Source organism: Anomaloglossus baeobatrachus, chromosome 4 (genome assembly GCF_048569485.1).
Source record: "Anomaloglossus baeobatrachus isolate aAnoBae1 chromosome 4, aAnoBae1.hap1, whole genome shotgun sequence".
NCBI classification, from domain to species: domain Eukaryota; kingdom Metazoa; phylum Chordata; class Amphibia; order Anura; family Aromobatidae; genus Anomaloglossus; species Anomaloglossus baeobatrachus.
Genome location: NC_134356.1, coordinates 271,448,827 through 271,737,184, shown reverse-complemented (window position 1 = coordinate 271,737,184; position 288,358 = coordinate 271,448,827). Strand labels below are relative to the sequence as shown.

The 288,358-nt window shown below is 45.9% G+C and overlaps 1 protein-coding gene across 2 annotated transcripts; it reads right to left on the bottom strand.

Moving 5' to 3' along the window:
- Positions 1 to 119,755: 119,755 nt before the first annotated feature.
- MDM1 (Mdm1 nuclear protein) lies at positions 119,756 to 275,081 on the bottom strand. 2 transcript variants are annotated; one of them, XM_075344829.1, is made up of 15 exons: positions 274,975 to 275,081; positions 272,147 to 272,243; positions 269,083 to 269,477; positions 261,406 to 261,540; positions 255,461 to 255,640; positions 223,981 to 224,120; positions 209,821 to 209,920; positions 201,790 to 201,828; positions 200,484 to 200,659; positions 192,945 to 193,223; positions 183,175 to 183,320; positions 170,435 to 170,565; positions 159,105 to 159,342; positions 143,795 to 143,854; positions 119,756 to 122,900 (listed from the first exon to the last, which is right to left on the bottom strand). In XM_075344829.1, the coding sequence occupies exons 1-15, from the start codon at positions 274,990 to 274,992 to the stop codon at positions 122,791 to 122,793; spliced, it is 2,244 nt and encodes a 747-aa protein (XP_075200944.1). In that variant the 5' UTR covers positions 274,993 to 275,081; the 3' UTR covers positions 119,756 to 122,790. The 2 variants fall into 2 exon arrangements, with proteins under 2 accessions (XP_075200944.1, XP_075200945.1); XM_075344830.1 differs by lacking the exon at positions 201,790 to 201,828.
- Positions 275,082 to 288,358: the final 13,277 nt, after the last annotated feature.

Below are 288,358 nucleotides of genomic sequence, written 5' to 3'. Positions count from 1 at the left end.
TTTAATCCGCTATCTGTCAGATAATTCTCTCCTTGACCCTCTACAATCCGGTTTCCGCTCCTTACATTCTACTGAAACTGCTCTTACTAAAGTCTCTAATGAGTTACTAACAGCTAAATCTAATGGTCACTACTCCCTGCTGATCCTCCTGGATCTCTCTGCTGCATTCGATACTGTGGATCACCAGCTCCTACTCACTATGCTCCGCTCTATCGGGCTCAAGGACACCATTCTTTCCTGGTTCTCCTCTTACCTCTCTGACCGCTCATTCACTGTATCCTTTGCCGGCTCCTCTTCTTCTCCTTTTCCCCTTACGGTCGGGGTTCCTCAGGGTTCAGTCCTAGGACCCCTCCTGTTCTCTCTATACACAGCCCCTATTGGACAAACAATCAGCAGATTTGGTTTCCAGTACCCTCTCTATGCTGATGACACCCAACTGTACACATCTTCTCCTGACATCACCCCTGCACTATTACAAAATACTACCGATTGTCTGTTCGCTGTCTCCAACATCATGTCCTCCCTCTATCTAAAACTGAACCAGTCAAAAACTGAACTTCTCCTGTTTCCTCCCTCTCCTAACCTTCCGAAGCCCAATATTACCATTTCTGTGTGTGGCTCTACCATTACGCCTCAGCAGCACGCCCGCTGTCATGGGGTTATATTTGACTCCGATCTTTCCTTCACTCCCCACATTCATTCACTTTCTCGTTCTTGTCACTTCCACCTCAAAAACATCTCAAGAATTCGACCTTTTCTTACCGTTGACTCTGCAAAAACTCTTACTGTCGCTCTCATTCATTCTCGCCTGGATTATTGTGACTTTTTACTAATTGGTCTCTCTGTTACTAAACTCTCCCCTCTCCAATTCATTCTGAATTCCGCAGCCAGGATCATTTTCCTCTGCAACTGCTTCACTGATGCCTCTGCTCTTTGCCAGTCATTGTACTGGTTGCCTATCCGTTACAGAATCCAATATAAACTTATTAATCTCACTTACAAAGCTCTCCACAGTTGTGCACCACCCTACATCTCCTCCCTCATCTCTGTCTATCACCCCACCCATGCCCTCCGCTCTGCTAATGACTTAAGACTGACATCCTCAACAATTCGAACCTCCCACTCCCGTCTTCAAGATTTCTCACGAGCTGCGCCTATGCTCTGGAACACACTACCAAGAGAAATCCGATTAATTCCCAACATCCACACCATTAAGCGGGCCCTAAAAATGCATTTCTTTAGATTAGCCTATCACCTCACTGCCCTGATCTAATCTAGTCCCTTTCTGCCCTTCAAAAAATTTCCTTCCAGTTCTCGTCCCCTGTACCTATATAAATTCTCACCGACGGGTTCATGCAGCTGCTTTTGAATACCCTATTAAATCGATGGCTGGACCATATATGACAAGCTTTTCTTCCCCCCATTCACCTTTTGTGTCTCCCCTATTTCCCCATAGACTGTAAGCTTACGAGCAGGGCCCTCACTCCTCCTGGTATCTTAATTTTGTTATTTTGTATTGTCTCATATTGTCTGTACATGTCCCCTCTTAATTGTAAAGCTCTGCGGAATATGTTGGCGCTATAGAAATAAAACTTATTGTTATAGTTCATAATGTGGCACCCCAGGGTTCAGTTGCCACAAATATACCTGTACCTGGGGCAGGGAAGGATCTCCACATCAGGTAATCCCACAAACAACAGTTCTACTCCAAGCTTGGAGGGGGAGCTCTACAAGCCGAGTTCAGATGAAGTCCCCTTTAAATCCAGATTCGGAGGCGGAGTCAGACAGACAGTTGACGGTTAGAGTTGAGCTCATGCAAGGAGAGGGAAGACATCAAAATGGAAAGGGCTGTGCTTAGCCCGCACGAGCAGCTGTGTGACAGACTGAGGGATCCAGAAGTGAGGCAAAAGAGGAGTGACCGGGGAGGTGGAACCAGATCGGTTGATCTCCGAGGAACAGCGCTGATTACCGGACACCAGCGTCCGAGATTGTGAGGGATCTAATCTGCCGAGCAATAAAGACCAGAGGCCAGGGAGACTCCAGATCTCCTTGCTGCAGCAGCACCTGAAGGCAAAGCCGCTACACAGAGCTTAGGGACCGCAGTGAGTACAGCAGTGCCCCTTAGAGAAGCTCCCGCCGCCTGCCATACAGGTGAAGAGAGTGAGAGAGGGACAAGGTATAGCTACAGGCAGCCTAGTGCCAAGGAGAGACACAGCGCAGCAGGGAGGCCTCACAACTAACCTGGCATAGAGATCCTGAACTGTTCCCAGATTACCCAAAAACTGTCACATCAGAAACTGAACCCCTTTTTAATAACACCTGCAAGTAAAACCTGGTCAGAGTTAATGAAATGGTGTGACATACTTTATTTCTTTCATCTGAAGAGCCATAGGCCGCTGCACTAAAGTGACAGTGGAAAAAGCTGTGAAGAAAAACTGCCATATTTGTGCAAGACTACAAAAACTGCCCTGGGGATCCCGCTTCACCTACGGGAAGCATAAACAACTGGCTGCCTAACCATCACCCCAGAGGTCTGACCTGCAGCCCCAGTATCCATACTGGAACCGTAGGTGGCGTCACGAAATATTTTTATGATACCGTGATATATTTTTGTCATACCGATGTGAGTCTCACAGGAGTCATACGCAATTGGAATAATACGCTCAGTGTCAGCCTGTTTGTCGCTCTGTAGAAACACTTGTCTGTACAGAGTGATGAAGCAAAGCTGACATTGCTCTCTCTGCTTCTCGCTCTATATAGACACTTGTCTGTACAGATTGATGAAGCAGGGCTGACATTGCTCTCCCTGTGGACTATGCCGGACTAAGGATTTTTTTTATAATAAAGATGGAGTCTTTAAATGTTTTTTTTTGTTTTCTGATAATGTGTCTCTATGTGTTTCTATGTGTTGTGTTGTTTTTTTTACTGTTTACTAGAAATTCATGGTGGCCATGTCTAGTTTGGCATGACACCATGAATTTCGGGCTTAGTACCAGCTGAGAATATAAAGCTCTTATTAGACCCTTTATTACCCAGCTTGCCACCGCCATCAGGGCCGCTGGATGAGCTGGGTAAAGCACCTGGAAATGGCGCTAAGAAACAATGCACCATTTCCAGGGGTGGCTGCGGGCTGCGGCTTTTAACATGGGGGATTCAGAACGCTTGATCCTTACCATGCCGAGAATCCCAGCCCCCAGCTGCCTGGTTTTACCTGACTGGCAATCAAAATACAGCAGGAGCCCACACATTTTGTTTTTTTAATTATTTTTTTAAAAAATTAAAAAAATATTAATGGGCTTCCCTGTATTTTGATTGCCATCCAAGGTAAAGCCAGGCAAATGGGGGTGGCAGCCCCTAGACGTTTGCTTTATCTGCTCTGAAAATCAAAAAATACTGTGTAGCGCTACGTCATTTTTTTTAATTATTTATTTTTACACTACTATATGTGTGAGGGACCCAACAGCCAATCACCGACGCTGTCATGCAGAATCGACGTCTGTGATTGGCTGTTGGAGTAATCTGGAATCTGCCCATACAATCTAGATGCTAGAATATATGGGCTGGTTTCAGGTTACTCCAGCATCCAATCACAGACGCCCACTCTGTGACAGCGTCTGTGATTGTCTCTTATTTTACCAGTAAAATAAAACAACACAGAAAAAAATATATTTTATTAGAAATAAAACAGAAGACATATTTAGGACTCCATCTTTATTACACAAAAAACAACCCTCCAACGTAGTCCAAAGGCGGTCAAGCATCTTCAGCTCTGCTGCATCTTGCGAGGAGACGAACACAGGTCTGCTCCCACAGACTCAGCTGTTTCGCGAAAAAGACACCTTATTCATGGATAAGGTATCTTTTCGCCGAAACACGTAGGATTATCCTCCCCTGTCTGTATCATGGTGGTTTAAATCTGGCTCCATACTTGTTTTTAATGACTCTTCAATAAAGACTTTTTTTAATGTACCCATCTGTACCTTCCGTGGATGCTGGAGACTTTCCTCTTTTTCTTCTCCACATAGTATGATTCCCCCGAAGCCCAGGTATAATATCTGCCACAGCCCCTCTCGTGATGTCCTCCAGAGCCCCTTTTGTGGCTCATTCAGTGGCAAAAAAAATATAAGAAAAATAATATTAAAAAAAACGTATACTCACCTAATCTAGGCTCCCCGTCAAGCACAGGTCTCTTCTACTATTTGGTACAGCAGTGGGCACTGAGTGGCAAGATATATTGAGGTCATTGTGCCGCCGACATCCACTGCATATACAGTCTCCAACAGAAGGCAGGCCGGAAGTGGTCTGTGTTCTGATGGAGTTTTCAGCAGAGCAGGGAGCTGATTATAGATCTTCTCTCTGTGCTATGCTCACATCAATTGTATTTATCAATTATATGTGGGAATGGAGCTACAGCTGGGGCATAAGCCGTGAACAGTGTAAGTTACTCACTGACTCTGCTCATCAGTTTGCTTGTGCCCTGGACCTCAGTTTGGTGAATGCCTGCAGTTTAAGAAAAAGGACAGCTATGTCAGGATATTTTTTTTCATAGTGTGGACCTCTCAGTGAGGCAATAGGTAGTGTCAGGAGTTATCAAAACCTAACCCAAAATTAGCCCAGTATTTCTCTTATAAAAGAGTACCAAAAGTCCCAGGGAAAAATAGGACTAGTGCTGTCACAATATTGCAAGCAATATTGTCAAGCAGAAATAGAGAAGACACAAGTCAGTAACAGCAAAACTGACGAAGACTGAGAATCTTTAAACAAGCTTGTTGCTGGTCAAGCAATTATTTGGACTGACTTGTAGTGTGAAGAAGTGAGCCAGGATCAGCAGTCAAGTAGGTTATTTAATGTGGTAAGTGTGCACTGTTGTAGTGATGGATGTTTATCTTGCTCTTTGCTATAACTGTATTTTAAGCTCTTCTTATAAATAGACATGAGCGAACCTGCAGATGTTCAGGTCCGGTGGGTCTGGACAGACTTGAAAAAAAGTCCAGTTCATGACTGGACTTGAACCCGAACATGTGGTCGGACGTCGAACCCTATATAAGTCTTATGCACACCCAAACATGTACTGTAAAAAATGATGTATGGGGTGAGCATTATACTTGTCGAGCCTCCCCGTGGCAGTTACACTACTTCTGGGTCCGCTCATCAGTCCAGTCCAGCAAACACTGACGAGGAGACCAAGCTGGAGGCAGTGAAGTCCCTCAGTTCACCGAAGTTGATACCTCTGATGACCTGAAGCCCTCTAGCTTAAAGTGCGGGTCGTGCCTCGCACCCCGCCAGTCCTTTAACAATGACAGTGCCAGCAAGGGGTTGGGGACTGCGGGGCAGCCCTGCACTCCCTTCCCCTAGCTAGCACTGTCACTGTTAAAGTGTGGGGTCGTGCTCCGCAACCAGTCAACCCTTTAACACTGACAGTGCCGGCCAGGGGGGAGAGAGTGCTATACTGCCCCGCACTCCCCTCCCCCTGCCAGCTCTTTAATAGTCACAGTTTCGGCCTGGTGTTAAGGAGTGCAGGAAGCCTCCCCCCGGCACTGTCATTTTTAAACTGAGGGACCATTCCCCACACCCTTTTAACACTGACAGTGCCGGCCGGGGGTCAGGGAGTGTGGGGCATTCCCGCACCCCCTCCCATGGCCAGCACTGTTATTGTTAAATTGCGGGGCCATGTCTCACACTTTCTCCCCCTGCCTGGCACTGTCACTGTTAAAGTGCAGCGCCATACCCCGCACCCTAACAGCCCTTTAACACTGACATACCAGGCCCCAACTGTCAGCTTTATCTTGGCTGGGTATGAAAATGAGGGGGACCGCACATTGTTTTTTAAAATTATTTATTTATTTAATTTTATATAAAAAAAAATCCACATGCGGTTCCTCTTATTTTGATATTCAGCCAAGATAAGCCCACGGCTGGGAGTGCCAGCCTGTATCCATGGCTTTATCTGTGCTGGTATTGGTATACAGGGGGACCCAATGCCATGTTTTTTATTAATGTATTTATTTATTTTAAACTGCAGTATAAGGCCACAAAACAGCACCTGTGATTGCAACCAATCCCATACGCAGTTAGATAGGGTAAGGGCATGGTCTACCGGCAGCCAATTAGAGCAGCCAGTGGTCAGGGAAAGCAGTGCATATGTATGAGCACTGATGAGTGGACCCAGATGTAGCATTTCTGCCACAGGGAGGTTTGGTGAGTAAATTGCTTCTGTTTTAACCCTTTTGGGGTTTTTTGTTTATTATCCAGGCGGCCAAACCCGAATTGTTACACAGACTTCCCAGAGAAGTTTGTGTCCGAGTCGGGGACCCGAAAAATGCTGTTCGATATGGACACCGAACTTTACAGTTCCGGTTCGCTCATCACTAGTTTTAAAAAGTTATGACTTATGATTCATATTTGATTCTTGTGAGTCATTAGTAATAGGTGTCCTTGTAACAGGTGAATTTATTAAAATTTCTGAATCATCTTCAAAGTAATGTATAAGTAAGATTGACTGCAATAATCTTAGTGAAGATGGCTGATGCCACAGACATGCAAAGTGCACATTGACATAATCAGATATTGCATTTTCTGCCGTGTGCTCTATATAAAAACAATGACAAAACCATTTTTCAATCAAGCATAAATATTTATTATTAATAAAAATACAATACAGTAATAAATAAATGTTTGTTCTTATTAGAGAGTAAAAAAATAAATAACTATAATACTGATAGTCAATAAAATATATTAATAAATATGATATTTGACTGGAATTTCACAGTGTTGAGACATTCTAAATTGAAAATGTAAATAACTTAGGCATCAAATTTAAATTTACAGTAACTGAAAATTCATAAAAAGATTTATACATTAAATTCTCTTCATATGAGACATTACGCATTATGTTTTATACACATACATTCATTATAAAGTGTCTATTGTTTAAGACAGTTAAAACAATAATAACCTGCACATTATTTGGTATTTTGTTGTGTGAATATGCATATTTGTAATGTCTTATTTTCTGTGGAGTTATATAAAATTTACAATATTCTCAAATGATAAATATTAAATATATTAAATTAAAATGACAAAATAAGGTGTATTCCTATCTCAATAAATAAATGGTAAATGTATGAAATATGCTATTTTTATTATAAGTGGTGGTCTGACCTTTGGGACCCCCAACAATTCCGAGAATATATGGACTACAGCATTGAAAAGATGTGGCCCTTTTCCAATCTTTTCCAGCACATTGGCTCCGCAATGTACAAGAACTACATTAAAGCTCAGTAAATGATAAAAAGGAAATACATGTGACTGCACTGTTATAATCTAATCTTCATGCAAACGTTCGTAGAAAATATTTTATGGAGAATCATATATGCCATTTACTTGGGTTTCATTTTTTGTCTTAAGTTTTTAGATGGCAGATTACAGTTTTTAAAATTACTGTATATTTTTAAAATCTTAATATTATTTATAACGGAGAGTTTTGAGCCAAATACAAAACTGAACGCAAAAGAAAGGAGACATATATGTGTTTCCTAAAGGCAATTTTACTAACAGATGATGAGACTTAGGTTTGATTTTTTTTTTCTCTGTTACTTAAAAAATATGAAATAGCAAAATAAGAGGCTAAAACATAATCTTTACTTAAAAAGTTATTAAAAAACCTATAATAATAGGTATGTAACAACTATTCTTATCTATTCTGATAAGTTGCTCATTTCTATTATCCCTTGGCTGTTATCTACGTTACTTAAAAAATGCAGCATCTTCTAGGTATAGTTTTTTGAGCGGTTTCTACATAGGCTAAAAAAACATCACCAAAATGTCAGTAAAAGCAAAGTTAATACATGACATCTTTGACGTGTTTAAAGACAAAAAAATAAAAGTAAGTGAGAAGGAGACCGTATAATTTTGCTTCTGTTTGTATTTTCTGGTAGCTTTGAAAAAGTCAAAAAACGCATCCAAAACAGAGGGAGTGGGACAAGCCTTAAGTGGGTATAAATAGAATCTCATGGATTCCGAATATTTTAAAATCTCTTTGAAAATATAATTTGAAAATATTAATACTAGGTTTAAACCAATTCTAATTAGCACAGATATCTGAGGAGTTAGGTTTCTGACTGTCTTCAAAATCTATTTGGGTCTAAGCTTTTGAAATATCTATTACTTGCACATATTACTTCTTTTCCCCATATAAATACATTTTCACTTAAAGGTTTCAAGTATAAATAGTCAAGTTTTCAATAAAAAATTACAATCATTTCATTTCAATAAGTTATAGATAATATAATCAAGTTACATTATCTTCAAATATATCATTGAGCATGGAGATAACTTGCCCTTTAGGGTTTCAATGCCCATTTTTCTTTACTGATGAATGTATTGATCCACAAAAGAAGATTGCTGATTTCACTGATGGCTTTATGTAATTTTTCCTTCAAGGTAATCTATAAAAATAAAATGTTGTATATATAATTCATATTGGATACCACACTTATAACAGCATAGAAAGTGACCAGCATAATGTCCATGTTATTCCTGCGTAGACTAAAGGCCCCGTCACACACACAGATAAATCTTTAGCAGATCTGTGGTTGCAGTGAAATCCTGGACATATTGTTCCATTTGTACACAGCCACAAACCTGGCACTGATTGTCCACAATTTCACTTCAACCACAGATCTACCACAGATCTGCCACAGATTTATCTCTGTGTGTGACAGGGCCTTAATTCTACATTCTTACAAGAAGGGCCTTTATATGCACTTTGGAAATCATTTGTATATGATATTTATAGAAGAATTCATTCTATAAAAAATATAGATGTCATTATTGCACTCAATGATTTTACAAACATTTATTAGTTATTAGTTACCTTGTTAACCTTATTTCTCAGCTTCTTAATTTCTTCAGATAATGTATTTAATTCGCATTCATGGCTCCGCTGTTAGAAATGAAAATAATTGGTGTAAATAAAGATAATATCATTTTTATTGTTTTTTAATTTTCGAGGAAACTGACATGCAAATATTTTTAAATGTCTCTCATTCATCTAATATATTTGGTTTAAACAATATATTAGCCACAGTAAAATCTAAAACTCCCATTAGATTACATGTAGCCCTGACAAAACAATAACAGTTATCAAAGTATTCCTAATGATTGGCATAGTTATTTATTTACATATATAGTTTTTTTTGCAGTCACTTATTGGCATACATTAAGTCAAAGTACCTTGAATTTCTCCTTCTGTGTATATTTTTAATGCACTCAATACTTAAACTGTGTCTACACTTTACCAGGATTATCTAAATCTTGTTGCAGCTGAAACATGTAGTCTCATAGTCTTTCTATTGAGCCCATTCACTGTTCTGTGTGCATAGGCTGAGCATTGCTGCCTCCTATGCAAAGCACTTCTGAACGTATATTGACCAAATGGTGGGGTTTTTGGACCCAACCTGTTCCCACCCTTCTCATATAGAAAAGCTTTATAAGTAGAGATGGGCGAATAGTGAAAGATTCAGATTTTGCTTACCGAATAACTAGTGCTATTCCAGTATTCATCATGAATAACAATCCTAATGCAAGTCAATGAGACACCCAAGCATTTTTCTTGAAGATTTCCCAGAAATACTCTGGTTCCCCATTGACTTGCATTAGGTTTGTTATTAGTGACGAATACTGGAATAGTATTCAGTATGCGGTACAAATAACCCAAACCAAAAATTTCACTATTTGCCCATCACTATTTATAAATTGTAGGTAAAAATAAATATTTTTTTATACTATTTGCAGTGGCACGAGTAAGCTAGGTAATTTCAATACACTGTATTCTCTCTTGAGTGTTTTTTCCCTAACTACATCACTAATTTTGTTGCATAGATTCTGAGAGCTACATGTCAAACATGCCCTTTTGTCTTTATTCATCTGAAAGATGCCAACAGATTTTACTTTTGGCATATTTATGCCAGCAATACATGAGTATAAATTTTTTTTTTACTGTATCGGATAGCATAGTAGCCCACCATATTTTATGTTCTAATGTCTAATAAAATGTATACTGTGTGGTGCAATATTTTTTAACATAGGAGTCTAAGGGTGACATAACTGTCTCCAACAGAGCCTCCCATGATTGGAGCCTCCCATCATCGGAGCCTCCCATCATCAGAACCTTCCATCATCGGGACCTTCCATCATCGGAGCCTTCCTTCTGAGTGTTACATTTATAAATCCTTCCCATAGAAATGTCCATTAAAAGGCCTTAATTAGTTTGTACACTGCATGTGTACTATCACAACGCATATCCAGAAGTGTAATATAATTAATATATATAAAATATTATTGTATCAAAGAAATTCGGCAGGGGAGTACGTGATAATAAGTGCTTTAATTTAACACCGTGTGTAAATAATTGGTGACGTTTCAGTCAAAGATAAGACCTTCATCAGAATCACACTACAAGAATACAAAAAAGAAAAATATGTATGTATAATATATAAACATGTGAAAATATATATTCACAAATAATAACATCCGAACGGAATGGTGTACATCATCCATCAATATGAACAGAATATAGGACAGAGCAACATATCTAGTGATTATAGCAGATGTATATAGAGGCACATACTAATAGTCAGGGACAATAATAAACAGGTAACACATCTTAGACGTAAGATGTTACTAAAGAAGGAATGGAACAAATGTATCAGAGGAAGCGGCCCCCTGCAGCAGTGGAGACATACAGTGGACTTCAGGCACGTCCCAAGCCACATGTTTATATATTATACGTACATATTTTTCTTTTTTTGTATTATTGTAGTTTGATTCTGATGAAGGTCTAATCTTTGACTGAAGTGTCACCAATTATTTACACACTGTGTTGAATTAAAGCTCTTATTATCATGTACTCTCCTCTCTGAATGCCGGATTTCTTTGATACTGTATTAAGGGATTGGACGCTATCCAGGCACCTCTACCCGTAGAGTGCCGTATCGTCCACTCTTCATTATAAAATAATATTATTATGCCTAGACTTATTAACCATGAAAATACAAATAGTACAAATTCATTCTAAGAGATCACGTTTAAATAAAAAAAAAAAATAGAAAACAATATCTTGTGCTAAATATCGTATTGCAATATGTCAGTGGGATCTATGATGATCCGTGGTGATTAGTCTGAATCTGGGCAATACTGGGCTAGGCTCTGTTTAGAATGAAAGCTATCACTATATTTTGAACAAATTCTTATGTTAAAGAAAACTATTGTATGTCTGTCCTAGGACAGTATTTTAAGATGAAAAGTGATTATTGAAAATAAGGTCATGGCTTTCATTTATAATTAATACTTATTGATAAATATAGTAAAGCTTTATAACATGAGACCTAATATTTAGTCATAAAAAAGCATTAAAAAAGAAAAACTGATCTGGAAATCCTGCTTTGATCACTCTGTAAGGACTTTACACCAAGTGAAAGTGACACAGTAAAGTGTTAAAACACATTAGATTGTTATAGGAAACCTGCTAAAATCTCTGCTTTCACTCTTGAGAGTAGATTTTACTCACACAGAAATTGAGCTTATCTTCAATTATCAAAAAGGCTTCCCGAATGCCAGATTTCTGTGCTTCAGGACGGATGATGTCTTCAGACAGCACTTCAGCATAAAATGACAGCACTTTGTGCCTTGTACTGCAGTTCGCCTGGAAGACAATAACAGCAACATATAAATTACTGTACTGTAAATCTAATATTGCATGTGATGTATTTACCACATACTTGCTACCAAATACTTACCAAAAACTCCTTTTTCAGTTCATTAGTCAACAGCTTCATGTTGGTTATGTCATCCTGGTAAAACAGAAAACAAAGGTAGGTAACGGATTTGACATTTGTGAGAGAAGAACTTATACATCTACAGCCCTCCTAGAAACTTTCTGTATGAGTTTACTGTGTATTTACTTACCGGAAAAAGTTTTTTGAACTCCGTTGTCTTATTAAGCAAAATTAAATTTTGTATAAATATTTGTTCAGTAGAACAATTTCTATTCATTACAGCTCTGCTGTCACATGTAAGAATCAGTAGGCTCATCAGGCAAAGCGCTTGTTTGAAAATGCAACTGATGTTCATCTTGATAGATTTTCCTTGACTCTTTAACCTAACGTAACTTCTTGCTTCAAAGTGTTGAGATGAGAGAGTGTCTTGAAAAGTCCTTTCATAAGTAGGGTCAAGTGTGTTGTCCTTTTTTATATACCTTCCAATAGTTCTCACCAAAATTCCCCCGTCATCATTTGTGACGTTTTGTAAAAGACCTATACAGCTTTACTGGCAGAAAATAGGTACACTTCTAAGAACTATTACCTTACTTACCACAGCAAATGTTTCGTATGTGGCTACTAGACAACTACGAGACTTTGCTTGTGGCTTTGGTTCAATAAAGTGGTCAGGAAAACCCTCAAGAAGTTTTGAAGTTTTTTTCCTTAAAATGTATAATGAATAATTTTTTTGCTTGCATTAAATTATCATACATGCATAGTATCGAAGATGAAAGCAGAATACGAACTTTGAAGTGGTACTAGACAATATTGGATACATTATTTGCAGTAATCTCTGTATGCTGCATCCCCATGGTTTGGCCTACTATGTAACCACATGAGGCTCGCGGATGTCTGTTAGCTGTACATTAGCACCAGGTCTAGCAAACAGCTATGAAGAGCAGTTTTCCAGATGGTGACGTTTGTGAGTAACCCTGCATAGAACAGCAGATCTGGATGTATGTATACTATAGCCTGGCCTTGGTATAAGATGATGCTGCTAGTCAGAGAAGGTACTTGAAGCTGGATGCGATAGTGTGGTGGGAGTGCTTGTTGCAAGATTACCAACAGTAGGTTAGGTGGGAACCAGTAGATCTAGGAATACTGCCTTTGCGTGATTTCTATGAGAAGCTATGGCTGTTATTATACTGGCAATGAGGGCTCTGGGTGTCACTAGTGGAGAAGAAGGAGAGCATGTTCTAGAAATCACTACTTAGGAGTATGGAAATAGAAGCGGCTCACAATCCTCTATGAGAGCTGAATGTTGCTCTCAGGTTTAGTGATGGGCGATCCCAAACTGTAAAGATCGGGGTTCGTACCGATCACATAGTGATCGTGTACATGATCTAGATCATAAGCTTTCCTGGGAAGCTCATGTTACAGATTAGATCCAGAGGCTGTAAAAAAAAGCACATTATTAAAAAACATTATGATCATACTTACCAGTCCCGCAACGCGTCCTGCAGACTCTGTCTGCCGGCGCTTCTGCTTCCACGTCCGATCATTACTGTGCCCTCAGGTAAGCACCACTGCTTAAAGGACCTTCCATGATGTCACAGCCATGTTACCAGTCTGGTGTGAATGTTGTACAATCATAGGCTTACAGATTGGTCCCATGATTATGACATTATCAAAGGTCCTGCTAGCTAAACTTTGATTATGACTGTGCGAGTGTCGCATCACATCATGGCACACAGTGTCTAGTTTTACCTTACTGGAGATCAAAATACGGTGGGAGCCCATGCATTTTTTTTTAAATTATTTTTTAAAATAATTAAAAAAAAACAAAACTTAATGGCTTCCCTGTATTTTGATTGCCAGCCAAGGTAAAGCTAGGCAGATGGGGATGGCAGCCCGTAGCTGTCTGCTTTATCTGTGCTGAAAACGAAAAATACTGCGGAGCACTGTCATTTTTTTTAACAAAAGGAACGGTGAAGGGATCAGGAAACAGCCAGACCAAGCTGCAGGCACTCACTGAACATAAAGAAAAGAATAGATCCAGCATCCAAGTTCCAATTGAATTAAAAGGTTTTTCTTTAAAAAAGGTTCTTCCATAATAGTAAAATCCAATTTACATAGCAGGGTAGAAAAAAATTGAACGCGTTTCGAAGTGACAAATCCTTACTCTGAACCCCACAAATCTCTTTTAAAGAGATTTTATGGACTCTGTACAGGAAAATCCAAAAGATAAGCCAAAGGATTGATTATTGCAGAGATTTTGAATGGAGCAATGAAACGAGGTCCCAGCTTCGGGGACGGCACCTTCAGTTTGATATTCTTTGTTGATAACCACACTCAATCACTGACACACAGGTCCAGACTAGGCACACGTCCACTGTCAGCCACATGTTTATATCTAGAGACCATGCTATGCAACTGCTGCTGAACCTTAGACCAAGTAGACAATAATGTTGACCCTGCTTGATCCTCCTCTGGGACCCCGGAAGAGTTACTATTATATAAAGTAAAAAACTGGGGGTGCTGCACATACACACATAAAATGACAAAACCCCAGCGGATTCTGCCAGTGGGAGGAACGCCGACCACTCCTCTTGGTTACCAGATAAAAAACAGTTTTTGGTTCATACGCTCCATCTGACCACTTGACTGTGGAAGGAAAGCCGATGAGTGCAGCAATTTGATCCCTAACTGGGAACAAAATGCCTTCCAGAAGTTTGCAATGAACTGAGTACCCCCATCAGATACAATGTCAGACTGGACACCATGGAGTCTGACAATCTCGCAAATGAAAACTTGAGCTAAAGTCTTGGCATAAAGTAGAGACGGTAAAGCAACAAAGTAAGTCAACCACCACAAAGATAACCGTGTTACCAGCAGAGGAGGGTAGATCTGTAGTAAAGTCCATGAATATGTCCGTCCAGGGCTTGCTAGGTGAAACAAGAGGTAGCAAACACCCCGACGTATTAGAGTGCAATAGTTTGGATCGTGCACAGATGGTACATGCAGACACGTAGGAGGCCACATCCTTAAGGATCTTGGGCCACCAAAACTGGTGCAATTGGAGGTCCAATGTACTATTCACCCCAGGGTGACCAGAAAGGACTCTGCAGCGTCAAGGCCTGTGACAGGATCCATAGGGAAAAAAAGGTGGGCCAATGATAATGTCATGGGTTATCACGGGGTATGTTATGACGGGACAGGTGACCCTAGGCTGGCCCTCAGACTAGAGCCCCTGTGCTGTCCCTTATCTCGGAGGTAGGTTTGATTGTAACCAGGTCCAAGCCCCAATGGGACCCTAACTCCTGTCTGAGCCCTGATCTATCTTCCCCTCTCGCACACTCTTGGGGTGGGCCGGAAAACACAAAGACAAAAGACCACAAAATTACACTGACAAGGGAGAACAGAAACTTGCATACACAGCACTCAAAATACAAAAGAGAGACTATATGTGTACAGATAAATAAAGAATTAAGCCCTTAGTGACAAAGCCAAATTTTTCAAATTTGACATGTGTCACTTTATGTGGCAATAACTCTGCAATGCTTCAACATATCCCAGTGATTTTGAGACTGTTTTTCGGGACATAAATTTACCATTATGATATAATATATTAAGTCCATATGTCTTGCATTTATTTTTAAAAATATCAGAAATTTTACAAAAACTTCTAAAAATTTGTAATTTTCAAACTTTGAATGATTATGTCTTTATTCCAAATAGTCATAACTCTCAAAATAGTTAAAACATAACATTTACCTCATGTCTGCTTTATATCAGCACCATCTTTAAAATGTTCTGATGTGTGAAATTGTAGCTTTAGTTTTTCATTTTTTGCAAGGAAATTTAGAAAACTTATTTTTTAGGGACCAAGAAAGGTTTGAAGTGACTTTGGGGAACCTATATTTTGGAAACTCCCAAAAGTGATACCATTTTACAAATAGCACCCCTCCACATATTCAAATTTGCTGTCAAGTAGTTTAATAACACTTCAGCTGCTTTTCAGGCACTAATGCAAAGTGGCATGACCGGAAAGAAAAATGTTATATTTACCACCTAAATGTTGCTAACTTCTGAACAGACCACTATAGCTGGCAGGCTCTAAGGCCATTATTTTGGCCTGAATTGCCATGGCAACCATGAGGACCACCCAATTATGATCTCAGGGTGCCAATAGGGTTAAATACGGAGGCCCCATACTCTATTGACCATCTAGATTCCATAATCACTATTGGCAGCAGAATCTTAAAGCTTAAACAGCCATGAGTGGCACCAACACTGATCGTGACTGATGCAGCTACGGTATGTCAGTTATAGTGTGCAGCTGACAACTGTTGTATCTTCACCCCACAAGGGATACTACTCACTTGTATTTCAGGTCAGTTTTAAGTCGTATTGGTGGTCACAAAGGGGTTTGATGGATAAAATTTAACTACAACAGATCATTCTGACTGATAGCAGACCATCAGAATCTGAACTGAAATTGGCTGCTTGGTCGGCAGCACAACAACATAGCTTTGATTGCATAAAAGATCTTTATTTCACAAATAGTGATGAGTGAGCACTACCATGCTTGGGTGCTTGTTACTCATAACGAACAGTTGGATACTTGGATTGGTGCGACTTGAGTACCCGAATAAAATGGAATCAATGGGTAGCTCGAAAATAGATAAATAAATATTTACTGTAAAAATGCTCGAGTTCCCCAATAAATTCCATTATAGGCAGGTACTTGAGTGATGCCCTTCCAAGCATCCAACTGCTCCTTACATGTACCAAGCAACCATAGATGGTAGCACTCACTCATCACTATTCACAAACAGTCTTTCTTTGAAAAATATTCTTAGAAATCGCTTACTTGATGTATATAATTGTATAATTGAACATGAATGGCTATTTTGAGTAACTGTAACAACTAATTTCAAACAAATGTGGCATAATGATTATTCACAAGACAATTGTTTCTTCAGTGGTTGTTCAGCCATCAACCTTCTTGTATTAACCCCTTAAGGACCAAGCCACTTTGGACGTTAATGAGTCTCATTTTTCAAATCTGACCAGTGTAACTTTATACGGCAATAACTCTGGAACGCTTCAACATATCCCAGTGATTCTGAGAGCGTTTTCTCATGACATGTTGTACTTCATGTTAGCGGTAAATTTAGGACAATATTATTTGCGTTTATTTATGGAAAGATCAAAACTTTAGCAAAAAAAAAAAAAATTCACAATTTTTAAATTTTGAATTTTATACCCTTATACCAGATTATTATACAACACAAACTAGTCAATAAATAACATTTCTCACATATCTACTTAACATCAGCACCATTTTTGAAGCATAATCTTTTCATTAGGAAGTTAGAAGGGTTCCAAGATTATCCACAGTGTCTAATTTTTCCAACAAAATTTGCAAAACCATTTTTTAGGGACCACATCACATTTAAAGTGAATTTAAGAGGCCTAAGTGAAAGAAAGTATCCAAAATTGACACCATTCAAGAAACTGCACCCTTAAAATTGCTCAAAACCGCATCCAAGAAGATTATTAACCCTTTAGGTACATTACAGGAATTAAAGCAATGTACAAGGAAAAAATGAAAAGTTTACTTTTTTCCACAAAAATGCTACTTTAGCCCCAAATTTTTAGTTTTCACAATGGCAAGGGCCATTTCACACATCCGGCATTCCGCCGGGTTGCCGAATCCGACACACTCCAGTACAGTGCAATACAGTACAATGGCATCTCGGCCACGATGCCATTGTACAGTATTACACTGTACTGGAGTGGGCCGGATCCGGCAAAATACCGAATGTGTGAAACGGCCCTAACGGGAGAAAATGCACCATAAAATTTGTTGTGCAATTATCCTGAGTACTCCAATACCCCATATGTGGAGGAAAACTACTGTTTTAGCACCCTGCAGTGATCCAAAGGGAAGGAGCATCACTTGACTTATGATACACAAAATTGTCTGGAATCGATAATGTATGCCATGTCATGTTTGCAGAGCCTCTGATACCCGATAGTAGAAACCCCCCACAATTGACCCAATTTTGGAAACTAGAACCCTCAAGGAATTTATATAGATCTGTGTTGAGCACTTTGAACCCCCAGGTGCTTCACAGAATTTTATAACGGTGAGCCAAGAAAATGAAAAATCATATTTTTCCACTAAAATGTTCTTTTAGCCCAAATTTTGCATTTTTACAAAGGTAACAGAAAAAAATGGACCACAAATTTGGTTGTGCAATTTCTCATGAGTTCACTAATACCCCATATGTGGTTGGAAACTTCTTTTCAGACATAGTGCAAAACTCAGAAGGAAGGAGCGCCATTTGGCTAGAATGGTTTGCGAGTGCCTTGCTACATTGGCAGAGCCTCTGTGGTATCAAAACAGGAGAATACCCCCATGCGTGACCCTATTTTAAAAAGTACATCTCTTAATGAAATCATCCAGAGGTGCAGTGACCATATTGACAGTAGATATGTTTCACGATTGGGCGGCGAAGAAAAAATAATTACATTTTCACCACTAAAATGTTATTTTAGCCAAAAGTTTTACATTTTCAGAAGGGTAAAAATTACTGCATAAATGTTACACAACTTTTCGAGAACGTGACAATAATCCATATGTGACTGCACAGTACCATTTGTCCACACGGAAAGACTCAGGAGGTAAGGAGCGCTATTTGACTTTTGGAGCACAGTTTCCTAGAATAGTGTCAGACTCCATAGGCAGGGTCCGTAAGTGCCAGAAGAGTCTAAACCTGCGTCAAGTGACTACAATTTGGAAATTTCACCCCTCTGGTATATCATATACAGTATGAGAGTAGTGATGATTTGACTCAATGGGTGTTTTCCAGAAATTGAAATCTGCTATTGTAGGGCCTGTAAATTGTAGTGGCCATACCTTGTGCCTAGCTCATACTTGTGGAGACACACACTCTTGTAAATTTTGCATGCGTGCTCACTACAACAATGCCAGACAATGGAATGCTGTGGTTTAGACACATTGTGGGGCTCAGAAGGGAGGGGGGGGCATTTGGATTTGGGAGCGCAGTTATCACTGGATTTCTTTTGGGGTGTTGCCATAGCAGTTTTTCAAAGTCTTGTGCTACCAGTAATGTGGAAGCCCCTTATATTTCTGTTAACAAATGATGGACCTGAGTGGGGACTTGTTTTTTGTAGGTTGAGTTGAAGCTTTTATCTGTAGAATTTGAGGATACAGAATATTTTGGATCAGTTCACATTTATCCTGTACTCTATGCTGAGCACGTACTTGGTTTCCATCTAAAACTACAAAATACATGATTCGAGTGAAATCACTCAGAGATCCATTCAGTAATGAGGCAGCAGAGATACTCTAAACTGTGTGTGGCTTCTGTTCGGCAGTGTGTGGCTTTTAAGATGTGCACAAAAGAGGTGTTCAACATTACTGTTACGCACGCCCATAAAGATGGACACAGCCATATCATAGGCCAGAGAGAGTCCAAAGTGTTCCCATCTGCTTCATTATAGGGAATCTTCTGCCTGGAGTTCTATCTAAACTGTGTAATTCAAGGATTTACATGGACACACCAATATAACGCTGGTTTCACATTATCGGTATTCTGCCGCACTGCCGGATCAGGCACAAGTGCAGTACAGTTCAATATAGTTCACAGGCATCGGGCAAGCTCCAGTCACATGCTGTCACATGCTCCAGTCACATGACCGCATGTGACCGGAGCTTGCCAGTGAATTGTATTGAACTGTACTGCACTTATGCCGCATCCGGCAGTGCGGCAGAATACCGCTAATGTGAAACCAGCGTAAAAGCTCAGCAAAGAGCACAGGCTAAATGTAACCCAAGCCTTACTTTGGGAGGCAGAATAAATATTTATTTGTTACGCCATTCACCATGCAGTATAAGTGATTAGATGGCTTTATTCTTCGAGTCGGTGGGATTACAGCATTATCAGATTTATAACTTTTTATGTTTGGCTACCATCACATAATAAAAATTGCTTTTTTTTTTAAAAAAAAAAAAAGGTTTTTGCATCACCTTATTTGAGAGCTTTAACATTTCTTTATATCTGCAGACAGAGCAATGTGAGGGCCATTTTGGGGAATCAAGTTGACGTTCTGGTACCATTTTTGGGCACATAATATTTTTTATTCTGATTTTTAGGACGCAGAATGAACTAAAACCAGCAATTTAAAAATATTTTTTGGGTGTTATCTTTATACTTTTCACCCTGTGGTAAAAGTGAAACGACATCTTTATTTTTTGGGTCAGTACAATTTAAAGGAGTTATCCGACATACACTCCAAAAAAAATTGTAAGCTAATCTGTGCTGTATTGTCATATAAATCACCCCTACATTGTTATTTTTAGTTTTCTAACTTTTGTTCCTCTTGAATTCACCCTTTATTCTCTGCAGCTCTCTGTTTACATTCAACTCCAACAAACATGACAATATCCTGTATTCTTGGTTGCCAAACCTCAGTCAGAGCTGGCACCACCCAGCCTCAGTGTCCAGCCCCACCCCCTGCCCGGCCTCAGTGTCCAGAAATGCCCCCTGCCCTCCCTCTGCACATTCAATGGCTGTCAGTATTCTGCCCAGCACCTGACCTCTCAGCAGCATGTGACAGAGCAGAGATCCAGCTTCTCTCATCTGTGACACAGCAATCACCTCACATCCCATCCACAATGGTAACAGAAAGAGTTGTTACATGTTCCTCACCCCTTATAGATAAATGAATACTGTGTAAGGCCCCTTTCACACGTCAGTGATTCTGGTACGTTTGTGTTTTTTTTTTTTTTAAACGTACCAGAATCACTGACATACGCAGACCCATTATAATGAATGGGTCTGCTCACACGTCAGTGATTTTTCACTGCACGTGCGTGATTGCCGCATGGAGACATGTCCATTTTTTTCTGGCATCACTGATGTTCCACGGACCACGCAGTGGTGTGGTCCGTGAAACACGTGCCAGAAAAAAAATGTGCTTTTAAAATAAAAAACATTTTAACTCACCCGGCGTCCAGCAATGTCCTCTGCAGTCTGTTCTCCCTGCTGCTTCTGAGCCGGCTCATTATTGTCGCGCATATTCATGATGCGCGACACAGCCGACCCGGAAGCAGCTACTGTGTGGCATCCGTTCCATTCTGTATATGGTCCGTGTGTCATCTGCGTACCTTCCTATTTTTTTCATACTGCAAAAAAACGGAAGCAGCTAGATAGATAGAGGGATAGATAGATACAGATAGCTAGAGGGATAAATAGAGGGATGGATGAATGAATCAAGGGATAGATAGAGGGATAGATAATAGATGAGAAAGACCAATATAATGTCCTACCCCCCCGCATAGTCTAAGCTGGCACCCTTTAGTGCCTTTCATGTGGCACTAAAGGGTGCTTAGCCTTGTATTTAGCCAATAAATAAATAAATAATTAAAAAAAAAAAGACGTGAGGTCCCCCCTAACTTTTGTAGCCAGCTAGGGTAAAGCAGACGGCTGCAGCCTGCAGACCACAGCTGGCAGCTTCACCTTGGCTGGTAATCCAAAACAGAGGGCACCCCACGCTATTTAAAATTAAATAATTTAAAACAAAAAACGTGGGGTCCCCCCCAAATTGCATCACCAGCCAAGGTAAAGCGGACAGCTGTGGTCTGGTATTCTCAGACTAGGGAGGTCCACTGTTATTGGACACTCCCCAGCCTAAAAATAGCAGGCTACAGCTGCCCCAGAAGTTGCGCATCCATTAGATGCGCCAATCCTGGTGCTTCGCCCCAGCTCATCCCGTGCCCAGGTGCATTGGCAAACGGGGTAATATATGGGGTTGATGCCAGATGTGTAATGTCATCTGGCATCAAGCCCTGGGGTTGGTGAGGTCAGGCGTCTATCAGATACCCGACATCACCAACCCAGTCAGTAAGAAATAAAAAATAGACAACAAAAAAAGTTTTATTTGAAAAAACACTCCCCACATTCCCTCTTTCAACAATTTATTGACAAGAACAATCAAATCCGGGTCCGGCGTAATCCAATAAGGGGGTCGCACGGCGATCCATACCATAGTCAATGAGACTCCCAGTCAATGAAGAACAAAATGTTCCCCATTGGCTGGGAGAGCCATGCAGTGACCTGAGCTAACATCAATAGGTCAGCCCAGGTCACTGCAGGGGATGCCGAGCGCTGCCATCAGGAGGTTAGATGAGATCATTACCTGCAGTAACAATCTCCTGCTCTCCTGACGTCAGCGCTGTCACTGACTTCTATGCCCGCCGCGTTCTACGCAGTATCGCGAGAGCCCGTGACGTCACTGCTAGTGACAGTCTCGGGCCGCCCGCGAGACGGGCAGAGAAGGCAGTGACCGCGGTGACGTCAGGAGGCAGGAGATCGTCACAGCAGGTAATTATCTCATCTAATCTAACCTGCAGCTACATGTGCAGAGAGCAGGGAGCCGCGCACACTGAGTGCTGGCTCCCTGCTCTCCTAGCTACAGTACACATCGGGTTAATTAACCCGATGTGTACTGCAGCTACATGTCACAGTGCAGAGAGCAGGGAGCTGCGCACACTGCTTAGTGCTGGCTCCCTGCTCTCCTAGCTACAGTACACATCGGGTTAATTAACCCGATGTGTACTGCAGCTACATGTCACAGTGCAGAGAGCAGGGAGCTGCGCACACTGCTTAGTGCTGGCTCCTTGCTCTCCTAGCTACAGTACACATCGGGTTAATTACACGATGTGTACTGCAGCTACATGTGCTGACAGCAGGAGCCGGCACTGGCAGCGTGAGAGTGGCGGAGGCTGGTAACGAAGGTAAATATCGGGTAACCACCTTGGTTACCCGATGGGTGGTTACCCGATGTTTACCTTGGTTACAGCTTACCGCAGCTGCCGGCTCCTGCTCCCTTCTCACTTCATTTCGTCGCTCTCTCGCTGTCACACACAGTGATCTGTGCGTCACAGCGGGAGAGCGACGACCAAAAAATGAAGCTGGACATTCAGCAACGAGCGGCGACCTCACAGCAGGGGCCAGCTCATTGCTGGATGTCACACACAGCGACAGCGACGGGACGTCGCTGCAACGTCACAGAAAATGGTGACGTAGCAGCGACGTCGCTGTCGCTGTGTGTGATACCACCTTTAGCAGTCAGTGTCCCGCTCCCTGCCAGCCCCGCGGCGTGAGAAGTGCGGGCATCCGCGGGGCTGGCGCGGGACACAGACTGATGCACATACACAGATGACCCATGATGACACAGACAGCGCGGACGGGGGGGGGAAGGGCGGGGGAACAGTTCCCAGGGCGTCAGGCAGTAAACATGATAAAGCGCTGGGGACACAGCACTGACAGTGTATCTGACAGCAAGTGTTCCTTGCCTTATTGAACTGGACACTGAATCGGCTGGAATTCAGGGCGCACGTAGCTGGGCACAGGAGGCGGGGGAGGGAGACTACGGAGTGTGTGGGAGGTTCTGGGCAGAGTACGGGGTGCAGGGGAATGTGTGGGAGGGGGCAGGGAACGGGGGCGGTTACTCCACGCACTGTACAGCCCAGCAGGGAGGCGACATGCTGTTCCAGATTTGCATGTCAACATGGCCCTGCCCATGTAGACATGAAATGACCGGAAGCAGCAAAATCGCGGCAGGAGCGGTCACATGACCACTCTGAGCCGGGGGAGAGGGGCTGACAGCAGGGCAGGTAAGTGGTCTCTATCTACTTACCTGCCCCAATGTACCAATAGGGTAATAATGAAAAAAAGTCAAAAGAAGCCGGATAACCCCTTTAAGCAATACCACATTTACATCATTTTTGGTTTTGCCACTTTTGCACAATGTATCACTGTATTCTGAGAGGTGTAGCTTTTTTATTTTTTCACTGATGGAGCTGTATGACAACTTGTTTTAGGCAGGACAAGATGTGATTTTCAGCTATATCATTTTTATTCATATTTGTCTTTTTTATTGTGATTTGTTACACTTTTAAACTGGGGAAAAAAGAGCTATATTCCAGGCGCTGTCACACTGAGTTTTATAGATTATGTCGTTTTGGAAGTGGCGATACCAAATATGTGTACTTTATTAGTTTACTAGCTGTACTACCCGGCTTCGCTCGGGTTAATAACTAGTGTTAACAAAATAGAATGTATTAACAAAAATGTATTCTGCACACAAAAACCACAAAACAAATAGAAAGAAATGTAATTATTAAATTGTTGCCTATATAACCAATCAGAGCTCAGATTAATTAACTGTAGCAAAATAGAAGCTAAGCTGTGATTGGTTGCTATTGGCAGCCTGATAAATCTCCAGACAACAGAAAGCCCTCCCCCCTGACAGTATATATTAGCTCACACATACACAAAATAGACAGGTCATGGGACTGACAGCTGCCGTATTTCCTATATGGTACATTTGTTGTTCTTGTAGTTTGGCTGCTTATTAATCAGATTTTTTATTTTTGAAGGATAATACCAGACTTGTGTGTGTTTTAGGGTGATTATGTGGCGAGGCTGGTGTATGTGTGAAATGTGTGCTGAGGGTGGTATATGTGTTCAAGTACGTGGTAGTGTGTGGCGCATTTTGTGTGTGTGTTCATATCCCCAAGTGTGGTGAGTATCCCATGTCGGGGCCTCACCTTAGCAACTGTACGGTATATACTCATCGCTCTCATTCTTTAAGTCCCCCTTGTTCACATCTGGCAGCTGTCAATTTGCCCCCAACACTTTTCGTTTCATTTTTTCCCCATTATGTAGATAGGGGCAAAATTGATTGGTAAATTGGAACACTCGGGGTTTAAATTTCGCCTCACAACATAGCACCTGGCGCTGCCCGGGATAGTAACTGTCTCTCTGTTTCTCTCCCATTCTCTGTCTGTCTCCCCCTCTGTATATATCTCTCTGTCTCTCTCTCTCTATCTCTTTGTCTGTCTGTCTCTTTCCCTGTCTGTCTCTGTCTCTTTCTCCGTCTGTCTCAATCTCTTTCCCTGTCTGTCTATCTATCTCTTTTCCTGTCTGTCTATCTATCTCTGTCACTTTCCCTGTCTGTCTCTTTCCCTGTCTGTCTCTTTCCCTCTCTTTCCCTGTCTGTCTCTTTCCCTCTCTTTCCCTGGCTGTCTCTTTCCCTGTCAGTCTGTTTCTTTGTCTGTGTCTGTCTCTTTGTGTCTGTCTCTTACCCTGTCTATTTCTGTTTCTTACCCTGTCTGTGTCTGCCTCTTTCCCTGTCTGTGTCTGTCTCTTTCCCTGGCTGCAGTCTGACACGCCAACATTCCATATACGCAAAAAGGAGGGGAGCCAGCACTGCTTATGAGTGGCATGCAACAATGAGAAGGTAAAAAGTGTAATATTCACAAATTCATTCCTACTGTGACAATTCAATGAGATTCAATAACATTCCATATAAGGGTGTGGCTACGCATTCTTCTGAAGTTCTGGCTGAACTGTGGCTCCCAGCTCCATTCGCTTTAATGGAGGCAGGTTTTTTGGTGAATAACTGTAAAGAGAGGGGTTAAAATTTCCCCTCAAAACATAGCCTATGACGCTCTCGGGGTCTAGAAATGTGAGTGTGCAAAATGCTCTGGCTGTAGCTGCGACGGTGCAGATGCCAATCCCGGACATACATACACACACACACACACACACACACACACACACACATTCAGCTTTATATATTAGATTTTTGTTTTTACATATACATAGTCTTATTTAGTGGTATAATACTTTTGTTCTTTATTTTGTAGGTATTTTGTTTTTTTTAATGATTTTTGCAATTTTTAGTTTTACTTTTTTTAACTTTTTTATTTAGTTTCTCTGTGGGACTTTAACTTTTATGCTTCTGATCACTGGTCTCATGTATTGCAAAACACATGCAATGCAATACTTGAGACCATTTAGATCAGTGTTCCCCAACTCTAGTCCTCAAGGTCCAGCAACAGTGCATGTTTTCAGGATTTCCTTAGCAATACACAGGTGTTGGAATTATTAATTAAATTATCACCTTTGCACAACTAAAGAAATCCTGAAACCATACACTGTGGGTTGGCCTTGAGGACTGGAGTTAGGGAACACTGATTTAGATCCCACAGGCAGAATGCCTGTTAGATCCTGCCTATAACTGGATCTAACAGTCCATTATACCTGTCACACCAGGAGATCATTGTCCTATAGGCTCCAGATGTCACAGGGGTGCTTTAGGAGGTACTGAAACAAAAACAAAAACCTCTAAAAACAATAATTACTCTTTATTTGTATGAAGCTAAAATGCCAAGCAAACATACCAGACAGACAACATGAAAAACAGTGGTGTGTATGTGTAGCACCCAGGGGGCAGGGGTTGTCAGGCACGGGGAATGTCGTACCTGAGTTACTCGTCACCGGCCCGGTGTGATGGTCTGAGATGTCACGGTGGCCTGCCAGGCTTCATGCCCCGAGGTGTACACCAATAAGGAGGGAAGAGGATAGCAGTAGTATTAGGATGAATGTCATGACGCCACCTGTGGTATGCAGCCAGTGATTAGCCGCCTTTGCTGTCCCTGTCCTCTGGAGTGGATGGTAGTAGCAGCCAGAGATGGTATCTCTCTCCACAGGTGGAGTGGGCCCCGGGGAGGATGATGAGGGGAGTAGTGATGGCCTTTAGCACCGAGGCGCTAGTAAGTGTCCGAGTCAGTTGCTGCGGTTCCAGGTGTCTTTACTCACAGTTCGTGCCGCTCACCCAGGTAGTACTGGTCACCCGCTGTGATGGGCCCCGTCGACCCCGGAGAAGTTAGAAGAAGCCACTGGTGTTTGAAAGAAGAAGAAAGTCCTTTCTGAAAGTTGCCCTTCCTGCTGGGAGGAACCTGGGATGAGCGCTCCGCTCAAAGCCGCAGGCCCTGTGAAGAGTCGTGTCCCAGAACTGGTCTCCTGAGTAGACTCACTAGTGATTGTGTGAGTTTGCTCCTATTTCTACCCCAGGTGGTTGTCCTAGTGACCGGGACAATCCCAAGCTTTGTGTTGGCCAACCCCCTGCCTACCCTAGTCCAGCTCCCCTGTGAGAAGGCTCCTGAGCTTTATGTAAGGTGTGAATGTGGAACACAGGTGATTAACCCCCTAGTTACCCAAGGCAAATACTGCACCTAAAATAAGGTGCAATAGTCTGTGGTGACTGGAGCCTCAGGGGCGCCACATTCCCCCACAGCAAATGACAGGACTTCCGGGCTGCAACTAAACAGAATTAGTACACTGCAATATTTTTGTATGCAAGTAAACAAATAACATATAACATTCTTCCCTTTATGGGAGGCACTATTAGTAAACAGTTTCAAACATTTTCAACAGTTACCGGTCAGCAGTATCATTATGCAATTAATATCAACATTTGCACATGTAAAAGGGAAAAAAACAAAACAGTTACTCTTGCTTGGCTGTTGGTGGTGCCAGAGGGCTGGTTTCAACCCCCTGGCTCTGGGTACTCAATGCACACCCACAGGCAAAGTGTCCAACCTTATTGCAGCACCGGCAGAATGACTGCCCATCAGCATCATAACGATCAGGAACTTGTGGCAGCGGGGCTCTCCCGCATTGCCGCCAGGGAAGATCATTAGCACTAAAAGCCAGTTCAATGGTTACGGGTGGCTGAGTTCTCTGCCTGGATTCCACGGCTTTGGTTAAAGTAGCCATGCCTTTAATCAGTTCCAGCACGCGCAGCCGCAGTTCATCTTTGCACTTTACACCTGCAGTCTGTTCCTTAGCTCCCACTCGCACTGATATAGTTGGCTGTAATCCCGGTTGCTTTAGCACAACACTGCTACGATCTTGTTCGCGCAGTGCTCTGATGGCCCGGTCTTTGAACTCTGCGAAGCTGAGATCAGGGCTTTGCATGAATACAATGCGCATCTGGGTCCGGTGGGCATCAGACAGAAGCCCTTCAATGAATTGGTCACTCAGCAAGCGATTCACGTCTTTCACCTCCTCCGGGTCCACCTGCTGAACTGCTTTCATTGCCTCCTGAAGATATAAAGCATAGTACCGAACACTTTCTTGCACCTTTTGTTTACATCTGTAGAACCGCATTTTTATCTTAGCTGATGTACGGGTTTCAAAGGTTTCCTTGAGTTTAGCCAAAATGTCCTTTGCCACTCTTTTATCAGTCTCCGGCCAAAATTTGACTTCTCGTCGGGCTGCCCCAGTAAATTGATCGATGAGGACACTGGCTTTCTGTCCTTCCGTCAGAGGGTACACCCGGAAAAAACTGTAAAGTCTTTCCTTGAACTCAGCCAGGCTCGAGGGGTTTCCGGACCCGAGGAGGGGTCGTGCGGACACTCGAATTTAAAAGGTGGGGATATGTACAGGTTGTTTAGAAGTTTGTGACGCCACCCACGGTGTGGTAATATGGAGTACCGCCGCTGCTGTTGGGAGTGCCCGGTGGTGGTGGTATGGCAGCAAGGTGTTAAACCCCTCCGTGGGTAGGGGGTTTGCCCCGGGGCCCAGTGATGGTAATGAAGCAGGTGCCATTGGGGAGGAAAAGGGGTTTTTCTGCTTACTCAGTCCAAGAATACTGACACCGACACTTTGTAAACCAGAATTCTGAGCACCGCTGCAGCAGGGAGGGAGCACACATGGATCTGTGCCCTTTGTGTTGCTTGTTAGCCTGTGACCTTTTCTGTGGCACTTTCTTCACTATTTGGACCCTGTAGTGTGGAACTAGTCGGGTCCCGCTCACCCGTATGGCTAACAGAGTGAGCTTGCTCTCAGGGTTCACGCTTGAGATTTTCTGGACTATTATTTGGGAAAGTCCTATTCCCCTCGTTGTGCTAGTACCCCGATATTGGAGTGGGTGGAGGATGAATCTTGAAGACTTCACTCTCGTCGGGTAAATTACCAGGATGCGTGAAGCTACTTCCTGGCCTAGGGTACACGTACCCCGTCATGCCCTGGTCTTGCCTTGGTCCCTGCCCGGAGATGGCTCAAGGCCGCCGGCTGCCCTCCTCGGCAGATCCGTGCCCCTTGACACGATCCCCTGTGACCGGGTTTCCAGCTCCTACCAGGCTCAGACCAACGTCTGCCACCTAATATTCTACAGGGAGCCCTGCTCCTCACCTCCTCTCTCCTCAACTTCACCGCTCCATACTTCTGACTCTTTCCCCACCGACCCCCCAAGTGGGTGGCCCTATTCCGTTCAGGCCTCCCAATGGTGTGTCTGGTGGGTGTGGTGCAGAGTGTTCCTAGGGTTTTGACTGGCTCTGCTCTTAGCAACACCGACGACCAAGGATCAGTAACCAAGGAGGATTTGGATACTGTGCAGAAGGGCAGGTTGCACAATACCCTGTGACAACCTGATAGGCCAGGGTGACACATATGCCTCCCCGGAATACTGAGGGAGCCACGCCGCCCCTGGAAGATACGGCATGGTGAATGGTAGTACTGGAGCTGGTGCCATTGCTATGGGTTCGGCAACATGGACAGTTTGGTCTCTCTCCTCTGTGGACATGTCTGGGCCAGTCTCTAGTTTCCTGTCAACTGCTGGCAGTGGCGCTCATTTTGGTGCTATTTCTGGCCTCCACCCACGCTTTCGCGCTCTTTACAAGTACCGCCCACGACAACACGCCTCTTCTTTTTCCCACGCAAAATGACTAATGTTGACTGTCCTTTTTAAGCAAAATGTTAACAAAGTCCAGTAAGGCGCATAGTACCCAGGCTTTTGGCCTAGGCATTGTATCCTGTTCGTGACATTAAAATGTAGCACCCAGGGGGGCAGGGGTTGTCAGGCACTGGGAATTTCGTACCTGAGTTACTTATCACCGGGCCGGTGTGGTGGTCTGGGATGTCACGGTGGGCTGCCCGGCTTCGTGCCCCGAGGTGTACACCAATAAGAAGGGAAGGTGATGGTGGTAGTAGTAGGATGAATGTTGTGATGCCACCTGTGGTATGCGGCCAGGGATAAACCGCCGTTTCTGTCGCTGTCCTCCGGGGCAGATGGTAGTAGCAGCCAGAGATGGTATCACTCCCCCCAGGTGGAGCAGGCCCCGGGGAGGATGATGAGGGGAGTAGTGATGGCCTTTAGTGTCAAATCGCGGGGCGGCGGCGGCGGTAATAAGAATCCAAGTCAGTTGGTGCGGTTCCAGGTGTCTTTATTCACAGTTTGTGCCGCTCGCCCAGGTAGTACTGGTTACCCACTGTGATTGGCCCCATCGACCCCAGATAAGTTAGAAGAAGCCACTGGTGTTTGAAAGAAGAAGAAAGTCCTTTCTCAAAGTTGCCCTTCCTGCTGGGAGGAACCTGGGATGAGCGCTCCGCTCCAAGCCGCAGGCCCTGTGAAGAGAAGAAAGTAGTGGTGTCATGTCCCAGAACTGGTGTCCCGGGTAGACTCACTAGTGATTGTGTGAGTTTTCTCCTATTTCTACCCCAAGTGGAACCCACTCCCCAGGTGGTTGTCCTAGTGACCGGGACAGTCCCAAGCTTTGTGTTGGCCAACTCCCTGTCTACCCTAGTCCAGCTCCCCTGTGAGAAGGCTCCTGAGCTATATGTAAGGTGTGAATGTGGAACACCGGTGATTAATCCCCTCCTTACTTGAGGCGAATTTCGCACCTAAAATAAGGTGCCATACTCTGTGGCGACTGGAGAGTCAGGGGCACCACATATGGTCTACACCAGGGTAACTTGTGGAACATAATGCGATAGCGGTAACAGAAAGTGTAGACCCTTAATACTCAGGGCATGGATAGGCAATATAGCTCACACGTCAAGGACCTTGCCCTAGACTTATCCCCTGCCTGACAATCGAGGTATGATCACCCTAATTAGTACGGCGCCCCCGTATCTCGGTGGCTGTCCCTGTTACTCCCTATTCTGCCACTAATTCTATACCCTCCACTAAACCTCACATAGTGCAAGTACAAAGAAATTCAAGTAAACACATTCAAGGCTAAGAATAGGCAAAGGTATATCTGCCACTATTATCTGTGTATTCATGGAATACAATTTTCCACCACATAAATTGATCAGGATAACCCAATTATTAGATGGATGTGGTGGAAGAAAAGTGAGCTTAATATATGGGGACCTTTGGCTGTGGCTTAGCAATCAGCCCAGCATCCCTGAAAAAAATATTTATTCTCAAGCCAACAAAAATTACCAAAATTGGTTAATTACCCACCTAGGACCAGTTATTAAATCAGTCATTAATCACAAAGGTAGGAAATAAATGGCTCTTTTCAAGAGATACTTAGCATGCAGTTGTTAATTCCATCGGGAAATCTACCAAGCCCACAGGGTCCCCACTGTCAATATGAAAATCCCGACACATTTCCCCCTTTTCTTCAGGGTTCCTCAGGGATCAGGGGACTAAGGAAGTGCCACAAAAGGGGCCACCTGTATAAGGCCCTCTGCTAATAATCAGTACATAGCGTTCCCGGGATGTCAGTGCATATAATCCTTGTGGGGCACAAGGCAAGATACTGTCTCCCTGCTGCAGCCTTGAGGACTGGAGTTAGGCTAGTTTCACACTACGTCTTTTTAACATCCGCTGAAAACGTTTTTTTTAGCGGAAGTACGGATCCTGCTTTTACAGCAAATAACGTATGCAAACGCATATGTTATTTTGCAGGATCCTGCACTGGATGTTTAGGGAGGGGCATTGGAGTCATGTGATCGGGAGTGAGGGGAGCTAGACTGGGAGGAGGCTTCTGACAGCTGCAGACGCTGGTAACCAAGGTAAACATCGGCCTTGGATACCCGATATTTATCTTGGTTACGAGTGTCTGCAGCTGCTAGGAGCAGGGCTGCCTGCACGCGTAACCAACGTAAACATCGGGTAACTAAGATAAGTGGTTACGCGATATTTACCTTGGTTACGAGTGTCCGCAGCTCTCAGGTGGGGGAGAGGGAGGGAGGGAGGAAGGGGGAAAGACAGATAGAGAGAGGGTGAGGGAGGGAGGAGGAGAGAGAGACAGATCACGCGAGACTGGTTCTGGGCATGCTCAGTACTTTCTGGGCATGCTCAGTACAAAAGCAGGATCCTGTCTATCAGCACGCCAGCGTTCACCTGCGTTCGCGTGCGTTATAGTCAGGATCCAGCAATTTGCAGTATTTGGACGGAGCTCAAAAACGCTACAAGTAGCGTTTTTGAAACATGTTAAAAAACTGCAAGTCACTGGATCCTCACTATAACGCAGGCAAACGCAGGTGAACGGATGTTAACGCGAGTCCATTGCAAATGCATTGAAATTAAAACGCATTTGCACTGGATCCGCTTGTCCGCTAAAATAACGTTAAGGACGGATGTTAAATAAACGTAGTGTGAAACCAGCCTTAAGGAACACTGATTTAGATTCCACAGGCAGAATGCCTATGGCTGGATCTAAAGGCCCCGTCACACTAAGCAACATCGCTAGCAACATCGCTGCTAATGAACAACTTTTGTGACGTTGCTAGCGATGTTGCTGTGTGTGACATCCAGCAACAACCTGGCCCCTGCTGTGAGGTCGTTGGTTGTTGCTGAATGTCCTGGGCCATTTTTTAGTTGTTGCTGTCCCGCTGTGAAGCACAGATCGCTGTGTGTGACAGCGAGACAGCAACAACTAAATGTGCAGGCAGCAGGAGCCGGCTTCTGCGGAGGCTGGTAACCACAGTAAACATCGGGTAACCAAGAAGCCCTGTCCTTGGTTACCCGATATTTACCTTTGTTGCCAGCCTCCGCCGCTCTCACTGTCAGTGCCGGCTCCTGCTCTGTGCACATGTAGCTGCAGGACACATCGGGTTAATTAACCCGATGTGTGCTGTAGCTAAGAGAGCAGGGAGCCAGCGCTAAGCGGTGTGCGCTGCTCCCTGCTCTGTGCACATGTAGCTGCAGCACACATCGGGTAATTAACCTGATGTGTGCTGTAGCTAGGAGAGCAGGGAGCCAGCGCTAAGCATTGTGCGCTGCTCCCTGCTCTGTGCACATGTAGCTGCAGCACACATCGGGTAATTAACCCGATGTGTGCTGTAACTAGGAGAGCAGGGAGCCAGCGCTCAGTGTGCGCTGCTCCCTGCTCTCTGCACGTGTAGCTCCGTGCGCTGGTAACCAAGGTAAATATCGGGTTGGTTACCCGATATTTACCTTAGTTACCAAGCGCAGCATCTTCCACGCGGCGCTGGGGGCTGGTGAGCTCACCAGCAACTCGTGTAGCCACGCTCCAGCGATCCCTGCCAGGTCAGGTTGCTGGTGGGATCGCTGGAGCGTCGCAGTGTGACATCTCACCAGCAACCTCCTAGCAACTTACCAGCGATCCCTATCGTTGTTGGGATCGCTGGTAAGTTGCTTAGTGTGACTGGACCTTAACAGGCCATTATATCTGTCACACAGGAGGTCATTGTCCTATGAAAACCATCGGCTGCAGATGACTTTGTCACAGGGGTGCTTTAGAAGGTAACAGAGGGATCCACCTCTCACAATTTTCCAAATGCCATGATGACTATCAATCATGGTATCTGGATTGTTAGTCAGCCAAGGGCAGTGCTGTTATCACAGGAGCTCAGCTGTCAGCTAAGCTGAGCTCTGGAGGTGATCATACAGGGAAATGCTGATATTTCAGTATGTCCCACATTATCATGCTGTGATCAGTCCGTCTCACTAACTGGTAACAGAATTTAAAGAGTAGGGACCACTGAAATGGATCTGCGCATCTCTGTTCATGACAGTCAGCTGTCAGTGACTACTATTGACAGGGTGCTGTCACTGTGTTTTCACACAGTGAGAGTTTAAATTCACGATGGACGAAGCACGTCATTAAGCGAAAACTGACACTTGCTCATGACGTGCTTTGTTCATCATTTGTAGTTAAAGGGTTATCCAAATATGTCTACTACAGTCATGGCCAAAAGTTTTGAGAATGCTACAAATATTAATTTTTACAAAGTCTACTGCTTAAGTTTTTCTAATGGCAATTTGCATATACTCCAGAATGTCATAGAGTGATCAGCTTAACAGCAATTACTTTAAAAGTCAATATTGGCTAAGAAAATAAACTTTAACCCCCAAAACACATTTCAACAGCATTGCATTCCTGCCTTAAAAGGAGCAGCTTAAGCAAGCATTGTTGACCTTAGGGAGATCAACATATCCACTGCGGAGACACCATCACGTGTTTCTCAACACAGTGATTCTAGAGCATTGCCCCCTGGGAAGTATGCAAATAAGAAAGCCGCGGAGACACCATCACGTGTTTCTCAACGCTGGCAGGAAACTAGCCAGGTCTTTCACCGGGAATGAACAACCACGGGAAGGGCAGTCTCCAGTCAAGGAGACCACCTATACCAAACATGGTATCCATCCACAGACAGCCGTTTCGGGGTATTTGCCCCTCATCAGTGTGGAGTAGGAATCTGGCTAGTGGGGGCAATGCCTAGTAAAAGACTACTTAAGCAAGCATTGTTGACCTTAGGGAGATCAACATATCCACTGCGGAGACACCATCACGTGTTTCTCAACGCAGTGATTCTAGAGCATTGCCCCCTGGGAAGTATGCAAATAAGAAAGCCGCGGAGACACCATCACGTGTTTCTCAACGCTGGCAGGAAACTAGCCAGGTCTTTCACCGGGAAGGAACAACCACGGGAAGGGCAGTCTCCAGTCAAGGAGACCACCTATACCAAACATGGTATCCATCCACAGACAGCCGAAACGGCTGTCTGTGGATGGATACCATGTTTGGTATAGGTGGTCTCCTTGACTGGAGACTGCCCTTCCCGTGGTTGTTCCTTCCCGGTGAAAGACCTGGCTAGTTTCCTGCCAGCGTTGAGAAACACGTGATGGTGTCTCCGCGGCTTTCTTATTTGCATACTTCCCAGGGGGCAATGCTCTAGAATCACTGCGTTGAGAAACACGTGATGGTGTCTCCGCAGTGGATATGTTGATCTCCCTAAGGTCAACAATGCTTGCTTAAGTAGTCTTTTACTAGGCATTGCCCCCACTAGCCAGATTCCTACTCCACACTGATGAGGGGCAAATACCCCGAAACGGCTGTCTGTGGATGGATACCATGTTTGGTATAGGTGGTCTCCTTGACTGGAGACTGCCCTTCCCGTGGTTGTTCCTTCCCGGTGAAAGACCTGGCTAGTTTCCTGCCAGCGTTGAGAAACACGTGATGGTGTCTCCGCGGCTTTCTTATTTGCATACTTCCCAGGGGGCAATGCTCTAGAATCACTGCGTTGAGAAACACGTGATGGTGTCTCCGCAGTGGATATGTTGATCTCCCTAAGGTCAACAATGCTTGCTTAAGTAGTCTTTTACTAGGCATTGCCCCCACTAGCCAGATTCCTACTCCACACTGATGAGGGGCAAATACCCCGAAACGGCTGTCTGTGGATGGATACCATGTTTGGTATAGGTGGTCTCCTTGACTGGAGACTGCCCTTCCCGTGGTTGTTCCTTCCCGGTGAAAGACCTGGCTAGTTTCCTGCCAGCGTTGAGAAACACGTGATGGTGTCTCCGCGGCTTTCTTATTTGCATACTTCCCAGGGGGCAATGCTCTAGAATCACTGCGTTGAGAAACACGTGATGGTGTCTCCGCAGTGGATATGTTGATCTCCCTAAGGTCAACAATGCTTGCTTAAGTAGTCTTTTACTAGGCATTGCCCCCACTAGCCAGATTCCTACTCCACACTGATGAGGGGCAAATACCCCGAAACGGCTGTCTGTGGATGGATACCATGTTTGGTATAGGTGGTCTCCTTGACTGGAGACTGCCCTTCCCGTGGTTGTTCCTTCCCGGTGAAAGACCTGGCTAGTTTCCTGCCAGCGTTGAGAAACACGTGATGGTGTCTCCGCGGCTTTCTTATTTAAAAGGAGCAGCTAACATTGTTTTAGTGATTGTTCCATTAACACAGATGTGGGTTTTGATGAGGACAGGGCTGGCGATCAATCAGTCATGATTAAGTAAGAATCACACCACTGGACACTTTAAAAGGAGGCTGGTGCTTTGTATCATTGTTTCTCTTCAGTTAGCCATGGTTATCTCTAAAGAAACACGTGCAGCCATCATTGCTCTGCACAAAAATGGCCTAACAGGGAAGAGTATCGCAGCTACAAAGATTGCACCTCAGTCAACAATCTATCGCATCATCAAGAACTTCAAGAAGAGAGCTTCCATTGTTGCCAAAAAGGCTCCAGGGTGCCCAAGAAGGACCAGCAAACGCCAGGACCGTATCTTAAAACTGTTTCAGCTGCGGGATCGGACTACAAGCAGTGCCGAGCTAGCTCAGCAATAGCAGCAGGCTGGTGTGAGTGCTTCTGCACGCACTGTGAGGCGGAGACTCTTTGAGCAAGGCCTGGTTTCAAGGAGGGCAGCAAAGAAGCCACTTCTCTCCAGAAAAAACATCAGGGACCGACTGATTTTCTGCAAAAGGTACAGGGAGTGGACTGCTGAGGACTGGGATAAAGTCATTTTCTCAGATGAATCACCTTTTCGATTGTTTGGGACATCTGGAAAACAGCTTATTAGGAGAAGAAGAGGTGAGCGGTACCACCAGTCTTGTCTCATGCCAACTGTTAAGCATCCTGAAACGATTCCTGCGTTGGGTTGCTTCTCAGCCAAGGGAATCGGCTCACTCACAGTCTTGCCTAAAAACACAGCAATGAATAAAGAATGGTACCAGAATGTCCTCCAAGAGCAACTTCTCCCAACTGTCCAAGCGCAGTTTGTCGCCCAACAATGCCTTTTCCAGCATGATGGAGCACCTTGCCATAAAGCAAAGGTGATCACTAAATGGCTCATGGAACAAAACATAGAGATTTTGGGTCCATGGCCTGGAAACTCCCCAGATCTTAATCCCATTGAGAACTTGTGGGCAATCATCAAGAGATGGGTGGACAAACAAAAACCAACAAATTCTGGAAAAATGCAAGTATTGCTTATGCAAGAATGGACAGCTATCTGTCAGAATTTGGTCCAGAAGTTGATTGAGAGCATGCCAGGGAGAATTGCAGAGGTCCTGAAGAAGAAGGGTCAACACTGCAAATATTGACTTGCTGCATTAACTCATTCTAACTGTCAATATAACCTTTTGGTACTCATAATATGATTGCAATTATATTTCTGTATGTGATGTAAACATCAGACAAACACAATTAAAAACCAGAGGGCAACAGATCATGTGAAAAAATAATTTTGGTGTCATTCTCAAAACATTTGGCCATGACTGTAGAGTTGGGCAAATTTGTTCAAGTGGAATTAATTCTACTTAAATTTTGCAAAAATCTATATTGTCCAGACTGTAGATTTTTTGCAAATTACTCCGTGCAAATAATATTCACCTCATCCAACTTACCTCACCTGCCATTTCTGCTGCTCTCTATTTAATGGTTTATGACTTTAAGGGACAATGTTCACCTCCAATTTCTGTGTACGTGGACTAGCCCTACCCCCTGGAACTTGTGTGTGTTGGTTTAGGCAGGGCTGTGAAAATCAAAGAAAAGATAAATCCTGACAGCTGGGGGCTGGTATTCTCAAGCTGGGGAGACCCATGGTTATTAGGTCCCTCCAGCCTAAAAATAACAGCCGTGATCCAGCCAGGATCGTCGCACCATTAGATGCGGCAATCCCGAAACTTTAACTGGCTTTTCTCAATTGCCCTGGTGCGGTGGCAATCGGGGTAATAAGGGGTTGATGGCAGCCCACAGCTGCCACTAAGCGCTAGATTAGTAATGGATAGGGTCTATGAGACCCCACCACATTACTAATCTGTAATTGAAAATAAATAAACACAAACACCAAAAAAATCCTTTATTTAAAATAAAATACTAAAAAAACACCCTCTTTCCCCACTTTTTTAACCCTAGAACGCGCAACCATAGAAATCTACCATAGAAAACAAGTGACCTAGCAGGCCTGCAAGGCCCCAGGTATGTGTTCTAGGGTTAATCCCCAAAAGACCCGGGTCCAACGCAATCCACATAAGATCCCATGATGATTCCAGCTCTGCTACATATGATCTGACTGTGTGAGGCCATAGAACATGACCGCACTGTTATGATCCGGAACCATGGAAGACCACCATAAATCATTGGTAAAAGGTGACAAGAGCATTGGCAACTAATCTGGCCGCCATTCCCTTACTAACCATCAACACTAGAAGTAGCCGAGGGGTGAACTAACATCCTGTGCACCGCGAACCCAGCTGGAGAAGCTAGCTATCCTAAAGGAAGGAAAGATGAAAAACTCCCTGCCTCAGAAAATACATAAAGAATAGCAAGCCCCCCACATTCAAAGACTGCGGTGATATAGGAAAACACAATACACAGATAGATGATATGATTAGCAAAAGATGAGGCCCTACTGACTAAATAGGACAGGACAGGAAAGGAACTGATGGTGGCCAGAGAAAAATCCTGCAAAAATCCAAATACCTGATAGTACAAAAAGGCCCTCAGATCACTAGATCTGAACTCCGTCCTATACCAGGCGCTCTTGTCATACCAATGAATAGAAAGCAGGAATCATTACAAATTCAAGAAGAAACAAACACATGGACTTATAGGAGCAATGCTCCAAACATAGCTGTAGGGAGCTTTCCAGCTAAGCAACTGAGAGGGAAGATCCCTGCATGCAAATAAACTGACTACAACCACAGCAAATGACAAACTCAGATAAGAGCCAAAAGAACAAAACAACAAATAAAGAGCAAAGCACTTATCTGAGGTAGATGTGGTCTGGAGCAGGATGAAGCAGGCTGGTGAACAAGGAACAAATGACATCCGGCATAGCCTGCTATCAGATCAGGGTTTAAATAGGCAGAGAGTTAGCAATGGAAACGCCCAGTGCTCAACACACCTGGTCTCTGACCAAACCATTCCTGGCCACAAGAGGGAGCCTCACAGCAGCCAAAGCATAACTGACATTCACAACAGTACCACCCCCTTGAGGAGGGGTCACTGAACCCTCACCAATGCCACCGGGTCACTCAGGATGAGCATGATGGAAGGCGCGAACCTGTCCGCATGAATGTCAGAAGCCACAACCCAAGAGTTATCCTCCTGCCCATAACCCTTCCATTTCACAAGGTATTGAAGCTGTCGCCTACTGCGACGGGAATCCAGAATTTTTTCAACCTCATACTCCAGATCCCCTTGTACCAAAACAGGGTCAGGAGGCGCTGCTGCAGGAACTGTTTGCTCCACATGTCTCTTCAACAAGGACTTATGAAAGACATTGTGAATCTTAAATGACACAGGCAGAGTCAAACAGAAAGATGCAGGGTTGATAATCTCCGAAATCTTATAAGGTCCAATAAATCTGGGCTTAAATTTAGGAGATGGAACTCTCATAGGAATATTTTTAGAGGACAACCACACCATGTACCCCACTTCAAACCGGCAAACTTCTGGGCAGATTCTTGGGATTGAAACAATTTATCCACTACCTGCCCCCAAATCTGCTGCATTCTGTTTACCACCGAATCCACCCCTGGACAATCAGACGCCTCAAGCTGCCCCGAGAGGAACCTGGGGTGATACCCAAAATTGCAGAAAAAGGAGGACACCAATGTGGTAGAGCTAGCTCTATTGTTAAGGGCAAATTCAGCCAAAGGCAAAAACGAAACCCAGTCATCCTGATCCGCAGAAACAAAACACCGTAAATAGGTCTCCAGGGTCTGGTTAGCCCTTTCAGTCTGACCGTTGGTCTGAGGATGAAACGCCGAGGAGAAAGACAGCTGAACACCCAATTTGGAACAAAAAATCCTCCAAAATCTGGATACAAACTGCATCCCTCTGTCAGAAACAATGTTTTCAGGAATACCATGCAAACGAACAACATGTTGGAAAAACAAAGGCATCAAATCTGATGAAGACGGCAACTTAGATAGGGGAACCAAGTGGACCATCTTGGAAAATCTATCACCGATCACCCAAATCACAGTCATTTTCTGAGAGATGGAAAGATCTGAAATAAAATCCATAGAGATGTGTTACGGTTCCCGTCTGGCTATGTTATTCTCTTGGTCTCAGGTCGGTGTGGCGCTGGACACTATGTTCTGATTCCATGCTACTGAGCATGTGCGAGCGCTGGAGACTACGTCCTATCTTGGAGCCACTGCACATGTGTGGGTGACATCATCGCTGACACGTGGTCACATGTCTCTGACACCTCCTAAGCCAATTGACCGCTGGTCATGTGCTTATGACGCTTTGCTCTGTGATAGGCCAGCGTGACGTCATTGCTGACATTCTCGCAGCGCATTGGCTGGTGTCCTCCATCTTGGATGAGGCACAGAGTCTATATAAGACCCTGACGCACACGGCTCGGCGCTCAGTCCTCTTGGTTCCTGCATAGGAGTAGACTCTCTGTACATGTCCCTTGCGGCACCGATTCTATCTAGGTGAGCGTTATCGGTAGGGTAACGCTCTTGTACCTTGCAGCTTATGCTGTGGTCCGTATCCTCGCACCTTAGTGGAGCGGACATAGGCAGGTGCTTGCTGCACATGGTCTGACTGGGCCTTGTGGTTCTACTCTGAGGTGAGCGCTATCGGTAGGGTAGCGCTCCTGTACCTTTCAGCCGTACTGTTGTCCGTGTCCTCGCACCTTAGTGGAGCGGACATAGGTAGGTTAGGTGGTCGTTGCCTTCTAGGGTAACGCTCCACTACGCTGCCTCCTGCAGCAGTCCGTATCCTCGCACACTAGGGGAGCGGTCATAGGCAGGAGTTTCAAGCTAGCAGCATTGCTGCTGTCCGTATCCTTGCACCACAAGTGGAGCGGACATTTGTAGGTGCCATATTGCACACACTACACCTAGTCTCTGTGACTGTTAACTCCATCCAGACGGATGGAGGAGCTTTTAAACTAGGATCGGGGGGGAGGGAGGGTATTGGAGCAAATAAGGGGATAGATAGAGCAGATAGAGACAGGGAGACGGTAGGGGTCAATGAAGGATTAGGGGGGATGGGACATACAAGGAACGTAGGGAGGCTAGGAGTAATAAAGGTGTTAATAGGATTAAATGTCTACTGGCAAATGCAAGAAGTCTTGCAAACAAAATGAATGAATTGGAGACTCTTAAGGCTGCTTTACACGAGTCGATCCATCGTGCGATTTATTTTGCAAAGTCTTTTTTTTTTTTTTTGTTTGTATCGCTGATAGGTAGTTGTCCATGTATCACACGTTGAGTGTTGTCAAACGACAACAAAGCGCTCATCGATATATTGATTGGCCATGGCGGACGTCCAAAAGGCTTCACACATGTTTTCCTTTGGTCAATCTGTCTTTTGTATGGGCGTAATTAGGCAAACTATACACCCCTCCATGACGTTGTCTGGATTGTTGCACGCCCTGAATTATTCTGACCTGCTCAATCCAGTTCTGCTAATGTGGTTGATTGGTTACATCCCATATATATAGTTTCTCTTCTGCGTCTGTCTTTGTTGCCTCGTGTGTCCTTAGCATCATTCTTGTTTATTGTTTGTGGTCTGGTTAATGTCAATTTTGATCCAAAAAGGAAATATTGGCATATAACAACTTACCACAAAAAAGGGATAACAAGGAGTGAGGGCGGAAAATCCAGCGAACAAACAAACGTACGAAAAATTAGGAGTAATGCACTATAAAACACTGTGCATGACGCCAAGGCTGAATGTTCACACATCATGACTACAGCTCCGTATTTTATAACAGTAATAACCAATCAAAACGCATCTGCTACAACCAATCCGATTAGATTAGGCGTGATTATTTAAAACCGCAAATACGCCCTGAACGTTTAATGACGTCACAAATAACTACGAGGATGGCCGATTACACGGTGTCACACTTTGCAATGTGTCGTTCATTAAGACTAAACTTACCGATTTTATGGAATTAAACGATGAGTACACGATGGCCGAATTTCAAACGATTAAGCATCGGTTGGACTCGCAAGGAGCTGTCACATGAGGAGATGTCGTTACGAATGACGGAAGTGCGTCACAAAATCCGTGACCCCAACGATGCATCGCACAATAGATCGACTCGTGTAAAGCAGCCTTTATGTCAACCATAGATTATGATGTGGTGGGCATTACGGAAACCTGGCTGGATGAAAGCCATGACTGGGTGACAAACATACAGGGTTATAGTACATTTAGGAAGGACAGGAAAGGCCAAAAAGGTGGTGGGGTGTGTATATTTATTAAATCTAACCTAAAACCTGTGTTGTATGATGACATTGAGGGGAACAGCAACAATGTAGAGTCAGTATGGGTAAATGTACATGGGGAGGGGAATAATGGAAAAATGCTAATTGGAGTTTGCTATAAGCCTCCTAACATACCTGAACAAATAGAGGGTGAAATGCTGGAACAAATTGAAAAGGCAGCTAATAATAATAATCGGGTTCTTATTATGGGGGATTTCAACTATCCAGACATACAGTGGGACATAGAATCTTCTGGTTCTGCTAAAAGCTGTAAGTTCTTATCTACCATTCAAGACCATTTCCTCTCTCAGATGGTAGGTGAACCGACCAGGGGAGATAATTTGCTAGATCTGGTCCTGTCAAATAGACCGGATACAATTTCAGATCTACAGGTCCGGGAGCACTTGGGCACCAGCGATCATAATATGGTAAGCTTCAACATAATATTCAATAGAACATTTCAAAGGGGGAATGCTAAAACCTGGAATTTTAGGAAAGCTGATTTCAACAAATTAAGGGAAGAGCTTAAATGTGTAGATTGGGACAAAGTCATGGTAACTGGGGATACCGAACATAAATGGGGTAAGTTTAAGGATATACTACTAGAGTCCTGTAAAAAACGTATACCCTCTGGTAATAAAATGTCCAGGAATAAAAAGAAACCACTATGGATAAATAAGACTGTACAAAGTATAATAAAACAAAAACAAAGGGCATTTAAAATCTTAAAGGCTGAGAATACAGAAATAGCATTGCAGGAGTATAAAGATATCAATAGGAAATGTAAAAAAGAAATCAAACAAGCAAAATTAGCTACTGAAACAAAAATCGCCAATGACATTAAAATAAATCCCAAAATCTTTTATAAATACATTAATGCCAAAAGGAAAACAAAGGATAGTATCGGCCCCTTAAAATATAATAACAAGTTAGTTATAGAGGACAAACAAAAGACTGAGATATTAAATAGGCATTTCTCATCTGTATTCACCAAGGAACTGACTGTACCAGGGATCATTCAACAAGTGAAAAATCAAAGTCCACCACCCGATATAATTAATTTAACACAAGATGAAGTACGCCTACGTCGGAGTAAATTAAACATTGACAAATCCCCAGGGCCAGATGGCATTCATCCACGAATATTGAGGGAATTGAGCTCCGTAATCGACAGACCGCTGTATCTCATCTTTTTAGACTCACTTGTAACAGGGTTGGTGCCTCAGGATTGGAGGATTGCTGATGTGGTACCGATATTTAAGAAAGGTAAGAGGGTAGATCCAGGCAACTACCGTCCAGTAAGCCTGACATCAGTAGTATGCAAAGTTTTTAAGGGCATTTTAAGGGATGACATGCAAAAATATATTGCAGAAAATAATATGATAACTGACAAACAGCATGGATTCATGAAAGATAAGTCGTGTCTAACCAACCTGTTGGGGTTCTATGAGGGGGTAAGTTCAAACCTGGATATTGGTAATGCAGCTGATGTGATTTATTTGGACTTTGCAAAGGCATTTGATACTGTACCACATAATAGCCTTATACTAAAGCTCCAGAAGCAAGGACTAGGGGACACAATATGCAACTGGGTAAGGAATTGGCTAAAAGATAGGAAACAAAGAGTAGTCATAAATGGTACATTCTCTAAATGGGCTATAGTCAGCAGTGGGGTGCGGCAGGGATCTGTGCTTGGACCAATTCTTTTTACTCTCTTTATTAATGACCTTGTGGATGGGATTGATAGTACAGTGTCAGTCTTTGCCGATGACACCAAACAATGTAGGATATTAAAAACTGACCTGGATAGTACAATATTACAAAAAGATCTGGATAAGATGTCAGAATGGGCAGATACTTGGCAAATGAGATTTAATGTTGATAAATGTAAAGTAATGCACCTAGGACGGAGTAATCCTATAGCTGCGTATACATTAAATGGAAGTAAACTCGGGACTACAGAACAGGAGAAGGACTTGGGTATTCTCATTACAAATAAGCTGAGCAGCAGCACTCAATGTCAAGCAGCAGCTGCTAAAGCAAACAAGATTTTAGGGTGTATAAAAAGAGAGATTAGATCCCGTGATCCCAACGTATTGTTACCCCTCTATAAATCACTTGTAAGGCCACATCTGGAATACGGGATCCAGTTTTGGGCTCCACATTTTAAAAAGGACATTCAGAAGTTAGAGTCAGTTCAAAGGCGGGCAACTAGACTATTACAAGGAATGGAAGGCCTCCCATATGATGACAGGTTGAAAAAGTTAGATATGTTTAGCTTAGAAAAAAGACGTCTCAGAGGAGATCTCATTTATATGTATAAATACATGTGTGGTCAATATAAAGGACTGGCACATGACTTATTTCTTCCAAAGACAGTACTAAGGACCAGGGGGCACTCACTGCGAGTGGAAGAAAAGCGATTCCGACACCTAAATAGGAAAGGGTTCTTTACAGTTAGAGCGGTAAGACTGTGGAATACACTACCACAAGAGGTAGTAATGGCAGATACTATAACAGCTTTTAAAAAAGGGCTGGATGATTTCCTCAGTACACAAAACATTGTTGGTTATAAATGACTTAGTGACTAAATGTAGAACTGGTGGAGGAAGGTTGAACTAGATGGACCTAGGTCTTTTTTCAACCTAAGTAACTATGTAACTATGTAACTGAGACAGGTGCTTTCACGCTCACAGAGTGTGAGACTTCTTTGCACTTTTATGTTGTATTCCTCACTCTTTTGCATTTCCACTCCTATGTTATGATAATAAGGTAGTCACTGTGACTTAAACAGTATACGCCGCCATTGGCCTTGGTGACACTGTGACGCAACAGTGTCAGTACCGCTTTGGTGGTACAGGTTCCCCCTATCCTATGCCATACTCTGCAGCGAGCTCTGCATGGTGGACCCTGACTGTCGGATAGCCTTCCATTCCCTTATTATCTGACAGCCCCCGTAACATTAGGACTGAGCCAAGGGTCTGGCAGAGATGGCAGAGTATCAACAATTACATCGGTATATATAGGTTCTTAAAGCAAGGCTCAAGACTGTAGCGGATAAACCTCAAACGTTGGTGTCTCCGCCACATGACCCACGACTTGCTCTACCTAACAGATACTCTGGCGATGCCAGGTCTTGTCGTGGGTTCATAAGCCAGTGTCAGATTCACCTAGAGGTTAATTCCTCTCGCTTCTCTACGGAGAGGTCCAAAGTAGGCTTTATTATATCCCTGCTTCAGGATAAAGCCTTAGAGTGGGCTACTCCCTTATGGGAGCGCTCTGATTTGGTTACTCAGAGACATCAAGACTTCCTTGATGCTCTTAAAGCGGTGTTCATATAACAGAGAGTAATAGATTAAGGGATTCCAAGCCGCGCCAATGACGATCAAGTTAAGCCATTAGATTAATGTTCCTTTATTCCAATTACAGGTCTACGCGTTTCGGAAGGCACCCCTTCCTTCTTCAGGACCAGATAGCAAGAAAAACATCAAATCTGCTGTCCAGAAAGTCCTTACAGCACTATATACCCCACTAATGACGTCATGATCCACCCACTTTCAGAAAAAATCGGCGGGAATCAACGCATTTACAAATACAATGACGTGGCAACTTCACTAAACACAATTTCATAAATAAATCACTTAAAACCATTTCTTCCCTTCTTAGGAATAATGGAAGCCCAAATACACATAAAAAATAATAAAAACTTGTAATAATATGAAAAAAAGCAATGTGCGTGTGAAGACTCTTTTTTTATTTTTTTATATCTCTGCCATATAAATGTATGTAAAAAAACTGTATGTATAGAGTGAATATCTGTGCAATCACCCAACAAAGCCTAGAACACCACATTATTATGTGCTACCTAGGGCAGGGTTGTGAAAGTGTACTCCCTTGCTATAGTCGGAGCCACAGAGAAGCTGTTATTAGTCGTGAAGGAAAAAAATAGACTGATAAACTGTGAACATTGGTGCAAACACCAAAAGGAAGTCTAAGTGCATAGAAGTGAAAGTCTGCTAAACACCCCAAGCACAGTCTAGAACACCACATCATTATATGATACCTAGGACAAGGTTGTAGGAATGTACTCCCTGGCTACAATCAGAGCCACAGGGGAGCTGTTATAGATAGTGAAAAAAGGAATCGGCTAAACAATTATGACCAATAGTGAAACCATATACAAGAAGCCCTGGAAAGAAAAATCCAAGGAAAACATTTAGGGGGGAAAAAATACAAAAGCCCTCTTTAATGAGGACAAACCATAAGCCCGACAAAATAAAATCAAGCCAATTACACGAGAATTAAAGGACTCATCTATGAACCCTGTTGATGAAGAAACAGACTCTGAGCCTAATAGCTCGGTTTAATGCATAAGTGTCGAGACAGAAGTGCAAGAAAAATATAAGTGTGCAATTGGGTGCAAAGAAAACAGACAGGCATCTCCCTACCATGAGGGTTTAACTTAGGTCAAGAGCGTGGGAAAAAACACTACCGCGCACGCTCCAAAATTAGATATGTAGCGAGTGTAACAAGAAACAATTGAAGGGGTGAGAAAAGTTCAGAGGCGTGGGAAAAAAAACAGTGCGCATGTCCATAATCTGTGTATTATAGAAAATACATATAAAATGGTGTTATATTATATGTAGAACTTAATAATTTATATGTAAAAGTGTAGGGCATAGCATAGGGATTATCTTATAAAATTAAAATTCACATATGGATATATGAACAATTTTATACTAAAATGTGTAACAAATTGTATAAAAAATGTATAAAAAAATATATATATATAGAGGCATAAAATAGGGGTTATTTTGTTAAAATAGAAATTCGCGTATTTCAAACCTGATCAATTAATATATATAAACACATATCATAACATAGAAACTTATAAAACACCTAAAATGTAAAAAGGTCAATATAAAACAATACTGGAGGGTAATAATTAAAAACATAAAAATTATAATAATAATTAATTATCAGCCAGTTTCTCTCAATTCTTGGCATATGATTGCAACGATAAGTACACGGACCTAATAAATCCTATAGCCGTTAAAAAGGTGGATATACTATTGATGTTCTGAATACAATTAGAAAAACAAGTCTGTAACCTCATTCAGTCCCAAGGGTTTTAATGTATTTAATTTATAAATCCAATATGTCTCTTTCCTTTTTAAAGCATCCATCCGGTTATGGGCATCAGAGGGTATCTGTTCGATCGGAGTGATCCTAAGTTTGGAAACCCCTCTATGGTCTACCGTAATATGTCTAGATAGACCATGCATCATAAAACCTATTTTGATGTTATGTCTGTGCGAGTTGACCCTATTATGTAGAGCCTGAATAGTTCTCCCAATATACTGTTTTTGGCATTCGCACTCGATTAAATAGATGACATATTCGGATTGGCACGTAAGGTATGATCTGATGGGAAAAACCTCTCCCCCTGTAATGGAACTGAATTCGGTTCTTTTATGTTGTATCGACTTGCAGCATAAGCAATTTTTCGACAGACATTTAAAGGATCCCCTGGTTTTATTTACAGTACCCAAAATATTGGTCTCTCTGAGTCGGCTGGGGGCCAATTGATTTTTTAAGGTGGAAGCCCTCCGATAAGTTATACCGGGCACTTCAGGAATTACATCCTTCAGATAAGGATCCTTCAAAAGGATACCCCAGTGCTTTCTGACAATGTTTTTAATCAAAGTACTGTCATTGCTATATGTTATTAATAAATTAGACGCATATTTATATAAGTTATTATCAACCTTCTGGCCAGTAGGTTTTAATAGATCCACCTGTGCCAAATCTTTATTGATCTGATACGCTTTTTTAATTAAAGGAGGAGGATAGTCTTTTTCCAAAAACTTATCCTTCAAAACGTCAGCCTGTATTTTGAAATCGATATCCAAAGTACAATTCCTTCTAATTCTATGGAACTGGTTCCTAGGAACGTTTTGTAGCCACTTTTTGTAGTGATTACTGGAAAAATGGATGTAGCTATTGCTGTCCACTTTTTTAAAAAAGGTTTTCGTGTAAATTCCACCCTCTTTGTGTGATCGTGAGGTCTAGAAAGTCAATGCTATCTTTTTGGACCGTGGGGGAGAAGGTAAGACCCCAGGCATTATTATCCAACTGACCCAAGAATTCCTCCACATTATCCTCAGTGTTGTTCCAAATTATAAAGAGGTCGTCAATATATCTTTTATACGTGATCACATGTTTGAATAATGTCGAATTCATTATATATTTTAATTCAAACATCCCCATAAAAAGATTTGCAAACGTAGGTGTGACTTTTGAGCCCATCGCAGTCCCGCAGTGCTGATGGTACAATGTATTTTGGAATGTAAAATAGTTATTAGATAATATGAATTTCATTCCTTCCAGGATAAAATCTTTTTGTCTGTCAGGTAGCCGTTCATCCACCATTAAAAACTGTTTAAAACATTCCAAACCTAATTGATGGGAAATATTTGTGTACAGGGCAGATATATCTAGTGTCAGAAATAAATAGGTGTCCTCCCATTGTATGTTCTTGATCACATTAATAAGATCAGTGGAATCCCGGAGATGACTCTTCAAGTTAGTGACATGTATTCTCATAATAACATCTATATAAGCGGCTAGATTAGACGTCAGAGAATCGATCCCTGAAATAATGGGTCTCCCCGGCGGGTTTACCAAATTTTTATGAATCTTTGGGAGATGATAATAAAAGGCCATTTTTGGATTTTTTATACTTAAAAATTTAGTCTCCTCTTTGTTTAAAACCCCTGCTGTCGATGCCCTGTTTATAAAGGTATGGTATTCAATTACCGCTCGGTTGTAGTCAGCTATGTCCGCCACCTCATAGTGAGTAGTATTGGATAGATTCCTCATTGCTTCTTGTAGATATGCATTTTTATTTTGCAGTACAATCCCCCCGCCCTTATCTGCACTTCTAATGACTAAATTCGGGTTAATCATTGAATCAATGACTTGATCGTCATTGGCGCGGCTTGGAATCCCTTAATCTATTACTCTCTGTTATCTGCCAAAAACCGAGGGACCGCTGCTGTGACTCTGGATTATTCACATACATGCTGTTATAGGAGTTGTGACTGTCACAACCCCTATAGGTGAGTAGCATCTCCCTACTTTCCTCTCCCATTGTTATTTGGGTAAGACCCTATTGCGCTTCTTTCCTCCACAGTTTTTTATCGAAAGCGGTGTTCATAGGACCGCAGGTTACCCATGATGCGGCTTTGAGACTGCTAGAACTGTCTCAAGGTTCGTTATCTACCAGCTCTTATGCTATTGCTTTTCGTACCTTGGTAGCAGAGTAAGACTGGCCTGAGAAGGTGTTAATACCTATCTTCTGGAGAGGTCTTGCAGGCTATGTCAAAGATGCTCTTGCTATTCGGGAAGTTCCTGCTTCTCTGGAGGACTTAATTACGGTAGCAACTAGGATCGATGTACGCCATAAGGAACGTAGACTCGAGGTTACCTTGTCACGTCCCAAGCGTCGAGTTGGTTCAGATGCTGTGGTTCCTTCTCCATCTTCCTCAGTATCTGAGACATCTCCTACTCCTATGGAGTTGGGCTATACTACTTCCCGACCTCGTAAGGCGGGCTCTTCTATCTGTTACATATGTCATCAGGCTGGGCACTATGCCAACAAGTGTCCTAGCCGTCAGGGAAACTCCCAGGCCTAGTAACCATTAGAGGGGGTTACTAGAGACGTCTTCTGCACCCTCTAAGTGTAGTGTCCCAGGTCAGCTCTCATTCTCTGAGAATACATGGCCTTTTATGGCTTTTGTGGACTCTGGAGCTGACGGGACTTTTGTGTCCTCAGGATTTGTAAAGAGACACAATATTCCCTCTATCATGTTAGAGGCGCCTATTCCTGTCCGGGTTGTTAATGGGACTATGTTGTCTGACTCCATTACATTGAGGACAGTTCCCTTGCGCCTTTCCATGTCTCATGGTCACATAGAGGAGATTTCTTTCTTGTTTTGCCTGAGGGTATAGACGACGTACTTCTGGGTCTCCCATGGCTTCGGACTCATGCTCCTCTAATTGACTGGGAGTCCGACAGCATTATTAGTTGGGGTTCGAAATGTCAGTCCCGATGTCTTCCCTTACCACCTAAGGTCGTTGCGGTTGCATCAACTGATCTCTCTCCCTTACCTACACCCTATGTGGATTTCGCTGATGTGTTTTCCAAGCAGGGTGCTGAGACTCTTCCACCTCATAGGCCTTATGACTGTGCTATAGACCTCTTGCCGGGTTCTGTTCCACCAAAGGGCAGGGTCTATCCCTTGTCTATCCCAGAATCTGAGGCTATGTTGGCCTATATAAAGGATAGTCTGGAGAGGGGCTTCATCCGCAAGTCTGTCTCACCTGCAGGGGCTGGTTTTTTCTTTGTGCGGAAAAAAGAGGGTGATCTGCGTCCCTGCATAGACTACAGGGGTCTTAACGCCATTACTGTAAAGAATAGATACCCCTTGCCCCTAATTTCTGAACTGTTTGACAGACTACGGGGAGCTAAGGTATTTACGAAGTTGGATCTGCGAGGTGCTTATAACTTAGTGCGAATTCGAGAGGGTGACGAATGGAAGACCGCTTTTAACACCAGAGACGGTCACTATGAATACCTCGTCATGCCTTTTGGTCTGTGTAATGCACTCGCAGTGTTCAAGGACTTCGTAAAAGACGTGTTTAGGGATTTACTGTTATCATCCGTGGTGGTATATCTGGATGATATACTAATTTTTTCTCCCAACCTGGAGACACATCGGTTGGATGTGATCAGGGTTCTGTCACGTCTAAGGGAGCACTCCCTGTTTGCCAAGCTTGAGAAATGTATATTTGAGCAAGCCTCTCTACCCTTCTTAGGCTATATCATTTCTCATGAGAGATTGGCAATGGATCCTGCGAAGCTTTCTGCAGTTATGGAATGGGCTGAACCTCATTCCTTGAAAGCAGTACAACGTTTCCTGGGATTCATAAATTATTACCGGCAATTTATACCACACTTTTCTACCTTGGTAGCTCTGTTAGTGGCTTTGACTAAAAAGGGCGCCAATCCTAATGTCTGGTCTACTGAGACATCCTAGGCTTTCAAGGCAGTTAAGGAACACTTTTCATCTGCTCCTGTCCTCCAAAGACCTGACGAGAATAGGCCCTTTCTCATGGAGGTGGACGCATCATCTGTAGGAGCTGGAGCAGTTTTATATCAAAAGAACAGCTCAGGTAGAAAAAGACCGTGTTTTTTCTTTGCAAAGACGTTCTCTCCTCCTGAAAGGAACTACACTATTGGTGACAGGGAACTACTTGCCCTAAAATTAGCATTGGAAGAGTGGTGTCACTTACTCGAGGGAGCCAGGTAGCCCTTTCAGGTCTTTATGGACCATAGGAACCTGACGTATTTGCAAACTGCACAACGTTTGAATCCTCGGCAAGCTCGCTGGTCCTTGTTTTTCTCTCGGTTTAACTTCTCCATTAATTATCTTACCGGGAGTAAGAATAACAAGGCCGACGCACTCTCTCGCTCTATGGAATCATCTCAGGAAGAGAATGAGGACCCTCGTCTCATTCTTCCATCTAGGGTTTTTCACACACTCTCTCCTGTAACATTAGATCAAATTCCGCCTGGCAAGACTTTCGTTCCTCCTAGTCGACAGAATGACATTCTGTCATGGGCCCACACCTCTAACGTGGGTGGGCATTTTGGCATTAGAATGACCCGAGAATTACTCGAGAGGTGGTATTGGTGGCCCCAGTTGGCCAACCATGTCAAGAGATACATCCGATCGTGTTTTTCTTGTGCTCGCAACCGTCTTTTGCGGCAGAGATCTGCTGGTCTTTTACACCCATTACCCGTGCCAGATAGACCATGGGAGGTGGTAGGCATGGATTTTGTGGGTGAACTTCCCTTCTCTCAAGGGAATCGGATAGTGTGGGTAATAACGGATCATTTCTCTCGGATGGTTCATCTGGTACCCTTACCGAGAATTCCATCCTCCAGGGTATTGGCCAAATTGTTCCTCGAACATGTGTTTAGGCTGCATGGGATGCCAGACCGTATCGTCTGTCACAGAGGTCCACAATTTGCTTCCCAGTTTTGGCGAGATCTATGTGGTCTCTTACAGATAGAGTTGAACCTCTCTTCGGCCTACCATCCGGAGACCAATGGGTTGGTTGAACGAACCAACCAATCTATGATCATATACCTACAACATTTTGTCTCAGAGAATCATGACAATTGGTCTACTCTCCTACCCTGGGCAGAGTTTGCCCTTAACAATTCCGTGGCTGAAGCCACTGGGCAGACGCCTTTCATTCTCAATAATGGGCAACATCCCAGGGTGCCTGTTCCGTTTCCCGCCTCCGTACCACCGCCTCTTGTGGCGGATTGGGCAGCCAATGCCAGGGAGGTCTGGGATTGGACTCAGAGTGCGATCCAAGTAGCAAAGTATCGTATGAAGACAGTAGCCGATCGTTTTCGCCGTCCCTCTCCTGTCTTTTCCCCAGGGGATTTTGTATGGCTCTCTGCTAAAAACGTGAAACTTAGAGTGGAATCTGCCAAGTTTGCTCCTCGATTCCTGGGTCCTTATGAGGTACTTCACCAGATTAATCCTGTGGTATATCAACTGAAGGTACCTGCCCATCTTAGGATCCATGACAAATTCCACGTTTCGCTCTTGAAGCCGGCTATTCTATCCCATGCCCGTGCAGAGCCATCTCCTTCCTCCGATTCCTCTCAGTCCAGCTATGAGGTACGGGCCATCGTTGGTTCTAAGATGGTTAGTGGCCGCAGGTTCTTTTTGATCGATTGGGAGGGCTACGGTCCGGAGCATCGCTCCTGGGAGCCTGAGAAGGCTGTTAATGCTCCTGACTTAGTTGCCGATTACCTGCGCCGCCGGAGGGGGGGCCCTTGAAGGGGAGGTGCTGTTACGGTTCCCGATTCTGGGGATCTGCCTTTCTCCTTATCCTTTGCTGTGGTCTGGCTATGTTATTCTCTTGGTCCCAGGTCTGTGTGGCGCTGGAGACTATGTTCTGATTCCATGCTACTGAGCATGTGCAAGCGCTGGAGACTAAGTCCTATCTTGGAGCCACTGCACATGTGCGGGTGACATCATCGCTGACACGTGGTCACATGTCTCTGACACCTCCTAAGCCGATTGGCCGCTGGTCATGTGCTTATGACGCTTTGCTCTGTGATAGGCCAGCATGACGTCATTGCTGACATTTTCGCAGCGGATTGGCTGGTGTCCTCCATCTTGGATGAGGCACAGAGTCTATATAAGATCCTGACGCACGCAGCTCGGCGCTCAGTCCTCTTGGTTCCTGCATAGGAGTAGACGCTCTGTGTATTTCCCTTGCGGCACAGATACTATCTAGGTGAGTGTTATCGGTAGGATAACGCTCTTGTACCTTGCAGCTTATGCTGTGGTCCGTATCCTTGCACCTTAGTGGAGTGGACATAGGCAGGTGCTTGCTGCACATGGTCTGACTGGGCCTTGTGGTTCTACTCTGAGGTGAGCGCTATCGGTAGGGTAGCGCTCCTGTACCTTTCAGCCGTACTGTTGTCTGTGTCCTCGCACCTTAGTGGAGCAGACATAGGTAGGTTAAGTGGTCGTTGCCTTCTAGGGTAACGCTCCACTACGCTGCCTCCTGCAGCAGTCCGTATCCTCACACACTAGGGGAGCGGTCATAGGCAGGAGTTTCAAGTTAGCAGCATTGCTGCTGTCAGTATCCTTGCACCACAAGTGGAGCGGACATAGGTAGGTGCCATATTGCACACACTACACCTAGTCTCTGTGACTGTTAACTGAGACAGGTGCTTTCACGCTCACAGAGTGTGAGACTTCTTCGCACTTTTATGTTGTATTCCTCACTCTTTTGCATTTCCACTCCTATGTTATGCTAATAAGGTAGTCGCTGTGACTTAAACAGTATACGCCGCTATTGGCCTTGGTGACACTGTGATGCAACGGTGTCAGTACCGCTTGGTGGTACAGGTTCCCCCTATCCTCTGCCATACTCTGCAGCAGAGCTCTGCACGGTGGACCCTGACTGTCGGATAGCCTTCCATTTCCTTATTATCCGACAGCCCCCGTAACAGAGATGTGCGTCCAAGGTCTCTTAGATACCGGCAAAGGCAATAATAGCCCACTAGAACGTGAACAACAGGGCTTGGACCTAGAACAAACTCCACATGACTGCACAAAACTACGGACATCCCGGAATAGGGAAGGCCACCAAAAAGAGCGGCTCACAAGATCCAGAGTACCAAAAATGCCAGGATGACCCGCCAAAACAGAACAATGAACCTCAGAGACAACTTGGTCTCTCCATTGGTCCGGGACAGACAGTTTCCCCGCAGGACATCTCTCAGGTTTATCCCCCTGAAATTCCGCCAGTGCCAACCGCAGATCAGGCGAAATGGCTGAGAGAACTACATCATCCTTCAGGATAGTAGATGGCTCGACAACCTCCAAAGAGTGAGTACAGAAACTCCTGGATAGGGCATCGGCCTTAACATTCTTGGTGCCTGGCAAAAAAGAGACCACAAAATTAAACAGGGTAAAAAACAAAGCCCAACTGGCCTGCCGAGGATTCAACCTCTTGGCAGATTCCAGATAGGTAAGATTCTTGTGGTCCGTAAGTACCACAACCTGATGTCTAGCCGCCTCCAACCAATGTCTCCACTCTTTCAATGCCCACTTCATAGCCAATAATTCCCGGTTCCCCACATCATAATTCCGTGCAGAAGGAGCAAACTTCCGAGAGAAAAAGGCACAGGGCTTAAGTTTACCCGAAGTAGCGTCTCGTTGAGACGGAAGAGCTCTCCGATCTCTGAGGCATCGATCTCAACCTGAAATGGGCGAGACACATCAGGTTGCTGCAGGACTGGGGCAGAAGTGAATCGCCTCTTAAGCTCCTGGAAGGCCACAATCGCCTCTGGGGTCCAATGCTCAGCATCAGCTCCCTTCCTGGTCAAATCTGTCAGAGGTTTGACAATGGCAGTGAAATTGGCTATAAATTTATGGTAAAAATTAGCAATCCCCAAATACCGCTGCAGGGATTATAGACAAGTTGGTTGCACCAAGTCGTAAATAGCCTGAACCTTAACCGGGTCCATTTCAATAGCGGACGGAGACAAGATGAAGCCCAAAAAGGAAATCCTTTGCACCCCAAAGAGGCACTTTGACCCCTTAACGTACAGTGCATTATCCGTAAGTATCTGAAAAACAGCCCGTACCTGCCCAACATGAGAGTCCCAATCATCAGAAAAAATCAAGATGTCATCCAAATAGACAATCAAAAATTTACCAATAAGGTCCCGAAAAATATCATTCATGAAGGCCCTCAGATCACTAGATCTGAACTCCGTCCTATACCAGGCGCTCTTGTCATACCAATGAATAGAAAGCAGGAATCATTACAAATTCAAGAAGAAACAAACACATGGACTAATAGGAGCAATATTCCAAACATAGCTGTAGGGAGCTTCCCAACTAAGCAACTGAGAGGGAAGATCCCTGCATGCAAATAAACTGACAACAACCACAGCAAATGACAAACTCAGATAAGAGCCAAAAGAACAAAACAACAAATAAAGAATAAAGCACTTATCTGAGGTAGATGTGGTCTGGAGCAGGATAAAGCAGGCTGGTGAACAAGGAACAAATGACATCCGGCATAGCCTGCTATCAGATCAGGGTTTAAATAGGCAGAGAGTTAGCAATGAAAACACCCATTGCTCAACACACCTGGTCTCTGACCAAACCATTCCTGGCCACAAGAGGGAGCGTCACAGCAGCCAAAGCATAACTGACATTCACAACACCGCATGCTGTAACTTCAGGCAAAGAATGAGCCCCACGATCAGCGGTGACGTCACTCAGGTTAATTGTGGTCACAGCTGGAGGTTCCCACGGCCCTCCCCCTGTGACCGCAGGGCATATTAAGGCTTATTAAATTTGTGGAACATAATTTGCTGTGAATTGACTGTTCCTGTAAAATTCTTGCAATTTGGTATGTTCAAATTTCGTCAGAGCTGCTCATTTCTAATGCTTAATGGCCACCTTTAGCTTTTAACAATGGTCTTAGCTTTTTTTTTTTGTTATTTTTCAGTCTTTGTGGACATGAATAGTGATACAAACACTACACTTTTAACGCCATACTATACAAGCAAATATTTCACTGTATGTTTAGGAACATATACTGTAAATGACACACATCATTAATATTATTATAATCTTTGCATCAAAATGGTGTTGAATGATGTGACAAACCCTATAACTCTCTTCCTTCCAGATAAGCTTCTGGTTAGTTATCCATTTACAGCAACTATCATAAGTAACTCTCCATTGATGCTGTGGTATTAAACCATGAATCAAAACAAAACTCAGAAAAATTAAGTGTATTTTAAGTGGGTCAAATGGTTTTCAATAGGTAGCATTATGATTTGTTCAGTCAGATGCAATGCCATATAATGTACTTTAAATGAAAATGGAAAAAAAAAGTATTTTCCAAGTATGAGCTGTATACATACTAACAATTTAAGATTATATTTTTCATTCTTTGTATACAGTATATAGCCATATTTTCTAAATATTCATTATACAATTTCCATTTATTTATCTCAATACATGCATGAAGTCTATTGTACATAATCATAAATAAGTTTAATATACCGTATTTTCCAGCGTATAAGACGACTAGGCATATAAGACGACCCCCAACTTTTCCAGTTAAAATATAGAGTTCGGGATATACCATATATACTCGAGTATAAGCCGACCCGAGTAATGTGCCCATTGTTTAGTAATGTAATGTCACCTGCAGTAATGTCCCCGTTGTTTAGTAAAGTGTCCTCTTATGAGCCCATTGAATAGTAATGTCCCCTGCAGTAATGTACCCATCCTTTAGTAATGTCCTCCTACTGGTCCCCTTCTTGTCCCCTATTATGCCGTTTGCCGTTATTTACACAAAATCAAAAATATTCTCACCTGTCCTCTGTCGTAGGCTGCTTCTTGCAGTCTGCAGGCACATACAGTCAGGGCCAGAAATATTTGGACAGTGACACAAGTTTTGTTATTTTAGCTGTTTACAAAAACATGTTCAGAAATACAATTAGATATATAATATGGGCTGAAAGTGCACACTCCCAGCTGCAATATGAGAGTTTTCACATCCAAATCGGAGAAAGGGTTTAGGAATCACAGCTCTGTAATGCATAGCCTCCTCTTTTTCAAGGGACTAAAAGTAATTGGACAAGGGACTCTAAGGGCTGCAATTAACTCTGAAGGCATCTCCCTCGTTAACCTGTAATCAATGAAGCAGTTAAAAGGTCTGGGGTTGATTACAGGTGTGTGATTTTGCATTTGGAAGCTGTTGCTGTGACCAGACAACATGCGGTCTAAGGAACTCTCAATTGAGGTGAAGGAGAACATCCTGAGGCTGAAAAAAAAGAAACAATCCATCAGAGAGATAGCAGACATGCTTGGAGTAGCAAAATCAACAGTCGGGTACATTCTGAGAAAAAAGGAATTGACTGGTGAGCTTGGGAACTCAAAAAGGCCTGGGCGTCCACGGATGACAACAGTGGTGGATGATCGCCGCATACTTTCTTTGGTGAAGAAGAACCCGTTCACAACATCAACTGAAGTCCAAAATACTTTCAGTGAAGTAGGTGTATCTGTCTCTAAGTCAACAGTAAAGAGAAGACTCCATGAAAGTAAATACAAAGGGTTCACATCTAGATGCAAACCATTCATCAATTCCAAAAATAGACAGGCCAGAGTTAAATTTGCTGAAAAACACCTCATGAAGCCATCTCAGTTCTGGAAAAGTATTCTATGGACAGATGAGACAAAGATCAACCTGTACCAGAATGATGGGAAGAAAAAAGTTTGGAGAAGAAAGGGAACGGCACAAGATCCAAGGCACACCACATCCTCTGTAAAACATGGTGGAGGCAACGTGATGGCATGGGCATGCATGGCTTTCAATGGCACTGGGTCACTTGTGTTTATTGATGACATACCAGCAGACAAGAGTAGCCGGATGAATTCTGAAGTGTACCGGGATATACTTTCAGCCCAGATTCAGCCAAATGCCGCAAAGTTGATCGGACAGTGCTTCATAGTACAGATGGACAATGACCCCAAGCATACAGCCAAAGCTACCCAGGAGTTCATGAGTGCAAAAAAGTGGAACATTCTGCAATGGCCAAGTCAATCACCAGATCTTAACCCAATTGAGCATGCATTTCACTTGCTCAAATCCAGACTTAAGACGGAAAGACCCACAAACAAGCAAGACCTGAAGGCTGCGGCTGTAAAGGCCTGGCAAAGCATTAAGAAGGAGGAAACCCAGCGTTTGGTGATGTCCATGGGTTCCAGACTTAAGGCAGTGATTGCCTCCAAAGGATTCGCAACAAAATATTGAAAATAAAAATATTTTGTTTGGGTTTGGTTTATTTGTCCAATTACTTTTGACCTCCTAAAATGTGGAGTGTTTGTAAAGAAATGTGTACAATTCCTACAATTTCTATCAGATATTTTTGTTCAAACCTTCAAATTAAACGTTACAATCTGCACTTGAATTCTGATGTAGAGGTTTCATTTCAAATCCAATGTGGTGGCATGCAGAGGCCAACTTTCGAAAATTGTGTCAATGTCCAAATATTTCTGGACCTAACTGTAGATCCCCTCGGTGATCTTGTTCGGTGTATGGAGCCGCCACTGCAGGCTGCCGTCATGGCTTTATGGCAGTTGAATGCTTTCCGGCGCTGTAAAGCATTTAACTGCAGTAAACCGCTGACAGCAGCGGCGGTGGCCCCATGTATCGGATGCAATCATTGGGGAGTGCTTCTTGCGGACTGCAGGCACATTGACCCCTGTTATGAATGTCGTCTGTGTAGGTGGTGTTTGGAAGCTCCCTCTGGTGGCCAGGTGTGGCAGTGGAGCTGAATCTGAGCCTGTGAATCAGACAGGTGTCGGCATTAATTGGTAATTAGTGAAGTCCTATTGCACACAAGTCTGGTCTATATAGGAGAGCATTTTTTACCTTGCTGACGCCGGTTATAATTGTATATTCCTCAGTCTCTGTTCCTGGCTTAGAGTTCTGTTGTCCCTGTTTCCCTGAGCAAGACTTCTGCAGATAAGTTCTCAGCTTTTTTCCTAACTTGATTATTTGCTCTTCTGTATTTTGGTGTTCTTTTTAGTATTTTGTTCTCCCATTATTTACAGCAGTACCTGTCATAGTGGGGGTGAGGTTGTTCGATCTCCAAGGCCATTTTTTACTATCAGGAGTTTGGTATTTTTCTACAGGGATTTTGTACTGACCACAATCAGTTTCCTTTCCTTTTCTTTGTATCAAGTTAGTTGGGCCTCGCCTTTGCTAAATCTATTTTTCCTATCTGTGTATTGTGTTTTCCTCCATCATCGTAATCTTTATATGTGGGGAGCTATCTACTTCTTTGAGGACTTCTCTGAGGCAAGGTAGATGTCCTCATTTCTCTCTGTGAGACGTAGCTAGTTTCTCATGCTGGGACGAGGCATCTAGGTTTTTAGGAACACTCCACGGCTACTTTTAGTGTGGTCTGATACTTAGGGGATTGTGCCAGCCCAGGTTCCAACTACTCCTGTTTTCTTGGTGTTTTTTTCACTAATGGGAGTTTTTTCTAATCTTCCACGGTTACCAGATCATAACAGACCCCTCCATGATCGCGTCCAATACACGGGGCCATCGCCACTGCAGTCAGTGCTTTACTGCAGTTGATTGCTTTGCACCATCGCCGCTGCCGTAAAGCATTCAACTGCAGTAAAGCCATGACTGCAGACAGCAGCACCATACACCACCGTATAAGACGACCCCAGAGTTGTGAGAAGATTTTCAGGGGTTAAAAAGTCATCTTATACACCGGAAAATATGGTAGCTAAGATTTGCCATTTTGCTAGTTCATGATCGGGCCATTTTCCCTCCTTCCTGACCAGGTACAGTATGTTCCCCATGTTTTATCATATAATCGCTTTTTATGGCACTGCAATTTTTTTTCATTTCGGATATTTAAATAATCTTTGGCTCTTCTTGTTAGTGACAAACTGCACATAGTTTTATATTCCCTTATTTTTTGCTGATATTAGGGAAAAATGAAAAGAAAACGAAAAAAGGAAAAAAGGTGTGTCTATTTTTCACATTTCTTTAGTTTTATTTTTCAACCATAAAGGTCCACTAAAAAGCATTTTAAATTGCATTCACCTTTCCGAAAAAATATTTATATATATTGGACATTTTTTTTTTTGCTGGGGCAAAGCTAGAAACAGTGTTTAAACTTGCACTGTTTCACTTCTTTTTACATTTGTTAAGCTTTTTTTCCTATTTTAGTTTTCACTGGGTTTTTTTTTTCAGTGGTTGTATGCATTGTGCCCCCAAAAGATCTTAAAAGACCTTTGGGGCGGGGCCGCATTTTAGCATATCAATACATTTTTTTCTTTTTGCTAATTTCCTTTGCAACTGGGTTGGTATCATAGCCCCAGTAGCAAGGAAATATCAGCCTCCTGGCTACATAGCAGAGCTGTCTTGGTTTCCTAATACCTAGCAGTTTCCTCCCTACACCAAGTAATCACATTTTTTTTGGATCAACAGGAGGAAGCACAGTGAGTGCTTCGTAATATGAATACACAAAATCCTTGTTCTGTGTATACTGAGATGGTAAAGGTAAATATGGTATTAAAACATGCTGAAGTCTCCTTTGGGAAGTCTGGCTGTGTGTGACAATGAGCTTTCAACCCCCTACTGTGGCGCCCCTGAGGCTTCAGTCGCCACAGAGTATTGCACCTGATTTAAGGTGTAATGCTGCACCCGGATCCTGAGGAGGTCGGTACCGGTTTCACCACTTACACACTCAAATACACAGCCAGGTTGCCCTCCCCAATGAGGACTGGGCTACGGTAGGGTTGTAAGGTTGCCTTCAAACATGGGGGGCACCACCCACTAGTGACAGAAACCCAGGGAGGGGCAACCACTGAGTGGGAGTTAGGAGCCAAAACAACAGTTTAGGAGAGTTCTCCAGCAGGAGAGGAAAAGAGCAGACATGTCTCCCAGGTGCTCTGGTGTGACAGAGGAGTTCACGTGGTTGCCGAGGGGAGAGTTTCATTGCTCACTCGGAACCGGTGCCACACAGGGAGCAGGACCCTAGGGAAGATCACACTTCAAGTTGGTTTTCCAGAATCTGACGAGACAGGGAGGTTTCAAGCTTCCCATGCCGCAAAGAGCCCAAAAGCACAGTGCCAAGATAGGATCCGGGACTTTAGACTGCACCAGGCCCCAGTGTGGAACCGCAGTACCTGCTAAAAGGGACAACAGTACTACTCGAGATGAACTGGGGTCCCCAAGTAGCTTTATGCCACGGGGATCCAACACACACAGTGCTAGGAGGAAGGGAGTCACCGAGTACCTCACCGGACTGACCTCTGAAAGGATTCGGGTTCGACGGAGCCCATCACAGCAGGTGATCGGTATTACCTGGGTGAGCAGCACTAAAGACTGTGTAAACCACCTGGAACCACAGAAACTGGTTTGGACTCTTTATTATCCGCACCTTGGAGCCAAACGCCATCACTACTTCTCTCCTCATCCTCCCCGGGGCCCTCTCCACCTGTGGAGAGCGATACCATCTCTGGCTGCTACTACCATCCGCCACGGAGGACAGCGACAGCAGTGGCGGCTAAATCCCAGGCTGCATACCACAGGTGGTTTCACGACATTCATCCTACTACTACCCCCATCATCTTCCATCATTTTTGGTGTACACATCGAGGCACGAAGCCGGGCAGGCCACTGCGAAATCCCAGATTATCAGACCAGCCTGGTGACGAGTAATTCAGGTATGAGGTACTGTGTGCCTGATGACCCCTGCCCCCTGGGTGCTACACTACAGCTTCCCAAATTTTTGAAAACTGCTTAGACTGCATTTGTGACGCCCTGGCAAATCCAGGTAGTCACAGATAGGCCCCTGCACAACACCTCTTCCCCACAGGGTTCCACACAGCCGACCTGAAACCCTAGTCACCCCCCCTTAAGGAAAGATAGACACACCAGTGGGCGGGACCAGGCAGTAAGGGAACGCCCACCTAGGGGTCCAGACAGCTCGGGGCGGGTAACACAACAGGTTGAGGCAGACAGTGAAAGTCGAGAGGAGTGGAAGGCTGGAGCTAGGTGTAGCTCCAGGAAAGGTGAAGTTCAAGTTGACCGGTGCCAGGGTCAGAGTCCTGGTACCTTGGCTAGGTGGCAGATGGTGGTCTCCGTCAGCAGGCGACGGGAAGACGGCAGACGGAGATTCGAGGTGGACCGGGACAGGGTTGGAGCCCGCCTGTGCCGACAGCAAAGACCCGACCCGGAAACCGAGCACAGAGGGGGTACTCGGACCCTGAAGCCAGGACCCTGAACCAACGGCCTAGCTAATTAACAAATTGAGGGCAGTATTTTAGGTCCTGTCCCAACCAAAGTCCCGAAAGCAGACAACCACCCACAGAGAGGGATAGGGCAATTACCAGGGCTCATAGATCCCACGGGTCAGCATCAGCGGGCATGGCTCCTCAGGTACACAAAAGGCCGGGAGCGGACTCCCGCGTTTCAGACCGGGAAGTCCACATCTACAACACACTAGTGCAGAGGAACAGACGGCGACCACCAGCTCGGGTGGGGGACCAGAAGTACAACCGGCCGCGGCGGCCGGCCATCAGCACCTTAGTTTACCAAAAGACTCGTGTGATTAATTTCAGTGTGAGTAACCAAGCATTCTCCCCTTGTACGTCCAGGCGCGCCGGCCCCTGTCATTAACGTCCCCTACACAGAGACACTGGGTCCCGGGGCAACCATCCCTACCCATGGAGGGGTTAACACTCAGCTGCTATTACATCTCCGCCGGGTGTCCTACAACCGCAGCGGTGGTGCCATACTTCACCAGACACCGTGGGTGGCGTCACGAACTGAATACGGCCAAACCCGTACAAAAAACGTCCCCCTTTTATTCAGCATGTCCGCGAGACCCCTGGGTTCGGAAGATCCCTCGAGCCACATAGTGGATCCGGATCCGAGCAGCCCGGCTGCTACAGGCGTTGGGGCGGCACACCCCGAAACTTGGCGTCACAAACAGGATTGTAACCTATCCACCTACCTGGTGGAAGTGCGCCTTGATTTTTGCAGTCAGCGGTAATCCATTGGAAAATTTTCAGAAGTCGCCAGTTTGCCGCCATTTTTGGGCGTGAAAAAAACAGCCCGGTGTCTTCTCCCCCGAGAAAAGGCGCGAAGCCGAAGCCCCACCCCTGGGAACTAGGCCGGAAGGAAACAACACCCTGAGGCCAAAAGTAAAAAACTGACCAGCCACACGAGGGAGTGCTGGAGGAAAACCAAGGGGGGGGGGGGCGAAGATCTGCAGCATGTGACCCGAGCAGATAAGGATCAGAGACGCCAGGACTCTGCCACCCTTTTGTTCCTGGACACCGACGGAGGAAGATGGCTGAACAGTCCGGCAAACCCGCAGTGAGGAAGCCCGTGCCCGGAACAGCCGACTGGGTGGAAGCCCAGACAAAGCACATGTGCCGCAGAATCCAGACTCAGGCCAGTTACCTGTTAAAGCGGTGGACGGCCGAGATGGCGAAGCTGGCTGCAGCCGTCTGGGCCCGTGAAGAAGAGGGGACCTCGGAGGAGCAGGTAAGCGACCCACGCCCCTATTTCCCACAGGGACCAGCCCATCAGGCTGAGGAGCTCGGTCTGCCCCCGTCCGCCACGCTGCCTCCCTCGCTGCCTGTACCTCTAGTCGGCACCCCGCTCGATCCGCTACCACAAACAACGGCAGTGGTCCCCGTCCCATCAGCCTGTGAGGACCCACCAGCGGAGTCTATGGGCAGTGAACATGCCACCGCCCCGGCACTAGCACCAGCTCCAAGCCAGACGGAAGCCCGGAAGCGAGCAGCCCAGCTGCTACAGGCGTGGGGGCGGCACACATTGACATTTTATAACGTCAGTGCATGGATAAGCATGGACTACCTGGACTGACTTAACTTGGCTTGGAAGAATTATGTCTTTTAAAATGGTAATTCTCCCAAAAATATTATTTATTTTTAGAGCAATCTCTTTAACTATATAGTCAAAATATCTTAATGACCTCCAGAAATTCAAAACGACTTTGTTTCAAACTATAAAAAATCTAGATTAGCAAAAACTGTTTTAAGAAAACATAAGAAAAGGGGGGTTATAGTCTTCCAAACATAAGGGGCTATTACCAAACAAATCTAATAGGACAAAATCAAAATTGGGTGAATAATAATGATACTCTTGCCTGGATTGAATTAGAGACAGGGCTCAACGGTTGTTCCTCACTCCGCTCACTCTTCTCATTCTCTCCCACATTGCAAAACCCTTTTGCCCCTGCCTAAATTTCCTACTCTTTCAGTGACCATTAATGCGTGGAAAGAGTTGTCTAGACATAGACTGAAGGTATCCAAATTTGGAGAAATTAAAGACTACCCCTTAATGTTTCTGGGAGTTTTAGTGAATGCAGAGATTACATCATCCTGGGACAAGCTGGGATTGAAAAGCATTAAAGATATCAATAGTGGCAAGGATTTTATCAATTTTTTAGATATAAGAGTAGATTTGGAATCCTTGTCTCAGCTTTTAAACTGGTTCTCTCACTTAGAGGGGCTCTTAATAACTTACTCCGTAACAAGAATTCTTTGCCAGAACTTATTAGCTTCTTGTTCTGCAACTCAGCCAGTGTGACAATTTGGAAAACAAGAAATATTTATGATTATATTAACAACGACCACTATATCCTAAAAAATGGAGCCATTGGCTTTCTTACAAGCAAAATTCTTTATAGCCTCTGGTCCATGTTCTTAATGTCTGATTTAATCTTCACAATCCTTGAAAATTGAGACTTGTTGTATGCCTGGAATTTGACTTTTTTTATATTCAGCATTTTATCTTCTTTATGTATACATACTTGAATTATTATAAAAGTTCTCTTTTGTTTCTTACCCTTTCCCACTCCCCTCTTTTCCTCTCCTCCCCAATAAAGTGTTTTTCCCTTCCTTCCTCCCCACCCTTTCCCTTAGTTAAGATGGTTTACTTACATTATACGTTAATGTCTACATGTATTGCTATGTATTGAGTATCCTGTATAATGTTACAGTTTTGTTTTGCTTTGATTGTTTGTATGAAAATTCTTTAATAAAAATTATTTCAACTAAGTGTGGACTACCTGGACGTTTTTAGTCCATGGGTAGTCCAGAAGTATTTAGTATTCCTTGTTTAATATTCTTTTGCCTATGGTTACATAATATATGCTAAAAGTACTAGGGTTAGGACTACATAGAAACGTGTCACTCGCCAGCGATTCTCAAACAACTTGATGTAGCACAACTATGTTAAAATTGTGATTTTGCTATGGAAAAAAATGGCTAAATAGCAAACAAGTTGCACAAAGGTGAATGTCGAGTCAGTTGCATGCTACCAGCGACAGAAAATCCAAGACATTTAAATGTATCTGTGACTCTTTGTCACAGGAGGTTGCAGGCTGCAATGCAGCATCATAGAAAATCATTAGATATGACATTGGGACATTACAGTTTCAATGTCATGTGACAAATGTCACCATGAAGCCTTAGTCTTAAAGTGACTATTGGATAGCAATGCAACAGCCATATTTTGGTGAATAATCAATCTGCTGATGCAGCCATTCAGACTTTACTCAATTTTGGCAGTTACATTATAACTTATAATTAGTGATGAGTGAGTGTAATTGTTACTATTTGCTACTTGCACGGATAATACAGTATTCAGGTTACTCATTACATTGCGAGTTTTTGTTTTTACTTGCCTCTCAATATTTCTATGTCTTTCTCTCTGCGCTTCATACTCACTGATTACCGGTGCAGTGTGGCTTTGACACTGCTCCCGTGGACTCTCATTCTTCTTCTCTACCCGCTCATTAGGCTCATACATATTCACTGCACCTGCTCATTAGGATCATACATATTCACTGCTTCTCCCAACCACCAGTATCTGTGATTGGTTGCAGTCAGACCCACCTCTATGCTGAGTGACAGCTGTTTGACTGAAATCAATCACAGACGCGGGTGGGCAGGTCTATATCGTACAGTAAAATAATTAATTAAAAAAAAAGGCGTGTGATTCCCTTAATTTTGATACCCAGCTAAGATAAAGCCCCATAGCTGGGGGCTGGTATTCTCAGACTGGAGAGGCCTATGGTTATGAGACACCCCCCCATCATTAATGTATAAGTGAAACTAAATAAACACAAACACGCCAAAAATCCTTTATTTGGAATAAAGCTAAAAAGTGCCCTCTTTTACCACTTTATTAACTCCCAAACACCCCTGAAGGTCTGAAGTAATCCACACAAGGTCCCACAGCGATTCAGCTCTGCTATATGCCTGTCCTGTCACAGTGAGCTTCATAGAGCATGACTGCCCGCTGTGAGTGCAGACAGAGACGTGCAATCAGAATGAACTCAGGTGAATCTCTGACGTCACAGCTGTGGGCCCCGCAGTGCGGTGTGTGAATATGTATAAGCCTAATGAGCGGGTAGGGAAGAAGAATGAGAGGCCATGGGAACAGTGTGACAGCCACGCCGCGCCAGTGATCAGTGAGTATGAAGCACTTTTAGAGAGAGAGACAGAGAGAGAGAGAATAAGTGGCATAATACTGTGACATCCTTACTCCCAGAAAACATATGTGAGTCAGAAATGCATGCAGGCATATTCTCCAGGCTCTTCCCATTCAGTTTCATCACTTTCCCATCCACTTCAGCCTTTTCCTTAGGCCCCCCCAGACCTCTTTGTTGGGTCCAGCAGAAAATTACTCGCATTTCCCATTGACTTTCATTGTACTCGCTATTCGGAACGAATACACGAATATTACAAAGTACTTGTTACGAGTGTAGTAATTACGAATATTATGGTACTCGCTCATCTCTAATTGTTGAATGATATCTAGCAAATTATATTTCTATTATTCAGGCAGCATGATTTCCTGTGGACTAGCCATTGTGGCATGAAAAGTTTAAACATGGCTTTATGCTGTTTTTTTTCAGACAATGTTGTTCTTTTATCAGTTGGTCAAAACACTATTACATTTTCCCAGACTAATGATTTTTTTGAAATTGTTCTTTTTTATTAACTTTATATATGGCCATCTTTACTTAGTCCATGATTTTCATAGGAATGTACCAATACCTCACACTCACTACAGGTACTATTGCAACCCACGAATATTCTCATGCCGATTTTTATATTCTTTTTTTGCCCACTGGTGACTTTTGTTCTCTTTTCCTAAATGCTTAATAATTACATAATTAATATTATTTATGTTACATTTAATTTGTATTTTTCTTACTGAGTCATGTATTATTACTGAATCCTATATAAATAATCTGAGAATACATCATTTTACTGTCATAAACATTCTGGTTACTATACTTCAATTTGCATGTTTGATTTACAGCTCTCTGTATTCTACTTTAATGGAAAAGTCTATACTTTCCTATTTGTGACACCTAATTATTGGCATCCTTACTACTCCTGTTGTTGATGTGTATGGGTGTGCTCTATTCCTATGATACCTTTTGTTCTACATCACTTTTGCCTAGATACAGCTCTAGCACGGAGGTCTCGTATCTCCAGTTTATGTATAATAAGCATGCTTTAGCAACTATATTATTATGGCATTGCTTACTTCTTATGTTCCTACAGCTGAAGGAGTCATAAATCGACTAATATCATTAAAAATATATATACTTTATATAATATGAAAATACCTGGATAAAATACCAATCAAGGTGAAGACAACGAGCAGATAGATACATGGTAGGTATCACATAGTACAAAGGGGCATAATTAGTGCACCACTAGGATGTAACATGTGACCAGGCAGATATCAGAACACAGGAGACACAGAAATGTAGAAAAAATTCCACGAGAAACCGATAAGGTCAAAAAACAATATCAGAACATGTAATGCAAGACAAAGCCTATATATTCAAATAAGAAATAAGAATCCAGGACAACATACAAACAACATAAAGCAATGAGGAGACTGTTTACCCATTGCTCCCTTAGTAGATAACAAACACATGTGCAACCCCAGCGCGAACCGGTATATGTTTGGGAAATGGGTACCACATGTTTCTTGAAAGCTTCGGTGCCATCCTTCAACATCATTATTTGTTCAATGTTGATGGTTCAATGTTCGTTCATACACATTCCAGAGTTGAACCGGAAAGATTATATTACGTACCGGTAATGGGATTTTCCTGAGTCCACGACAGCACCCACGAGAGAGGGATCCGCCCCCTTCAGGACAGGAAACCTACAGATAAAAAGGGGCGGTCCCCCTCCCTCATCAGTTGGTTGCAGAGACCAGGAGAGGAACCGCCAAAGAATTAGTAATTAACACAGCAATCCCAGGACACCGAAGCGTGAGAAAAAACAAACAAAGAAAGGGCAGGGGTGTAAAGGGTGCTGTCGTGGACTCAGGAAAATCCCATTACCAGTACGTAATATAATCTTTTCCTTTCGTCACGACAGCACCCACGAGAGACTTAGAGAGAAGACACACTGAGGGCGGGAAAACCACGGGAAGAACCAAGCTGCCAAATGGAAGGTTAGTGGAAGAACCAAAGGCCAGCCGGCAAAGCCCGGAAAAGTGGAAGGAGAAGACCAGGTCACAGTCTCACAAAACCGTTGAGGAGACATCCGCCACAGCCACCAAGTAGGAGGCCACCTCGCAGGAGAACGATCCGTCACCGGGGAGGACAGGAGAACAGGCTGCACCACTGACGCGAGGGAAACCGAAGCCCACAGCCATCGGGGCAAAGGACGGCACGACACCAGAGGAGCACAGCCGGAACCCTGAAAGACAAAAAACAAAAGACCCATCCAGCCGCCAAGGGGCCGCCGAGCGACCCGGGGGGGGAACATCGCCCCCCCCAAGCAAGGACACGAAGGGAAGGAAGGGAGAAAGAGCACATGACAGAGAGGGGCAAGAAGGGCGCAAAGGGGAGGGCGCCCAACCCCAGATCAAGACCCCAGGGAGGAGAGCCGGTAGACGGACCGGCCGGCAGCGGCCCCCAGCCGGAATGGAGAGCATAACCCCACAGAACCCGCAAGATGGGATGTAAACAGGGCGTCCAAAAGCCCAGAAACACAGAAGCCAGAGGCACAGAAGCCGAGAGGCACAGAAGCCCAGAGGCCCAGACGGCCAGACACAAAGAGGCCCAGAGGCCCAGCTGCAGGAGACGCAGGGGCGGGGAGGCACAGAGGCCCAGAGGCACAGAGGCCAAGAGACACAGAGGCCAAGAGGCACAGAGGCCAAGAGGCACAGAGGCACAGAGGCCAAGAGGCACAGAGGGCAGAAGGCACAGAGGGCAGGAGGCCAGGAAACCCAGAGGGCAGGAGGCCAGGCAACACAAAGGGCAGGAGACCCAGAGGCCCGAGGCCAGGAGGCACATAAGCACTGGGCCCGGAGGCCCAAGGCCGGGAGGTCCAAAGGCCAGGAAGCCACAGAGGGCAAGAAGCCACAGAGGCCACAAGGGCCAGGAGGTCCAGAGACCAGGAAGGCCGGAGGCCAGGAAGTAAGGAAGCACAGAGGCCAGGAGGCCCGGAAGCACAGAGGGCAGGAAGCACAAGACCCGGAAGCCCAGAGGCCGGAGACACGAGACCAGGAGGCAACAGAGGCACGCGGCCAGGAAGCACAAGGCACAGAGGCCCGAGGCCAGGAGGCACCGAGGCAGGAGGCACCGAGGCCAGAAGGCACCAAGGCCAGGAGGGAGAGAAACCCGAGGCCAGGAGGCAAAGAGGCCCGAGGCCAGGTGGCAGAGCGGCCCGAGGCCAGGAGGCAGAGCGGCCCGAGGCCAGGAGGCACAGAGGCCCGAGGCCAGGAGGCACAGAGGCCCGAGGCCAGGAGGCACAGAGGCCCGAGGCCAGGAGGCACAGAAGCCCGAGGCCAGGAGGCACAGAAGCCCGAGGCCAGGAGGCACAGAGGCCCGAGGCCAGGAGACATAGAGGCCCAAGGCCAGGAGACATAGAGGCCCGACGCCAGAAGGCACCGAGGCCGGAGGCCAGAAGGCACAGAGGTCCAAAGCCCAGAGGCACCGAGGCCCAGAGGCCAAGAGGCACAGAGGCCCCAGGCCAGGAGACACAGAGGCCCGAGGCCAGAAGGCACAGAGGCCCGAGGCCCGGAGGCACAGAGCCCCAAAGGCCAGGAGGCACAGAGGCCCAAAGGCCAGGAGGCACAGAGGCCCAAGGCCAGGAGGCACAGAGGCCCAAGGCCAGGAGGCACAGAGGCCCCAGGCCCGGAGGGACAGATCGACAGAGGCAGGAGGCCAGGAAGCACAAGGCCAGGAATCACGAGGCCAGGAGCAAAAGGTCAAGAAGCACGAGGCCAGGAAGCACGAGGCCAGGAAGCACGAGGCCAGGAAGCACGAGGCCAAGAAGCACGAGGCCAGGAGGCACAGAGGACCGAGGCCCCAAAGCACAGAAGCCTGGAGGAACCGAGGCCAAGCGGCACAGCGGCCAAGCGGCACAGCGACCAAGCGGCACAGCGGCCAAGCGGCACAGAGGCCAACAGGCACAGAGGCCAACAGGCACAGAGGCCAACAGGCACAGCGGCAACAGGCACAGCGGCCAACAGGCACAGCGGCCAACAGGCACAGAGGCCAACCTGCACAGAGGCCCACAGGCACAGAGGCCATAGAAATCCGGAGGCCCAGAGGCCACAGAAGCCAGGAGGCCCAAAAAGCCAAGAGGCCCCGGAGGCCACAGAAGCCAAGAGGCCCCGGTCAGGCCCGGAGGGACAGACCGACAGAGGCAGGAGGCCAGGAAGCACAAGGCCAGGAATCACAAGGCCAGGAGCAAAAGGTCAAGAAGCACGAGGCCAGGAAGCACGAGGCCAGGAAGCACGAGGCCCGAAGCACGAGGCCAAGAAGCACGAGGCCAGGAGGCACAGAGGACCGAGGCCCCAAAGCACAGAAGCCCGGAGGAACCGAGGCCAAGCGGCACAGCGGCCAAGCGGCACAGAGGCCAACAGGCACAGAGGCCAACAGGCACAGAGGCCAACAGGCACAGCGGCAACAGGCACAGCGGCCAACAGGGACAGAGGCCAACAGGCACAGCGGCCAACAGGCACAGCGGCCAACAGGCACAGAGGCCAACCTGCACAGAGGCCCACAGGCACAGAGGCCACAGAAATCCGGAGGCCCAGAGGCCACAGAAGCCAGGAGGCCCAAAAAGCCAAGAGGCCCCGGAGGCCACAGAAGCCAAGAGGCCCCGGAGGCCACAGAAGCCAGGAGGCCCAGAGGGCACAGAAGCCAAGAGGCCCCGAAGCCACCGAAGTCAAGAGGCCCAGAAGCCACCGAAGCCAAGAGGCCCAGAAGCCACAGAAGCCCAGAGGCCACAGAAGCCAAGAGGCCCCGAGGCCACAGAAGCCAGGAGTCCACCGAAACCAGGGGGTCCGGAGGCCACAGAAACCAAGAGGCCCGAAGGCCACAGAAGCCAAGAGCCCGGATGTCACAGAGGCCAGGAGGCCACAGAGGCCAGGAGTCCACAGAGGCCAGGAGGACACAGAGGCCAGGAGGACACAGAGGCTCGGAGGACACGGAGGCCAGGAGGACACGGAGGCCAGGAGGACACGGAGGCCCAGAGGACACGGAGACCAGGAGGCCACAGGGGCCAGGAGTCCACAGAGGTCCAGAGGCCACAGAGGCCACAGAAGACCACAGAGGCCAGGAGGCCACAAAGGCTAGAAGCCCAAATAGGCCAGGAGGCCACAGGGGCCAGGAGGCCACAGAGGCCAGGAGGCCACAGGGGCCAGGGTCCACCGAGGCCAGGAGGCCACAGGGGCCAGGAGGCCACAGGGGCCAGGTTCCACCTAGGCCAGGAGGCCACAGGGGCCCGGAGGCCACAGGGGCCCAGGAGCTCAGAGGCAGGAGGCACAGAGGCTACCGAGCACAGACCAAGAGGGCACCCCAGCTCACACTCCAGTGCAGACACCACCAGGACGCCGGCCCAGCACAGCAGGAGGGACGCTGACGGCAGAGGGACCGACCTAGAAGGGGATTCAACCCCGGACAGAAGGGTAGGGGGAAAGGGCTGGCAGAGATCCACAGCCGAGCCCCCCCGATCCGCAGAAGCAGGAGCACAGCCGGGCCACCGACGGGGAGACGGAACGCGGACGCGGCAGGCCCAGAACACCCCTTCCCACGTGCACACGCCGTGTAGTGGTGAAGACGCAGACACGCGTCAGGGAGAGGCTCCGGCCCGACCGCCACAGACTCACCAGCACCGCAGCGTCCGGCCAGGATGGAGGGGAGCACGGGCTTCACTAGGAACCTTCCCGGCCGCTCCCCCGGAAGTGCTCCTGTATACTTCCGGGTCACTGCAGCAGGGAAGCATGCACCGATGCGGCAGGGCCCCCCCCGCCGCGCACACGTTCCGGGAGAAGCACCCCCTGCTGCAGGCGTCATATCCCTGGAGGCAAAGCCGGACCAGGAGAAAGAGGACGAGGTGCACCGGAGGACGGAGTCCACGAGGGGAGCTCCACCGACCGTGCTTCCGGATCCAGAGCTCCGCCGTTTCCTCGGAGACCGCACGGACTCAACAGGACCCAGGTACTGTAGGTTCCGATCCCAGCAGGACAGGAAACCAACTGATGAGGGAGGGGGACCGCCCCTTTTTATCTGTAGGTTTCCTGTCCTGAAGGGGGCGGATCCCTCTCTCGTGGGTGCTGTCGTGACGAAAGGAAAACAAAGGTGTTTAATGGCCTCTGCGAGTCATTCACCCGATATAGGTGTCTTCAAAGTAGTTGGCAATGGGTAATGCTTCTTGTGGAAAGTCCGGATTTTCCACCAGCTCTTCAAATGATTGCACAACATTCTGTGGTGGTAGAAATGCAAGGGCAGGTATCATGCGTATCCAGCAAGCAAACTCATGGTCGCCTTGATATTGCACCTTGAGTCCTTCATTTTGAACTTTACACCAAACTGACTGCGATAGGTGGAAGAAGCAGCCGGTGTTGTCAAGGTTGGGGAAGTTATTCTCAAATGCTTGGATTGCAGCAACTTCAAAATCTATCATCAGGTTTCGTGGCTGCAGTGCAGGCTACATGCTTTTCAGCGCTTGTAGCAACTTCTGGTAGGTTGAACGGCTCTTGTCTATCAGCAAGGCGTACACTACAGGAACAACAAGGCCGCTGTAGACTGCATGGATTGTGTAAAGTTGTTTAAACAAGGCTGGTATAGTGGAAAACATTCCGTCAGCAAACCACTCCTGGCTCTGTGCCAGCAGATGGAGGTTGTCTCTTGTTCCAAATATCAAGATACGTCCATGTTAATTTCCTGATTAAAAATAAAAGTATGAATACAGTAACTATTGAGACACAAAAAATAATGTAACTCGCAGCAGGCACCAAATTTTGGGGCAAATTCACACAAGATTTCCTAATTAGAAGAATCCATTGTCCAGATCTCACAATGAATAAAAAATGCATTTTGCTTCAGCTTTTCTGATTTCATAACAGAAACCTAAAACTGAATCAAAATCTAGTGTGAAGGGCGGTGTGTATGAGACATCGCCTGTAATTGGCCGGTGTCTCGCTCTCCCGCCATAGCTCTAACAAACACTGTCTGCTATTGGGCAGCAGGCAGTGTTGTATTGTGAGAACCTTCAAGGACATCCGTGCCACTCAGTACCATGGAGAGCAGTTTTTGCTCCATCCGTAGAAGTGAATTGATCGGCAAAAATAGTGCACAGATGTATTTTAAAAAATATGTGTGAACGGCCTAATTGTGAGGATAATGAAACTTTGTATGTGGGCTGCAGGTGTTTATGTGCCCAGTCCAGCCCTGCTGACAATTGACCGTATCACCCCCTATACGCCCCATAACTCAGTTTATGGGGTGTATAGGGGGTGATACTGCTTCGTTAATGAAATTGCTTTTATAGAATGTTAAAAGTTGCCTACCTGAGTCATGTAGAAGGAACTGCTGCTGAATGCCATTAATATTGATCTCCTGGAACTCCTGGGTGAGAACAAGCTGATCAAGGGTTTGAGGCAACCTTGGGATATTACCCAGTTGCCTTGATAATCTTATCGTTCTCTTCAGTGAGTCTTTTTTTGGGAGAAGAGCGAGAACATAACAATGAGCTCCTGAAATAACTTCTGCAAGAATCTGTTGTGGGGTCTCCTGCGTTCTCCTTGCCCTAGTGACCGCTTGATTGACAATTCGGGTTGCTTCAGGTCTTGCTGCTTGGGCTGCATGGTTGTGGGGATTGATCACTCTCACAACTTCACCAGACTTTCCGATGGTCCACACACGTCCCTTGCAAGTCAAACATTTTTCACACACCCAAATAGCATGCACGTTGTCAGACGTTTGTTTCGAAAATAGATAAATATGATTTTCACAGACCAACTTCTTCCCACGTTTGGATAAAACTGAATCCATAGTTGAATGATAAAGGTTGTGGAAGGTGCCTGCTTTTCTGTGCTGGTGTCCTAGACACTGCTATGTTCTGATGTACAGATGGAATATAAACTCATCTAAGAACTTGCAGGACACCTGACATGCTAATTGCTACAAAAGTTGCAAACAAATACAGGACAGTACTGGGTCAGGTAAAGGTAACAAAATCTTTAGATTTGAGGCCTTGTGCACACATGTCTGCAGGTACATAACAGATATGCAAAAATGTGCATGAACTTACAATATAGGGGTATGCAATACCCTTTCATTATTTTTTTTTTAACCTCATGTGTACCTATATATATGTGCAGACACACATGTGAACGAAACAAGAAAGCCTGCGGAGACACCATCACATGTTTCTCAACGCTGGCAGGAAACTAGCCAGGTCTTTCACCGGGAAGGAACATGGTATCTGTTACGGTTGCTGCGAGCACTGGAGACTAAGTCCAGATTTCTTACTACTGCACATGTGCGAGCGCTGGAGACTAAGTCCAGATTTCTTGCTACTGCACATGTGCGAGCGCTGGAGACTAAGTCCAGATTTCTTGCTACTGCACATGTGCGAGCGCTGGAGACTAAGTCCAGATTTCTTGCTACTGCACATGTGCGAGCGCCGGAGACTAAGTCCTATCTTGGAGCCATTGCACATGTGCGGGTGACATCATCGCTGACACGAGGTCACATGTCTCTGACACCTTCTATGCCGATTGGTCGCTGGTCATGTGCTTGTGATGCCTTGCTCGGTGATAGGCCAGCATGACGTCACTCCTGTCATTCTGGCAGCGGATTGGCTCTGGTGTACTCCATCTTGGATGAGGCACAGAGTCTATATAAGACCCTGACACACGCCGCATGGCGCTCAGTCCTCTTGGTTCATGCATAAGAGTAGACGCTCTGTGCGCGTTCCTCTAGGCATTCCTCTGTCTATGCTAGGTGAGCGCTACCGGCAGGGTAGCGTTCTTATACCTTACAGCTTCGGCTGCTGTCCATATCCTTACCTCTTAGGGGAGCGGACATAGGCAGGTGCCTGAGGCACATGGTCTGGCTGGGCCTTGTGGTTCGACTCGTAGGTGGACGTTGCCGCTAGGGTAACGTTCCTTATACTGCGTCTGGCAGTTGTTCGTATCCTCGCACACTAGGGGAGCGAACAGAGGTAGGAGCTTTGTGCGGCTTACGCTGCTGTTCGTCTCTCTTGCACCACTAGAAGAGCGGACCTAGGCAGGTGCCATATCTAGTGGTTCGTGTCCTCGCACACTAGTGGAGCGAACGCAGGTAGGAGCTTTGTGCGGCTTACGCTGCTGTTCGTCTCTTTTGCACCACTAGAAGAGCGGACCTAGGTAGGTGCCATTTCGCACACATTGCCTTGTCTCTGTGATTATTAACAGAGATCATTCCACACACCCTCCAAGTAAGGGAGGAATTGCTTTACTTACTTATTATATCCTTCTGTGAGTTAACAGAGGTATTGCACTCTGCCATAGTCTGCAGCAGAGTCTTTGCACGGTGGACCCTGACTGTCTGATACTCCTTTAGGTTATCAGACAGCCCCCCGTAACATTAGGACTGAGCCAAGGGTTTGGCAGTTATGGCAGAATATCAGCAGTTACACCGTTACATACAAGTACTTGAGTCACGGCTCAAGAGTATAGAGGATAAACCTCAGACCATGGTGACATCTGCACATGATCCTCGACTTGCTCTGCCAAACAGATATTCTGGCGATGCCAGATCATGTCGTGGTTTCATTAGTCAGTGTCAGATACACCTAGAGGTCAACTCTTCTCGCTTCTCTACGGAGAGGTCCAGAGTAGGCTTTATCATCTCCTTACTTCAGGACAAAGCCTTAGAATGGGCGACTCCCCTATGGGAGCGCTCTGATGTGGTTACTCTGAGACATCAAGACTTTCTTGATGCTCTTAAGGCGGTATTCATGGGTCCGCAGGTTACCCATGATGCGGCCCTGAGACTGTTAGATCTATCTCAGGGTTCGTTATCCACTAGTTCTTATGCCATTGCTTTTAGAACTCTGGTGGCAGAACTAGATTGGCCAGAGAAGGTGTTGATTCCTATCTTCTGGAGAGGGTTGGCAGGCTATGTCAAGGATGCTCTTGCTACTCATGAGGTCCCTGCTTCTCTGGAGGACTTGATCACAGTAGCAACGAGGATCGATGTACGCCATAAGGAACGTAGACTCGAGGTCTCTTCCTCACGCCCTAAGCATCGGGCTATTCCAGTTGTTGAGGGTCCACTACCATCTTCCTCAGCATCTGAAACATCTCCCACTCCTATGGAGTTAGGTCATACGTCTTCCAGACTACGCAAGTCTGGTCCTCCTATATGTTACGTATGTCGTCAGGCTGGGCACTATGCCAACAAGTGTCCTAGTCGTCAGGGAAACTCCCTGGCCTAGTAACCATTAGAGGGGGGTTACTAGAGACGTCTTCTGCACCCTCTAAGTGTTGTATCCCAGGTCAGCTCTCGTTATCTGAGAATACATGGCCTATTATGGCTTTTGTGGATTCCGGAGCTGACGGGACTTTTGTGTCCTCAGGATTTGTAAAGGGACACAATATTCCCTCTATCATGTTAGAGGCGCCTATTCCTGTCCGTGTTGTTAATGGAACTATGTTGTCTGACTCCATTACATTGAGGACAGTTCCCTTGCGCCTTTCCCTGTCTCAGGGTCACATAGAGTAGATTTCTTTTCTTGTTTTGCCTGAGGGTATAGACGACATCCTTCTGGGTCTCCCATGGCTTCGGACTCATGCTCCTCACATTGACTGGGAGTCTGACAGCATTATTAGTTGGGGTTCGAAATGTCAGTCCCGATGTCTTCCCTTACCACCTAAGGTCATTGCGGTTGCATCTACTGATCTCTCTCCCATACCTACACCCTATCTGGATTTCGCTGACGTGTTCTCCAAACAGGGTGCTGAGGTTCTTCCACCCCATAGGCCGTATGACTGTGCCATAGACCTTATCCCAGGTTCGGTTCCACCTAAAGGCAGGGTTTACCCCCTGTCGATACCTGAGTCGGAGGCCATGTCGACCTATATAAGAGAGAGTTTAGAGAAGGGGTTCATTCGTAAGTCTGTCTCTCCCGCGGGAGCTGGGTTTTTCTTTGTTCGGAAGAAAGAGGGTGATTTGCGTCCCTGCATAGATTACAGGGGTCTCAACGCAATCACAATAAAGCACAAATACCCATTACCTTTAATTTCGGAGCTCTTTGACAGATTGAGAGGAGCTCAAGTTTTTACAAAGTTGGATCTGCGGGGTGCGTATAACTTGGTACGAATTCGAAAGGGTGACGAATGGAAGACCGCTTTTAACACCCGAGACGGTGACTATGAATACCTCGTCATGCCTTTTGGGTTATGTAATGCACCCGCAGTATTTCAGGACTTCGTAAACGATGTGTTCAGGGATTTACTGTTATCCTCAGTAGTGGTGTATCTGGACGACATCCTGATTTTTTCTCCTGATCTGGAGACTCATCGTCAGGATGTCGTTCGTGTCCTTTCCCGTTTAAGGGAGCACTCATTGTTTGCTAAACTCGAGAAATGTGTATTCGAGCAGTCCTCATTGCCTTTTTTGGGTTACATTATCTCACAAGAGGGCCTGGCTATGGATCCTGCGAAGCTCTCTGCTGTCCTGCAATGGTCCAAACCTCATTCCTTGAAGGCGGTGCAACGCTTCTTAGGATTCATAAATTATTACAGGCAGTTCATACCCCATTTTTCTACTTTGGTGGCCCCTTTGGTGGCCTTGACTAAGAAAGGTGCTAATCCCAAAGCCTGGTCTACTGAGACATCTCAGGCTTTTGAAGCAGTAAAAAGACACTTTTCAACTGCTCCCGTTCTTCAAAGACCCGATGAGAGTAAGCCCTTCCTCTTAGAGGTTGATGCCTCTTCAGTGGGTGCTGGTGCGGTCTTGTATCAAAAGAACGGTGCAGGTAGAAAAAGGCCGTGTTTCTTCTTTGCGAAAACCTTTTCACCAGCAGAGAGAAACTATACCATTGGGGATAGGGAACTGCTCGCCTTGAGATTAGCCTTGGAGGAGTGGCGTCACTTGCTGGAAGGAGCGAAACATCCTTTCCAGGTCTATACAGACCATAAGAATCTGACGTACTTACAAACCGCTCAGCGTCTGAATCCTCGCCAAGCCCGCTGGTCCTTGTTTTTCTCCCGCTTTCACTTCACCATCAACTATCTGTCTGGGAGTAAGAATAACAAGGCAGACGCCCTGTCTCGCTCTATGCTTTCTACCCAGGAGGAGATTGACGAACCTCGTCTTATCCTTCCCTCCAGGGTTTTTCATACGCTCTCCCCTGTGACGTTAGACCAAATCCCACCGGGCAAGACCTTTGTTCCGCCTGATCGACAGAATGATATACTGTCATGGGCCCACACTTCAAAGGTGGGTGGGCATTTTGGTATTAGGCGGACACGAGAGTTACTGGAGAGGTGGTATTGGTGGCCACACTTAGCCAGCCACGTCAGGAGATATGTCGGTTCCTGCTACTCGTGTGCTCGCAACCGTCCATTACGGCAGAGACCGGCTGGACTCTTGCATCCTTTACCAGTGCCAGATAGACCATGGAAGGTGGTAGGCATGGACTTTGTGGGTGATCTTCCATGTTCACAGGGACATAGATTTGTGTGGGTCATTACGGACCATTTCTCCCGGATGGTTCATCTCGTACCGTTATCGAGAATCCCATCTTCCAGGGTACTAGCCAAACTATTCCTCAAGCATGTCTTTAGGCTTCACGGGATGCCAGATCGTATCATTTGTGATAGAGGCCCGCAATTTACTTCCCGTTTCTGGCGAGATCTTTGTAGCCTTCTGCAAATTGAGTTGAATCTCTCTTCGGCATACCATCCAGAGACCAATGGTTTGGTTGAGCGTACCAATCAATCTATGATTATATACCTTCGACACTTTGTTGCTGAGAACCACGATAACTGGTCCTCCCTCCTACCCTGGGCAGAATTTGCCCTTAACAATTCGCTGGCTGAGGCCACTGGGCAGACACCGTTCGTACTCAATAATGGGCAACACCCTAGGGTACCGGTACCATTTTCCGCTGCTGAACCTCCTCCTCTTGTGGCCGACTGGGCAACTAATGCCAGAGAGGTTTGGGATCAGACTCAAGAGTCGATCCAAGCAGCTAAGGACCGGTTGAAGACGGTGTCCGATCGGTTTCGTCGCCCGGCTCCTGTCTTTTCTCCAGGGGACTTTGTGTGGCTCTCTGCAAAACACGTGAGACTTAGAGTGAGCTCTGTCAAATTTGCTCCTCGCTTCCTGGGTCCTTATGAGGTTTTTTGACAGGTAAATCCTGTAGTCTACCAATTGAAGTTACCCGTCCATCTTAAGATTCATGACAAATTCCATGTCTCACTGCTAAAGCCGGCTATTTTACCTCACGCTCGTGAAGTGCACTCTCCTGCCTCTGATTCCTCTCGCTCTAGCTATGAGGTACGAGCCATAGTTGGTTCTAAGAAGGTTAGAGGGCGCAGGTTCTTCTTGATAGATTGGGAGGGTTACGGCCCGGAACATCGCTCTTGGGAGCCTGAGGAGGCTGTCCATGCTCCCGACTTAGTTGCCGATTACCTGCGTCGCCGGGAGGGGGGCCCTTGAGGGGGAGGTACTGTTACGGTTGCTGCGAGCACTGGAGACTAAGTCCAGATTTCTTACTACTGCACATGTGCGAACGCTGGAGACTAAGTCCAGATTTCTTGCTATTGCACATGTGCGAGCGCTGGAGACTAAGTCCAGATTCCTTGCTACTGCACATGTGCGAGCGCCGGAGACTAAGTCCTATCTTGGAGCCATTGCACATGTGCGGGTGACATCATCGCTGACACGAGGTCACATGTCTCTGACACCTTCTATGCCGATTGGTCGCTGGTCATGTGCTTGTGATGCCTTGCTCGGTGATAGGCCAGCATGACGCCACTCCTGTTGTTCTGGCAGCGGATTGGCTCTGGTGTCCTCCATCTTGGATGAGGCACAGAGTCTATATAAGACCCTGACACACGCCGCATGGCGCTCAGTCCTCTTGGTTCATGCATAAGAGTAGACTCTCTGTGCGCGTTCCTCTAGGCATTCCTCTGTCTATGCTAGGTGAGCGCTACCGGCAGGGTAGCGTTCTTATACCTTACAGCTTCGGCTGCTGTCCGTATCCTTACCTCTTAGGGGAGCGGACATAGGCAGGTGCCTGAGGCACATGGTCTGGCTGGGCCTTGTGGTTCGACTCGTAGGTGGACGTTGCCGCTAGGGTAACGTTCCTTATATTGCGTCTGGCAGTTGTTCGTATCCTCGCACACTAGGGGAGCGAACAGAGGTAGGAGCTTTGTGCGGCTTACGCTGCTGTTTGTCTCTTTTGCACCACTAGAAGAGCGGACCTAGGCAGGTGCCATATCTAGTGGTTCGTGTCCTCGCACACTAGTGGAGCGAACGCAGGTAGGAGCTTTGTGCGGCTTACGCTGCTGTTCGTCTCTTTTGCACCACTAGAAGAGCGGACCTAGGTAGGTGCCATTTCGCACACATTGCCTTGTCTCTGTGATTATTAACAGAGATCATTCCACACACCCTCCAAGTAAGGGAGGAATTGCTTTACTTACTTATTATATCCTTCTGTGAGTTAACAGAGGTATTGCACTCTGCCATAGTCTGCAGCAGAGTCTTTGCACGGTGGACCCTGACTGTCTGATACTCCTTTAGGTTATCAGACAGCCCCCCGTAACAGTATCCATCCACAGACAGCTGTTCTACTAGGCAATGCTCCCACTAGCCAGTTTCCTACTCCACACTGATGAGGGGCAAATACCCCGAAACAGCTGTCTGTGGATGGATACCATGTTTGGCATAGGTGGTCTCCTTGACTGGAAACTGCCCTTCCCGTGGTTGTTCCTTCCCGGTGAAAGACCTGGTTAGTTTCCTGCCAGCGTTGAGAAACATGTGATGGTGTCTCCGCAGGCTTTCTTGTTTTTAATATTTCCCAGGGGGCATTGCTCTAGAATCACTGCATTGAGAAACATGTGATGGTGTCTCCGCGGTGTTGGATGTTGATCTCCCTAAGGTCAACCATCCTTGCTTATGTAGTCTTCTACTAGTCAATGCTCCCACTAGCCAGTTTCCTACTCCACACTGATGAGGGGCAAATACCCCGAAACAGCTGTCTGTGGATGGATACCATGTTTGGCATAGGTGGTCTCCTTGACTGGAACCTGCCCTTCCCGTGGTTGTTCCTTCCCGGTGAAAGACCTGGCTAGTTTCCTGCCAGCGTTGAGAAACATGTGATGGTGTCTTCGCAGGCTTTCTTGTTTGGAATATTTCCCAGGGGGCATTGCTCTAGAATCACTGCGTTGAGAAACACGTGATGGTGTATCCGTGGTGTTGGATGTTGATCTCCCTAAGGTCAACCATCCTTCTATATACACATGTGAACGAGGCCGTGAAGTTGTTCACAATCCCACCTTCATCTACAATCATCTTCACCTACAATCTTGATAGAAGTCCTGAAGTAGCCAGGCGATGAGGAGCTGCACAGTTAAGGGCCCGTCGGGGTGAAATGTTTGGAGCAAAAGGTTTGGGGTCAAAACATCAGGAGCAAAACATCTGCGGGCAAAACATACGGGGATGAAATGTGGGAAATGGGCGGGGGGGGTGAAACGCTGGGAGCGAAACATCCGGGGGCGAAATGCTGGGGGCGAAACATCCAGGGGCGAACATTCCTGGGGGCAAAATACTGGGGGCGAATCATCCTGGGGGTGAAATGTGCGGGGGCGAAATGTGCGGGGGCGAAATGTACTTGGGGGCGAAATGCTAGGGGTGATAGACTAGGGGTGAAATGCAAAACTTCCAAATCCCATTATGGAAAGGGGTAGTGTGAAGGAATATCATCGAGAGGGACATTGTGGAGAAGGGCATTGTGTGGGAGAGAGACAATGTGTGATGGACATTATTTAGAGTGCCAGTGTGTTTGGGGTGGGGGGAGTTTTTCAGGAAGCACAGTGAGGTGCAACATGGGAGATATGCTTGTACTGTCGGGGGTCCAGATGCTGCATTTATGTACTGACAGTGGTTCTGTCGTTGCATACATGTGCTGCTGATGCTTGGTTCTGGGCTTGTACACATGTAACACAGTAATCGTATGGAAGAGTATATACCAAAACTATAACAGAATATATAATTACCCCTTACAACATCAAGATTTATTTATATTAATTTAAAATACTCCAATATTTAGTGCAAGATGTTAAGGCTACATAGCACCCTGACAGGATCAAAACATCATAGAATAAACACACAATATCTAATATGTACACCAAAGTAGGGATAGATTTGCAAGGGAATAGGGAAAAGTAAACTACTTTGCCCTAGACAAGCGGAGTTTTGTTTTGTTTTTTTAATTATTTTTAATATATTTGTTACCTTTTGTCCAGTACATTTTTTGCAGTCCCTTATGTACATTTTCTCTTTATTACATATTTTTATCAGTATGTATTTTATTAATACATTTGATTTTATATGTCTATATTTTCAATTGGTGAGAATACTGCTTATTGCAGCATTCTATACAAAATATGGTCATACTTATCAACACAGTTTGCAACCATTCACAAATAGGCTGAGCGGCACTTCCAGGTTAGGTCACGCTGGCCCTTTCAGTGGAGGAGAAGGTGGTAGGACAGTGTGGGGATGACGGTAACGGTTTTACACTGTGCATTTGCGGTGGATGCAGCACCCTATGGGAAAGGAGCCTGAAGGGTTAGTGTGTAGTCAGCACAACTCTGGGGACTTCTGCCCCATTCACAACCAGACAGATCAACAGCTGCTCAAAAGACCAACCAAGCAAATTGGAGAGTTTTATGCACAGAACAAATCATAGGTTATCGCCCAATGAGAGAAGAGATCTGTGAAGTGAATTATGCAGGTGACGGGAACTGGTACAGAGCTCAGGTGAAGGACCTTTTAGGACCAATTTTGCAAATGCTGGTGTTCCACAATGTGCTAGAGTGGACCTAAATATTAGAAGGAGGCACTGGGATACACACTGGAAGAGATGATGAGGATGGCCTCATAAAACATTGTGCTATCATTGGTAAAGAGTGGCACTCCTAGAGTGGTAGAGCCAATGCATGTGCAAGGGTGGAGAAAAAAATTAGGAGGCTCTCTGATACAAAATTGAAGACACAAGTTGGAGAGCCTCATAAAACAATGTGTTTTCATTGTTAAGGAGTGGCACTCCTAGAGTGGTAGAGCTAATGCACATCTGAGGATGAGGAGCAGAAATAAGGAGGGGATGCAGGAACTGGCATATGAAGACAGGGAAAACATGATGAAACTTGGGCCTGCTATGCTATGCGTCTGAAGCATGTTTGGTGTCCCAGGGTCCGACTCTGTCCCAGCCTCCACCAGGTTCACCCAGTATGCCACCAGGGAAATATAACAACCCTGTCCACAAGCTCTTGTTCACGTGTCTGGGGTTAAGTGGATCTTATCAGTAACTGCATTGGTCAGAGCATGCATGATGTTGTTTGACAAGTGATTGTGTAAGGAAAAGATGGCACACTGGGAGAAATAGTGGTGGCTGGAGCCCGAGTACCAAGGGAAGGCCAACACAAAGAGGTTACTGAAAGACAGTCTACACAAGCCGAAAAGCCAACATTTCAAGGGTGAGCAGTCTGGCAATGTAACTATTTTGTGTTTGGGCCTGTGAATAGATGGTTGAGTAATTCCACTTCTGTTCCAAAGTCTGGGATATGGACAAGTGAACGCTGAAATGGGAAATTAAGTGGACGTGGTTGCTGATGGTTGTTATGTACGTATATGCAACTACAGCTTCTGGGCAGGAGGCATCTGTACCATTTCCCTGGACAGCGGATTGGGAAGCATGTAGCATAACTGTAATGTTGTCTTCAGGACTTTTAGTAAAAAAATAGCCAAACTGGGGAACAGTGAACCCTTCGCCTATCATCTGGCCGTGTGGGGTTGCTTTGGAGAACAGTTGACCACTTTCTCCCTCTGGTCAACCCACTGCCTCTTCCTGCCTGTTGCAATGCTATTGATTCCTCCCTCTCTGCGCTGTTGTGCTCACCACTATGCATGCCACACTGCTAGGTTGGCTCATAGGTTTCATCATCCACCCAACTCGTCTTCCACTTCCTCAATCTGGTCTTCCTCATGAGTTGCGATCTTAAGCTGACCTGGTTGCAACTGTTTCTCATCATCATTCACCCTGAGTCAGTAATTGTTGTTCACCACTGTCGGCTTCTTCTGACCATGGCTGCTCAAATATTTGTGCATCACTGCACATGACCTCCTCATGTCCCTCTTGAAACATGTATGGTGAGAAGCCAGAAGAAGCCATAAAAGAGAAGGTAAAAAGCTACTTGGAGAGTCCAAATGTGGGTTTACTTGTATCCTAGAATTTGACATGGTGGGAGGAAAGGAAACCAGGGTGATGATTATGTGGTCCAGCCTCTTGGCTACTGAGACGACTGTGAGCAAAACAAGGAGGTGCTGGCAAACAGACTGGAAGCATTATCTGCCATCCATCCCACAACCTCCTAGCACTGTTCTGGCTTCAACAGTGGTGTACCATACCCATCTGTAAATTGGGACAGGAAGCAAGAACGAGATAAAGTTTGAGGTGTTCTCGCAAAAGCTGGCACAGTTTGCCCTGTCACATGGCCACAGTCACGGCGTGCACCACCATTAGCACCACATCCACTTCTCCGTCCCTTAAAGCATGACTTTTTAATTAGGTATGCAACTAAGCAAAAATTAATTACAGAATAGAATGTATTAGAATTATTACTTCAAGGGATTGTTTGTTTGAACTTGCAGCAGGTAATGTATCACAAGCAAACCTGCCTAAATACCAGGAAAATAGTCTCTATACCTACTCCAAAACTTTCTGTAAACTAACAAGGAAAGGTAACACAATCAACCCTGCCTAAATGCCAGTAAAACAGTCTTTATCCCTACTCCAGATCAAGTCGTGAACTAACAAGGACAGATTGCAGCAGTATAGTGAATTACCTCTTTAAAGGGCTGTTTGTAGGATTTTGTTTCTAGCAGTAGGTAATGTAACACAATCAACCCTGCCAAAATGCCAGTAAAACAGTCTGTATCCCTACTCAAAAACTTTCCATGCACTAACAAGGACAGGTAGCAGTGATATTTTGAATTACACATTTAAAAGGGCTGTTTGTAAACTTTTGTAGCAGCAGATAATGTAAAGCAATCAACCCTGCCTAAATGCCGGTAAAATAGTCTCTATCCCTACTCCAGATCTTTCCATGAACTAACAAGGATAGATAGCAGTGGTATTGTGAATTACCCCTTTAAAAGCACTGTTTGTAATATTTTGTTTGTAGTATCAAGTAATCTAAATGCTGGTAAAACATTCTCTATCCCTATTCAAGAACTTTCTCTGCACTAACAAGGACAACATAAAAACAAAAAAGTGAGCCGGAGTATGAGATGGTATACATGGAGCTTGTGAGCTCATGTTCACACTGGCCATAAGACAAAGAGAAACAAAGGGGAAAATTGTTAAAATATAACCTGCTGTAACTAAATAAAAGCATAGCGCATATAAACATAGGGTACTTAGGAAAAACTGTTTTTGATCAAAAACAGCATAAAGTCATCCCACCAACGACAAGGTGTACCCAGTTGGGACAGTACCTACACTCTCTAATATTAAAACCTTACCATGGGTCTAAAATAGGCCTCAATGTGACTAAGGGCTGAGAGTTACCGGGTCCCAACAGGACACACAGTCAGGGGATGCACAGAATGAAATGCCCAGCTCACTAAGAGGGAGGGCGGCACACCCTATTTGTACTAAATACAAAAAAACTACATAAAAAAAAAGTGAGCGGGAGTATAAGATGGTATACATGGAGCTTGTGAGACCATGTTCCCACTGGCCATAAGACAAAAAGAAACCAAGGGAAAAATTGTGAAAATATACCCTGCTGTAACTAAATAAAAGCATAGTGCATATAAACATAGGGTACTTAGTAAACACTGTTTTTGATTAAAAAAAAGCATAAAGTCATCCCACCAACGACAAGGTGTACCCAGTTGGGACAGTACCTACAATACACTCTCTAATATTGTAGATTTTTTGGTCCTGAGGAAGAGGTTTCATACCTCGAAACGCGTAGACCTATGGAATAAAAGAATTATTAGTTAATCAACAATTTTACATCTTTTCTGGCGAAGGCGCATTGTTAACCCCTTCCCCTCTCCTGCTCTGAAGACTCGTAAACGTGGGTCTGCGGTAGCCGCCATTATCTGTATGGTATCTGTGGTGATTGTTGTGACACTCACAACCACATTAGGTGAGTGTATACTATTACACATTGCCCTTTTATTTATCTGGTAAGACCCTATCAGTGATTCTGTTTTCTAGTGTTATTAAATGCTTTTTTAAAATACTCTAAAATCCTACTCCACAAACTCTCCCTGCACTATGCACAGCTAGCAGCGGTATTGTGATTTAGCCCTAAAAAGGGCTGTTTGATTAATCTTGCAGCAGGTACTAGAACGCACTAACACACTTTCCTTTCTCCAAAAGCATTTGTCCCTATGCTCTGTCCTGTTCAAGTGCGCCTAAGATGGTGTCGGCGGATCTTATATGAGTATAGACCCAAAGATGCCATGCAGATAGCCAATGCCAGTAATGCCAGTAGCATAGATGGCTACTACATTATCATGAGTGGCAAGCAATTCCAGCATGCTTAGTGGCTCCAAATCAGGCACAAAACAGGTGGGGCGAGGACTCGAAACTCGTCGAGTAACAAATATCTCAAATACCATACTATTCATGAGAGTAATGAATAGTGCAGAATATATTTGCTCAACACTAGTCACTAATCTAAAATCTCTTTATTTCAGTCTTTATGAAGTTTCAGAAATGGCAGTGAGTAAACCAAACTTTGCATTTTTTACCACACTGGTTGCAATGGGATATAGGTTGCAACCTCATATTTCTTATGTATCTAGGACACGGTAGAACAGCAACCATACTTAATTCATACAGTATGGATTGGTAAATTTATATGGGTTATTATATTTGGTTTTCTTTACGGGGGTGCCCTCCACATACCTCGTGGTTCCCACACATGATTTAGTCTCTGCTGTATTTTTTAATCTGATCTAATAATGCCAGTTTTGACACGTCTGCCAAAGTGTCTACTCACATCGCTGGATCTCTCTTTATCTTTGCTTCTAGATCTATGGCCCGGAGCTCGGCTTTTTTCTGTACTGAAGTGAGGGACGCTAATACAGGTGGTGTCAAGCTGAGCTGACAATTTGTTTGTCTCGTCTGGTAAATTTATATAGACTGCTTTATTTCATAAAACAAATTTATACCTTATATTGTAATTTTTTTAGCTTACTTTTATGCAGCAATATCAGAAGCAGCATGGTACCCGTGTTGGCTATAAAATAATAATAAAAATGAATTGAAACCTTCCTAGACTACTAGATTGCTTCATGAGGGATTGCTTAACCTTCTGTAAGATGGTGACCGGTTACATTATAAATGGGCGGTATGTACACAGAAGTGATGGACACCTGGGGGTACGTTTTGGCACATGTAGTACCACATGTTTGTTTAGTGTACTCTGGGTCAGGTTTTCAGGTAGCTAAAGAGATGGGTGGGTCTGGCTACCTACATACTTCGCCATAGATGTGTTTCACATGTGGCTAACAGGCCACATGGTTTAAAATGGTGTCAGTCTGTTTGGCACATGGACTGTGTGTAGAGGTGTTTTGATACCTCCAGGAATGAACCTCTGAAAGGAGGTTGGATATACTGACCAGGGTCAGTGTGCAGAGGTCAGAAGGCCTCCTATGAGAAGTCTTTCTGCTGGGACTTACTAGACTGTCACTGAAGTGCCATTTTTGCAAATGTGTCTGTTTTCCTGCATTTAAATGCCATTTGTTCTCTGTACCAGTGGCATGCTTTATGAAGCATGAATAAAGCAGCCTGGACGTTTTATACAAAGTGTCTCCTGTGCCTACCTCAATGCAACTGAGATGCAAGCAGAGTGAATACCCCCATCACATATGGTGCTAGATTGTGGACAGGGTTCCAGGAGGCACATCTAGTGGCTGCACAGTGTTAGTTGCAGCGGGTGGATGAAGATTCATTCCACGCTGCATGCAGCTTTTGTCTGTGGATCGGCGGGTAAATGAAGACTCCTGGAGTGATGCAGAGCTGTGGGAGTGGAGCAGCAGCGGGAGCAGCAGGCCCGGGACCGACTGATGGATCTTCTGTTGGAGGCAGCGCAGGTGGACAACATCGAGGAGCTGTGGAGCCAGCTGGTGTAGGTCGGTGAGCAGCTAAAGGGGACTGGCAGACGCAGGTCTCTGGAGAGCCAGCAATGGCAGCAGGTCCTGCAGCAGTGACAGGAGTCGCTGACAAAGGGGCTTCGTATGGCAGTAATGGACCGATCAGTACAGATATGGGGTGCTCAGAGAGATGCTGGAGCACTGAGAAACAGTGCGGACTGGTACGTGGAAATTCCCTGGGTAGTCTTGTCACCATGACCTCAATGCATTTTTCCTCCACCAACAGACTGGGGTACTCGCTAGGTACCCTCTAGACTGGGGTACCCAAAAGAGGAAAGTGGCTCCAAAAGGAGAGATGGCCCAAAATGGGGTGGAGCTTCCCAAAGGGTCAGCTGCGGTGGCACAGATGGACTATAGCCAGGGACAATGCTATTCGTGCTACACATTTCTGGTCTTCAGTATAGACCGCCCGTCTGACAAGGGGCCACATTTGTGTTCCGTGGAGGTGAATGAGGAATGCAAAACTGGACTTGTAGATTCGGGGACCTTGGTGAGGGCCACACCCAATGTTTAGTTGATTCCTGGAAGGAAGATCCGGGTCAGCTGCATCCACAGGGATGGTAAAGAGTAACCGGTGTCCAGAGTGGTAATTGAGACGGCCAGGGACATTGGAACCCATTATGTTGGTGTAGTCTCAGACTTACTGCAACCAATTGTTATTCTCCAGGACTCTGAATTTTTTTTGGGCTTGTGGGAAAAAAGGGAAGTGTCCGCTTGCTTGTGTAAGAGCCAGAACAGCACAAAGTAAGCCGCACCATAACAGGAGGCTGGAGGGGTTTCTGTTTGTATGTTGGGGTGTAAAAAGGAGGAGATGGCGCCTCCTAGAGTTGACAGTCGTAAAGTTGGGATGACTAAAGAAAATGGTGGGTGTGCCCAACTTAGTGACACAACGTTTAAAAGAATAAATGATAATATGACTGTTAATAATAAGGGAGCTCCAGAAAAGAGGGCTGAAACCTGGTTAAGTGGGGATATTTTAGTCCAGGACAACAGGAGGAATGACGATGACGCCAGTAAAGACATTGACTTTAGTAAGGTGATGAAGCGAGTACAGTGAGGTACACATGAGTAAGAAGGGTAAATCCTCTTCCCGACGCTGAAGATGTAATATGCAATGAGAGGTAGAACAAGGTATACCGTCTGAGGGTACAGAGAAGGTTGAGTTCCTTGAGGGAGGTACGTTGTCAGTATGAACCGCTAATGTAGTGTCAGACAGCAATGTCCTACAAGAGAAAGAGGAATTGGAGATGAAAATGTCACATTGTAAGGACAGAAATCAGCAGGGTAAAATCACTGAAAAGGAGCCGACCGAGAAAGTAGTGTTTGATTTCTAAACGTGTAGCTGATGGTCTGTTGGGCAATAGCCATATAGGAGATTAAATCCTGGAAAGCGCTGCAAAAGATGACATCCTAGAGAGTGGTATAAGAGAAGGAATCCCGGAGAGTGTTGGTGGAGGAAAAATGCACTCTGGTCATGGTGGCCAGACAGTTAAACCATCCAATGCTGGAGTTGTTGACATTGAAAATGGTGCCAAAGCTCTAAGAAGGACTGAGTACCACGCTAAAGGATGGGATCTCCTGGCAGAACGTGATGCTGCAGAGACACAAGAAGAAGTTGAAGGTAGTGCAGTGAAGACCAAAGAGACAGCTGATTCTGTAGAAGTGGATAAAGCCTCTGAAGAGGTGAAGTCTGGACCAGAGGTCTCATCAGGAGCTAAGAGCTTGACTGACCCGGCTGGTAAAATCAAGATGGAACACATAGAGATTGACTTGACTGAGAAAAGTAAGAAACCCGATATCAAAGGCAAAGAGAAACCCAAAGGCTCGGAGGCTGGGGCTAAACCTGAGAAGTATGTAACTCAAGAAGTGGAGCCTTTGCTCAGAAAAAAAGATGGATGCAACAGACACAAAGAACAGTCCGATGGCCTTGAAGGAAGTGAAATATGACCAATATTTAAGTGCTTGTTGGATGTACTCGACGACTTGAGAGAAGAATGTGCCAGTGAGACAGTGCAAGTTGAAGGCCATAGGAGCCTGTAAAGTGTACTTTGCCCCAGAGTCTAATCGGTTGGTGGTGTCATCTGTAAGTGAAGCCACAAAGAAGAGGGTGATTATCCTGAGTGACATGCACCTACGGTGTCTTCATAAGAAGTAGTTCATCACTGTAAAGAAGGAAGAAGCCACCAGACACTTGGAGCATATTAAGCAGCTAACCACAGCTTTTCAAGAAGTGGTGATTGTGAAGAAATGCTTAATTGGGCTTCTAATATGAGCACTGAGAAGTAACAATCAGCAAGCCAGGAAGATTGCAGGCGTTACAGCTGTTGAATTGAAAGAAGACAGTGGAACATTTTAAATTTATGGGAAGACTGCAGAAGTAGTGAAGACAGCTCGGAATTTATTTGCGTTCATGGAAGACTTCATACAGGTACCCAGAAAACTTGTCATGAAAGTTATTGGAAGAAATGGAAAAGTCAGGAGATTTGATAAAGAAGTCTGACCTGGGTGCAAAAACCCTAAAAAACTTTACTATACAGAGAGAACGGCTGCACACCAGTGACAGTGCAAAGGGAATAAATGTAAAGCAGAAACTGCTGTATGAATACTGGCATGGAAAATACAATAGCTATATGTGAGAATGAAAATATGGCAATGGAATCTTCATTACTGCCATGAGCTTAAGACTAAAGAGAAATTTAGCTATTGAATTGATCAATACTACAGAGCCCCAGCACCCAGTTCAGACTTAGAATGGTGTTCCAGACGTTATTTCTTAATTGGTTTGTAGTCTTTCGTTTGTGAACCCGACCCCACCCACACCTATCGCCAGTCCATATTATACATATATAGTCTGGGTCTCAGCTTCCCACACACGGTATGTTTTTTCACTGCAAGAGAGGACACACATTAGCTAGGGACCCGAATGTAAGAGAATACCATGACGAGGTGTTTGTTCTCTGTTGTATTGATCAATTCAATAGCTAAATTTCACTTTATTCTTAAGTTCATGGCAGTTATGCAAATTCCATTGTCATATTTTCATTCTCACATATAACTATTGTATTTTTCATGCTAGCATTCATACAGCAGTTTCTGCTTTACATTTATTCCCCTTGCACTGTCACTGGTGTGCAGCCCTTCTCTCTATATAGTTAAATCTGGAAGGACAGAGGATTGTAGAGCAACTTTGTCTTGTTGGTATGAGTTGGAGAATGCTTTCAATCCAGGACCCAGAGAAGAAGTGTGGTCCACCTGATGAAAGTGTTGTCTCAGAGGGCAGAGGAAGCAGGTCATTTAGTGAAAGGAGCCAGGGTCATAGAAGACCCATCTATACATTCGGCTATAGCACAGAATCTGCAGGGTCCAATCCCACTAAGATGAGATCTGACAGAAAAGATGGAAGGAGTGACGTGGGTACAGCCAAGGATGGTGATGGGAAAATGTGCCGATGAAGAGTTGTTTGAATACACCTGGAAAGAAGAGGCCATGGTAGATCTACAAAAAGAGAATGTGGAGGGTCTAGTTATGACAGATCTTCTGTCAGCTCAGTGCTGAGGTACCCAGACAGTAGCCTCTGTTACACACTAGGTAACTAGGTGTCAGACCAGATGGTAGTTTTGACTAAAAGAGGGTCTCCTTACCATACTAACTATTGGAGGCGGTTATGGAGAGATAGGTCTGATTGGGAGGTGGGTTGACTGGAAAGGGTCTGGTGACAGTGACAGACTCTATTACAAGGGCTGTAGCCCAAGGCAGACAGAGAAGAGACTCTAGTCTGGAGATATGTAATGGTGCCCCACGGCTTTAGGCAGAGGGGGTATATGTAAGATGATGACCAGATACATTATAAATGTGCGTTATGTACCACAGGAGTGGTGGAAACCTGGAGGTACTTTCTGATACATGTAGTACCACATGTTTGTTTAGTGTTCTCTGGGACAGGTTTTCAAGTAGCTAATGAGATGGGTGAGTCTGGCTATCTACATACCCCGCCCATGGATGTGTTTGACATGTGGCTAACAAGCCACATGGTTTAAAATTGTGTCAGTCTGTTTGGCACATGGTCTGTTTGTGGAGGTGTTTGATACCTCCAGGAATGAACCTCTGAAAGGAAGTTGGATATACTGACCCTGGTCAGTGTGCAGAAGTGAGAAGGCCTCCTATGAGAAGTCTCTTTGCTGGGACTTACTAGACTGTCACTGAAGTGCCATTTTTGGAAATGTGTCTGTTTTTCTGCATTTAAATGCCATTTGTTTTTTGTACTTGTGTCATGCTTTATGAAGCATGAATAAAGCAGCCTGGATGTTTTAAACAAAGTGTGTCCCATGCCTACCTCAATGCAATTGAAATGCAAGCAGAGTGAGTACTACAGTCACATGTGGTGCTAGATTGCGGGCAGGGTTCCAGGAGGCACATCAAGTGGCTGCACAGTGTTAGTTGCAGCAGGTGGACGAAGATTCATTCCACGCTGCATGCAGCTTTTTTCTGTGGTTCGGCGGATAAACAAAGACTTCTGGAGTGGTGCAGAGATGTGGGAGTGGAGCAGCAGCAGCAGGCCTGGGACCGACAGATGGATCTTCTGTTGGAGGCAGCGCAGGTGGACAACATCGAGGAGCTGTGGAGCCAGCTGGTGCAGGTCGGTGAGCAGCTAAAGGGGACTGGCAGGCGGAGGTCTCTGGAGAGCCAGCAAAGGCAGCAGGTGCTGCAGCAGTGACAGGAGTCACTGACAGAGAGGCTTCATATGGTTTAAAATGGTGTCAGTCTGTTTGGCACATGGTCTGTTTGTGGAGGTGTTTGATTCCTCCAGTAATGAACCTCAGAAAGTAGGTTGGATATACTGACCAGGGTCAGTGTGCAGAGGGGAGAAGGCCTCCTAGGAAAAGTCTCTATGCTGGGACTTACTGGACTATCAATGAAGTGCCTTTTTTGAGACTGTGTCTGTTTTCCTGCATTTAAATGCTGTTTGGTTTCTGTACCAGTGGCATGCTTTATGGAGTATCAATAAAGCAGCCTGGGCATTTTATATAAAGTGTCTTCTGTGCCTACCTCAATGCAACTGAGATGCAAGCAGAGTGAGTACCACCATCACACTTCTTATTCACATATTGGAATGATGCAATAAACAAGACAACTGACGTCAAATAAAAGAATCAACATGACATGGATTGACAAGCAAACAGTAGTACTAATAAATTGTATTAACAATTCATAAACATTACTTAAGTGATCAATGGACATCAATCTATGCAACACATTTATCTAGCTCTAAGATTTTGCCCTTTTGGAAAATATAAATTAAGGGTTATTCTCATCTTGCTTTTTAGGAATGCACCACTTCCCAAGCCAGCTAACCCCCTTGGTTGATAGCTTTGGCCAATGGCCCAAATTGAGTGTTCCTAAATGCTGCTATCTGTAGCACCTTCACCTTTATGGCATTGGAGGCACAGTATCACTGAATCTGGACAGGATGGGAGCTAGCTGTGGCCTCCAGTGATCCCGGCCAGCTTCAGTGTTTTATGTACAAGCTCAATAGAAAAGTGCTTGCAAGCTCTGAGCAATGTTCAGCCATCATTTCTAGACTGCATCGGTAGCTGGTACCCTTGGTAGCTGGCTATTAGTCAAGGCGTCGTTCACACGTCCTTGTTGCACATACGTTTTCCATCAGTTTTTTCGAGGATTAAAAATTTACCCATTATAATCTATGGTGCTTTAAACAGTTCTGTGTTTTTTTATGGACCATGTATCTATGCAAAACTTAGTAGTCATTAAAGGTTTTTCCAACAAACTTCATTTTAATCAATAGATCTTGGAATAATAATTTCCACAATTTGATTATTTAAAACAAATGTTCCTGCGCTGAGACAATCTTATATATGTGCCCCTGCTATGTACTGTTTTTTCTCGGAATGTCTAATCTCCCCAAAAATATTGTTTCTTTAATTGTTGAGTTACTTGAATTCACCCTTACTCATAATTTTTTAGTTTTTAAGGGTTCCTTTTACCTGCAGCTCCAGGGAACAGCAATGGGGGCATATTTTGCTCCCTCGTATGCCAACCTATTCTAGGGGCTGTGGGAGAAGGACCTCTCCCTGTCGGATCAACTGTCATCGATGGCCCGCTTCCTCTTTTGGGCTCGGTACATTGATGACATTTTCATGATCTGGCAGGGGACTGAGTCTGATTTACATGATCTTATAGGTGTTCTCAACGCTAATAATAAAAATATCCGGATTACATATTCTCATCATATGCAGTCCATCGACTTTCTGTTACCTTAGAGAAGGATTTGTCCAATATAATCTAGACTGATATCTATCGTAAAGAGACATCTAACATGTTATTGCATGCGTCCTCATCCGAAATATATGATTTGGTCTATCCCTGTGGGCAATGTTATGATCTGGTAACCGTGGAAGATTACATAAAACTCTCATTGGTGAAAAAACACCAAGAAACAGGAGTAGTTGGAACCTGGGCTGACCGCAACACCCTATCAGACCACACTAAAAGTAGCCATGGAGCGTTCCTAAAAACCTAGACGACACATCACAGCCTGAGAAACTAGCTACGCCTCACAGAATGAAATGAGGAAATCTACCTTGCCTCAGAGTAGTCCCCAAAGGAGTAGATAGCCCCCCACATATAAAGATTACCGTAATATAGGAAAACACAATACTCAGATAGGAAAAAAAGATTTAGCAAAGGTGAGGCCAAACTAACTAGATACTAAGCAAAGGAAAGGAACTGATTGTGGGCAGTACAAACTCTCTGTAGAAAAATACCAAACTCCTCATAGTAAAAATGGCCCTGGAGGTCATACGACCTCACCCTCACTATATCAGGTACTCCTGTAAATAATGGGAGAACAAAATACCAAGAAAGAACACAAAAAAACAGAAAAGCAAATAATCAAATTAGACAGGTAAAAAAAATCTCTTTTCTTGCAGGAGAGCTATCACAGGGGGAACCCCCATGCTCACAACACAAGATAAACAGAACTTCACCTGCAAGAAAACAGATACAAAGCAAAATAAGGAAAAACAACAACCTAAGGTGTACATCAGGCAGCAAAACGTAAACTGATCTGTAGAAGTCTTGCTCAGGGATACAGGGAAGGACAAAACTCCAGGCCAGGAACAGAGACAGGGGAAAATATAATTATAACCGGAGTCCGCAGGGCAAAAAAGTGCTCTCCTATATAGACCAGACTTGTCTGCAATAGGACTTCCCCAATTCCTAAGTAACGGCGACACCTCTCTGAGTCACAGGCTCAGATTCAGCTCCACTACCATTATTGGCCACCAGAGGGAGCCTCAGAACAGCACCCACACAGACGACATTCACAACAGGGCCAGTTCCTGCATCTCCGCAGGATCTGTTCCACTTGATTTTGAGACACGGGCTACTGACCTTAAACAAAGGTTTTATGCACGCGGTTACAGCAAGCGTTGTGTAAAAAAAGCATACAATAGGGCGAAACATTCTTCTCGTCATTCCTTATTGTATGCCTCTAAAGAGTCCAAGAAAAAGCAATAAGTTGTGGTTAGGTTTATCACTATCACGCACAATTTTCTTCCATGAGGTTGTGTTTGGAGAAATTCTGGTCAATTTTGCAGGCTAATCCTGTTTTGGCTAGGATTATTCCGAATAGACCCATGATCACGATCCGTAGGTCTAGAAACCTATGGGATCATTTAGTGAGCCATTATGAAGGTACAGTCCAGCCATCTCCCTTTGGCAATATGGCCCCCAGAGCAGGTTGCACTCCATGTGGATATTGTGTGGCCTGCCCAAATGTAGATCGTGCAGATTCCTTTGTTGATTCTGCAGGTATTAGAACTTTTAGAATCAAGAAATTTACTATGCGGTTTGCCCCTGCCCTAAGATTTATGTTGGGTTGACTACCAGACAGTTGAAAGTCCACATTAGAGAACATATTAATGGGATCATAGCGGCAGCTGACTGTACTAATCTTCACTTCACGTTTTAATTTTTTTTAATGTCATGTTTATCTAGGCATCATCCCCTCATCGACGTACTATTGTATCCATATTGGGCCTCTTCCTGAAATGGACTTATTTCAAGTAGCAACATTTGCACATATGCCATTACTATCAATTTTGTGTATATCCTTTTCCTTTGGATTTGTGACAAGGATCATTGAATTCATCTTCTGTGAATATTATGCATATTGACCTTTTGAAAAAATCTTTTAGCATGTACACTTTGTCTGTGGTATTTTCTCTCCTCTTGTTAATGTCATTGTTAATGTAATTGTTATTGTTAGCCAGCATATTATGTATATTTTTATATATTTATATACTTACATATTTTTACATGTTTATTTATTAATAATTTATACAGAATTTATATTTACATAATATTACTGGTGTTCTGATTATTCTGCCTGTTTATGTATATATTCCTGTTCCCCATTTTGGGAGGCAATGTTGCTACATGTACTTTTACATACAACAAGGTGTATATTATGTGAATATATTTTGCTATGGATGGCTGTAATTTATTGCCCACAATACCACATATGTCCAAGCAAGCGCTTCTCTGGTCGATGCCTCCTTTTATACCTCCCCTTCCTTCCATGACAGCGCCCACCTGACAAAGGCTCTTTAGCCAAAACGGACGTTGGGGTGGATGCAACTCCTGCTGGTATACCCAGTTGGTTTTCCATAGGTGAGCTTCCAGCATATTATGTTTCAATTTAGCAACTAATTTTAATCATTGTACTGCTTTGACATCTCTCCTTATGTGAGTGCATTGTTGGTTTGCACTTTGGGGTTTATCACATCATGTGCTTTTCAACCAAGCATTGTTGCTATTCACATATTGGGTTTACCATCTGGAATTGTGCCCCCTTCTTGTTTGTTTCTGCAACTTGCCATCACTATTCACCTGCTTAATAACGTTTACCACTTGATTAACATATAGGTGTTCAGTCACATCTTTTCTTTCTTTTTTGTTCATGTTTGTGTAGCGATTTACCTGGGTCCATCACTCTTTGCATGTCTAATGGCTATCTTATATGGTCTATAATTATTTGGATGATCACCATGCAATGGTTTTGGCTGTTGATTGTTACTGACTTTGTAATGGCCGTGTCTGACTATGTGTGAGAGTAAAAAAAACTATTGTGTGTGAGAGAAGCTTTTCTCCAGATCTCAGCTGTGTAGTTGTGATCTGGCGAAATGGAAGAGCGATCAGGCAGCTGACCGTTCTAGTCCCCTAGGGGTACTAGTAAAATAAAAAAAAGTTTTAAAAAATTTAAAAACCTAAAAGTTCAAATACTCCCCCAATCGGCCCATTGAAGGGTTAAAAAAAAATAAAAAAATATACACGTATTTGGTATTGCCACCCTCAGAAACGCCCGATCTATCAAAATATAAAATCACTTAATCTGATCGGTAAACGGCGTAGTGGCAGAAAAATTCCAAACGCCAAAATTACTTTTTTTGGTTGCCGCAAATTTTGCGCAAAATGCAATAACAGGCGATCAAAACCTAACATCTACGCGAAAATGGTACCGTTAAAAACATCACCTCGAGATGCAAAAAAAATAAGCTGCCACTGAGCCATAGATCCTGAAAAATGAGATTGGTACGGGTTTCGGAAAATGGCGCAAAAATGCACCACTTTTTTTGGACAAACTTGTGAATTTTTTTTAACCCCTTAGATAACAGTAAACCTATACATGTTTGGTGTCTACAAACTCATACTGTACAAAAATCACATCACTTCTGGCTATTAGTGATTGCACAAGTAGGTTCCAAAGCCGTAATAATAATCAGTAATGTAATCTATGTATGAATATAGAGATACATGTTAATGTACTTATATCTTGTGAATTTTTGTTCTAATTACTGGATGTACTTATGTTCTTTTGTAATGTGTATATTTTTTTCATATATTACCAGTGAATTGAAGAAGGTCAATAAATTGATCGAAACGTATTCACAACTGGATTGAAAATATAAAATAAATATTATCTGATTTTTTTTCAATTGGAGTGCCTGGCTTTACTGATTACAAACCCATACTGACCTGAGACATCACACCCACACTTCAGTTTTATCATATAGTAAACATGGTGAATAAAATATCCCAAAAACTATTTTTGCAATTTTTCCGCACTTAAAATTTTTGTGCTGTTTTCCAGTATACTACATGGCAAAACTTATGGTTTAATTTAAAAGTACAGCTCGTCTCGCAAAAAACAAGCCCTTATCTGGCAAGATTGACGGAAAAATAAGCTCTCGGAAAAAGGGGAGCAGAAGAAAAAACAAACAAAAAACCTCAAAAACTAAAAGTCTCTTTATCTGTGCTAGCATATACAGGGACAGATAGGCAGGGATTAGCAATATGCACCCAGAACTGCTAGTGATTCTGGGTGCATATTACACGTGACAGTTTCCCTTTAAGATTGTGTGTTTCAACATTGCAGCTGATATGCTCTAACATTTGTGGTTTACTGATGCTAAGCCACACTCCTCTCATTTCAGGAAATTTGCCATTGAGGTAGTGGAAATATAAATAGGGACATATCAGTACAATGCAACAATGTTCACCCCCCCTCAATTTTTGAATTGTATATTTATCCACCAAGACCCATATTGTTGATGTCAGTGTTGCCCCGAGGAAAGAACTGTTTATGGAACAGAATGCCTCATGGATACATTGACACAGTTACCAATTCTATCTACTCATGCTTATTTCTAATAACTGATAGATTTCAGCTGGTGACATGACTTCCCATGGCTTTTTGCACCTTTTTATTCATGTGTTCAATATTTTATCCCTCTGTCATTTCTCATTATTACACATCACTAAATTTATGGACCGCTCTAGTTTGATTTCTTTTCCTGTATGGATTGGATGGGTTGTTACTGACATCTTGTGAGAAATTAATCTCAATAGCACCTTTAGACTATTTCTTTACAAAATTGGTGATGTGTTCAATACTTATTTCACCCACTTTAACTGTATTTTGAATATGTTTTGGTAAACAGCTAAAATGCCAAAACCTGTGTCACCGTTCAAATATTTCTGGATCTAACTTTACATATACATTATTATTTTGGGAAAAACCCTTTAATGATCAGTTCATTGCACGACAGTTAAAGTAAAATGTTAATATTTTTAACACCATTGTTGGATAACATCTGCAAACATTAGCAAATCCTTCACCTACATCATCAGACATGTAAGAAAAGGTATATGCTCAGACATTTAATGTAATATATGACTGTGCTGAACATTGTTGGGGGAAAAAACAAACTACTAAATAGGCTCCCACTTTCTGAAAATGCTTTACTTTATAAAATGTGGCTTCCTGCTATGAGTCTTAATTTGAGTCATTTCAACTTTTGAGCATGATAGTGAAGATCAGTTGCTAACATTGAGACATCAGTCTCACACATATACCACCTGAATACTTCTTAGGCATTTTGTAACATACTATGAAAACACAAAAAGAACTTAGATGTAAGGAAATGTGGAAGAACAGAATACATGTATATAAACAAGATAAATATGCATCTGTTATAACTATGATCGCTATGACTATTGTAGAGGTGAATCTTTGTTTTCTTGCACTCGGGGTAACAATTCAGTTTAGTGCCCCTCTCCTATACACATCTAAGAGGGAATCTGTCACCAAGTTTTCCACATATGAAGTACAGTTACCACCAGTATGCCCTTATATACAGCATTCTCTAATGTAGTATAAATATCGCCAAGCTGATTTGCTTAACATTAAAAAGACCTTTTATCATACTTACCTACGGGACACTCTGGTCCGATGGGCGTCACTGGTCTTGATCTGTTTTCCTTCCTGCGTCGTGTGGATGCGCTTCCTACATTATCCACACAATCTTCCCCATCATGCTTCTGCACAGGTATACAAAACAGAGAAGCAGTGTAATGCGCACATGTGGGGAAAGGCCAACAAGTGCCCCAGCATGTTCACTACAATATTTTGCTCTGTCCTCTGTAGGGCAGAGAGAAGTGCATGTGCGCAGGAGTGCAATTGAAATACACTGTGTGGATAACGTAGGACGCTTCATCCACACAAAGCAGGGAATGAGGACGGCGATTGCAAGAAGACTACAGACTACCCGAAGAGAAGCTAGTTGGAACATGATCAGAAATATGAAAATCACATATGAGTGATATGATGTGATGACTAGAGATGAGCGGTGTTCGAATCGAACTGTTCGCCAATCTCAAGTTCGACCTGTTTTTGGGTGATGTTCGAGTCATTCGACGAGCGCGAACATTTAGTTTCAAGTTCGACAGTATAAGGTTATGTTCGATAACGGTTCGATCACCAAAAGCCTAACTGGCTTTTCACAGTAATACTGTCATTCAATGTTAATACAGTGGAACTTTGGTTAATGAGAACAATTCGTTCTGGGAGTGTGCTTGTTAACCAAGTTACTCGTTTAGCAAAGCAAGATTTCCTATAGGAAATCATTGCAATGCAAACAATTCCTTCCACAACTTGTTAAATGTCCCATCCTGGTCCCCTATTGTGCCATTCCACGTACAGTTAGGTCCAGAAATATTTGGACAGTGACACAATTTTCACGAGTTGGGCTCTGCATGCCACCACATTGGATTTGAAATGAAACCTCTACAACAGAATTCAAGTGCAGATTGTAACGTTTAATTTGAAGGTTTGAACAAAAATATCTGATAGAAATTGTAGGAATTGTACACATTTCTTTACAAACACTCCACATTTTAGGAGGTCAAAAGTAATTGGACAAATAAACCAAACCCAAACAAAATATTTTTATTTTCAATATTTTGTTGCGAATCCTTTGGAGGCAATCACTGCCTTAAGTCTGGAACCCATGGACATCACCAAACGCTGGTTTCCTCCTTCTTAATGCTTTGCCAGGCCTTTACAGCCGCAACCTTCAGGTCTTGCTTGTTTGTGGGTCTTTCCGTCTTAAGTCTGGATTTGAGCAAGTGAAATGCATGCTCAATTGGGTTAAGATCTGGTGATTGACTTGGCCATTGCAGAATGTTCCACTTTTTTGCACTCATGAACTCCTGGGTAGCTTTGGCTGTATGCTTGGGGTCATTGTCCATCTGTACTATGAAGCGCCGTCCGATCAACTTTGTGGCATTTGGCTGAATCTGGGCTGAAAGTATATCCCGGTACACTTCAGAATTCATCCGGCTACTCTTGTCTGCTGTTATGTCATCAATAAACATAAGTGACCCAGTGCCATTGAAAGCCATGCATGCCCATGCCATCACGTTGCCTCCACCATGTTTTACAGAGGATGTGGTGTGCCTTGGATCATGTGCCGTTCCCTTTCTTCTCCAAACTTTTTTCTTCCCATCATTCTGGTACAGGTTGATCTGTGTCTCATCTGTCCATAGAATACTTTTCCAGAACTGAGCTGGCTTCATGAGGTGTTTTTCAGCAAATTTAACTCTGGCCTGTCTATTTTTGGAATTGATGAATGGTTTGCATCTAGATGTGAACCCTTTGTATTTACTTTCATGGAGTCTTCTCTTTACTGTTGACTTAGAGACAGATACACCTACTTCACTGAGAGTGTTCTGGACTTCAGTTGATGTTGTGAACGGGTTCTTCTTCACAAAAGAAAGTATGCGGCGATCATCCACCACTGTTGTCATCCGTGGACGCCCAGGCCTTTTTAAGTTCCCAAGCTCACCAGTCAATTCCTTTTTTCTCAGAATGTACCCGACTGTTGATTTTGCTACTCCAAGCATGTCTGCTATCTCTCTGATGGATTTTTTCTTTTTTTTCAGCCTCAGGATGTTCTGCTTCACCTCAATTGAGAGTTCGTTAGACCGCATGTTGTCTGGTCACAGCAACAGCTTCCAAATGCAAAACCACACACCTGTAATCAACCCCAGACCTTTTAACTACTTCATTGATTACAGGTTAACGAGGGAGACGCCTTCAGAGTTAATTGCAGCCCTTAGAGTCCCTTGTCCAATTACTTTTGGTCCCTTGAAAAAGAGGAGGCTATGCATTACAGAGCTATGATTCCTAAACCCTTTCTCCGATTTGGATGTGAAAACTCTCATATTGCAGCTGGGAGTGTGCACTTTCAGCCCATATTATATATATATAATTGTATTTCTGAACATGTTTTTGTAAACAGCTAAAATAACACAACTTGTGTCACTGTCCGAATATTTCTGGCCCTGACTGTATGCACAAACACACACAAACACACACATATTTTACTCACATTACCTTCCGTTCCATCGCCGGCCTCCTGGGATTTGCAGTTTGCTGGTTCAAGATGTGTATCAGGTAACAATAGCGACCGATGCTGGAACTTCCGCTGTCAGAGCGCTGACGTCAAAGGCAGGAGCCGCTTGCCTCTGATTGGCCAGCGTTCTGCCTTTGAGAAGCATCTGACAGAGGGAGGAAGTTCCGGCATCGGTCTCTATGGTTACCCGCTACACGTAGTTAGCTGCTACAGGATGTGTATCGGGTAACCATAGCGACCGATGCCGGAACTTCCTACCTCTGTCGGATGCTTCTCAAAGGCAGCGCGCTTGCCAATCAGAGGCAAGCGGCACCTGCCTTTGACGTCAGCGCTCTGTCAGCGGAAGTTCCAGCATCGGTCGCGATGTTTACCCGATACACATCTTGTACCGGCGAACTGTAAGTCTCAGGAGGCCGGCGATGGAACAGAAGGTATGGTGAGCATAATATGTGTGTGTGCGTTCATGTTTGTGCATGTTTGTATGTGTTTGTGTTTGCCTGCCATTGTTTTAAATGGGGTTCGAAGGTGTTCGTCGAACACACCCGCCGTTCGACGAACCGAACTCGAACTGAAGACAGCAAGAATAGCTGAATCATGACAGAGTATATTATACACTGTTAGGATAGAGCAGGTTACAGTGCTTAATGTTATAATTAATCCTGTAAGATAAATACAAATGTAGTAACAATTAACTTTACTGACGACACAATACTTTATTAACATAACTAAATATCATGTTATCTGAACCAAGCACAGGAATACTTCACCACAACCACTAACAGTACATAAATACATCATAATAACCACTGTAAGTGCAGGAATACAGAACCACAAGCATTCAGTACAGGACTACATCACCAGAACCTCATCAGTACAGAAATAAATCCCCAAAACCTCCATCAGTATATGAATACAGAACAAAAAATACCAATACTACATGAATACATTACCAGAATTGCCAACACTACAGGAATACAACACCAGAATCACCATCAGGACAGAAATACATCACCAGAACCACCAGTACAGAAATACAGTATCACAACCACCATCAGTGCATGCATACACCACCGAAACCCCCATCAGTGCTAAATACATCACCAAAACCATCACCAGTCCAGAGATGCATCACCAGAACCACCAACAGTCCAGGAATGCAGCACCAGAACCACCACCAATACTGAAATATGGCATCACAACCACCATCAGAACATGAATATATCAAAAGAATCCTGATCGGTACAGGAATACATCACCAGAACTATCAAAGGTCCATAAATACATTACCTGAACCACCATGCGTATAAGAATACAGCATTAAGTGTAGAAAAGCGATCAATTGCAATATCAGCTGAGTCCCATATACAATTGTATGCATGAACCTACAACATCCAATATTTCCTTAACATTAATCTTCAGCCCCTTAAAGCTCCTGAGTGAAAATGTCTGCTCTATGTTGTGCTTTGCTAAATAATTGCCCCTCTTTGTGCTCCCTGCAGAAAATATGACCATTACACTGACCCTCCTATGTAGCGCCCCTGAACCCATCAGGGTGCTTCAAGGTTCTGCATCCCAACCAGGATGCAAGGCCTACCCCTTTAGGGACCCGGAACCCCAGTGCGGGTAACACCAAAAACCGAGGTAATCCCAGTTTTCCCCAACAATCCCCCATACAATGTATGTTACCTAGTTAGGGTAGGACCATGGATGGCCGCCTAGAGGTGGAGTCACTCCAGTCCACTAGTTGACCAGGTGGGGGGGGGCAGACCGAGGAGAGAAGTCAGTAGTCAGAAGGAGAACTGCAGTGATAGTCGAGAGTTGAATAGTGACTGTAGAGGTGCAAAGGTGGAAGTAAAGTGACATCCTGACTCGGGTTAACGGTGACCTGGTACCCAGGAGAGGTGGTTGCCGGTGGAGTCTGGTGGAGTACTCCCAAAAACTACGCACCGACGGGGTACAGGAGCCTAGGACCGGAAGGAGCTTCAAGCCGACCTGTTAACACCTGCACAGCAAAGGAGACCATCAAGGACTTTGCTGACCCTAAAGAATATATATAACACCAAAAACCACAATATACATATGGGGGCTCTAATGCACAAGATCTATATAGACACCAAGAAAAAGTATGCAAGCCATAATGTATAAATCAATAAACAACATCTTTATTAAGTAACAATACACAGCAATAATGGATCAGTCCAGAAGGGACGGATGGAATAATGGGATACACCAGGCACTTGTTATTTTGTTATTGGACTAACATACATAGGTAGTAAAATATGTTATTCTATGTCAGAAATCGTTCATAACTGCAATCCTTTCTTGAAATAGGTATTAAATAATATACATATAATTATAACACGGATGCAGTTACAGTATCATCACATAAAGACATAACATTACCAACAGTCCAGAAAGGTAATAGTGCCACGGCCACCCACAGACACACTGACGCGCGTTTCGCACCTAAACGTGCTTCGTCCAGGAGTCAAAAGACCCTAAAGAATCCGAAAACTCAGTAGCAAAGGGAGAACCGGGGACAGGACAAGAGACTCCAACCCCACAGGATTCACGCTACTGTCAGGCGGACACAAGTGGACAAACCACAGACCGGGGACCCCCAGTGTTCTATACCACAGGGACCCACTTACCAGAGACAGGTGCAGGGGAAAAAGGTACCAGAGAACCAGACTGGCACTGGTACGATGGGGACTTGGAGGAGAAGCCAGCCACCCTCGGGCAACCAGTTAACATCTAAAGTGAGTAAACCAGTTGCACTGAATACCTGTCTGGACTTCTTCTTCCGATACCCACCGCACCAAACACCCAGTGGGGCAATACCCTACTTGCGAAGGGACTATCATACTAGCTGCTAATACCATCAGCCCCAGTAGAGACATTTTGCAGCGGCGGCTTTCTGCATATAGCCGCAACACCGCAAGTGGCGTCACAGATAAACTTTATTCACCAATACCGTGTAAATTTCCCCATTACAAAAACGGCCCAGGGCACGGAACCGGGTAACGGCCACCATCGTGACATTCCCAATAGAGACACTGCCTGGAACCGAGTACCCCATATCCCTGGGTGCCACACTTATAGTACATGGCCTCCACACTGCCTCCTCTCAGTACTCCTCATGCTGCCCCCTCTCTATACTTCCCCTTTAACTACCCAGGATTTATACTGTATCCTGCCACACTTCTTTAACCACTCCCATACTGATTCCACACACATTTCTTCCACTCACCAAAACTATCACTTAACAGATTCCCCTCCTGCACATACTTTTTCCTCACACATACTTCACCCCTCCCCATACTGTCTCCTCACATGTTTCCTCCCTACTGCCTATATGGTCTCCTCACATATTTCACCCCTTTCCCATATGGTCTCTCACACATTTTGCCCTCCTCCTCATAATGTCTCTTCACACATTTCCTCCCCAATAGCCCTACTGTTTCTTCACACATTTCACCCCCTGCCCATGCTGTCTCTTTACACATTCATTCCTGCAAATTCTGTACCTTTTTATACTTACCTTATTTCATTCTTCTATTACTTTGTTGTACAGGAGTGACATCAGCAGCTGATGTCAAACTACTGATGTTGCCTTGATTTGGAAGTCCCAGCTGTCAGGGCTGCAATTGTACTCATGCCTGAAAGTCATGAGTACATTTGAATGCTCTGAGGCAGGGTTTTACACCTTCTCTTAGCCAGCTCTGATGGCCAGAATTCCACTCTGGGATGCACCTGTCTGGGAGACACCTTAGACCTCTGTATCAGGTCTTCCGATGATGCTCCCTACTGACTGCAACCAGGTAAAATGCCCCGTCAGCCCCCTTTACGTATATTCACCACTGCTTATTGGCATGCATCAATTTTTTTATTGTACTTGTATACCAGATACCAGATGGAAAAACTGCAAAAATTTCTTCAGATAAGATGTTGTGATGTGGTACAATCAAAGCTATCCACAGTACCTTAAGAACAGTCACAATTTGACTTTAGTAATCCCAACCACAGGCTCTGTTGACATCTTGATCACGACTTCTAATCATGACAGAAACCGCTGTACAGATGTTGATCTGTTATACAGTGGATAGTAACAATGCAATATTGTCTGTTGGGGTTCCATTGTTTTTTCACACTATTTTTTAAAGCAGGAATAGTGGGTTTTTCTTAATATGAAATGTTTTGTTTTTTAAAAAAAGGAGGAGTCACCTGGATGATATTGTTTGCCATTGTTTTCAATATAAATGTTAAACTTCACAACCGTTTCTACTTAATTTATGTGCCTGAAGACTTTTTAATACTTCTTTGTCTGAATGCCTCTTCAATTCCATATATTTGCTGAGTTGTGTAAGCAATTCTAAAAAATTACCATGGTTTTGCAGTGAATCATACAAAATATAAACAGATTACAATGTACTTCTAGCTTGTAGCTCAATCTTCAATTATCAGTCTTTTGATCAATTCAACTACTCTTTCTATTACCGGTTTGTTATTTTTAATCATCTCTTTCTCTTCCATTGTTAAGCTATAGTGAAGAGTGAGCACTAAAATGCTCTTGTTCTAGTTTTTATTACTCGAATCGAGCAGGTCAGAAGTCAATGGGGAACATAAGCATTTTTCCAGGAAGACTGGGCGGGTTGGAAAAATCACTGAAATGGACGGAAACAACTCAAATTAAATGAGAAAAATGGTAAAGATGCCTGGACTAGAGATGATCAGACCCATGGATGTTCGGGTTTGGGTTCTGTGGGTTCAACTGGACTTTAGATCAAGTTCACAATCGCACACAAGATTGCCCCCGCACATCTCCTATACTTTGGAACTCTCTGCCCCAACATATCAGACTCTCGGCTACTGTGTATACCTTTAAAGGGAACCTGAAGCCCCACCTCTTCAGACAAGCCTACAACCTGCAGTAATCCTCAGTCCACTATACCACCGCACGACCAGCTCTACCCTCACTTATTGTATCCTCACCCATCCCTTGTAGACTTTGAGCCTCACTGGCAGGGTCCTCTTTCCTTCTGTACCTTGTATTGTTTATAATTAATGTACTTGTGTACATATGCCCCTTTTCACATGTAAAGCGCCATGGAATAAATGACACTATAATAAACAATAATCATATACAGTAATAAAGTTCTGTTCTGGACCCGAACCTCATTGGAAGTTACTGATTGGGCAGTTCGGCTCTCCACCAACATAGAGCTAACCATAAACAGAGCACTTTGAGGAGGGTGTTTTTTTATTATTATTTTTGTACACACTACATCCAATAGCGCTTACTTTGTTCCCCAAGTGCAAGCTATTCAAACACTACAAGTGACTCACACTGATCTGAGCACTGAGCATACCTAAACACAGCGATGCTCGCTCGACTGGTTTGCATACATAAAGCACGCCAAAAAATGATATTAGGTCCCACTTATTTGTGATAACTAGCCAAGGTAAAGTAGACAGCTGGGGGCTAATATTATAAGGCTGGAAAGTTCCATGGATATTGGCTCCTTCCCAGCCTAAAAATACCAGCCCACAGCCGCCCTAGAAGCGGCGCATCCCAATAGATGCTGCCCATATTCTGGCACTTTGCCAAGTTCTTCCCAATTCCCCTGGTGCGGTGGAAATCGGGCTAATATTTTGGTGGGTGACGTCAGCTGTTTAATGTCAGCTGGCACCAAGCCCATGGGTTGGTAATGGAGAGGCTTCTATCAGACACTACCATTACTAGTGCAGTAAGTAAAAAGAAAAACAGAAAAAAAGACACACAAAAAAAAGTTTATTTGAATAAAGACTGCACCACACTATCCCTCGTTCACTAATTATCAAAAGTGCTCCCACCAAATTCTGTTGTAGTCCACGATTCACAAATGCAGCCCGGTGACATTGAATAGCAGGTATTGAGCAGTGCTGAACATCCTTGCTCATCACTATTCAGCTACAATGATTCCCTAATTTTTTGGTTTTCAAATTTGCTTATGACAACCCAAAGGGTAAGTAGAGATAACAATTCTCTCAGGATAAATAGGTTATAGAGCAGAAGAGATCCTGTAAAACATAACCTTTAATAAATGTCAATAAAAATAGGGATATACCTAGAACAGATTCTGCTGTAATCCCTCAATGAAACACGATATTATAGTAACAAAAATAATATTGATGATAAAATGCAAACCTGTGCAGTTGATAAAATGTGTCAATCTGAGAGTGCAACACACTGAACACAATTTTTGGGGTTGGCTACCACTGTAGCACCCCAACAATGGCTCATACTTCTTTTTGAAGATAAGCCAATCTCTCCCCCCCCCCCACAAATACAAACCCCTAATGATTTCTAATTATTGAGAGGGAAACGTGTTGCAACGTATTTTTTTTCACCTTTGGCGGACATCAAGTCTAGTCCCGCACTTGGGGATTGCCCATGTTAGGGCGGGAGCAATCACACAGGACACAACAGGGGCTGCTCCTTTGATCTGTTCCCTTCATGGTTTCATGGCCTCAGTGATTCAATCTACAAGATTGGTAAGATTGCCACATTTTATTAAATGCACAGGTTTGCACTTACAATTTATCATTATTATTTTTGTTAGTGTGATATCTTGTTTCATTAGAAGAATACCGCAGCATTTGTTCTATGTATATCCCTATTTTTATTGATATCTATTAAAGATTATGTTTTACTGGACCAAATTTGCTTCTGAGCGATTTCCTCAAAATAAATTTTCAGTGTAAATAGAGGACAATTATTCTCAAATAACTGCATTGAAGTGATTTAAAAGGGTGGTCCAACACCTAAAATGCATTTTCCAATTATAATTAGAAAATACATTTTAGGTGTTGGACCACCTTTTTGTGCATGCTTAATAAAGCTTAAAAAGGTTAGTGTAAATGCAGACTAAAGATAAATGAGAGCTTTCTAACCTAAACTGGTGGTCAAAATCTTAAAATGTATTTTCTAACTATTTATCTTTACCCCCTAACCACTTTTGTAATTCTCTTTATTATACAATTACCTACACTTGTCCCCTATCTATTGAATGCCTTAAGGTGCTTTTTTACTGCACTTCTTTTGACGTTTCATTTGAGAGGAGTCTCAAACATGAAATCACAGGATGCTGGAGTTTCAGTCATTCCCCCACAGCATCCATAGTCCCTCCTGGAACAGAACGTCACCAGGGGATGGCACTGCAATTATTTACTAGTTTCTTGCATCACCGCCCCCTGAGGACATCCCAGATCCTGGATGTTAGGGGCTAAAGAAAGATAATTTTATATATATATATATATATATATATATATATATATATATATATATATATAATTATTTCTCTATCGCTTTCATTGGGGGACACAGGACCATGGGTGTATGCTGCTGTCACTAGGAGGCTGACACTAAGTAGACATAAAAAAGTTAGCTCCTCCCTAGCAGTGTACACCCTGAGCCGGAGGCGGATCTATGCCAGTTTAGTGTACAAGCAGTAGTAGGAGAAAACTTAACCATAACTAATCAAGGTAGTAACCAGAAACACACAGTATCTTATCTAAACCTATACTGTACATAATTATATGTATAGAAACATAAATACGCCGGGTACAGAAGAACGTGTTTCCACAAGGAGCCAGTAACATCCGGCAACAAAGAGCAACCAATATCCAAACAGGGTGGGTGCTGTGTCCCCCAATGAAGACTCAGAGAAAGAGATTTTACGGTGAGTACACAAAAATCCTTCTTTCTCTATCGCTTTCATTGGGGGACACAGGACCATGGGACGTCCAAAAGCAGTCCCTGGGTGGGTACAAGAGTAATCATACAGATTCAAAACATATCCAAATGCCGTAGGAATGCTCGTTGAAAAAGTATACCGGCTTATCATAGGTGTGCGACAGCCGCTTGCTGTATCCTGGAAAAGGTATGAAAAACTTGACTACATGGCGGCTCTGTAGACTTGCTTGGCTGACGCCTGGCATCTGATTGTCCTAGATGCCCCAATTGCACAGGTGGAAAGGCTTTTACACCCCTCGGAGTAAACCTGAATCTAATCCTGCAGACCTCTGATATGGTCGGCCTGATCCAACTTGCAGTGGTAGCCTTGGACGCCGGCTTGCCCCTCCTGGGTCCAGTAGACAGGACGAATAGGCCGTCCAAGATGCAGAAGGGCGCGGATCTCGAAACGTAACTCCTCCGAGCTCGCACTAGATCCGGTGTAAGCCGTGACCTCTCCAAGGATCGAATGGAGGCTGGCACAAAGGATGGAGCCACCATCACCTCATTCAGATACTATCCGGTAGGAAAAAAACCTGAGACGGGTGCTGAACAATCTCGTCTTGGTGAAAAAAAACACAAGAAAAAAGTGACCCGTATGAGAGGGCTGACAGAACAGACCTTCCTCTGATTGAAGTGACTGCCCTCAACAAAGCCACCTTCCCGGATAGGCGAGAGAATGCGGATCGAACGGGGCTAATTAAAGAGACCCTAGAGCCAGCTGGAGGTTCCATGGTTCTAGCGGGGAACGACCTAGCGGTGCCAAATGGAGGACTCCTTGGATGAACGTCCTGACTTGCGGCAGAGATGCAAGATTTCTCTGGAAAAGACAGATAGAGCCGACATCTGCCCTTTGAAGGTTGCTGGCGAGAGACCCGCCTGTGAGCCTGACTGTAGGAAGGCCAGTAACACTAGTAGTGACAGATCCAGTGGAGATGAGTTGACGTTGACCTCACACTCTTGAAAGGAGACCTTTCCGGTGCGGTAGTAGATGTTTGAAGACGGAGGCTTCTGAGTTCTGACCATGGTCTATAACACATGTGGGATCAAGCCTGCCTGGACTAGTAGCCATGGTTCCACAGCCATGCGGTCAAATTGAGAACCCCTGAATATTGAAGGAAAAGAGGGCTTTGCGACCGAAAGTTCAGACGATCTGGAAGCCACCATGGGGTGTCTGATGAGCTGCGTGAGCTCTGCGAACAACGCTTGCCTGGGTTAATCCGTGGCAATGAGAGTCACTGGGATGCCCTCTGCTCTGAGTTTCTTGAGGACTCCTGTGACTTGATTGTTGAATCGAGGAGCCATTAGGTCCACATTCGGAATATCTCATCTGAGGAAGATCCCTTCGAAAGCCTCTCTGTTGAGGGATCATTCGCCTGCCGCCAGACCTTGCTGATATAGTCTGCTGCCCAATTATCTACGGTGGGGAAAAATGATTGCGGGCAAAATCTGGAGTGGTGAAGCTATGCCCACTGTAAGATCTTCTTCACCTATGTCATCGCCGTGACGCTCCTTGTTCCGCCCAGGTGATGTCCGACTGGATTCTGGATTGCGATTCTTGTATGAAAGGCTGGAAAAAAAAAATCTGTAGGGCTCGGAGAAAAAACTCTGATCCCTAACAAAAAATTGATAGGCAGACGGCTCTCCTGGGAGGACTACCGACCGTGAGCCGTGTGATTCGGAACACAGCTCTCCAGTCAGAAGACTGGTATCGGTGGTGACTGCCTGCCAGTGTACTGGTATGAAAGACATTTCACTGGACCGATGAGGGCCGCTGGTTCACCATAAACAACGAGCGGCGGGTTCCCGGAGTCAATTGGATCCTGCGATTCAAGGTGAATAGAGAATTGTCCCATCTGTTCTGCCAAGTCAGCTGAAGGAGACAAAGGTGGAAGCAAACGGAACCGCCTCTATTGCCGCCGCCATCCGACTGAGGACTCTCCGGCTTGGAGTGACGGAGGATTTGGTGGTCTCTTTGGAGGGACACGTGTCCTTGGATGGTAACGAACTCCATGCCTGGACAGGTAATCCTGCTGGCCGGAGTCAGAGAGGGTTTCTTCCGCTTGATGAGCTAGCCGAGTCGGGACAGGATATCTATGGTGACCTGAACACTTAGGAGACAGTCGCCAGAAGGAAGAACCCTGATCAACAAGGCGTCCAGGTACGGAATCACCAAAAATGATCGCCTGTTATTGCGAGACGCAGGAACATCTGTGCTGTTGGCAAATTAGGTGCGACCTGTATGTCTGACAATAGACTTGCTGAAAACTCTATTATGTACCCTGAGTCCAGTATCTCTCCGACCCAGGGGTCCATGATCCAAGTACGCCAGACGTGAATGAGATGAGACATGCGCCTCCCCCTCCACCTGGTCTGCGCCCCCACGCAACAACCAAGAGTCATCTAGCGGGGTAGCGCTGTGATCCGGACGTCGTCTTTGATGGCTGGCGTGGCTGAGAAACGCCAGAAAGGCATGTATAACAAGGACCAGAACTTCCTGTTCCTCTGCGGGGGCCTGGTTTTCTTGTGTGTGTGGAATCGAAGCTCCTGTGATCTCGTCGATAATCTGATCCAGCCAGTCCCCAAACAGCCAACTTCCTGTAAAGGGGAGGGTTGTAATTGATATCCTAGAAGCCGCGTCCGCATACCAGGCTCTGAGCCAGATTGCCCGACAGATGGCCCCCGTGCTGCCAGTCGCTTGCACTGCGCAGTAGGCTGCTGACAGATGCGATGAGTATGTACCCACCCGTCCGAGCGATCTGTGTAGCCGTGTTGAGAACTCCGGATTGCTCGATCCAGCACGAAGACCGTTGTGGAGGTAGCGGCCCATGACATCATGGATGCTGCCGGCCAGATGGCGGCGAAGGCAGCAGGAGTACCGTGCCTGCCGTCTGGAGACAAACTGAACGGGCCACTCTCTCGGTGATTTGATCCGTGGAGACTCGGAGCGATGCCCCGTGCGGGAGAGATAGTATTGGAAGATGACAGACGGAAAAAAACAGAAAGGCGACCCTAGGCGAGCCTGCCCATTTCTTCCTGAGAGCCTCAGGGAAGGGGAAAAGTAAATCAAACAACTTACCATTGTTGGGTATCTTGACCAGTTGTCGTCTGTGCTTGTATAGAATTTCAGCAAATCTTGGATGGTCACTAGTGATGAGCGAGCATGCTTGTTACTACTCGGTACTCGCACGAGTATCACTGTACTCGGGCTACTCGGCGGGGACCGAGTAATCTCGCGATACTCGTGCTGTACTCGTGGTCTTCATGTTGGCGCTCTTTTTACAGCCATCCCTTATGCAGGGATTGGCTGGCAGACCACTGCAATGCCACAGCCCTGTTGTGGAATTGCAGTGATTGGCCGGCCCGCACAGCGTAACCGTGCCTTTAGCCCGACACTTCCCCGCTTGGCTACGGCCCCTCCCGCACTCCACTCCGCGTGTATATATATATGCACACTTACACACACACGCACGTTTTTTTTTTTAATTTACAGTTTTATGGTTTCTACATGCTGCCGGGGGTCATTTCACAAAAATACTCGGGTCTCCCATAGGATAACATTGGGCTCGGTGCTCGGGCCGAGTACACGAGTATTTTGAGATGCTCGGCCCGAGCCTCGATCACCCGAGCATTTTAGTACTCGCTCATCACTAATGCTCACCGAATTGCCTGTGTGCCCGCTTAACCTGTTTGAATGAGACGTGCAAGCACTGGGTAGCCACAGAGTCCGTCTGCCGCTTTGACCGGACTATCCACCCTACCTCTGACATCCGCCCTCTGATCTGGAATCAGCATCGAGGCTGCATCCGACTCTTCTCCTGAAACAAGGGGTCGGCCGGTCTCGGAGCCGAGGAGCACTCGGAGTCTGGAGGTGATAGAGATCTCCGGGATGACTTGAGAGGAGATCCCTCAGGTCCCCTTCTGCGCTCCAGCAGTAGGGTCTGGATCAGACCGACTGTTGCCCAGAGCCAGCTGGACCGGGGGAGAATGGCCGGGCGTAGGGAGCGACTGCAACGCCTGGGCGATGGTCATAGACGCCCTTGGGGGAGAGTCCACAGACTGGGATAGGGGGTCTACCCCTCTGGTTAAGGGAGCGCAGCGGAGGTCGGGTGCTGGCAGTGACAGGATGGTTTGTGGCGCAAGCCGAGCAGGGGGGCGTAGCCTGGCTTGGGAGAATTTTACCTCGCAGGCTGTGCAAGCATAAAAAAAAAGGCTATAAAGGGGCCCAGACTGTAAGGGGAGACTAGCGTTAGCCATGGCGCTTAGGAAAAAAACCATTAGTGACGCTAGGGGGGAGACAGGAGAAAAAAATGGTGAAAAAAATTAAGAAAAATAATTAAAAAGGGGAAAGAAGCTATATAGTCTGTTCCTAAGCGGGAACAGCACTCACCCAGGTCCTGTGTCCCACCCAGGTCAGCAGAGGTCTCAGAAACTGCGAGGCCAGCACTACTGAAGAAAAAAACGCAGCCCTTCATTCAATTTTTTTTTTTTTTTTATATAGTAGGAGGGCTGGCTGGCCTGGGACCGGGCAGGAACTGCAGGGGTCTGCTTGGGAAAAAACATGCGCGCGCAAGCGGTGAGGCTGAGGACTGAGGCCTGAAGTATGCCAAAGCAGGGGACTAGAGTAGTGGGCGGCCCCCGGGAGCGCAGCGCTGAGCGCAGGGCAGTCTTACCTGCGTTCTGCCGGCGTCGCTGTGATCCTCGGCCCCCTCCTGCCTGCCGGAGAGTTGTCTGGGGGGAACTGTCGAGCGCTCCTGCGCTGTGGCGACCACGATCCCCTGCCTGGGCCCAGGGAAGCAGTGAACGCTGGTGAGGCCCGGCGATGCAGAGCGCTCCTGCGCTGCAGCTGTGATCCTCTCCCTGGTGCCTGTCTTGTAGGGGATGCTGGGAGGAATGGGGGCGTGCTGCAGGACTGAGCTGGCTGTCTCCGGGCAGAAGAGTGGGGCGTGGCTGGAAAAGCGCGCGCAAACAGGGGGGTGGAGCGCTCCGGCCCGAGGTAGGCCCAAGCCGGGGACTAAATTAGTGAGCGGCGGCCGCCGGGAGCGCAGCGCTGCGCGCGGAGCAGATCTTACCTGCGTCCATGCGCGGCGCCCGGATCCACGGGTCCCATCCTGGATGCTGCGACCCCCGGTGAGTGCAGGCTGCTGCTGGCAAGTGCCAGGGGAGGGCTGCTGGGGGGCTGTGGTGGAGACTGCAGTGAATCAGGGAAGAACGCTGGGAGAGGCCTGGTGCTGTGGGCGCTCCTGCGCTTGGCATCCAGCGAAGAGCTTCCTCGCCGTCTCCACCCGAAACACCCCTTGGGACGGTACCATAGGGGTCGACGGGGAGTGAGCCCATAAACAATAAACGTGTGGGACCCCAAGCAGCCCCTGGAGTAGTACCGTGGGGCCGGAGGGGGATAGGGGCTGGCGTCTCGAGTCTCAGGGAACTCTGAGGACGATACCCCGTAGGGAAAGAGCAGGCGAGGTTTCTCTCTGATGCAGGGCCTTTAAACCCTGCAGAAGAGACAAAAAATGTAAAAAGATGAGAAGGCTGTGCGGCGCCGTATAGCATGAAAAAAACGGAAAAAAAGGAATAGCCTAGGCTGAGGTTGGCCCACAGAGATATTGGCCCACATCAGCCTCCTACGACACTAAGCAAAAAACTGGCATAGATCCACCTCCGGCTCAGGGTGTACACTGCTATGGAGGAGCTAACTTTTTTTATGTCTACTTAGTGTCAGCCTCCTAGTCACAGCAGCATACACCCATGGTCCTGTGTCCCCCAATGAAAGCGATAGAGAAATATATATATATATAATCTTTCTTTAGCCCCTAACATCCAGGATCTGGGATGTCCTCAGGAGGCGGTGATGCAAGAAACTAGTAAATAATTGCAGTGCCATCCCCTGGTGACGTTCTGTTCCAGGAGGGACTATGAATGCTGTGGGGGAATGACAAACTCCAGCATCCTGTGATTTCATGTTTGAGACTCCTCTCAAACGAAACGTCAAAAGAAGTGCAGTAAAAAAGCACCTTAAGGCATTCGATAGATAGGGGACAAGTGTAGGTAATTGTATAATAAAGATAATTACAAAAGTAGTTAGGGGGTAAAGATAAATAGTTAGAAAATACATTTTAAGTGTTTGACCACCAGTTTAGTTTAGAAAGCTCTCATTTATCTTTAGTCTGCATTTACACTAACATTTTTAAGCATGCTCATTTCACGATAATCCTTTAGTGTAAACAACCTGCTGATCACTAGATAAAAGAAAAATACTCACTCATAGGATGAAATGATCTTTTGCACAGCGCAAAAAAACATCATTCTCGGTAGTGCATTGTTACTATGTAAATAGAACCTGCACTGCCAAGGACAATGGTAGGCTAAGTTGACTGAGCGATCTACTACAGATCGCTCAGTGCGCATTATTTACAATGGTCTTAAATGACCACCGATTAGTAAAAATGTGGTCATTTAGTATCTGCATAAACTGACCCTTAGCCTAACAAATGAATTAGCAGCTTCTTTTGACCGTGTCCTCATTTACACAGCCCGATCAAAGCCGATAAACAACCTCCAAACCGGCTACATGCAAACTGATTAGCAGCCATATAATACCCTAATTCAGAGGTCTCAAACATGCGGCCCCTCAGGCTGCTTCTTGCGGCCCGCAAGCACGTACCCCCCTTGACAATCGCGGCCGATTCAGGGACCGCAGCTGTCACTGCTTTATTTCAGATGAACGGTCATGTGAATTTTAGACGATGTGCTGACAGCGACCACGATTGTCAAGGGAGGCTCCTGCCTGTGGGAACGGAGGACAGGTGAGAAATGTTCGTGTGTGTGTAGAATGGCACAATAGGGGACCAGGATGGGACATTACTACAAGAAGAGGACCTGAATGGGCACATTAGTAAAAGGGGGCAAGGATGGGCATATTACTACAGGATAGGGACAAAGGTGGGGCACATTAGTACAGGATGAGGCACATTACTACAGGATGGGGCATATGACTACAGAATGGAGACAAGGATGGGGCACATTAGTAAAAGGGACAAGGAGGAGCACATTTCTACAGGATGGGGCACATTACTATAGGATGGGTCAAGGAGGGGGCACAATACTACAGGATGGGCACATTACTACAGGATGGGGCACATTAGTTAAAGGGGACAAGGTTGGGGCACATTACTACAGGATGGGAACATTATTACAAAATGGAGCACATTAGTAAAAGGGGACAAGGTTGGACACATTACTACAGGAGGGGTCACATTACTACAGGATGGGGCACATTAGTTAAAGGGGGACAAGGCTGGGGCACATTACTACAGGATGGGGACAAGGATGGGGCACATTTGTAAAAGGGTACAAGGATGGGTACATTGCTACAGAATGGGGATTAGAATGGGGATCAGAATGGGTACATTACTTCAAAACGGGGAACAGGAGGGGGGACATTACTAAAAGATGTTGGCCAAAATTACTATATGGTGCTAATTGTAAAAGTATATTACTTACAAGAAAGGGATAAAATGTAAACAAAAAAAGAAATCATGACTTTTTGTACCATCAAAAATGTTTTTATACATATGTTTAAACCAAACAAGTGCATGTTTGTTATAATAAATTAACAAAAAATGTTCAAAAACAATGATCCAAAGGTGTAGAGGAAAAAAAAATATGGTACCAATAAAAATGTCACTTTGTCCTGCAATCAATGCGGCCCCCCCAATTTTTTTTTTTTTCTATGTGCGGCCCTTATACCCAGCCGAGTTAGAGACCCCTGCCCTAATTAGACAGCCCGAATATATCCGATTGTTAACACAAACGTTCTGTACATAGTATGCCAACTCAGGGCATATAACAATTTATTTCCAAACAAGCCTAAAATGGTTTCACCTCAAGAATGACCATTTGCTCATAAATTGGAAGCCTTTTAATACGGACCCGTACTCAGGAAACGATTTGTATAATTTATATTTGTAACTGATTCTGATGTACATTTAATATATGTGTTGATTGTGCTGTTCTTTTAAATTTTTATGTTATTGTTAAATCTACAAAATTTCTCTTGAAAAATCTCAGTTTAAAAATATGTTTGCTTTGTCAGAATTCTGCAGCTTTTGTGTACCACAACAATCATAGCTAGGTGAAGAATGTCATTCACGGGGAAATCCATGCATTATGTGTAGACTAAATATCTTTGCTCTTCTGTATGACCTTTTAAAGGGAATCTACATCTACATCTGCCCATGGATTGGGCAGAAAGTATCTGACATTGGTTGTATAATTTTAGCCATATATGTTTGACTCTGAAATTCTGCACATTTCAGAGAAAAGCACACTTTATGAGCTGGCCATGGACCAAGCCAAGTGGGTGACTAGTCGAAAAGGCCGATCCCTAGCAGTTCTACCAGCAAACTCCCTTTGTGCAACAGGTCTCCTACGTGCAGGTTTAAGGAGATAGATACCTGTAGGTCATGGCAATGGACAGGGAGAGGCTGCCAGGGACCGGCCACTTGGACAAGTGACCAGTGCGGCTTGGTCCCCAGCCGGCTTCTAAAGTGTATTGTTCTATGAAATGCCACAGCGTTTGAGTCACGTGTACCTTGCTGAAATCATACAGTGTTTGATACACGTCAGGTTCCCTTTTAGCTGAATTATGACCAAATCCAAGTTACAAGAAATGTCCCCAAATGTTTTACAGCCTTAATCAAACGTTCTACAGCCTTTATGGTTCATGAAATGTCATACATGTATATTATTGAGAGAATATTTTTAATTATGACAAATATTTTTAATCAATATTGAAAATTCACATAATATAAAAATCTTATTAGATTTATGATATAAACTGAAGTACAATTCAGTCAAGTTGATTTTACAACGCTAACATACGGTAATATGGTTTAGAAAAGAATGTCAGATAAATAAAATAAAAAAAAGCTGCAGACATCATATTATAAGCTTCTGTCCTTGTATTTAGGAAAAAAAAGTATTTAATTAGCAGAAACATTCATTTCTTTTTTTACTTTGGCTTTAAGAAAGACTACATTTATTTAAATAAGATTTTTTATTAGTTTCATTATGGCTTGTGGCCACATATGGTTTTCTAAAGAAACACAGCATTCATGTATTCTAAGTATGAGTTGATATTTACAGGTAAACATCCAATAAATTGGTAGATCAATGTAACTATCAAGTCTTAGGGGATGTTTTTTTTTCCCCACAATGAACATGAAAGGACAAAATGCACTCCACAAAATGACAAATACCATGTAGAATTATATATTAGAAAAATTCTATTAAAAACATATAAAACATTGATCACACATATAAAAATTAAATTGTTCAACGACAAATATATATCACCGAAAAACTATTTTTTTTTATTAACAATTCACACCCATATAGAACTTCCATCTTTAGTACGTAAATACATATCATTGTAATAAATCGTTCTAGCTTGAAAACACATTCAAGGAATTACATTGAAGGTGCCACTCATACAGCAGGATCTAAACCAACCAATAGTTTACATTCAGTAACTGTGCTAAATCCCATCTCAATGCTGGTATTTCGACCACTGAAGTCAGCCATACATATAACAAACAAAAAGTTCAACCAACTGCACTGTATAGTTATGTCAACTCCGCTCGAAAAATGCACACTCGTCTAAGCTTTCTTGTTATTTCTTTGTGTAAAGGAGAATTTGAGCTGTCTTACAGCAGCTTATTTCCTACTGAAATAAAGAGTTGCTAATAGCCAACATGCCTCGCCCTGATAGCCTAGACATCTGCCATCAAGGTCATGCTCCACACTTGAGAATTTATGCCACCCCATGATAAAAGTGCATGGACTGCTCCACACAAGTTCTTCACAGTGGGAGACAGAAACATCTTTAACAGTGACTTATGATGATTAGACAGCTCTAGCCAAATAGTTATAATAAAGTTGACAGTTCAGCTTTCTTCATTGTATTCTTATAATCTATTATCTTATTTAGTAGAATATGGAGGGCACTATAATCACAATCTCCTGAGAGGAGGCATGGTACTGGACTTAACTACCCATGCGGCATTGATGTATCATAAAATTTATAGTAGAAAATAGAGTTGAAAAAAAGTTAAATCTGAAATTCAATATGGATTCGGAAAAGACATGGGACTGAACTGCACATGATATGCGTAAATATGATATACGTAGAGGTCTATAGTGGTACACAGTTAGCAGTTAGATGAAGGGTGCAGTGATGGAAAGAAAAAAAAAAAAGCTGGAGTGCTTCTTTACATAAAGGACATCATCATCATTAAAGAGAATATGTCAGCAGGTTTTTGCTACCTCAAAGAATAGCATGATGTAGGCAAAGAGGGGCTGCAGCCATTCTGACACAGTGAAAGATTTATTTTTGCATATGCCGCAGCTTTGAGAGCTGTCCCCGCCCACACAGGCTCTCTGTGTACATTTCCATAAAAAGAAGCTGCTAATCACAGAAGGGGCAGAGTCAGACTACAGCTCACAGCTCCTCAGACTCAGTAATGAGAAAGATAAGAGGCTTAAACTAACATTGCAGGTAAACAAAAACAGACTATGAAATAAGAGATGACTGGCTGTAAACGTCAAGTTAACTCTTGCAGCATGCTGGCTTCAGATTATATAGCAAAACCCTCCTGACAGAGTCCCTTTAATGAATAATATAATTTTAAATTTCTGATGGGCTTTAAAACAGAAGAATTAGAGGCAAATTAACAGCAGGATTTTGAAGGCTTTTTTTTTTTTTTTAATGGTGTGAGTATATGGCTCCACCACAGGTTTTATAAATTTCTGTACTAAGCATGTTCTCCTCATCCAGCATTCATTTTGGTTGTATGGCGCCCGCTCATGTCACACTATGAGAATGTGTTTCCTATTTAATTTTGTGAGATTTATTATGTGCTTGATATGTGATATAGCTCATTTTCTTTATAATTGTTTTATCGTAGTTTCACAAATTACAACATAGGAAAGAAAAGTACCTATGCTAACAAAAGGGTATGGGACAATGAGCAATAAAGACAAATTGGTAGTTAACATTTTTATGAACTGCCTTTGGCAAAATGTCGGTATCTGATATGTGTGAGAAGGAAGTCACTTTAACAATGTAAGTCTATGTAGTGTCAGATTGAGGATTCATAGGCTTACATTATAAGCCGGTAAGTCGGAATTGTCATTACTTGACCCAGAAGAGGACCAGAGGAGTGCTGGAAACCAGGGAAGACTGTGATTGGTGAGTATATAAATATGACTACACTACATCCAAATTCACACAGGTTTAATTAATCAATAAATGTTTGAATGGGAGTGCTTTTTTAATGGGTCACAGCATGAAGATTCAAGACACTTGCCCAAGTAAATTGCCACTGTGGATACCTAAAACACAGCAATCACACACAACGTATGGTCGCATGCAAGATGATAAAGGGTATAATGGAAATAAAGTGATCTGTAGGTGCAAAGTTTAAATTGTTCACAGGTTAAATAAATAAATGGCTGCCCCTTTCACCCACAAAGACAGATGGATGTGTTCAGTATCTTTATCACTGGCTAATTTAAAGAACTTTGAAATACTTTTTTAATATAGTGTATGTATTTTGTAGGTTGTTAAATCATTTAGCCTTAAAGAACCTGGAAATGGCTATGCTTTAACCTTCTTAGATATAATCGTCACCTGAAATTTCTTGCACAAAAGACAGCACATTTGAAAAACTTAAAAATAAGATAAAAAATATCACATGAGAATTGCAGCATATTGACAGATAGAAATATAAAAATATATATTGGAATAAAAATCAACATTTAAATATTAAAATACAGAAAACATTAGAAAAATGTATTTCATATCTGTCCCGACTGCTGTTAGAAAAAATGTATACAACATTCAGCAGCTGACATGCTGTCATTTCTTTCCCCAGAAGTCCTCCTTTCTTTTCTGTGCACGCTCCAATACTTCAGATGCCAGAGAACTTGAGGCAGCTGACCTTGCAGAGATTTGAGAAAGTCGGTCATCTGTGAAATGAATAATATTGCTGTCAAAACCCAGTGCTAAAAAGTAATAGAAATGCTTATAAGTATAGTGCATGTTTGAGAGTGTTTGTGCTATGATATTGTGAACAGCTGGTGGATGGAAACTTCATACAATGGTAGAGGTATCTGCTTCTAGGGTCATATACACAACCGTAATATATATACAAAAGTGGAAAAATTGTTACTACCCTTCTATTAAAGTAAGAAAAACCCACAATGGTCACTGAAATAACTTGAAACTGGAAAGAAAAAATAATTTAATAAATATAAAGTAATGAATATCAGACATTGCTTTTGAATTGTGGTTCAACAAAAAAACCCAACCTAATGAAACCTTGAAATAAATTGATGGTACCTTAACTTAATTTTGTGTTGAACAACCTTTCGAGGGAATCACTGCAAACAATTTCTGTAAATGAGACTTCTGAACCTGTCCACAGGTATTTTGGACCTCTCCTCCAAACTCCTCCAGTTGTCTCAGGTTTGAAGGGTTGCCATCTACAGACGGCATGTTTCAGCTCCTTCCACATATGTTCAATAGTATTTACTTCAAGGCCCATAGAAGGCCACTTCACAGTAGTCTGATGCTTTGCTCCTAGCCATTATTGGATGCTTTTAGTTGTGTATTTTAGGATATTATATGGTTGGAGAACCCATGATCTGAAATTCTAATCAAACTTTTTGGCACCAAGTTTGGCTCCAGAATGACTTGATAATCTTGAGATTTCATTGTACCCTGAACAGATTCAACAAACAAATTTTTTCATGCAATTTTCTCTTTGTTTTTTTTTCTAGTCTTAAGGCTGCAATTCACATGCTTAATGTTGCATGTTTAATGAACATTGTTTCAGCTCAGGTTTTTTGTGTTTTTTGTATGTTATCTTGCTTTTTTGCAATACTGAGACTGAACAACTAATTGCGTCTCACTTCACTGTGTATTTAATCTGGGACACAGCTGACCACTTGCCACCATTCATATTGGAGTTTGACATGACACAAGTCAGGTATTGATAATGTTTTTAACTTCAGTAGGTTAGGGACTGTCTCAGATGGGTACACCTTGACGAGGTGAGACAGTGTATACATTTTTGCAAAAAGGTAAAAAGCTAAGTACCCTGTTATTAAGCACTTGCAATTTATTTATTTATAGTCAGGGTATTTTTCATGCAATTTTCTCTTTGTTTTTTTTTCTAGTCTTAAGGCTGCAATTCACATGCTTAATGTTGCATGTTTACTGAACATTGTTTCAGCTCAGGTTTTTTGTGTTTTTTGTATGTTATCTTGCTTTTTTGCAAGTTGGGGGCGCAGCCCTCCTAATACTGAGACTGAACAACTAATTGCGTCTCACTTCACTGTGTATTTAATCTGGGACACAGCTGACCACTTGCCACCATTCATATTGGAGTTTGACATGACACAAGTCAGGTATTGATAATGTTTTTAACTTCAGTAGGTTAGGGACTGTCTCAGATGGGTACACCTTGACGAGGTGAGACAGCTTTTTACCTTTTTGCAAAAATGTATACACTAAGTACCCTGTTATTAAGCACTTGCAATTTATTTATTTATAGTCAGGGTATTTTTCATGCAATTTTCTCTTTGGTTTTTTTTCTAGTCTTAAGGCTGCAATTCACATGCTTAATGTTGCATGTTTACTGAACATTGTTTCAGCTCAGGTTTTTTGTGTTTTTTTACTTTTAGATCTGTGAACATATAGCTGATGTGACTTGCCAAAAAGCTGTAGTTTTGTCTCAGGACATTCTCCCAGAAGCTTTGTGGCTTGTCAATTTGCAATATGCATTTTGGAAAATTCCTGTCTTTTTTATGATTTGCTTTCAACATTGATTTCCTCTTTGGTTGTCTTTCATGACGTCCACGTTAGCCAAGACAACAAAGGATGGTACGACTGGACACTGATGTAATTTGATCTCGGAGTTTACGTCTAATCTCTTTGGAAGTTGTCCTTACTTAAGGCCACGTCTCACTAAGCGACATCGCAAGCGACATCGCTGCTGAGTCACGGTTTTGGTGACGCAAGAGCGATCTTGCTAGCGATGTCGCTGTGTGTGACACCCAGCAACGACCTGGCCCCTGCTGTGAGGTCGCCGGTCGTTGCTGAATGTCCTGGACCATTTTCTTCAAAGGCGATGTCCTGCTGGGCAGGACGCATCGCTATGTTTGACACTGTGTGACAGGGTCCCAATGACAGCAGAGATCGTTATACAGGACGCTACTGCGACCTGTATCGTTACTGAGTCATTGATAAGGTCTGACTGTGTGATATCTCACCAGCGACCTCCAAGCGACTTACCAGCGATCCTTATCAGGTCGCATCGTTTTCGGGATCGCTGGTAAGTCGCTAAATGTGATGGGGGCTTTAGCCTATGTATTATCTGTCTTTTTAATTAGTCATCAATTTTCCTATTGCGGCCATGTCCAAGGAGATTGGCAACAATTTCTCAGTCCTTACATTTCTGAGTAATATGTGAAACTGTAGTACATCAAGCTGTTTGGATATGGTTTTATAGAGTTTACCTTTAACATATTTGTCTAAAATTTTCTTTCTAATTTCCTGAGAAAGTTCTTTCCTTAGCTTTCTTTGGTCCATGTTCAGTGTGGTCCAAACCAAGACACCAAACAGCACAGTGACTACCTTTTGATCCCTTAAAAAGGCAAACTGGCTAATCACAAGCTTGTAGATACCTACAATGCTAATTACAGAACACACCTTAGTTTCATATGTCCCTAAGATCAAATTATTTTTCATCTTTTCTAGGTGTACTGTGATATTGTATTAGTTTTTTTTTCTGTGGAACCACAATTTAAATGCAATATTTGATTGTCATTAGTTGAGATTCAGTACATTTAAAATGACTTTTATCAGTTTCAAGTTACGTATTTCAGTGACCATTGCAGATTTCTCTTACTTTCACAGATGGCTACCAACAATTTTGTCCATCTTCAACTGAGCCATATTAGGGTTGCTACAGTCATAAGTATAACTTTACTGTCAAATTCTAAGTAAGACAGAAAAATCAGTTCTGCGAACTGCAATACTCAACATATATACAAGGAGGAAGCTTACAGAATGTTACTCCTTAAACTAGTTGTCCAGGCTTATCACGAAAATCTGCAGTCACTGAGCATGCACTGTGAGGATTCTCTTGTACCAGAGGAGAGACAGAGCAGTCTTGCAACCGTAAGTATGAGATATGCACATTTGGTGGTCATATGACTGATCGGTCTTGGAGAATCTTCACAGCACGCACTGAATGACTGCAGGCTTTTGTGATAGGCCTGGACAATCCCTTTAAGGAGGCAGACCATTTTTTTCTTCCCCTTCTTCAAACAGCTATATTGTTATGTTTTTCTTTCTTTATCAATGTATGAGGGCTTGTTTTTTTGCAGAACATGTTACAGTTTAGAATGACACCATTCATTTTACCACTGTTTCAGGGGTTTCATTTTTTATATCATTCACTACGTAGTAAAAGAAGGGAATTTTGTTTACTTACCGTAAATTCCTTTTCTTCAAGCTCCTATTGGGAGACTCAGACAATTGGGTGTATAGCTACTGCCTCCGGAGGCCACACAAAGTATTACACTTTAAAAAGTGTAACCCCTCCCCTCTGCCTATACACCCTCCCGTGCATCACGGGCCCATCAGTTTTGGTGCCAAAGCAGGAAGGAGGAAACTATATAAATTGGTCTAAGGTAAATTCAATCCGAAGGATGTTCGGAGAACTGAAACCATGAACCAAAAGAACAATTCAACATGAACAACATGTGGACACAAAAGAACAACAGCCCGAAGGGAACAGGGGCGGGTGCTGGGTCTCCCAATAGGAGCTAGAAGAAAAGGAATTTACGGTAAGTAAACAAAATTCCCTTCTTCTTTGTCGCTCCATTGGGAGACCCAGACAATTGGGATGTCCAAAAGCAGTCCCTGGGTGCGTAAAAGAATACCTTGATAAAAAGAGCCGAAAAACGGCCCCCTCTTACAGGTGGGCAACCGCCGCCTGAAGGACTCGCCTACCTAGGCTGGCCTCTGCCGCAGCATAGGCATGCACCTGATAGTGTTTCGTGAAAGTGTGCAGACTCGACCAGGTAGCCACCTGACACACCTGCTGAGCCGTAGCCTGGTGCCGCAATGCCCAGGATGTACCTACGGTTCTGGTAGAATGGGCTTTCAGCCCTAAAGGAATCGGAAGTCCATAAGAGCGGTAGGCTTCAAGAATCAGTTCCTTGATCCACCGAGCCAAGGTTGACTTGGAAGCCTGCGACCCCTTACGCTGGCCAGCGACAAGGACAAAGAGCGCATCAGAACGGCGCAGGGGCGCCGTGCGCGAAATGTAGAGCCGGAGTGCTCTCACGAGATCTAACAAGTGCAAATCCTTTTCACATTGGTGAACTGGATGAGGGTCAAAAGAAGGTAAGGAGATATCCTGATTGAGATGAAAATGAGATACCACCTTAGGTAGAAATTCCGAGACCGGACGCAGAACCACCTTATCCTGGTGAAACACCAGGAAGGGGGCTTTGCATGACAGTGCTGCTAGCTCAGACACTCTCCGAAGTGATGTGACTGCCACTAGGAAGGCCACCTTCTGCGAAAGGCGTGATAGAGATAACCCTGAGGACGCTAAGAGCCAGGACTCAATGGCCACACAGTTAGGTTGAGGGCCGCAGAATTCAGATGGAAAAATGGCCCTTGAGACAGCATGTCTGGTCGGTCTGGGAGTGCCCACGGTTGACCCACCGTGAGGTGCCACATACCCGGGTACCACGACCTCCTCGGCCAGTCCGGAGCAACGAGGATGGCGCGGCGGCAGACGGACCTGATCTTGCGTAAAACTCTGTGCAGCAGTGCCGGAGGAGGAAATACATAAGGCAGTCGAAACTGCGACCAGTCCTGAACTAATGCGTCCGCCGCCAGCGCTCTGTGCTGGTGGTTGATGTACGCGACGCCGTGGCGTTGTCCGACTGTATTCGGATCTGCCTGCCCTCCAGCCACCTCTGGAACGCCTTTAGGGCTAGATACCCTGCCCTCATCTCCAGAACATTGATCTGAAGGGAGGACTCTGTCGGAGTCCAGGCTCTCTGAGCCCTGTGGTGGAGGAAGACCGCTCCCCACCCTGACAGACTCGCGTCCGTCGTGACCACCGCCCAGGATGGGGGCCGGACGGATTTTCCCTTCGACAAAGAAGTGGGAAGAAGCCACCACTGAGGAGAGGTTTTGGCTGCCAGTGAAAGAGAGACGTTTCTGTCTAGGGACGTCGACCTCCTGTCCCATTTGCGGAGAATGTCCCATTGAGTTGGACGCAGATGAAACTGCGCAAAGGGAACTGTCTCCATTGCTGCCACCATCTTCCCTAGGAAGTGCATGAGACGTCTCAAGGGGTGTGACTGGACCCGAATGAGAGAGTGCACCCCTGTCTGCAGCGAACGCTGTTTGTCCAGCGTAAGCTTCACTATCGCTGAGAGAGTATGAAACTCCATCCCGAGGTAAGTCAGTGATTGGGTCGGTGTCAATTTTGAGTTTGGGAAATTGATGATCCACCCGAACCTCTGGAGAGTCTCCAGAGCAATGGTCAGGAAGTGTTGACATGCCACCCGGGAGGATGCCTTGACAAGGAGATCGCCTAAGTAAGAGATCACCGAGTGGCCCTGAGAGTGTAGGACCGCCACCACTGATGCCGTCACCTTGGTGAAGACCCGTGGGGCCGTCGCCAGGCCGAAAGACAGTGCCACGAACTGAAGGTGTTCGTCGGAGATGGTGAAACGCAGGAAGCGTTGATGCTCTGGTGCAATCGGCACATGGAGATAAGCATCCCTGATGTCGATAGATGCTAGGAAGTCTCCTTGGGACATCGAGACGATGACAGAGCGGAGAGATTCCATCCGGAACCGTCTGGTTCTGACGTGTCCGCTGAGCAGTTTGAGGTCCAGAACGGGACGGAATGATCCGTCCTTTTTTGGCACCCCGAACAAGTTGGAGTAAACACCGCGACCACGTTCTTGAAGGGGAACAGGGATCACAACTCCTTCAGAGTGTTCGCCGCCTGAAAAAGTGCATCGGCTCGCTCGTGGGGCGGAGATGATCTGAAGAAACGAGTCGGAGGACGAGAACTGAGCTCTATCCTGTAACCGTGAGACAGAATGTCTCTCACCCATCGGTCTTGGACATGTGGCTCCCAGGCGTCGCAAAAGCGGGAGAGCCTGCCACCGACCGAGGATGCGGATTGGTGATGCCGAAAGTCATGAGGAGGCCGCCTTGGAGGCGGTTCCTCCGGCGGTCTTTGTAGGACGTGACTTAGAGCGCCATGCAGAAGAGTCCTTCTGGCCCTTCTCTGACCTGTTGGACGTGGAGGAACGGGACTTGGCTGAGGGCCGAAAGGACCGAAACCTCGATTGTATTTTTCGTTGCTGAGGTCTCTTTGGTTTGGACTGGGGTAAGGACGAGTCCTTTCCCTTGGATTGTTTAATAATTTCGTCCAATTGCTCGCCAAACAAACGGTCGCCAGAAAATGGCAAACCGGTTAAGAACTTCTTGGAAGCAGAGTCTGCCTTCCATTCGCGTAGCCACATGGCCCTGCGGACTGCCACCGAATTGGCGGATGCTACCGCTGTACGGCTCGCAGAGTCCAGGACAGCGTTCATGGCGTAGGACGAGAAGGCTGACGCCTGAGAAGTCAAAGACACAACTTGCGGAGCAGAGGTACGTGTGACCGCATTAATCTCAGACAGACAGGCTGAGATAGCTTGGAGTGCCCACACGGCTGCAAAGGCCGGAGCAAAAGACGCGCCTATGGCTTCATAGATGGATTTCATCAGGAGCTCTATTTGCCTGTCAGTGGCATCCTTGAGCGATGAACCATCTGCCACTAATACTACGGATCTAGCCGCCAGTCTGGAGACTGGAGGATCCACCTTGGGACACTGATCCCAACCCTTAACTACGTCAGGGGGGAAAGGGTAATGTCATTAAGGCGCTTAGTAAAGCGCTTGTCCGTAAATGCTCCGTGCTCCTGGACAGCATCCCTGAAGTTAGAGTGATCGAAAAAAGCACTCCGGGTACGTTTGGGAAACCGAAACTGGTGTTTCTCTTACTGTGAAGCCGACTCCTCTATAGGTGGAGTTGGGGGAGAAGGACTAGCACCTGGTAGATGGACGTTATAAGGTCATTTACTATGGCGTCCCCTTCAGGTGTATCCAGAATGAGAGCAACGTCAGGATCAGAGCCCTGAGCTGCGACCTCCGCTTCATCCTCCAGAGAGTCCTCATGCTGAGACCCCGAACCGCGTGATGAAGTCGGGGAAGGTTCCCAGCAAGCCCGCTTAGCCTGTCTGAGGCTGCGGTCCGTGTCGGAGTTCTCACCGTGGGATCTGGGTGCCACCCCAGGAGCCCTTTGCTGTACCGACCGAGAGGGGCCTGAGGGCGATGAACTCACAGTGCCCTAGCCCTGTGTTACCGGTCTGGACTGCCAAGCTTCTAGTATCTTAGCCGACCATCTGTCCATAGACTGAGCCATGGAATGTGAGGCGACTCAGAGAGTTTCTCAGTCAAAATGTAAACTCTGTCCCTTCCATCTGTGCAGTGGAAACCGGCGGTACCACCTGAGCCGAGGGTCCCACCAGTGCCGGAGGCTCCGGCTGAGTGAGTGCCACAGGGGCCGAGCATTGTCACAATGAGGGTAGGTGGAACCTGCAGGTAACATAGCCGCACAAGAGGTACAGGTTGCAAAATAAGCCTGTGCCTTGGCCCCCTTGCTTTCTGCGGACGACATGCTGTTGTCTCCTCTTAGAGATATAGCCAAAAGCAAATAATGCTGCCGAATAGAGAAAATGTATACAAAATATATATATATATATATATATATATATATATATATATATATATATATATATATATATATATATATATATACATACACACTTCTGTACCCAAGGGGGGCCAGCACCTGACAACTGGTGTGGCTTACCAACCGCCCCAAGCGGTGGTGCGTCCACCAGATTCCCTGCCTGGGACTCCCAGAGCTGCAGAGCTCATTCTGAAATCCTCCACCGGCAGAAGAGATTATAACAATGGCTGCCAGCGTTCTGAGGGGAGGAGGGACCCACAGTGCTCAGTGAGGGGGGAGGAGGATACCAAAGCATGCTCCAGCCCTCACTGCCGACGTCCAGTCGGCCGTCCCGCCCCCACCCCTGACTGGCAGGCCCGGGGGCGGGAGTACATGGTACTAGGCCGCAAAAGCCGGGGACTAAAGTTAAAAGCGCGGCCGGCCAACAGGCGCGGTCGGCGCGGTAGTCCCGGCTCACAAACCCCACAGCAGCCGCTGCGGCGTCTGTAACACCGACGCTGCCTGCACCGTCCCTAATGGGACACAGAGTACCTCATGGATGCAGGGCCCTGTCCCTGATGATATCCAGCCTCCTGTCTGTCAGGTTCCCCCAGGGGCTGCGGAGGGAGCCCGGTCCCAGTGAACGGCGACCGGTTAGGATCCCACTACTCCCAGAACTGCGGAGCTCGTTCTGAAATCCCCCACCGGCAGCAGTGATTATAACAATGGCTGCCAGCGTTCTGAGGGGAGGATGGAGCCGTGGGCGTGCCTAATAAAGTGCGGGAAACTAGTGCCCCACAGTGCTCAGTGAGGGGGGAGGAGGATACCAAAGTATGCTCCAGCCCTCACTGCCGACGTCCAGTCGGCCGTCCTGCCCTTACCCCTGACTGGCAGGCCCGGGGGCGAGAGTATATGGTACTAGGCCGTAAAAGCCGGGGACTAAAGTTAAAAACGCGGCCGGCAAACAAGCGCGGTCGGCGCGGTAGTCCCGGTCTCACAAACCACACAGGAGCCGCTGCGGCGTCTGCAACACAGGCGCTGCATGCCCCGTCCCTCAGGGGACACAGAGTACCTTATGGATGCAGGGCCCTGTCCCTGATGATATCCAGGCTCCTGTCCGTCAGATTCCCCCAGGGGCTGCGGATGGAGCTCGGTCCCAGTGAATGGTGACCGGTTAGGATCCCACTTCTCCCAGAGCCTCTAAGGGATGGGGAAGGAAAACGGCATGTGGGCTCCAGCCTCTGTACCCGCAATGGATACCTCAACCTTAACAGCACCGCCGACTTAGTGGGGTGAGAAGGGAGCATGCCGGGGGCCCCGTGGGGGTCCTCTTTTCTTCCATCCGATATAATCAGCAGCTGCTGCTGACTAAAATGTGGAGCTTGTTTGCATGTGTGCCTCCTTCAACACAAAGCTAAAAACTGATGGGCCCGTGATGCACGGGAGGGTGTATAGGCAGAGGGGAGGGGTTACACTTTTTAAAGTGTAATACTTTGTGTGGCCTCCGGAGGCAGTAGCTATACACCCAATTGTCTGGGTCTCCCAATGGAGTGACAAAGAAAACACCAGGCAACATGATTCACCATGTCAGTATGATTACAGCGATACTAAATTTGTAAATTTTATTTTATTTAGTGCCTTAAAAAATTCCGAAATGTCTATAAATGAAAAAAAAAAAAAATAATTGTTTTGTGTTGCCATTTTACAAAACTGATAACATTTTTTTTTTCCCCATTGATGTAGTTGTATGAGGCCTTTTTTGCTTGCAACATTTTGATAGCTTTTATTGTTATTCATTGTTGGGAGATGTAGGGACCAAAAAACGGCAATTTGGCATTTTATTTGCTTTCCTTTAAAATGTTTTCCTGATGTTTTGATAAATTAGACACTACCGTACTTGGCAAAGAAGGGAATTTTGTTTACTTACCGTAAATTCCTTTTCTTCTAGCTCCAATTGGGAGACCCAGACAATTGGGTGTATAGCTTCTGCCTCCGGAGGCCACACAAAGTATTACACTTAAAAGTGTAAGCCCCTCCCCTCTGCCTATACACCCCCCCGTGCATCACGGGCTCCTCAGTTTTGGTGCAAAAGCAGGAAGGAGGAAACATATAAATTGGTCTAAGGTAAATTCAATCCGAAGGATGTTCAGAGAACTGAAAACCATGAACCCAGAACAGTTCAACATGAACAACATGTGTACACAAAAGAACAACAGCCCGAAGGGAACAGGGGCGGGTGCTGGGTCTCCCAATTGGAGCTAGAAGAAAAGGAATTTACGGTAAGTAAACAAAATTCCCTTCTTCTTTGTCGCTCCATTGGGAGACCCAGACAATTGGGACGTCCAAAAGCAGTCCCTGGGTGGGTAAAAGAATACCTCGGTAAAAGAGCCGTAAAACGGCCCCTTCCTACAGGTGGGCAACCGCCGCCTGAAGGACTCGCCTACCTAGGCTGGCATCTGCCGAAGCGTAGGTATGCACCTGATAGTGTTTCGTGAAAGTGTGCAGACTCGACCAGGTAGCCGCCTGACACACCTGCTGAGCCGTAGCCTGGTGCCGCAATGCCCAGGACGCACCCACGGCTCTGGTAGAATGGGCTTTCAGCCCTGAAGGAACCGGAAGCCCAGAAGAACGGTAGGCTTCAAGAATTGGTTCCTTGATCCACCGAGCCAAGGTTGACTTGGAAGCCTGCGACCCTTTACGCTGGCCAGCGACAAGGACAAAGAGCGCATCCGAGCGGCGCAGGGGCGCCGTGCGAGACACGTAGAGTCTGAGTGCTCTCACAAGATCTAACAAGTGCAAATCCTTTTCACATTGGTGAACTGGATGAGGGCAAAAAGAAGGTAAGGAGATATCTTGATTGAGATGAAAAGGGGATACCACCTTAGGGAGAAAATCCGGAACCGGACGCAGAACCACCTTGTCCTGGTGAAACACCAGGAAGGGGGCTTTGCATGACAGTGCAGCTAGCTCAGACACTCTCCGAAGTGATGTGACTGCCACTAGGAAGACCACCTTCTGCGAGAGACGTGATAGAGAAATATCTCTCATTGGCTCGAAAGGTGGTTTCTGAAGAGCCGTTAGCACCCTGTTCAGATCCCAGGGTTCTAGCGGACGCTTGTAAGGAGGGACTATGTGGCAAACCCCCTGCAGGAACGTGCGTACCTGCGGGAGTCTGGCTAGACGCTTTTGAAAAAACACAGAGAGCGCCGAGACTTGTCCCTTAAGAGAGCCGAGAGACAAACCCTTTTCCATTCCGGATTGAAGGAATGACAGAAAAGTGGGCAAGGCAAATGGCCAGGGAGTAAAACCCTGATCAGAGCACCAGGATAAGAAGATCCTCCACGTCCTTTGGTAGATCTTGGCTGACGTTGGTTTCCTGGCCTGTCTCATAGTGGCAATGACCTCTTGAGATAACCCTGAAGACGCTAGGATCCAGGACTCAATGGCCACACAGTCAGGTTGAGGGCCGCAGAATTCAGATGGAAAAATGGCCCTTGAGACAGCAAGTCTGGTCGGTCTGGAAGTGCCCACGGTTGACCCACCGTGAGATGCCACAGATCCGGGTACCACGACCTCCTCGGCCAGTCTGGGGCGATGAGGATGGTGCGGCGGCAGTCGGACCTGATCTTGCGTAACACTCTGGGCAGCATTGCCAGAGGAGGAAATACATAAGGCAGTCGAAACTGCGACCAATCCTGAACTAATGCGTCTGCTGCCAGCGCTTTGTGATCTTGAGACCGTGCCATGAATGCCGAGACCTTGTTGTTGTGCCGGGACGCCATTAGGTCGACGTCCGGCTTCCCCCAGCGGCAACAGATCTCTTGAAACACGTCCGGGTGAAGAGACCATTCCCCTGTGTCCATACCCTGGCGACTGAGAAAGTCTGCTTCCCAGTTTTCTACGCCCGGGATGTGAACTGCGGAGATGGTGGATGCTGTGGCTTCCACCCACAGCAGAATCCGGCGAACTTCCTGGAAGGCTTGCCGACTGCGTGTGCCGCCTTGGTGGTTGATGTATGCCACCGCCGTGGCGTTGTCCGACTGAATTCGGATCTGCCTGCCTTCCAGCCACGGCTGGAACGCTTTTAGGGCTAGATACACTGCCCTTATCTCCAGAACATTGATCTGAAGGGAGGACTCTGGCTGAGTCCAGGTACCATGAGCTCTGTGGTGGAGGAAGACCGCTCCCCACCCTGACAGACTCGCGTCCGTCGTGACCACAGCCCAGGATGGGGGCAGGAATGATTTCCCCTTCGACAAAGAAGTAGGGAGAAGCCACCACTGAAGGGAGGCCTTGGCTGCCCGAGAAAGGGAGACGTTCCTGTCGAGGGACGTCGACTTCCTGTCCCATTTGCGGAGACTGTCCCATTGAAGTGGACGCAGATGAAACTGCGCAAATGGAACTGCCTCCATTGCTGCCACCATCTTCCCTAGGAAGTGCATGAGGCGCCTCAAGGGGTGCGACTGGGCTCGAAGGAGAGATTGCACCCCTGTCCGTAGTGAACGCTGCTTGTCCAGCGGAAGTTTCACTATCGCTTGGAGAGTATGAAACTCCATCCCGAGATATGTCAGCGATTGGGTCGGTGTCAATTTTGACTTTGGGAAATTGATGATCCACACGAATCTCTGGAGAGTCTCCAGAGCAATGTTCAGGCTGTGTTGGCATGCCACCCGAGAGGGGGCCTTGACAAGAAGATCGTCTAAGTAAGGGATCACCGAGTGTCCCTGAGAGTGTAGGACTGCTACCACTGTTGCCATGACCTTGGTGAAGACCCGTGGGGCTGTCGCCAGGCCGAAAGGCAGTGCCACGAACTGAAGGTGTTTGTCCCCGATGGCGAAACGCAGGAAGCGCTGATGCTCTGGTGCAATTGGCACGTGGAGATAAGCATCCCCGATGTCGATTGATGCTAGGAAGTCTCCTTGGGACATCGAGGCAATGACGGAGCGGAGAGATTCCATCCGGAACCGCCTGGTTTTCACGTGTCTGTTGAGCAGTTTGAGGTCCAGAACGGGACGGAAAGATTCGTCCTTTTTTGGCACCACAAACAAGTTGGAGTAAAAACCGTGACCCCATTGCTGAAGGGGAACAGGGATAACCACTCCTTCTGCTTTAAGAGTGCTCACTGCCTGAAGAAGAGCCTCGGCTCGCTTCGGGGGGCGGAGATGTTCTGAAGAAACGAGTCGGAGGACGAGAACTGAACTCTATCCTGTAACCGTGAGACAGAATGTTTCTCACCCATCGGTCTTGGACATGTGGCAACCAGGCGTCGCAAAAGCGGGAGAGCCTGCCACCGACCGAGGATGCGGTTTGGGGAGACCGAAAGTCATGAGGAGGCCGCTTTGGGGGCGGTTCCTCCGGCGGTCTTTTTAGGACGTGACTTAGACCGCCATGAATCAGAGTTCCTCTGACCCTTCTGTGGCCTGTTGGACGAGGAGAATTGAGACCTGGCTGAGGGCCGAAAGGACCGAAACCTCGATTGTACCTTCCGTTGTTGCGGTCTGTTTGGTTTGGACTGGGGTAAGGACGAGTCCTTTCCCTTGGATTGTTTAATGATTTCATCCAATTGCTCGCCAAACAGGCGGTCGCCAGAAAATGGCAAACCGGTTAAAAACTTTTTGGAAGCAGAGTCTGCCTTCCATTCACGTAGCCACATGGCCCTGCGGACTGCCACTGAATTGGCGGATGCTACCGCCGTACGGCTCGCAGAGTCCAGGACAGCATTCATGGCGTAGGACGCAAACGCCTACGCCTGAGAGATTAAGGACACAACCTGCGGAGTAGCGGCACGTGTGACTGCATTAATCTCAGACTGACAAGCTGAGATAGCTTGGAGTGCCCATACGGCTGCAAATGCCGGAGCAAAGGACGCGCCGATAGCCTCATAGATGGATTTCATCAGGAGCTCTATCTGCCTGTCAGTGGCATCCTTGAGTGATGCACCATCTGCCACTGCAACTATGGATCTGGCCGCCAGTCTGGAGACTGGAGGATCCACCTTAGGACACTGAGCCCAACCCTTGACTACGTCAGGGGGGAAGGGATAACGTGTGTCATTAAGGCGCTTAGTAAAGCGCTTATCCGGAAAAGCTCGGTGTTTCTGGACTGTATCTCTGAAGTCGGAGTGATCAAGAAATGCACTCCGTGTACGTTTGGGGAACCTAAAATGGAATTTCTCCTGCTGAGAAGCTGACTCCTCAATCGGAGGGGCTGGAGGAGAAAGGTCTAACACCTGATTGATGGACGCTATAAGGTCGTTTACTATGGCGTCCCCTTCAGGCGTATCAAGGTTGAGAGCGGCGTCAGGATCAGAGCCCTGATCTGCCACCTCCGCTTCATCCTCCAGAGAGTCCTCATGCTGAGACCCTGAACAGTGTGATGAAGTCGAGGGAAGCTCCCAGCGAGCCCGCTTAGTCGGTCTGGGACTGCGGTCCGTGTCGGAGTCCTCACCGTGGGACCTATGAGTCGACCCAGGAGCACTCTGCTGTGCCGAGCGAGGGGGGGCTGGGAGCAATGATTCAACAGTGCCCGGGGCCTGTGTTACCGGTCTGGACTGCAAAGCTTCTAGTATCTTAGCAGACCATCGATCCATAGACTCAGAAAGTTTGTCAGCGAATACTGCAAACTCTGTCCCTGTCACCTGGACAGTGGTAGCCGGTGGTTCCACCTGGGCCGAGGGTCCCCCCAGTGGCTGAGACTCCGGCTGAGTGAGTGTCACAGGGGCTGAGCATTGCACACAATGAGGGTAGGTGGAACCTGCAGGTAGCATTGCCGCACATGAGGTACAGGTTGCAAAGTAAGCCTGTGCCTTGGCACCCTTGCTTTTTGCGGACGACATGCTGTTGTCTTCTCTTAGCGAATCAGAGAGGGTATATAGCCAAAAGCAAATAGTGCGGCCGTACAGAATAAATGTATACAATATAAGCATATAAATATACACTTCGGCACCCAGGGGGGCCAGCACCTAGTAACAGGTGCGGCTTACCGACCGCCCTTAGCGGTTGTGTGACCACCAGATTCCCTGCCTGGGCCTCCCAGAGCTGTGGAGCTCGGCTCTGAAGTTCTCCAGCGTCAGACGTGCTGATAGGAATGGCTGCCAGCGTTCTGAGAGGAGGAGGGAGCCGTGGGCGTGCCTCAGAAAGTGCGGGAATCTGGTGCCCCACGGTGCTCAGTGAGGGGGGAGGAGAATACTAAGTATGCTCCAGCGCTCAGCGCTGACGTCCAGTGCAGCGTCCCGCCCTTACCCCTGACTGGCAGGCCCGGGGGCGGGAATATGCGGTACTAGGCCGCAAAAGCCGGGGACTATAGTTATAAGCGCGGCCGGCAAACAAGCGCGGTCAGCGCGGTAGTCCCGGCGCACAAACACACCCAGCAGCTGCTGCAGCGTCCATTACACAGGCGCTCTATGCGCCGTCCCCAAGGGGACACAGAGTACCTCAGAGTAGCAGGGCCCTGTCCCTGATGATACCCGGCTCCTGTCCAGCAGATTCCCCCAGGGGCTGCGGAGGGAGCACGGTCCCAGTGCCTGGTGACCTGTTAGGATCCCACTTCACCCAGAGCCCCTAAGGGATGGGGAAGGAAAACAGCATGTGGCTCCAGCCTTTGTACCCGCAATGGGTACCTCAACCTTAACAACACCGCCGACCAGAGTGGGGTGAGAAGGGAGCATGCCGGGGGCCCTGTTATGGGCCCTCTTTTCTTCCATCCGATATAGTCAGCAGCTGCTGCTGACTAAATTGTGGAGCTTGCATGGAAGTGTGCCTCCTTCAACACAAAGCATAAAAACTGAGGAGCCCGTGATGCACGGGGGGTGTATAGGCAGAGGGGAGGGGCTTACACTTTTAAGTGTAATACTTTGTGTGGCCTCCGGAGGCAGAAGCTATACACCCAATTGTCTGGGTCTCCCAATGGAGCGACAAAGAAATCGAATTTTTTTTATTTTTAAAATTTGAAAAGAGTGTTGATTGCTATATTTTTTCTTAGTATATATGTACATTTTTCTTTACCTTACACTGCATTTTTTAAGTGACCATAGGGGACTTGAATGTTTGAACTATATAATGCAAAACTTCAGAATTGCCGTACATAGTGAAAATCATATTCTGATTTGAAGCTTAGCCTCTGACTGTACTTCACAAGAGCCCCAAGATGGCAGCAAAGGGGGTCATCTGCAAGCTCACACCTACCACTGCAACCCATCAGCAACACATTCATTCAGAGGGGAGGCCAGCGAGAGTCCAAACGGATGCACCACTTGGATTGTTCGACTTAGATGCTGTTATCAGAGATGGACATTGGCATTTAAAGAGGACCTGTCTTCAGGTCAAAAGTGCAATTTCATGCTCCTGTTTTATTCCTGTAATGTCTCCTTGGTAAAAAATCATACAAATTATCACAAAATAAAAAGTCCCATATATCTCGAACCATAATTTTGAAAATGTCGGCAAGAGAATATGACTGAGAGAATGTTGTTTGGTTGCTTAGACAACTATGAGGACTCAGATAAAACCACCATGAACATCCAACCATGTCTCTCGCCAACACCTGAAAGTCTGAATTTGTTCTTTAACCCCATGGTCATTTTCGATTTTTGTGCATTTGTTTTTTCCTCCCCTATTTCCAAAGCCATATCTTTTTTATTTTTCCGTCAATATAGCAGTATGAGTGTCGCGGGCGGGGAGGGGACGCTGCGCTCACCCACTGCTCGGGTCCTGCTGCTGCTCGCTCGGTGGCTCGAGCGGTGGGCCGGATCCCAGGGACTCGAGCGGCGCTCCTCGCCCGTGAGTGAAAGGGGGGTGGTTTGGTTTAGGGATATTGTCCGTGACGCCACCCACGGTTGTGGTGAGGTTGTGACACCACCGCTGCTCTGGACGGGGATCCTGGGAGCGATGACAGGGAGCAGCTTGGATGTTGGTTCTCCCCTCCGTGGGTAGGGGGGTTGGTTGTCCCGGGGCCCGGTGAGGGAGGGATGGCAGGCGGGCTACGGGGCCTGGTGAGGTGCAGGGTCGCGGGGTGGCAGCGCTGTGCCGCACGGCACGGTGGTACTCACTCAGCCAATGATGAATGCAAAGTCTCCGGTAAAACAAACGGCTGGATGGACGGGTCCCACAGACGGCTGCGGTAGCTCTCCCGGTAGGTTGGTGGTGACTGCCTTTCCCTGCACCTGTGTTGTGTTCATGGTTCCAATGGCTTCCCACCGGTAACCCGCTCCCCAGCTTGGATGGATGCAGAGGGAGCCCCTTTTGCCCGCAGGCTCTGGCCCTGGGAACTGTAGCCTTGGCGGTGACTGAATTTCCTTTCACGGTTTGAGCTGTTGCCTTCAATCGGGTCTTGACTGCTGGGAAACCCCGGAGGTTCCCTTCGCTAACGGATTTGACCGGTTTTACGGAGACTCCTAGCCTGGTCGGGGTCCGTAAGCCCTGCCGAATGGTGCTGGCTTCTCTTTGCTCCCCGATCCGGTACCGGCGGGCCACCGCCCGTCCCCGGTCTTTACGGTTCACTTCAATCAGCCTCTCCTGCAGACGGTCACCACCGTCTGCCAACCTTGCTGTATGTGCCCGGGCCACGCACCCGGACACGGTCAGTCTCCTCTACTGACACTCCACTTCACTCTCAAAACTCAACTGTTTTCCCTTCCTTTTCCTGCCTCCAGGACTGTGAACTCCTCGGTGGGCGGGGCCAACCGCCTGGCCCACCCCCTGGTGTGGACATCAGCCCCTGGAGGGAGGCAACAAGGATTTGTGTTTGACTTCGGTGTGCCTAGCCGGGGTGTGGGGTGTGTTGTTGTAGTACCTGTGACGTCCTGGCTTGTCCAGGGCGCCACATGAGCGTTTGTGTTTTGCGGGAATAGTTGTACTTTTGAATGACACAATTCAATTTACCAGTGTACTGGAAAATGGGAGAAAAATTCCAAGTGTGCTGAAATTGCAAAGAAAGTGCAATTCCCTAATTTTATTTTATTTACGATATGATAAAACCTCACCAGGCAGTATGATTCTCCACGTCAGAACGAATACGTAGATAACAAACATGTATATTTGTTTTTTTTTCTTATTTAAATGGTGAAAAAAAAATTCAGACGTTTGTAGAAAAAAAAAAATTGCTTTTGGAGCCATTTTCTGAGACCCATAAAGATTTTATTTTTCGGGATCTGGGGCTACGTGATGGCTTATTCTTTGCACTTTGAGCTTATGTTTCTACTGATACCATTTCTGGCTAGATATAATGTTTTGATCGCCTCTTGTTGTATTTTATTGCAATGTTGCAGTGGCCAAAAAATGTAATTGTGGCGTTTTGAATTTTATTGCTACACTATTTATTGAATGGATCCATTTATTTCATATTTTGATATAATGGACAATTTTGAGCACACACCATACCAAATATGGGGCGGGGGTTTGTTATGAAGGGGTTAATATATAAAACTTTATTTTTACTGTTAATTGATGATCGGCGAACCTGGACAGTGAAATTTGGGATCCATAGCAATACCTTAGCACCTGCGCACCAACCCCGAACACCGAGTTCTCAGGGTAACTTTGGGTAAGTATTCAGGTTTGACCACCCAGATAATTGAAAGAAAAAAAAGGGAAAAAGAAAGAAAATAGGGAATACAGTAGGAGCATTATACTTGCAAGTCTCTCACTTGGCTGTAACACTACGTCTGGGGCCACTCATTACCCTCATACATATTCACTGCTTCCTCCGCCCAAAGTCAGTTCCAGCATCTGTGAGTTGTTGCAGTCAGACCGCGCCCCCACTCTTTGTGACAGCGCCTGTGATTGCTTGGAATCACACACCCTGTCTGCGTCTCTATAGTGGTATAAAAATAAAATAAAAAAAAAATTGGTGTAGGGTCCCTCCATATTATGATACCCAGCACAGATAAAGCATACGGCTACAGATTGCAGCCCCCAACTGTGCGCTTATCTTGGCTGTGTATCAAAAGAAGAGGGACCCCCTGCGGATTTTAAAAAATATTTAAATAAATAATTTTTTAAAAATAGCGTGCAGACCCCCCAATTTTGATACTCAGCCATGATAAAACCAACAGCTGGGGGCCACGGAAGCAGTGTTACAGCCGCATGGGAAACTCGTTAAGTATAACGCTCCTGCCCTAATTCCCCTGGCCCTTTCTACCACCATTTTAAAGCACAATATTTGGGTCCTCATAGATTTCTGTGGGGACCGGTGTCTGGGCAGATATTTGGGATGAAGTCCGGTCGGATTTTTAAATCTGGTTGAACCCACCGATCCCAAATATCTGTGGGTTCACCCATCTCTACTGTTAATCTAAAAATAAATTTAGACTGTATTCACACATACGTTATTTTTTTTTTATCAGAGCAGAGAGCACACAGACCCATTGAGTAGGTCTTAGGCCGGTTTCAGACGTCCGTGTTTAATCAGGTACCAGTCACACGCATGGTTATGGTAACACGTGTGTCACACGTGTGACATCCATGTTTGCATACGTATGACATCCATGTTTGCATATGTGTGACACATACCAGGTAAAACACGTGTCTCTGCAATGAAAAGATGTTCTATATTTACCTGTATCCAGCGATTCTGTCTTCTGCTCTGCTGCCTCCTGCTCCTAACCCCCGCTCATTATTTTCAATGATTATTCACTGCCCGAGGATCTGGAAGAAGGAGCATCGCGGGGACAGTGCCGTACAGCACAGCCGAGAACAGCATCGCCGGGGACAGGTGAGTATACAGCAGTTTGTGTAGTGCAGTCCAGGGGGTCATCTGAGTTCCCAATGAACTCTCATGAACCCCTGGAAGTCACCGTTGTGACACTCGCTGTAGCGCGGTTGTTGCAGGGGTGTCATCAGGAGGTCATCAGAGTTCATTGGGAAATTCGATGACCTCCTGGATGTCCCTGCACACACACTGCTGGCAGGATACTCACCTGTCACTAGTGATGTCCCCAGCGATACTGTCCTCGGCGGTGCTGTCTCCAGCGCTGTCACCGCGATGCCGCTGCTCCGAGCTGCTCACTGCAGTGAATAATCAATGAATATAATGAGCGGGGGTCAGGAGCGGGAGGCAGCAGAGCCGGAGACAGCATCGCTGGATACAGGTAAATATAGAAAATTTGTTTACTTAAAAACCCGTGTTTTCTCCGGTACGTGTCACACTGATATCACACGGATCACATCAGTGTGCGGTCCGTGTGACACCCGTGCTGCTGGAGAAAAAACGGACATGTCTGCGTGTGTGCGTGCCGGGAATAGCGGGGGCACACGGTCCACGTGAGTACAGCGTAGAATAACATGGGTACGTGTGACATCCGTGTTAAAACGAATGTCACACGTACCTAAAACATGGACGTCCCTTTTGTCACGTGATAGTATTTTGAACACGCCCCTATCACGTGACAAAAGGGACGTCATCCCTGGAAGCAGCCCATACAGTCTAGCATGTACCCTGAGCACAGTGTGACCGCTGGTGAGGTTTGCGCGCTCACGAGATTATGGGCGGGTACTTGCTGATAACAATCACAGCCCCGCCAATAATCACTTGCCTGTGCACACGTCACCAGCGGTCACACTGCTCAGTCCCGTGAGACTGGCACTGGGCATGCGCGGGGATGGCTGGAGCAGTGGGCGGTGCATTTGCTATGGAAAGGAGCGATGGGGGGGCGGCATACAGGACCAGGAGGCAGAATAACGGACGCCAGAAAGCCCGCCCCCGTGTCACATTTACACTATCTGAATGCAAAAAAGGTACCACTTTATAAAGTCTTTATTTTGGTCTCACATGGGGCACAATAATAACAGGGACCTTTCTAGAATGCAGCCCAGGAGCTGCAGAGGGGGAATCTTTTAGGTTTTGGGCGAAATTTCTGCTGACAGGTTCCCTTTAAGAGTTTCATGGATCTCCTTCTCAGATTCATTATTTTTAAGTATGAATAGACTCATTTAACTCTATGAGCTGTCTGATAAGAAAAATATTGGACAGCACTCAGACATTTCACATGAATGGGAGAATGCAGTCCAAGAGTAATTACATGTTTTATCACACACCATACCTTCAATACTTGTGTTCTCAATAAATGCTGGATTGTAATAGGTAGAAGTGTTAAAGTTTCCTGAAAAGAAATAAGAGGTAAAGCTTTACTTTAAAACCACAGACACTGATTTCAATTTAAAGGGGGCTGTGCACTTTATTTTTATTTTAAGAAGTTATTTTTTGGCACTTCCTAATATATAAATATGACAGGTTTTCCTCCTGTAATTACAGCCTCTCCGAGACTCCATAGTTCTTGTAAACATAAAATGGCTGGTGATGGAGGAACAGGTCAAATATACTGTGTCAGCACGCTAATGAATGTAAGAGTATAGAAAAGCATTACTGCTAATGGAAATCTAGGTAAAAACTGAGATATTTGGCATGTTTTTCCTAGATTTACTTTAGCACTAATGGATGTTTGTACTCTTATATTCATGGTTTTCATACTTAGTTCCACTCTGAAATGCAGTCTTTTTTTTGTTATTGTGTGTCATGTTCAGTTATGTACCTGTTCACATTGCAATTTTGGGAGTGTGGTTAGTCTTTTTTGTCTAGCACACTAATGAATACATGAACTCCAATATTACTATACATATGAAAAGTGTGAGAGAGTGAGGCACTTCGTTAACATCTTTTTTTTATCAAAAACTGTAGAAGTCATCCAACCACGACAATTGGTTATGTACGTGGAGAGGTGAGTCACTAGAGCTAGGGACCTTCCATGTGAGGTCACCTTGCTGTGGTTGGATGTCTTCTGCGCTCTTTGATCAAAAATTGTTAACTAAAAACCTCACCTTTTTTATGTGTGTGACAGTAGTGGAGTTCATGTATTCATTAGTCACACTGTGTTGATGCCCACAGTGAATGTATATGCTTGTATATTCTCCACAACGTATTTGTGCACCAACACATTTATTTAAACCAGGGGTGTCAAACTCATTTTCACGGAGGGCCACATCAGCATTATGGCTGCCTTCAAAGAGTGGCTTGTAATTGTAAGGGCTCATGCAGATCTCCATGCAGCACAATACGAGCATGGACTGCAATGCACAAACTGCCCAGTGGCGGCTATAAGAGAGTTGTCCCTGGGTAGAATGGCTATACAAGAGCTCTCCCTGGGTAGTAGAGGTATACGACAGCTGTCCCTGGGTAGTAAAGCTATATGAGAGCTGTCCCTCAGTAGAAGGGCTACATAACAGCTGTCCCTGGATAGTAGGGCTATACCACAACTGTCCCTGGCTACTAAGGCTATACAACAGCTGTCCCAGGTTAGTAGGGCTGTATCACAGCTTTCCCTGGGTACTGGGAATATACCAGAGATGTCCCTGTATAGCAGGATTGCTGGGTAGTAGGATTATAATAGAGCTGTCCCTGGATAGTAGGTCTGTACAACAGCTGTCCCTGCGTACTAGGGCTATACCACAGCTGTCCCTGGGTATTGGGTACTAGGGCTATACCACAGCTGTCCCTGGGTACTAGGGCTATACCACAGCTGTTCCTGGGTAGTGGGTACTAGGGCTATACCACAGCTGTCCCTGGGTACTAGGGCTATACCACAGCTGTCCCTGGGTAGTGGGTACTAGGGCTATACCACAGCTGTTCCTGGGTACTAGGGCTATACCACAGCTGTCCCTGGGTAGTGGGTACTAGGGCTATACCACAGCTGTTCCTGGGTACTAGGGCTATACCACAGCTGTCCCTGGGTACTGGGTACTAGGGCTATACCACAGCTGTCCCTGGGTACTGGGTACTAGGGCTATACCACAGCTGTCCCTGGGTACTGGGTACTAGGGCTATACCACAGCTGTCCCTGGGTACTGGGTACTAGGGCTATACCACAGCTGTCCCTGGGTACTGGGTACTAGGGCTATACCACAGCTGTCCCTGGGTACTAGGGCTATACCACAGCGGTCCCTGGGTAGTGGGTACTAGGGCTATACCACAGCTGTCCCTGGGTATTGGGTACTAGGGCTATACCACAGCTGTCCCTGGGTACTGGGTACTAGGGCTATAGCACAGCTGTCCCTGGGTACTGGGTACTAGGGCTATACCACAGCTGTCCCTGGGTACTAGGGCTATACCACAGCTGTCCCTGGGTACTGGATACTAGGGCTATACCACAGCTGTCCCTGGGTAGTAAGATTGCTGGGTAGTAGAACTATAAGAGAGCTGTTTCTGGATAGAAGGGCTATATAAGAGCTGTCCCTAGGTAGAAGGGCTATATAAGAGCTGTCCCTAGGTAGAAGGGCTATATAAGATCTGTCCCTGGGTAGAAGGGCTATATAAGAGCTGCCCCTGTGTAGAAGGGTTATACAAAAGAGCTGTCTCTTGTTAAAAGGGCTGTGCACGAGCTGTCCCCGGGTAGAAGAGTTATACAAAAGAGCTGTCTCTTGTTAAAAGGGCTGTGCACGAGCTGTCCCTGGGTACTAAGGCTATACATCAGCTGTCCCTGAGTAGTAGGACTGCTGGCTAGTAGGACTATAAGAGAGCTATCGCTGGGTACAAGGGATATAGAAGCGCTGTCCGTGGGTAGTAGAGCTGTACCACAGCTGTCCCTGTGTACTAGTGCTATACAACAACTGTCCGCGAGTAGTAGGACTATAAGAGAGCTGTCCCTGGGTAATAATGCTGTGTGACAGCTGTACAACAGCTATCCCTGGGTACTAGGACTATGGTAGTAGGGTTATCCAAGAACTGTTCCAGGGCTGCAGGGCTAAGGGCCCTGTCCCTGGGCTGCAGGGCTAAGGGCAGTGTTCCAGGGGTGTAAATCCCACCACAAGCTTACCCCTCAGCATTGCACACAGCCCACATACCACTGTAGGCATCCACACAACATTATAAAGCCCTCAAATCCCACCACAGGCATACCCACTGCATTGTACACTCCCAAACTCCCAGCACATGCATCTTCCAGCACTATAGACCCCCAAATTAGACCATATTAATTCCCTCCCCCAACATCACATACCTCCCAAAATCCCACCGCAGGTGTTCCCCAGCATCACACAGAACCCAAAGTTCCACCATAGGTGTCCCCCCAGAATCGCACACCCCCTAAAATCAAAAGTGTGCGCGCCCCTCACATTGCACACACCCCAAATCCCACCACAGGCATCATAGTCCCTCAAAATTCCACCACAGGTATACCACAGCATTATAGGCCCACAAATTCCCACCACAGGCATACCCACTGCATTGTACACTCCCAAACTCCCACCACATGCATCTTCCAGCACTATAGACCCCCAAATCAGACTATATTCATTCCCTCCCCCAACATCACATACTCCCCAAAATCCCACCGCAGGTGTTCCCCAGCATCACACAGAACCCAAAGTTCCACCATAGGTGTCCCCCCAGAATCGCACACCCCCTAAAATCAAAAGTGTGCGCCCCCCTCACATTGCCCACACCCCAAATCCCACCACAGGCATCATAGTCCCTCAAAATTCCACCACAGGTATACCACAGCATTATAGGCCCACAAATTCCCACCACAGGCATATCCCAGTATCACACACATCCCAAAATCCCACAGCAGGCATCTCTGCATTGCACCCCCAAAAAAAATTAAATCTCATCACCGAGTCAAACATCAATTTATTATATATTAAAATAACCCACACCGAAGTGTTTAAAGCAAACAAATAATTATTGATACTGGATGAGACCAGAGACTGGCAGGATTCCTTATCGTTTTGCATCATTAGCCAGCTATGCTAATGCTGGAACATTAACATCAACAGGCCATCTGGCCAGGTTATACCCATCCATGGGCTGTTATTGCGGCACTAAATCTTGACCATATCACAGCCAGGACAACACCTGGCTTTTAAATCCAGCCTCCTGAAGAACCAATAGCGGGGAAACGCTTCATGGAAAAATTTAGATGCAGACACCATTCGGAGAGTGATAAGTACCCCCTATACATCAAATCTTGAAGTATATTTACTAGGGATGATTGAATACCTCAAAATATTAGTCTACGCCCATATTCGACGAATAGGTCGCCGCTATTCGACTATCTGCGAATATTCGATGCGCAATGTAAGTCTATGGGAAACCCGAATAGTTGCCAAATAGCAACTATTCGGGCTTCCCATAGACTTAGATTGCGCATCGAATATTTGCATAGCGGCGACCTATTCGTCGAATATTTGCAAAGCCGAATATTGCCGAATATTTGTGATATTCGATCATCCCTAATATGTACCCTATACCTGCTAGTGTATATTATTTTAGCACCTTACTGCACTGTGCACTTTATTTAGTTATTCTACTTTTTTCTGACAGTGATGTGTAGGGTGATGATAGGGGCTGCTGATGGTGAGTGGGGGCACAACATCGTAATATAGGGTGTCCTGATAGGGCAAGCAATTCACCCTTTTCTGTGCACTCCAATGGTCTCATCCAGTATCAATAATCATTTGTTTGCTTTAAACACTTCGGTGTGGGTTATTTTAATATACTGTATATAATAAACTGATGTTTTTTAAGGGTATTTTTCTACATTTTGCTATTCAATCTGACCCTCAATATTACTAATTTTACATACAGTATTATATACCCCCAAATCCCACGACAGACATGCCTACAGCATTGCACCCAACCTTAAAATCCCAACACCCTAACTCAGGCATCCCCGTAGCACTATTCACCCCCAAAACCCACCATGGGCGTCCTCCCACATTATAAACCCACCTAAATACCACCACAGACATATCCACAGAAGTATAGATCTGCCAAATCCCACCACCCTTTCCCCTTTTTCACCTGCAGCTTCTCATTGATGCAGTGAATGAGGGCTAAAGATGGAGTGCATGATTCACATCTTTCCTAGACCTGAAGTAACGCAGACAATACGTGATGGAAATGACGTCACACGTAGAAGGAGCCCATACATTCTGGTATCTACTATTTGTATGGAACCTCACGAATGGTGCTTTTTTCTGCCAGACACGATGGATGGCAGAGAAAAGTACCTGGGTTTTACCAGGGCAATTCAGCTTATGGGCCAAATAAAATGATGTGGTGGGCCAGATTTGGCACAAGGACCATGAGTATGACACCCCTGAAAACCCCTCCTGACATGGTGCTTTTCCACTTTCATTTTTTCCTCCCCTTCTTCCATAACTTTTTAATTTTTTGTCAACATAACTGTGTAAGGGCTTGTTTTTTGCAGTTGCAGTTTTGAAAAACACCATCAGATTTATCATGTGATGTAGTGAAAAACAAAAAAAAATTCAAATGGGGAGAAATTGAGAAAAGAAGGGAATTTTGTTTACTTACCGTAAATTCCTTTTCTTCTAGCTCCAATTGGGAGACCCAGACAATTGGGTGTATAGCTTCTGCCTCCGGAGGCCACACAAAGTATTACACTTAAAAGTGTAAACCCCTCCCCTCTGCCTATACACCCCCCCGTGCATCACGGGCTCCTCAGTTTTGGTGCAAAAGCAGGAAGGAGGAAACTTATAAATTGGTCTAAGGTAAATTCAATCCGAAGGATGTTCGGAGAACTGAAAACCATGAACCAAGAACAATTCAACATGAACAACATGTGTACAAAAAAGAACAACAGCCCGAAGGGAACAGGGGCGGGTGCTGGGTCTCCCAATTTGAGCTAGAAGAAAAGGAATTTACGGTAAGTAAACAAAATTCCCTTCTTCTTTGTCGCTCCATTGGGAGACCCAGACAATTGGGACGTCCAAAAGCAGTCCCTGGGTGGGTAAAAGAATACCTCGGTAAAAGAGCCGTAAAACGGCCCCTTCCTACAGGTGGGCAACCGCCGCCTGAAGGACTCGCCTACCTAGGCTGGCATCTGCCGAAGTGTAGGTATGCACCTGATAGTGTTTCGTGAAAGTGTGCAGACTCGACCAGGTAGCCGCCTGACACACCTGCTGAGCCGTAGCCTGGTGCCGCAATGCCCAGGACGCACCCACGGCTCTGGTAGAATGGGCTTTCAGCCCTGAAGGAACCGGAAGCCCAGAAGAACGGTAGGCTTCAAGAATTGGTTCCTTGATCCACCGAGCCAAGGTTGACTTGGAAGCCTGCGACCCTTTACGCTGGCCAGCGACAAGGACAAAGAGCGCGTCCGAGCGGCGCAGGGACGCCGTACGAGAAATGTAGATTCTGAGTGCTCTCACAAGATCTAACAAGTGCAAATCCTTTTCACATTGGTGAACTGGATGAGGGCAAAAAGAAGGTAAGGAGATATCCTGATTGAGATGAAAAGGGGATACCACCTTAGGGAGAAATTCCGGAACCGGACGCAGAACCACCTTGTCCTGGTGAAACACCAGGAAGGGGGCTTTGCATGACAGTGCAGCTAGCTCAGACACTCTCCGAAGTGATGTGACTGCCACTAGGAAGACCACCTTCTGCGAAAGGCGTGAAAGAGAAATATCCCTCATTGGCTCGAAAGGTGGTTTCTGAAGGGCCGTTAGCACCCTGTTCAGATCCCAGGGTTCTAGCGGACGCTTGTAAGGAGGGACTATGTGGCAAACCCCCTGCAGGAACGTGCGTACCTGCGGAAGCCTGGCTAGACGCTTTTGAAAAAACACAGAGAGCGCCGAGACTTGTCCCTTAAGAGAGCCGAGAGACAAACCCTTTTCCATTCCGGATTGAAGGAAGGATAGGAAAGTGGGCAAGGCAAATGGCCAGGGAGTAAAACCCTGATCAGAGCACCAGGATAAGAAGATCCTCCACGTCCTGTGGTAGATCTTGGCGGACGTTGGTTTCCTGGCCTGTCTCATAGTGGCAATGACCTCTTGAGATAACCCTGAAGACGCTAGGATCCAGGACTCAATGGCCACACAGGTTGAGGGCCGCAGAATTCAGATGGAAAAATGGCCCTTGAGACAGCAAGTCTGGTCGGTCTGGTAGTGCCCACGGTTGACCCACCGTGAGATGCCACAGATCCGGGTACCACGACCTCCTCGGCCAGTCTGGGGCGACGAGGATGGCGCGGCGGCAGTCGGACCTGATCTTGCGTAACACTCTGGGCAGCGGTGCCAGAGGAGGAAAGACATAAGGCAGTCGAAACTGCGACCAATCCTAAACTAAGGCGTCTGCCGCCAGAGCTCTGTGATCTTGAGACCGTGCCATGAATGCCGGGACCTTGTTGTTGTGCCGGGACGCCATTAGGTCGACATCCGGCTTCCCCCAGCGGCAACAGATCTCTTGAAACACGTCCGGGTGAAGAGACCATTCCCCTGCGTCCATGCCCTGGCGACTGAGAAAGTCTGCTTCCCAGTTTTCTACGCCCGGGATGTGAACTGCGGAGATGGTGGAGGCTGTGGCTTCCACCCACAGCAGAATCCGCCGCACTTCCTGGAAGGCTTGCCGACTGCGTGTGCCGCCTTGGTGGTTGATGTATGCCACCGCCGTGGCGTTGTCCGACTGAATTCGGATCTGCCTGCCTTCCAGCCACGGCTGGAACGCTTTTAGGGCTAGATACACTGCCCTTATCTCCAGAACATTGATCTGAAGGGAGGACTCTGGCTGAGTCCAGGTACCATGAGCCCTGTGGTGGAGGAAGACCGCTCCCCACCCTGACAGACTCGCGTCCGTCGTGACCACAGCCCAGGATGGGGGCAGGAATGATTTCCCCTTCGACAAAGAAGTAGGGAGAAGCCACCACTGAAGGGAGGCCTTGGCTGCCCGAGAAAGGGAGACGTTCCTGTCGAGGGACGTCGACTTCCTGTCCCATTTGCGGAGAATGTCCCATTGAAGTGGACGCAGATGAAACTGCGCAAATGGAACTGCCTCCATTGCTGCCACCATCTTCCCTAGGAAGTGCATGAGGCGCCTCAAGGGGTGCGACTGGGCTCGAAGGAGAGATTGCACCCCTGTCCGTAGTGAACGCTGTTTGTCCAGCGGAAGTTTCACTATCGCTGAGAGAGTATGAAACTCCATCCCAAGATATGTCAGCGATTGGGTCGGTGTCAATTTTGACTTTGGGAAATTGATGATCCACCCGAATCTCTGGAGAGTCTCCAGAGCAATGTTCAGGCTGTGTTGGCATGCCACCCGAGAGGGGGCCTTGACAAGAAGATCGTCTAAGTAAGGGATCACCGAGTGTCCCTGAGAGTGTAGGACTGCTACCACTGTTGCCATGACCTTGGTGAAGACCCGTGGGGCTGTCGCCAGGCCGAAAGGCAGTGCCACGAACTGAAGGTGTTCGTCCCCGATGGCGAAACGCAGGAAGCGCTGATGCTCTGGTGCAATTGGCACGTGGAGATAAGCATCCCTGATGTCGATTGATGCTAGGAAGTCTCCTTGGGACATCGAGGCGATGACGGAGCGGAGAGATTCCATCCGGAACCGCCTGGTTTTCACGTGTCTGTTGAGCAGTTTGAGGTCCAGAACGGGACGGAAAGATCCGTCCTTTTTTGGCACCACAAACAAGTTGGAGTAAAAACCGTGGCCCCATTGCTGAAGGGGGACAGGGATCACCACTCCTTCTGCCTTCAGAGTGCTCACCGCCTGAAGAAGAGCATCGGCTCGCTCGGGGGGCGGAGATGTTCTGAAGAAACGAGTCGGAGGACGAGAGCTGAACTCTATCCTGTAACCGTGAGACAGAATGTCTCTCACCCATCGGTCTTGGACATGTGGCAACCAGGCGTCGCAAAAGCGGGAGAGCCTGCCACCGACCGAGGATGCGGTTTGGGGAGACCGAAAGTCATGAGGAGGCCGCCTTGGTAGCGGTTCCTCCGGCGGTCTTTTTAGGACGTGACTTAGACCGCCATGAATCAGAGTTCCTCTGACCCTTCTGTGGCCTGTTGGACGAGGAGAATTGAGACCTGGCTGAGGGCCGAAAGGACCGAAACCTCGATTGTACCTTCCGTTGTTGAGGTCTGTTTGGTTTGGACTGGGGTAAGGACGAGTCCTTTCCCTTGGATTGTTTAATGATTTCATCCAATTGCTCGCCAAACAGGCGGTCGCCAGAAAATGGCAAACCGGTTAAGAACTTTTTGGAAGCAGAGTCTGCCTTCCATTCACGTAGCCACATGGCCCTGCGGACTGCCACTGAATTGGCGGATGCTACCGCCGTACGGCTCGCCGAGTCCAGGACAGCATTCATGGCGTAGGACGCAAACGCCGACGCCTGAGAGGTTAAGGACACAACCTGCGGAGTAGAGGCACGTGTGACTGCATTAATCTCAGACTGACAAGCTGAGATAGCTTGGAGTGCCCATACGGCTGCGAATGCCGGAGCAAAGGACGCGCCTATAGCTTCGTAGATGGATTTCATCAGGAGCTCTATCTGCCTGTCAGTGGCATCCTTGAGTGATGAGCCATCTGCCACCGCAACTATGGATCTAGACGCCAGTCTAGAAACTGGAGGATCCACCTTGGGACACTGAGCCCAACCCTTGACTACGTCAGGGGGGAAGGGATAACGTGTGTCATTAAGACGCTTAGTAAAGAGCTTATCCGGAAAAGCTCGGTGTTTCTGGACTGTATCTCTGAAGTTGGAGTGATCAAGAAACACACTCCGTGTACGTTTGGGAAACCTAAATTGGAATTTCTCCTGCTGAGAAGCTGACTCCTCAATCGGAGGAGCTGGAGGAGAAAGTTCTAACACCTGATTGATGGACGCTATAAGGTCGTTTACTATGGCGTCCCCTTCAGGTGTATCAAGGTTGAGAGCGGCGTCAGGATCAGAGCCCTGATCTGCCACCTCCGCTTCATCCTCCAGAGAGTCCTCATGCTGAGACCCTGAGCAGTGTGATGAAGTCGAGGGAAGTTCCCAGCGAGCCCGCTTAGCCGGTCTGGGACTGCGGTCCGTGTCGGAGTCCTCACCGTGGGACCTATGAGTCGCCCCAGGAGCACTTTGCTGCGCCGACCGAGGGGGGTCTGAGAGCAATGATTCAACAGTGCCCGGGGCCTGTGTTACCGGTCTGGACTGCAAAGCTTCTAGTATCTTAGCAGACCATCTATCCATAGACTCAGAAAGTTTGTCAGCGAATGCTGCAAACTCTGTCCCTGTCACCTGGACAGTGGCAACAGGTGGTTCCACCTGGGCCGAGGGTCCCACCGGTGGCTGAGGCTCCGGCTGAGTGAGTGTCACAGGGGCCGAGCATTGCACACAATGAGGGTAGGTGGAACCTGCAGGTAGCATAGCCGCACATGAGGTACAGGTTGCAAAATAGGCCTGTGCCTTGGCACCCTTGCTTTTTGCGGACGACATGCTGTTGTCTCCTCTTAGAGCAATCAGTGAGGGTATATAGCCAAAAGCAAATAGTGCGGCCGTACAGAGTAAATGTATACAATATAAGCATATAAATATACACTTCGGCACCCAGGGGGGCCAGCACCTAGTAACAGGTGCGGCTTACCGACCGCCCTCAGCGGTTGTGTGACCACCAGATTCCCTGCCTGGGCCTCCCAGAGCTGTGGAGCTCGGTGTTGTCTCCCCTCTGAAGTTCTCCAGCGTCAGAGGTGCTGATAGGAATGGCTGCCAGCGTTCTGAGAGGAGGAGGGAGCCGTGGGCGTGCCTCAGAAAGTGCGGGAATCTGGTGCCCCACGGTGCTCAGTGAGGGGGGAGGAGGATACTAAGTATGCTCCAGCCCTCAGCGCTGACGTCCAGTGCAGCGTCCCGCCCTTACCCCTGACTGGCAGGCCCGGGGGCGGGAGTATGCGGTACTAGGCCGCAAAAGCCGGGGACTAAAGTTATAAGCGCGGCCGGCAAACAAGCGCGGTCAGCGCGGTAGTCCCGGCGCACAAACACACCCAGCAGCTGCTGTAGCGTCCATTACACAGGCGCTCTATGCGCCGTCCCCAAGGGGACACAGAGTACCTCAGAGTAGCAGGGCCCTGTCCCTGATGATACCCGGCTCCTGTCCAGCAGATTCCCCCAGGGGCTGCGGAGGGAGCCCGGTCCCAGTGCATGGTGATCGGTTAGGATCCCACTTCACCCAGAGCCCCTAAGGGATGGGGAAGGAAAACAGCATGTGGCTCCAGCCTTTGTACCCGCAATGGGTACCTCAACCTTAACAGCACCGCCGACCAGAGTGGGGTGAGAAGGGAGCATGCCGGGGGCCCTGTTATGGGCCCTCTTTTCTTCCATCCGATATAGTCAGCAGCTGCTGCTGACTTAATTGTGGAGCTTGCGTGCATGTGTCTGCCTCCTTCAACACAAAGCATAAAAACTGAGGAGCCCGTGATGCACGGGGGGGTGTATAGGCAGAGGGGAGGGGTTTACACTTTTAAGTGTAATACTTTGTGTGGCCTCCGGAGGCAGAAGCTATACACCCAATTGTCTGGGTCTCCCAATGGAGCGACAAAGAAAAGTGCATTTCCACAATTGTTTTGGGGGTTTTGCAATCAATATACAATTAAAATGACCTGGCAATATAAGTATCCGTGTCAGTATGTCAGTATGATTCCAGTGATACTAAAGATGCCTAGTTTTTTTTATATACAGTATAAATGATGGGTGGGGGGGGGAAGAGTTTTCATTATAGCATTTACTGATCAGGTTAATTAATTTTATATTTTGATAGATTGAACTTCTTTTTTTTAAATCCGGTTCATTTTTATTTTAGCAACAAAATTACATAACATAGATAACAGTCTATTTCCTCGCAAAAACAGTACGAAGAAAGGAAAGGGACCGTATTCAGTCACAAAAACAACACCTAACTTAAACAGTGCATCTGCAGTCTATAACCCACGTCAGCATAGGTCACACAGTAAGTAATAATTTCAATATACTACCCATAATAGGAAGTAACCAACATCTTGTGAAACTACCACACAAATCCCAGCCACTCGCAGTTCACTCTGTTCTAGCAAAGTACTATCCAGTTACGAGAAGTACCTGATCTCCCATACTGTCTTGCAACAGTCCCGAGGAGGGAAGACCCAGCGTATCCAACCACGACCCCCAGATCTTGTAACACTTCAGTGCATTCCTTTTGTGGTATACCCCCTCTCCAATCAAAGTACCGTATTAACTCTTTCCCTAAGTTCCCCAATAACCGGAGGAGCCGAATCCAGACAGTGGTAGCCCAACAGTTTCCTGGCCTGATATAAGAGTTGTGTAATACCAATTCTTACTGGTGAGCTCAAATCCATCTCCCCCTCCAGTAGACCCAGAATGCATGTAACAGGTCTTGGCTGTAGATATATATTATAAACGTGCCCGACCAGTTCTAATTCTGCCCTCCAGTAGTCCTGAATATCCCCACAAGACCACATCATATGCAGCAGATTAGCATTTTCCCGCCCACACCTAGGACACAGGTCATCCGTTTGGATCACCATCTTAAATAATAAAATAGTTGTTCTGTATACTCTATGCAGCAGAAATAGCTGCAACAGTCTTTGGCTTTCAGAGATGGAAAGGCGTCCATCTGAGACAGGACCTCATCCTATTGTTCCTCTGACATAGGTCCTAATTCCCTCTCCTACTTTTCTCTAGCTTGCAAAGGGAATTTATGAAGGTACTTAGACACCATCGCTGTATATAGCCTAGAGATAATACAGAAGGAGTGGTCAGCTGTCAATAAGTCAGTAAGAGTACGGTTCCGCTCTATACTAATACCCACATGACGAGTTTGTGTCTTGTATCCGTGCCGGAGTTTAAAGTACTAGTAGAAGGAACTATGCGGTATCCCAAATTCATCTTGGAGCTGGCCAAACTTTTAAGTACATTAATTTGAAGTATCTTAGACACTAGACGTACACCCCTACTCACCCACATTCTCCTGCCCGGGAGTTTCTGCAGCTCTACCACTCCGTGATTATGCCATAAGAGCCACTACTCTGTTACTCCTTATATTCCCAGCAGCTCCTTTCCTCTATTCCACACCTTGTACAGCAATGCCAATGTTGGATGTAGTGGTCTGTCCCTGGGAGACTATCCTGCGTCGAAAAAGATCACCAGGTGTCCTCATTTTGCAAGGCCCAGCACCAATTTGCCCCTCACGTCGTATGCTTCATCCTTTCCCCATCCCCTAAAATGCTGCATCTGCGCCATAACATAATAAATCCACGGGCTGGGAACTGCCAACATCCCCCCCCCTTTCCCTCTCTGCAGAGTCTCTTGACAACTTCTGGCCTGCTGTTTTTTCCACAAGAGGTACTGAAACAGTGTTAATTTTACGAAAACATTTCCAATGAATCCATATCGGGGCGTTGTGGAGAAGCTACAGAGGGTTGGGCAACAGCACCTTTTTTAATAGATTAGTTCGGCCAGTAAGAGACAACGGAGTCGACACCAAGCATCCACCTGATTCCTAAACTGAATCAACACTGGCTCCAGTTTTTGAGCATAATAATCTCGTGGATGGGAGCTAACCAGATAGATTGGATTTTTACAGACGGTGATATTATAAATGAGTATTTTTTTTTATTTCAATTTCTTTACTTTTAATGGTGGTAAAAAGTGAGTGATTCAATATGTAAAAATGTTTGTATATATTTTTTTTTTACTTTTTACTGGACTTGAGCATGCTATTGATACAGTACTGCTGAAGATAGAAAATATCATGGTCTTCTATGAATGCCAGGCACAGGTTGGACTTCACAAGAGTACTCTTCATGACAGGCTTAAGTGTCTTCAGCAAACCCTCAGTCATCATGTCTATCCATCAGTACCCTGTGATCTCTCCACTTGCAGCTGTTAGAGGCAGATGATGGCTGAATAACACAGCCATCAACTGCCGGCAAAAATGCTGGGGTCAGTCCCCCAGTCCACATGAAAGCAAGTAAGCCGACATTTCAGGTATCAATATATAATATTTACATCATGTAGGGAAGGGGTTAATGCTATAAGTTTGCGGACCCTTTTTTTTGGGGGGGGGGAGAGAAGGGATGGTGTATCATGTGACCAGACCTGTCCGCAAGCTTTTCCATATATAGTGTTATTTAACTGGAGGTGGCGGATGGACAGGTCTGGTCATATGCTCCTCGGTCGGTGGACATTATAACAGAACAGTCTGTGAGAAAGGCTACACTAACAAGTACAAGAAAACCTGTAATACTTCTATATTAGTAGGTGCCACAAAATCATGATCACAAAAAATGTGTTCAGATAAAGAAGAAAATAGTACAACCATAAAGAGCAACCTTGGTGGCCCCTAAACAGAAAATGTTATAATCCTCAATGACATAACCCAAACCTATAACCAATATAAGTGACAGCGTGGAAATTTTACATGTACTGTGTAAGCACTGCAGACACAAAGTGCTTTAGTAAAATGTTTAGCCCCTACTAAGTTTTCTAATGTACTGCTTCTTAGTGGATCTGTTACCAGATTATACAATACTGTCTACATTATTAAACAGATCACTTAAGACATGAGACTGGTAATATCAATGTCAGATAGGCTGAATTATCCTAATATTAGGATGTACAACTATTGGATGAGAGTAAGTACACTTAAGGGTGCTTTACACGCTGCGACATCGCTAGCGATAGCTAGCGATGTCGTGCGTGATAGCACCCGCCCACGTCGCTGTTTCATCATGGGGGTGATCGCTGCCGTAGCAAACAATATCACTACGGCAGCGTCACATGCACATACCTGCTTAGCGACGTCGCTGGAGACACCAAACAATTTCTCCTTTAAGGGGGCGGTTCGTGCGGCGTCACTAAGCAGCTGTCTAATAGCAGAGGAGGGGAAGAGATGAGCGGCCGGAACATGCCGCCCACCTTCTTCCTTCCTCATTGCCGGTGGACGCAGGTAAGGAGATGTTTGTCGTTCCTGCGGTGTCACACATAGCGATGTGTGATGCCGCAGGAATGACGATCAACCAGCGGCATGCACCACCAACAATATTATGAAAAGGAGCAACGTGTCAACGATCAACGTTTTTTGACGTTTTTGTGATCATTGTTCGTCGCTTCTTTTAATCACACACAACGATATCGCTAACAGCGCCGGATGTGCGTTACGAACACCGTGACCCCGACGATATATCGTTAGCAATATCGTTGTGTAGTCTCTGCCCACATAGTTTGACTGACAGCTGCAGCATGTACTGAGCAGTGTCCGATCTCAGCAGCAGGAGGGATGCTGTGGAGCCCAGAATCAGGTGAGGCGGTGAAAAAGGAGTTCACCTTTCCTAAAGGATTGTTTGACTATTCAAGATAAGTACACCAGTCTCGTCAGGTCTAACAGGTCTATTTAGTAATGTGTGCAATTTGTATTGTGAAATCACATGGCAGATCAACATTTGAAGGATGACAATATGTTAATATTTGAATTAAAATAAATTGGAATCAAATACAAAAAAAAGTATTTAGTGACAGAAAGTTTGCTGGCTTTCTCGTCGGTTTTAGGTAGAGGTATGAAAAGCAGTGCAACGGATGATCTCACCATTATGCTGAAACTCAGGATCTCGCAATGAACCATGTATTCGACATGTTGGACTCCATTGCCTAGGTGATTGCACAAAAGGTTTCTCCACTGGCTTGCTGACTGGATACGATATAGCTGCTGGAGAAGTTTTACTGGAAATCTGTGGACTTGGCCATGGATCGTCTCTTAATGGCAATGGATCAACAGTCATCAGACCAGCAACAGGGGGAGATTTTACAGGCTGATCCTCCTCATTCTGAAGCATATAAGGATAATGAAGTTAGTAATTAATAACATATTCCCGCATATTATAATGTATATCTGTATTGTGTAAGTATATTAACAGTACACGATACCGTGACAGCATAGATAGCTACATGTGATAAGATGCAGTCAGTCCACAGATTCAATATTGATCCGTAAAAGGGGTATTCCCATCTCAAAGATCCTATCCCGATAAATAGCAGGTGTAATAATAATAATAATAATAATAATAATAATAATAATATTAGCAAATACATCCAATTAGGTAATTAAGAGAACTATACTACATTTCTATGTCACTTACCTTATGTGCAGGGCATTGCAGCTTAGTTATCCATAGTTACTGCCGTCATATAGTGACAGCTCGTTAGTAATCCATGGTTACGACTACGAGCAAGTAAGCTGTAATGCCCTGCACATGAGGTAAGAGACATGGCTATATCAGGAGAACTATACTACATTTCTAATTGGAGGTGTTTGCTAATATTATCATTATTATTACACCTACTACATATTGTGATAGGATCTTGGAGATGGGAATACACTTAAGGTGTATTTATACTGCCAAATTATTGTCCCCGATAATCGTGGAATGTAAACGGGATGCAAATCAGCAGGCAAATGAACATACTGCTCATTCGTAGCATGATATAATTTTATTTGGTGTGAGTAAAAGATCATTGTTCTGGGCATCACATCATCCTGTGTAAATAGTACCTGTACTGCTGAGAACAATAGAAGATATATATGGTGTGAACACTGTCATTAAATGAGTAGTTTTATGAGGTGCTAGTGAGGGGACCTAGGTCCAGACGATAGAGCAATACTACAAAACACTGCACTCTCATTTGGCATGAGGTAGACGTAAAAGTAAATCAACAGATTCGTTTTTTTGCGTGCAAGAATAAGTGTATTTATTTATAACAAAATAAGTGGGAGGGACTAAAGGACGTTTCGGCCCAACCTGGGCCTTCTTCATACCAAGTCACACTGGAAGAGGATAGAGAAAGAAAGTAATCACTATTTACATATAAAATAGGAAAACATATTTACAAATCATATACATATATACATAATTACATGAATCAATATGTCATTGAGGTTGTAAGAACAAGGTCAGTAATAACATTTTGGTTGAAGAGTGGAAGAAGGACTCGACAAGGTAAGAGATGACAGTGGATTGGCGTACCTCCATTCATAGAAGCGTTAATTTCACTAGAGAAATTCTTCTTTCCTTATTATAAAGGTTATTGTAGGTGCAGAGCAGGTGGAAAATTCCACCCAGGAACAAATGATTGTACTAATCACAGCGTATAAGCCCTGTAGATAAAGGGTATAGTTATAGGGGAATAGCATTTCTATATAAGGTTAGCACTGCGGGGGAGGGGAGCAAGTTACCTTGCTTGCTTTAGCAAGTAGATTGTTCATGCAGTTTGCTTTATAGGATAGAGGGATTTTAGTGACTTGTGGTCCCTAGGGACATGAGAGGATTAGTAATCATTGTAATCAAAATTGGTGTTCAGTATATCCACACAGCGGAGCCCCTGTGGTCATTACCTTAAATTTACAATAGGAAACTAGGATCACATGCATAGAGCATTGGTTTAGGAATATGGAGGGCTTATCATCTGAAATATTACAAGGAACGCTTTAGTAACATTGTCACATGCAGAAGGAAGGTACATTGGAAATTAGCATTAAGGTTCTGGAAGTCGTACATATTACCTGTAAGTTTTGAGGCATAAGTGTAGCGGTGGCTGGTGGAATCCCCTGAAAAGTAGAAGGGGGAGGTTATACCATAGGGAGGAACAGACATCAGGGACGGGTAGGATCGTTCAGTACCTTTACGGCCGTCTTCCCAGACTGTGGCATGGAGCAGTATGTTGTACGGAGTGTGGGCTATTTAGCTCCACAAACCGGAAGTACGTAAGGACGCCGGCGCATGCGCATTGGCTATCGGCTTTTCTATTAGTGTAATGACGATACCGTCAAGCCCTGAATAGAAGCGCCCGCGCATGCGCAGTGTGGCGAAATCTATACTTAGATGTAGGGAGAGGTCTTATCAACTATTTTCAATACATCAGGGGATAAGGAAGTGGGAGAGGACACTTATGCGTGTCAATCAATAGATGGTGTATAGTAATCGGCCCCAGAGGGATAGTATTATCCATCCAGTGAATGTATATGGTAATACGATGTTACATGGAATATATGAAAGTACCGGGACGTATATGAACAATTAGGACATATAGGCAACATGCAATGTAAACAAAGGTCAAATACATATATAATGATCTCGTATTTCCATCAGAACACACTATTATTCAGTGTGTAAGTAAACATTCTGAAGTATGGGAGGAGAACATGACCTAAAGGGAAAAGAATTAATGCACATAAAAAGGAAGGGTCCCAATATACTATAAAAGTGAATTAATGTTACCATATAATATTGACTAAATAGAAGGTGCTGATTAATACGTTACCATCTACGAGTGAGTGTACAACTGAAGGAGGAAAGGTGCAGTTGGTGTTTTTCAAGTTTTCTGCAAAAAAATATATATCATAACAAGATTAGTACGGTAAAAGGCAAATCCGTTTATTGGTATTATACTAGCCAATCTATTTCTCTATTTAGTCCTCTGGGTTCCAAGGTTTGCAGTTTGTGGATCCAAAAGCTCTCTCTTTTTCTGAGGAGCTCTATATGGTTTCCTCCGCGTCTGGGTCTATACACTTTATCAATAACTTGATAGCGTAATTGCGCCACGTTATGCTTCGCTTCGTGAAAATGATGTGGGATGGGTAACCATAATTTGCCGCACCTAATGGTCGATTTATGGCTCGCAATGCGGTCACCCACATGTTGGATTGTTTCCCCAACATACAGTAGTCCACAAGGGCACTTGATTATGTAAACTACAAAATTACTCTCGCACGTAAAGTATTCTTTTATGCGGAAGCTTTTGCCGGACCTGGGGTGTGTGAAGTGATCCCCTTTTATCACATTAGAGCAAGATGGACAGTTTAAGCAAGGGAAAGTCCCGGTGCGTTTTGGTGCTAGGAAAGTTTGTATACTTTTCTTGTCACTGCCAATATCCGCTTTAACTAGGGAATCTCTTATATTTTGAGGTCTCTTCTTACACATGATGGGGGGAAGCATAAATGGCCCTATCTCCGGATACGCTTTCTTTAGTAGTGGCCAGTGGCGATTAATGATGTTGTATATTTTAGGCATGGAGGGGTGGTAGGTGTGTACAAATGGTACCCTCTCTATTGTTGTTGTGTCTTTCTCTGGAGGCGTCATAGTGGATATCCTTTCTCTTTCTGTCTCGAGTAATCTTTTTGGATAATTACGTTCTAGGAACCGATTAGACATTTCATCTAGTCTTTGTTCTCTTGTGTTTCCGTCTGATACTATCCTTTTGATTCTTGCAAACTGAGATCTAGGTAAACTATTCTTAGTCGACCTAGGATGACAGCTATTGTACAGAAGCATGCAATTACGATCCGTCGGCTTGCGGTACAAATCTGAAAACAGGTTGCCTGCTGTGTCCTTCTTAATATATGTGTCCAGAAAATTGATTTCTCCCTGATTGTAATTGAGCGTAAATTTAAGCTCAGGCCACACATTGTTGATATGATTATCAAAAAGTAATAGGCTTTCCAAGTCTCCCTGCCAAATGCAAAATATATCGTCTATGAAGCGAGTCCATATAAACGTTAGTGTATCAAAAGAAGGATAAGAGTAAATAAAGCGTCCCTCGAAGTAGTCCATAAAGAGATTTGCATATGCCGGGGCTACGTTCGAGCCCATCGCGGTCCCGTGTCTCTGAATGTAAAAATCATCTTTAAAAAGAAAATAATTTTCATTAAGGACCACTTCGAGGAGGCTTAGAATGAAGTCTATTGAATCCTGGCTAAGACTAGTCCTATGGAGTGCAATTTTGGTTGCCTTGATGCCTTTATGATGTGGGATTGAAGTGTATAAACTGCTAACGTCCCAGGTGCAGAGGAAGCTACTAGAGGGGACTTGTTTCAGGTCCCTGATTTTCTGTAGGAAATTGTTGGTATCTAGGATAAAAGACCTGGTGTTTTTGGTCAGGGGGGTAAGGATTTTCTCTAAATAGATAGATAAGGGTGAGAGAACCGATTCTGTGGACGCCACAATGGGTCGGCCAGGGGGATTGATTAGGGATTTATGAATTTTGGGTAATGTATAGAATACCGGTGTTATGGGATGTAGTTTGGTGAGAAATGTACGAGTTGTCTGATCAATAGTGCCCTTGTCAAGATGGATGGACAAAATATTCTGAATTCTCTGTTGGATTTTAAATACTGGATCTGAAGATATTTTTTGATAAGTGGTAGTATCATTAAGTTGGCGTTTGATCTCATCAATATAATCCTGTGTATTCTGAACTACTATGGCTCCTCCCTTGTCCGCAGGTTTTATAGTTATAGCCTTATTATTCCTCAAGGAGGTTATGGCCGATTTCTCTAAGGTATTGATATTACTCCGAATAGGGTAAAAACCCAATTCGTGTTCGTGTATGTTGTCCTTAATGTCTCGGTCTACTAAGGCTATAAAAGTTTCCACAGCATGATGTGTCTTGGGGGGCATATAATGACTGGGATTGTTGAGACCCAATGTTTTGATATTGGTTTCTTTAAGGGATGGTATTTGGTCAGTGTTATGGAGCATGTTGGAACCAAAATGAGTTTTGAGCCTAACTGTCCTATAGAACCGCTGTAGGTCACTTTCAAGGATAAATGAGTCCCACTTGGGAGTGGGGCAAAAGGTGAGGCCTTTGTTTAGTAAAGATAATTCATTAGGTGCCAAAGTATAGTCAGAAATGTTGACGACTAAATTGGGACCCTTACCTGTGAGCGCAACGTCATCCCCCAATCTCCTCCTCCTCCTCGACCTCCTCGCTGGTTTGTTCTTCTTTTTATAGGTCCTAAAAAAGAGTTTGAATTCGAGTGGCTGCCACTGGACTCGCTTCCTGAGGAAGCGGATTGATTGTACAATCAATCCGCTTCCTCAGGAAGCGAGTCCAGTGGCAGCCACTCGAATTCAAACTCTTTTTTAGGACCTATAAAAAGAAGAACAAACCAGCGAGGAGGTCGAGGAGGAGGAGGAGATTGGGGGATGACGTTGCGCTCACAGGTAAGGGTCCCAATTTAGTCGTCAACATTTCTGACTATACTTTGGCACCTAATGAATTATCTTTACTAAACAAAGGCCTCACCTTTTGCCCCACTCCCAAGTGGGACTCATTTATCCTTGAAAGTGACCTACAGCGGTTCTATAGGACAGTTAGGCTCAAAACTCATTTTGGTTCCAACATGCTCCATAACACTGACCAAATACCATCCCTTAAAGAAACCAATATCAAAACATTGGGTCTCAACAATCCCAGTCATTATATGCCACCCAAGACACATCATGCTGTGGAAACTTTTATAGCCTTAGTAGACCGAGACATTAAGGACAACATACACGAACACGAATTGGGTTTTTACCCTATTCGGAGTAATATCAATACCTTAGAGAAATCGGCCATAACCTCCTTGAGGAATAATAAGGCTATAACTATAAAACCTGCGGACAAGGGAGGAGCCATAGTAGTTCAGAATACACAGGATTATATTGATGAGATCAAACGCCAACTTAATGATACTACCACTTATCAAAAAATATCTTCAGATCCAGTATTTAAAATCCAACAGAGAATTCAGAATATTTTGTCCATCCATCTTGACAAGGGCACTATTGATCAGACAACTCGTACATTTCTCACCAAACTACATCCCATAACACCGGTATTCTATACATTACCCAAAATTCATAAATCCCTAATCAATCCCCCTGGCCGACCCATTGTGGCGTCCACAGAATCGGTTCTCTCACCCTTATCTATCTATTTAGAGAAAATCCTTACCCCCCTGACCAAAAACACCAGGTCTTTTATCCTAGATACCAACAATTTCCTACAGAAAATCAGGGACCTGAAACAAGTCCCCTCTAGTAGCTTCCTCTGCACCTGGGACGTTAGCAGTTTATACACTTCAATCCCACATCATAAAGGCATCAAGGCAACCAAAATTGCACTCCATAGGACTAGTCTTAGCCAGGATTCAATAGACTTCATTCTAAGCCTCCTCGAAGTGGTCCTTAATGAAAATTATTTTCTTTTTAAAGATGATTTTTACATTCAGAGACACGGGACCGCGATGGGCTCGAACGTAGCCCCGGCATATGCAAATCTCTTTATGGACTACTTCGAGGGACGCTTTATTTACTCTTATCCTTCTTTTGATACACTAACGTTTATATGGACTCGCTTCATAGACGATATATTTTGCATTTGGCAGGGAGACTTGGAAAGCCTATTACTTTTTGATAATCATATCAACAATGTGTGGCCTGAGCTTAAATTTACGCTCAATTACAATCAGGGAGAAATCAATTTTCTGGACACATATATTAAGAAGGACACAGCAGGCAACCTGTTTTCAGATTTGTACCGCAAGCCGACGGATCGTAATTGCATGCTTCTGTACAATAGCTGTCATCCTAGGTCGACTAAGAATAGTTTACCTAGATCTCAGTTTGCAAGAATCAAAAGGATAGTATCAGACGGAAACACAAGAGAACAAAGACTAGATGAAATGTCTAATCGGTTCCTAGAACGTAATTATCCAAAAAGATTACTCGAGACAGAAAGAGAAAGGATATCCACTATGACGCCTCCAGAGAAAGACACAACAACAATAGAGAGGGTACCATTTGTACACACCTACCACCCCTCCATGCCTAAAATATACAACATCATTAATCGCCACTGGCCACTACTAAAGAAAGCGTATCCGGAGATAGGGCCATTTATGCTTCCCCCCATCATGTGTAAGAAGAGACCTCAAAATATAAGAGATTCCCTAGTTAAAGCGGATATTGGCAGTGACAAGAAAAGTATACAAACTTTCCTAGCACCAAAACGCACCGGGACTTTCCCTTGCTTAAACTGTCCATCTTGCTCTAATGTGATAAAAGGGGATCACTTCACACACCCCAGGTCCGGCAAAAGCTTCCGCATAAAAGAATACTTTACGTGCGAGAGTAATTTTGTAGTTTACATAATCAAGTGCCCTTGTGGACTACTGTATGTTGGGGAAACAATCCAACATGTGGGTGACCGCATTGCGAGCCATAAATCGACCATTAGGTGCGGCAAATTATGGTTACCCATCCCACATCATTTTCACGAAGCGAAGCATAACGTGGCGCAATTACGCTATCAAGTTATTGATAAAGTGTATAGACCCAGACGCGGAGGAAACCATATAGAGCTCCTCAGAAAAAGAGAGAGCTTTTGGATCCACAAACTGCAAACCTTGGAACCCAGAGGACTAAATAGAGAAATAGATTGGCTAGTATAATACCAATAAACGGATTTGCCTTTTACCGTACTAATCTTGTTATGATATATATTTTTTTGCAGAAAACTTGAAAAACACCAACTGCACCTTTCCTCCTTCAGTTGTACACTCACTCGTAGATGGTAACGTATTAATCAGCACCTTCTATTTAGTCAATATTATATGGTAACATTAATTCACTTTTATAGTATATTGGGACCCTTCCTTTTTATGTGCATTAATTCTTTTCCCTTTAGGTCATGTTCTCCTCCCATACTTCAGAATGTTTACTTACACACTGAATAATAGTGTGTTCTGATGGAAATACGAGATCATTATATATGTATTTGACCTTTGTTTACATTGCATGTTGCCTATATGTCCTAATTGTTCATATACGTCCCGGTACTTTCATATATTCCATGTAACATCGTATTACCATATACATTCACTGGATGGATAATACTATCCCTCTGGGGCCGATTACTATACACCATCTATTGATTGACACGCATAAGTGTCCTCTCCCACTTCCTTATCCCCTGATGTATTGAAAATAGTTGATAAGACCTCTCCCTACATCTAAGTATAGATTTCGCCACACTGCGCATGCGCGGGCGCTTCTATTCAGGGCTTGACGGTATCGTCATTACACTAATAGAAAAGCCGATAGCCAATGCGCATGCGCCGGCGTCCTTACGTACTTCCGGTTTGTGGAGCTAAATAGCCCACACTCCGTACAACATACTGCTCCATGCCACAGTCTGGGAAGACGGCCGTAAAGGTACTGAACGATCCTACCCGTCCCTGATGTCCGTTCCTCCCTATGGTATAACCTCCCCCTTCTACTTTTCAGGGGATTCCACCAGCCACCGCTACACTTATGCCTCAAAACTTACAGGTAATATGTACGACTTCCAGAACCTTAATGCTAATTTCCAATGTACCTTCCTTCTGCATGTGACAATGTTACTAAAGCGTTCCTTGTAATATTTCAGATGATAAGCCCTCCATATTCCTAAACCAATGCTCTATGCATGTGATCCTAGTTTCCTATTGTAAATTTAAGGTAATGACCACAGGGGCTCCGCTGTGTGGATATACTGAACACCAATTTTGATTACAATGATTACTAATCCTCTCATGTCCCTAGGGACCACAAGTCACTAAAATCCCTCTATCCTATAAAGCAAACTGCATGAACAATCTACTTGCTAAAGCAAGCAAGGTAACTTGCTCCCCTCCCCCGCAGTGCTAACCTTATATAGAAATGCTATTCCCCTATAACTATACCCTTTATCTACAGGGCTTATACGCTGTGATTAGTACAATCATTTGTTCCTGGGTGGAATTTTCCACCTGCTCTGCACCTACAATAACCTTTATAATAAGGAAAGAAGAATTTCTCTAGTGAAATTAACGCTTCTATGAATGGAGGTACGCCAATCCACTGTCATCTCTTACCTTGTCGAGTCCTTCTTCCACTCTTCAACCAAAATGTTATTACTGACCTTGTTCTTACAACCTCAATGACATATTGATTCATGTAATTATGTATATATGTATATGATTTGTAAATATGTTTTCCTATTTTATATGTAAATAGTGATTACTTTCTTTCTCTATCCTCTTCCAGTGTGACTTGGTATGAAGAAGGCCCAGGTTGGGCCGAAACGTCCTTTAGTCCCTCCCACTTATTTTGTTATAAATAAATACACTTATTCTTGCACGCAAAAAAACGAATCTGTTGATTTACTTTTACGTCTACCTCATGCCAAATGAGAGTGCAGTGTTTTGTAGTATTGCTCTGCTGAGAACAATGGCAGCCCATGTGCATGGAATAATCTATTACTAGTAATAGTGTGCGCATCTTTAGCATGCTATGCCTGTCTCAATAGACAATTAAGCAACCACAGACCAACAAACATGGTGTGAACCCAGCTTAAAGGGAACATGTAATGTAAAAATATGTTATTAATCTGCAGATATGGGGTTAACCTGCAGGTTAATAGCGTTCTGAAGCTGTCTAGTGCATACACTGATAGCCCTGCTGCCAGGAAGAAGGTAACTTTATTCCTCTCAGCAGCCTCTGGCTTTCAGTTATAGGGGTTGGCGGTGTGGCTTCAGTCACCTCTCGGTGCATGGAGAGTGGTGGCTGTAACCACAAACAGAGTGCCGAATGACAGCCGGCTGAGCATTGTACTGCAGTACAGGGCTAGCGGACTGTTACTGCCAGAGGCCACTCACTATGCACAGAGAGGTGACTGAAGCCATGCCACTCACCCCTATGACTGAAAGCTGGAGGTTGCCAGGAGGAATAAAGTTCACTTCCTTTCACAGTTCCTATGCTGATGCCATCACTGTGCAGTAACATGCCATCACCTAGCTAAGTAATGGGAAAGTCTTCTCTGAACACAGATTTTACTTCAGAATTTTTTTTAATAATGACTGATGAATTCTGGCAAAGAAAGAAGCAAATTTGTGTGAGGAGAAATATTACAAAGCTGTTTATCTTCACGTGTGCTATTCTTTTATGAAACAAAAATTAAAATGCTGGGTACTCTTTAAAGCCTGCCAAAGTGCTGGACTGCAGTATATAAAAGATTCCCTTCATTATTTTTTTCATTATACTGCAAAAAAAAATAGATTAAAGGGGTTGTTTACTACTTGAACAACCACTTCTCAATCCGTATGTTGCCCCCATTTAACAAAATAAAACTTTTACTCACCTCCAGTGCTAGCTAGCGCCATTACAGTGGTGTCAGAATGGCCTCTACCGAGATCCGATAATAAGTGTGTGACATCACGAGTTTCTAGTGGCCAATCAGTGGCAGCTTCACTCTTTGCCTTCATATGAATCACATACATGTGGAGGGAGCGAGTGCTCAGTTCCTCCCAATGTAAACAATATGAAGGCAGAGTGCGTGAAGTGGCCACTGATTGGTTGTCAAAAACTGTGATGTCACACAGTTATGCAATCCCGGTAGAGACAGTGCCACAGTGCTGGAACGGCGCCAGCACCGGATGTGAGTATGTTTTATTATGTTAAATGGGTAAAACATGTGCATTGAGAAGAGGTTATACGAGTATTAGACAACCCCTTTAACAATAATATATTTTAAAATACTGCATAGTTTGCCAAAACTATGGGCTTTGTTTGTATATATTTATCAGAAAAGGGTATTAAACTGCTTACAAAAAGCGATAACATAAAATATATGTTTAAAAAGCCCAAAAATCACCGTAGATCACAATAAAAAAGCGCAAATGATAAACTCTTTCATTCGTTTTTTTTTTCTCTTTTCATTTTGGGTTTTCATACGCGTCAAGCAGAAATAACCCTATGGAATATATAAGGATAATGCTAAATATATTAGTGAGACGACTATAATACCAGGAAAAATGACTCACTTTCTGAACATTCAAATTATTCAAAGCGTTATACATCTTTCATATATTTCCATCACCGCCAAAATACTGGGGCCTCTCTGTGGATGACAACATGTTTCCTTTCTGCAAAGTTGACCGTTCTTCTCTATATACATCTGAAAACTGCCAACTGACCCCATTTTCCAGTCATATTAATAATGAAAATTGTCATTTACATTGTCACTAAACAAGTTCTACTTTATCACCAAATACTATATTTTAAAAAGACATTTGCTTACCTTATTGGCTATTCTGTCATTTAAACCATTAGAGACATATTTTTGGGGAGAATAATCCTTTTTTGGGGACTTTTTATGCTTAAGTTCCAAAATGTCATGATGTTTACTTGGAGATACTAGAAGAGCACCACCTAAAAATAATATTTAAAAAATAAGCTAATTAATTAATAGTACATACCATTCATTCACAGCTACAATTCATCTTGCTCAAGACAAGACAGGTTGCCAGCTCAATGAGAGATCAGATTACAGCTGCTTATTGAACTCTATGGTGAAGGGGTGGAAAAGCAGATCGAGAACAAGGGTAGAGAGTCAATCTGGTATTTATTTAGTGTTTTATCTCACCGCTGTGCTAGATTCACAGCTACACTGCTCAGTAGTGTTGTATAATATCCTCAATACTTCCACTGCTACAAAGAGAAAGGAGAGCAGGAATCCCTCATTTCTCGGTGTATGTACCTTGTACTATGAATGGGAGACAAGCAGCAGTCAGTCCTCACCCAGTAGCTCAGAGACAACTAAAAATTAGGAAAAAAGAGAAAAAACTGAAGGATAGAAGTCATAAGATGGCCAGAAATGTTCATGTTCTCACGCTTAAAAGCTTATTCTGAACAGACAAATTAGCTGGACCAAATATGATGTGAAAGAAAGACAAGCTTAAAATATAACTTTAACTGTATATGCGGATAAAAGTGAACAGTAGCTCACAAGTTTAAAACCAAGGTAGCAAAGGTCCAACTATTGTGGACCAACAATGGGCTGAGACAACGTAGGCCCAAATAACGGACTGCCTCGGTAGGTGTGCAGCAGTGGGCGATAAATCACAAAGTACATATATAATGATAGCCCCAACTGAGGCAAAAAACAGGCACACAGTTAGTATATTTGTTTCACAACCCCATTCAGGGGAGACTATAAACTTGTCACAGGCAGAAACTCCGGTAACCATGGGAACCGTAACAAATAATAAATCCCACACTAAGTGGGAACGGTCTTACCAGGTCCGGAGATCATACAAGGGCATTGGTGCAGGTTGTTGGTTCATGTAGGGGGCTGTCAATCAGCACATCAAAATCCCTTAGAGACCTAAACCCATATCAGGCAAGTAGCGGCATTCTTTGAATCCGGTCCTGATATGCGCCATGGTGCGTGACCTGGGCATCTGCGGACTGTCATATGGTGGAGATACCTTTTGACAGCCCTTCTCTATATCCCACTGGAACTCCCCTGATGATCCACTGTTTGAAACGTTGGGAGTGGGTTTTGCAACTACATGCCTGATATGGGTTTAGGTCTCTAAATACACATGTATTGAGCAAGGCTGTACGCACAGTCGGGTTTTGGTCGGAAACATGCATATTGCACAATTGCAGTCACAGAAACTGGTGAACCTTCGTAATGTACACTGTGTTAGGGGAGACTGTGAAAAAAATGCAATTCTGATTGATTTTCTAATTTTTTTTATGGAATTTGCCCACTGGATAAACTGTCATGTTAACTTCATAATATAGGATTTCAGTAAAGACATTTATGTTGCTTTTAATGTTTTCTAACAGTTCTGTACAATAAGAGCCCCTATGGCACATTCTTATATGCGTATAGCCATTGGAGACCTACAGATTCCCATTGTCATGACAAAAGTACTACCCAATGATCGCATTGACAGAGGAAGCCCCCAGCCTTCTGGCTAACCACCTAAATACTGCTGCAGCATTTGACTTCTAAGGGATTAATCTAGTAGGGATGTCATGCTATGCATTCCATGTGGCCCTTGCTGTACAATAAAGCATTGTTCACAGTGTATAAAAGTGCTATTCCCCACACTTCATCTGCTTCATAAAATTGGAGCTGAAGCGATAACTGGGCACTGTATAAAATCAATGAGTGTTCCCCAACTGGTTAACATACAAAGAATGAAAGCACACATCTACTAATATGTTTTATCAGGAAAGTAAGAACATACATTTACTGAATAAAATGTAAGAAATAATATTGGTCATAAACAAAACCTATCCTATATCTTACTGACAACATGCGCATAAGACCCTACGGTACAATGTCCCCACTTAGACCTAGATGCATTTATAGCCATATCAGGCCTGCGCTTATAGGTGGCCTTAGGAGAATGGCAGGTGCTGAAGGGAAGTCTTACATTTAATAACATTGTGCACTCATCAGTAAATTATGCATATTTATATGTTAATTAAGCATACCCTGAGTTTGCGGAGTATGAAGAAGGCACCCACGGAGGGATATGAAAAACTACGGAATGCAATAGATGTTGTGCAATGCTCTGCTTTATTTCATAAGAGCGATCAAACATCTTAAAGCCACACATGACTTAAAGAGAAACCATTACCCAAAACATTTTGTATTCCATAAAACCAACCCGTGAAACACATTCATATTTTTTTTTTCTGGCTTTATTTTGGACACAAGTTTATTTTTTGTTCTACACTTTTTCAATATTATTCTGCATGCTGTCATCTTGCCTGAGAAAGTGTTATTAGCATTTACAGATCTGCTTTATAGCTTCTATGTGGCCATAGCAAATAATAGACTGGAAATGTCTGTGCTAACCAGGAATAACCACAAGCAGAAAATAAATATGCAATGTACAAAGGCCTATATTAAATTAAATAACATGTAACATAAGACCAAATGTCCAAAATAACCAGTAGGGCACAGGTGAGTAACAATATTATATATCTATATAAATAATTGCCTTATTCCGTCTGTCTGTCTGTCCTGCTCCAAAATTGTGTCACCGTGACAGTGTCGTTAGAGTGACAACTGTCGGATTGGCCGCTGGGCTCGGCCTGGCCCCGCCCCCCACGGATTGGCCGCTCACCTCGGCCAGGCCCCGCCCCCCGCATGGATTAGCCGCTCACTCCGGCCCTCCGCACGCATCGCCCGCTCCAGCGTACACCGGCTTCCGGTACACATGTGCAGGGAGCCGGCATACGCTGACGCCTCGCCCGCTCGCCCCCGCCACACGTTGGCACACTCAGCCCCGCCCCCAGCGGACATAACCTTGCGATGCTGGGATCGTGACGGTGTACGCTGGTAACCATGATACACATCGCGTAACTATAGGAAGCGCTTCCCTTAGTTACCCGATGTGTATCATGGTTACCAGCATACACCAGCTCCCGGTACACATGTGCAGGGAGCCGGCATACGCTGACGCCTCGCCCGCTCAGCCCCGCCCCCGGCACACGTTGCCACGCTCGGACCTGCCCCAAGCGGCCCCAGCATGGGGGATGGAGCACGATGGGGGGTGTGCAGCATGGAGGATGGAGCACGATGGGGGGTGCGCAGCATGGGGGATGGAGCACGATGGGGGGTGCGCAGCATGGAGGATGGAACACGATGGGGGGTGCGCAGCATGGGGGATGGAGCATGATTGGGGGTGCGCAGCAAGGGGGATGGAGCACGATGGGGGTGCGCAGCATGGGGGATGGAGCACGATAGGGGGTGCGCAGCATGGGGGATGGAGCATGATTGGGGGTGCGCAGCAAGGGGGATGGAGCATGATTGGGGGTGCGCAGCAAGGGGGATGGAGCACAATGGGGGGTGTGCAGCATGGAGGATGGAGCACGATGGGGGGGTGCGCAGCATGGGGGATGGAGCACGATAGGGGGTGTGCAGCATGGAGGATGGAGCACGATGGGGGGTGCGCAGCATGGGGGATGGAGCATGATTGGGGGTGCGCAGCAAGGGGGATGGAGCACGATGGGGGGTGCGCAGCATGGGGGATGGAGCACGATAGGGGGTGCGCAGCATGGGGGATGAAGCACGATGGGGGGGGTGCGCAGCATGGGGGATGAAGCACGATGGGGGGTGTGCAGCATGGGGGATGGAGCACGATGAGGGGTGCGCAGCATGGGGGATGGAGCACGATGAGGGGTGCGCAGCATGGAGGATGGAGCACGATAGGGGGTGCGCAGCATGTCGGATGGAGCACGATGGGGGGTGCGCAGCATGGGGGATAGAGCACGATGGGGGTGCGCAGCATGGGGGATGGAGCACGATGGGGGTGCACACCTCCCCCCAAAACACACACACACCACCACACGTGCACCGCACAACACAACACACACTGGGAACCACAAACACCGCCCTACACAGACACCCACACACACACAGACAACGCCGCACACACACATCACCCAACACACAAACACCGCGGCATACATAAATATACGCACATACCGAGCAACACACACACTGCACAAAACATACCTCCCCCAAAACACACACACGCACTCCACACCCACACAAACCGCGCAACACACACAGCACCACACACACAGAACGCTGCAGACACACAGCGCTACACAAACAACGCAAAACACACAACGCAACACACATACAACACCGCTCTCACACCCCCACACCCAGACAACACCCAGAACATTTACAGCGCTCTACACAAACACTTGGTAACTACACACAACAACATCTATATTATATATATATACATATAACAAAAATCATACATTAACTACACAATACGTAAATTCTAGAATACCCGATGCGTTAGAATCGGGCCACCTTCTAGTATATATATATATATATATATATATATATATATATATACACATACACATACATACATACATACATACATACATACATACATACATACATACATACACACACACACATATCTATCTATATATGCACATATATACACACACATACACACACACACACACAAAGTAGCTTAGAGGGCTCAGCTGGTAATAGAAGCTGTTTTTGATTATTCCTGGGTGGCACAAACCTTTCTGTACCATATGCTCTTTTTAGTAGATGGCTTTTAAATATGTACTTTTTGTTGATTCATAAATAAACTAAATATTTTTATTGGACAATCGCTTCTGTATTCTATAGTTTTTTTTATATTTGGGAGTGTCCTAGCCTTAAATAAATGTTTAAAGAGGTTTTCGACGACTAATTCGACCCCCTTTCATTTATCCTAACTCTTCCTAACTAACACTTTCCCAATATACTTCTGCTATCTACTCTGTTCCTGTAAGCTTATCCCTAACGGGCTCGTAAATACTTTTATTGTTGTTGTAGCTTCCTTCCGATCTGGAGACAGGAACTCGGATCAGCTGAGCAGGACACGTCAGTGGTAGGGGCAGGACTGCCTTTTTATGAGTGACAGTTAAAAATTTACCACTGCACACTATTTCTGAAGCAAAGTGAAGTCTTTTAATTCATGCAGATAAAAATGGACAAACCTTGTCTATTTTTATCTGCAACCATTACAAAATGTCTTTTGCATCAGAAATACAGTGTGCAGTGGTGAATTTGAACTATCATAAGGGGTAAACTACAACCCGTCGACTAGTACCTTGGATTCATTCCAGTGTGCACTCCAAGTTCTGCTCTCTCTCTGAGTGACATCAGTCTAGGCATACATTCCCAGATCACACTTCACTTCTCCTCTTAGCCTGCTTTAAAGTGTGGTGCTTTCATGTGACAAGCGCTGCGATGTGCTGATCATTAGACAGTATATCACAGTGCACAATCTGCACATCACAGCACAGACTTCACTCTCCTCTCAACCTGCTTTACAGTGCGGTGCTTTGATGTGACAAGCGCTGCAATGTACCAATCACAGGGTGATATACTATGTCATGATCGGCACATCGCAGAGCTTGCCACATCAAAGCACCACACAGTAAAGCAGGCTGAGAGGAGAGTGAAGTGTGATCTGGGCATCTGCTGTCATTCACAAAGAGGCGGCCCCGCCTCAAGGACTTGTCCTGCTCAGTTGGTCTGATTCCGATCTGCACCCGGAAGGATCAAAGCTACAACAACAATAAAAGGTATCTACAAGCCTGTTCGAGATAGGCTTACAGGAGGAGGGTAGGTAAAGGCCCCTTTACACACTGCAACATCGCTAACGACATCGCTGTAACGTCACCGGTTTTGCGACGTAATAGCAACCTCCCCAGCGACATTGCAGTGTGTGAAACGCATCAGCGACCTGGCCCCCGATGTGAGGTTGCTGATCGCTACAAATCTTTCAGGACCATTTTTTGGTCCTTTGTTTCCCGCTGACCAGCATGCATTGGTGTGTTTGACACCGTTACAACGACTTTGTTAGCGACTTCCCTTTCAAATAGCTGCCAATGACCAGCTAGGTCGTTCTGCAGGTTCGTATCACTGCTGCGTCGTTGGTTTGACAGATCACCAGCGACTCACCAGAGACTTTGTAGCGATCCCGGCCAGGTTGGGATCGCTAGAAAGTCTCAGTGTGTAAAGGGGCCTTAACAGAAGTATATTAGGAAAGTGTTAGGTAGGAAGAGTTAAGGGTGCTTTACACGCTGCGACATCGCTAGCGATCTCGTTAGCGATGTGACACGCCAGATCGCAGATGCGATCTTCCGAGATCGCACATGTGACCGGCGCTATAAAAACGACCTATATGCGATCTCGGCAGATCGCATCTGCGATCTGGCGTGTCACATCGCTAACGAGATCGCTAGCGATGTCGCAGAGTGTAAAGCACCCTTTAGGATAAATAAAAGGGGGTCACATTAATAAAGGAAAATTTCTCTGAAGAATATAAATTGTTGGGGATCATCAGCAGTTGGATTAAGTCCTGCAAAGAAGGGAATTTTGTTTACTTACCGTAAATTCCTTTTCTTCTAGCTCCAATTGGGAGACCCAGACAGTGGGTGTATAGCTACTGCCCTCTGGAGGCCGCACAAAGAACTACACTTAAAAGTGTAAGGCCCCTCCCCTTCTGGCTATACACCCTCCCGTAGGAGTACAGATTCCTCAGTTTTAGTACCAAAGCAAGAAGGAGGAAAGCCAATAACAGTTTCAAAAACAAATTCAATCCGATAACACGATCGGAGAACTTAAGAAACAACATGAACAACATGTGCACCCGAAAAAACGAAACCCTAAGAACAAATAGGGCGGGTGCTGGGTCTCCCAATTGGAGCTAGAAGAAAAGGAATTTACGGTAAGTAAACAAAATTCCCTTCTTCTTTTTCGCTCCTAATTGGGAGACCCAGACAGTGGGACGTCCAAAAGCAGTCCCTGGGTGGGTAAAAAGATACCACATGAACGGGCTGTCAGACAGCCTCTTCCTACAGGTGGGCCACCGCCGCCTGAAGGACCTGTCTACCTAGGCTGGCATCTGCCGAAGCGTAGGTATGCACTTGATAGTGTTTGGTAAACGTGTGCAGACTCGACCAGGTAGCCGCCTGGCACACTTGCTGAGCCGTAGCCTGATGCCGTAATGCCCAGGACGCACCCACGGCTCTGGTAGAATGGGCCTTCAGTCCAGATGGAATCGGAAGCCCAGCAGAACGGTATGTGTGAAGAATTGGTTCCTTGATCCACCGCGCCAGGGTGGATTTGGAAGCTTGCGATCCCTTATGCTGACCAGCGACTAGGACAAAGAGCGCATCCGAACGGCGTAGAGCCGCCGTGCGAGAAATGTAAATCCTGAGTGCTCTCACCAGGTCCAACAGATGTAAACCCTTTTCAAATTGGTGAACTGGATGCGGACACAAAGATGGTAAGGTGATATCCTGATTGAGATGAAAGGAAGAAACCACCTTGGGAGAAAACTCTGGAATTGGACGCAGTACTACCTTGTCTTGGTGAAACACCAGGAAGGGAGATTTGCAAGATAACGCCGCTAGCTCGGACACTCTTCGAAGAGACGTGACCGCCACCAGAAAAACTACCTTTTGTGAAAGCCGAGAAAGGGGAACCTCTTTCAAAGGCTCGAAAGGCGGCTTCTGGAGAGCAATGAGAACCTTGTTCAGATCCCAGGGTTCCAATGGCCGTCTGTAAGGAGGAACGATATGACAAACTCCTTGGAGAAACGTGCGTACTTTAGAAAGCTGTGCCAAGCGCTTCTGAAAGAATACGGATAGCGCGGAGACTTGACCCTTAAGAGAGCTAAGCGACAAACCTTTTTCCAACCCAGACTGCAGGAAGGAAAGAAAAATTGGCAATGCAAATGGCCAGGGAGAAAACCCTTGAGCCAAGCACCACGCTAAGAATATCTTCCACGTTCTGTGATAGATCTTAGCTGAGGATGGTTTTCTAGCCTGTCTCATTGTGGCAACAACCTCCTGAGATAAACCTGAGGCCGCTAGGATCCAGGACTCAATGGCCACACAGTCAGGTTCAGGGCCGCAGAATTCAGATGGAAAAACGGCCCTTGAGACAGCAAATCTGGACGGTCTGGTAGTGTCCACGGTTGGCCTACCGTGAGATGCCACAGATCCGGGTACCACGACCTTCTTGGCCAATCTGGAGCGACGAGTATGGCTCGATGGCAGTCGGACCTGATTTTCCGGAGAACTCTGGGTAACAATGCTAGAGGTGGGAACACATAGGGGAGTCGGAATTGCGACCAATCCTGAACCAAGGCGTCTGCCGCCAGTGCTCGGTGATCGTGAGACCGTGCCATGAAAACTGGGACCTTGTTGTTGTGCCGTGACGCCATCAGATCGACGTCCGGCGTCCCCCAGCGGCAACAGATCTGCTGAAACACGTCCGGGTGAAGTGACCATTCTCCTGCGTCCATGCCCTGGCGACTGAGAAAGTCTGCTTCCCAGTTTTCCACGCCTGGGATGTGAACTGCGGATATGGTGGACGCTCTGCTTTCCACCCACGTCAAAATCCGTTGGACTTCTTGAAAAGCTTGGCGACTGCGTGTTCCCCCTTGGTGGTTGATGTAAGCCACCGCCGTAGAATTGTCCGACTGAATCCGAATCTGCTTGCCTTCCAGCCATTGTTGGAAGGCTCGCAGGGCAAGATAGATTGCTCTGATTTCCAGAACATTGATCTGCAGGGTGGACTCTTCCAGAGTCCACATCCCCTGAGCCCTGTGGTGGAGATACACCGCTCCCCACCCTGATAGGCTCGCATCCGTCGTGACCACTGCCCAGGACGGGGGAAGGAACGACTTTCCCTGTGACAATGAGTTGGGGAGAAGCCACCAACGGAGAGAGTCCTTGGCAGTCTGAGAGAGGGAGACAGTCCTGTCGAGGGACGTCGATTTCCCGTCCCATTGGCGTAGAATGTCCCATTGCAGAGGGCGCAGATGAAACTGCGCGAACGGGACTGCCTCCATTGCTGCTACCATCTTTCCTAGGAAATGCATGAGGCGCCTCAGTGAGTGCGACTGGCTCTGAAGGAGAGATTGCACTCCAGTCCGTAGCGAGCACTGCTTGTCCAGTGGAAGCTTCACTATCGCTGATAGAGTATGAAACTCCATGCCAAGATAAGTCAGAGATTGGGTCGGGGTTAGATGAGACTTTGGAAAGTTGATAATCCACCCGAAACTCTGGAGAGTGTCTAGTGCCACCTTCAGACTGTGTTGGCATGCCTCTTGAGAGGGTGCCTTTATAAGCAGGTCGTCTAGATACGGGATGACCGAGTGACCCTGCGAGTGCAGAACAGCTACTACTGCTGCCATGACCTTGGTGAAGACCCGGGGGGCTGTTGCCAGACCGAAAGGTAACGCTACGAACTGTAGGTGTTCGTCGTGTATGACGAAGCGTAGGAAACGCTGATGCTCTGGTGCGATCGGCACGTGGAGATACGCATCCTTGATATCTATTGATGCTAGAAAATCTCCTTGAGACATTGAGGCTATGACGGAGCGTAGGGATTCCATCCGGAACCTCCTGACTTTTACGTGTCTGTTGAGCAACTTTAGATCCAGGACGGGCCGATACGATCCGTCCTTTTTTGGGACCACAAACAGATTGGAGTAAAAACCGTGACCTTGTTCCTGAAGCGGGACGGAGGTCACCACTCCTTCCGCCTTTAGAGCGGCCACCGCCTGCAACAGAGCATCGGCTCGGTCTGGTGGTGGAGAAGTTCTGAAGAAACGAGTTGGCGGACGAGAACTGAACTCTATCCTGTACCCGTGAGACAGAATATCCCTCACCCAACGGTCTTTGACGTGTGACAGCCAGATGTCGCCAAAGTGGGAAAGCCTCCCACCGACCGCGGGTGTGGGAATCGGAGACCGCAAGTCAGGAGGACGCCGTCTTGGCAACGGTTCCTCCGGCTGTCCTTTTTGGGCGTGACTGAGACCTCCAAGAATCTGAGCGTCTCTGGTCCTTTTGAGTCTTTTTTGACGAGGCGAATTGGGACCTGCCCGGTCCTCGAAAGGACCGATAACCAGACTGACCCTTCCTTTGTTGGGGTTTGTTTTGTCTGTGTTGCGGTAAGGATGAGTCCTTACCCTTGGAGTGTTTGATGATTTCATCCAAACGCTCTCCAAACAATCGGTCACGAGAAAAAGGCAAATTGGTTAAGCACTTCTTGGAATGAGAATCTGCTTTCCAATGTCTCAACCACAGGGCCCTACGCAAAACAACGGAGTTGGCTGACGCCACTGCCGTGCGGCTTGTAGCGTCAAGAACAGCATTAATCGCGTACGACGCGAATGCCGCCATTTGCGAGGTCAATGGTGCTACCTGCGGGGCACATGCACGTGTGACGGAGTCAACTCGCGCAAGCCCGGCTGAGATAGCTTGGAGTGCCCATACGGCCGCAAAAGAAGGCGCTAATGACGCTCCAATCGCTTCATAGATGGATTTCAGCCAGAGCTCCATCTGCCTGTCAGTGGCATCTTTCAGTGCCGCTCCATCTTCAACTGCAACCAAGGATCTAGCTGCAAGCCTGGAAATTGGAGGATCCACTTTTGGACACTGGGTCCAACCCTTGACCACCTCAGGGGGAAAAGGATAGCGTGTATCTTTAAGCCGTTTAGGAAAACGTCTTTCAGGATAAGCGTGGGGTTTCTGGATTGCGTCTCTAAAGTCAGCGTGGTCCAGAAAAGTGCTTAAAGTACGCTTAGGGTATCTGAAATGGATTCTCTCGTGCTGCGAAGCTGACTCCTCCACAAGAGGAGCTGGTGGGGAAATATTTAACATCTTATTGATGTTAAATATAAGATCATTAACTATGGCGTCACCATCTGGTGTATCTAGATTGAGAGCGGTCCCAGGATCAGAATCCTGATCAGTTACGTCCGCCTCATCACCCATAGATTCATCTCGCTGGGATTCTGACCATTGAGATGAATGTGAAGGCCCGTCATAGCGAGCCCGCTTAGGCTGCCCGGGGCCATCGTCCGAGTCAGAGTCTTCACCCTGAGGTGTATATGCCCGTCCCGGAGCTTGGAGCTGAGGGGGACCAGGGGGCAATGATTGCACAGTGTCCGTGGCCTGAAGTACAGGCCTAGCTCGCAATGTGTCAAGAATTTGTGACATAGTGAGAGACATTCTGTCAGCAAAAGCTGCAAACTCAGTTCCTGTCACCTGGACAGCATTCACAGGTGGTACACCCTGGGTCACGTCCAGCAGAGGTCCCGACTGTGCAAGCGCCGCAGGGGCCGAGCACTGCACACAATGGGGGTCCGTGGAGCCTGCTGGTAGAAAAGTCCCACAAGCGGTGCAGGAAGCATATAATGTCTGTGCCTTGGCACCCTTGCGTTTTACGGACGACATGTTGCTGGCTCTCTGCAATGTGAGAGAGTCTATAGCCAAAGGGCGCTCAGCGCTATGCAATACAAAGTATTTGTATAAACAAAATACTAAGAATAATACTGGCACAAGAGGGGGCTTACCGCCCGCTGAATAGCGGGTAAGAGGCTGCAGATTCCCTGTCTGGGTCTCCCCGGCTCCCCTCTGCAGCTCAGCGTGTCAGCAGGAATGGCTGCCGGCGTCTGTGGAGAGGGGCGGTCCGTGGGAGTTCCCAAACAAAAGTGCGGGAACAGTGTCCCCTCTGTGCCGAATGTGAGGGCTGGAGTATGTAAAAACGACTCCAGCCCTCAGCGCTGATGCACTGGCCAGCGTCCCGCCCCTCTCCTGACTGGCAGGTCTGGGGGCGGGAACGAACGGAAGCAGGCCGCAAAAGCCGGGGACTCGAGTTATCAGCGCGGCCGCCGTAAAAACGCGGGCCGAGTCCCAGCGGCCGGCGCGACCGTTTCCCGCTAGTGTGCCTGCTTCAGCGAAGCTGAATGAGGCCTGGCACAAGCGCCGTAGCGCTGATGTCCCCCGGCGCACTACAACACCCAGCAAGCTGCGGTGTGAGCGCCTGCACGGGGACACAGAGTACCTTGAGGATGCAGGGCCATGTCCCTGATGTACTCCGCTCCATCCAGCATCTTCTCCAGGGGCTGTAGATGGAGCACGGTCTCAGTGCCTGGAGACCGGTAAATCCCACTTCACCCAGAGCCCTGTAAAAAGGGATGGGGAAGGAATCAGCATGTGGGCTCCAGCCGCCGTACCCGCAATGGGTACCTCAACCTTACAAACACCTCCGACATACAGTGGGGTGAGAAGGGAGCATGCTGGGGACACTATATGTGTCCTCTTTTCTTCCATCCGATATAGTCAGCAGCTGCTGCTGACTAAAAACAATGGAGCTATGCGTGCGTGTCTGACCTCCTTGCGCACAAAGCTAAAACTGAGGAATCTGTACTCCTACGGGAGGGTGTATAGCCAGAAGGGGAGGGGCCTTACACTTTTAAGTGTAGTTCTTTGTGCGGCCTCCAGAGGGCAGTAGCTATACACCCACTGTCTGGGTCTCCCAATTAGGAGCGAAAAAGAAAAACCTGTTTATGACTAAAGTAGTTTAGCTCCAATATATGCAATTCTTAGTAATAAAAAAAAAAAAAGTTATACAATGTAAAAGCAGTGTGTATGCTATTGCAGTCTTGAGTAAAATTTTACCTGTCGCTGGAGTAGTTAGGTCATGGTGAGTTCTCTGTGCTAGTCCGTATGTTTTTAGTTTTGGGGTAGGAAGCCTTCCCTCAACCACGGACGCTGAAGAAATGTCAGACTGATCCTCTGAAGGAATAGATTTTGAATCCAAAGTTCTAAAAAAATGTAAAAAAATTGAGAAGTTGATTGTAGTTCTGCTTAAATAAATATTTGTATTCTAAAAGATAACATGACCTGTAACATAGATTTACATCCCAAATCCTGAGTTCTACACGCAATATAAACAGAATTCCAATTTATAATGGGGATAATAATGATCTTTTCTGGAAAACAAAAGTAGTTGTCAAGGATCTGTACGAGTAACTGAACTTATATATACAAATGATAACCAGGTAATACGCTCTGAAATCATACAGATCAAGAGTAATAGAAAGTAACAGATTTCCTTAAAGGTGCCACTAACTCCCTACTGTCCAGCACAGTTTGTGCCCCATGCTGATTAATATGATACAGGCAAAAAAAATCCTAAGCAAATAAGTGGCAGAAAAGGTGCACAAATTAGTTGCTTTCAGAGTGATTATGATGCTCTAAGTTTTTCCTGAAACTTTCATTTGTCCCAGGTCAGGGGCTTTATAAGAAAGGATGTCGCCTAATAAAAATTAGTTTATATATTAACTACTTAGTGCAAAATTACATATATGTACTCCAGCACTGGGGTCACCGAGGAGGGGTCAGAGGTGGAGCTCTATCCACACACAGTAGATGTCAGTTATGTTATATATGTCTCTAACAGTAGCGGCAAAAGCTGTGCTCTGATCGCTGCTGTTAACTATTTAGAAGCTGCTGTCCATCTCTGAGAGCAACATTAAAATGAAATGGTTGCAATAGTGGGGACCCCCATCACTGTTATCATGGTAATCAGCTTTAAGCATAGAGGACATGTGCACATGAGTATTTAGTGAGTTTTTTACCTCAGTAGTTGTAAGGCCACGTGCACACATTGAGTAGTTAGTAAGTTTACCTACCTTAGTATTTGTCGCCAAAACTAGGAGTGTAATAATCAGAAGAAACGTATAATAGAAACACGGGCACCATACTCCTAGTTTTGGCTTACAAATACGAAATGTGTACACGTGGCCTAAGACACTGCATTCTTCACTATGTAATGCAAGGACTCCTGGACGAAGCACACCTGTTGCGAAACGCGCGTCAGTGTTAGGGGCTGCCGCACCACTCTTTGGCATTGGATCAGCTGTCTGTTGGTAATATTTGTTACTTTGTATGATTATTATTTTTTCTATATATTGATAAAAATGTTTGTTACATATAAATCTACAACAGACAACTTTTTCCTTTGCCATGTATAGTTTCTATAAATTGAATGTAATTTATTGAACACTATCATATATTACAATATTTGGTCTGTGAGTGCTGGCTCCCCATATCAATACCATCCGTCAACTGGGGTGGTCCATTTGGGTTTTTATATGTTTATTAATTTTTATTGAATAAAGTACTTTTGAAATTTGATATGGGCTTGCTTGTTATTAATCGGTGTTAACTCATAATAAACACAGTAAAGAGATAAACAAATCAAATGACAGATTTGTGGCTTTTAGGTCACCCTCCCTAAAAAATGCAATAAAAAGTGAGCAAAATGTTATATGTTCCCCCTGTGTGGTATTAACCCCTTAACGACCGCGGGCCGTAAAATTACGTCCTAAATGACATAATCTTACTGCCCGCGGTCCTCCGGCGGCAGCATGCCGCGATCGGCACACATCTCAGCTGATTTTCACAGCTGAGATGTGTGCCTGCTAGGCACGAGCAGAATCGTTATCTGCTCGTGCCGATTAACCCCTTATATGGCGCTGTCAATACATGACAGCGCCATTATAAGCGCAATCGCGGTAAAGTTTTACTTACCGCCGAAACCGGAAGTCACGTGACGCGATCACGTGACTCCCGATTGTTGTCATGGTAGTACAGGGTCATGTGATGACTCCTGTACTACACATGAATTGGTTTCACTTTCGCTGTGCCCGGGGCACAGCAAAAGAGAAAGACAGCGTATCTGCTGTTTACAGCCTTCCAGCTGTGATCAGCAGATACTGCAGAGCGATCGGAATGCTGATCGCAATAGCCCCCTAGGGGGACTAGTAAAATAAAAAAAAAAAGTAAAAAAATAAGTTTTAAAAAATTAAAAAAAAACAAAAAAAACCTAAAAGTTCAAATCACCCCCCATTCGCCCCATTGAAAATTAAAGGGTTAAAAAAATATACACACATTTGGTATCGCCGCGTTCAGAAACGCCCGATCTATCAAAATATAAAATCAATTAATCTGATCAGTAAACGGCGTAGCGGCAAAAAAATTCCAAACGCCAAAACGACGTTTTTTTGTCGCCACAACTTTTGCGCAAAATGCAATAAGAGGCGATCAAAACGTAGCATCTGCGCAAAAATGGTACCGTTAAAAACGTCAGCTCGAGACGCAAAAAATAAGCCGTCATTGAGCCTAAGATCCCGAAAAATGAGAACGCTACGGGTCACGGAATATGGCGTAAAACGTGCGCCACTTTTTTCGGACAAACTTCCGATTTTTTTTTAACCCCTTATATAAAAGTAAACCTATACATGTTTGGTGTCTACGAACTCGCACTGACCTGAGGCATCACACACACACATCAGTTTTACCATATAGTGAACACAGTGAATAAAATATCTCAAAAACCATAGTGCTATCGCACTTTTTTTGCAATTTTTCAGCATTTGGAATTTTTTTGCCATTTTCTAGTACACAATATGGTAAAACTGATGGTTTCATTTAAAAGTACAGCTCGTTCCGCAAAAAATGAGCCCTCACATGACCATATTGACTGAAAAATAAAAAAGTTACGTCTCTCAGAAAAAGAATGGCGAAAAAAAAAAACGGAAAGCGAAAAATCGGCCGGTCGTGAAAGGGTTAATAGAACTGTCAGCTTGTCAAACAAAAAAAAAAATGTATGCAGCTTGGTATGCTGTGATCACACTGACCTGGACAATCATGCTTCCAAGTTATTTTTTTCTATACAATGAATGAATAAAACACAATAATGGAATTGCATTTTTTTCATCATTTCATTCAATATGGAATTTTTCTCTAATTTTTCAGTACCTTGTATGTAAACACGCTTAGATTCATTCAACACGACAACTCATTTTGTGGGAAAAAAAAACCATTCATATGGCTCTGCTGACAAAAAAAAAATAAAAAAATTATGGCTCTATGCAGAAGGGGAGAGAACAATACAAATAGAAATTGTCTTCAGAAGCGAGGGGGAAATTAGACTGTGTGCCTGTGGCATTGTTTTTTCTACTTGTACTACTGATAATATATTCGCTCTACAATGGAGGGGGTCAAATAAAATGTTATTACATAAATATAAATGATACCTTCCATCAAAGAAGAAGTTGTGCTGAGAAGACCTTAGTTATTTATAGTATTAGGATGTGAAAGGAAGATACTGTGAAGTTCTTCACTTTCCTCTTTCTTCTCATTATTAAAGAAGCTACAGAATTAAAAAAAAGAAGTAAGAAGATCTCACTCATCTTAAAAGCATTCCTAACAATAGAGGTGAGACAAAACTCTGACATAAAATTTAAGGTTTTGTGGTCAGGGGAGTAGTTCCTCTACGTATCATGGAGAATACTGAGCTCACTTCTTCTTGCCAACCAAAGAAAGTTGGAACTCAGAGAAAAACTCCAGATTTCCTATGACAGCAGAAGAGTGTTTGTGGCTTGAAGACCTGTTCCGCTACGTGTCATGGCGAATGCTGAGCTCACAGCTTCCTGCTGAGTCACCTCTCTGCTCCAGGAACACTGTGACAGAAGCTGTGCATAGTAACACCGATACTGGCAAATTGACGGTAACAAGGGTTACTAATGGAAATTGTGACAACACAAAATGCCCTTTGTTTTCTGCAACTTTGTCCCAGTTGACGAAAATCAATTGCTTCCTTGCACTTCAGTAACAGGGGGTATAATTAAATCATAAGGCGGGGAATTTTATCAAACACATAGAATACTTGTATTGTGCTTAATAATGCAAAGGCAGACTTTATATTTTTTATTGTTAAGTTGGTGCCTGAATGCAAAGTTAGAGGGGTTATCGGCTTATTTTCTTTTCTTTTTATTTCACTATTGGGCTACATAGGGGCGTGTAAGTAAATACCAAAAAACTACCTGCCCTGATCTCATCCCCTCTCCCCCAATCTCAGAGTGGTCATGTTTTGCTACATTCTGTGATGTCACATAGACAGGGCGAGAGATTATCCCCCACCCTGTTGATTGGCATCATCTTGCCGCCCTGCTGCCTAAGACCCCTTTCACACATCAGTTTTTACCATCAGTCACAATCCGTTTTCTCGATGGATCTGTTGCAGATTGTTGCTAAACTGATGCGACAGATCCGTTTTTCGATGGATCAGACTAGCTGGGGGCTAAATAATAATTTGAGCATGCTCAGTTATAAAAATGAATCAGTCGCCGGATTCCGTCATTTGATGGATTATGACGGATCCTTCGCCCATAGGCTTCCATTATCGCAAACAGCGGATAGCGATGCATCCGTTGCTGTCTGTTTTTTCGACAAACACGAAAAACGTTACCTTGGCTGTCATCTCCAGTCGACGGACAAACATTTTTAGAAGGATCCATCAAACAACAGATGCTACGTGAGGCCATCCGTCGCAATCCGGCGCTAATACAAGTCAATAAGTATAAAACTGAGCCAGCGGCATCAGTTGCAGGATTAGCTTTTTTCAAAATTCAACGGATTGTGACTGACGGTAAAAAACTGATGTGTAAAAGGGGCCTTACTCAGCGCAGGAGTGACCAGATAGAGTGCAACACAGCCCCTGCGCCCCCTCTCATCCTTCCCATTTCATACTCACTCTCCCCCAACCCCTGTGCGTAGCCGTGTGCTGTCTTCTCCCTCTGTGCTGAGTGATGAACTGCTGTGGAGGAGAAGAAAGTGCATGGGGGGAGAAGAGAGAGTGCATGAGGAGGAAAAGAGCGTGCATGGGGGTCAAAGAATGCATATGTATATATATATAATATATATATTATATACACACACACACACACACACACACACACACACACACACATACCATACACACATGGTATATATATCTACCATGGACTCACATAAGGTAGTATATATAGTTTTCATTACACAGTATTCATTTATCTATAAGGTGTAAGGTATGGTGATGATAGAGGTCAGTGCTCGGGCAGATTACTGACAGCCAATGAGTGCGCAGAGGGCGGGGCTGGACATTTAGGCCAGGCGGTGCCAGCACTGATTGTGAAGTTCGGCAAACAAGCACAGGAAGATGTCAAGTATTTTTTATTTTTATATTTTATTATATACATTTTATATAATATATATATATATATATATATATATATACACACACACACACACACACACCGTATTTTTCGCTTTATAAGACGCACCTGATTATAAGACGCACCCCCAAATTTGGTGAAGGAAAAGAGAATTTTTTTTTAATGTTAAATGGGGTCCGTCTTATAATGCCAGTGTCCATCTAACAAATCATAAAGGGTATAGCCCCCCCATCCTAAAATTAGCCCCCTTAATCTGGATATGCCCCCCTTATATTGAATATAGCCCCCTTGTGCTGGCACACGTCCCCCAGTGATGCCACATGCCCCCCATTGATGGCACACGTCCCCTATTGCTGGCACACGTCCCTTATTGCTGGCACGTCTCCTATTGATGGAACACGTCCCCTATTTATGGCACACGTCCCCCTGTGCTGGAACACGTCCCCTATTGCTGGCACATATCCCCTACAGCTGGCACAGGTCTCCTATGGATGGCACACGTCCCCCTGTGCTGCCCATGGCCCCCTATGGATGGCACACGTCCCCCTGTGGCTGCCCATAGCCCCCTATGGATGGCACATGCCTCCCTGTGTTAGATATGGCCCCCTATGGATGGCACACCTCCCCCCTGTGTTAGATATGGCCCCTATGGATGGCACACGTCCCCCTATGTTAGATATGGCCCCCTATGGATGGCACACCTCCCCCTGTGTTAGATATGACCCCCTATGGATGGCACACCTCCCCCTGTGTTAGATATGGCCCCCTATGAGTGCCGGTCATGTGATCGGCACAGCAGAGTGATATCACCTCTGCGTGCCTGATCACAGCGGCAGCAGATAGATCGGGGAGACACCGGGGAGACACGCTGGAGGAGGTAAATAAAGTTTTTTGTTTTACTATGGGCAGCAGCATGGGGGCCATATCTAACACAGGGGGTGGCATGTGCCATCAAAGGGGGGCGCAGGCAGATATAATATACGCCGCTGCCCCAGCCCATCACCGCGGTGCAGTTTCAGCACCACGGTGATGGACAGCGGCAGTGCATATTATATATGAGCAGGAGATCTAACGCTGCCTTCCTGCAGCTTTCACCAGCCCCCAGCAGTGCTCCAGAGCTGCCCCCACCTCCCCTGGACTCTGGTAATTTATATATATATATTTTTTGCTGTCTATTGGAATCGGGTGAGACTGATTGGAAGGATTTTGCACCACAACAGGTTAAGTACTATATATATATATATACATATACACACACACACACACACACCCCCCGTATATTCGTATTATAAGACGCACCCCCTACTTTCTCCCAAAATTTGGGGGAACAAAACTGCGTCTTATAAAGCGAAAAATACGGTGTGTGTGTGTGTATATATAGTTTATATGACAATATAGCACAGGTTAGCTTAAAAAAATAATAATTTGGACGACCACTTTAACACCTTCATATTTTTTCACCGTGTTCACTATATGGTAAAACTGATGTGTTGGTGTGATGCCTCAGGTCGGTACGAGTTTGTAGACACCAAACATAAGGGGTTAAAAAAATTCACAAGTTTGTCCAAAGTAAGTGGCGTACTTTTTGCACCATTATCCACAATCCATAGTGTTCTCCTTTTTCGGGATATGGGGCTCATTGATGGCTTATTTTTTGCGTCTTGAGCTGACATTGTTAACAGTAACATTTTTGTGCAGATGCTACGTTTTGATCGCCTGCTATTGCATTTTGCGCACAATTTGCGGCAAGCAAGTTTTGGCATTAGGAAAGATTTCTTGCTGCTACGCCATTTACCGATCAGATTAATTGATTTTATATTTTGATAGCTCGGGCGTTTCTGAACGCGATGATACGAAATATGTGTATATGTTTTATTTTTTTAACCCTTTAATTTTCAATGGGGCGAATGGAGGGTGATTTGAATTTTTAGGTTCTTTAAAAAAACTTTTTTTTTTAATTTTACTAGTCCCCCTAGTGGGCTATAAGGATCCGCAGTCTGATCTCTTGTGCATTTCTGTAGATCACAGCTGCACAGCTCTGATATGCTGAAATGCTCTCACACGTCACTCTGCCGGCAGTAAGAGGAAGTGACTCATGATAGCTACAAGAGTCATCACATGACCCTATGCTACCATGGCAACCATCGGCTCCATGTGATCACATAACTTCCGATAGCGGTGGGTGAGTGCATGCTTACAGCTCTGGGCATTCACATTTTGACTGCGCAATCTACGGAGTTAACAAGGCGTGGGTGGATCGCAGATCCAGTGACGCCTGGGAGGCACACGTCAGCTGTTCAAATCAGCTGACATGTATTGGGATCGCCGCAGACTCACTGCAGCAGCCGGCAGTGATTACTCTGACACGATCCATAACGTACCCAGTACGTAATGTGTCATGAAGGGGTTAAGTAACTTTATTAAAAAATTTCCATTATTGTGCTGATACAGATTGTAATTTGTTTATCTAGCCGAGTGCTCAACAACAAAATGTTACATATCCATAAGCACCCCCACTTCCTTCTGATCCCATTCTCTGCTAGAAACATAGACCTTCATAGTATGGAGATGGGGGAAGCCATATACAGTCTCAGGGAGGGCTATATAAAAAAAATTAAAAAAAAATTAAAAAAAAAAAAAGGAAGAAAGCACATGAAGAGGAAATAAGTGCAGGATGAAAGCTGTGCTGATATATAAACTAATGAAGACAGAAGCACCTTGGATACACGCCATGGTAGATTAATATGATTTCATAGGCAAACAGCTGCATATCAATTCAATATAGAGTGAAGCCTTTTATCCCCTTCATGACATCCGCCGTAGATGTACGGCGCAAGGCAGAACTGGGTGTATAAAGCGAGCTCAAGGGCTAAGTCCGCCCTATAATCAGCAGTTAACAGTTGTGTATTACAGCCAGGACCTGTCTCTAATAATCGCAGGTGGAGCAGTGCTCTGCCTACAATTGTTAACTTTTTTAATCATGGGCGAGCTATTTTAAGCACCATCAACACGCACGACATGATACCTTGTCGCTGATGGATTGCTATGACAGAAAAGACCTCCATGCTTGCCAAAGCAGCGCTCCTTTGAAATCCTGCCTGTGGCATTGCTGAGTATTCATAAAAAACACCTTTCCCCTGATGAAGGTGACGAAACGTGCGTCAGAGGCAGGAGGTAGACACATGAGCCAGTAGCCATCCATCTTGTTATGTAAGTGTACAGTGTTTTTCCTTTTGTGCAATAATTTGATTATTGGTGACACACAGACCTGCAACATGCTATTCTTTTTTTAAATTGCTATTTGATACTTAGTATGTTCATATTCAAACACTTATTATAGCCAATGTGTAATGTTAGTATGTGGCCATACACGGGCAGGTGTTTTTTATGAATGGGCACTTTTTGCACTTTAGTATATTAGTCTTTGCATATATTATCCAGGCAACAGCATTGAGATTTTTTACATTGCTGCAGGGCTTTGATATTGGGTGTAGGTGTGTATATACATGTAAATATTGGAGTATGTGCGTACACTTGAATGTATGTGTATGGATACTTGTATATGTGCATCATTATTAATATTTTTGTACTCTGGTCCAATTTCTTTACTCCCACACTGGGGGTATTTTCCTTCATTATAAAATGTGATGTTTTTTAATATAAAACATAAAAATATAATTTTTAAATTTTTTTGAAATTGTGTAGTTTTTTTTCTCTATTTTGGGATTGACAGAGTTGTGAGTCTATATTTTGATTATAAAAAAAAAATACAAGAACGCCAAAATTACTTTTTTTTGGTCGCTGCAGCACCAAAAGAAAATGTCAAATAAATCCCAAAATGGTATCAATAAAAACGTCATCTTGCCCCACAAAAAATAAGTAATCTCAAATGGCTCCATTGACCAAAAAATTAGAACGTTACAGTTCTTTGAAAATGGTGACAACCACCCCAATTTTTTTTTTTTGCAAATTTCTGATTTTCTTTCCCAGCACTAAAATAATTTTAAAAAAACTGGACATGTTTAGTATCGCCATAATAGTACTGATAAGTAGAATCAAATTGCGAGGTCATTTTTACCACAAAATGTACATCATGAAAACAATTCCCAAAAACCATGTCAAAATTGTAATTTTTTCACAATTTCTGCCCATTTAGATTTTTTTCCCGTTTTACAGTACACTATGTGGCAAAATGAATGATGTCATTTAAAAGTACATCTCGTCCCGCAAAAAAACAAGCCCTCACATGTCTACGTGGACAGAAAAATAAAAAGTTATGGTTCTGGGATGAAGGGAAGAAGAAAATATAAAACAAAAGCGAAAATTGGTTTTGTCGGAAAGGGGTTAAAACCTAATAAATTGATGAGATAACTAATAAATACCCACTTTTTCATGCTTCTTTCGCCATTGTTGTTTTCTATGTGCTGTTTTGTGGTCTCCTCTTCTTCTTCATGGTCTTCCTCTTCCATCTCATCATGCAATGCCTCAATTTGCAAAGGTTCTATATTTTCGGTTGGTGCTGTATCATCATATTCATCCCAAACCAGTTTCCTTCTAACTGGTAGTGTGGACGCATCTGAACCCCCCAGATTTCCAGTGTTAGATTGCATTTTCACATTGGTAGGTGATTGTTGTAATCTTTCTTTCTTCGAAGTTGTTTGCAATCTAAACAACCAATACAAAAAAAAGTTACTTAAGAATATATGTTATAGTAGTATACGTATATTAAATTATATGAATAGGTGATGATAATAACTATTTATAGAAAGCAAGATAAGTCAAAGAACATTAAGAAACATTTTGGTGTACACAATCATCCTATATTCACCGTTTTATTGGTGGGGTATAACTGTTGGGACTGGATCACTAAAAAAGGACATTGAAGTTCTCCCCCACAGAAACAACAAGTGTTTAACATTAGCGAGGTAAATGGCTTGGGATGGCAGATTCATTATTCTTAACCATTAACGTGTTGGGATGAAATTTTACCAGTCACAATCTGACAATGGGCACAGTTCCTGTGATCACATAATCATACTGCCATATACAGTGCCTTGCGAAAGTATTCGTCCCCCTTGCATTTTTCAACCTTTTCGCACATTTCTGGATTCAAACATAAAGACAAAAATTGTAATGTTATGGTGAAGATTCAGCAACAAGTGGGACACAATTGTGAAGTTGAATGATATTATTTGCTTATTTTAAACTTCTGTAAAACATAATAAACTGAAAATTGGGGCGTGCAATATTATTCGTCCGCTTTAAGTTAATACTTTGTAGAGCCACCTTTTGCTGAGATTTCAGCTGCAAGTCACTTGGGGTGTGTGTCTATCAGTTTTGCACATCGAGAGACTGAAATTCTTGCCCATTCTTCCTTTGCAAACAGCTCGAGCTGAGTGAGGTTGGATGGAGAGCGTTTGTGAACAGCAGTTTTCAACTCTTTCACAGATTCTCGATTGGATTCAGGTCTGGACTTTGACTTGGCCATTCTAACACCTGGATAAATTTATTTGTGAACCATTCCATTGTAGATTTTGCTTTGTTTGGGATCATTGTCTTGTTGGAAGACAAATCTCCGTCCCAGTCTCATGTCTTTTGCAGACTCCAACAGGTTTTGTTCAAGAATGGTCCTATATTTGGCTCCATCCATCTTCTAATCAATTTTAACCATCTTCCCTGTCCCTGCTGAAGAAAAGCAGGCCCAAACCATGATGCTGCCACCACCATGTTTGACAGTGGGGATTGTGTGTTCAGGGTGATGAGCTGTGTTGCTTTTACGCCAAACATATCGTTTGGCATTGTGCCCAAATAGTTCGATTTTGGTTTCATCTGACCAGAGCACCTTTTTCCACGTTTGGTGTGTCTCCCAGGTGGCTTGTGGCAAACTTTAAATGACACTTTTTATGGATATCTTTGAGAAATGGCTTTCTCCTTGCCACTCTTTCATAAAGGTCAGATTTGTGTAGTGTACGACTGATTGTTGTCGTATGGACAGACTCTCCCTTCTCAGTTGTAGATCTCTGCAGTTCATCCAGACTGATCATGGGCCTCTTGGCTGCATCTCTGATCTGTCTTCTCCTTGTTTGAGATGAAAGGTTCGAGGGACGGCCGGGTCTTGGTAGATTTGCAGTGGTATGATACTCCTTCCATTTCAATGTGATCGCTTGCACAGTGCTCCTTGGGATGTTTTAAAGTTTTGGAAATCTATTTGTAACCAAATCCGGCTTTAAACTTCTCTACAACAGTATCACGGACCTGCCTATTATGTTCCTTGGTCTTCATGATGTAATCTGCGCATTAAACAGAACATTGAGACTATTACAGAGCAGATGCATTTATTCGGAGACTTGATTACACACAGGTGGATTATATTTATCATCATCAGTCATTTAGGACAACATTGGATCATTCAGAGATCCTCAATGAACTTCTGGAGTGAGTTTGCTGCACTGAAAGTAAAGGGGCCGAATAATATTGCACGCCCCAATTTTCAGTTATTTATTTTTTTAAAAGTTTAAAATAAGCAATAAATTTCGTTCAACTTCACAATTGTGTCCCACTTGTTGTTGATTGTTCACCATAACATTAAAATTTTTATCTTTATGTTTAATGTCTGAAATGTGGGAAAAGGTTGAAAAATTCAAGGGGGTCGAATACTTTCGCAAGGCATTGTAGCTAAATATACAGTGCAGTCCAGGAAGGGACTAAAACAGTGTTAGTTTGATAGTCAAGATAAGGCATATCAGAGTTCCCTATGCATTCTTATTTTATGCAAGTAAAAAATAGAGGAAGGGGCATTAAGCTTAGGGATATATAGTTTTATACAATTTAAAGGGTTTCCCTCCCAATTAGATTTTTCACAAAGCACAGTAAATGCATACTTATTTGTAATATACAGACTAAGCCCACCATAACGTTTCAGTCTTGCACCTTTGTGTCTTTATTCATCACTAGCTGCCCCTTTATCCATCAAGTTACGTCCAGCTAAATGAGCGGTCCTATTCTTACACTGCTAAAACTAAATTTCACAGCAGCACTTGCTCAATGTGCTGTTCACATATGTTCACAGATGTTCTGTAGACTCTATTCTGATGCACTGCATCCTAATATTTTATCTTTTGCCAAATTCATTAGCATAGCTGCTTGTGTGGTTATATATATATATATATATATATATATATATATATATATATATATATATTATATATAGTTAGCTGGTTTCTAGCAGAGCTCAACTCACCTGCACTCCTCTACAATGGCACTGTAGAGCTGGTATGTGTGTTGTGTTTGTTGTCTCACATCACTGATCTCTCAGCAGCAAACTACAAATTCTGCTCTGTTGATCCATATACCAGAGGATTATCTTCTGCCATATTGATCAACAGTCCAGTGTAAGAGGAGAAAAAGGGGTTAAACCTGCGCAATCCGCCAAATAAGATGTAGAGATGTTTATAGATTAATCACTCTTTTATTCCATAGGTCTACGCGTTTCAAGGTACAGAGACCTCTTCCTCCGGACCAGAAAATCAACATTGATTGAATGTTGATTTTCTGGTCCGGAGGAAGAGGTCTCTGTACCTTGAAACGTGTAGACCTATGGAATAAAAGAGTGATTAATCTATCAACATCTCTACATCTTATTTGGCGGATTGCGCGGGTTTAACCCCTTTTTCTCCTCTTACACTGAAGACTTCTGCACGTGGGGCCGCGGCATCTGCCATTATCCTATGCTATCTATGGTGGTTGTGACCCTTCACAACCATTTTGGGTGAGTGTATTAATTTACATTACTAACCTGTTATTTATCGGGTAAAACCCTATTAGCGCTTCTTTCTTCTAGCAATATTGATCAACAGAGCAACATCTGAAGTATCACATCATTGATTTCTCAGCAGCAGGCAACAAACACAGCTCAGCGCCTCTCAGCACTGTTATATTTTTATATAGCACTATCCTGCAGTGCATTACTCTTTTTAGGTACCAGGACGAACACACAGCGCTGCTTCCTGGTATGAGCACTACATTGTAATGAAGAAGCTCTACCCCTTCCCATGACAAAATGTCTCACAAGAGCTGGTCAGCTCCAGATATGAAAGTGCATAGCTATGCTGACACGAGACTGCACTGCAAATGATAGACCAGAAGCACTGGTACAAGAGTAAGACAGTTCCAATGGCAACAGGAGGGGAATAAAGCTTGCAAGGGTATCCTTTAAGGGGTGATACGTGCTGTCCAAATTTAAAAATGAATTATAATGGTACAAATGAATGTACATATGTGTACATTATTATAAGTCCACACTAAAGATGATCAAACCCCAGGTTTGGTGCTCATACCAAACACAGATTTAACCCAAAAAACAGAGTTCAGGTTCGGAGTTCAGGTGCTTTCCGGATACATACCACTCATGCAAGCATCACTGTGCTTGGGCATGTTCAGTGCTCAGCCCAGTGCAAGCCGCTTAAAGTGATCGAACGTCTCGCACTGGGAATAACAACAGCATGATTGGATGTAGTGTGCACCCCAAAAAGTGACTTCCATTGGGGTTCAGGTCAAGTCTGGGTCCCAAACCAAAGTTTATCAAAAGTCCGACTGCACTCGCTGAACAGAACCTCGCTCATCTCTAGTCCACACTAATTTGGTAATAACACTTTTAGTACCTGGGCTTTTAAGTAACTTTTAAGAATAAGCTGTGTGTGTGTACATGAAGAATAACACCATTTCTGGTCATTATGTGACTTATAGCCTTCATTCTCACCATTTATCCCATCTGCATGCTCTGTAATTTCCAATCTACTGGAAGCTAAATTAACAGAGACAAGCTATCGCCATATGGAGGACATTATACAGCAGAGCTGAGCAATCTTGATCTGAATCAAGCTCTAAAGTGAGATAAAACACTTATTACAGAGTTCTGCATAATGTTTCCCTACGTGCCTCTGTCTGTTCCCTTACCGACTCCTGATTCCTCCTTCACCACCACTCTCCATAGAGGATAATGGTCTGTCTAATATGACACCTGCATGCAGTCTCCTCTGAGCAAAATGGACATGAGATGCTTTTTCACAGTTAAACGGGTTGTCGAGTCTAAATCCACAAGTCTTTAGTCCCTTTATGTGACTGCAAACTTGTGAATCGTCATTTCATAAGCATTGTGTGCTGTGAGGATTCACCGGTCTTAGAACCAGCAACGGCGGTCACAACTATGCAATATGCATACTCCCGGTCACATTCTGATAAGATGGGAGCGGCCTCGCTCAATGCAAGTGTATTGAGTGAGGTTATGTGACGCCCTGGCCTATCAGATCGTCACAGGGTATTGTGCAATCTGCCCTTCCGCACGGTATCCACCCTCCTTGGTTACGGGTCCTGGTTCTTTGGTGTTGCTAACAGCTTAGCCAATCAAAATCCTAGGAACACTTTGCACTTTACCCACCAGACACACCATTGGGGGGCCTGAAGGGAATAGGGCCGCCCACATGGGGGGTTGGTGAGGGGAAAGTGAAGAAAGTGACAGTTGAGCAAAAGTTGAGCTGAAGTTGAGCTGGAGTAGAGTAGAGGAGAGGAGAGTGAAGCGGTGACTCTCTGAGAGGGAGAGGTCACCGGCTGGGAGCAGAGCTCCTGTGTACTAGGCGGCAGACGTTGGTCTGGGCCTGGTAGGAGCTGGAACCCTGGTCACAGGGGATAGTGTCAGGGGGCACGGACAGCCGAGGAGGGCAGCCGGCAACCTTGAGCTATCACAGGGCAGGGGCCAGGGCACGACGGGGTACGTGAACCCTAGGCCAGAAAGTAGCTGCACGCGCTCTGGAAATTTACCCGACGGGGGTGAAGACTTCAAGATTCATCCCCAACCCGCTCCAAAATCGGGGTACTAGCGATGGGATAGGACTTTCCCAATACAGTACAAAGAAATCCTATGCGTGAATCCTGAGAGCAAGCTCACTCCGTTAGCCATACGGGTGAGCGGGACCCGAAGAGTTTTATACCCAAGGGTCCAACAGAGACAGAGGTGCCAAGGATAGGGCCACAGGCTAACAGCAACACTAAGGGCACGGACCCAAGCGTGCTCCCTACAAGCTGCAGTGGTGCTCAGAATTCTGGTTTACAAGCTGTCGGTGTTGTTATTTCCTGGACTGAGTGAGTACACTGAAAACGCCTGTTCCTATCCCCTACGGCACCCAAGCACCAACCATCCAACGGGCCCCGGGACACAAACCCCCTACCCACGGAGGGGTTAAACTTCAGGCTGCCACACTATCGTCACCAGGTTCCCCAACGGCAGCGGTGGTCCCTCATATTACCATACACCGTGGGAGGCGTCACGAACTTCTAAACCACTTGTATATAGTCCCCCCCCCTTCATCGAGTGGCCGCGCGAGCCCCAGGGGTCCGGAGACCCCTTGAGCCACCGCGGATCTGGATCCGAGTAGCAGCCCGCCGGCTGGCACGGGGGTGGCACAGTTGCGCCCATCGAGTTGATTTTTGGCCAGGGGTATGCATATTGCATACTAGCGGCCACATAACCGTCGTTGTCAGCTCTTACAATGGTGAATCCTCACAGCTCATAGTTTGTACGATGTGAGGATTCACAAGTCTGCCGTCACATTGATTGACTACAGACTTGTGGATTTAGACTGGAAAACCCCTTTAATGACAAGGTCAGGAGTTAGAGGGAGGATATGAAGGGTCTGATAAGTGGGGAAGGAGGCGGAGTTCTCTGAGAAGATACTTTCCAAAGATTGTTATAGAGACCTGTATTATTGATTTATGCAAGGCTTGTTGAAATTACAGTTCCTTTTTAAGTAAAAAAAACTTATTGTGCTAGTAGGCATGAGAATGTGGTAACACTTAAAGGTGTTGACTACTTTTTAAAACTATTTTCTAAAAGATCCTGGAACTGGTTGGTCATAGTACATAAATCTAAAAATAAGCTGATACCTTACCTCATTGCGGAGACAATGCCTCATGACCAGAAGTTGCAGGATGGCTGTGGTTGGTCATGATTTACTTAGCAGTCCCTGGCTGCATCCTCTTCTTCAAAGGCAGTGAACAGTAACTGACAGCTTCCAGCACTTGCACAGATACAGACCTGAGAACCTCCTGTATCTGTGCATGCACTGTATGTGTACAATTACTATTTACCATGTGTGCAGCCAATGACTGGTGAAAGAACGGGTAAAGTCATGTTATTAAACATGTAAACCATGAATGCAGAGACAGTGGCTCTGTAGTAATCACAGTCCATACATGAGCAGCTGGAATAACTTATGTTTCAAGAATCACCAGTTTAGGGACTTTTTGGAACGATTCTTAAAAAAGCCAACAATTTTAAACATTTAAATCATATACTAATATTTATCTTCAAGATCAGCATCTGTGGATAGATGTTTCCATAATGTTGAATTCTGATTCCAAAAACATTTTAGCCCATTTTGGCTAAAGTCGGTATCTGGTGATTTCCCAAAACCTTGAAATGGTTAACTATTAAAGCATCACTTTAGCATGTTTTTCACCTCTGGAGTGGTGTAATCTAAGATCCCAGACGTTACTTTTTTTTTTCATGTATTATCGCCGATGTCCAAGTCAGTCTCTGGCCATTTGTGTCCTGCCACATTGCTTCATTGTTTCATGGAGTGAACTGGAGGTCACACTTTATTGCAAGTCTATGAGAGCCTCATTCTGGCTCTCATAGACTTGCATTGATAGCTGGTTATGTAAGTTCTGGCCAGTCAGAAATTGCAGCCATAAGATAGCGCCAATAACAGGTGAATACGCCAGAGGGTCAGTATAAGAGCAGGGTCCTAAGAATTAAAAGACCCACTCCAGCAGTGAGAAAAAAACAAAGCCGCTGGAGTGGTGCATTAAGGTAAATGTTAATTATTTATCAATGCACAACATAATGGGGAGCGATTGTATAAAACTCACCCAGCCAGATCTAAAGCTTTAATATTCCTGCTCAGATCTTCCTCACTGCTGGAGTTTGTAGACATGTCCCACAGTCTGTTATTATTGGAGATTATCTGGTTGAGGTGATCACGGGAGAAGTGAGTTCCCTGGGCACGACGTCTATAGTACTCAGCCTTCTCTCGTAGCTCTTTTACCTGGTTACATTAAATACAGTTTGGATTATAACCTTGTAACATGAATAAACATGTTGATTTCAAAATACCTGGATATATTCTTAAAGGGAACCTGATCGCTAATTCAGAAATCAGAGATCGGGCCTGTTATATCAGTCATGTATGTTCAGAGAAAACATACTTTCCGAAGCCGGCCAGAGTTGATGCAACTAGGCGAAGACCAAAAGAACGGACTTCACCCTGCCCTGCTCCCCTTACTGAAAGTCAGAACATGGTGGGACGCCACAGTGAGTAGCAGCCAGGGAGGAAGGAATTAAACATAAAATGTAAAGTTGACTTTTTCACAGCAAGCAACAATTATATATAGCAATAATCAAAGCTGATTGCATGCAAACTTTTTATTACGTTGTCCCGGTACTGTGACATACATTTACAGCACAGCACTGTAAATATGATGGCACAGTCCTAGGAATGTACCGGCATCACTGCATCTCCATTATGCCTGCTTTACACGAGACGACCGATCGTGCGATTTCACGATCGATTGTACCCGCTCCCGTCGTTTGTGCGGCACGGGCAAATCGCTGCCCGTGTCGCACAAAGTCGTGAAACCCCCGTCACATGCACTTACTTGCTGAGAGACGTCGCTGCGAGCGGCAAACATCCTCTTCCTAAAGGGGGAGGGACGTTCAGCGTCACAGCGACGTCAAACAGCCGCTGGCCAATAGAAGCGGAGGGGCGGAGATGAGCGGGACGTAAACACCCCGCCCACCTCCTTCCTTCCGCATAGCCGGCGGGAACCGTGGGACGCAGGTAAGCTGTGTTCATCGTTCCCGGGTGTCACACGGAGCAATGTGTGCTACCCTGGGTACGATGAACAACCGGCGCCATTTTAATTAAACAATTTGTTAAAACTGAGCGACGAGTACACGACTCACGATTTGTGAGCGATACTGCGTCGCTCGGAGGTGTCACACGAGACGTCGTGAACGATGCCGGATGTGCGTCACGAAAACCGTGACCCCGACGATGCATCACACGATAGCTCATCTCGTGTAAAGCAGGCATTACTTTGCAGTTAATGATTAGATTACAATTACATTTCGGCAACAGTATGACTTAAATAATAAGTAGAGCACCAAGGAACCAACCTCAGCAACCCACATGGAGCCTACACTGAGAGAGGAGTCCTAAAGGAAGGAACAAAGAACAGTTCAGTATACAGCGCTAATATCATTCATAGGGAAATCAGCAAAAAAAAAGCTCACTGCTGCCCCCTAGTGGTAAAATTTGATTTCAACACCAAACAAAACTGCAAACCTTAATAATATTTATTCACTTATATAGCACAAATTGTTCTACAGCCCTTTACATACATCAGAAACACTGTCCCCATTGGGGCTCACAATCTAAATTCCCTACCAGTATGTCTTTCTAGTGTGGGAGGAAGGAAACCCGCACAACACAGGGAGAACATACAAAAAGGAATAGGAAATAGTTCTTAACTATACCAGTCATTTTTGTTAATTTGCTTTTTATTTTCTGCACTGAATTTAAAATGCAAGTATAGGGGCAGACATCTTTGTAAAGACCCTGCTACATACTGTGAACCTTATATTCAGTTTTGTAAATTTTTTCCTAGTGGCATTAAATCAATGTATGTTTTTCGAATGTGTGTGCAATGTATGGTTTTCTCTATCACTTCATTTAAAGACACAAGAAACCATGGGTGTATACGGCTGACACTAGGCAAGAAAAGAGTTAACTCCCACCAATCTCAGTCAAGTTCTCCTCTCCTCCAGTCGTGCAGAAACTTGACCACATTTTCTGGCTCTATCCCTCTTCCTCCTCTCTCCTAGGCACCATTACTATAGACGCGGCTTACCGCAACGCACCATTGTACAGCCCTGCCCTCCAGACCCAGTTCAGTGTCCTGGGATCGTGCGCAGCCTCCAGCAGGCCTACAGAGGCACAGGCTCCGTAACTAAGGTAAGCAGTTTTTTTGCCCTCAGCAGCGTGCTCTCCTGGCACATTTCCTCTGCCATTGTTTTCTTAATAAGATTTTTTTTTTTTCCTAAGAGCTTACGGTTTCATTAATCAGCCTATTGATCATCATGAAAGCAGGGAAGCCCTCCTTTTGTACCTAATCTCAGTCATGTCCTTCTCTCCTTTCCTCCTGACCTTCTTGACTTTGAACTTTGAATCCGGTCTGTTCCTCAGTTCTTTCTAGGTCAGGTCTCTGCCTTTAACCCCTTCACCCCCGGCCACTAAAACACCCTAATGACCGGGCCATTTTTTGCAATTCTGACCAGTGTCACTTTGACAGGTTATAACTCTGGAACGCTTCAACGGATCCTGGCAATTCTGAGATTGTTTTTTCGTGACATATTGTACTTCATGTCAGTGGTAAATTTAGGCCGATATTTTTTGCGTTTATTTGTGAAAATTTAGGAAATTTTGCGAAAATTATGAAAATTTCGCAATTTTCAAACTTTGAAAATTTATGCCCATAAATCTGAGAGATAGGTCACACAAAATAGTTACTAAATAACATTCCCCACTTGTCTACTTTCCATCAGCGCAATTTTCGAAACAAATTTTTTTTTCGTTAGGAAGTTAGAAGGGGTCAAAGTTCATCAGCAATTTCTCATTTTTCCAACAAAATTTACAAAAGAATTTTTTTTAGGGACCACATCACATTTGAAGTGACTTTGAGAGGCCGAGGTGACAGAAAATACCCAAAAGTGACCCCATTCTAAAAACTGCACCCCTCACACTGCTCAAAACCACATCCAAGAAGTTTATTAACCCTTTAGGTGCTTCACAGGAACCAAAGCAATGTGGAAGGAAAAAAATGAAAATTTTACTTAACACAAAAATGTTATTTTAGCCATAAAATTTTCATTTTTACAAGGGAGAAAAGAGAAAGTGCACCCTACAATTTATTGTGCATTTTCTCCTGAGTACGCCGATACCCCATATGTGGTAAAAATCAATTGTTTGGGCGCATGGCAGAGCTTGAAAGGGAAGGAGCGCCATTTGAATTTTTGAACGCAAAATTAGCTGCATTCATTAGTGGACGCCATGTCGGGTTTGAAGACCCCCCTGAGGTGCCTAAACAATGGAGCTCCCCCACAAGTGACCTCATTTTGGAAACTAGAGCCCTCAAATAATTTTTCTAGATGTTTGGTGAGCACTTTGAACACCTGGGGGCTTCACAGAACTTTATATCGTTGAGCCGTGAAAAGAAAAATATTTTTTTTTACCACAAAACGGTTGCTTCAACTAAGTAGCTTTTTTTCACAAGGGTATCAGGAAAAAATGCACCATAAAATGTATTGTGCATTTTCTCCTAAGTACGCAGATACCTCATATGTGGTGGAAATCAAATATTTGGACACACGGTAGGGCTCGGAAGGCAAGGAGCACCATTTGAATTTTTGAGTGCAAAATTAGCTGCACTCATTAGCGGACGCCATGTCGGGTTTGAAGACCCCCTGAGGTGCCTAAACAATGGAGCTCCCCCACAAGTGACACCATTTTGGAAACTAGACCCCTCAAGGAGTTTATCTAGATGTTTAGCGAGCCCCAAAGGGCTCCACAGAAGTTGATAATGTTGAGCCAGGAATACAATTTTTTTTTTTCACCATAAAACTGTCACTTGAACCAGGTAGCTTTTTTTTCCACAAGGGTATCAGGAAAAAATGCACCATAAAACGTATTGTGCAATTTCTCCTGAGTACGCAGATACCTCACATGTGGTGGAAAGTAATTGTTTGGGTGCATGGCGGGGCTCAGAAGAGAAGAAACGCCACTTGACAGCAAAATTGGTTGGAATCATTAGTGGACGCCATGTCACGTTTGGAAACCCCCTATGGTGCCTAAACAGTGGAGCTCCCCCACAAATTACCCCATTTTGGAACTAGACCCCCTCAAGGAATTTATCTAGATATTTGGTGAGCCCCTTGTACCCACAGGGGCTCCACAGAAGTTGATAACGTTGAACTGTGAAAATTATTATTTTTTTTTAACCACAAATTTTTTGCATCAATCAGGTAGGTTTTTTTTTTACAACAGTATCAGGAAAAACTGCGCCATAAAACGTATTGTGCAATTTTTCCTGAGTAAGTAGATACCTCATATGTGGTGGAAAGTAATTGTTTAGGCGCATGGCAGGGCTCAGAAGAGAAGGAACGCCATTTGACTTTTCAAACGCACAGACGCGGTTCACTGATCGGCCGCTGCAGGACGCACGAACGGATGCGATACAAAAAGCGTCGCAGATACGGAAAAGTCACGCCAAAAATTGAGCAGGGATGCCGATCCGTTATGTGCATCCCTGATCAGCGCTCGGCGGGACACACGGACGGATGCGATACAAAAAGTGTCGGGGATACGGAAAAAAAAAAAGTCACGCCAAAAATTGAGCAGGGAAGCAGATACGTTATCTGCATCACTGATCAGCGCTCAGCGGGACACACGGACGGATGAGGTGTAAAAATGGACAGGGGATACAGAAAAAAAAAAGTTATACTCACAGTACCCAGAGGATCACTGACCAGAAGAGCTGCAGGAGGAACAGATGGCAGAGAGATGAACAGCTTTACAGGAGCAGCAGGCAGGACGTTGGGCAGATCAGCAGAATGCCCAGGAAGGACCCAGCGATGGAGGCAGATGTGATTGGGCCAGTTAAGACCTCGGACGACCCAGTGAAGACAGGTAAGAGAGCAGAGGGGGAGAGCAGAGGGGGAGAGCAGAGGGGGAGGGAGGGGGAGCAGAGGGGGAGAGCAGAGGGGGACGGGGGGAGAGCAGAGGGGGAGGGGGGAGAGCAGAGGGGGAGACCGGAGAGGGAACTGCAGAAGCAGAATAGAGATAATGGGGGAGGCAGTCAGATCGCGGGGGGAGCAGATCGCAGGGGGGCACGGGCAGGGGCCATCACGGGAGCGCGCAGGGGGCACCACGGAAGCACGCACGGGCTGCAAGGTGAGCACAGTACTCACGTGCAGCAGGTGCGGTGACCTCAGCTACGGCGACGGCAGCAGCAGCAGCGGTGGCGTGGTACCACAAGTACCAGCCACTGCACGCTGCAGACATGTTGGGGGAGGGCTCGCAGGCCAGCACAGGCCTGAAGAGGTCGGCCACCGGCAGATCAGACCGCCCCACTGCACACTGATTGGAGCGATTGCGCGTCATAGCACGATCGCTCCAATCAGTGCTGCAGGGGATGGGGGCGACATTTTAGAGCTCCGGCCATGATTTGTTGAAGCTGCTAGAGCAGATCATAGCCGGATCTCACAGTATCGCAGTAATTCTGGCATTATTTTTGCCGAAATTAGTGCGAACGATGTGGTTGGCGGTTCAGATTTGAACAGCCAATCACATCGATCGTCGATAGGGGGTGGCGATGCCACCCCCCCTGGGTTCAAGCAAAGGTCCCCTGCTGTAAGAAACAGCAGGGGACATCATTTGAAAGCTGTTGCTATGGCCACGGCAATCAAATGAAGTTTAGGCCGTAAAATTACGTCCCTGGTCGTTAAGTCATGTTAAAATAGGACGTAATTTTACTGCCCGCGGTCGTGAAGGGGTTAAGCTTTCCACAGAAATCTAGTTTCCCATTTACAATTCAAGTTTTTCTGTAAGGTGGGCTTGCATGGCAAAATTCAGCCTCCAGTGGATCTCTGTGACCTTATCTGGGGTTCTATAGTGCCTCTCTTAGGGTTACATCATTCGCATATTTGCCTTGTTCCCCAAAACATTTTTGCAGTAACAATCACTTCTATGGATGTAGCTTAGAAGTAACAGCCCTGTCTTGTCGTCCTTCCTTCCTAACCTCCACCTGACAAAGGTGATCCTACATTCGGTTTTGCATTAGATAGTTTTCTCTAGTTTTGTTCTTCTCCTTCTTGTCTTGCAACCGGTCTCTAAGATATATTTTACCCAGTCAAACTGCTTCTCAGCAGCTCTATCTGCCTAGACCAACCTCCTTAGATGCTTGAGTTCCTTCTATGTGTTCCAGAGAGTTATCATAATGTCTTCTGGTCTGGATTCACTCTACCACTCTGGAAGCATATTGGGAAATGGACAGAGCATCCTGACTGGTGTTCCAGCTCTCTTTTTCTATGTCTGGACCATCGTCATCTGTCCTCTATTCGGGCAGCTCTCTATGCTGCTCCCTAGAGATCTGCAATTGCCTTTTCCAGGTTCTACTGAGTACACACTTTTCTTATTTTCTTTTTCCTTTTTTTTATTGGACGAGCACTTCTCCTATTTGGCACAGAGTTTTTAACTAGCAGTAGACTGCAAGAGGGGTTCTGCCTATCTTTGTCCTCACTTCAGAGATCTAAAAACATGCAGACGTTTTTCAGCTCCTTTCAGTTGGTGTTGTTGTTTGGTGGCCTTTGATGTTGTGTACTTGTGTCTGCGGAGTGAGGTGGCCTTGACTCATGGGGACTCAGCCATGCAGTATCGGTGCTGTGGGACACCAGGTCACCAGCCCTGCCGATGCACGTTTGCTGCAGTGGTGGTTGGCACACAGTGCCACACATTTAAGGCTAGAAAAGATTAGGAACCCACTGAGAGGTTCGCCACGATGTGGCAGTGGGCTTCATACAGTCTGATCAGAATGTTAAACTAAGAACCTCATGTTCAGTTTTGTAAATTTTTGACTTGCAGCCTTGGATTAATGTATGATTTTCGGACGTTTGGTCAATGTCTCTCATTATCTTATTTTGTTTCCTTTTCTTCAAAACACTATGCTGCAGTGTTGTTTCAATGCCCAGTTCATGCTTCTTTAAAAAGTCCTTTTAACTGTTGCTCCACAAAGATTTGAGAGCAGAGAAGCACAGAATTTCCAGTGCTCTGATTGCCTGAATATAGTGTATGAATCTTAAGAAGCATAAAGTTTAACTGAAGTCTTGAAGACTACCTATGATCTGACATTTTTCCATCTGCGGTCTTCATGTATTTTTTTTTAAAATCAGATCTTTTTTTATTAAACAACTAGGAATCAATACATTGAAAATATATTGCATCTTATATAACTAGTAAAGGTGTACATTGAAAAAGCATATGTTGTCTATAAATAAGGTTCTTCCTCTGTATAAAAAAAAAAGAAAAAAAAGAATTCTTAGATCACAGTTATATAAATTCAGCCTACTAACAACATGGCTCCACAGATAAACAAAAGTTAAATTGTGCAATAATACCTCAGTCTAAAGAAAACTCTCCTCCATCAGCCGTGTCGCTCCGCATCATATTTCCATACCCGCTTGCCTCTCTCTCCCCGTTTAGTCATCAATCAAACCCTTCCGGCCCCTCCCACAGCGCCGCTCAACTTCATGTATTTTTAAAGTAAACCAATAAAGAAAATTAATTTTTTATCTAAACTGGAATTTGTGCTGGATCCAACCTTTCTTTTTGTGGCTGTCTATTGAATGCTGGTCAGGACTAACCAGCGGATCTCGTGCACCCCCAAGACCAAGCAGTATTGGGTGACAGGTGAGCTGAATTTCCTTTTTCTATGGTCTGCTGAAAATCTCTGTGCTTGTCATAGCAGTGCTCCTTTGAAACCCTGCCTGTGGCCGGGCTTCAAAGGAGACTGTGATTTTTGCTATATACAGCACAAACCATCAATCTCAGGTGTTAGTCCCATAAGAGGACTAATAAAAACAGTGGAAAGTAAAACAAGGTTTTAAAAAATATGAAAAAAATACCGTAAAACAAAAAAACATAAAAATTCAAATCACCCCCCTTTTTGCCGTTTTAAAAATAAAGATTAAAAAATACACATATTTGGTATCACCGCTTTAAAAAAAAAATCCAATCTATCAAATATATAAAAATAAATAATTACCATGATTGGTAAACACTGTAAAAAAAAAAATTCAAGAACGCCAAATTTAAGTTTGTTTGGTCACTGCAAAACCACAAAAAAATGCTGTAACAACCGACCAAAATGTCATATCTATCCCAAAATGGTATCAACAAAACGTTGTCTCACCCCGCAAAGAATAAGTCATTACACAGCTCCATTGACAAAAAAATGAAAATGTTACGGGTCTTGGAAAATGGCGACACAACCCCCAAATATTTTTGGGCAAATGTTTGATTTTTTTTTTCCAACTAAAATAATTAAAAAAAAAACTGGACATGTTTGGTATCACCATAATCATACTGATGAGGAGAATAATATTGAGAGGTTATTTTTAACCAGAATGTACACAATAAAAACTAATTTCCCCAAAAAGTCAGTTGTGTTTTTTCACAATTTCTACATTTCACAGCATACTGTGTGGTAAAATGAATGGAGTTTTTCAAAAGTGCATCTCGTCCTGCAAAAAACAAGCCCTCGTATGTCTATGTGGAAAGAAAAATAAAAAAAAGTTATGGCTCTGGGAAGAGGGAGGAAAAAACAAAAACGCAAAAAAACAAAATTGGCCGCATTTTGAAGGGGTTACATTTTCAAGCTTACTGTAAAGAAAAAGCTGTGATACTACTGCAGAGTGCTACACTTACTAGTTATCTAGGTGCTGCTCAATGGGGACTAGTCACAGACTCCTTGTCGCTGCTACACTCCTCTGTCTTGGTTGACATCCTATCCAGCACAGCTTCACACATTAGGTGGCCATGACCAAGCATGACTGCACAGGAGGCGACCATAGTCTGAATCTCATATCTACAGGTTATCATCGTGTATTCATAATACGACTTTCTGGTGTGTGCCATAGTCTTATTACCTCTGGAATTATATACTGCAGAGCTTTTGAACAGCTGACCATGTACTGTACTGAACCAAGCTAGGCTGGGACATTTTGTTCTACAGAAAGATGCTCCACAGCAGTGCCAGTTCTAATTGACCCTTTTGCTATTATTTTACAAGTAACTTTTTTTTAGAGCTGAAAAGAATCCAGCGCAATAAGGACTTATCCAGGATATGAGGGCGAGACTACACGGGAATGCTAACCTGAGTGAATAAGTAAAAGGCAAAATAATCTAAGGTCATTTAATACAATATACCAGTGCAAAAACTTTATTTTAGATGCTCGAGATTAATAATAAGGTATGATGTAATTAGTACATATGAACTCATGCAGACATTAGTCTTTGAGCAATGTGGTAAGAGGATATTCATCAAAACGGTAAAAGGTTATTAAACTCATCTCTACCTCATATACCTTACTCACCTGACCGTGTACTTGGTTCTTTGTCCTCACCCATGCACCATGCTTGTATTTATATTCTGAAGGTGATAAAAAGTTTGCAGAATACTCAGTTTTCACTTTCCTGCAATGCAAGAAATCATTATCAGACATACTCTTCACATCTGACTGTCTTACATCGTGATGGTAGCACTTATCTCCGTTATGAGCATAATATATATTATATACACACACGCAAACATACCCACACGCATAATATACCGCAATTTTCGTTTTATAAGACGCACCGGATTATATACGCACCCCAAATTTAGAGTAAAAAAAAAATATATGGGGTCCGTTTTATAATCCAGTGGTGTCTTACTGCTGTGCTGGGGCTGCAGGTGGCTCTGCTCTGTGCTGGCTCTGCTCTCTGCGGCGGGCAGTGAAGCACGGGCCATTCTGAAGATGTCGGTGGTGAGGGCTTCAAAGAAATGGCGCCCGGAGGAGGCGCATGCGCAGATGAGATCTTGAGCCAAGAGCTCCATCTGTACAACGTACAGAGCAACATCGTTGGCCACCGTACAAAGCAGCGCTGTCGGTCGCTGTAAAGAGCAGCTGCCGGTCACCGTACAGAGTCGCACAGAGCAGCTGCCAGCCGCCGTACAGAGAAGCGCCGCATGCTGTACGGAGCCGCACAGAGCAGCGCAGCATTGCCCCTGCCTCTTGTAACCCCTCTCCACAACCCCCGGTAAGCTACATTCGGATTTTAAGATGCACCCCTCATTTGCCTCCCAAATTTTTGGGAGGAAAAGTGCGTCTTATAATCCAAAAAATACGGTATAATATATATATATATATATATATATATATATATGCACATGTACACATATATTCTGTTGAGGACATTTACAACCAGCACTGGTTGACTTTTTATTATTGTTTGCATCATAAATGTAGATGTCTTGGGATGAGCTCTATAATGTATACAATGCTCAGCATAAATGAGTACACCATCAAAAAATTTTTAGTTTCCTTTCAGAAGCAATATTTCCTATGGGATAATATACTACAAAATACTCCCACAAATGTGGACCATTGATTGAAAACAAGATTTGTTATTTTGCACATTCATAAAATAATGTTCCTAACAAATTCATTAAAGGAGTTGTCCGACATACACTCCAAAAAAAATTGTAAGCTAATCTGTGCTGTATTGTCATATAAATCACCCCTACATTGTTATTTTTAGTTTTCTAACTTTTGTTCCTCTTGAATTCACCCTTTATTCTCTGCAGCTCTCTGTTTACATTCAGCTCCAACAAACATGACAATTTCCTGTATTCTTGGTTGCCAAACCTCAGTCAGAGCTGGCACCACCCAGCCTCACTGTCCAGAAACGTCCCCTGCCCTCCCTCTGCACATTCAATGGCTGTCAGTATTCTGCCCGGCACCTGACCTCTCAGCATGTGACAGAGCAGAGATCCAGCTTCTCTCATCTGTGACACAGCAATCAGCTCACATCCCATCCACAATGGTAACAGAAAGAGTTGTTACATGTTCCTCACCCCTTATAGATAAATGAATACTGTGTAAGGCCCCTTTCACATGTCAGTGATTCTGGGACGTTTGTGCTTTTTTTTAAACGTACCAGAATCACTGACATACGCAGACCCATTAGGCTACTTTCACACATCAGTTTTTTGCCATCAGGTTCAATCCGGAAAAAAACGGGTAAAACGGATCCGGTACCGCATCCGGTTTTTCCCCATAGACTTGCATTGTTGCCGGATTGTACCGGATGGCTTTGCGTTGCATCCGTTTTTTTCCGGATGCGGCAAAATAATTGAATGCGGCGGCCGGATAGAACGTATCATGTAACGTTTTTTGTCCCCTTAAAATAACCGCATTCTGCCGGATCCGGCGCAATACGGCATTGTATACAATGGGTGTCTATGCATGCCGGATCCGGCGCAATGCGGTTTAAACCGGATGCGGTGACCGCATCCGGTTTGGTAAACAGAGCATGCGCAAATTTTTTTTTTCATCATCCCAAAACTTATAAAAGGATCCAGCACATTCTACACACTTCCTGCCGTTGGTTCCTGACTTCAACTTCTGCTGTCCTCCAGTCCAGTGCTCCAGGGAAGAGGTATGTCCACAGTACTGTCCACAGATCACTGCTGTGAGCTGCGTACATGTACTTAGACATTTTTTTTTCTTTTTTTGCAGGTGCAGTGTTGACGGAAAATTTGAGAACAGCCAGTTCCTGTGTCCGTTTGCAGTCAGTGCGAATTTGGAGGACAGTGTTCCAGAGGTAATGTCCACAGTACTGTCCACAGATCACTGCTGTGAGCTGCGTACATGTACTTAGACATTTTTTTTTCTTTTTTTGCAGGTGCAGTGTTGACGGAAAATTTGAGGACAGCCAGTTCCTGTGTCCGTTTGCAGTCAGTGCGAATTTGGAGGACAGTGTTCCAGAGGTAATGTCCACAGTACTGTCCACAGATCACTGCTGTGAGCTGCGTACATGTACTTAGACATTTTTTTTTCTTTTTTTGCAGGTGCAGTGTTGACGGAAAATTTGAGGACAGCCAGTTCCTGTGTCCGTTTGCAGTCAGTGCGAATTTGGAGGACAGTGTTCCAGAGGTAATGTCCACAGTACTGTCCACAGATCACTGCTGTGAGCTGCGTACATGTACTTAGACATTTTTTTTTCTTTTTTTGCAGGTGCAGTGTTGACGGAAAATTTGAGAACAGCCAGTTCCTGTGTCCGTTTGCAGTCAGTGCGAATTTGGAGGACAGTGTTCCAGAGGTAATGTCCACAGTACTGTCCACAGATCACTGCTGTGAGCTGCGTACATGTACTTAGACATTTTTTTTTCTTTTTTTGCAGGTGCAGTGTTGACGGAAAATTTGAGAACAGCCAGTTCCTGTGTCCGTTTGCAGTCAGTGCGAATTTGGAGGACAGTGTTCCAGAGGTAATGTCCACAGTACTGTCCACAGATCACTGCTGTGAGCTGCGTACATGTACTTAGACATTTTTTTTTCTTTTTTTGCAGGTGCAGTGTTGACGGAAAATTTGAGAACAGCCAGTTCCTGTGTCCGTTTGCAGTCAGTGCGAATTTGGAGGACAGTGTTCCAGAGGTAATGTCCACAGTACTGTCCACAGATCACTGCTGTGAGCTGCGTACATGTACTTAGACATTTTTTTTTCTTTTTTTGCAGGTGCAGTGTTGACGGAAAATTTGAGGACAGCCAGTTCCTGTGTCCGTTTGCAGTCAGTGCGAATTTGGAGGACAGTGTTCCAGAGGTAATGTCCACAGTACTGTCCACAGATCACTGCTGTGAGCTGCGTACATGTACTTAGACATTTTTTTTTCTTTTTTTGCAGGTGCAGTGTTGACGGAAAATTTGAGAACAGCCAGTTCCTGTGTCCGTTTGCAGTCAGTGCGAATTTGGAGGACAGTGTTCCAGAGGTAATGTCCACAATACTGTCCACAGATCACTGCTGTGAGCTGCGTACATGTACTTAGACATTTTTTTTTCTTTTTTTGCAGGTGCAGTGTTGACGGAAAAGTTTGGCCCATCAAGTTGGTGTGCGTGGCCTGTAATAAAATATGTCGTCTTCTGGTAGCCCGCCCTTCGGTTCACAAACTGAGGTATTTTTTTTTTTTTTTTTTTTTTTAAAAAAAACAAAAAAATTTTTTAAATAAACGACATTTACACAGGTGGCCGAAACATCACAGGAGATGCTGCCAGAAGAGGACGGAAGGGGTGGAGAAATACACGGAGCGGGCGGTCAGAGTGTAAGTTTCATACAGGAATTGTTTACCACAGCACACCAAACACATAAGTAAATAATGTTTTTTTTTTTTATTCACTAAAGGCTTCAACTTCTAGGGCTCACGATAGAGCTCCCCCAAGACCGTCCCAGGGTCGTCGTCGAGGTGGCGGTGGTCATACTGTAAGTTTTTTTTTTTTGTTTTTTTTTTCATGTCAGTGTGATTTTTTGTCTATTTTTTATTTTAATTTCTTTTTTCTTTCTTTGAACAGGCATCACAGCGTGCTCCCGATTCTGACGGTGAGGAGGCCGGATTTCTCAACATCGACCTCCTCATCGATGAAGTTAGAGAGAGGGAGCCGCTGTGGAACATGGCTGACCGCCGCCACGCTGATACTATCGTAACCCGTCGACTCTGGGACGAGGTATGCCACGCAGCGGTAGAAGGTTGGGGGGAGCTCAATTCTCGTGGCCAGAAGAAACAGCGTAAGTATTCACAGTTCAGTAGGTTATGCTGCAGGATGTAATGTGTTGTATACTAACCACTTTGTGTTTTCCACTTTCAGGTGACAAACTACAAAAGCGGTGGCGGTCTATCAGGGATCACTTCAAAAAGGAGTTAAATCAAGAGATGCAGGCCCCGAGTGGATCCGGAGGACGCAGATCGAAGTACCGTTACTTTAGAGCGTTGTCGTTCCTCCGGACAACTATGGTGTGCAGAAGGTAAATATTCCCCAAAATATGTACAAAGTATAATATTTTATGTCTGATTTTTTTGCCTTTTTTTTTTTTTTCTGTGGCACTGTATAGCAATTAAATTAATTATTATTTTGTTTTTCCTCTTTTTACCAGCACCGTCTGCAGCACTCAGGAGCCTGCATCGAACCCGACAGGAGCGATCCCTGAACAGTCCGCCACTGGTGAACACACGCACAGACCCCACCCATCTGAACCTTCCCTTCCATCTACATCTGTCCCATCCACCTGCGCTGGAGCTTCCCGTGAGACTTCATTACCTGAAGCTGCTGGTGATGAGATAGCTTTTCCCCTACCCCACCCCTCTGACACTGCTGCCCTCAGTAGAACACCTTTGGGTTCTGGGCGTCAGCGTCATAGGGGTCAGGAAAAGAGCTATGCGCCCGAGTTCTTGCATCTAAATGCAGCCTTCCAGAACGCCATTCAATTATTATCAGAACAAAATCGTGCATCTTTTAGCTTCATAAATGCCAATATGGAAAAAAATACACACGAATTGTGCACGCGTCTGGACAGGCTGCATTTAGATGCAAGTAAATCACCCAATCATTGTTTTTTTCAAGCCGTACTAGAGCGCATGGAAAAGCTATCTCTTGACCAGCAGATGCATGTAATGCAAGCCACACGGCAGGCTCTGGCGCAGGTTGACTCCCAACCACCTCCACCCACCCCTCCTCCAGCCATTGTCCCTACTCCCTCTGCTGCCCAGTACCAGCCTGCTGCCCAGTACCAGCCTGCTGCCCAGTACCAGCCTGCTGCCCAGTACCAGCCTGCGGCCCAGTACCAGCTCCCAACCACATCTGCCCCTACACTTCCTACCCACTACCACATCTCGCCTTCCACACCCGTCATGACCCCAACTCAAGCCACTAATTCACCCGCCACCTCTTCTGTCTCCCAATCCCTCCACTCCACCCCTCAATCCTTACCAAATCCCATCCCATCTCCTGGTTTCCCTCTTGGTTTCTCAACCACACCTTCACCTTCTGTTACTTCCCCACCACCACCACCAACACCACTTTCCACCCTCAATACTCCAACTGTGCGTGTGTTCCCACCTGTCAGCCCCTCCAGTACTATCTCCACCCCAAGCCCAAGATATACCAATTTATAACTTATGTTTGTAATAAAAATAAAAGTTTTTTGTTGAAAAGTATTTATTTGTTCTTGTTTTTTTTGGGGGTGAATATTATTTTGCAAGTTAAGTTAATAATAAGGTAATACAAAAACATAACATGTTGTAATTTGACGGTGAAAAAATTACAAATTTTTAAAGCGAGTGAAAGATTAAAATTAACAAAGTTAACAAGATATTTTTTAATTTATTTTTAACTATTTTTATTTGTTATAAAACTAAACAAAGATCTTACACCATTTGATCTTGCCAATCTACTCTACCTTCTGGGGACACAAAATAGTCAGCATATTTGTCACGGATTGTGGAACAGGCAACACTACTCCTAAATCCAGGACTGGTGTAGTCAGACAAAGAGGTGGATTCCAAACTCTGGTCATCCAAGGACAAAGGTTCCTTTGTTAAAACAAAATTGTGCAGTACCACACATGCTTTCACAATTTCATCCACAGTTTCAATGTTTAAATTAATGGCTGTTAACAACACTCGCCATTTGCTGGTTAGTATCCCAAAGGAGCATTCCACCATTCTTCTGGCTCTGGATAATCTGTAATTGTATATTTTTTGGGTTTGCGTCAATCCACGGCTTGCATATGGCTTCAATAGATGTTGGGAGAGTTGAAAGGCTTCGTCGGCCACAAAAACAAAGGGCATTGGGGGCTCACATGTGCCAGGAAGAGGTCTTGCAGGAGGGAAATCAAAAGTATTCCCATAGATTCGCCGCCCCATTGGGGACATTTTGAAGACCTGAGAGTCATTGGATCTCCCATATGCGCCAATGTCCACTGAGATGAATTTGTAGTCCGCATCCGTTATTGCCATTAGGACAATTGAGAAATACTTTTTATAATTGTAGTATTCTGACCCCGAAGCAGCTGGTTTCACAATTCTTATATGTTTGCCGTCCACTGAGCCAAGGCAATTTGGAAACTGACAAATGTTATAGTATTGTTCAGCAATTGCAAGCCATCTGTCCCTGGTGGGCTGGGGGATGAAATCATCATGGAGGCAATCCCACAAGGCTTGGCAAGTGTCTCTAATGATTCCCGAGATGGTGGAAATTCCTAGTCGAAACTGGTAGTGGAGGGATGAAAGCGACTCTCCAGTTGCAAGGAATCTGTAAAGGAAAGACAATAATTATAAAAAAATAATAGCAAACACATTACAGTTAAAAGTCAATTTACAGGAGGATACAATTTAAAAAAAAAAAACTTACCTAAGCGTAACCAGCAAACGCTCCTCGGGTGTTATAGAGAACCGGCTGTAGGTGTCCGTTTTACGGATGTTGTCCGCAACAAGGCCAAGGAGGACGTCAAAATTAATCACTGACATCCGGACATAGCTTGTGAATTTTTCATGGTTTCCACGGAGCTCCAGGTATAGGGTTGAAAACACCCCACGTGTCAGTCTCTGTGCAGTCAGGGGATGGATCCAAAAGCGTCGATGTCGCTGACGCCTCAGTCGCTGTCGCTCCTTTTCTCTGACGATGATAGCCAAGCGATTTGCCTCAAATATAAAATCTGCAGCGATCTTTGTGTAATTTGCAAGAATAGCATCCATGGTTTCTGCTTGCCTCTGTCTTCATTCTGTCATATATGCTTCAAAATACTGTATATATACTATATGTTCCCAATAGCCAATCAGAATACGGAACTCGTTAATTGTTTGTTTAGTGTTTAAAAAACGGATCCGTCAAAAAACGGACATAACGGATGCAAAACGGATGCAAACCGGACCTACCGGATCCGTTTTTTAACGGATCCGTCCTAAACGGATCCGCTAAAAAACGGATCCGGTAGGTCCGTTTTGCTCCGGTTTGCACAACAAAAACGGAAACGTTGGATACGGCAAAAAAAAGGACTGTGCCTGAATACAGAAAACTGATGTGTGAAAGTAGCCTTATAATGAATGGGTCTGCTCACACATCAGTGATTTTTCACTGCACGTGTCTCTGTGCAGCGTACTCGCGTGTGCGTGATTGCCGCACGGAGACATGTCCATTTTTTTCTGGCATCACTGATGTCCCACAGACCACGCAGTGGTGTGGTCCGTGAAACACGTGCCAGAAAAAAACGTGCTTTTAAAATAAAAAACATTTTAACTCACCCGGCTCCAGCGATGTCCTCTGCAGCCCGTGCAGCTTGCTGCTTCTAAGCCGGCTCATTACTGTCGCGCATATTCATTATGCGCGACACAGCCGACCCGGAAGCAGCTGCTGCGGAGGTCACCGCCGGCCGGATGCTGCACCGCGGCAGCGATCAGCACCATGGACTGCGGGAGCGCGCACAGGTGAGTTGATTACTAAGTGCAATCACGGGCAGTAATCTGTAAGTGACAGTAAATAAACACATACACCAAGAAAAAACAGTTTTTTGTAATTAAATACATCACCCTCATAAGCCTCTTGATTAGGCTACATTCACAGGACTGCCCCGTTTTTGCGGTCTGCAAAAAAATGGTCATGTTTTTTCACGGATGCAACTGTGTGGCATCCGTTCCGTTCTGTATATGGTCCATGTGTCATCTGCGTACCTTCCTATTTTTTTCATACTGCAAAGAAACAGAAGCAGCTAGATAGATAGAGGGATAGATAGAGACAGATAGCTAGAGGGATAAATAGAGAGATGGATGAATGAATCAAGGGATAGATAGAGGGATAGATAATAGATGAGAAAGACCAATATAATGTCCTACCCCCCCCCCCGCATATTCTAAGCTGGCACCCTTTAGTGCCTTTCATGTGGCACTAAAGGGTGCTTAGCCTTGTATTTAGCCAATAAATAAATAAATAATTAAAGCTAGCCAGCTAGGGTAAAGCAAACGGCTGCAGCCTGCAAGCCACAGCTGGCAGCTTCACCTTAGCTGGTAATCCAAAACAGAGGGCACCCCACGCTATTTAAAATGAAACAAATAATTTAAAACAAAAAACGTGGGGTCCCCCCCAAATTGCATCACCAGCCAAGGTAAAGCGGACAGCTGTGGTCTGGTATTCTCAGACTAGGGAGGTCCACCGTTATTGGACACTCCCCAGCCTAAAAATAGCAGGCTACAGCTGCCCCAGAAGTGGCGCATCCATTGGATGTGCCAATCCTGGCGCTTTGCCCCAACTCATCCCGTTGCCCTGGTGCGTTGGCAAACGGGGTAATATCTGGGGTTGATGCCAGATGTGTAATGTCACCTGGCATCAAGCTCTGGGGTTGGTGAGGTCAGGCGTCTATCAGATACCCGCCATCACCAACCCAGTCAGTAAGAAATAAAAAATAGACAACAAAAAAAGTTTTATTTGAAACAACACTCCCCACATTCCCTCTTTCAACAATTTATTGACAAGAACAATCCAATCCGGGTCCGGCGTAATCCAATAAGGGGGTCGCACGGCGATCCATACCATAGTCAATGAGACACCCAGTCAATGAAGAACAAAATGTTCCCCATTGGCTGGGAGAGCCATGCAGTGACCTGAGCTAACATCAATAGGTCAGCCCAGGTCACTGCAGGGGATGCCGAGCGCTGCCGTCAGGAGGTTAGATGAGATCATTACCTGCAGTAACAATCTCCTGCTCTCCTGACGTCAGCGCTGTCACTGACTTCTATGCCCGCCGCGTTCTACGCAGTATCGCGAGAGCCCGTGACGTCACTGCTAGTGACAGTCTCGGGCCGCCCGCGAGACAGGCAGAGAAGGCAGTGACCGCGGTGACGTCAGGAGGCAGGAGATCGTCACAGCAGGTAATTATCTCATCTAATCTAACCTGCAGCTACATGTCACAGTGCAGAGAGCAGGGAGCTGCGCACACTGCTTAGCGCTGGCTCCCTGCTCTCCTAGCTACCGTACACATCGGGTTAATTAACCTGATGTGTACTGCAGCTACATGTCACAGTGCAGAGAGCAGGGAGCCGCGCACACTGCTTAGCGCTGGCTCCCTGCTCTCCTAGCTACAGTACACATCGGGTTAATTAACCCGATGTGTACTGCAGCTACATGTCACAGTGCAGAGAGCAGGGAGCCGCGCACACTGCTTAGCGCTGGCTCCTTGCTCTCCTAGCTACAGTACACATCGGGTTAATTACCCGATGTGTACTGCAGCTACATGTGCACAGAGCAGGAGCCGGCGCTGGCAGCGTGAGAGCGGCGGAGGCTGGTAACGAAGGTAAATATCCTTGGTTACAGCTTACCGCAGCTGCCAGACGCCGGCTCCTGCTCCCTGCTTGCTTCATTTCGTCGCTCTCTCGCTGTCACACACAGCGATCTGTGCGTCACAGCGGGAGAGCGACGACCAAAAAATGAAGCTGGACATTCAGCAACGAGCGGCGACCTCACAGCAGGGGCCAGCTCGTTGCTGGATGTCACACACAGCGACAGCGACGAGACGTCGCTGCAACGTCACAGAAAATGGTGACGTAACAGCGACGTCGTTGTCGCTGTGTGTGACACCACCTTTAGCAGTCAGTGTCCTGCTCCCTGCCAGCCCCGCTGCGTGAGAAGCTGCTGATACTGCGGGCAGACACTGACCTTGCAGTGCGGGCAGCGAGCGGGACACAGACTGCACAGGCAGTGATGACAAGCAGCGCTCGTCATCCCCGCGGCTGCACGCACTGCAGGATGAGAATCAGCTTATACTGCAAAGGGGGGCAAACACTGACACGCTGCAGTGCGGGCATCCGAGGGGCTGGCGCGGGACACAGACTGATGCACACACACAGGTGACCCATGATGACACAGACAACGCGCATGGGAGAGGGGGGGGGGGGAGACAGTCCCCAGGGCATCAGGCAGTAAACATGATAAAGCGCTGGGGACACAGCGCTGACAGTGTATCTGACAGCAAGTGTTCCTTGCCTTATTGAACTGGACACTGAATTGGCTGGAATTCAGGGCGCACGTAGCTGGGCACAGGAGGCGGGGGAGGGAGACTACGGAGTGTGTGGGAGGTTGTGGGCAGAGTACGGGGTGCAGGGGAATGTGTGGGAGGGTGCAGGGAACGGGGGCGGTTACTCCACGCACTGTACAGCCCAGCAGGGAGGCGACATGCTGTTCCAGATTTGCATGTCAACATGGCCCTGCCCATGTAGACATGAAATGACCGGAAGCAGCAAAATTGCGGCAGGAGCGGTCACATGACCACTCTGAGCCGGGGGAGAGGGGCTGACAGCAGGGCAGGTAAGTGGTCTCTATCTACTTACCTGCCCCAATGTAGCCCAATAGTGTAATAATGAAAAAAACTCAAAATAAGCCAGATAACCCCTTTAAAGATTATGTTGCAAAGATGAGTACACCTCAATGAAATTTTCAGGATCAAAGCTAAGTTTAGACTACAAAATTCTAATTAACAAGAATTCAACCACAGGCAACTCTAACTGCGGTACTCATTAATTAAACAGGTATCCATCAAATAGTTGGCTTTAATAGGGTGTTACTTAAAGAAAACCCCTTCCCATTTCACGCTGCCAGCAATGGCACCACAAGGAAGAGAAATGTCACAAGAACAGAGAATGAAAATAATTTCTTTATACAAGCAAGGTGAAGGCTACACGAAGATCAGCAAAGGTTTACTTATCAGGCATAATACTGTAGCAAAAATAATAAAGATATTTAACAGAGATGGAAATGCACAGAGACGTCCAAACCGATCACGGAAGCTAGCAATTAAACAGGAGCATCTTCGGATGAGAAAGGTTAGAAAAAAAGAAAAAAAAAAAAAAAAAGACATGCAAATTCACTACAATTAGCTAAAGAAGAAGAAAGCCAAATCAGGCTGAGCATTTCTTGCGACAATACAGCATACACTGCCCAGGAATGGCATACATGGGTTTCGTCCGCGAAGGAAGCCTCTCCTAAAGCCCATGCGCAAAAAAAGCCTGGCTACAATTTGCTAGGTCTTGGGCTGAAAACTATGAAGACTACTGGACTCTATACTCTGGAGTGATCAGATCCAGATCAAGATAAATGTTTTTTGGAACCGATTGCTTCAAAACTACATGGGGTGGTGAGGAGCACAATGAAAAATACACGGTGAAACATATCCTTATGTGAGGCTGCATGAGTGCTGCTGGTGTCAGCGAGCTACATCTCATTGATCGTGTCATGATGTACTGCTCTGCATTGAAAAGAGAAGATGCTGCCATCAGTCCTTGAACTTGGTAGACGTGCACTTTTCTAACATGACAATACACCAAAGCTCATCTAAAGGCCGCTTTACACGCTGCGATAATCGGTACCGATATCGCTAGCGTGGGTACCCGCCCCCATCTGTTGTGCGACACGGGCGAATCGGACCCGTCACACGTACTTACCTGCCCGGCGACGTCGCTGTGACCGGCGAACCGCCTCCTTTCTAAGGGGGCGGTTCGTTCAGCGTCACAGCGACGTCACAGCTGCGTCACCGAACCGCCGCCCAATAGAAGCGGAGGGGCGGAGATGAGCGGGACGTAACATCCCGCCCACCTCCTTCCTTCCGCATTGTGGCCGGGAGGCAGGTAAGGAGAGCTTCCTCGTTCCTGCGGCGTCACACGGAGCGATGTGTGCTGCCGCAGGAACGAGGAACAACTTTGTTACTGCTGCAGTAACGATATTTTAGAATGGACCCCCATGTCACCGATGAGCGATTTTGCACGTTTTTGCGACGATGCAAAATCGCTCATAGGTGTCACACGCAACGGCATCGCTAATGCGGCCGGATGTGAGTCACCAATTCCGTGACCCCAACGACTTCGCATTAGCGATGTCGTAGCGTGTAAAGCCCCCTTTAGGCTACTCATACGTTTCTGAAGAAGAACAGAGTGAAAGTGATTCACAGGCGAAGTATGTCTCCTGATCTGGACCCAATCGAACACCAATGGAGAATCTTGAAGAGACAAGTTGAGCATCACTCTGTACATAGCGTCCAGGCAAAAAAAAAAAAGTCGATCCAAATGAAAAAAGACAGATTTTGCAATATGTCACCAATTTGTTCATTGCATTCCTAGAAGACTTGGTTTGCTCCTTAAAAATCATGGAGTTCATACAAAATACTAGATGTAGTAGTTTTTGATGTGGGGTGCATTAATTTTAGCATCAACTAATTTGAGTAAAACTGAAGATTCTGTTCTGAAAATTATATTACTCTTACTTTCATGTTATGGCTTAAAAAAAAATTATTTGTAAGACTTGTGAAAATTTGGGAAATTGTTCTTGTGTTGAGTGAGATATTGATTAAAATGTTACTTTTCAAAAGGGTGTACTCATTTATGCTGAGCGCTATCTATATACACGCAGTCTTTTATATATGACAATGACACAATATAAACAATGTGATTTTTTTAGGAGTATATCCAATTGACAAGTCTGACCAGCAGCATCTATTATATAGCCTGACTTAGATATTTACACAGATAGATATACACTGTTATACCCTGGTAATGGAAACAATAAAGCCTACAAACACAGAGAAGCTGCACCCATATCCTACTGGTCCCTGTGCAGACAAGCAAACCTCTACCTGCACAATTAAACACATCACCTCGGACCTGGCTCCCTAAAATACAATGAAAGAATTTCTCATATCTCCTAATGAACCAGAGGTGAGGGCGATATGTACAGCTAAACAGGAGAAGGAAACTATGCAAAGGTAGATGGAAACAGTAGGTGAGGAAATTTAAAGCACATTCACAAAAGGGGGAAAGAGAGATTAATAAAAGAGACAAGAATAACCTACCACCAGCCTAACAAAGGAGAAAGGAAAAGAGTTGGGAAGGCAGACAAACAAACATACAGAGAAAGTCCCTTCGCTAAAGGGCTGGTGCTCCTTAGCACTAACGCAACAAGAAATATAGCCCAGCAAGGAAATCTAGTGAAGGGAGAATATATACTGTATATCCCAACCCAGACTGCAATAGAGCAAACCAAAACAGGACAATGAAAACATCTGAGAGTGTAGGGAGACACTAGTCCGGCTCCACCCAGTGCTGCTATAGGTGATTGACAGGTCTCTCTGTTGTATGTACATAGGGACAGACCTGTGAACACCTGACATGGCGCTGGGAAGAGCTAGCCAGGGGTGGCAGCCGATCAGCTACACCTATCCCTAGCCAGATCTCTAACTATATCTTCTTATCAACGCTGGAGTATTTCAAAGAATAATATGCCTGGCTGCAATCGTGCATTCGTGCATCCAGGATCTGATTCATGCTGACCACAGTTTGGGCAGCATGTATTAGGTGACAAGTCCCTTTTAAATAATTTTATCATAAGAGTCAAATAAAAACTAAATTTTATTACAGTCTTGGCATTCAGGAACAATATGTTTTCCTTAGCTCCATTTAGCCCAAACCAGACTATAGGGAATAGTCTCTGTAGGGACACACACAATTCGCATAGAGATTTCTAACACCCAGTTGTCAATTTATTTACAAATTTCCATTAGGAAAGCGATTTTAGAGGAGTACTCTCTAAGAAAGCAAATTTGAGATGCAGAAACAGCTGAGCATGGGTAAGGTACTGTAGCCATAAAAAGAGCCATCCCTTTAATACTTACAGAATGAATACTGCTCATACCTATAATACTTTGGCGTTTTGACTTGTTGAATAATTTTTTCCTTGAGAATCTTTCTCTTAACCTTTTCTTCTTGTTCTTTCTCAGATGTATCCATGTAAGCAAGAGCAGTTTCATGGGAAGTAATGTCTTTCTTTTTATGCTGCAAAAAAAATTATTAGGATTACTACAGTATATATAAATGGTAAAAATGAGCGTAGTTTGGGACAAAGTATAGATTAAGAAAACTTTCACACAAAATTTGCATTTTAGATTATTAATGGCGTTTTCTTCTTGAACACAAATGGACTGAATTACGCACTCACCCTCCCCAGGTCCAGCGATGACTCTCTGCTGCTGCAGTAGTGATATCACATTGATAGTCCATACCACCGCTGCAGCCAATAACTGAGCTCTACTAATGCAGATGGCAAAAGTGATTTGTAGCAGCGGTAATGTGCTGTTTTGAAGTGATGTCACAGCTGCTGCCAAAACACAGAGATCAGAGCAGTACCGCTGAGCAGGCACGGATCTGGGGGAAGGCAAGTACTATCTTAGTTTAACATAAAAGTCCCACAAATGTATTTCAGACTAGTATAAATGTGCCGCGACTCAAGCTTATAATCAAAATCAGGAGAACCATGAGTCAATGTCAACAATTATAAAAAAAAACCTTTTTATACATACAAAACATAAAAAATATAGTAGTTATTTCCAAAATATAATCCAAATTCACACTGTAAATCAGCTGCTTGATCAAAAATAATTATGTCCTCTCTTACATTTATCTACTCTGCTGCAGTGTCAAAAAAGAAAGATTCACTTTTGTCTTTAATTTGTTTTTCATGCACTAGAGGGCAGTATGGTTTAAAATACAGCATCACATTGTGCAGCAAAGCATTTATATACTGCATAAAGTTACGAGTGCATCATGAGTAAATGCCTTCCATATATTATTCTTGCTCACAGACATAAGAATTAATTAATCCAATACGTATCATCCACAATTGTTTAAGATCATTAGAAGGAAATATTTACCCATATGGAAAATAGGATCGCCTCAGCTGTTTCCCGGACGTAAGTTAGTGTAGCTTGCTTTCTCAAGGGGCGCCCCAATTGTGGATGATATTATGTATTGGATTAATTAATTCTTACTTACCATATTTTTCGGACTATAAGATGCACCGGACCATAAGACGCAACCTGGTTTTAGAGGAGGAAAATAAAATTTTAAGCAAAAAATGTGGTCATGACACACGGTTATGGGGCGAGGATCTGCTCCTGACACTGTTATGGGGGTAATGTCCCCAAATTCTCTACTAAGGTGCCGCATCCTAGTAATGATCCTCCTGCCTTGTATATACAGTATATGTCCCTCATCCTGCTATATACCGTCATCCTGCCATATGGCCGCATCCTGCTATATACTGGCATATGGCCGCATCCTGCTATATAACCCATCCTGCTCGTATACCCTGATCCTGCTATATACCCCCATCCTGATCATATGCCCCCATCCTGCTGATATGCCCCCATCCTGTTCATATACTCCCATCCTGCTCATATGCCCCCATCCTGCTCATATGCCCCCATCCTGCTCATATGCCCCCATCCTGCTCATATGCCCCCATCCTGCTCATATGCCCCCATCCTGCTCATATGACCCCATCCTGCTCAGATGCCACCATCCTGCTCATATGACCCCATCCTGCTCATAATATACCCCCATCCTGGTGTATGGCCGCATCCTGTGGCACATAAAAAAAAAATAAACGTTCATACTCACCTCACCTTACCTCACTCCCTGCAGCATCGCTCGTCCTCCCGTCTGTGTCAGCGGCAGCGCCGCTGAGTGGAGCCGTCTCCGTTACCCTGCTGCATCGCGATCATCTCCTGTGTCTGTGCCGGCGGCTGCATGTGGACACGTGCGCACAGCGATGACGTCATCGCTGTGCGCACCGCTAGTCTCCACCCAGCCGCCGGCACAGACACAGGAGATGATCGCGATGCAGCAGGGTAACGGGGACGGCTCCACTCAGCGGTGCTGCCGCTGACACAGACGGGAGGATGAGCGATGCTGCAGGGGAACGGTGAGTACTGTACACGGATTCACTGCTCCCCGCGCTGATGATGATGCGCGGGGAGCAGTGAATACAGCCGCACATGATCACTCCAGGCCGTAGTTGCCAGGTGTGATCATGTGGGCCGGCTGTTTATCCCCCGCCCATCATCCCACCGACCTGTCACCACCGGCTTCAGCGCTGAGGGATGATGGGCGGGGGATGGGCGTGCATATTAAATGAGCGGGTCCACGTGGTCACGGCAGGCTGCTGCAGCCTGCTCGTGCCCCCGATGACCCACTCCACCACAGCACCCTCATTCCCCAGAGCCACATTCAGACCATAAGACGCACCCCCCACTTTCCCCCAACATTTGGGGGGGAAAAAGTGCGTCTTATGGTCCGAAAAATACGGTATGTCTTGTTTCACATGTCTGTTTTGTTTTTTTGTTTTTTTTTAATCAGCATTGCAGATGAAAATCGGCTGTATATATCTAATGGACAGCACAACGATGGCATCAGTGTGCAATCCGTGATTAACATTGCAATGCATAAGAGAAGTTTCCTAATATATTTATTTAGTCTGTATTTTATCTCACATTTTGCAACTTTCAATATTACACATACAGTATTTCACATCAAATATAATGTTTGATTATTTTGTCATCAATGCTCTTTACTAATTATATGATATTTTCACATTTCTGTTCTTACACATATATAAGAACTATCATTTATTTTATTTTCCATCATTTTTACTTATACTTATTATTCATTATTTATTTATTAATTTTATTCATCCTTTTTCGCTTTAGTCCTCTATAACATACATAAAATCTAATATGTAAAGCTGGGTGTCTGTGTGTATGTCCGCTAAAGGAATCCGCACCGCCACATTTCAAATCACGAAATTTTGCACAGACGCCTCATGTGACTCAGGGAACGTCATAGACTATGTGTTGACAGGAAAATTTAACCCCGCGTTTTACAGTTACTCTCCAAAAAACATGCCTCCATTAAAGTGAATGGAGCCTGGAACTACAGGTTAACAGCAGTGATTGGTTGCTATAGGAACAAAGGATATTGTTAGTCTAAGAAGCTTATGTGTGAGGTAATATGATGTCTGTGGGGAGACAGAAAGAGACAGAGAGATAGAGACAGAGACAGACGGTGAAAGAGACAGACGGGGAAAGAGACAAAGACAGATGAGGAATGAGACAGACCTTGATAGAGACAGACTGAGAAAGAAACAGAAATAGAGACAGACAAGGAAAGAGGCAGACAGAGACAGGCAGACAGGGATAGAGACAGGCAGACGGGAATAGAGACAGCCCGTCGGGGATAGAGTCGGACTGACGGGGAAAGAGACAGACAGACACAGACAGAGACAGACACAGAGATAGCGAGAGACAGACACAGACACAGAGAAAGAGACATATAGACTGATACAAAGACAGACAGAGAGATAGAAACAGACAGACAAGTAAAGAGACAGACAGAGAGACAGCGACAGACAGACAGACTGGGAGAGAGACAGAGAGACAGTTACTATCCCAGGCAATGCCGGGTACTAGAGCTAGTTCCTACTATAAACCAGAAGGCTAATACAAAATGACACATAATTTAGGTCCAATAATTCAATCAGCCACTAGATGGCAATATTATCTTTAAAATGTTATTGGGTCTGTTTAGCACTGACTGCGCTCGGTTTACACCAGGGGTTGTCGCCTGTAGACATCTTGCCGATTGCGGCCTGGTCCAGGGGGCCACCGACGTCTGCGCTTTACTTCAGTTGAATGGGATGGGAGTCCTTAAACGCACATTCAATTAAAATATATTGCCGCCGCTACACAGAGACAAACTCTCTGCACAGCTATACCAATACCATCCGCCGGCTAATTAGAGGCCAGCAGCTAACATCAGCATATGACAAAGCTGCAAGCAAAACCAGGGTCAGAGCACTGGGCAGTGTGGTCTTTAACCCTTAGCACACTTATGATGGTACTGTTTAGTGGGTAATATGTCCTTTGCAATTGTGCACTGTATTCTATATTAGGGGTTGTGAGATACTTTACACTGCACAATGCACTTTATTGGGCTTCAAGAAGGGAATTTTGTTTACTTACCGTAAATTCCTTTTCTTCTAGCTCTAATTGGGAGACCCAGACAATTGGGTGTATAGGCTATGCCTCCGGAGGCCGCACAAAGTACTACACTTAAAAGTGTTAGGCCCCTCCCCTTCTGCCAATACACCCCCCGTGCTCCCACGGGCTGCTCAGTTTTGGTGCAAAAGCAAGAAGGAGGAAAAAATAATTATAAACTGGTTTAACTTCAATCCGAAGGAAAACTCGGAGAACTGAAACCATTCAACATGAACAACATGTGTACACAAAAAAACAGGGGCGGGTGCTGGGTCTCCCAATTAGAGCTAGAAGAAAAGGAATTTACGGTAAGTAAACAAAATTCCCTTCTTTTTCGCTCTATTGGGAGACCCAGACAATTGGGACGTCCAAAAGCAGTCCCTGGGTGGGTACAATAATACCTCGTAAGAGAGCCGTAAAACGGCCCTTTCCTACAGGTGGGCAACCGCCGCCTGAAGGACTCGTCCACCTAGGCTGGCATCCGCCGCAGCATAGGTATGCACCTGATAGTGCTTCGTGAAAGTGTGCAGGCTCGACCAGGTAGCCGCCTGACACACCTGTTGAGCCGCAGCCTGGTGCCTCAAAGCCCAGGACGCTCCCACGGCTCTGGTAGAATGGGCCTTCAGCCCTGAGGGAACCGGAAGCCCAGCCGAACGGTAAGCTTCGATAATTGGCTCCTTGATCCACCGAGCCAGGGTTGATTTGGAAGCCTGTGACCCTTTACGCTGGCCAGCGACAAGGACAAAGAGTGCATCCGAGCGGCGCAGGGGCGCCGTACGAGAAATGTAGAGTCTGAGTGCTCTCACCAGATCTAACAAATGCAAATCCTTTTCACCTTGGTGAACTGGATGAGGATAAATAGAGGGTAAGGAAATATCCTGATTGAGATGAAAGGGGGATACCACCTTAGGAAGAAATTCCGGAACCGGACGTAGAACCACCTTGTCCTGGTGAAAAACCAGAAAAGGGGCTTTGCACGACAACGCTGCTAGCTCAGACACTCTCCGAAGTGAAGGGACTGCTACTAGAAAAACCACTTTCTGCGAAAGGCGTGAGAGAGAAATATCTCTCATTGGCTCGAATGGTGGTTTCTGAAGAACCATCAGCACCCTGTTTAGATCCCAGGGTTCTAACGGCCGCTTGTAAGGTGGAACGATGTGACAAACACCCTGCAGGAACGTGCGTACCTGTGGAAGTCTAGCTAGGCGCTTCTGGAAAAACACAGAGAGCGCTGAAACTTGTCCCTTAAGGGAACCGAGCGACAAACCCTTTTCCCGTCCAGATTGAAGGAAAGACAGAAAAGTAGGTAATGCAAATGGCCAGGGAGAAAAACCCTGAGCAGAGCACCACGACAGGAAAATTTTCCACGTCCTGTGATAAATCTTGGCGGACGTTGGTTTCCTAGCCTGTCTCATAGTGGCAATGACTTCTTGAGATAACCCTGAAGACGCTAGGATCCAGGACTCAATGGCCACACAGTCAGGTTGAGGGCCGCAGAATTCAGATGGAAAAACGGCCCTTGAGACAGCAAGTCTGGTCGGTCTGGTAGTGCCCACGGTTGGCCGACCGTGAGATGCCACAGATCCGGGTACCACGACCTCCTCGGCCAGTCTGGAGCGACGAGGATGGCGCGGCGGCAGTCGGCCCTGATCTTGCGTAACACTCTGGGCAACAGTGCCAGCGGAGGAAACACATAAGGGAGCTGAAACTGCGACCAATCCTGAACTAAGGCGTGTGCCGCCAGAGCTCTGGGATCTTGAGACCGTGCCATGAACGTTGGTACCTTGTTGTTGTGCCGGGACGCCATGAGGTCGACGTCCGGCACCCCCCAGCGGCAACAGATCTCCTGAAACACGTCCGGGTGAAGGGACCATTCCCCTGCGTCCATGCCCTGGCGACTGAGATAATCTGCTTCCCAGTTTTCCACGCCTGGGATGTGAACTGCGGATATGGTGGAGGCCGTGGCTTCCACCCACATCAAAATCCGCCGGACTTCCTGGAAGGCTTGTCGACTGCGTGTGCCGCCTTGGTGGTTGATGTATGCCACCGCTGTAGAATTGTCCGACTGAATTCGGATCTGCTTGCCTTCCAGCCACTGCTGGAACGCTTTCAGGGCAAGATACACTGCCCGAATTTCCAGAACATTGATCTGAAGCGAGGACTCTTGCCGGGTCCACGTACCCTGAGTCCTGTGGTGGAGAAAAAACCGCTCCCCACCCTGACAGACTTGCGTCCGTCGTGACTACTTCCCAGGATGGGGGTAGGAAGGATTTCCCCTTCGACAATGAAGTGGGAAGAAGCCACCACCGAAGGGAAGCTTTGGTCGCCTGAGAGAGGGAGACGGTCCTGTCGAGGGACGTCGGCTTCCTGTCCCATTTGCGTAGGATGTCCCATTGAAGAGGACGCAGGTGAAACTGCGCGAAAGGGACTGCTTCCATTGCTGCCACCATCTTCCCCAGGAAGTGCATGAGGCGCCTCAAGGGGTGTGACTGGCCTTGAAGGAGAGATTGTACCCCTGTCTGTAGTGACCGCTGCTTGATCAGCGGAAGCTTCACTATCGCTGAGAGGGTATGATACTCCATGCCAAGGTATGTGAGCGATTGGGCCGGTGTCAGATTTGACTTTGGAAAATTGATGATCCACCCGAAACTCTGGAGAGTCTCCAGGGTAGCGTCGAGGCTGTGTTGGCATGCCTCTAGAGAGGGTGCCTTGATCAACAGATCGTCCAAGTACGGGATCACCGAGTGACCCTGAGAATGGAGGACCGCTACTACAGTAGCCATAACCTTGGTGAAAACCCGTGGGGCTGTTGCCAGGCCGAATGGCAGTGCCACGAACTGCAGGTGTTCGTTTCCTATGGCGAAGCGCAAGAAGCGCTGGTGCTCTGGGGCAATCGGAACGTGGAGATAAGCATCTTTGATATCGATCGATGCAAGGAAATCTCCTTGGGACATTGAGGCGATGACGGAGCGAAGGGATTCCATCCGGAACCGCCTGGTCTTTACGTGTTTGTTGAGAAGTTTCAGGTCTAGGACAGGACGGAAAGACCCGTCCTTCTTTGGGACCACAAACAAGTTGGAGTAAAAACCGTGGCCCTGTTGATGAAGAGGAACAGGGACCACCACTCCTTCTGCCTTCAGAGTGCCCAGCGCCTGCAGAAGAGCCTCGGCTCTCTCGGGAGGCGGAGAAGACCTGAAGAATCGAGTCGGGGGACGAGAGATGAACTCTATCTTGTAACCGTGAGACAGAATGTCTCTCACCCAGCGGTCTTTTATTTGTGGCAGCCAGGTGTCGCAAAAGCGGGAGAGCCTGCCACCGACCGAGGATGCTACTAGAGGAGGTAGAAGTCATGAGGCAGCCGCTTTGTTAGCGGTGCTCCCAATGGCCTTTTTAGGACGTGACTTAGACCGCCATGCATCAGAGTTCCTTTGTTCTTTCTGAGACCTTTTGGACGAGGAGAATTGGGACCTGCCCGCGCCCCGAAAGGACCGAAACCTCGACTGCCCTCTCCTCTGTTGGGAGAGGTTCTGCTTGGACTGGGGTAAGGATGTATCCTTTCCCTTGGATTGTTTGATGATTTCATCCAGGCGCTCGCCAAAGAGCCTGTCGCCAGAAATTGGCAAACCGGTTAAACGCTTTTTTGGAAGCGGAATCTGCCTTCCACTCCCGTAGCCACAAGGCCCTGCGGACTACTACCGAATTGGCGGTCGCAACTGCCGTACGGCTCACAGAGTCCAGGACAGCATTCATAGCGTAAGACGCAATTGCCGAGGTCTGGGAGGTAATTGGCGCGGCCGCTTCAATTTTCGCTTGACCTGCTGATATAGCTTGTAGAGCCCATACGGCTGCGAATGCTGGGGCAAAAGAAGCTCCGATAGCTTCATAGATGGATTTCATCCAGAGCTCCATCTGCCTGTCAGTGGCATCTTTAAGCGAGGCCCCATCTTCCACTGCAAGTATGGATCTACCCGCCAGTCTGGAGATTGGAGGATCCACTTTGGGACATTGAATCCAACCTTTAACCACTTCCGGGGGAAAAGGATAACGTGTATCCTTAAGGCGCTTAGAGAAACGCTTATCCGGACAAGCATGGTGATTCTGGATTGCCTCTCTGAAATCAGAGTGGTCTAGAAACATACTCTGTGTACGCTTGGGGAACCTGAAGCGAAATTTCTCCTGCTGAGAATCAGACTCCTCCGCCGGAGGGGCTGAGGGAAGAATATCCAGCAACTGATGAATGGATGCAATAAGATCATTCACTATGGCGTCCCCGTCTGGAGAATTAGGATTGAGAGCGCTCCCAGGATCAGAATCCTGATCAGCTGTTTCCGCATCATCAACCAGAGAATCCCCCCGCTGAGACCCTAAACAATATGATGTCGAGGGAAATTCTAAGCGGGCTCGCTTAGACGATCTGGGGCTAGGTTCTAAGTCCGAACCCTCCGTCTGGGATGTATGAGATACCCCGTGAGGACATTGTTGGTCCAACTGAGGGGGGTCAGGGAACAATGATTCAACAGAGTCCCTTTGCTGAGATACCGGTCTGGACTGCAAGGCTTCTAGTATCTTAGCCATAGTCTCAGAGAGTTGATCCTTAAAGGCTGCAAACTCAGTCCCCGTCACCTGGACAGTGTCAACAGGTGGCTCCCCCTGGGTCCCTCTTAGCAGAGGATCCGGCTGAGGAAGTGTCACAGGGGTCGAACACTGTACACAATGAGGGTCAGTGGAACCTGCCTGTAGCTGGGTCTTACATGCGGCGCAGGCAACATAATAAGCCTGTGTTTTGGCACCCCTGCCTTTTATGGGCGCCATGCTATAGTTTTCCCTGAGTAACACAATAGGGTATATAGCCAGAAAGAACTGTACTCATACAGTGTAAATTATATACAGTACACAAAGAATGTACCCATACAATACAGCACCATGGGGCTAGCACCACATGTGCTGTTTACCAGCCGCCTAAGCAGTTGTGAGGCCACCAGAGACCGTGTCTGGGTCTCCCATGAATATGTCCCTCTCTGCAGCGTCGGTGGAGCTGACAGGAATGGCTGCGGCGTCCTGACGAGCTGAGGAAGCTGTGGGCGTGGCCTAGAAAGAGCGCGAAACGGGCGCTCATACTGTGTACAGTGAGGGGAGTGGAGCATGTAAATCATACTCCAGCCCTCATTGCTGCTCGCTCCGTGCAGCGTCCCGCCCTTCCCCTGCCTGTCAGGGCTGAGGGCGGGAGAAAAAAAAGGGAAACTAGGCCGCAATGAAGCCGGGGACTGTAGTAATAAACGCGGCCGCCGTAAAAGCGCGGTCGCGTGAAAGTCCCCGGCGAACTACAAGTCCCAGCCGCGCCGCAGTGTCCCGTGGCAACGGCGGTCAGTGCGGTAGCCCTTACATATAAACACACTCAGCGACGCTGAGTGTGTAATGGCACATATAGACCCGGTCAGCGCCGCGGTCCCCGGTGCACTAGCACACCCAGCAAAGCTGAGGTGATGCCGTGCGCGTTCCCAATAGGGATACAGAGTACCTTTAAGATGCAGGGCCATGTCCCTGAACGGTATCGGCTCCTATCCATCAGGCTCCACAGGAGTTGTGGATGAAGCCCGGTCTCAGTGCCTGGAGACCGATAAGATCCCACTTCACCCAGAGCCCTAAGGGGGATGGGGAAGGAAAAACAGCATGTGGGCTCCAGCCGCCGTACCCGCAATGGATACCTCAACCTTAACAACACCGCCGACAAAAGTGGGGTGAGAAGGGAGCATGCTGGGGGCCCTATATGGGCCCACTTTTCTTCCATCCGACCTAGTCAGCAGCTGCTGCTGACTAATCTGTGGAGCTGTGCTGTGCGTGTCTGACCTCCTTCGCACAAAGCAAAAAACTGAGCAGCCCGTGGGAGCACGGGGGGTGTATTGGCAGAAGGGGAGGGGCCTAACACTTTTAAGTGTAGTACTTTGTGCGGCCTCCGGAGGCATAGCCTATACACCCAATTGTCTGGGTCTCCCAATAGAGCGAAAAAGAAATCCCCTTTTGTATTATTAATTGATTTCTGTTATTTATTTATTTATATGACTTTCTGATTGTTAACTTTTTGTGCTTATACTTGTAGCTACGTTTTGTATGCTCACCTTGCAGCCATAGTGGGATATGCCATTGACCACACAGCCTTGTCTTTTCCTGCTTTAATCAGGAGCCTTTAAACTTTTATCTTCATTTTTGGGTGGTCATATGGATTACTAAAAACTACATATTTTGGTATTGTTTTCTATTTTATTAGATTATAACATTTCTCTGGTTGGTCAGATGTAGGTTTATAGCATAGGGATTAAAACATTTTATTTTTCTACTTCTATCAATGATCATCAGATAAAATCCAAGTTGAAAGCATCAAGTAAAGTAACAAGTGCAGCTCATAGGTTTCAAGCATTTCAAATACACTTAAGAGCATTAAAGGGGTGGTTCACTACTGAGTATAGTGGCCACACATATATGTAAACCTTATAAAGAAGGCTTATTTCAAATACCTTGTGTTGTCAATAGTGCCTCTAGGCGGTGCTATTGCGGTCCGCTCATCCCCATCACATGACCCCCGGGCTCTGTGACCTCGGAGATCTGGTTATGTGACGTCAACTTCCAGCTCACCTGACATCACCGCGGCCAGCCCCAATCTCCGAGAGTGACTGGTCTGTGGGCGGAGTTTGACCGCTCGTTACAGCCCAGCATCTCCCTGCTCTCTCCTTAACTGCAGAGCACAGCAAGCAGGAGCGATGCTGGGGTGTGACGAGCGGTGAAACTCCACCAACAGCCCAGTCACTCAAGGAAAATGGGGCCGACTGTGGTGATGATGGGTCAATTTAAAGTTGGCGTGACATCATCGGATCTCAGAGGTCATGGAGCCCGGAGGTCACATGATGGGGATGAGTGAACCGCAATAGCACCGCTCAAAGGCACAATTGACTACACAAGTTATTTGAAAAAAGCCTTCTTTATGAGCTTTACATTGATGTGTGGCCACTATGCTGAGTAGTGAACCACCTCTTTAAGTGTCCATTTTTCATGTATGTGTTCTATAGATGTTTTTCACAGATATAGCACATCCATGATAGTCTGCAGGCTGTTCACATCTGTTTTTTTTATTTTATCAGTGTCACGGATGAAAAAAAGCCATATAGGTCTAATGGACAGCACACAGATGACATCAGTGTGCAATCCGTGATTGCAATTAATAAATTGCAGAATATATTTATTTACTAACTCGGATCCAAACACTGATGACTCTAGAATAATATTTTTGCGTGCATAAAAATAATGGATATCTGAATGAGGCCTTAAAAGGGAATCTGTCAACAAGTTTTTGCTACCTTATCTGACAGCAACATAGGCAAGGAGATTCTGAATCCAATGGTGTATCACATAGATTACTGGGCACAGTCATTCTCACACAATCAAGGAATTCCGTTTTAAGCATGTAGCTGAGCCCAGGGAGCTGTCCCCATCCACACCAGGCTCTCAATAGAGATTGTGCATTGCCTGAGGTGTCAATCACAGGAAGGTGCATGTTAGCCTGCAGTGCACATGAGTTTCTAGTCCTGCAATGTTAATAACAGGGTAGAAAACCCTTTAATTTACCTAAACAATTGTACACACTGATAAGGGAAATGCAGTTGCTTTTTGTTTTTGAACTCTTACAACATGCTGTCGCTTACATAGCCAAAACCTGCTGACAGATTCCCTTTAATCATAGCATGTGAACTGAAGCAGAAAGTGACATTAAATACACGTACCAATTGCAAGTTAATCCCTTACCAACACATGACGTACATTTATGTCATATGTTGGCCCCCTGACTTTAATGTGTGCAGAGCCTGCATCTACCCAACAGATGATGACTGCGATATTCAGCCATCATCTGCCTCTAACAGCAGCCAGAGGAGCAGAGTTCTGCTCAAAGCAGTCAACCTGTAAAATACAGCTGTATTCACTGAATGCTGGGCATTGGGGTGCATCATAGTATGCACCCATCAACGGCCATGTGACTTTGACTTCTAGGAAAAAAAAAAACCTAAAAAGTTCAAATCATCCCCTTAACCCCGATTAAAAATACAGTAGTACACATATTTAATATCGCTACATCCGTAAAAGGGCGATCTATGACCTGATCATTAAATAGTGTAATGAGAAGGACAATTGCAGGGATAGAATTACATTTTTTCGGCCGCCGTAACACTGAAATGAAATGCAATAGGAGACAACCAAAACATTTGATCTACTCCAAAATGAAAATGGCATCAATTAAATGGCAGCACAGGGTGCCAAAAACAAGACCTCAGACAGCCACATCGAGCAAAGATGTAAAACATTATGAGCCCAAATTTTTTTCAGCAATTAAATAAAAATGAAAACTATGCATGTTTGGTATCTGCATAATCTAGTGATCTGAAGAATCATAACGCCAGGTCATTTTCACCATAAAATAAACATTCTAAATAAAAAACACAAAAAAAAAAAACTATTGAAGAATTGCACTTGTTGTTGGCAATTTTGCCAGGCTTGAAATTGGTTTCCCGCTTTCCTGTACATCATATGATAACATGAATGGTGTCACTCAAAAGTACAACTTGTCCTGCAAAAAACAAGCTCTCATATGATTATGTTGCCAGAAAAATAAAAAAGTTATTGTTCTTGGAAGATGAGGACGAACTAAAATTAGCCTTAGTAGGAATGGGTTAATTAGCATAATCATAGGATACCATAAGAAAGGCATAAACATTAAATCATAAAATTACCGTAATCTAGTCAAAAAAATAACCAACACTGCTGTTTCAATAACAGGATTTCACACTATAAATATAGCCTGCATGGAGAGCAAGTCCCAAGGCTATGGCTGCATAATAATGAGTTTTCTGAATGCAGTAAAAATCTGTTTAAAATGTGGAAATGTGGAAATGTAGAAAGAAGAAAACATGCCCAACTCATGATTACATTACGTGTGATACATCCAGTGTAGTGTATGTGGAGGAGTGTTCGGAATACTAGATGTACTATACGACCCCTTAAAACACAGAGCTTTACAACATCTCCATGACATCAAACAAGGACAATAAAGCTGATGCTGAAAAACATATTACTCATGTCCATCATGGCAGACTTGGCAGTTTTTGCGCTTTTGACAGTGAAATAGTTAAAAGACACATTCAGGGTGAGGATGTCAGAAAACGCCAAAACGCAAGGGTTTATAACTTTCCCAACTCGGGACTTGCTCTCCATACTTGGGGCTCTTTAAAGCTATGTGCCCACGGGACTCTGTACCCGCAGATTTTGCCGCGGAAAACCTGTGGATTTATCTGGATTTTCTAGATAAATCCGCAGGTTTTAGCAAGAACAGACACTCCCCATGTTATGAGGAGGAAGTTTTTCAGCTTATCTGCTGTCTGGGGGTTGGAGTCCACAAGTGCACGGCATTCACCGGGAAGTCCCAACCGGTAATACAAGGGTAAGAAGCAATGGAAGGAAGGATCCGGCACATTCGTATTATAAAAACATCAAAATCTTTATTTCCATCATTAAAAAGGTGCTGTGGAGACCAAGCGGTGTACCAGCAAAAGGAGGAAACTTTACGCGTTTTGGACTGCGGTAAAAGCAAAAGAGTCCTTAATCATAAGCATTTCCTCTGTAACACAAAGCTACTGAAATAGGTTACTCCATTAGTGAGACATAGGGGAGGAGGAGCAGGAGTTTCATGATTGTATAGGGAAACAGGTGAGTAAATGGGATCACATAGAGCCACATAGAGTCAAATAGCCATGTAACATACATAATATTGAATATTCACTACAGAGGTATTGCCATAAATGTCAAATACAATTGCAAAACACCAAACATAAAAACAGTATTGTTGAGGATATCTTCAGAAATAGCATCGGTAGTTTCAAAACTTAATGGTAGAGGTAGCTTGTCAAAACTATGATATGTATAGGAGAATGTTAATAAATTTTATATATAAAAGAATTATTTCTTTAAATTTTAATATGAAGAATTCAATATGGAAAAAATCAATAAAAGCTACATGAATAAATGGGATAATTTTTCCTCGCAAAAAAAAAAGGGGGTGGGGGTGGATATATATATATATATTAATACTGGCAAAGTATCCCATTATTCAAAAAATGTATCGCAAGTCCGAACAGTAGTTTAGGCCATCGGGTTATCTGGAATTAAGCTTTAGAAACCATTTTGCTACTGCAAAAAGAAGAGCCTGGAACCAGTCCCCTGCACGGGGGGGTCTGGGTACATATTCAATTCCAGTAACAACCAATGCTGAAACTTAAATTGAAAAAAGTTGTGTGTCAGTAAGAAGCCTGTTGCCATGAGAATGAATTCCTTGAACACATCACTAGATGAATCATATTTTTCCAAGTGGTAATTAAGTGCTTGTAATACTTCTTTGTGTGGTATTGTAGAATATAGTGATACCACATCACTTGTCACCCAAAAGAAGTTCTCTGTCCAGGTCAAAACCTGACACACAACTTTTTTTCAATTTAATGGGATCTTTTATCTCCAGACAACCGGATGTCCAATGGGTGCGAGTTTCTCGTGTGCTCTTGCCAACATTTACATGGCTTATTGGGAGGAACAATGTATCTATGCGGATAATAATCCATTTTTAGAATCTATCATATGGTACGCAAGATACATTGATGACCAGCTCTTGATCTGTAATTCAAAACATTTCGACACTCCCCAACAGGCCGTGGAAGCAATTGGCACATTTTTCAATGATAATTGTTTAAATTTGAGATTTATAGTTAGTTATCATGAGTCTGCGCCTTTCTTGAACATCCGTTTGTCTGGCGATCCCCTAACTGGATCCATAAGCTCCACCTTGTACAGGAAGCCCATTAGTGGGAACACTTCTCTCCATGCGGGCAGTTACCACATGCCCCACACTTTGCAGAACTTGCCAGTGGGTGAATTCCTGCGGGCTAAAAGACTATGCTCGTCTGAGGCATCTTATCAAACTGAGGCTAGCCTTATTAGAAACAGATTAAACAAGAGGGGATATTCAGATCACATATTGAATCGAGCTTCCTCCATTACCGCAAATAGAAGCCGGAGCAGTTTATTGGAAGACCGTTCTAAACTTTCCATTTCTATGAATAGAGTCACTTTTTCTACTCCATTCAGTACAGATTTTTTCCAAATAAAACATATCATTCAACGCTTCATTCCCCTTTTGAGACAGGACACTGTCACTGCCAGAAGAGCCTGTACTGTAGGCAACCTAATTGCACCTAGAATGTACACTTCTAAAAAAACACAATAAATCCTGGCTCAGCATTTCTGGTTCTTATAGGTGTGGGTCCAGCCGATGTGGGCTCTGTAAATTTATGCACAACACCAAGTCAATTACGAGGAACCATGGGGAGAATTTTTCTATCAATTATTTTATTAATTGCTCCTCAACGCACATTATTTATGTAGCCACATGTACGGTGTGCCACAGAGACTACGTCGGCTGTACATCCAGAGCCCTTAGAACCAGAATCTCAGAACACACCCGAGTACCTTCAACCTCTTCAGCTCCCACTACGGTGAATTATGCCACACTGGTCAAAAAACGCTCCTTATCTGGTTTGACCAGACATTTTATCGAGCTTCAATCAGCAGATTTTTCAGCATTGGTTGTTACTGGAATTGAATATGTACCCAGACCCCCCCGTGGAGGGGACTGGTTCCAGGCTCTTCTTTTTGCCGAAGCAAAATGGTTTCTAAAGCTTAATTCCAGATACCCCGATGGCCTAAACTACCGTTCGGACTTGCGATACATTTTTTGAATAATGGGATACTTTGCCAGTATTAATAAATAAATATTATATATATATATACACATATATATATATATATATATATATATATATATATATATATATATATATATATATATATATATATATATATATATATATATATATATATATATATATATATATATATATATATATATATATATATATATATATGTGTATATATATATATATATATATATATATATCCCCACACCCCCCCCTTTCTTTGCGAGGAAAAATTATCCCATTTATTCATGTAGCTTTTATTGATTTTTTCCATATTGAATTCTTCATATTAAAATTTGAAGAAATAAATAATTCTTTTATATATAAAATTTATTAACATTCTCATATACATATCATAGTTTTGACAAGCTACCTCTACCATTAAGTTTGGAAACTACCGATGCTATTTCTGAAGTTATCATCAACAATACTGTTTGTTTGGTGTTTTGCAATTGTATTTGACATTTATGGCAATACCTCTGTAGTGAAAATTCAATATAATGTATGTTACATGGCTATTTGACTCTATGTGGCTCTATGTGATCCCATTTACTCACCTGCTTCCCTATACAATCATGAAACTCCTGCTCCTCCTCCCCTATGTCTCACTAATGGAGTAACCTATTTCAGTAGCTTTGTGTTACAGAGGAAATGCTTATGATTAAGGACTCTTTTGCTTTTACCGCAGTCCGAAACGCATAAAGTTTCCTCCTTTTGCTGGTATACCGCTTGGTCTCCACAGCACCTTTTTAATGATGGAAATAAAGATTTTGATGTTTTTATGATACGAATGTGCCAGATCCTTCCTTCCATTGCTTCTTCACTCCTCATGTTATCCTATGGGACATGGGGAGCGTCTGTGTCCATGCTGCAGTATGTGCAGTTGCGGAATATGCTGCGAATGTCCCGAAGCCGCACGTAACTGCATGTCAATTATTCCTGCGGAATTACCTGCGGAAATCCCACCTCTCCACTATGGAGATAGAGGCCAGGACATCCGCTGGTAAGTCGCACGAATGTCCGCAGGTTTACCACAGATATTTCGCTGGAATCCTGCAGCCATGTATAGCTGCGGATTCCGGGGAGCTACTGAGGGAAACCTGCGGACGCACCTGCAGATATATCCACAGGTGCGAGCTCCCGTGAGCACATAGCCTAAGACATCTGAGATTATCAGTCCGAGGACTGGCTGCGCATCTTCCGACCTGAGCGTGACAGTTCCTATATTTCTATGGAAGCTCTCACACTCAGTTGGGAGACACGAAGCATCCATCCACTGCAATCCAAGATCAGCTCAATGATGTAGGACATCTGAAAGAGTCCTGAAGTAGTGAAAACATACAGCATGTGTGCACATTAAGTATTTGATGCAGACATTTCTGCATCTCTTGACAGCAAAACCGCTAAAATAATTGACATGCTGCAGATTTATATCTGTGAGGAGAAAATAAGCAAAGTGTACATTGGACTTCAGAAATCTCATTCACTCTGCTGGCATCAGGAAACCCTTCAGGATTTGTGGTAAAACTGCGCAGAAAAAAAAGAGACAAAAATGCAATGTGTGCACACAACCTTGTTGAAACAGTGGTATTGGTTATTTTGATAAGATTAATATTGTGATTTTAACACGTATGCCTTTTTATAGTATCCTGTGATTATACTGGTGAATATTTAACATTATTTCCTGCTTTAGATCACAAGTTATGATTAAAGCCATTTGCACATGTTCAATATTCGTTGAGTTTTTTACCTCAATATTTGTAAGGCCATGTGCACATGTTCAGTATTTGGTGTGATTTTTCCTCAGTATTTGTAAGGTCACGTGCACACGTTCAGTAATTGGTGAGTTTTTACCTCAGTATTTGTAAGGCCACGTGCACACGTTCAGTATCGCACACGTTTAGTATCTGGTGAGTTTTTACCTCAGTATTTGTAAGGCCACGCGCACACGTTTAGTATTTGGTGAGTTTTTTTACCTCAGTATTTGTAAGGCCACGCGCACACGTTTAGTATTTGGTGAGTTTTTACCTCAGTATTTGTAAGGCCATGTGCACACGTTCAGTATGTGGTGTGATTTTTCCTTAAAGGGGATGTCCGACATAACAAAAATGTTTGAGTTTAAGCTAATCTGTGCTGTATTGTCATATTAATCACCCCTACATTGTTATTTTTTGTTTTCTAACTTTTGTTCCTCTTGAATTATACCTTAAGGCTATGTGCGCACTAGGCGTTTTTTTCACGCTGCGTTTTTATGTGCGTTTTTGTCTAAAAAACGCACCCGCGGCTAAAAAAACGCGGCAAAAACGCATGCGTTTTTGCCACGATTTGGGGCGTTTTTTGCTGCGTTTTTGCTCACTGCGTTTTTAATCAGTGCACAATGCCATTAAAGATTGTTGATGAAAAAAAAAAAAAAAAAAGGTCTGATGTCATTTCCTTCTTCAAAATGTTCATTGTATGCAGGAGAGCAGACAGCTGCAGAACTAGTGTATGCAGGAGAGCAGACAGCAGCTGCAGAACTACAAGTCTCAGCATCCTCCATTCACTAGTGTATGGAGGAGAGCAGACAGCAGCTGCAGAACTACAAGTCTCATCATCCTCCATTCACTAGTGTATGCAGGAGAGCAGACAGCAGCTGCAGAACTACAAGTCTCAGCATCCTCCATTCACTAGTGTATGCAGGAGAGCAGACAGCAGCTGCAGAACTACAAGTCTCAGCATCCTCCATTCACTAGTGTATGCAGGAGAGCAGACAGCAGCTGCAGAACTACAAGTCTCAGCATCCTCCATTCACTAGTGTATGCAGGAGAGCAGACAGCAGCTGCAGAACTACAAGTCTCAGCATCCTCCATTCACTAGTGTATGCAGGAGAGCAGACAGCAGCTGCAGAACTACAAGTCTCAGCATCCTCCATTCACTAGTGTATGCAGGAGAGCAGACAGCAGCTGCAGAACTACAAGTCTCAGCATCCTCCATTCACTAGTGTATGCAGGAGAGCAGACAGCAGCTGCAGAACTACAAGTCTCAGCATCCTCCATCCAGGACTGTATGCAGTTTTTTGCCCAAAAAGAAAAAAAAAATGACGTGGGCTTCGCCATATTTTTGTATGCTAGCCGGGTACAGCAGGCAGGTACGGGCTGCCCCCAACCCCCAGCTGCCTATTTGTACCCGGCTGGGAACCAAAAATATAGAGAAGCCTTTTTTTTTTAATTATTTCATGAAATAATTAAAAAAAAAAATGACGTGGGCTTCGCCTAATTTTTGAGTCCAGCCGGGTACAACTAGGCAGCTGGGGATTGGAATCCACACTGCAGGGTGCCCATGCTTTCTGGGCACCCCCACTGCGAATTGCAGTCCGCAGCCACCCCAGAAAATGTCGCTTTCATAGAAGCGCCATCTTCTGGCGCTGTATCCAACTCTTCCAGCTGCCCTGAAGCCGGGCGGCTAGCTAGGTAATAATGGGGTTAGGGCTAGCTGTATAGCTGGCCCTAAGCCCGAAATTCATGGTGTCACGCCAATATTAGACATGGCCACCATGAATTTCTAGTAATGATAAAAAAAAAAACACAACACAGAGAAAAATATTTTTATTAGCAATAAAACACAACACAATTAGTGACTCCATCTTTATTGAAATAAACCCCCCTCCGCAGTAATCCTGGGTCAGGGTCCCGCGCCGTCCAATCAGGATCCAATATCATCTGATCGGTTTGCTGGAAGGCAAAGCGATCAGATGATGTGTCAGGTTCTAGGGGCTGAAGCACATCACACATCAGCTGATTGTATAAAAGCCGATTATACAATCAGCTGATGCATCAGTAGAAAAAAAAATAATACTCACTTATGTGCTGTGGTGATTACCGGCAGCTCCTGGAGCGATCTATTGGACAGGAGTCTGATCCTATACGATCGCTGCCGGAGCTGCCGGTAATCAGCTGATGAAGTCCCCTGACGGCAGGATCAGCTGATAGCCGGCCGGCGCGAAAAAGCCGGCGACACCGCGATCAGCTGATGCGTCAGGTGACTGCATCAGGTGATCAGCGCCAGGTCCTGCAAGCAAGGTCCTGCCGGCCGGGGAGACTGCACACAGCCAGAGCGGCGGGACCGGGAGGAGATGGGAGCGGGCATGGCACCGGGACCCTGCAGACAGGTGAGTATATATGACTTTTTTTTTTTTTCTACTGTTCACTTTGGTTTTCGCCGCTGCCTCCACCTCCCGCCCAGACATGGCGCCGCACGGAGCTGACATGCACAGGACGGGAGTTGGAAGCAGCGGTGACAGTACCGGGAGGATTCATGCTTCTGTGTTTACCAACAGAAGGAATCCTCTTCCTGTACACGTCACTGTAGTGCCCACCCCTTGCGTTTATAGCTGCGTTTTTAGTCATAGAAACGCGGCTATATGCGTTATTCATTGCGTTTTTAACATCTCATTGAATTCAATGAGTGAAAAACGCAGTGGAAAACGCAGAAATAATTGACATGCTGCGTTTTTGTGGTCACCACAAAAACGCAGCTAAAAAAAAAAACGCTGTGTGAGGACAGCACTTCTGAAAACCCATTGACATTGCTGGGGAAGCAATGTCACTGCGTTTTCAGCACAAAAACGCGGTAAAAAACGCGGCAAAAACGCCTAGTGCGCACATAGCCTTATTCTGTGCAGCTTCTTGTTTACATTCAGCTCCAGCAAACATGACCACTTCCTGTGCAAAACCTCCCAGTCAGAGCTGGCACCGCCCGGCCTCAGTGTCCAGCCCCACCCTCTGCCCGCCCCCTGCACACACATTCCCTGTCAGTATATTCTGCCCCAGCACTGACCTCTGATCACTACAGGGCAGCACATTACAGGACAGGACACTACAGGGCAGCACATTACAGGACACTACAAGGCAGCACATTACAGGACACCACATTACAGGGCACTACAGGGCAGGACACTACAGGGCAGCGCACTACAGGGCAGCACATTGCAGGACACTACAGGACAGATCACTACAGGGCAGCACACTACAGGGCACTACAGGGCAGCACACTACAGGGCACTACAGGGCAGCACATTACAGGACAGGACACTACAGGGCAGCACATTACAGGGCACTACAGGGCAGGACACTACAGGGCAGGGCACTACAGGGCAGGGCACTACAGGGCAGCGCACTACAGGGCAGCGCACTACACTACAGCATTGCAAATAACAGCCCCACATCGGGCTCTGCACCCCACACCACATCGGGCTCTGCACCCCACACCACATCAGGCTCTGCACCGCATACACACACATCGGGCTGTGCACCGCATACACAAACATACATACACACACACACACACACATACACACACACACACACACATACACACACACCACCCCATAGGGAGTACATACTCACCCGTCATCGGTCCCCGCCGCTCCTGCACGTTCGCGCGCTGTCTGTGCTCTAGACAAATCAGCACATTGGTGACGTCACCGCTGTGCTGAAGAGAGCTCAGACAGCGTGCAAGATGAGAAGCAGCGCTGCGCTGCTTCTCATCAGCACTTTCAAATGTACCGGCATCGGTGATCTGTGATGCCGGTATATTTGAATGTGTGATCCTGAGCAGGGGGGCCGGTGCTGGAGCTGACACCATGGCAGCCGCCGCCAGGCCCCGCCGCCAGGTCACGGACCCCCACAGCAGTGCAGGGGGAGGTGCGGGGGAATGTGTGGGAGGGTGCAGGGAAGGGGGCGGGGCTCATCGCACTGTACAGCCCAGCAGGGAGGCGACATGCTGTTTCCACATTTGCATGTCAACATGGCCCTGCCCATGTAGACGTGAAATGACCGGAAGCAGCAAAATCACGGCAGGAGCGGTCACATGACCACTCTGAGCCGGCGGAGAGGGGCTGACAGCAGGGCAGGTAAGTGGTCTCTATCTACTTACCTGCCCCAATATAGCCCAATAGGGAAATAATAAAAAAAAGCAAATTAAGCCGGATAACCCCTTTAATAATTGTAAGGGAACGTGCACACGTTCAGTATTTGGTGATTTTTTTACCTCAGTATTTGTAAGGCCACGTTCACACATTCGGTATTTGGTGAGTTTTTTTGCGTCACTATCTGTAATCCATAACCAGGAGTAGAACAATCAGAGGAAAAGTATAATAGAAGCACGGGCACCACTTCTACATTAGTCACCCACTTTTATCAAGACTGATGTAAAATACTGACCAAATACTGAACGTGTGAGACTGTCCCAAAAGTTTGTGACACACTCAAAACATATGAGCCGCACTCGTCATTGTACATTCAAATTTGGAATGTATTTGTGTGTGCCTGAACCGGGGCCAAATCTATGAAGGGTTTCTCACAGGAGCAATGCACTGAGCCGCTGCTAAATTTTCCCCTGAGTATTTCTTGTTGTCCCCAATGGAAGCCACAGGTTATATTATATGCTAATTGTAAGACAGGAAGTTGAAAACATAATAACCAGAGTACCTATAAAAGAAGTCCCATGTTATTATTATTATTATTATTATTATAATAGGGATTATGTTTACATTATGTTAAAGGGAATCTGACTGGGCCCCCATGCCCTCCCACCCACCAGCATTTACATACTTATTATTAAAAACCCTGTCTAATGAGCCCCTTATACTGCCTGACACCTAAACACATGCTGAAAAAAAAGTATTTATTCATATGTAAATTAGCCCCCAGACTATACTGTGTGCAGAATTATTAGGCAAGTTGTATTTCAGAGGATTTTGTTTTATTATTGATCAACAACTATGTTCTCAATCAACCCAAAAGACTCATAAATATCAAAGCTTAATAATTTTGTAAGTTGGAGTGGGTTTTTTTTTAGATTTGGCTATCTTAGGAGGATATCTGTTTGTGCAGGTAACTATTACTGTGCAGAATTATTAGGCAAGTTAATAAAATCCAAATATATTCCAATCTCACTTGTTTATTTTCACCAGGTAAACCAATATAACTGCACAAAATTTAAAAATAAACATTTCTGACATGCAAAAACAAAATCCCAAAACAATTAGTGACCAATATAGCCACCTTTCTTTATGATGACACTTAGCCTACCATCCATAGATTGTCAGTTGCTTGATCTGTTTACGATCAACATTGCGTGCAGCAGCCACCACAGCCTCCAGACACTGTTCTGAGAGGTGTACTGTTTTCCTGCCTGTAGATCTCACATTTTATGAGGGACCAACGGTTCTCTATGGGGTTTAGATTAGATGAACAAGCAGGTTATGTAAGTATTTTTTCATCTTTTAGACCTTTACTGGCCAGCCACGCTGTGCAGTAGTTGGATGCATATGATGGAGCATTGATATGCATGAAAATTATGTTTTTCTTCAATGATACTGACTTCTTCCTGTACCACTGCTTGAAGAAGTTGTCTTCCGGAAACTGGCAGTAGGTCTGGGAGTTGACCTTCACTCCATCCTCAACCCAAAAAGGTCCCACAAGTTCATCTTTGATGATACCAGCCCATACCAGTACCCCACCTCCACCTTGCTGGCATCTGAGTCGGAGTGGAGCTCTCTGCCCTTTACTGATCCAGCCTCTGGCCCATCCATCTGGCCTATCAAGAGTCACTCTCATTTCATCAGTCCATAAAACCTTTGAAAAATCAGTCTTAAGATATTTCTTGGCCCAGTCTTGACGTTTTATCTTATGTTTCTTGTTCAAAGGTGGTCATTTTTCAGTCTTCATTACCTTGGCCATGTCCCCGAGTATAGCACACATTGTGCTTTTTAATACTTCAGTAATGTTGCAGCTCTGAAATATGGCCAAACTGGTGGCAAATGGCATCTTGGCAGCTTCACGCTTGATTTTCCTCAATTCATGGGCAGTTATGTTGCGCCTTTATTGCCCAACACACTTCTTGCGACCCTGTTGGCTATTTGCCATGAAACGCTTGATTGTTCAGTTATTACACTTCAAAAGTTTGTCAATTTCAAGACTGCTGCATCCCTCTGCAAGACATCTCTCAATTTTGGACTTTTCAGAGCCCGTCAAATCTCTCTTCTGACCCATTTTTCCAAAGGAAAGGAAGTTGCCTAATAATTAAGCACACCTTATATAGGGTGTTGATGTCATTACACCCCACCCCTCCTCATTACAGAGATGTACATCACCTGATTGACTTAATTGGTAGTTGGCTCTCAAGCCTATACAGCTTGGAGTAGGACAACATGTATAAAAAGTATCATGTGATCAAAATACTCATTTGTCTAATAATTCTGCACACAGTGTAGTCAGCCCTCTCCGTATGATATTACTCCCCAGAGGGCATGATAACATGATTTGTCATCGCCAGCTCTCTGCAAATCCCACGTATGCGTGCAGCTTTCTGCAGTAACATCATTGAGCCTCTGAAGTCGAGCATACTCTTCCTGGCTTCTGAGAGGCACACTGCGCATGTCCGGAGGTGAGAAACCGCCATCTTCTTCCCTTCCAGACATGCACAGGGCTGATTTACAGATGAAAAAATGCTTTAGAAAGAGAATTTTGTTTACTTGCCGTAAATTCTTTTTCTTATAGTTCCGTCATGGGAGACCCAGACCATGGGTGTATAGCTACTGCCCCCGGAGGACACACAAAGTTACTGCACTCAAAACGTGTAGCTCCTCCCTCCTAGCATATACACCCCCTGCTAGCCAGTTCTAGCCAGTTTAGTGCAAAAGCTGAAGGAGGACATCCACCCACAAGAAGAGAGAGTAAAATCCGGAAGAGCCGGAACCTCTGTCTACAACAATAACAGCCGGTGAAGACACACGGAACAAGAAACCTGCCAACAGGCAATAGGGAGGGTGCTGGGTCTCCCATGACGGAACTATAAGAAAAAGAATTTACGGCAAGTAAACAAAATTCTCTTTTTCTTTATCGTTCCTATGGGAGACCCAGACCATGGGACGTTCAAAAGCAGTCCATGGGTGGGAATAAACAGACAACTGAGAAGCAGGCAAACCTAACTTCACAAATGGGCGACAGACGCCGGAAAGATGCGTCTGCCCAAGCCCGCGTCTGCCAAAGCATGAGCATGCCTTGGGTAGTGCTTCGAAAAAGTATGCAGACTAATTCGAGCTGCAGTCTGACAGACCTACTGAGCCGTAACCTGGTGCCTGAAAGCCCAAAAAGGCGCCGACAGGTCTGATCAAATGTGCTCTGATCCCCGCGGGGAAGGCACTTGAGTACACTTGTAGGTCTCCGAAATGGCCGACCTAAGCCAACGAACCAGGGTCGGCTTAAATGCCGAGAGACCGCTACGCTGACTAGCAGCCAGCACCAGAGAGAGGTGCACCGCCTAATAACGGCGGTGCGAGACACATAGATCCGGAGCGCCCGCACCAGATCCAGGATATGCAACGCTTCCTCAAGCGATGAACAAGAGCCGGACAAAAAGAAGGCAGGAAAATTGCCCCGGATAAGGTGGAAGCAGTAACCACCTTAGGGAAAAAAGTCCGGAGTCGGAGACCACCTTGTCTTGATACAAAGACCAAAAAAAAAAGGGGGTGACTCCGAGAGAGTGCAGCCAGAACTCTCTGGCGGGAAAATATAGCCACTAGAAAGACTACTTTCTGTGAAAGATGAAACAAAGAAACCTCCCCAAGAGGCGCAAAGGGAGGTTTCCGGGAACCGGGAGGACCGGATTAAGGTCCCAGGGCTCCATAGGCCGCCGGAAAGGCGGAATGATGTGAGATGCGCCCTTAAAGGAGCGCACCGGAGCCAGCCGGACGATACGCCGCTGGCACATACTGACAGAGCCGAGACCTGTCCCTTAATGAGGGATAGTCCTAGCTGTAGACCGGACTGTGGAAGGGACAGGAGGGTCGGCAAGGCCAAAAAGGTCAAAGGACACTTTGGAGCTCGAGTCATAGCGGAGATGACTTCAGGAAGGATACCAGAAGTCGCCAAGATCCGGGACTCAAGAGCTACGCCGTCAATCTGAGAATCCAGAATTCTGACGGAAAAAACGGACCTTTTGAGAAAAGGTCTGGACGGTCCGGAAGATGCCATGGCAACCCAACGGACAGAAGGAGCAGGTCAGAGTACGAAGCCTGCCTGGGTCAGTCTGGAGTATGAGAATGACCCGACGGCCCTCTTTACTGATCTTGCGCAGGACTCTGGACAAGAGGTAGAGGGTAAAATACGTAAAGAGACGAAGCTGGGGTCAAACATGAACCAGTGTGTCTACCGCAAAACCTGAGGATTGTGGACCACGGTTGGACAGCTGAAATAGTCTGCCTCGCAGTTTTCACATCTAGGATGTGGGCTGCGGATACGGTGGACTAGGAGTCCCTTGTCCACTGAAGAATGTTGAGCCGCCAAGATTGCCAGGCGGCTGAGTGTCCCGCCCTGGAAGCTGATGTAGGAAAAACGCTGTCACGTTGTCCGACTGGACTCGAATGTGCCTAGCCGCCAACAGATGGTGAAGGCTTAGAGAGCTAGAATACAGCTCTGATTTCCAGCACATTGATCCAGAGGGCTGATTCGGACAGAGTCCAAGCGCCCTGCGCTCCACGGTGGAGATATACTGCTCCCAAGGCGGATAGACTAGCATCCTGGTGAGGCTCCCCGGGACGGGGCCAGGAAGGAGCGCTCCTGAGACAGAGTGGCCGAAGCCACCACTGAAACGAGCCTCTGGTCAGTGGCGAAGCCACCACCCCGTGGGAGGAGGGAGTTCGCTTGTACAGCGGAAAACATCCAATCTCAGAGGACGCAGGAGAAACTGGGCAAGGAATCGCTTCCATTGATGCCACCGTCTGACCAGCACCTGTATATGGTGTCTGATAGAACGACGCCGACCGCCAGCGGAGGGACTACTGATCGACTAAGAGCAGCTTCACAAGTGCCGATAGAGACTCGAATTGCGTCCCTGAGAACCTCTGGTTCGAAGTCAGAGTGGACTTGGGCAGAAAGACAAGCCACCCGAATAGGTTAGAGTGGCGAGAGTGAGCGAAGCACTCTGCTAAGAGTCAGCACTGGATGAAGCCCCGACAAGAAGGCCGTCCAGGGCAAAAGATCACTGCCAATCCCTAGGGGTGCAGGACCCTAATCACAGCTGCCCCAATGAGAATACTCGAGGGGCCGTGGCTAACCCCAAGGGAAGAGCCACGAATTGGACCACTCCGATTGTCAAAACGTAGTCAACGCTGGTGTGAAACTGCGATTGACCCCTGCAGATAGGCATCTCTGATGCCGATGGCTGCTAGGGAATCTCCTTGGGTTCTTGATTGATCCGGTGAAAAACACACGGAACAAGACCGAGACTCCATGTGAAAACGCCACACCTGACTATGCTTGAAAAGCTAAAGATCCAGGTCGGAAGGCACCCTTCGGGGACTAGGAATAGATTTAAGCAAAAATCTCAGAACCGTTCCTAGTCGGGAACCGGTACAATTACTCCATTGGTCTGCAAGAAATGCCACGGCCTGTGAGAAGGCGGCGGCCTTGGAGCCGGGAGGAGTTGACAGAAAAAATCTGTTTGGCGGGTGGACAGAATTCCATCCTGTAGCCATGGGAGATATAATCCCGCCCCCACTGAACGGAGACGTGTTAGAACCATACGTCGCCAAGTGGAGAGAGCCTGCCACCGACCAAGGAGGTTGTTGGCGTGGCTAGATAGCTCGGAGGAAGCTGGCTCAGTGGCAGCATCTCCTGCGGTCTTCTGAAGACGCAGCTTCGAGCCATTTGGTTCTATGAACCTAGGCCGAGCTAGAGGACGATCAGATGGAGGAACGGAAACCACCGAAACCTCAACTGATTCCTGCCCTGGACAGGTTCCCTGGTTTAGGATTGTGGCGAGGAAGCACACTCCCCGCCAAGAGCTTCCTTAATTTCACCCAGCTTGGTTCCGGGGAAACTGGGCCCACCAAGGGGGAGCCCAGCCAGGAACCTCCATAGAGGCATCTGCCTTCCAATTTCGAAGCCACAGGAGCCTGCGGATAGCGAGGAAGGTAGCCCAGACCACCGCCGTGCGTCGTCTAGCATGGCAGACCTGGCAGAGGATGAAAAGACTGAAGTCTGGAGTTCAGGCAACCGTTTTGGGCATAGAGTCCCATCTGCCTTCCAATTTCGCTGTGAGAGAATGCATCTCCTCCAGAGAAGCAGAGAAGTTACAAAAAACCGCACTGCTGTAAGCTGAGGAGAACAAGCTCCTGCCGTTCCCATACCGACTTGGCCTAAAGGACAACCGGGCGGACCGCAGAACCTTAAGTGAGGAGCCATCAGCCACTGACATAACGGTCCGGGCTGAGCCACCTGAAGTGAATGAGCCCACTTCTTGACCACCATGGGTGGACAGGGGAAACACAGTCCTCAGAAACACGCTTCATCTCAGAGCGGAGTGAAGTCCAGTACAAAATTAATGTACGGTAGAATCCTATAGAGGTGCCGTCAGCCACTGATACAACTAACCGGGCAGTCTAGACCGGAGTGGCTACCCTCTCTGAAGGGAGGGGGAGACAGGCAGCAGAACCCCGCTGTGGGGTCTGCAGGATAGGCTGTGGGCTTGGACGCAGCGGCCTGAAAACTGGAGTGGTTAAGTAACACACTCCTTGACCTGCTAAAGGTAAACTGTGCCTTTCTGCCAGCGGGGAATACTCCCCTGATCAGGCGGACACAAGAATAATGGACGCAAGCCAATCATTCGCATCTGCGTCACCTACGGACGGATCAATGTACATAAAGTAGCGTCCGTGTCCGCGGTAGAGACATCTTCCTCGTCCGGTGAATCAGCTCGTAATCGGAGCTGCGGGACGGGGAGGACAGGGGACCCTGCGTCTCCCAGTCAGGAGAACGGGGTCTGAGCCCAGAAGGAGAGTCCCTTGTGAGCTTGGCCGAGCGAGCAGAAAACGCCCTGAGAGGGGAACTGCATGCTCAGCAGATGCCGGGACAGCCGACCCCTGGAAATAGGAATCCTATGGGGGTCAGCCACCAAAACCGGAGCAGCTGGAGGGACCATTAATGAGCCCCCATGCTGAGGGGCCACAGTGGTTAGGAGCTCGGTATAGCCGTACGAGACTACCTGCAGTGGATAAAAAAGAAACAGCCTGCAGCCTCGCTCTGTGAGACATGCTGCAGAGGTGGGGGCTCTGTCCAGCATGGGTAGAATACCCAAGACAGGGGTTCAGCCTGGGGGGACTCCCACCTAAGAACCATTACAGTGTGCCGGTTCAGGCAATATGAGGTTACATGCAGCACATGTAGAACCTTGTAGCTTAGCTGCTAGAGTGAGACATGCTGCTGAGGGGGAGATTCTATGATAAAGAATTAACTCCTTCAGCATGCCTGAGAGTGTCATGCTGCTGAGGAGGAGATTCTATGATAAAGAATTAACTCCTTCAGAATGCCTGAGAGTGTATAAAAAGTGCACAACCAGGGGTTGTGACTTATCAGGCCATATTATGAGTGCCCTCCGGATTCCAAGCCTGGACCCTCAGCCAGTATTCCCTCCCTGTGCTGCAGGGCAGCCAGCGCCGACCAGTGTACTAAGACGCTGGAAAATGGCGCCAGAGTGAGGGGGGGAGGCGGGGGTTAACCCAGGAGCGGGAATCGGAGGGCGAAGGAGATGTACAGGGGAGGGAATCATCACCTCAAAACGGAGCGTCCTCCCCTGTGCAGAGCGGCCGGCGGGCGGCTCTGCAGCGTCCCCCTGCATGCCTGACATGCAGGGGAACGAAACGAAACTAGGCCGCGGCTGAAGCCGGGGCCTAAAGTTATGCATGCGGCCGAAAATCAGGCCTCATCGGCGCGGTTCTCAGGAAAAACTGTGCAACCGGCCGGAAACACAGTAAACAAAGCAGCATTATTCAGCAATCACTGTCCCCCCCAATAAAAGTGCCCCACATGCAGAAAGACCCTCTGAATAAACGTCTCTATACTTAGCTTTGAGACGCAGGGTCCAGTCCCTGGGTGGGGTGGGGGTCAGTGCTCCGTCCAGCAGGGTCCTGCACAAGGGCTGCGGATGGAGGCCGGTCTCCTGCAAGGCAGTGAGAACCGTGTTGGCTCCCACTTCAAATCAGAGCCCCTAAGGGATGTTGAAGGAGCGCGGCATGAAGGGCTCCTGCCCTGAAGTCAACCTTAACAGCACTGCCGCCAGGGGAGTGTGAAGGGACATGCCGGGGGTCCAGTGGACCCGCTTTTCTTCCAAATCTTTGTAAAAAATGAAAAATCAAAAAGGGATGCATGTGTGTGTGTGGATCCTCCTGACACAAAGCAAGAAACTGACTAGAACTGGCTAGCAGGGGGTGTATATGCTAGGAGGGAGGAGCTACACGTTTTGAGTGTAGTAACTTTGTGTGTCCTCCGGGGGCAGTAGCTATACACCCATGGTCTGGGTCTCCCATAGGAACGATAAAGAAAGTCCCTTTTTCATATGTAATCCCTCTGACTTGTCGATGGGGTGTTAGTTCACCAGACTATTTGACCCTCTCAGCATGTTATCATACCCCTGTGAGCATAATTACATTTGAGCGTAATAACATAATTTGCAGAGAGGCGGTGTCATCACAAGCTCTCTGCAAATCCCACACATGTGCACGCAGCTTTCTGCTCTAACATCATTGCGTTTCAGAAGTTGAGTGTACACTTCCTAGCTTCAGAGAAGTGCATCGCCATCTTCTTCACTTCCGGACATGAGCAGGACTAATTTACATATGAAAGAAGTCTTTGTAAAGTCTTTTTCATATGTAAATTATCCCTTTGACTAGCTGATGGGGTGTTAGTGCCCCAGACTAGTAGGTCCTCTCAACATGTTATCATGCCTGTTAGCGCACTAGAGATGGCGTCATCGCCAGCTCCCTGCAAATCCCACACATGTGCACAGCTTTCTGCTCTAACATCATTTGCCTCTGAAGTCAAGTGTCTGCTTCCCGACTTTAGAGAAGCACTGGGTACACACAAAAGTGAAACCTCTGTCTTCTTCACTTCTGGACATAAGCAGTGCTAATTTACATATGAAAAAGGGCTTTGTAAAGACCTTTTTTCAATATGTGTTTCGGTGTCAGGCAGTATAAAGGGCTCGTTAGACAGCTTATGGAAAGTTTGTGTACACATGAGGGTTAATAGAATGGATCTTTGGTGCACTGGCAGACAAAAATAAAACTGTCACAAGTTGAATGACACATTGCAGAAGAGTCTAGTCTCCCAGACACAAGCTGATCTCCTGCATTTCCATTCTCTGTTCCTGCACCATACATGACACATATGTAATGCCGTCCTTATTTACTCACATTCGTGTGTGGTCATAAAGGGCATAGAAAATCAGTATAACAACGGCACTGCTTGATATAAAATCTGCCATAATCATCCTTTATAGTGCGGAAATTAAAATAACGTCTACTAAAGTGTACAGCCAGCTAAATTATGTTTAAGAAATATAAGTGGCATAAATGAAAGACATTACATATGTACAATACGGTAGCTTTCTTTTATTTGCAGATTACACAATCATGCCTCACCTTCCTCTTAGGAGATGGATGTTCTTGGTCATACTGTACGAGAGGTTTGTCTTCCCAGTTTTTTCTTAACTTAGGTCCCTTTGCAGGTGGTGACCCTTTAAACTGACTTTTATACTCAGTGTCTGGCTGGACTTTTATGGTCTTAAATGGCGGGATTAATTGATTCTTGTTATGTATGACCTGGTAAAAAAAAAAAAAAATAGTAGCATTCAGAATAAATAAAAAAAAACACGTGGTTTCTATAATTGTATGTCAATTCTGTATCTTTTCCTCTCAAGTCCCTAAGGCATGCAACCATTGTACTCAGGCTCTGGATCGTTAAAAAAAAAAAGAGAATTTTGTTTACTTACCGTAAATTCTTTTTCTTATAGTTCCGACATGGGAGACCCAGACCATGGGTGTATAGCTTCTGCCTCCGGAGGACACACAAAGTACTACACTAAAAAGTGTAGCTCCTCCCTCCGAGCATATACACCCCCTGGATGACCACATCTAGCCAGTTTAGTGCAAAAGCTGAAGGAGGACATCCACCCACAAGTAGAGATAGAGCAAAACCCAGAATAACCGGAACCTCTGTCTACAACAACAGCCGGTGAAAACACACGGAACAAGAACTGCCAACAGGCAACAGGGAGGGTGCTGGGTCTCCCATGTCGGAACTATAAGAAAAAGAATTTACGGTAAGTAAACAAAATTCTCTTTTTCTTCATCGTTCCTTATGGGAGACCCAGACCATGGGACGTCTCAAAGCAGTCCATGGGTGGGAAATAAACAGAAAACTGAGAAGTAGGCAAAACCTAACTTCACAAATGGGCGACAGCCGCCTGAAGGATGCGTCTGCCCAAGCTCGCATCTGCCGAAGCATGAGCATGCACTTGGTAGTGCTTCGAAAAGGTGTGCAGACTAGACCAAGTGGCAGCCTGACAGACCTGCTGAGCCGTAGCCTGGTGCCTGAAAGCCCAAGAGGCACCGACAGCTCTGGTCGAGTGCGCCTTAATCCCCGGCGGGGGAGGCACCTGAGAACATTGGTAGGCATCGGATATGGCCGACCTAATCCAACGAGCTAGGGTCGGTTTAGAAGCCGAGAGACCCTTGCGCTGACCCGTGGTCAGCACAAAAAGAGAGGTGCACCGCCTAAGAGCAGCGGTGCGTGACACATAGATCCGGAGCGCCCGCACCAAATCTAAAGTATGCAACGCTTTCTCAAAGCGATGCACAGGGGCCGGACAAAGGGAAGGCAATGAAATGTCCTGGTTAAGGTGGAAAGGAGACACCACCTTAGGGAGAAAGTCCGGAGTCGAACGGAGAACCACCTTGTCTTGGTGAAAAACCAAAAAAGGTGACTCCGAAGAGAGCGCAGCCAAATCAGAGACTCTCCTGAGAGAAGTTATTGCCACCAGGAAGACCACTTTCTGTGAAAGTTGAAACAAAGAAACCTCCCTAAGAGGCTCAAAGGGGGGTTTCTGTAAGGCCGTGAGGACCAGATTAAGGTCCCAGGGATCCAGAGGCCGCCGGGAAGGCGGAATGATGTGAGATGCGCCCTGCATGAAGGTGCGCACCTGGGCCAGTCGGGCGATACGCCGCTGGAACAACACTGACAGAGCCGAGACCTGTCCCTTGAGGGAATTGAGAGATAGTCCTAGCTGCAGACCGGACTGTAGAAAGGACAGGATGGTCGGCAAGGAAAACGGCCAAGGAGCATGGCCGGAAGAGCGACACCAGGACAGGAAAATTCTCCAAGTCCTGTGGTAAATCCTGGCCGAGGAAGACTTCCGAGCCTGAGTCATAGTGGAGATGACCTCGGAAGGAATGCCTGAAGCCGTCAGGATCCAGGACTCAAGAGCCACGCCGTCAATCTGAGAGCCGCAGAATTCTGGCGGAAAAACGGACCTTGTGAGAGAAGGTCTGGGCGGTCCGGAAGATGCCACGGCACCTCTACGGACAGACGGAGCAGGTCTGTGTACCAAGCTCGCCTGGGCCAGTCCGGAGCAATGAGGATGACCCGACGGCCCTCCATTCTGATCTTGCGCAGGACTCTGGGCAAGAGAGCTAGAGGGGGAAACACGTAGGCCAGACGGAACTGGGACCAATCCTGAACCAGCGCGTCCGCCGCCAAGGCCTGAGGATCGTGGGAGCGAGCCACGTAAACCGGGACCTTGTTGTTGTGCCGGGATGCCATTAGATCCACTTCCGGAGTGCCCCACTTGCGGCAGATTGACCGGAACACTGCCGGATGCAGGGCCCACTCGCCGCTGTCCACGGTTTGACGGCTGAGATAATCTGCCTCCCAGTTTTCTACGCCTGGGATGTGGACTGCGGATATGGTGGACTTGGAGTCCTCCGTCCACTGAAGGATACGTTGAACTTCCAACATTGCTAGGCGGCTGCGAGTCCCGCCCTGGTGATTGATGTAGGCAACTGCTGTCGCGTTGTCTGACTGGACTCGAATGTGCTTGCCCGCCAACAGGTGGTGAAAGGCTACGAGAGCTAGGAGCACAGCTCTGATTTCCAGCACATTGATCGAGAGGGCTGATTCGGACGGAGTCCAAGTGCCCTGTGCTCGGTGGTGGAGAAACACTGCTCCCCAGCCGGATAGACTGGCATCCGTGGTGAGAATCACCCAGGACGGGGCCAGAAAGGAGTGTCCCTGGGACAGAGAGAGGGGCTGAAGCCACCACTGAAGAGAGCTCCTGGTCTGTGGTGACAGAGCCACTAGCCTGTGCAAGGAAGAGGTCCGCTTGTCCCAACAGCGGAGAATGTCCAGCTGCAGGGGACGCAGATGGAACTGGGCAAAGGGAACCGCTTCCATTGACGCCACCATCTGACCCAGCACCTGCATGAGGTGCCTGATGGAATGACGGCGGGGCTTCAACAGAGAGCGCACCGCCAGATGAAGGGACTGCTGTTTGACTAAGGGCAGTTTCACAAGTGCCGGCAGAGTCTCGAATTGCATCCCTAGGTACGTAAGTTTCTGGGTCGGGGTCAGAGTGGACTTGGGCAGATTGACAAGCCACCCGAATTGAACAAGCGTGGCGAGAGTGAGCGAGACACTCCGCTGACAGTCTGCACTGGATGAAGCCTTGACTAGAAGGTCGTCCAGGTAAGGAATCACTGCCAACCCCTGGAGGTGCAGAACCGCAACCACTGCTGCCATGACCTTGGTGAATACACGAGGGGCCGTGGCTAACCCGAAGGGGAGAGCCACGAATTGGAAATGTTCCTCTCCGATTGCAAAACGTAGCCAACGCTGGTGTGAAACTGCAATTGGCACATGCAGATAGGCATCCTTGATGTCGATGGATGCTAGAAAATCTCCTTGGGTCATTGAGGCAATGATCGATCGCAGAGATTCCATGCGAAAGTGCCCCACCTGAACATGCTTGTTGAGAAGCTTGAGATCCAGGATGGGCCGGAAGGAACCGTCCTTCTTGGGGACTAGGAAGAGGTTTGAGTAGAAACCTCTAAACCGTTCCCGGGCGGGAACCGGTACAATTACTCCGTTGGCCTGCAAGGATGCCACGGCCTGAGCTTATGAGACGCAGGGCCAGGTCCCTGAGGGGTGAGCGCTCCGTCCGGCAGGGTCCTGAAAGGGCTGCGGATGGAGACCGGTCTCCTGCAAAGCAGAGAGAACCGTGATGGCTCCCACTTCAAGCCAGAGCCCGAGGGATGGTGAAGGAGCGCGGCATGTAAGGCTCCAGCCTTGTAAATCAACCTTAACAGAACCGCCGACACAGTGGGGTGAGAAGGGACATGCCGGGAGTCCAGGCTTTTCTTCCAACTCTTTGAAATCAAAAATCAAAAATCAGATGAGAATGCATGTGTGTGTGACCTCCTGAACACAAAGCATTGAACTGGCTAGATGTGGTCATCCAGGGGGTGTATATGCTCGGAGGGAGGAGCTACACTTTTTAGTGTAGTACTTTGTGTGTCCTCCGGAGGCAGAAGCTATACACCCATGGTCTGGGTCTCCCATAAGGAACGATGAAGAAATAAAAAATATTAAAAGATTATCCCTGCTAGTGCATAAAAATCCCCTGATATCCTGGAACCTAAAGTGTCATCCTAACCACATACAAATCAATATAAGATGTGATAAATATGCACTGGCCAGTTCAATTAAATTCTATTATGTAACTAATTGAAAGGCAATTGATCCTGTGTCTGGGTATACCGCCCCCAACAATTCTAATAGAGGTATATCAAAGTTTATCATTCATAGCTTATATATTGGCACTATGTTAGTACCAAGAATTTTAAGGGGTTTTCCGGCTGAGAAAAATACCTTTCCCCTGCTGCAGTTTATTTATAAAATCAACTTTGCTTTATTCGCTTTCCCTGGGTCCAGCGCCGAGCCTCCACCACAGCGCCTAGTGTCTGTTAGGGTATGTGCACACGATCAGGACTCGCTACGTCCTGGACGCAGCGGGTCCTGACCTGCGGGACCGCGAGTCTCCTCTGCACGAGACCACAGCTGCTCGTACCCACGATAAGGGTTCTCTCGCTTGTGTTCTCCCTGTGGAGAACACTTGCATCTCCGTAGCAAAGAACTGCCATGCTGCAGTTCAGTTTTCACTGCGTGAAAAACAAGCACAGTGGGCACAAGATTTCTAGAAATCCCATCCACTATGCTTGTACTGTACAACGCTGCGTTTTGAACGTAGCGCAAGCACTGTGTCCAAAACATTGCAAACCCTGATTGTGGGCATGCAGCCTTATTGTTTGCAGCACTAACATCATGTTGGCAGCACTGCAGCCAATCAGTGAGCTCAGCGGCTCGTGAAGTCAACTTGGGCAGAGCTGCTGAGCTCACTGATTGGCTGCAGTGCTGCCGATATGTCAGTGTGGCAGACAACACCAGGAGCAGCAGTGGAGACTCAAAGCTTTACCCTGGTAAGGTGAGTAAAGCACAGTTTGTTTGGTTTTTTTAAGCTAGAAATAATAAACCTTGATAACATATACCATATTTTTCGGATTATAAGACGCACTTTTCCTCCCAAAAATTTGGGAGAAAAATGAGGGGTGCGTCTTAAAATCCGAATATAGCTTTACCTGGGGGGCCTGTCTGTGCAGCATTCTAGTGCGTTCAGGCGGCCGAGTGCCTGTAACTGTGTGCGGGCGGCAGCCGGGTGCCTGTGTGCGGGCGGCAGCTGGGTGCCTGTACCTGCGTGTGGGAGGCAGCTGGGTGCCTGTCGGGAGCGGCTGCCTCTCTGTGCGGGTGGGTGGCTGTGTGGCAGGTTTCCCAGTGCGTCCGCGGTCCCAGTTTCAAATGATGGTGCCGGGAGACAGCTCATGCGCAGACGGAGCTCTGGGATGAGAGCTCCATCTGCGCACGCACCTCTCCGGGAGTCAACGCGTGCACAGATGGAGCCCATGGATGAGAGCTCCATCTGCACATGCACCACTCCGGGCACCATCACTTGAACCAGGACCGCGGACACACTGGGACACTCACCGCACCAATCTGCTGCACCACTCACCCGCCGCCGCTGCCGCAGCCACTACTGACCCGCCTCACCTGCCACTGCCACTACTGACCCGCCACGGACGCCGCCGTGCCTTCTGCCACTGACCCGCCGCGCCTTCCTCCACGGACGCCACAGCACCTGCCTCCACCGCACCTGCCTCCACAGATGCCGCTGCACTTGCCACCACTGACTGGCCGAGCCTGCCGCCACGGATGTCACCGCACCTGCAGCCACTGACCCGCGTGTGCCAGCAGAACCTCTGCCTCCTGTGACCCGCTTCTCCACCACTGCTGCCCCCTTCCGGTAAGACAACACTAAGACAACACCGGAGTATAAGACGGACCCCATTTTTATTTTTTTTTTACCTTTTTTATCTCTAAATTTGGGGTGCGTCTTATAATCCAGAGCGTCTTATAAAGCGGAAAATACGGTATTTTGAAAATCGGAAAAACCTTTTAATAACCACATATGAAGACATACATGTTCGGCAGCAAGCAATGGTGAGTTTTCTGTGGGACTCTTTCTTTCAAACTGTCTTCTGTACTCAGATATCTTCAGCGGATGGTGTGCAGGTGCAACATTCAAGCCTGCTTTCTTCTGCAGAACCCTGTGGATCTTCACATATGACATAACTTCATCAGTCTTTATAATATTCATTTCTCAGAGGACTTACAAGTAGAATCTGAACTTTCAAATATACTATTAACATAATCAGTAAACTGAGGTCATCAACTACTGTACAAACTAAGTACTAATGTTCATGGCATAAAGGTTTGTATAGTAAGCACCCATACATGACATCACACTGTGGACAATGTGAAGGTTGTAGAGAGTGATAATACAGATGTAACTAGGCTTTAGAGCAGTAACTGGGAAAAAGACTGAAAAGAAGGGAATTTTGTTTACTTACCGTAAATTCCTTTTCTTCTAGCTCCAATTGGGAGACCCAGACAATTGGGTGTATAGCTATGCCTCCGGAGGCCACACAAAGTATTACACTAAAAGTGTAACGCCCCTCCCCTTCAGCCTATACACCCCCCGTGCTGCTACGGGCTCATCAGTTTTGGTGCAAAAGCCAGAAGGAGGAAAAAATTATAAACTGGTTTAAAGTAAATTCAATCCGAAGGAATATCGGAGAACTGAAACCATTTAACATGAACAACATGTGTATACAAAAACAGGGGCGGGTGCTGGGTCTCCCAATTGGAGCTAGAAGAAAAGGAATTTACGGTAAGTAAACAAAATTCCCTTCTTCTTTGTCGCTCCTAATTGGGAGACCCAGACAATTGGGACGTCCAAAAGCAGTCCCTGGGTGGGTAAATAATACCTCATAATAGAGCCGTAACGGCTCCGTCCTACAGGTGGGCAACTGCCTCCTGAAGGACTCGCCTACCTAGGCTGTCATCTGCCGAAGCATAGGTATGCACTTGATAGTGTTTCGTGAAAATGTGCAGGCTCGACCAGGTAGCTGCCTAACACACCTGCTGAGCCGTAGCCTGGTGTCGCAAGGCCCAGGACGCTCCCACGGCCCTGGTAGAATGGGCCTTCAGTCCTGAGGGAACCGGAAGCCCCGAGGAACGGTAAGCTTCGAGAATTGGTTCCTTGATCCACCGAGCCAGGGTTGATTTGGAAGCTTGTGTCCCTTTACGCTGGCCAGCGACAAGGACAAAGAGTGCATCCGAGCGGCGCAGGGGCGCCGTACGAGAAATGTAGAGTCTGAGTGCTCTCACCAGATCTAACAAGTGCAAATCCTTTTCACATTGGTGAACTGGATGAGGACAAAACGAGGGTAAGGAGATGTCCTGATTGAGATGAAAAGGGGATACCACCTTAGGGAGGAATTCCGGAACCGGACGCAGAACCACCTTGTCCTGGTGAAACACCAGGAAAGGGGCTTTGCATGATAACGCTGCCAACTCAGACACTCTCCGAAGTGAGGTGACTGCTACTAGAGATAATCCTGAAGACGCTAGGATCCAGGACTCAATGGCCACACAGTCAGGTTGAGGGCCGCAGAATTCAGATGGAAAAACGGCCCTTGAGACAGCAAATCTGGTCGGTCTGGCAGTGCCCACGGTTGGCCGACCGTGAGATGCCACAGATCCGGGTACCACGACCTCCTCGGCCAGTCTGGAGCGACGAGGATGGCGCGGCGGCAGTCGGCCCTGATCTTGCGTAACACTCTGGGCAACAGTGCCAGAGGAGGAAACACATAAGGAAGCTGAAACTGCGACCAATCCTGAACTAAGGCGTCTGCCGCCAGAGCTCTGTGATCTTGAGATCGAGCCATGAATGTTGGGACCTTGTTGTTGTGCCGTGACGCCATTAGGTCGACGTCCGGCATCCCCCAGCGGCAACAGATCTCCTGAAACACGTCCGGGTGAAGGGACCATTCCCCTGCGTCCATGCCCTGGCGACTGAGAAAGTCTGCTTCCCAGTTTTCTACGCCTGGGATGTGAACTGCGGATATGGTGGATGCTGTGGCTTCCACCCACAGCAGAATCCGCCGGACTTCCTGGAAGGCTTGCCGACTGCGTGTCCCACCTTGGTGGTTGATGTAAGCCACCGCTGTGGAGTTGTCCGACTGAATTCGGATCTGCTTGCCTTCCAGCCACTGCTGGAACGTTTTTAGGGCAAGATACACTGCCCTGATCTCCAGAACATTGATCTGAAGTGAGGACTCTTGCTGAGTCCACGTACCCTGAGCCCTGTGGTGGAGAAAAACTGCTCCCCACCCTGACAGACTCGCGTCCGTCGTGACCACCGCCCAGGATGGGGGTAGGAAGGATTTCCCCTTCGATAATGAGGTGGGAAGAAGCCACCACCGAAGGGAAGCTTTGGTTGCCTGAGAGAGGGAGACGTTCCCGTCTAGGGACGTCGGCATCCTGTCCCACTTGCGTAGGATGTCCCATTGAAGAGGACGCAGGTGAAACTGCGCGAAAGGGACTGCTTCCATTGCTGCCACCATCTTCCCCAGGAAGTGCATGAGGCGCCTCAAGGGGTGTGACCGACCTTGAAGGAGAGATTGCACCCCTGTCTGTAGTGAACGCTGTTTGTCCAGCGGAAGCTTCACTATCGCTGGAAGAGTATGAAACTCCATGCCAAGATATGTCAGCGATTGGACCGGTGTCAGATTTGACTTTGGAAAATTGATGATCCACCCGAAACTCTGGAGAATCTCCAGAGTAACGTTGAGGCTGTGTTGGCATGCCTCTTGAGAGGGTGCCTTGACCAGCAGATCGTCTAAGTAAGGTATCACTGAGTGACCCTGAGAGTGGAGGACCGCAACTACTGTAGCCATGACCTTGGTGAAAACCCTTGGGGCTGTCGCCAGGCCGAACGGCAGTGCCGCGAACTGAAGGTGTTCGTCTCCTATGGCGAAGCGCAAGAAGCGCTGATGCTCTGGAGCAATCGGTACGTGGAGATAAGCATCCTTGATATCGATCGATGCTAGGAAATCTCCTTGGGACATTGAGGCGATGACGGAGCGGAGGGATTCCATCCGGAACCGCCTGGTCCTTACGTGTTTGTTGAGCAGTTTTAGGTCCAAAACAGGACGGAAGGACCCGTCCTTCTTTGGAACCACAAACAGGTTGGAGTAGAAACCGTGACCCTGTTGCTGAAGAGGAACCGGGACCACCACTCCTTCTGCCTTCAGAATGCCCACCGCCTGCAGAAGACCCTCGGCTCGCTCGGGAGGCGGAGATGTTCTGAAGAATCGAGTCGGAGGACGAGAGCTGAACTCTATCCTGTAACCGTGAGACAAAATGTCTCTCACCCAACGGTCTTTTACTTGTGGCAGCCAGGTGTCGCAAAAGCGGGAGAGCCTGCCACCGACCGAGGATGCGGTGTGAGGAGGCCGTAAGTCATGAGGAAGCCGCCTTGGTAGCGGCACCTCCGGCGGTCTTTTTAGGGCGTGATTTAGACCGCCATGCGTCGGAGTTCCTCTGATCCTTCTGAGGCCTTTTGGACGAGGAGAATTGGGACCTGCCCGCACCCCGAAAGGACCGAAACCTCGACTGTCCCCTCCTCTGTTGGGGTGTTTTTGGTTTGGCCTGGGGTAAGGATGTTTCCTTTCCCTTGGATTGTTTGATGATTTCATCCAATCTCTCACCAAACAAACGGTCGCCAGAAAATGGCAATCCAGTTAAGCACTTTTTGGAAGCCGAATCTGCCTTCCATTCCCGCAGCCACAAGGCCCTGCGTATTGCTACCGAATTGGCGGCTGCAACCGCCGTACGGCTCGCAGAGTCCAGGACAGCAATAATAGCGTAAGACGCAAATGCCGACGTTTGAGAGGTTATGGACGCCACTTGCGGCGCAGGCGTACGTGTGAGTGCGTCAATTTGCGCCTGACCAGCTGAGATAGCTTGGAGTGCCCATACGGCTGCGAATGCTGGAGCAAAAGACGCGCCGATAGCTTCATAGATGGATTTCAACCAGAGCTCCATCTGTCTGTCAGTGGCATCCTTGAGTGAAGCTCCATCTTCCACTGCAACTATGGATCTAGCCGCCAGTCTGGAGATTGGAGGATCCACCTTGGGACACTGAGTCCAGCCCTTGACCACGTCAGGGGGGAAAGGGTAACGTGTATCCTTAAGGCGCTTGGAAAAACGCTTATCTGGACAAGCTCGGTGTTTCTGGACTGCCTCTCTGAAGTCAGAGTGGTCCAGAAACATACTCTTTGTACGCTTGGGAAACCTGAAACAGAATTTCTCCTGCTGAGAAGCTGACTCCTCCACTGGAGGAGCTGAGGGAGAAATATCCAACATTTCATTGATGGACGCAATAAGATCATTCACTATGGCGTCCCCATCAGGAGTATCAAGGTTGAGAGCGGCTTCAGGATCAGAATCCTGATCAGCTACCTCCGCTTCATCATACAGAGAGTCCTCTCGCTGAGACCCTGAACATTGTGATGATGTCGAGGGGATTTCATAGCGAGCTCGCTTAGTCGGTCTGGGGCTGCGGTCCGTGTCAGAGACCTCACCCTGGGATCCATGAGACACCCCGGGAGGACATTGCTGTTCCAACTGAGGGGGACCAGGGGGCAATGATTCCACAGTGCCCATGGCTTGAGATGCCGGCCTGGACTGCAAGGCTTCTAATATCTTAGCCATAGTCTCAGAAAGTCTTTCAGTAAAAACTGCAAACTCCGTCCCTGTCACTTGGACAGTGTTAACAGGTGGTTCTCCCTGGGCCACCCTTAGCAGAGGCTCCGGCTGAGAAAGTGCCACAGGGGCCGAGCATTGCACACAATGAGGGTCAGTGGAACCTGCCGGCAGTATAGCCGTACATGCTGCACAGGCAGCATAGTAAGTATGTGCTTTGGCACCCTTGCTATTTGTGGACGACATGCTGTTGTCTCCTCTGAGCAATACAGGAGGGTATATAGCCAAAAATCAACAGTGCACCATACAGTGTAAAGTATAGTCTATAATCATATAATCTATAAGTACACTTCTGCACTAGTGGGGCCAGCACCACAGGTGCTGCTTACCGCCTGCGCAAAGCGGTTGTGTGGGCACCAGAATTCCTGCCTGGGTCTCCCTGAGCTTGTCTCTCCTCTCCAGCGTTAGCAGAGCTGAGAGGAATGGCTGCCGGCGTCCTGAGGAGAGGAGGGAGCCGTGGGCGTGACCCAGAAAAGTGCGGGAACTGGTGCCCCACTGTGCAGAGTGAGGGGGGTGGAGTATGCAAAGCATGCTCCAGCCCTCAGTGCTGCCGTCCTGTACAGCGTCCCGCCCTTCCCCTGACTGGCAGGGCTGGGGGCGGGAAGAAAAAGAGACTAGGCCGCAAAAGCCGGGGACTCGAGTTATAAGCGCGGCCGCCGTATAAGCGCGGTCAGCGCGGAAGTCCCCGGCGCACTAACAGTCCCAGCCGCGCCGCAGTGATAACCCTGGCAGCGGCGGTCAGCGCGGCAGTCCCCCTACACGAACACACTCAGCGACGCTGAAGTGTGTAATGGCACAAACTCAGTCAGCGCTGCTGTCCCCGGTGCACTAGCACACCCAGCAATGCTGGAGTGTTGCTGTGCGCGGTCCCCACGGGGACACAGAGTACCTCAAAGTAGCAGGGCCATGTCCCTGAACGATACTCGGCTCCTATCCAGCAGGGTCCTCAGGAGCTGTGGATGGAGCACAGTCTCCTGTGCCTGGAGACCGAAAGGATCCCACTTCACCCAGAGCCCTAATTGAGGGATGGGGAAGGAAAGCAGCATGTGGGCTCCAGCCTCTGTACCCGCAATGGATACCTCAACCTTAACAACACCGCCGACAAGAGTGGGGTGAGAAGGGAGCATGCTGGGGGCCCTGTTATGGGCCCTCTTTTCTTCCATCCGACATAGTCAGCAGCTGCTGCTGACTAAGCTGTGGAGCTATGCGTGCATGTCTGACCTCCTTCGCACAAAGCATAAAAACTGATGAGCCCGTAGCAGCATGGGGGGTGTATAGGCTGAAGGGGAGGGGCGTTACACTTTTAGTGTAATACTTTGTGTGGCCTCCGGAGGCATAGCTATACACCCAATTGTCTGGGTCTCCCAATTAGGAGCGACAAAGAAAACAAATATAAGCAATATAAATCTTATGATACAATTACTGTGCTTTCCCAAAAATAATACAAGGGCATATATTCTTTTCTGCTTTGAAAAATGTGCTAAGGCTTATTTTCAGGGGGTGTCTTATATTTGCCTGCTGTATTAATGCCCAAGATTGCCACACAATCCTCAGTATCTCTCCTGCATTGACAGTGACAGCTGTATAAAAATACACACTGCCACTCTCAGCTGAAGAGAGGCACCGATGATTGCAATACCATCCTCGGGCTGGCAGTACCGATAATATAGCAGGCAGAGTGCGGGTGACTGTGCAGGACTCAGAGCAGTTGGCGGGACTACAGGGGAAGAAGGTGAATATTTATTCACTTAATCAGCCATGCACTTGCTCACCACAATCATCGGCAGCACTCCTGATCTGAGAGTGACAGCGTGTAGGTCTATGCAGCCATCACTCTCAGCTCAAGAGAGCCACTGAGGATTGCGATGTGATCCTAGTACAGTGAAACAGTACAGCAGGCATAGAGTGTAAGGGCCTGTGCAGAGTTTAGAGCGGTGGGTGGGATTCTGAGTGGGGGAAGAGGATGAATGTGCATTCACTTAATTATCCAGGGCTAAAGCTGGGTTCACACTAAGCGACAGCGACAACGACGTCGCTGTTACGTCACCATTTTCTGTGACGTAACAGCGACCTTGTAAGTCGCTGTTATGATCGCTGCTTAGCTGTCAAACACAGCAGAAGCAGCAGCGATCATAATGTCGCTGCATCTGCAGAGAGCAGGGAGCCGCGCACACTGCTTAGCGCTGGCTCCTTGCTCTCCTAGCAACAGTACACATCGGGTTAATTAACCCGATGTGTACTGCAGCTACATGTCACAGTGCAGAGAGCAGGGAGCCGCGCACACTGCTTAGCGCTGGCTCCTTGCTTTCCTAGCTACAGTATACATCGGGTTAATTACCCGATGTGTACTGCAGCTACATGTGCACAGAGCAGTAGCCGGCACTGGCAGCAAGAGCGGAGGCTGGTAACGAAGGTAAATATCGGGTAACCAGGGAAAGGTCTTCCCTTGGTTACCCGATGTTTACCCTGGTTACAGCTTACCGCAGCTGCCAGACGCCGGCTCCTGCTCCGTGCTCCCTTCATTTCATCGCTCTCTCGCTGTCACACACAGCGATGTGTGCTTCACAGCGGGAGAGTGACGACCAAAAAAATGAAATTGGACATCCAGCAACGACCGGCGACCTCACAGCAGGGGCCAGGTCGTTGCTGGATGTCACACACAGCGACAGCGACGGGACGTCGCTGCAACGTCACAGAAAATGGTGACGTAGCAGCGACGTCGTTGTCGTTGTCGCTGTGTGTGACACCAGCTTTAGAGCAACACAAGGAGACACTAAAAGTTACTTATCCTGAAACAGGGCTGCACAAGTCCTATTTCAGGATCCTTAGTTTGAGCATGCAATTAGGGCTTATTTTTGGAATAGGGCTTATATTTCAAACCTACTCCAAAGAGACCACAAAATCCTTATTTTCAGTGTAGAGCTTATTTTAGAAGATAAACACAGTATAGTGTAGCATCTTAATATATGCCTATTTCTGCTCTTACCCCATTTGTGTCTTTTGGTTGCCCTGCATCACTAGGCACTGGTGGACTTTCGGTTTTCTTCCTTTCTTTGTTCAGGGTCACACTGTCATTCACAGGTTGTTTTACAGGCGCTGCTGCCATGTCATCTGCAGACTTAATTCTAAGGACTGCAGAGCTGCCATTGTCAGAAACCTTTCTAGGCACTGCTGATTGAGATCTGGATTTTTTTTGCAACCTTGGTGCCTCTGGCGTGTGTAACTTCTCTTCAACCATGGAATGCGTTTTACTATTTTGACTTAGGCTTGGCGTTTCTGCAGTTAAAGCATTATTTTCTTTCCAATGAAATGATTTTGCAATTTGAGGATTATAATATTGAACTCTTCGTTTTGATGAAAAGTTGGGCTCTCTAATGATACCTTTATAAGGAAACAAGTACAATATTAAAGTAGACAAGTAATCACAAAAACACATATTTTACTTAGAAAACATCTGGTACATTTAGGATTGAAGGTGTGAGCTAATCTTCTTTCTTCAGGAGTACACCTCTCCCGAGCCTCCCAGGTTCCTGCATGCTGTTGTACTATGCACTCCTGAAGATTGACTGTTCACACTAGCGGCATTAGCTCGTCCATAGTCTGGACAGAGCGCTTTATGATTCTGCTAGTATTAAGAATAGTGATTTGCGAGCACTAACATGCTCAGATGCTCAGTACTCATTACAAGCAGTCGGATGCTTGGATGGGCGCGACTCTTTAATGGGAAACCCTAGCATTTTTCGGGGAAAATGTTTAAGTTCCCCATTGACTTTCATTATAATCAATACACGAGTCGCACCATCCAAGCACCAACTGCTTGTTACGCGTTCCACGCACCTGAGCATGATAGTTCTCGTCATCACTAATTAGGAAGCGTTGCCGATGCAGCACTGTAGGAATTCGGGCGGCCTTTAAGCTGACTGGAACCAGTGATCTTGCCAGCTTGAGACTGGTGCTTGCACGATGTATAGCAAACAACTTGTAAGTGTGCACTCCATGTATAAGAAATCGTCCACAATGAGGTTGCCAGTATCCTACGCAATGAGCAATAAGCTATAGAAGTAAAAATCCCTCCGTTCTTGAGAATGAGAGAATTTTTATAAACAAAATTGCAAAGTTGCTCTTTTTAACCAGAATTTTGCCATTTTAACCGCTAATAAACATAAGACAACCCTTTTCAAGAATTTGTCTGGTAAGTAATTATATTTTACAAAAAAGCCAAAAAGGGTTAAGAAATAAAAGAAGCAATACTTACCTTCCCAATCCCCACCGTTTAATCCTGGACACAAGGACACGAACACTGTACCAATCCTTGGCTGTAAAGGCCGCTTTACACGCAACAACATCGCTAACGAGATGTCGATGGCGTCACAGAATTCGTGGCGCACATCCGTTCTCGCTAGCGACGTCGTTGCGTGTAACACGTACGAGCAACCGCTAACGATCAAAAATACTCACTTTATCGTTGACAAGTCGTTCATTTACAAAATATCGTTGCTGCTTCAGGACGCAGGTTGTACGTCGTTCCTGAGGCAGCACACATCGCTACGTGTGACACCCCGGGAACGACGAACAACAACGTACCTGCGTCCTGCCGGCAACGAGGTGGGCGTGTCGTTTATGCGGCTGGTCTCCGCCCCTCTGCTTCTATTGGCGGGCCGCTGTGTGACGTCGCTGTGACGGCGCACGAACCTCCCCCTTAAAAAAGGGGTTATTCGCCGCCCACAGCGACGTTGCTAGGAAGGTAAGTAGTGTGACGGGTAACAGCGATATTTTGCGCCACGGGCAGCGATTTGCCTGTGACGCACAAACAACGCTAGCGATGTTGCTGTGTGCAAAGCCCCCTTTACAGGTCGCAGCGGGGCATTGCTGCAGCCAGTCATTGGCCATGTAACAGATTTACATTATAATAAAATCTGAACCAGACATACATTCCTTAGAATAATGAGTGTTGCAGAATTTAGTAAGCATTCAATAATATACAAAATTTTGCCACACAGAATAACATATATTGCTATTCTATTCAAAGTAAAAACCAATAAAAGTAATTAATGAATTTCTAAAACCAAAGCCTTTAATTAGAGCCTAACAAGCAATCAATAAATAAGAAATAGTTAAAGGGATCTGAAGCACCCTGTGTGAACGGAGCGGTGGGCGATCATTAAGCAACACGATTCACTAAAGGCCCCGTTACATGCTGCGATTTATCTGACGATCACGTTAGCGATGTGACACGCCAAGATCGTTGTTACGATTTGCCGAGATCGCACATAGGTCGTTTAGTAGCGGTCACACGTACACATCTCACAAACGACGCAACATCGTTCAGCGATATATTGTTTGACCAAGGCGGTCGTGTGGATGTTGTTGGCAGGGTGTCAAACGTAGCAATATGTCTGCTGTGTTCCAAACGACGAACAATATTTTGAAACTGAACGACAAGTCAACGATCAACGATTTTCATCCTATTAGCGATCGTTCGGAGCCGCGCGTAGGTGTCACACGCAACGACGTCGCTAACGATGACGGAAATGCGTCACGAAAACCGTGACCACGACGACGTATCGTCAGATAAATCGTAGCGTGTAACAGGGCCTTTAGTGTTAATACATGAAAGCTTAAAATGACTTGTCACCACTTGGACAACCCCTACTCATTCCCCTTGTTTGCCCCCGTAAAAATAAATTAGCCTCTACTCACCTCCACTGCGGCCGCGGTTCCTGCAATGTCTAAAGCCACATTCCCAGGGCCCATGTGACATTGTTATGACACATGGGCCCCGTGACCAATCTGTGTCCGCCGCCTGTATCCCCGCCATCAGACGTTTGAGCAGAAAGTAAGCCCAGCGCTCACATCTTGCTCAAACATCCAAAGGTGGGGAGACAGACAATATCACGTGGGCCTCAGAAACGCACCGGAGGTGAGTATAGGCTTATCTATTTTTAAGGGGAGAAAAAAAGATGAATGAGTAGTAGACAAGCTCTTTAAAAGAAAAGAAAAAAAATAAAAAACAACAAACACACGTCTCTCTAAAGAACATTACTTCTCACCAAGTTCATCAGAAGGAAGACCTGCCCATCTAGACATTTCGGCTTGATCTTCATCCCAGGATCTCCACTTGAAATTCCTATCATATTCTGATAGACCCTATATTAAAATAAGATATAAAATGTTATGAATGAATGCATGGTCCAATGCTCAAATGGATAAAAAGAGAATTGTTGTTTTTATCCAAATCTGTACAGGTGCCTCCTACAGTGACAGTAGTGGATGTTTACCGGGGACAGGAAACTGTGCGGTTTTCAACCACTTGCGCAACATCTGGCCGCAGAGGAAAGATCTCAACATATCATTCTCTAAATATCACTGGCGTATATACCAAATATATCCATAGGACCCTATGCATCCAGCAGATGAAAAAGAGTGTCCTTCAGGCATACACTAAGCTAGTAAAAATATAAGAAAAAATGCTTTAGAGCAGCCTCATAAACCATACACAGCAATAGACAGGAGGAAGCAGGAAATTAGGTTTGAAAAGACAATTGAAAAATCTGGGTTAAAGTAGGTTCACACATAAATATTGTTGCAGAAAGTGCTGTGACTGATCCATAAATGTTGATGAGCTGTGTAATACAATCTGCACATATATAGCAGCGTATCTGAGCAGAGCGAGCATTCTGGGCGTGCTTACATCCGCCACTCACAGCATAGTATACGGTATAGTGAGCAGTGACTGTAGCCGCCCTGTGCATAACCCCATGACTGAAAGCAAGTGGCTTCTAGGAAGAAATAAGCTCATTTTCTCCCAGTAGCTTCAGTTTCAAAAAGGTGTCTGGGCAGCACTGTGCTACTATTTACCTGAAAATCTACCCTACATCCGAAGCGAACAGGTTCACTATAAGCTCTCCAGAAGGGTCTGTTTTAGTGAATACCTCATTTGTGCAGTATTCCAAGTCCCTCATGGTTCTGGGTTCCTATCTAATAGTGTTGCCTCCAACAGCAAATCAAATCCTAGGTGCACCCTGCATCACATCCACCAGATACACCAGTGGACAGCTTGAGTGAAATAGAGTCGCCCACTTTGGGGGTCAGGGAAGGGAGGTGAGGAGTGTAGTGAGTGTGTAGTCAGAGAAGAGAGTGAGAGGAGGTCGGGAGCGGTGGCTCCTAGAGAAGCTGTCGAGGTTGCAGACGGTGGTCTGGGCCTAGAGGAGTCGGACCCCCGGTCGTAGGGGATTGTGGCAAGGGGCCTGGACCTGTCGAGGAGGACAGCCGGCAGCCTAGCACTATCACCGGTTCTGGGCCTGAAGGCACGACGGGGTACACGGACCCTAGGTCGGGGAGTAGCTTCAGGCAACCCGACAATTCACCTGAGGAGAACGGAGCCTTTATAATCTGTTCCCACCAGCTCCAGAATCGGGGCATTAGCACAATGAGGGGGATAGGACTTTCCAATCCAAAACGGTCCAGAAAATCCCAAGCGTGAGCCCTGAGAGCAAGCTCCCATTCTTAGCCACAGTGGGGAGCGGGGCCCGGCAAGTTCCATACTACTGGGCCACCACAATGAAGTTAAACTTAGTGCCAGGAGGCAGGCCACGGATCACCAGGCAACACTATAGGGGACGGGACCCGGACGAGCTCCCCTCAGCAGCAGCGGCACCCAGAGAGTTGCTTTACCCGGTTGTCAGCGTCTGCTTATTGACTGAGTACGAGAGTGACCCCTGCATCCCACGGCATCCAAAACCGAGTCCCAGGGCATCCCCCTACGCGTGGAGGGCTACGATACCTTGCTGCCCCACTTCATCACCCTGGGTACTCACAACGGCAGCGGCGGTACTCCCCAAATTACCGTACACCACGGGTGGCATCACGAACTATATATACATTCCCCTGTAAATACCCCCTTTCATTTCAGTTGCCGCACGACATCCGGGGCCGGAGACCCTCTAGCCACAGCGAACCCGGATCCAAGCAGCTCGGCTGCTTCCACGGGGGTGGCACACTTATACGGAGGGCACATGGCTTATACAGATGCTACAGGGTTTACACGGAGGACACGCGGCTTATATGAATGCTATGGGGCTTATATGAATGCTATGGGGCTTATTATATGAATGCTATGGGGCTTATACGAAGGGCACACGACTTATACGGATGGTAAGGGGCTTATATGCATGCTACAGGGCTTATACAGAGTGCACATGTTTTTACAGATGCCACGGGGCTTATACAGACGCTTCAGGGCTTATACAGAGGGCACGCAGCTTACACGGATGCTACGGGGCTTGTACGGAGTGCACACGGCTTTTACGGATGCCTCGGGCTTATACCTAGAACATATGGCTTATACGGTGGGCATGCAGCTTATACAGATGGCACCTGACCTATGTGGAAGGCACACAACCTATACGGATGCTACGTAGTAAACATGGATGTCACCCCCCTTATACGGAGGGCATGCAGCTTATACATAAGACATATGGCTTATACGGAGGGCACATAGTTTATAGGGATGGCACGTGGCTTATACGGAGGATTACACGGAGGGTACTCGGATTATACAGAGGGCACGGGGATTTACAATTAGTGAATAAGATGGCAGAGCATCATTATACCAAATGTAACAGAACGTGATCGGCACGGAGCCTCGGTCCAGCGTTCCGCCTGATCCCTCTATGGAGGTGATACTGGATCACACAGAGGAACAATAACCTAGTAATGTCGGTTTCTTGCCGAGCACTGCTCTGCTCGCACAGTGTGGCGCACTGCCTGCCTGCTTTCACTTCTCATGCCCCGCTCCGTCATATCACTCACACACGTACAATCACACACCACTCATAGACAGCACTGTCCAGCAGCTGGACGCGTCACACAGCAGCACCTTGAATCTGACAGGCATCTTCCGTCCTCCGCAGCTTCCTCTGCGCTGAAGCAGCCGGTCACCGGTGTCAGGCACCTGTAAACACAACGTTACTAGGTAAATCCCACGCCGCGTCCAGCGTGCATTGCGCCTGCGCTGTGGTAACGGCTGTTACGCGGTGCTCCAATCAAAGAGCGTCTTCCGGCGTCTCCTCTCCTGAGCTGTGTTGTTGGATTGTGCGCTGTACACAATAGCGGAGTCCCCAAGGAAGCCCGAATCCTGTGCGCTGCCTCCTCTAGTCCTGTGCACTGCTGCCTCCTCTAGTCCTGTGCACTGCTGCCTCCTCTAGTCCTGTGCACTGCTGCCTCCTCTAGTCCTGTGCACTGCTGCCTCCTCTAGTCCTGTGCACTGCTGCCGCCTCTAGTCCTGTGCACTGCTGCCGCCTCTAGTCCTGTGCACTGCTGCCGCCTCTAGTCCTGTGCACTGCTGCCTCCTCTAGTCCTGTGCACTGCTGCCTCCTCTAGTCCTGTGCACTGCTGCCTCCTCTAGTCCTGTGCACTGCTGCCTCCTCTAGTCCTGTGCACTGCTGCCTCCTCTAGTCCTGTGCACTGCTGCCTCCTCTAGTCCTGTGCACTGCTGCCTCCTCTAGTCCTGTGCACTGCTGCCTCCTCTAGTCCTGTGCACTGCTGCTGCCGCCGCCTCTAGTCCTGTGCACTGCTGCTGCCGCCTCTAGTCCTGTGCACTGCTGCTGCCGCCTCTAGTCCTGTGCACTGCTGCTGCCGCCTCTAGTCCTGTGCACTGCTGCCGCCTCTAGTCCTGTGCACTGCTGCCGCCTCTAGTCCTGTGCACTGCTGCCTCCTCTAGTCCTGTGCACTGCTGCCTCCTCTAGTCCTGTGCACTGCTGCCTCCTCTAGTCCTGTGCACTGCTGCCTCCTCTAGTCCTGTGCACTGCTGCCTCCTCTAGTCCTGTGCACTGCTGCCTCCTCTAGTCCTGTGCACTGCTGCCGCCTCTAGTCCTGTGCACTGCCTCCTCTAGTCCTGTGCACTGCCTCCTCTAGTCCTGTGCACTGCCTCCTCTAGTCCTGTGCACTGCCGCCTCTAGTCCTGTGCACTGCCTCCTCTAGTCCTGTGCACTGCTGCCGCCTCTAGTCCTGTGCACTGCTGCCGCCTCTAGTCCTGTGCACTGCTGCCGCCTCTAGTCCTGTGCACTGCTGCCGCCTCTAGTCCTGTGCACTGCTGCCGCCTCTAGTCCTGTGCACTGCCTCTAGTCCTGTGCACTGCTGCCGCCTCTAGTCCTGTGCACTGCCTCCTCTAGTCCTGTGCACTGCTGCCGCCTCTAGTCCTGTGCACTGCTGCCGCCTCTAGTCCTGTGCACTGCCGCCTCTAGTCCTGTGCACTGCTGCCGCCTCTAGTCCTGTGCACTGCTGCCACCTCTAGTCCTGTGCACTGCTGCCGCCTCTAGTCCTGTGCACTGCTGCCGCCTCTAGTCCTGTGCACTGCTGCCTCCTCTAGTCCTGTGCACTGCTGCCTCCTCTAGTCCTGTGCACTGCTGCCTCCTCTAGTCCTGTGCACTGCTGCCTCCTCTAGTCCTGTGCACTGCTGCCTCCTCTAGTCCTGTGCACTGCTGCCTCCTCTAGTCCTGTGCACTGCTGCCGCCTCTAGTCCTGTGCACTGCTGCCTCCTCTAGTCCTGTGCACTGCTGCCTCCTCTAGTCCTGTGCACTGCTGCCTCCTCTAGTCCTGTGCACTGCTGCCTCCTCTAGTCCTGTGCACTGCTGCCTCCTCTAGTCCTGTGCACTGCCGCCTCCCCTAGTCCTGTGCACTGCCGCCGCCTCTAGTCCTGTGCACTGCCGCCTCCTCTAGTCCTGTGCACTGCCGCCGCCTCTAGTCCTGTGCACTGCCGCCGCCTCTAGTCCTGTGCACTGCCGCCGCCTCTAGTCCTGTGCACTGCCGCCGCCTCTAGTCCTGTGCACTGCCGCCGCCTCTAGTCCTGTGCACTGCTGCCTCCTCTAGTCCTGTGCACTGCTGCCTCCTCTAGTCCTGTGCACTGCTGCCTCCTCTAGTCCTGTGCACTGCTGCCGCCTCTAGTCCTGTGCACTGCCGCCCGATGCTGCCGCCTCTAGTCCTGTGCACTGCCGCCCGATGCTTCCGCCTCTAGTCCTGTGCACTGCCGCCCGATGCTTCCGCCTCTAGTCCTGTGCACTGCCGCCCGATGCTTCCGCCTCTAGTCCTGTGCACTGCCGCCCGATGCTTCCGCCTCTAGTCCTGTGCACTGCCGCCCGATGCTTCCGCCTCTAGTCCTGTGCACTGCCGCCCGATGCTTCCGCCTCTAGTCCTGTGCACTGCCGCCCGATGCTTCCGCCTCTAGTCCTGTGCACTGCCGCCCGAAGCTTCCGCCTCTAGTCCTGTGCACTGCCGCCCGATGCTTCCGCCTCTAGTCCTGTGCACTGCCGCCCGATGCTTCCGCCTCTAGTCCTGTGCACTGCCGCCCGATGCTTCTGCCTCTAGTCCTGTGCACTGCCGCCCGATGCTTCCGCCTCGTCCTGTGCACTGCCGCCCGATGCTTCCGCCTCGTCCTGTGCACTGCCGCCCGATGCTTCCGCCTCTAGTCCTGTGCACTGCCGCCCGATGCTTCCGCCTCTAGTCCTGTGCACTGCCGCCCGATGCTTCCGCCTCTAGTCCTGTGCACTGCCGCCCCATGCTTCCGCCTCTAGTCCTGTGCTCTGCCGCCCGATGCTTCCGCCTCTAGTCCTGTGCACTGCCGCCCGATGCTTCCGCCTCTAGTCCTGTGCACTGCCGCCCGATGCTTCCGCCTCTAGTCCTGTGCACTGCCGCCCGATGCTTCCGCCTCTAGTCCTGTGCACTGCCGCCCGATGCTTCCGCCTCTAGTCCTGTGCACTGCCGCCCGATGCTTCCGCCTCTAGTCCTGTGCACTGCCGCCCGATGCTTCCGCCTCTAGTCCTGTGCACTGCTGCCCCTAACCTTGTGTGCTGCTGTGACGCCCTGGCCTATCAGGTCGTCACAAGGGTGCCGTGCAATCTGCCCTTCTGCATGGTACCTGCTCCTCCTTGCTTACGGGTCCTGTCACTTTGCTGTTGCTACCAACAGGTGTACACAAATCCTTAGGAACACTGCACCATACCCACCAAACACCCATTGGGCAGCCTGAGGGGAATGTGGCCACCCAGATGGAGGGCAGAAGTGTCAGTGCAGTTGGAGAGTGGAGGTGGAAGGAGAGACAGCGGTGACGGTGCAGGTCACGCTGTGGAGATGGGCTTTTGTACCCATCCCAGGTGCCAGACGTTGGCCTGGCCAGAAGGAGCTGGAACCCCGATCGCAGGGGGTAGTGGCATGGTTCTGCTACAGAGAGCAGGCTGGCTGCCTTGTGCTACAATCGGGCAGAGACCAGGGCACGACGGGGTACGCGGACTATAGGCTGGGAAGTAGCTTCACGCAGCCCAGTAATTCACCCGACAGGAATGGAATCTTCAGGAACTGTTGACCACCCGCTCCAGAATCGGAGTACTAGCGAAACTAGGGGGATAGGACTTCTCACAACCATCCAGAAAATCCCAAGCGTGAACCCTGAGAGCAAGCTCACCCTGCTAGCCACGCAGGGGAGCGGGACCCGAAACGCTTCAAGTGTAAGGGATCCACACGTAGGGCACACAGTGCCAAGGGACAAGGCTTCAGGTCAACAGGCAACACCAAGTGGACACGGACCCAGCGTGTCCGCCCAAGGACCACAGAGTGCTCAAGAGTTTGGTTTAACTGGTGTCAGCGTCAGTGACTTTCGACTGTGTGAGTACACGTTACCCCCCCCTTCCTTGCACCTGAAGGGTTCCCCATGCCATCCATCACCGGACCCCAGGAAATCACTCCCCTGCCCGCAGAGGGGTTAACACCTTCAGCTGCCACACACCAGCCTCCCTGGGCTCCTCAAAACCGGCAGCGGTGGTCCCTCACGTTACCACACACCGTGGGTGGCGTCACGAACATTATCCCAAAACCACAAACAATTCCCCCCCCCTTTATTTACGAGGGTGCAGCGCGCCGCCGCCTCGGATCCGGAGACCCCTCTAGCCACTGCAGATCCGGAGACACATCGCCCCCCCCCCCCCCGAGCCACTGCGGATCTGGGTCCAAGCAGCCAGTCAGCTGTCTCGGGGGCGGCACACTGCTACCTCTAATCCTGTGCGCTGCCGCCTCTAGCTCTGTTTGCTGCTGCCTATAACCTTGTGCACTGCTGCACTACGCTACTGGCGCTAACCTTGTGCACTGCTGCCTGTAACCTTGTTTGCTGCTACCTTTAGTCTTGTGCACTGCTGTCCTATGCTGCCGCCTCTAACCTTGTGTGCTGTTGCCGCCTCTTGTCCTGTGCATTGCTGCTGTTGCCGCCTCTTGTCCTGTGCATTGCTGCTGTTGCCGCCTCTTGTCCTGTGCATTGCTGCTGTTGCCGCCTCTTGTCCTGTGCATTGCTGCTGTTGCCGCCTCTTGTCCTGTGCATTGCTGCTGTTGCCGCCTCTTGTCCTGTGCATTGCTGCTGCTGCCGCCTCTTGTCCTGTGCATTGCTGCTGCTGCCGCCTCTTGTCCTGTGCATTACTGCTGCTGCCGCCTCTTGTCCTGTGCATTGCTGCTGTTGCCGCCTCTTGTCCTGTGCATTGCTGCTGTTGCCGCCTCTTGTCCTGTGCATTGCTGCTGCTGCCGCCTCTTGTCCTGTGCATTGCTGCTGTTGCCGCCTCTTGTCCTGTGCATTGCTGCTGTTGCCGCCTCTTGTCCTGTGCATTGCTGCTGTTGCCGCCTCTTGTCCTGTGCATTGCTGCTGTTGCCGCCTCTTGTCCTGTGCATTGCTGCTGCTGCCGCCCCTTGTCCTGTGCATTGGTGCTGTTGCCGCCTCTTGTCCTGTGCATTGCTGCTGCTGCCGCCTCTTGTCCTGTGCATTGCTGCTGCTGCCGCCTCTTGTCCTGTGCATTGCTGCTGCTGCCGCCTCTTGTCCTGTGCATTGCTGCTGTTGCCGCCTCTTGTCCTGTGCATTGCTGCTGTTGCCGCCTCTTGTCCTGTGCATTGCTGCTGTTGCCGCCTCTTGTCCTGTGCATTGCTGCTGCTGCCGCCTCTTGTCCTGTGCATTGCTGCTGCTGCCGCCTCTTGTCCTGTGCATTGCTGCTGCTGCCGCCTCTTGTCCTGTGCGTTGCTGTTACCGCCGCCGCCACCTCTGGTCCTGTGCATTGCTGCCACCGCCACCTCTGGTCCTGTGCATTGCTGCCACCGCCACCTCTGGTCCTGTGCATTGCTGCTGCTGCTGCCGCCGCCACTTTTGGTCCTGTGTATTCCTGCTGCCGTTGGACCTATGCATTGACACTGCCACTGACAGTGTGATTTAAATGGCTGCAGCAGGGATCGCGCGATTCCCTACAACCATTGGTAACCCGGTGATCTTGTCAATGTGTTGTCTTGATAGTGTGGGGTCAGCTGATGAGCCCTGACGCTGCCATGACTTACTTCCTGTGACAGAGCACCGGAACTCACAAGAGATGAGCATTTCTGCTTATCAGAGCGATGCTGCTCTGATCAGCAGAAATGCACAGGCAATAGCACCGTGTAGTTATGAAGTCCACTGGGAGAATTATAAATAAATAAAAAAATTTTAAAAAATAAAAAATGTAAATATGAAAAAATTACAAAAGCTAAAAGTTCAAATCACTCCCCTTTTGCCCCATTAAAAATAAAACCGTTAGCAAATATGTACAGTATATACCGTGTTTTTCCAAAAATAAGACCTCCCCCGAAAATAAGCCCTAGTCGTGGATCAATAATGAAGTGTCCGTGCAGCTAAAAAAGATACAGATACTGCAGGACACTTCATTATACACAGCGGCACCCGGTAATCACACTCACCCGACACTGAGCGGCAGGACCTGCAGTGATCTGCAGGACCTGCGGCCGTAAGTGCTGGATGTGATGTGTGTGTGTATCTGTGATCGGATGTGTGTGCCTGTGATCGGATGTGTGTATCTGTGATCGGATGTGTGTGATCTGCTGTGTATGTGTGAGATCTGCTGTGTGTGTGTGTGTGTGAGATCTGCTGTGTGTGTGTGCCTGCGATCGGCTGTGTATCTGTGATCGGCTGTGTGTGCCTGCGATCTGCTGTGTATATCTGCAATTCTGCTGTGTGTGTGTGTGTGTGATCTGCTGTGTGTCTGCGATCGGCTGTGTGTGTGTCTGCGATCGGCTGTGTGTGCCTGCGATCGGCTGTGTGTGCCTGCGATCGGCTGTGTGTGTGCCTGCGATCGGCTGTGTGTGTGCCTGCGATCGGCTGTGTGTGTGCCTGCGATCGGCTGTGTGTGCCTGCGATCGGCTGTGTGTGCCTGCGATTGACTGTGTGTGTGTGTGTAATCTGCTGTGTTTGTGTGTGTGATCTGCTATGTGTGTCAGCTAGCAGCAGGGTAGGACGGCGTTCAGCACCGACGGGAGATCACAGGAGGACCTGGGAACCACGCAGACGTCCTGGTCTGGTGAGTATGAGTCTCCTGGGAAGTGGGGGGGTCTTCTTTTTTGGGGGTTAAACTTAACCCCAACCGTCTTTCTCCAAGAATAAGACCTCCTCCAAAAATAAGCCCTAGTGCTTTTTTGGGGGGCAAAAAAAATATAAGACAGTGTCTTATTTTTGGAAAAACACGGTATACAGCTCTGGCAAAAATTAAGAGACCACGTCCAAATTGTCAGTGTTTCTGATTTTTTTTCTCTTTATTAGTATATTTTTGATTAAAAAATGTTTGTTGAATTTTCTTTACCTAATTTTCAGATTTGCCCAACACATGGCCGTCTAATGGTTAGACGTGACCTGGAGAAGCGTACAAGCCACATTGTCTTGCACCCACTGTGAAAATTTGGTGGAGGATCAGTGATGTTCTGGGGATGCTTTAGCAAGGCTGGAATTGGGCAAGTTAATCTTTGTGAAGGACGTATGAATCAAGCCGGGAAAGCAGTTGTTTTTTTCTGCTCAGGGAATGTTCCTAAACTGAGGACTGTTTTTTTTCCAGTAGGACAATGCGCCATGCCCCACAGCTAGGTCAATCAATGTGTGGATGGAGAACCATCACATCAAAACCCTGTCATGGCCAGCCCAATCTCCAGACCTGAACCCTCATTGAAAACAGAGGAAGACGGATAGTCACAAGCCATCAAACAAAGAAGAACTGTTTACATTTTTGCACCAGGAGTGGCATAAGGTCACCCAAAAGCAGTGTGAAAGACTGGTGGAAAGCAGCCAAGACGCATGAAAGCTGTGATTAAAAATCATGGTTATTCCACAAAATATTGATTTCTGAGTTAAAACATTATTAGTATTATTTCTAAATGATTATGAGCTTGTTTTCTTTGCATTATTTGAGGTCTAAAAGCAATGCATTGTTTTGTTATTTTGACCATTTCTCATTTTCAGAAAATAAATTCCAAATTTTTTGCTTGGAAATTCGGAGCATGTTGTCAGTAGTTTATAGAATAAAAGAACAATTTACATTTTACTCAAAAATATACCTATAAAGAGAAAAATCAGAAAAACTGAAAATTTGGAAGTGGTCTCTTAATTTTTGCCGGAGCTGTATACAGTAGAGACCAAAAGTTTGGACACACCTTCTCATCCAAAGAGTTTTCTTTATTTTCATGACTCTGAAAATTGTAGATTCACATTGAAGGCATCAAAACTATGAATAACACATGTGGAATGAAATACTTAACAAAAAAAGTTTGAAACAACTAATATGTCTTATATTCTAGGTTTTTCAAAGTAGCCACCTTTTGCTTTCATTACTACTTTGCACATTCTTGGCATTTTTCTGATTAGCTTCGAGGTAGTTACCAGAAATGGTCTTCCAACAGTCTTGAAGGAGTTCCCAGAGATGCTTCGCACTTGTTGGCCCTTTTGCTGTCACTCTGTGGTCCAGCTCACCCCAAACCATCTTGATTGGGTTCAGGTCTGGTGTGCGGCGGTCAGGAGCATGAGGCAGCAAAGCCAGAGAAAACAGGTAAATATGGAAAAAAAAATATTTCACAGATCCGTGTTTTCTCCGGTACCTGTCACACGTATGCAAACACGGATGTCACGTGTGACACACGCATGAACATAACCATGCGTGTGACTGGTACCTGATTAAACACGGACGTCTGAAACCGGCCTTAAATGGAGCAGAGGTGCACATGATGGACTTCTGCCCTGTTCATTGTCCTGGACCATCAGAGAAAGGTGAAAATAGTGCCCATCTATGGTATTTCTGGCAGTCCCATGGACAATGAGTGGAGGACACATCAAGATTGTTCACCTCTGCTCCATTCATTTCGGGCTTTGTGGAACCTGGTTCCCAGGCTTCAGAGCCCTGATGTCATGATTGCTTGGGTTCCTTTTCAGCAATCATATCTCCAGCAATCAGTAAGTCATCCCTTGTCCTAACTCTCTTTCTATCTCATGAATAATCCCTTAGGATAAAACCTTTATTATTTTTATAATAGTAGTCGATAGCGCACAATTTACACAATCGTACAAGCCCCCACCTGATTGTAAAGTGCTGCTGAATATGTTGGCGCTATAAAAATAAACTTTTTTATTATTATTATTTATGAGAGATCCTGCAAAAAATGTATTGTTGACATACAAGGGTATTCTTTCTATATTTATTTATTGCAAAATATGAACTTTTTTAATAGCTAATACAAAACTGTTATTTGCCCTTAATTAGTGATTAAATTAACAATGCAATAAATTATGTACTAACTCCAGCAAGAAATATGCAAAACACGTTCTACTGGCACCTGCAGTATACTTGAACTAGCAAACAAAACTGTAGCCCGAGTCTCAAGAAACACAATAATAGCTCTATTACTGTAAGGCTGCGTGCCCAGTGTTTGCAGTGGTTTAGACGCAGCAAGCTTCAGCTGCGTCCAAAATGCAGCATTGTACAGTACAAGCACAGTGGATGGGATTTCTATAAATCCTGTGCCCTCTGTGCTTGTTTTTTCCGCAGCAAACACTGACCTGTGGTGCGTCTTTCCAGACCGCAACATGTCAAATGTTTTCTGCGGATTCGCATGCGTGCTCCATAGGAAGAACACAGGCAGGAGACCGCAGCGCACTGAACCTTGGTTGTGGGTACGAGCAGCTGCCTTCTCCAGCGGAGGAGTCTCGCGGTCCCGCAGGTCAGGACCCGCTGCGTCCAGAACACAATGAGTCCTGATCGTGGGCACATACCCTAAGGGATTCCTTGACAATTTGCCCTCAGGTTACCATATTTAAACTTTTTATGTGTACAAATAAAACTTATACTATTAAATAGTACATTGATATTAACCACTTCGCATCTGATGACATATACAGTATATATAGTGTATCATTGGCTGTGTCTCTGCCTTTGACAGACACACCGAGCCCGCATCTTTTCCAGCATGTGATAGCTGATTTATTCAGCCATCATGTACCTCCAACAGCCATGTGGGTGATAACCAGTTAAATGCCGCTCTCAATCACTGACAGCAGCATTTAACACGCACAGACAGGAAGCGCGTCATTGATCCTGCCCATCAGCATACCTGTCATGTGATCATGGGCCGTCAATGCATTGTCCTGACAGCCAGGAGTGAGCTGATGACCCCTTTGCTTGTCCTCACGATCCTCCTGTGAACGCCGGCTAATGCACTGCTCTATATAGCACTAGCGCAGGACTGATCGCAGCTTCAAGTCCCCTAGTGGAACTAATAAATCCAGTAAAAAGTTAAAAAAAAGTTTTAAAAAATATAAAAATGTATCTTAAAAAGTTCAAATCACCCCCGTTTTGCCCCATTGCAGTAAAACGCAATAACAACTAATCAAAACATCGTATCTACCCAAAAATAGTATCAGTAAAAATGTCAGCTTAGGTCGCAAAAAACATACACAATCACAAAGCCCCAGATCCCAAAATATGAAAATGTGAAGAGTCACGGAAAATCGTGACAAAAGCCAAAAATTAAATTTTGACAAATTTGTTTTTTTCATGTTTGATATCTGCGTACTTATTCTGACTTGGAGAATCATATTGTCAGGTCAGTTTACCATATATTGAAAATGGTAAATAAAAAGAAAAAAAACATATTGTGGAATAACATTTTTTTTTTTTTTTTGCAATTTAATCGCACTTGGATTTTTTTCCCCATTTTCCAGTAAACTATGTGGAAGAGTGAATGGTGTCATTCAAAAATACAACTCGTCAAGAAAAAAAAATAAGCCCTCATATGACAATATTGATACGATAATAAAACAATTATGGCTCTTAAAAAAGGGGAGGGAAAAAATGAAAATCGCCCGGAGTTGGAGGGGTTAATTCCCAATACCTATATATTTTCTAAAAGTAGATGCCTGGCATATCGTCAACATGCCACTTTGCACTTTACATAAACAGGCACCTTCACACAATTGTGCTTTAAAGTTACATTTGTAAAAAAAAAGCCTTAACATTTTTATTAGTGGCTAAAATTTGATATACCACAGGGTCTTAAAATAGATGTTTAACATCTGCAGAGTCCATACATACCACCTAAGTCTGTGTGTACATTTTATGTCTATAAAATCATCAGAAATGGAAAAATCAAGAACTGGTTTTACCCTGTAAAATTTAAATTTGACATTTGTCGCTTTACACATTAGTAATAATAGTAGCAGTAATTTGCTATGCCTTTACATATCTGTTTGGTTCTGAGACATTTTTTTTTTTACCCATGTTATTATATAGTAATGGTGAATTTATTTAAATTTGTTCTGAATTTACGTGAAAAAGTTTTCAAACTTGAAAAGGCAATTTTCAGCAGATTTTTGCTACTGTATGTAATCAGAGCAGCATGATACAATGATTCCAGCGATGTGTCACTAACTAGGCTGTTTGAATAAAATCAGAATTTTATTAGGATGACATTATCACTACAGGACTAGATGTCCCGTGCCTCCTAGTCAGCTGCTCTTTGTAACGCCACCCCACTACTGATTAGCAGCTTTCTGTCAGTGTACATTGTGCCCAGGGAGCTGCCAATCAGTGTTGTGGGCTGGGTTATACAGCTTAGCATTCAGAGAATGGCTAGATTTGCTGCAGTGAACATAGAGTAAGGGTGGCTTTACATGCTGCGATATCCGGCCCGATATCGCTAGCATGACACCCGCCCCCATCGTTTGTGCGCGACGGGCATATCGCTGCCTGTCGCGCACAAAATCGCGCTCCCCCGCCACACATTCTTACCTGTCCTTCGACGTCGCTGTGACCGGCGAACCGCCTCCTTTTTAAGGGGGCGGTCTGTTTGGCGTCAGTGACGTCACTAAGCGGCCGCCCAATGTAAGCGGAGGGGTGGAGATGAGCGGGACGTAACATCCCGCCCATCTCCTTCCTTCCGCATTGTGGCCGGAGGCAGGTAAGGAGATGTTCCTCGTTCCTGCGGCGTCACGCGTAGCAATGTGTGCTGCCGCAGGGACGAGGATCAACTTCACCCCAGCGACAGCAGCGATAACTGGCAGCGGACCCCCATGTCAACGAGGAGCGATTGTGGACGTTTTTGCAAGGATTCAAAATCGCTCCTAGGAGTCACACGCTACGACATCGCTACAGCGGCCGGATGTGCGTCACAAAATCCGTGACCCCAACAAGATCGCTGTAGCGAAATCGTAGCGTGTAAAGCCCGCTTAACACATTGTTAAAATCAAGATCTCTTGCCCGACATCATGCTTCTCACAGAATGCATCGAGAAAATTAGACAAAAACCTGGCATCAGAGGTACAATTGTTTCAAAGAAAACAATAAATAATGCGCTCAGCCTTCATGACCTGTATGTATGCTCACCAAGCAAGACTCCATTGTAGAAGACAAAGCATGTTCATGCACAATTAAAGGGATACTACAGGGAGATAAAAAAAATTCTACTGTCACTGCTCTCATATAAAGATGAGATGCGGAGTGCAGTTCTATATCCTCACAGTACCTATAATTCAGTGTGACACAGGAGCTGCTCTTTGTTGCTCCCCCTTCCCTCTGGGACATTACATCACACATCAGGAGACCTGCTCCATGCCATTAGTAAAAGTATGATAATAGCTGTTTCTCTGCAGTCTGAGAACAAAGGGCATGACCACGCTGATATTATCAGGGGGCTGGCTGTTACTAACAGCATTGAGCCTTCCCCCTCATGTGTGATGTACTGTCCCAGAGGAGAGGGGGAGCAGAGAGAGCAGCTCCTGCATCACTTTGAATTATAGCTGTGGTAAGGATAATAGAACTGCACAGGGTATCTAATCTTTATAGTTTATGAGGGCAGAGACAGTAGAAGAATTTTTCATCTCCCCGTAGTACCCCCATTCAATAATTATTTCATCCGCTGAATTAACATTATTCTACATTTATGTAGTTTTATTTCTGTTTCCCTATGTTTTCACATTAAAAATACTTTGTGTCTCCATATTGTAGAAAATATAACTTTTTTATTTTTCCCTTAATGCTATATGAGGGCCTATTTTTATGCAGGATGACATAGTTTTTATTGGTACCATTTTGGGCATATTTGACTTCTTGATTGCTTTCTTTCCATCTTTTATTGCATAAAATCAGCAATTTTGCCATTTTTTTATGATGTTCACTGGGGAGAATAGATAGCGTTCTCATTCTAAAGTTTTGGTCTGTAACTACACAGTGATGTCAAATTTATTTATAATTTATTACTTTTAAAAAAATATATACAATTCTATGTAACTGCAGAGTTGTGAATCCTCACAATGTGGAGTGCGTTTGCCGTCAGATTTTTCTGGCAACGGGTACAGTGATCATGCAACCCAAGTATGCATACTTGCAGCCACATTCTGAATAGACGTATCCGGCCCCGCTTAATTCAGTTGTATTAAGTAAGACTTGCATGTCTAGTCAACATGTCACCATATGTGTGCAAATACAGACCCTTTAAGTGCCAGAAAAGCAGAAACTCCCAGGTGACCATTTTTTTGGGTAAATTACACCTCTTTAGGAATTTAATTACTGGTGTTACACCTCTTTAGGAATTTAATTACTGGTGTAGTGGTAATTTTGACTCCATGGGTGTTTTCCAGAAACAAGCAGCAAGTTGAACCTTTTTTAAGGAACATTTTTATATAACATTTTGCATTACATTTATCCCATGCACTACGCTGAGCATTTGCATAGCAGTTTTCATCTAAATCTCCAAATGACAAATGACCCCCAAGGGATCCATTAACTATAATTAGACAGCAAAGTTACTCTGGACTCCATGTGGCCTCTGTTCAGCTATGTCCCTTTCAGAAGTCCGTTACTTCAGGAGGAGGAGGGGAGGAGAGAAGATCCAGCACCGAAGTAATAAAAAAATTCTTTATTAAAAATTCATAAAAAAGGTAA

What these genes read in the sequence shown, in the direction of transcription:
- MDM1 (XM_075344829.1), bottom strand. An exon ending in TCTTCCTTCTGATGAACTTG is followed by an intron (nt 269,478 to 272,146) that starts GTGAGAAGTAAT and finishes TTCCTTATAAAG; the next exon opens with GTATCATTAGAGAGCCCAAC. An exon ending in TGAGAACACAAGTATTGAAG is followed by an intron (nt 122,901 to 143,794) that starts GTATGGTGTGTG and finishes TTCATTTCACAG; the next exon opens with ATGACCGACTTTCTCAAATC.